Source organism: Poecile atricapillus, chromosome 13 (assembly GCF_030490865.1).
Source record: "Poecile atricapillus isolate bPoeAtr1 chromosome 13, bPoeAtr1.hap1, whole genome shotgun sequence".
NCBI classification, from domain to species: domain Eukaryota; kingdom Metazoa; phylum Chordata; class Aves; order Passeriformes; family Paridae; genus Poecile; species Poecile atricapillus.
In genome coordinates this window covers 11,045,044-11,331,201 of record NC_081261.1, presented here as the reverse complement: position 1 = coordinate 11,331,201, position 286,158 = coordinate 11,045,044, and the positions used below count along the sequence as shown (strand labels likewise).

Genomic DNA, 286,158 nt, shown 5'->3' with positions numbered 1-286,158 from the left:
GCAATTTGCATAATTATAAACTCCCCTTGAAACAGCAAACATAACTGAATTAAGTAATACAAAAAAAAAAAACAAAAAAAACCCATCATTCGTATGAATTGCTTATTTGACTTTTTAATTTTTCCAGGGTTTTTGAAAACACACAAGTTTTAAAACAGGCCAAATAGAGACTTTTACAGCAACAAGTAATCTACATAGGAAAGAATGGAGCATAAAACAGAAACTTTCTGTTTTAATGTAAAGTAGTGGTCTTGTTGACTTTTGAAGCTGTTTCTGGTAAAGTTTTATTTGCAATTTAGATAGATCCTTAAATTCCTCCAAAGAGTAATCCACAGATTGCCAGTACATCACAGAATTACAGAATGACTAGGTTGGAAGAGACCACCAAGATCATCAAGTCTATGCCCTAATAACACAACTAAACTATGGCACCGAGTGCCACATCCAGTCTTTTTTTAAACACATCCAGGGATGGTGACTCCACCCAGGCAGACCATTCCAGTACTTTGTCGCTCTTTCCGTGAAGAACTTTTTCCTAACCTCCAACCTAAATTTCCCTTGGTGCAGCCTGAGACTGTGTCCTCTCGTTCTTCAGTTGCTGTCTGGAGAAAGAGACCGACCCCCACCTGCCCACAGCCACCTTTCAGGAGGTTGTAGAGAGTGACAAGGTCACCTCTGAGTCTCCTTTTCTCCAGGCTAAACAACCCCAGCTCCCTCAGCCGTTCCTCACAGGGTTTGTGTTCCCAGCCCCTCACCAGCCTCGTTGCCTCCTCTGGACACTCTCAAGAGTCCCAAGGTCCTTCCTGAACTGAGGGGCCAGAACTGGACACAGCACTCGAGGTGTGGCATCACCAGTGCTGAGCACAGGGGCAGAATGACCTCCCTGCTCCTTCTGTGTCACCCTGAGAATCAAACCTTTTGATATTGTCTTCATAATTTCTAGCCACTTTCCCAGGAAAATAACTATAAGCATAGATGTTTATACATTCCATTAAAGAAATGCCTTTTGATGGACATCTTTCACAGCCAGTGTGGTTGGGAAGGTGGTGAGCTGAATATCCAATCCCTGGTCGCTGTTGAAAATCTATAAATATGAAAAAGACAGAATAAACTTTCTTCTTCCTTCATCACACTTCGAGCTGTGTCTGTGTGAATCATTGTGTATCCAACAGTGACACTGCTAGCCACAGAATGAGGGGGTTCAGAGAAGGTTATCTTTATTGCTGCAGATGGCAGACAATATGATTACGTTAGGGGACTCTACTGTGGCTGGAGAGCAGAGGAGCTTCATTAGAAGCAGAATACTAATATTGATAGTACTTCACAGGAGACTGCAGAGGAACTCTTCCAGGGAGATTCAGGGAAGAAATGTAGATATTTAAATACAAAAATGGAAGAACTCTCAAGGAGATGGGAATAAAAAAATATTATTTTTTTTTAACAAAAATAAGAGAATAATGCATTGGAAACTTTTGTGAGCTTTATGTCTGGTTCATATTTTAAAGGAAGCCTGGTTTGGGGAGCAGTTAGAGAGGGAAAATTCTGCCCTAGAGAAAATGGGATGTCCCCTTAGGGGACCTGTCCTGGGGTAATTTATGTCATAGCTTCAAGTAGATCTGTCATGTTTTGTGTAGAGTAAGTGACCCTGCTAATACAAAGGCTGCAGAGTAACTTCTGCCCCATTGTTGGCTGCTGAAAACTCTGGAGGCAGCCACAGGAAGCAGTGTTGGTGCTGCTCAGACCAGCATTTCTGAGGTTTCCTGTTGATTCTGGTTTGTGTACTTAAAGGTGTGTGAGGGGAAAAAATAATGCAAAGATGGAGTGCTCACAGAATCTAAAGAGTTCTAAAGGATGAGTGGTATGTTGGTAGTGCTGGTGCATCACTACCCTGGATGTTTCTGTCCTCAGCAATTTCTTTGCAGGACTGTTTGTGTGAAGTTTGAGACAAGAAGTGTTTGAATTTATCTCTGTGAGCATTCTGAGGCATCTTTCACTGTTCCCCATTTCAAAGCAATAGCATCTTTAATTTCAGGCTTTTAAAAAAGCTTTTAGAAATTAAATAATTAAAACAAGCATCAGGAAAACAAACAATTATCAAGCAAACAGAAAAAAATTACAAGCTTCTGTGCAAAAGAAATAATTACCCTGGCAGAGAAAACTACTTCTAATTTTTTCTAGTGAGAATAACATCATAATAAGTACTGTGTAATCTTTCTTTTTTTGTGTTCCTAGGAAAGAGAAAAGCTGCTAGCTCAGGCAGAGCAGGATCCAGCTAATTTTCTATACCCTCAGACCAATTAGTCATGTTGAGGAACCAATCTCATAGTCAGTCATACCTGACTATTGGCTGTATGGGAGGGGGATGGTTGTAATGGCTAGTAGTAATTTCTTTCCGAAAGATAAGAACATTATTGCTATATTTAGTCCATATATACAAAAATATTGTCATTAAGATAAGATTCCTAAAAGGTTTTCATTTTGAATACCCTTTTTACAAAACAGTTGGAGACTCCATTTTCTTTATTTTTATCTGTTTACAATCTTCCCATTACTGTGACCAGTAATGGGATTTACCTGCAAGTGATCACTAACTGACTAAATCCAGAGAGACACTTTATTTATATAGTAATTTCAGGAGGATTAATAAGGTGTGGACTAGGAACACATACCAGTATTTGAATTCTGTTGTATTTCTGAGGCTTAATTTGAACCACCAGCTCAGCTGCTTGTTCTGGCCACCTTTTGTGGATAAAGTACTCTGCAAATCTTGCACAGATTTAAGCTCTTGAGCTATTGAGCACAAGTTAATGCGGACTGTAAAGCCATAGGGCAGAGGCTACCAAACTTCCTGACCCTGAGGGCCATTTTCTAAATTATTTAATTGTTTGTTACAGCCATATCCTTTTGTAACTCTCTCTGTGTCCCCTGTATTTTACAGGCCAAGCCCTTACACCTCATTGTCCCTTTACCCATTGCTGTTCAGAAACAGAGCTAATTCTGGCAGATTGCTGTTATTACATTGTACAATAGAGACCTCCATGTTCTATTGAAGAGTAAATTTCTACCTGCTCATTAACAAGCATACATACTTAGAGTTTTGTGCTTTTTTTTAAACTCATCCCTGTTTCAGAAATGCACCTATGTTTAAATATCATTGTTCTGGGATTGCCTGCTCCCCCTCCTCAGCTTGTGCTGACCTCAAGTTCAGCAGCCAGCACTCACTCTTCTGCACCTCCACACCTCTGAATACAAACTTCATTTACTCTCCACTTGGGCAGATTTTTCTCCCATGTAGAAAAATGTATTGTAGGCAGAACCTTCCAAGCAAGTGGCCCAATTTGAGGTTATCCAATTCCACATGTTCTCAGTTACTCTGGAAACATGCTTTTAGTAGTTTCTCCATCAACTGTAAAACTGACAATAATCCAGCATTCTCAGTTGACAAAGGCTAGCAGAGGTAATGTGAGATTTTTCAGGTACTCTGTACAGGTAAATAAAGAGTACAACCTTTACATTTACACAATAACTCATGTGCTATGTTTGTTCTTTGGCTGTGACACTTTTATTCCTGCCTTGAGCTATGTGCAGCATCAGTCTGAATAAAGCAGTCAACACAATGTTTTCTCCCAGTTCTTGCTTTTAACGAGCTTTTATTTGAGTAGCTATCTTGACAGAGTGGGCCCAGTTTTTCAGAGGGGCAGACCTGGGGCTGCCTTCCTGTGTGCAGGCTGGGCTTGTGCCTGTGTGTTCCACGCTCAGAAAAATTCTTTGGAAGAGTGGAGAGTCTTTACTAGGCACCCAGGGTCTCATTTTAAAATAAATTTTATGTAATGAGCAAGCCCAATGAGGCTGTTTTCATTGTTTTACTAGATTTTATGTGCCTGGATCAAATTATATAAGTAAGAACCAATTAAAGAAATCTGGGTGTTTCCTTTAGCATTCTCCAGGGTGCTGTCAACAAACATATTTTGCTGCCTGCAGCCTGTCTGTTATCAGTTGTTACCTTTTACCACAGATATTCGTTCATTTCCCTGCCCATTGTTTTAGTTACTTCATTAATAAAGAGACTTTAATTTGACTCAATCTTAGAGCTACTTCATTTTTAAGTAATTGCAACTGATATGGGACTATCAAAGCTTAGCATATTATAATATGTATTAGCTGCTCCAGCTGGCTCTTGTAAACAACCTCTTTCAGTAATATTTCATTTCTATGCAGCTGAAGGTTTGCCTGAGCATGCAGCAGCATACATATATTAGCCTAGAATAGTTACAAGTACATTTGAAAAGCAGAAATTCAGGAACTTAGTACTTGCATATACTGGGCAGTGTTAATGTTCCTGTCACATTGGAAGAATTTTATAGACTCTTATTTAAAATTAATTTGTGGATTTGAGTCTTGCAGAGAATTTGTAAATAGCCTGTTGTGGATTGGAAAGCATACCATCAGGATTTACACAAGATGATTTTAGAGATCAGGGACGTTTCTCCCAAGATATCTCTCCCAAGATATCCCTCCCTATGCTTCATCTTTCTGCCTCTCCTCCTTCTTTTATGTGCAGTGAAGTTCTTCTTCATTAACATCCTCTGGAAGATAAGGCATTGAGATCACTAGAAGCGGCCTTTCCACACCAGGTGTGGGTGAGGGTTCTTCCTTTTTCTAACTCATTATCTTATTTTTACCAAAAGGCTTTTCAGGCAGGTCTGCTAGGAATTGCTTATATGCAACCAGCACAGCGAGCAGAGAACTAATTCTGTAATTTTCTACTTTGCCTGGAGTTTAATTAGCCAGAGAGAGGTTTGGGGAGCTCTGAGACTTTCTGAGCAGCATGGTCAATAGACTGTGAGCCTGTGCGTGTGTAGATGCTTTCAGGCCAAACCACCCTCTGACTTCAGTCTAGTCAGGTGTTCTTTTTCTGGTTATAAAAAAGAGAGTGCCAGGTTTAACAGATATTAAGGCCAAATATCCTGTTAGATACACACACCTCTCCCCTCTTAATTAGTCTATTGGCACACTCTGTAAGCTTCTATCAAAGCACCTGAGGACATGAATCACTGCTTTCAAACACCTTTGGGGAACAGCCATAATACTCACAGCTGGAAACTTGACCTTAAGTAGTTCTTAAAGTACATAAATCATAGAGATAGAAATGCTGTACATGTTACTGTAATTTTGCAGGATCACAGATTTTATTGTTTGACTTTGTATTAATCATTTGTTCTTTATGGTTGTATGGTGTTTGGTCATAAATTCTTTTTCATTTACAAACTTTAATGAAACTGTTCACCTGTTGCTACGTCAGTTCAGGTGCTGTATGTGCTTCAAAATTGCTCCTCTTTGGTGTCTTTTTGAGTGGTACCTTTTCTTTGTTTCTGTGTCAGACCTGTGAACTGGCAGGTGAAGATCTTCCCTGCAGTGATCCCTTCTTCATCCACCCTCTGTGCTGCATCTGCTGTGGCTGACTGGCAGCTGGTATGGTCACCATTTTCCCCAAACTTCATAAAAAGTGTAGGTGATGTGACAGTTCTGTTACTCCCACCAGTGGTATGATAGTGCCAGGAAATTAAATAAATTGATGTAGACATAAAACGTGAGAGTACAAGAAAAGTAGTGATACTGACTAAGTAGAAAGTGCTGTCAAAGTAAAACCACTTGAGAAAAGAAGCATGTTTTCTCATTCTTCTATCTTTGTTATGGTAATCTCAGGAGACACAGGATCTCTAAGAACCAATTGCATGTTGTGAGTATATGAGGAAAAGCAGTATTGTAGCAGTGGTCTAGTCCTGAGCTTTTGCCAGTGTTTATTGCCTGCATGTTGTTGAGAGTGATCAAAGCAATAGTAATGAAACTGATTCATATAATAAAGTATTAAAGATGTCTTTGATAGTGTAATCTGCCGCAGAGGTTTATTGCAGGGCTTGACTTTACTAGACCAGCCTTTACATCTTGAACTTTGTAGGCAATACTGTTTCAGGAGCTGATTAGTGGGTTTATGTACCTCCAAGACTAAAATACCAAATAACTAAAATTCTTGGACCGTGTGGTTTATTTTCTTTGCTGTTTTAGTTAGCAGCAGTTCTATTTTTTGACTCTGTCTTAAGGAATGTGAGTTTTGAAGTTGCTATGGTTTGTGCACAAGGGCAGGATCTGCCTTTGCTACCTGGGATGCTCTTTGAGGAGTGTGTGGGTTTGTGAAGGTCCAGTTTGGACTCTCAGTGCTTTCCACAGCAACCAGTTTGGACGTAATTCAAGCACAGCTTATTTATCCCTTTGCTGTACACAGTTTTGAAGTTCTTGCCAGGTGAGTGCAAGTGGGTCTTGCTGCAGGAGTTTTAGAAGTTGCCCAGCTCAGCCCTGGACTGCTGCCATGCAGAGCAGCCAGCATGAAGGTTCAGGTCAGTGCCCCAGAGCAGTGTCCTAGATCAGCTGAGTGTGAGCTGTGCCATCAGGAGCAGGAGATGTGTGTCCAGACACATGTGCTGTGACCAGGAATGGTGACCTCTGGCAGAGGACTTAGGCAGAGGACTCAGGGATGTGACCTTCCAAGCAGCCAGATTTGCCAGTGGTTTTAAATCAGTCCCGAACTGGGAATTGCAAGCAGAGTTGTCAGGAATACCTGCATGCTTTGTAAAGTGTGTAAACAACAGCACAGGCTCATAGGGGGATGCAGATAGACTTTTCCTTGCAGGCTTTGCTCCACCTACTCAACACAAGTGCTGTGTGAGGCAGAGGCAGAGGCAGTGATGCCAGGCCATTAAACACCACGTCTCCAAGGGACTCATTAGCTTGGGCTCAGTGCTTTTAAACACAGCTACACAGCTTTCTACTTTGGAGCAGAGTCACATCTTCCGAGCTCACCAGACAGGCTGAGAGAGCTCCCGTCTGCAGACAAAATAATAAGCAGAGCAGCCTGAGAGTCACGCTGGCATACGCAGTGATGCGGTTCTGCTGGAGCTCGAGCTAGCTGTGAGATACTCCAGCTTGCTCCGTGCCAGGACTGGGGAACAGCCTGGGGAGGGTTTGATTCCAGAGCTGAACCTTTTGAGCCACAAGCCCAACAAGGACAGGGTAATGACCGCAGTCAGGATCAGGTAAAGGAGGAGGCTCTCTGAGATTCCAGGAGCACGTTTACTGCCGAAGGGGAGCAGGGACAGAAGATCCCTGAGCACTGCTGTGCTCGGGACTTTATACAGCAGCAATTCAGTGGGAGGGTACAAACAAACAGCTAATGAGGAATGCAGGAGGGAGGAGAAAGGAGAGGGGATTACAGTGCAGGGATCAACAGGGATGAGGGGGAGGAGAGGACCGGTCACATAGGCCAATGGGGCCTCGAGGGTTAGGGGATTGACAGGAAAGGGTCCAGAACAAAGGGCAGGGTTTATAATGATGGACAAGGGGCAGGGTTGTGGTGACAGGCATGGAAGGTTCAGGAATAAATGGCTGGGTTTACAGTGATGGGCAGGTCAGGGGAGGATTCAGCTCTTAGGGGTAAACCAACTTGGGAGGGACAGGGTGAGGGGGTACAAGAATGAACCATATAACTGATAAATTTAAACATACAACTACGAATAAACTTAAACACTCACCACAACATCTCCCCCTTTTGTTTTTAAGAAGAAGTGTTAGGCAGACATTCAGGATTGGGGGATACATCAGAAACCCAAGAAGGGAGGAGTTGGGACTTGGGAGGATGTTCAGCCTTTTGGGGAGAACTGAGAACATTAACTATGGGGGAGGAGGATGTAAGACGGTCACGGTGGTCAAACAACAGTTTCAAAATTGAAAACATAATCAGAACAGTAACAACCATCTAAAGCATCCCCTTTGTAAGAGTTTTCCAACCTATTTTTATAGTTGTATTTTGATGTGACTTTTTTTTTCCACCTAGGTCATAATACATGCAAGACAAAAAAAAGGTGTAGGTACAATAATTGTCAACAGAGAATATTTGACAGGAAATTGTTACGTGCAGGTCGTGGGTTGAAGACAGAAACCACAACTTGAATCCTCTTGATCATCAGACAAAACAGCTCTGTTTTATTGTTCAGAACTTACTTATATAGTTGGTTTAAAACTCCCAGGCTTAGATAGCTCATTGGCTGGGATCTCTCTCTGCCCAGATCTCTGGCCAGTGGTGTGCTTGTAACTAAACTCAAATGGCTGAGGGTCCCCTGTAACTTATCTAGGGACTTGTTCTGACATGAACTAGGCTAGCCAAATTGGATTTGTGTTATGGCCAGATTTACCTTGTCCAGTCCAGACTAGCTGTCCTGTGACAATACTGTAACAGGAAATGACAAGTTCTTTCTATTAAAAAAAATACTTGAAGCTTTTCATACAGATTTATACTAATTACTTTAACAAATTGTTCTTATAGTAAATATTTTGCTGCTAATACATGTGTGGCATCAGGAAACAGACACTTTAAAAGATCCTCATCAAGTTATCATCTCTTTATGAAATACAGTAGAGTTGGTTTTTTTTCCCAAAGGTATTTCATTAAAATGTCCAACTTGATAATCTCATGTAGAGAAAATGTCTGTAGTCAAAATAATAGTGACCAGCTTCTGTGACAATCCCTCCAGATGACAGACAAAAAGTGAAGCATCAGTTGGCAGTGCCCTGGCTAACATTCCCCACAGCTATTATTCTGTCTTTTTCTGTCTGCTTAATCTATTCTTGTTTTCCTGCTTTGACTTACTGCCTTTAAGAAATATTGACTATATCTCTTGAGGTGTCCTTTTTTCCTCCAAATGGTAAAAATCCACACTTGTCCTTGGTTTTGTGCCATCCAAAAATAGTCCTTATAAGCTTTCTATGTTGCTATCTTTCAAGCCTCATCTAAAGAATTAATTCATGCTCCTAGATCTCATGGTGCCTTAATGTTTATTACTTCTTTTTATGGTAGAGGAAATGAAATGTCTTATCAACATCTAACTTTAAAAAAATCTTTTCTAATTACATCCATTCTTTTCATAACAGTCACCCTCAGGTTATAGAAGTGGTCTTCAAGTGTCCATCACTACCATAATGTGGTGCAATAGTGCAGGTCTCTTGGTTGGTTTTTCCCTTGCTGAGATATATGTGGTGTTATCTGGCCAGGGCAGGAACCTGGAAGTCTCTCTGTGCTTTTCCAGAATGCTGTACTTTTTACAGAAACTCATCTGCAGTACTTGAGAAGCATGCATGATTTGGCCTTCTTTCCATCCCTGCATTAGCTGAGAGACAAAAAAAATAAAAAAATAAAAAAAAAATTAAAAATAATTAAATCAGCCTTTTTTTTTTTTTTACATAAAGCTCCTGTCCTGCTCATGGATGGCTCAGCAGGGCTATTCACAGCAGCTGAGTGGTTAAACTCAGCCTACCCCAGCTGAGTCCTGCCTATTGCAACTCAGGTGTCTTGGGGTCCAGAAAAGCAAATATGTTTCCACTCTGGAACCAGACACCTTTTTCCCTCACACACTTCCTGGGTGTGGTGCCTTATACCCACTGACTGCAGTCCAGCATTTGTAGGTTCCTCTTCCTCAAAGTGTGGTTCAGATGGGGCTGTCTGCATCATTTCAATAGTTGTTTAAGCTCTGAATCCCAGCTCCCAGTGTGGGGGTGATTATCCCTTCCCCAGTGCAATAATGACAGTTTTCTGTGCTTTTGCTGAAGATTTACAGTAGTCTGTTTGCAGACATGAAGTTCAAAGAGCCCCTTCTACCACAGCTCTTCTTGCCTACCTGCCCTCCATGCACAGTAAATGTTTCCATCTGTCTTTGCTCTTTGACAAAACCCTCAGGTAAGTGAAATTCCAGGAGACAGAGTGCGCATGCTGAGGAAACACTGCCTGTCTAGTTTGCCAAATTAGTCTGTAATAATTACATTCTTAAACTGGTCCATTTTCATAGTTAATTTGGCTGGCAGAAAATGAAGAAGCTATTTTTGCAGCATATATGCACCATATGAATATAATCACTTGGAAGCACTGCAGACTCCAGGACTGAAAGCTTTTTAAAAACATTTTCTAATGAGCATGAGGCAGGCTCTGCTGTTTGCAGTTGCCTGGGTAACCGAGATGAGACCTTTACCTGGCTCTTTCTTTTACCAGTGGAAGAATATACACTAATTCTGATGTTTGGGCTTTACCCTATATTTTATGGAGATAGGAAAAGTCAAATAAACATCTTTAAGCCTGCCCTTCTTGCATGAATCTGAGACAACAATCAAGCATTTGATCCCTTTCATAGGAGAGCTGTGTGTGACTGGAATAGAAAGGAAGTTGGTTCCCTTCACTTCTGCATCTAATTGCAAATTCTGTCCTGTGATGACAGGCATAAGGAGGCATCGTGGGTGTCTACTCTGAGTCTGATTGGACTTTGAGAAGCAGCTCTGAAGCCCAAAGATGGGGATTGCAAAGTGTTTTCAGTCCACACAGTCAGGAGGTCTGCAGGACCCTGCTCCTCTGGGATGCTGGTCAGTGAGGCCCCAGCCTGCACTGCTGGGCTGGCTCTGCAGAGCGCTCAGAAATGTGTCAGTGCAGACAATGTCTATCTGCATTCACAGTGTTGCTTCCTGCAGGGAGCACATCTTCTTTGTGCAATTCAATAAGCCGCTTGAAATTTCTGAATTACTTGTGCCCCAGTAAGCTTGGAGACTACATTCCTCCTACTGCTACAACTAAGTTGTTAGAACTGAGGTTTAGTGGCTTTGAAACATTTTGCAAGGCTGTTTTATCCGGATGCTTGGAAAAGGGGCAGCTTTGAAGGTGAAAATGGCACAGTATTGGTACATCCTAGGTGTGGTAAATAGGAAAGGCAACCCAATCCTTAATGTTCAGATGTATTATACTGCGGATGGCTTGTACAAGTACGGAGAAGAGATGATGCAGAGGAGAGATTATCAAAAAATCCCACTTCTACCAGGAGGTGCAAAAGATGGATAAGCATTTTAAGAAATATTAATTTCAAATTTTACTTTAGCTTGTTCCCAACTTGGCATTCGTGACTGAAATAAAGGCTAGAGTATTATTAGCTGTAAACATGCTGCTTTTTTCCTGTGGAATAGTCAAAATCATTATGCAGTAATTTTTCCACAATAGGCTATACTGCTATAGCTTAATGGTAAATCTCCGTGTGTTGACAAGTTCACTGGCTGCCGAATAGATGCAGAGGTCTTGAAGTTATTGCTGCCTCTTTCTGCTGCAGAACGTCTCACAGGGGGTTTCATAGATGAGGGCTAAGAATATGAAGTGGATTTTTAAATCCTTTATTTTTTAAACTGTGGCAGAACTGAACAGGGAGCTGAGATTATTCTCCTAATTTAAGATTTCTATTTGCCACTTAAGAATAAAATCCCTATTTGTCTAAACAGGCCAAGAGAACTTCCACTCTGAAACATTCTTATCAGCTGGCTCTCCCAAGTGCTTGAACTGCGGGCTCGGCTGGGGGCAGGCCCGCGGCTGAGGCGGCTGTGCCCGGGAAGCACGGGCGGGAGCGTCTGGCTGCAGTGAAGTTCCAGAATTCCAGCTTCATTGGGGAGGCAATTGGTTGCAAGGATTGGTCTGGATCTCTCACAGTCTTCTCTCATCAGGTTGGGGTCCCAGAATCTCCCTAGAACTATTATCATCATACAGCAGAATTTGTACCCTTATGAGACCTCTGGTCTGCGTGTCTCTGAATTTCTTTAGGAAGTATCTGTGATGCCTCTGTCCTTGGAGATATGCAGAACTTGAGTAGACAAGGCTCAGAGCAACCTGATCTGCCTCTGGAGTTTGCCCTGCCCTTGTGTGGGACATTGGATCTTTAGGGGTCCTGGCTAGTGTAAACTAGTCTATGCAACTAAATTCAACAGCTCAGGGCATAACCTTGCAAGAGTTTCCTTTCAAACTCTCAATTTAGAACAGGTTCGTCCCCTGAAGCAGGAAATTAAGGAGAATACATAAATCTTATATGTTTTTAAATAATACTACTATAATTCTAATTTGGATAGCATGAAACATGCTTCCAGTGTATCATGTGTTTTTCCTTATGAATTTCTGGGGTTTGCTACTGTTCTAGCTCTAACCATTCCTTGAAAGACAAAGTGCTCATAAACCAGCAAAAATCATTTATGCTCTGTCTAGTAAGTCAGGAGGAAAAACAGGTCAGCATCTGGGGAGGGTTTTACTTGCTCTAAGTCTACTCTGTTGCTCTCTGAAATGGTGCTTGAATATGCTGGATGAAAAGAGTAGGTGAAGTGATCTGGATGGGCTCTGAGGGCTGCTTTCTAGCCCATGTGGCTAACATGCCTGTCTCTTCTGATTAATAGCACAGTGTGGAGAATCCAGTAGTTGCAGGAAAACAAACTGAGGGCATGCACCAAGAGGACTGTAAGATGGCCTGTTAAGTGCTGAGAACATAATTTAGAGAGTGTCTTGTCAAAAAGATCTCATTCAGTTGGCGCTTGTTTCCAGCTTCAGCAGCATGCCTGAAAACAGGAAGCTACTGCGAGTCAAAGCAGGGATTTAGGCAGATAGGAAGAGGGAGGAGAAGGTACCCATCTGCTGGAGCTGTCAGCAACGCGTGAGGTTCCCCAGGGGCTGTCCACATAAAGGAGCTCTCTGGGTGGGAGGCTTGAAGGAAAGCCAGATGGCTGCAGTTCCTTGCAAGAAGGTTGATATGCCAAATAACTTTTTACATCTCTAATGTGTGAAAAGGGATCAGGCCTTAACTTCAAAGTAACAGAGTGTTTGTCACGCTGCCTGATACTTTTCTGGATTTTTTTTCTGGCTTTTTCCTTCCCAGGCAGAGTTTACTATAGCCATCCTGGAAATAGGTACCTAGTGCTTTATCTGTGAGCTGCCTAGCTAGCAGTCCTGCCACTGCAAATGGTGGGGATGTGGTGCTGTTTAGATTGGCAGCAAAAGCAGAGTTCAGAGTTATGTGTATCTGGCTGAGTTCAAAATGGATAATTACATTCTGCCTACCTTAAATTCCCCCTTACAGCTTTTTGAAATCCATTGCTCAAAGTTGTTTTTATAATGTTGCTATCTGCTCTTAATTGGTAACTACCTTCCTCTCTACAGGCAGCTCCATTTCAGTGACAAGTGAGGAGACCTTGCATGCATTGTAGTGTCCTCATCATCAACTGCAAATCCATGTAAAAAAATATAACTTTTTCTTGCATGCTTCATCCCAGCTGCCATCTCTCCAATGATGTTTCTTATACTGTGCAAAGTCGTTGCTTCTAGTTCAACTAAAAATTAATTTTTCAAAGATCTTCTATTATACAGTAACTTTCTGCTGCTTTCGCGATGTCTTTTTTACCTTTTCTTGGTTTTCGTCATTTTTTCACCATGTGCAAAACATCACTGGCCTGTATCCCCTGTATTTAAAGGGACCTGAAATTCAGTGATGAGAAAGAGATTTTTCCAGATGTGAACACCCCCTGCAGAAGCTTCCACGCATCTAGCCATGAATCTGGCCATAATGTTGAGTCATAACATTTAATCAAATATAATGAAGTAGTACGAAAGTAGGTAGATCAGTATCAGCATCATCACTCTTGTAGGAGATATTATCATCCCAGCAGGTGGTCCATCCACATGGTTCATGAATTCCATTTTCCCATTTTGGGGCCATCTGAAAGCTGATCTTGATGTGCTTATCACACAAAGCTCTGAAGTGGGTAGTGCCAGGTGTGGGTATTGAAGGCTGAAATTATACAAGTTCTCCTATATTTAACTGTAATTAAGCAGATACTTGATATTCGTTCATCTGGTTTGTGCTTTTTTAGGCTTGCCACCATTCAGTAAACACATAATTTTATCTGTATTTCTCACATAAGGTATATGCTTGGAAGTGATTAAAAATGTTAAGCTGCGCAGGGTGGACTTCACATAGTTCTTATAGAAAATGTGTTTTGATGCCATTTCCATTCTATCTCCCACAGCCTCCTCTAAAAAGTTTTTTTTTAAAAAAATAAAATACTTGTTTTAGGAGAGTATGTTCTTCTCTGTGAAGGAGAAGAAAGCAGAACAAAACATGTGCAGCACATTGGAGGGTTGCAGACTTGTTCTCAGATTTTGCAAAAAGCGTCACAATGAACCTCCCACTTAGAGATCTGTAGTAAAAATGTGAATCTGTGATCTTGCTAATAACACCACGTTCCATGTTTCAGTAACCTGTTCATGCTCTGAGGCTTTGGAAAACCAACAAAACAAACAAATACTTGAGCAGTGCAAGTTCTAAAGTCTGGTTTAGAGCAAGAGTATCAGCCACTGCAGGATATCACAGCTGCACTTGCATTGTAGCCCTTCTTTGAGGGAAGACTGCTGCTGCTCAAACTCCCACATTGCTTATTTGTTCTCCAGGAGTGTATTTCTGCCACATGCAGTCCTGTGAACCAGATTACGTGATTTAATATTTTGCAGGAGTTGTAATAACGAGGCAAGCAGGACTGTCCAGCATGGAGCATTTTCCATTTCTTCCAGTAGGTGAAGCTGAGATTTATTGGAAAGAAATACTGCCTTCCTGCCATTAATAAAACTAAAGGGCTTGAGTAGTGCTGCACAGTTATTTCTCCTTGTGAATTATGAGGGCATTTGGGGAGAGTTGTTTTTCTTCACCAAGTTCCCTTTCCCTTGCAGTGAGTGATGGTTGTGCCATGCTGTCTGCAAGGCGAGCAGAGAGCAAACAGTTCGTAAATGTAACTACCTTCAGGAGAGCTCCTGGAGCACAGCAAAATGCTCTAATGGAGGAAGCAGGCAGGGTGGGCAGGCTGTAAAATAAATGCATTGCTTCTTAAAGAGTTGTCTTTGCTCTGTTTATACCTCACTTCCTGCCTGATACAGACTGAGTGGAAATATTTTCAGTAGAGGTATCTCTGAGTCTTAGGCAGTTCTGCTCATTTTCAGTGTTCCGTATCAGTCACCTTCTGCCTCTGTGCCTATCCTGGTAATCTCTGCTGTGTTGCACAGGGAAAAAGACCCTGAATCTGGGAACAATTCATAAAATCATAAAAGTCACATATTTAATTCTGTTTATACCTTGCACACTGTATAAAAGGAAAGGTTGTTACTATTTTTAGTTTGTTTCTTAACACCATATAGCTCAGAGAGGAAGTTTGTTTAGTTTCTATGGTTCAAGAAGGGCACCTTCTAGGTTCATCAAGAAAAAAAAAGGAAAGTTTTTAATAAATTTACGTTTAAAATCTAATCTAGTATAAAAGTGTATTTTTTCTATTAAAATCTGTAGATATCTGTAGATATTTTTCCTCTAAGTGCAACAAGATAAATATATTGTTTGATAAAACACTCATTTCTAATAAATGGCACTGACCTACTTTAGTGCTGTTACATGTGTAATTGGGGCAAAATAATGTGTTAATCTTTCTTTAAATATGGGAGTATCCTGCAAAGCTAAAGCATGTAAACATAGGAAAAAATTAAAGGAAATAGAGCCCTGAATCCGCATTGTCTGCCTGCTGTGTCCCTTTAAATACTGTTCTGTTAAAATTATAGCTGTGAATTTTCCAGGCTCAGAGACTTGTAAAATACTCAGCTGATGTGGGTTAACCCAACATATTCTTCACAGCTCTACATTTTTAAAGGCAATAGTTTTGTGTGAAATCTTGTTGGGATGAGTGGAAAACTGAGACAGTTGTTTCTGAGCTTTTGTCCTTGCCTGTGACACTAACAGTCATTTTTCTATTTGCAAAATGGGTGGTTCATTTACATCATCAACTCTTTACAATGACTAGTTGGTTAATGATTGCAAAACAGACAGAGCACTTCAGAAGAATTGAATTTTTTCTGAATTGAATTCAAAATAATTGAATTCTTTCTTATCTTGCTCTTATATCTGTTAGAGCCAGAATCATTTGATATGGCATCATTTAATATTTCAGCACTCTGCCCGTTTTCTCACTAGCTACCGGTTCACTTATGTCCTGGGTGATTAGCTGGGGTAGTGCAACCCCCCTGGCTTGCCCCTGCACTGAAAAAATCTTTAAAAGGCATTTCTTTTTGTAACCTTAGTGTCTGTGTTGCTATTCTTTGGGTAACCACCTATTTGCAGTATATTGTGTGACAGACCTCAAGGAGAGCTGCCTCATGTAGTACCACAAATCCCAAGAGCCATCATCACCTCTTGAATATGTCAGCAAAAAGTGGAACTTTCTACATAATAGTCTTGAAATTGGTTTTGTTCCTTTCAAATTTCTGTAGGAAATCACCTTGCTGTGTCTATAGAAACCTGTATTTTATGTGATAAAGTAAAATTTATTTTAGGAGAGTATTCTGCTTTATTTCTTAGTGTTGTCAAATCAAGAATTCCATCAAGCACATAGCTAATATAGGAAAAAAATTTATAAAAGTACTGGCAAGTTTGGCAATGGGAAAGTATTGATGAGTGTTAACAGGGAATCAGGCTATGCAATCTCATGCCTCAGACAGCTACAAAACTACAAACATTGACAGTCCATTTTTAAAAACAACTCACTTTTCTCTTACCAGTGGAAGCACAGCTCCTTGGTAAGGATGTCACAATTAGCCCTTGTGAAGAACAAGGTTCCTGAAGTGTATGTATTGCCTTTCGTGCCAGTATTCCATGAAAAAGTTGCTTAGATACTACAGATGTGCTAGACTGTCATGTAATGGCAAGGCTGACCAATGTGACCCGTGGGTTTTGTCCAAGGGGAACTTATTCTGAAAATAATTTCTTTTGTAGAATTCACATGGTACACTAACAAACCATATCTTGAGGCACTGCAGTACACCGATGAATGAAAAGACGGTGTACTGGATACAGAAGTAGATGATTTTGCCAAAAGACTTTGTCTTCTAATTGCTAAGAAAAGCAATAAAACCACTGTGAAGTAACTTTTGGTTTGGACTGGTGTTAACAGTAACTACAGATTGCTCTGGTTATCTTATAATCCATCAGTGACGGCAGTTAATGTTATTAGGAGGACCTTGCAAATGTCACGCCTCTTATTTCAGGCAATGTAATTCCCAGCACACTGTTGTATTTATAACTTTACTATATGCTCATGTAATGAGAAGGAACACAGAGCTCAACAGCCACAACAATCAAGTTAGAGAAAATAAAAAGGAATAGAAGAGAAGAAAGAGCACAATATAAGTTGTTGAATCTGTCTCTGAATTTAGAGGGGGAAAGTTCCACTGTTTACAATGGGTTAGCTGGGCTTATGTAAGATAATTAAAGAATGAGTAAAATTCCAGGAAGTTAGACTGACAGCTTTCCAGGCTCATAGCTTTCCCTGCTCAAAGCTAAGCTGTAAAAAAATGATGGTTTCCACCATCTACTTCAGGGTTATAGCTTCCTTAAGAGCTGGAGAAGATGACTGAGTCAAGTGCCACATGTAACAGCTGGCTGTAATCAACTTCAGTGTGAAGATATAAATTACAATCCAGTGCTTTTAAAAGCAAGAAAAGTCAGCTTGAAATCACTGTGCTAACACACAGGTAGATTGCTCTGACAAAAACAACCTTTGGCAGTGGTACAGAAGCTCTTTCACACACTCTGGGACCAGTTGTAACACTTCAGAATTTGTGAGGAAGACTTGGCTGCAAGTCTCTTATGTCAGCAGTATAAGCAAGGAAAGGATGATGAGAACTTTCTTCTTTTGACTCAAAAACAGGCTCATGACCTAATGTAACTTCAGTGGAAATTACTGTATGTAAAAGTCAGCCTGGAAGTGAAGTCATTTATACATCAGACTCAAAGAGCACTTATGTTACTAATGTTTTTTGTTGTGTTTGGCTTTGAATGTCATATGGTTACGATTATAATTGAATTAATTGAGTACTTTGAAAAAGCAGTCTTTTAGTTTGTAAAATAAATTAGCCACCCTCATACTTTAAAGGTAAGCAAAAAGAGTTTGTTATTTTTGTTCAAACAAACCTTGGTTACAAATCATCAGAGTGCCTGTATACTTCATGTTCTGCTCTTTAAATACATACTAAACCACAACCAATCAGGTGTGTAAGAGCGGGAATTTTGAACCCCCTATAAAAGGGGTGGGCCATGATAAATCTTTATTATCTGTCTCATGATCATCGGTGACTTGAGCTGTGAATCTGTCTCCAGCCTATGACCTAATATAATAAGGACATATTTCAGACTTGAGCAATCTTAGGCAAAATTAAAATTTCTTCATTTCCATTAGTTGAGTAGTAATTAACAACACATATTACAATAATATTGTCTCAGATGTTGCAACCAGATGTAAGTGAAGATCAGGTTTGGAATTAGATTTATTAAATTCATTTTGGGTTCAGCCTTAACAGTTGCTGTTCTGGTATCACTTGGATTCCATTCTCCCTCTCATTTCTGGGATCAATCAACTATTTGCTCATTGTCATGATTATTTTGCATTCAGAAAAATGACTGCACAAGTAATTTGTTGCAAAGCAACAAAAAAGTAATCCCAGGGATTTTTCTGAAGGACAGAGGCATGTATTTGCTTTTTACCTTAAGGTTTCATATGAGATTTTCAGAAATAAAACGCTGCCAATGTTTGCACTTCACTTCCTTATCAGAGATTTTGTGATAAACTTTACTCAAAACATAGAGCTTGAATATAAATTGCGAGAGGAAGTTTGAATTTGCCAGAGATTCTGACAAGGAAGTATCTGTACCCAGCCTGAGAAGATGCTCTGTTCAGATAACAGTCTGTTAGGCCTGAAATAGTTATGGCTTGGAGCATTTGCTTCCCATCAAACCATTTTTCTTGGCTTTGCCTAACTTTATAAAATAACTACACTGCTGGATAACAAAGAAGTGCTGCATCAGGTCTGACCTAGTTCTGCTTCCTATTTCTGGTATTTACATATCATCACTATGTTCTCTAAATGCAGCCTGAGCAAACAGACTAATTTTCTTTAAATTTTTCTAGATCTCAAATTTTTAATGTGCTTTTGGGTATCTGCTTATGCTGCCTCACTGCAGTGCATCTGATATTCTGTCATGTAGTTTCTGACATGACAGGGTTAATTTCTCTTGCTTGAGTTATGGATTTTTCTGTGGGGATAAAATGTGACGTTTTCCAAAATTACTTAATAATCCCTGTTTCCTTGAAAAAGGTCTGGCTTGAGTCACCTTGCAGTACAAACATAAGCTCTTTTTGTCTCCATGGAACATTGCCTGTAGGCCACTTCTTGCTGATTTCTTGCTTTAGAAAGAGCCAGAATAGTTGGACTAGTTTTAGGCAGCTGCAGTAATTTGCAGTGTGAGTGCATCAGTGTTTGCCTCCTACCCCTGTCCTCTCTCACTCCCCCTGTCACTGCTGCCTGAGCTGGCTGCCTGTCAAGTAACTCATTTTCTCTGGCATAAAGTGACATTTCCTAAGGTTAATGTTATAACTCTGTGACCTGACAGATGGAGGAGCAAAAAAGATCAGAGATATGGATAAGATAAGGGGGTTAGAAACCTTTCTAGGAAAACCAGCCTTGATTTGGCATACTGTAAATTTTGGCCTTTTAGATTTTATTAACAGGGGTTTGGGGAGAAACACCCTGCTAACAAGTGAATTTTTGTATTATACTCTTTTGTGGTCTTATAAAATACTTTCTGTCATATTATCCTATTTTATATATTTAGTTTATTTAAATGCAAAAATGCACATCCTAGTTGACCTAGACTGGGAGGGGACCGCAGTATAGAAGGAGAGATAGAATTGAAAGGAATTTTAGTAATGTTATTAAAAGGGAATTCATGCTTCCAAAGAGCATTTTACAAGTACATATTATTATGCATTCTATTCTCAGATTCTTATATAGAAATTTGTGGTAGTCTTCAAGGCCAAGGAAACGTGTTTAACAGGAGGGGGAGATCAGTTCTGTGTCCAGTTTAACCTGTGTCCATCCTCCAATAGCTGACATGGTCCTCCCAGGTCTCCAGGTGTTCTCCATGTGGTGCATGACTGCCAGGAGTGTGTTCCTGGAGTGAAGTGACTTTTGTGTCATTCTTTCCAAAATGCCTGAAGATAATTGCTTTGGAGAGAACCAGAACAAGTTTATGCTGAGTACACTTTGTTTACACCTGTGCCACCAGCCCAGGTGTCACTGGACATTCCTTCAACAATGCTGCGTTATTAGGTCCTGATTAAGCTTTCCCTTGATCTTTGATTGACATGCAGCTGTGCCCGAGTGAATTGGCAGTCTTTTCAGCCTCTGCTTTTTCTTTCTATTCCATATAAATAAGTAACTATTCTCTTTGAGGCACTTTAATATTCAGATTTGGAGAACTGAAATCAGAGTCAGCACATTCTGACAAAAACATAGATGCATAAAAGGTTTTTACATATAAAGGATCTTCTGGTCAGTTTCCAGTTTATTTTCATTTTTTGCTGCTTCCTTTTGGAATTTTTCAGCATTGCTGAGTTCCCACATGAACATCTGCAACATAATTTCAGACTAAGTGCTTTATAATCATACACACTGTAAATATTAGATTGTCTTTTAGAGGCCACTTCACTTTGATTTTGAATATTAAGTGGAACAAACAAAAAAAATTATTATTCAGACAATTGCTCTAATTTTGGTGTCCTCACTTCTGGGCTACAATGCAACTAAATTTTGCTGTTGCTGGACTTTGAAAAACATGGTCTTCTAATTAAGTAGTGTGCAGGATCACTCAGAGAGCTGGAGACAGAGGCATACACGGGATAACAGGTATTGGTTTCTTTTCTAATGACAAACTCAAAGGACTTCTAAATAGGCAGACGAAAGCACAAGGGAACATTTCCCCATCCTGCTGCAGAAAATGTTGCTCATGTGATTTATTTAGAAAAAACAAGAGACAGCTGTTCAAAAAACCCTCCCCACACATAGATATTGGGCAGGAAGCGTGTATTTACAGTTTACTAAGTAAACCTTTTCCGATTAAATGGGCTTCCAGTACAGTGGGTCTACAAGTAATCTCACTTTGCCCTACCATAATCTTGACTTGCATCCCTGATCTGTCTCTCTGTGCTCCCTTTCCCCAGGATGTGAGATGGCTTCTTGCAGTGTTACGCTGGTGGCCAGGATTGTGTCTACCCCAGAGGTTACTTTGCTCAAGCTGAGTTACCATACTCATGCTTAATTCATGTTTAGGAGGGCTTATTGCAGTCTGTTGCTCCCAGAATGTATTGGGCCCAAAATTCTTTGATACTTTTTAAATCCTTAAAGATGGAAGACTTTTCTCAGCTGTGGAGAGATGGTAAGAATTGTAGAATCCTCACGGTGCTGGTTGCTGCTGTTTTCTCTGATTGTTGGTGTCTTAAGTGCTTTTCATAGATAAAGCAGGTTCCCCAGATACAGAACGCTATCAAGATATTTTCACTTCTACATTACCTGTAAATCAAGAAGGTCTCAAATAATACAGGTCCCCTCTAAGGCTTAATTCCATTATTCCAAAATTTTTATTTGATTTCCTAATTGAAAGCAGCAGTTGTAGTTGTAGTGGAAACTGCTGATCTGATTTTACAGTAACTCCCTCACTGACATTTCAGAATACTGTAAGTTTGGAAGAACCATTTCAAAAATTTTTTTATACCTTTAAAAATGCCTTATTTATCTCACTTAAATCATCTCCATATCACTGAGGTTTTGTTTCATATTACAACAGTGTGTGCTGATATATACAGGTTTTCATTCCAAATTTTCAGAGCAGCTTGCCAACACACACAGCATCCTCTTCTGATAGCAGAAGGATCTGGAGGATAAATGGAACTTTCTCAAGTCTGGAACAGAAAACTGGGGCTGTACAGAAAATTGAAACAATGTCTTTCAGATGTATCACAGGAAAACCACTAATGCAGAAATTAATGATCAACTGCATTCAAGGTGAATGATAATCAGGAGATGAAAAAATGTTCTAGGACTTTCAGTAAGCAGAGAGATCAATACAACCCAGCCTGCCTTTGTAGCTGGTGCAACACCTGCAGGAAGCTGTTTCCTCAATACTGACTCAGAAGGAAGAAGTATTTTCACTGCAATTCTTATTGCAACATTTCGATTTCATCAGAGTTTCTTGTCCAAGTACTAACTTGGACAAGTTAATTAAGTTAGTTAAGTGCTTGTCACTACATCATGAAGCAAATACGAGTTTTCATTTAAAATAAGTTTAAATATTTGTGTGCTTTCCTTTTTTTCACCTGCCTTTAAGCCCAGACAACAGGGAAAAAAAATTGCTATGGTTTGCATATAAGTCATTGGCTCTTCTGGAAATGATCCCTTATCTGTGCTGACACACTTACGTGTCAGAGGAAGAAGGATCAAAGGGGAAGGGGTATCTGGGTGAGAGAGGAAGGTTTAGGGTCCATCGGGGAGAAGGATCAGGCTGAGAGGCAATCCAGGTACATTGCACTTCACTTGCTTATGTCTATGTATGATTCCTCTGACTACAAAATCATAGGTTTACTTAGCTTGGGGAATGGGGACTGGTTGTTTGTTTAATAATAATCCATGTTATGGTCATGAAAACAAACAGTAGATAGAGGAAATAAAAGAGCAATACTGTCTGTACTGAGGCTTGTAGCAATCTTTTGTTGACATCTGGGACGCAGAACTCTGCCCATTACCTTTGAGCTTCCTGGCAACTCCCCGGGTTATAAAGTGATTATTAAACTCCTGGAGTGACCTGTGAAAATCGTGTGTAGGTTCTCAGCTTTGCCACTGCTCTGTGTTAAAGCAGAGACACTTTATGAGAGCAGAGAGTTACTGCCAGGGAAATGGTCTAAACAGGGCCTCCAGGCATCTGCTGACAGGAAGAACAAAACATTCAGGATACTTTTGGCATACGTGAGGTGCAGCCGCCCCAGCAGGCTCTGAGACCTGGCGCAGCTGAGTCAGGATGATTCCTGTCCCTGGGTAGGCGCAGGTTGGAGTGGAAGAGACAGCCCTGGGCTTCGGACATCTTAACTCTTCTCTCCACCATTTGGGAGTTCACTTGGACTATTGAACTCTTCTAAATACATTGGTTTTCAACTTGAAGCTACTTTTTGAAAGAAAAACAAGATGTCAAGGAAAATTGTTTCAGGCAACTTCTCTACAATGATATGGAAAAAACATTTTTTCAAGGAAACCTGCTGCCAAGGTGGTGCTCCAGACATGGAAATCCAAAATGAGGAGCTGGAGAAGCGAGGAAAAGTAAGGAAAAGAAAGAAGAAAAATGAAAATAAACGTGTGATCGTCTCCAATTTGCCCTTTGGAAGCAAGTGGAAGGACAATCCGAACAGATACTATGACTCCAATGAAGTTAAGACCACAAAATATACCATCTTAACTTTCTTCCCGAAAAATATCTATGAGCAGTTTCACCGCTTTGCCAATATTTATTTTGTGTTCATTGCACTGTTGAATTTTGTGCCAGTGGTGAATGCTTTCCAACCAGAGGTGTCTGTGATCCCAATTTGTGTTATAATGGCCATTACAGCCATTAAAGATGCTTGGGAGGACTTCCGGCGGTATAAATTAGACAAAGAAGTCAATCATATGGGATGCTACATTTACAGCAGGTAAGTTTTATATAGCTTTTATTACTAAAAACATTGGCTCAAGATCTTTTATCAATGGTGAGGCTGTTTGAAAAAATTGATAAATAATTGCTGAAAAATCACAGTCATTAGGTAAAATAGGGAAAAGTCATGGCAACTATATATCACCTGGTATTTGTTCTCATACAGGGAAAGATATAGATAAATAGATATACAGATGTATAGATATATAGATTTATTTTTTTAAGCATTTTTGTACTGGGAAGTTAAGTTTGAGTTTCATTATATTGGTGCATCCATCAGCCTCTTAGACCTGCATTGCAGTGAAAATAGGTGTTTAAAGAGCTACAAGCAGCTGAATTTCTGAGACATTTTCAAAAGGGTTTAATTTTATTGATATAACTTAGCACAGAACAAGATTTGTCATGGGACTTGTTTGTATTCTCAGATGCCAAGAAATCACTTAAAAACCCACCCTTTGAACTACATTTTATTTTATACTCTACATTGTTGTCTAGCTTTCAATTATTTTTTCTTTCTTAGGCAGTATGTAAAATGAACCTGTAAAAACACAGTCTAGAAATGAAAGATAGTAATATATGCCTCGGCTTAGTCACCTCTAAATGAATTGACTACATGTGCTTGGGCTCACTTCTTCAAAGTGTTTCATGACTTTTTGATTTTAGGACATTCAGAAGATTGAAAATTATGTTTTATTGTATCAAAACTGTTCTCTCAGCAAAGCAACAAATGACTTCTCCCTGATAAAATATCACATCTGGGAGTCAGAAGTGCAAAAGTTTCCATCTCCCCGAATGTTCCTGTCATCCTTCAAATTAATCCACGGTGCTTTATATAATATGTGCTTTAATGAGCAAGATCTTGCAAAACTCCAGCTTTTATCACATAGGGCTTTCATTTCTGTTTGTTTCTCCTGCATGTGTTTTCAGATTCTTATTTTTATGTCCTGCTGGTTAAACAGGAAAGCAATAGGTTTGCTTGTTTAGGGGCTAAACCTAGGTCCACATATAGATAATGATTTTTTCTAAAAAAAATCTGCGCTCCTCTCCTTGCCAACTTTTTTTAAAGAGCTGGCATTTTACAAGTTTCTAAATATGGTGGATTTAAGATCTCTTCCGTGGTGAAGAATGTCAGTAATTGTAGCTCTTTGGGTTGGGTGGCAAACTGCTTCTTCTGCCGATCTTTGAAATTTCAGTCCAGTTGAATGTTCTAGTTTTTCCAGTGTTGCATTAGCCTATGAGGCAATGGATTATTTGTTAATTTTTGTTTATTTCTTAATATTTTTTAAAACCAGGACAGAATAAGAGGGGCAGTAGATGCTAATGAATAAATCTACATAGGGATCTTATTTATTTCCTCTTAACACACAGAAGCCATGTCAGTTTAGGTCTGAAAGCTTTTTACCATGGCAACATGAGAAGTAGGGAATACAGTAGAACTTGTTTTGTATACGGGAAAAATGTCCATCGTGGAATGATGACATATATTCAGATCCAGATTCAAGATTGTTATGCAAAAACATGAGACAAGCCTGCCTTTAAATTTGTTATTCCATCCCATAAAAAAGATTTCAATCTTGTCTAGGATCTTGTCTTTCACCAAAGTTTTATGGCCCAAAAAGGTGGTTTCAGGGAAAGGAAAATGAGAAGGGCTTCAGACTACAGCATTCATCCTATCTGGAAAAATTGTGGGTAATAACCATCAGATGTGGGTAATTGCCATCAGATCAGTCACTACAGCTTATTATATTATGAATAATTTTAATCAGTCTTCTCTGGTGCTTTGGGAAGCTGATATTTCTTGTTCTTCTTGCTAGCTGCAAAGTCATGAAAGGACATGATGTCTTCTAATTTTATTCCATAGGAATCATGAAAATAGGTAATTGTTTTACTAAAGGTGAAAGTCTTTTTGGGACACTGCAAATTTTGTTAATCCTGTGGCAGCAAAAAGTTATTTCTAATAGAACAACTGATTTCCATCCTGGATGAAATATTACTTAGATTTTAAAAGCTTATCTTGGAGTGTATGTTGTCTTTATTTCAGATTTTAATAGGGACTCTGGCACCTGTTTCAAAAGAAATATAAAGGCAAACCAAACATTTCCAGATGCTGAACGTTCTCCAAAACTTTCCTGAAGACCAGGGGAAATGCCTGGTAACTTTGCCTTCTTTCAGCACAGAGCAAGGGAAATTAAAATTAAATAGGCTCGCCTGTAAACATATTTATTCTAATTTTCTTTTCACAGAGATCAGCTGAAATGGGAATATAGTCTGCTGGTCAAATGAAAGAAAAGACACTTCCAGTAGCGTATTTAAAGAATATTTAATTGAAAAAAATGAGAGACAATTAAAAGGCATTAAAGTGTTTTGGGAAGATGCACTAACCTAGATGTTTTATTGAGGAGTTTATAGTTTTGGAAACAAAACTTTTGGAGTCATACTCTGTAGACAAACGTCTATTCTGTTGGAATGAATCACACAACACCCAAAGGAGAGAACAAAAATTGAATTGCAGATGGTACAGACCTATGTTTAAATGCCTGCTTTCTCATGGTGTTCTTTAAAATATATTTTGTCTACTTTAAAATTTTCCAAGCAAGGTGAACTTCCATTACCACAAAATGCCAAAGCATTTTCTATGATACTATACTTTATTATCCCCCTTCAATTGCATTTAAATTTCTCAAGTGACCTGATTTCATGGAACCCTAATTAGTTAGACTCCATCCATAACAGTTAATTATAACCTTCAAATGGGTGTGATTTTTATCATATTCATTTAGTTGTACCCAGATGTGGGTGAGGGTCCGTAGTGACACAGAGTCCCCAGGCAGGTGCAAAGGAGCACTTTTTTGGAAAAACCAGGCCTTTTTAGGAAGTTAGACCTTTATCAGGTACACAGTTTTAAATCATAAGAAACATAATTCAACCAACCACCATACACCACAATGTGAGTACGTGATGGCTATAGAACTTGTTTTTCTACCTCTAATTCAGATGAGTCATTTTTCCATAGTCATCTTCTACTTAGCCATAGTAGCAGGCCTGAGCCATGATTTTACACATGTAACAAGGCCCTTCTTTTATAAGGCTTTACCTATATGCAACACCCACTATTTAGTCAAGACTGGCACAGATGGTTCTTTTCATCTATCTTGTCAGTCATTCTCTGCAAACCTACCATGGTTATTTTTCTCTAAACTCTCTTCAGTTTGTCATTAACTTACTAACAGGGGCCAGCACTGAATGTGGTACACAAACCTGAAAGTGAATGTCAATGCAATAATTGCTAAAAGCTATTTTTCCTTGAAGTTCTATGAAATTTAAGGAACTAATTGATATGTAATTGTTATATAGCTTGGCTGTGATATTATCCCAAAGGTTATATCAAGTTCTGTAAATATTCCATAGCATCCAGACAGGTTTTTGCATCAATTTCACATTTTTAGAAGATTAAACCTACTTTTTCCTCAGTGTTTTAGTAGACACTAAGATACAAATGTAAGAGCTATGCACAGCTCAGTATGGCACAGCAGCAGCCAAAAAAACATTATTTAAGCTATTCTTATTTCTTAATTTTAAGAACCTAAATTCAGATATCTGAGACAGTGACTCAGAGAGACCTTCTTTTTATGCCTTGAATCATCTTGTGGGCCTTTTGGAGAAGTAGGTAAGCCAACAGGCATCCTAAATGAGGTAGCCTGATTACCTCATTACAGAAATGGTCATTTCTGTGGCCTCTGTAATGCTTTTAGGTTCAGTGGTTTTCAGGTAATTCCTACAAGCATCAATCTCCTCCTCCTCCTCCTCTCTAAGTCCATTGATGTCTGTGGTACAAAAAATTTAGGCTGGCCTTCTCTCTGACTCTGACTCTTTGTCTGCTTAGTGTAAGGTTTTAGAACATTTAAAGATTTTTGCATCAGCACTAACTGTGGGTTAGCCCTAGAGCAGAGGTATAGAAAGAAGAAAAAAGCAAACTGCTCATAACTGTGTTGCATGAAATCAGAACTGCCAGCAGCTAAAAAACTGAAAGTGGCTTAATCTAAACCCACTGTTTTGAAAAAGAATTAAAATTTTTCAGTCGATTGAAGTGTTGTAATTCTGTGCTGCAATTTTCTCTTTGACATCAATGGCGATTTGCTTTACTACAGGTGAGGGTACTTTATGTTTTCTATGGGAAGCTGGGCAGCAAAGGCAAAGGCTGCCCTTCTGTTTGAACCCCCTTCAAATGCTCTGTTCAGCTGGATTACTGAACAGAGAGACTGTACCTCCTGTGGATGCTCCCTCCATCCATCCTGTGGATGTCTGGGGTAGTGCCTGGGACTGGCCAGGGATGCAGTGACCAACAGAGGTATGGGGCATCTGGAGGAAAACAAAGAAAAGGGTAGGGGACATGCTTGAAAACAGGAATTGACTTACTATCAGATCTCAGAGTTTAAAGGAAAATAATTTTTCTCTGGATTTGGAAATATCATATGCAAGTCATTCAACACAAGGTGAACCTGAGAGTTTGTAAAGTAGAAAGCAGGATGACTTCCTGCTTCCTGGGCTGATGTGCTGACACAAAAAACCCCTCCCGCTGTGGGATGGGATCATGGCAGGAGCCAGTGACAAACCCACAAGCACACTATGGCACCTGCCCATGCTCAGGCAGTATCTGCAGCTCAAGAACATTATCAGCTAATTGTGCTGTACTCTGACCTATGAACAGTTTTCAGAATCAGTTCCTGTCTGATCTAGTGCCTTCCTTGAGTCCTAAATCTGCTCCTTTGTTGTCAGGTTTTTTTTGTTGTGTGGCAGTAGCTCCTAATGGTGAGGTGATGGACATGAAGTGATCTTTGAAGATATTTTGTGAGGGGTTTGCATATAAAAGCTGATATAATCTTTGATAGCATAAAACTCTGCAAGATTTTTATTTGCAAAAATAGGCTGTCAGGGGTAAGCAGCTGTGTGATTTAACCTGTTGCCCAGGTAGAACCAGACCCCAGAATACTGTTGTTTTGTGTAAAATAGGTGGTGCTTGAAGGAGGTACTTTCCAAATATAGCATTCTAGCAAATTTACATACAACAAAATATAAATATGTATGTTTCTCTATTGATGACACTGATAACTTTTTCTAGGAGCCATGACCTGGTGAAAATTTGGGGGGGGGGGGGGTATAGTGCAGAGCAAACAATATTTTGAACTGCAAAGAATCCTGAGATGGAGCTAGCAGTAATTCTACAAAATAAGATTCACTGGACTAATTGTATGATAAAATGTTTCTAGATGACAAAGATTTCTGAACATCTCTCTCTAAGAAAATCTAGGAGACACACATGCTGTGGAGTGCACATGATAAATTACTTTTATTTAATCTTTTCTGTATCGTAGAGCAATAATTTTTATTTCCCTCCATTCACCATGCATTTTGATCCAGTTTTTGCTTGAAATTTATCATTATTGAATCCAACAAAGTGAAATCAAATTGTTGACACAAAATCAATAATTTATTCAAGTTCCCCCATGATCTCCAACTGCAGCAGGACTCTTATGGTCCTTTTTTTTCCCCTAGAAATGACTTCATAAAATCTGTTTAGTTCAGGCCTTCTGTTCAGATTTGATGAGTTCAATAACAGTTCTGGCAGACATCGTTTTGATGAAAAGGCCTCTTTTCATTGGTAGTATCCTCTGATCGGCATCATCATTATATCTATTAGCAAGGGAACACTTTTTGAATGTGCTTTTGATGAATTGTCTGGCAAAAGAGAAAATGGACTGAGGAACTTTTATCTTACATCTTGTCTTCAATTTGCCACAGCCTTGATACCATATGCTATAAGAATCAAGTATCCAGATTCCTGCCAATTGAAAATCACCACATTGTCTATTTCTTCAAAAAAGAATATTTCAGCCCCATTCGATATCTCCTCATTCTCCCTCAATCCAAGGCTTGACTCTTTCTTTACTGACCTTGGTGTTTCCATGTTGTCTTTCTACGTGTCGTCACTCTGTCCTTTAGTCTCCCTGGAGAGAGGAACAAGGTCTGCAGGTCTCATCTGTGTGGTGAAAGGGTAAAATCTTGCCAGGCCTGCAGATGGTGGTGGGCAGTGGTTGCCACAGTCATGATGATGGATTTCAGGCCGTGCTGGGCTCCTCCATCCCCTGCCCAGGAGCCGCTGGGCTCTGGCCTGGCCTCCCCCAGGCCGCACAGGCCGCGGGGAGCGGTGCCAGCCCCACCGGAGCTCTGACACCTCCTGAGGCCAGAAGCAAAGAGGAGAGAGTTTCTGGCCTTGTGGTTTTTAAAATGTGGTACTCACAGAGCTGGATCTAATTTCTAAACGCTGCAAAATGTTGTCAGCTCTCAGAACTAGCCAGCTATTGGCCTGTGCTAGGCACAGAGGAAGCTCCCAATAGCTCCTCTTAGAGAAATCACTTCTGTGGGTGGTTTCTTACTTCTTTCCCTAAATGTCAATCAATGTGAAACCACCACAGTATGTTTCTCATTAGATCATCTTGGGTTTATTAAACTCCTCTGTTTATTTAGCAACTAGAGCTTGTGCTATTAACTTTAATAATTGAACAGAAAATGGGCAGTGTTCCCAGTTACAGGGATTGCTGAAAATAAAGTGTTTCATCTGAAAAATCTTGTTAGACAACTAGGAGAGTGCTGCCATGGGGTGCACCAGTTTCATCCTGAAGTACTTAAATTTCTTTCACTGGCAATTTCCTACAAAGTTACAGAAAAGCTTTGTACTATAGCAAATTTTTAATCTTACAGGTCCAAATGAAGAGTTTCCTTCAGGAGCAGAAAATGTGCATTCTTTGAAAACTCATTGGGATAGAGTGACGGTTCACCTGAATGCAGGTTTGGGATTCTAGCAATCCCTGAACTGTAGTCCCTGTGCTAAGTAAGGCTTTTCCTCTGATCTGAAAGAGGTCATTTGGCTTTTCTGACTCACTGTCTCCTCTGTAATTAGTGACTGGGTAGAGCCCTGAAGCTTTACGTGTGATGTAGGTTTCATAAGGAGTTACTGAAAAAAAATACAAATCCATTATTTCTGTGGATTATTTGAGCTAATCTGGTTTCTTTCAGCTGATGTTGAACAGAGCCAGCTGGACAAGGTCCTTCTATAGCATTTTATGAGTGGACAAAATCAGAATTATGCTCTGTAAACTTCTGAATTGTGCAAGAGTTGACGTACAGAGAGGTAGGATTGCCCTGCAGAAACCACAGCAAACATTAAATGCAAACTATAAATGGCATCCAAATGTCTATGATGGCATCTATTTCCTCTAAACTGATCTTGTACTCTTTCTTTCATGTTTTAAACAAACAAATTAAGAAGTCCTGTTCAGAGGGTGCTTGCCATGTAAAGGATTGGTAGTTACGTAATTCATTTGTTATATTAACTTAATATCTGCTTTGTAGAGGATTAAATACTCAGCATACACTTGCTAAAATACTTTTCAAATAGAAATTTAGCTAGATTTTTTTTTTTTTTAATGCATAGCAACATCTAATTAACTTACAGCAAACCTCTGTTCTTCAGTGTGGTCTTTAATGTCTTTTGTTGTGCAAAAGAAAAAGGACATGCAGGTAAGTAGTCAGACAAAATACAAAGAATGAAAAATTCAGGAAAGAAAAATTAATGTAAGATGAAAAGATATTGCTCCAACCCCATCATTTAGTAAGTGCTTCAAAAGCATCAGTAAAGGGATTCAGATAATTAGGCTTGGGGGTTCTTTTTTTTTGACTAAAAAGTGTGTACCACTGGGAAATGGGCAGAATTTAACTTCTTGCATAACCTGTACAGGTAACTGTTAGTAGATGTTTTGCAGATAAGGGCATAAGCCAAGTGTGATGGTTTGCCTGGCAGCACTGTGGGCTGGCTCTGCTTTGCAGAAAGTAGGTTATCAGGAAGCAGCCCTGCTGTGTTTTTAAAGACATTTGGCCTGGCTGTGAAGCAGTGCTCGGATGTGTGCTTTGAACTGTAGCAAAACACTTTATCTCTTCTATCACTGTTCCCCTTCTCATGATACAAACACTTCAATGAAAGATAGTATTCTCTGTGCAATAGATGAGGGTGATTAAAAACTTTACCAAAAATGAGACTCTGAGTCATTACAAAAGAACTTTTATTGTCTGTCTGGTAAAGTATCATAAGCATTTTCCCTTTCAAAGAGAAAGGCATAAGATGATTCAGTTATTCATACTGAAAAAATACTTTCCTCTCAAGGAGTTAGAGGAAACAAGCCATTGTTGCACTGCATTTTCCCCATTAACTAATTTTAAAGCTTATTGTGTAGTTTCTGGTCTGCTTATATGGTTAAGAGCAGTTGAAGTGTTAATTACTGAAAATGCAATGTCAAAAAAGTCTGCTATTTGCTGAACTTAGTTCGTTGATGGAATGGTGGTTTCTTTTCCTTGAACCCCATGGGCTGTTTTCCTTTTCCTTTTCCTTTTTTTTTTTTTTTTTTTTTAATTTTTTGTTAATTTAGAAGCTCTTTGTTTCTCACTTTGACTTTTCCATTAAACTTGGGCACTGCTTGTATTTTTTTTTCTGCTCAATACTAAGAGATCATTTGTTAGCTCTTCTACCTTTTGAAGTTGTTTCTTTTTACTAAACTCAAGATTTGTAACTACCCCTTGAGAGTTACAAACTGAAAAGACCTAAAGCAAGTGTGGCTGAGGTATCAATTTGCTTCTTTCAGGATCTATATGCTGATGTTGGAGAGTATCTAGGAAACAGTCAAAAACAATAATCTAAACTTCTCCAATAAGATACTCGAAAATACCTCTGTTAGTCTGAACTGCCTTCTATATTTTGCTGTGTAGATTATAGGACTAGTGCTAGAATAAAAGAGAACTGCTGTAAATTTTTTATTCCATGTAAAAAATTAGTTTTTAAGTGACATATGGTGAAAAGAGGTGTTATGGAAGTGTCTGAATCATTAATTTCCAGCTTCTGTGCTGTGTCCTTTAAAAAAAGTCAGTGTGCCCCTATCCCCTATTTTCTGTTTTTGAAGCCCCAGAACCCAGAAGTCCTGCCTTTGTAATGTCACTCATCACCCATTATACACTTTTAATGCAACAGGGAGGAACATGCTTACGTGGAGAAGTGCTGGAAAGATGTCAGAGTTGGGGACTTTGTGCAGCTGCAGTGTAACGAAATCATCCCAGCAGATATCCTGCTGCTCTACTCCTCTGATCAGAATGGGATCTGCCACCTGGAAACTGCTAACCTCGATGGGGAGACCAACCTCAAACAGCGTCAGGTTGTGAAGGGGCTCAGCAGCCAGGTGAGTCTGAAAAAGCAGCCCATGGGTACATTTGTCTTTAGCTATGGACATTGTGCCACAGCAAAGCCACTGTACCGAGGGATTTATTTCTGCATGGCAATTGGAAGAAAGCTCGTGGTCCCCTGCCAAAGCACCCGTGGGTTTCCTTATGGATTCTGTTTCTCTGTTGCAGCTGACACTCTGCACTCAGTTTGTAGGCAGGTGGAGGTGTGGTAGCTCAACGGGGAGCTGCTAAGGCACCCTGCTGTGGAGGCAGGTCAGCCTGCCAAAGCTTTCCCATGGAAAAGCGTGCCCTGAGGAAGCTGTGATAAAGCTTATCTCAACCCTTTCCTGGAGAAATACCCCTTAGATGGGACCATCCTCTCTTGTCATGGTGAGCTATCCCACCATGCTTTGGTGACTGTGCTGATCCTCTGTAACCCATTGATTCTCCCCCCTGGTACAACCCTGGCCTTCCCCCACAAAAACCCCAGCTTCTGCCCAGTTCAGCAGGGAGCTGCCATCCCTGGCACCCCTTCGCAGAGCTGCTGGACAATAAAGGTTATCTCTGTGGAATTGCCACACGACGCTCCTGTCTCTCTATCTCTGAGTCGGCTCGGGATAACCTCGCAAGCTGAGCTGAAAATTACTGGGTGGAAATGACTTGCAGCCACAGGCTGGCCCTTGCTGAGGTTCCCTGGTGGCCAGGGATTGCCAGAGACCCCCAAAGGCTGTCTTTTGTGGGACCACTCTCGCTGGGAAGGTCATGGCTCCCTGGACCAGATCAATGGACCCAGCCTGGCTACCACACCCTGGGTTGTAAAAATTTAAAGAATGGAATCCTGTGTAGGAGTACATTGAGCAGTTTAATAGGAACTCAAGGAAAATTAAAATTTAAAAAAAAAGAAGTTATTTGTTTGACATCAGTTTGTGATTTGGTTTGAATTCTTAAAATCACTGCTTCTTTTTCATAGACAGTATAGCTTCCTTTTCACACTTTAGTGCTATATTTGCATGGCTCATGTTGTATAAACCTGAAGTAAACTAGAAAATATGTCTTAAGGAGAGTTGTTACATTTTCAAGTATCTTTAAAAGCACAGCAGGGCAGTTTCTCAAATAACCCAGAACAAGTTTAAGGAATGGTAACTTGTGAGGAAGAAAACTTTGTTCCATTGGAATCACTCCAGCAGACAGGAAATAAAACTTCACAGATAATTCTAGGAATTACATTAATTTATTTAGCAGTCAGTACCAGTGCCACTAGGAAGATCTTTTGGGGTTATTAGTGTGTGGGACACAGCTGCCAGGGAGCAACCCAACATTAAATAAAAGCACACCATTTCCATGGCCAGTTGAGATCAGGTGCTGTACTCCAGCATTATTTGCTTCTTGTTCAAATGGAAATCACTTTGCAAAAACAATTAAGGACTTTCTCATATTGTGGATGTCATAAAACATTAGCACAGGCTTTCTCCAGTGTCCTCCAGTGACAATTAGGGAGAGGTTTTGTTCCTGAGAAACACTGGAAATTTTAATATGTAGAGATTTAGCAGAAAAACAGTAAACTGGCTACTTAGAATTTTTTTAAATGTTGCATTTTTGTCATGTAGTTCTAATTTACGTTGGATTTTCTATTTGTTTTTCCTTTCAGAGGAGAACAGGATGCACACAAAAAGCAAACTTTTGCCTCAATTGCTTGTAATGTGAGGAAGTCTTCTATTATATGAGAAAATACCAATGAAATGATGCCCCAGACTGCCTATTCATGGTGATTTTCTTCAGGCTTTGAGTTGTTATTAAGACACACTGTATGCCTAGGAATGTCTATACTTAAGAACTCCTGTCACAATAATAAAATGGAATGAAATTCTAGCCATGGTGACATCCAGTGCTCAGGAAGGTCAGAGCTGACAAAACTACCTGTATTGTGGTGTATTTACATAAACAGTGCATTGGATAAAAAACCCCAGTGTCGTATCACATGTGCAGATTTTAGTGTGCCAACTTCTTCCTTGTTCTTTGAGCTTTTCTTAGTGCTGTGATTTATGAACTGCATAAAACCCCCTCAGATGTAATTCTGTCTATAAAGTGACTCTTTAAACAGGGAGGAAATACATATGAGTTGGGGTTAGTTCTTCGGTTTAGGATGCAAGAAAGGTGGAGAGAGACTATTTACAAGAATATGGGGGGACAGGACAAGGTGGAATGCCTTCAAACTGACAGTGAGTAGGTTTAGATGGGATATTAGGAAAAAATTCTTCCCTTTGAGGGGGGTGAAGCTCTGGCATAGGTTGTCCAGAGCCCTGTGCCAGGGCTTCACCCCACTAAAAGGGAAGAATTTCTTCCTATACTTAATCTAAATCTACTATCTTTGTTATATTCACTTTAAATGAAAATAGATGTTTTCATTAATTGGCATCTGTGATATCTTGTCCAATACACAGCATTTTCTTCATTTAATTTAACCAGTTGTTATTCCAAGAGGAGGAAATACAAAGCTTTGCTTCAGAATGAATGAGCTAAAATGTCTTTGTCTCTCCTTCTAGGGCAAGTGCTCCAGCCCTGGTGGTCTAAATTAAGCTTTTCTAGTGTTTAGCATTTAAAATACTCATTGGATTTGACACTCATTCTTACTGTGTTTTCTCTTGTAGGATACTGTGTTTGAACCAGAATTTTTTCAAAACACCATCATCTGTGAAATGCCAAACAATGATCTCAATAAATTTAATGGTTATATGTAAGTACTTGTTATCCATAAATACATTTTGGGTCTGTACTTTGATATTACTCTTGGAGGAATTGGATGGAAGGAACATATTTTGAGGAAATTTATGGTTGTCACTATTAGCTATTCCCAGATTCAGAAGTCAATATAAAATGTAGACTTGGACTCTGTTTTGTGGCAAGGTAGAACCAAGACTTGGAATTGCATTTGCAGATGTTTCATACAAACTATTTTCAGAAAGCTTCAGCTCTCTTCAAAACTTAGACAAAAGCACATTTACATTCGATCTGATGATTAGACTAAGCTAGATCTTAGATAAATCCTTCCAATTGTTTAAAGGATTCCAGCTGCATGGCTCTGGTTACTTCACATTTACAGCCATGGGGAAAAGGTGTCCAAGATCTAATAAACAATACAGAGTTTCTTCTTATTAGAAAGGTAGGAAAATCAAACATGCATGCAAAATGCTATTGAACCAGTGCACTAGACTAGTATAAAAAAGTAAGGGTGGTTTCTTTTTTGTCTTCCTTCATTAAGTAATTCTGGAACAGGCATAATAGCAAATTCAGCAGATTTAACCCCATTTATGAATTATAAGGCAAATTTCTATCATGGCTCATGACTTAAAATTCTCTTACCCTCCAACACAGAGCAGCCTTTCCCAAGGCCCTCTTCAGAGTGGTCATCAGTCCATACTTATTCCCACACCACAACAGAGAACTGTCCAAAGTACCTACTGCCCCAGACCAAATGCATGGCCCATTATTATGCAAATAATTTAACTGCATGAATGTGCCAGCATCCATGCCCCAGCTTTGCTGAGTTTACCAGTAGCTAAACTAGCAGTGAATGGCTCTGCAAGAAGCAGCAGGAGTGTTGTACTGGAGGAGCTGCAGCTGGATGGCTCTCTGACAGGGTAAGCAAGATGGCTCTCTCCCATTAGCACTGACTGTGTCTAATCTGGTTTTGAGGTTGTGCCCTGTAAGAATGGTGCTTCTAATAGCAATACCATTTCTCCTCTGCTGCAGTATCTTACAAGGGAAAAAGAGGTCAAGATTGTATTGATTGCTGGCTGTGGATGTTGGCTTCAGGGACCACTGGACATAATCTTAATTGAAGCAATCTCTCCAATTAGCAAAGAGCACTGAGATTATAGAAACGTAGGAGATATGTCACAAGAAAACACACACAAATACACACCCTTAGGACCCAGGACTGGCATCGAAATATTCAATTCTCAACTGAAAGTCTGTAGCAGAAATCTCTTTTGTGAATGCCTATTTACTCACTTGATGGAACATGGAATTAGCTGCCTCTCTCTCCCTTCTTCAGGGACAGAAGAAAGAATTTGCTGGGGAAAATTACTTGCTAAGAGTTAGTGGAGTCTCTATCTTTGGTCTGCTGAAATTTAAGTTATTTTGTAAACACAAATTACTTGGAGCAGACTACCTTTTTCTCCAAGATCCCTTAATAAATTATTGAGGGTCTATTGCCTTGCTATAAAATAGCAGGAGTACTCTCTGTTAAAAATTATAAGAAGTAACTTAGTGAAATCCATCTGAAATGCCCAATCACAGAAAATTTTGTTCAAGGGGATGCAAGAAGACCTCTGTTAAATAAGTTCCCCAAGGCTGAATTTAGATTCCAAGAAAAATTTCTGGCCAGATTTCTAGCATTATGTTTTTACAATTCCACCAGCTTTAGGTTGCTGGCACTTACACCTTTTTCCTCGTCTAGTTTACATTATGTGATCAGGTGCAGCTGCACTTAGACACGGGACTGTACTTAGCTCTGATATAATAGCTAGCCTTGCCCTTCATTTGAGAGATGAGACTATTTACTGGTAAATGAAATGCAAAATACCAAATAGAAAGCAGAAAGGGATGATTATTCTAAGAAAAAAAAAGTCTTTTCCCACCCTGACTTTTACATAACAAAACAAGACAAAGTATCTGTAATAGAAGCTCTTTAGCAAAGGTCTCAGGAGGAACCTACCAGTGTGAAATAAAAGCTGTGGGTAGGGGTAGGTGTGGGCCATTAATTTTCAGAGGCAAGTAACAAATTGCTTGCCTGATGGAGCACCAGCCTTATGGTTTTCACCAGTTTGTTCTGCAAGCAGAAGGATTTGGTATGTGATGGGGCATCTTTAGCCAGGATGAAAATTCTTCTATCCAGGATGAGAATGAGGAAGAGCTCCTCAGCATGAGGACTGCTTGAGTGAATTGAGATTTCAGTTCAGATTTCATGTCTGACCGAGTGACAGAGGCTTTTGCAGGGTGTAGATATATTCATCTGAACCTCTGCTCATCTTTCTAAAATCAATTTGTCTGTAAGAAGTTGCAAAATGATTCTTGTTTCTTTCATAAGATATTGAATATGCCAAATAAGGTTCCAAGTGAAAGCCAAACTTGCTTTGTATTGGCATCATGACACACACTGTGCAAGCAGTCTTTAAAAGAAAGACTTGGACTTCTATTTAACTTTTTGCTGGAGTCTTCCTTGAAACTAAGGGAAATAAAAGCAAAATATGGCCTACAAAATTACTTGATTTCAACTTGAAGCAGACATGCACACAAAAATTTTCTTTAATGCTCCATTTAGAACAGAAAAATTAATTGCTCTATTTATTTATATTTCTTCTAGGGAGCAGCCAAACCATGAACAGGTAGGTTTCAACATTGAAAACCTCTTGCTTCGTGGATGTACAATCAGAAATACTGAGGCCACAGTAGGGATTGTTATATATGCAGGTAAGACGTACTTTTTATTTAGGTAAACTGAGATTTTCCCTGTAAATATCCTTAAAAAAATAAGTACAGTCTAATACTGCAACATAATTTGGCATTTTTGTTTTAAAAACTGGTAGTGCACAAAAAAAGTATATAACTTTTTCTTTTAAGGGAAGGTATTACTCATCTATCTCCAAAGCCAGCAAGTCTTGCACTGGGTCTTTGGCAAGTGACAGGATCCTTGTGCATGTCAAATATCTTGTAAAAATATCCAGACAAGTTAAAAATTGCTCAGGTGTATTTAACCCTCAGCTCTGGCTCTACTCCTAATTCCATCTGTCATAAAATCTACACAGCTGACCTAAGGGAGGTGTCATGGGCTCCTCAGTGTAGAAAATGGAGCAGCTGAAGATCTAATTCACCTGTGAATTTCATTCATGCATTCAGTCTGTGCCCGTGCTAGCATGCAGGAGGCAGTAAGGCAGCAGCAGGAGGTGACAGAAAAGGCAGCAGCAGCACAGGTTTGTGCTGACATAGACACAGTGTGTCTGTGCAACCATGAACTTCATGCAGGAGACACATGGACAAAGAAAGATGCTATTGGTGGCCAGATCAAATGCAGCAGTGGGCCAATTCATTTGTTTCTTGGCATCTTTCACCTTCGGAGTGTTACCACTGCTTTTACACAGTGAGCGTGATTTATCTTTGTCTTTGACAGCTGTGCTCTCTTCTGCATCAGACAGAGTGTATCAGCTACCCTCTCCTTTGTAGATTAAATAAAAGTCAATTCAAACACAACAATTAATCCCATTAGCTATTATTATCTTTCCAGTAGAGTTACATTAACTGTTTTATGTCTAATCAGCAGCAAAGGGTTCAGCCACCTAAGAGAAAAGAGAAGTCAAAGCTTTACAAGAGTTTTTTAGCTTAGATTAATCTCCACAGCCCAGAACAATTTACCTGACAACAGACAGTCTATTTCACTACTACACAACTGGATTCTAAATGTCTGTAGCTCCCATGTTTCCAAGGTAGCTTTGCCTTTGTAGATATTCCATCGTATGTCTGTGAACACCACATGCAAGGGTGGTGCCCACCAGGCAGAGGAGGAGAGCCAGAGCTGAGGGTTAAATACACCTGAGCAATTTTTTACTCAGCAACCATTTTTTTTTTTTCAGTAGCTACTGTATAAAAATCTCAGTAGGGATCATTCCTGATATAATTGGAATAATTTATCTTCCCTTCTCCTGTTGCAGTTCCTAATTTTCTTCTGTTTAGTTCAGATTTCCCTTGACCACCAGCACAGATCCTAATATGGATCTCCATTTATGTTGCTTAAGCTGGCAATAGCAAAGGCTGGAGTTCTAAAGTTATTCCCAAGACATGGTGGTTTTCATATGAGTAGGTCTTCAAATCAATTTTCAACTGAGCTCCTACTGTTACTGTCAGCATAAAAGTTTGGGGTTTTTTCCTAAAATTAGACTGGCTTCAGTCAGTATTAGCTTCATTTCTAGCATTCTTTGACATTGATTATACTCTGGCTTTTAATCATGGTCTGTGACCTTTTCTGAGCAATCAAGATCAGTCACATAATAAGATGGCACACTTTCCATTTTTATGACTCTATTACTCCTCAAACTTTCTAATGGAAGATTCTGTGAAGAGTACAGCCACCACTTAGTGTGATTGCTTGGTCTGTGAGTTCTCATCTGACCTGATGATAGTTATACTTTTCATGGCTACCCAAATTGTTCTACACAAAGCAATAGCACTAAAACACAAAAACCTCATTACAGAATGACAGCCAATGTTGTTTTCTCATTGTGATTGGGACAGGAGTAAGAATTACATGCTTTTCATATACCAAAGTACCAGAAAGAAGTTTTAGATGAGCCCATCAGCATCTAGAAACAGAGTGACAAGGTACCATTGGGGTGGTAGGTGAGGTGCTGTGTTTCACAGCATAGGAATGTGTAAGGATCAGAGAGAACAAGCAGTTTATTCCTCATATTTCTGGTTTTCTGTTCCTTACAAGGTGATAACTTGTTACAGAAGTGTCCTTTTCCTGATGATCACCTGAAGTGGAAAGGAATGGTAGAACTGATATTTGGAAAGAAGCTCATCACAATTTCATCCTGAAATAAATTCATCAACACTTTCTTGAGGATTTTCTAGGAGGAATTAGAGGGCTTTGGTTTGTTTTAGTTTCAATATAAAGCATTCCATTATGCCTGACATAAAAGAAGAGTGGGGAATAAGATTCACACAGCTGCTGGAGGAAAACAAATGCAAGCAGCAGTGCCCTCCCCTTCAGTGTAGCTTGGTGGTTAAGAGATTTTGTTCACCAAAGGGAAGGTTTGGGGTTTGTTCCCAGGTGTGCCTGTATGAGAGTGAGCACACATCTCCTGCTTCACAAGCTGAAAACTGAAAACCTGCCTAAGTGGGACGAGAGTTTGTACTTATGTGTTAGTTGGAAAGGCAGGAGCACTGGTAGTATAAACTGGTCCCACTGACACAGCTCCAGGTTTTCTAACTAGTTACATATTCATTGGAATAGTAAACCAGGAGCTCCAGCTCTTGAGTGAATGTCCTGAACATAAGGCTGAAGAGTGATTTTCTCTCTAGCTCTCTTCTTAATTAATAACTGCTGATGTAAACCTGGAATTAATACAGCAGATATGATTGCACTTCACCTAACTTCCAGTTTTTGGGTTAAATCACTTCCCTAGAGAAACCTAAAAGGCAGCTTGGAAAACAGTCCTTGTCACACACATCATGCACATTTCACAAATGAAAACTAAATACAAGTCTGCAGGGCCTGTATTTTCAGGGAAAAGGACTGCAGAAATAAACATAAAAGATACCATTCAATATAATAACAGATGGTGCCCAGATATCCCAGTTGTGGAGCCACAGTTTAGGCAACATTAATAGAATTGAAAAATTAATTTCTGTTTCTTGACTTCTTGCAGCACTCCTCTTTTTTCATTATTATTATACAGTATTAGTATAGCAGCTCAATTCTAACTCACTAAGTTTAAGGATTGTTGTTGTTTTTTTGTCATCCTACTGCTTTGTCAGCACTTTACAGCCAAATAGTGAAAAGCTAAATATTATTTTCACTGACTTGTTGAATTTTATTTAATATACAAAATGTATCTAGTGGCTTTTGAATTGCTACTGAAAAATATTCAAATGTAGGTTTCAGGAATCTGTATAGCACCTAAAAAATTTGTTCATAAAAAGCAAAAATATAATACAATTGTTCATTTTCTTCTCATGGATATTTGGCTCTTTATAATTTATTTAAACATTATGATCCTACTAAATCTGCTGTCCTTGGGACAGAAAAATGTATATGACAGCTGAAACCTGTGATATAATGGGGGATTTTGGTACACTCCAAGATTTAGACTATGATGTATTCAGTCAAATAGGAAGATGGACAAGAAAAGTTCTTAATGTCAGCATTAGTCATTGTGCCCTCATTTGGAGAGAGAATGCTTTCCAAAAAAAACCAACTAAAATATAAAATATTACATAAACATGATAATATTAATTTGTGTTTTGAAGGTCATGAAACAAAGGCCATGCTAAATAACAGCGGTCCTCGTTACAAGCGCAGCAGGATAGAGCAGCGGATGAATATGGATATTTTCTTATGTGTGGGACTCCTGTTTGTGATGTGCCTTGTTGGAGCTGTAGGTATGAAGCACTGAAAAAAATGTTTTTTTCTAAATGGTGAATAAAATTGATGTTACAGACATGAGTGAGATCTCATGAGCTGAATGCTGTTGGGGTCTTACGCTCCTTGGTGTTTCCAGTGGGTGAGTTAATGCCGCAGCGGCCGGGATGGCAGGAGTGCCGCGATGTTCCCAAAGAAGCGTCCTGAGAAGGACGGCTTCCAGAGGCACAGGCACGTCCCTCTCCTGGCCTGGCGAGCGGTATCCAGCTCAGCAGAAGCTTCTCCCAGGCAAAGCAGGGAAGGAAGGACTGGAACTCTGGCTGGAGCTCTTTCTCCACAGAGAAATCAGCCTTTATTAGAGCAGGGCACCCTGTGAAGGGAGCCAGCACAGAAGCTCTCTGAACTGGGGAAAAACCAGGATAGATACAGGAAGGTGAGGGGCGGGGAGAAACCAGTAACCAACGGGATGGAGGCACAGGGGTGGAGAGTAAAGGGAAGAACCAATGGTGAACCAGGATTAACATTGAGTTGCAAAGGTCTCTGGGGGAGAAATTTTGCTCTCCGTAACAACAGGGTCTGTGGATCATGGATGAGTTCTCCAAGGGAGAGCAGCAATCTCGTTGTTGGCCGGTTCTTTGGCCTCCACAAGTTAAAATGGCAAATCTGAACAATTCAGATGAAGAAAACATAGCTATAAATGTTTCAGATAAGATTCATCTCTACCATGGTATATGTAAAGTATATATAATACATGTAAAGCAAGAGACAATTTTGTGTCTCATTCCTACAGGGCATGGCATTTGGACAGGAAACTTTTGGGAGCATCCACCTTATGATGTTCCAGATAGGAATGGCAATTTTGTGTCTCCAGTTCTTGCTGGTTTCTACATGTTCCTGACAATGATAATCCTATTGCAGGTAAAAGACAAAAACCTCTCTGTTACCTCCAAGGAAGAACTACTCAAAATTGAGTATAATCACTAATGAATAATCATTGTCAACTAATAGCTGTGCAGTACCTTCTTAATCCTATTTAAAAATATTGCTAGGAGTGTTTCAAATTATCCAAGTGAAATAATGTTTCTTTTCTCTTTTTTTTTTTTTCTGTTTAACTGCAGATTTTCTTCTTGCTATTGAAATCCCACAAGGATATAGATAGGAAACATATGCATAATATTTTTAACTCAGAATAACTAGCAGATACAATAAAGAAGATATTTACATCCAAATGTCAACTTTTTTTTTTTTTCTGCCTATATCCAGAATTCCCAAATAAGAAGGCCACTTAATGTCTCAGAAAAACAGTGAAACAAAAATTTCCAATTTGCCAGTGGGGAATAATAACTAGGTATGGTTCATCTGGTCTAGGAAATAAGCTAAATTAGAAGTAGGATACTTGTATATCTGAGTATGATTTAGCCTAATTGGGAAAGAATATTTTATTGTGTGAGGAAAAAAATTGCATTTACTTTTCAAGATTTCTTGAGATAAGCACTGAGATTTAAGTGGACAGAATAATAAGAACAAAATCTGAATAAAACTTTCAGAACTGTTCAGAGATTTCTTGGGGAATTATTCATTACTGAAACAAAATATTTGTGCATCTTAAGAATTCAGTATTATTTCAGAGCAACAAAGCTTGTAGGTGGGAAATGTTGTGTGCAAAGTAATGGTTTGTGAAACTTTCCTGCACTAAGAGTTAGTCTGGGCTAGTCCATCCTTTCAGAGTTTCAGAAAGGTAAGAGCAAGCATGATCCTATGTCCAGAAAATGTGCTTTCTAAGGACATCCTCTGGAAGACCCACCTTTGAATTTAGTACTCTAGGAATTTAGTCTTAAGCTTGCCACTACTTATCCCGGTTTCTCCACTGCTGTTGTGCACAATATTTTTCCCTGAATTATTACTCATCAGTCCTATTATGACTCTTGGAAGAACTATTTCTTTGGAAATCATTAGTATACCTGTGCCAGGACATTGCTGGTAAAAGCAGTGAAATTTATCTCACCTCTCACTGAGAATTTAAATTTTCTTTCAGATTTTAATCCCCATATCTCTTTATGTGTCAATTGAGTTGGTCAAACTGGGCCAAGTGTTTTTAATTCACAATGACATTGACCTGTATGATGAAGAAGCAGATTTGCCCATCCAGTGCCGTACCCTCACTATTACTGAAGACCTCGGACAAATCCAGTATATCTTCTCAGACAAAACTGGGACACTAACAGAAAACAAAATGGTATTTCGACGCTGTACTGTTGATGGAATTGAGTTTTCCCATCAGGAAAATGGTGAGAGACACATTTTTATACTTGTTTTTTTTTGTCTGAGCAATTAAATGTTATTAATTTAAATATTAATACCTAAACAAAAGATACCTAAACATGAGCCCTCTGATTGAAAGTAGAGGTTTTTTTTGAATAGTCATTATTTTGTGAGGGACTGCTGTTACCAAGATTCACAAAAGTGAAGACGTTCTAAATTATTCAGAAGTCAGATGGGAAAGGTTTTCCAGATCCCTCTGCAGGCACCTCCAGGATTTGCCCTGCATTCAAAGAACACGCAAAGGCAACATTTTCTCTTTCATTTCTAAATGAACACCAGACAACATTTTATAAGTTCACAAACTGATATTAGTTAATATTTAAACTCAGTGTGTCCAAAAGCAATTATTTCTGTGAATATGTAAATGTACACTTCTGTGTGGTATGAAAAATACAGGCACTCTCTTCCTGGAGTGGATCCTGGCTGCAGTCTGGATCTGAAGGGTCTTGGCACTTGGTGCTCTGAATTCATGGTGTTGACTCAGGCCCCTTCATCATTATTTCCCTGCTCTGTGTAGAGGGAATGATCCTGTTAAGCTGGAAAGCAGCTGCCAAAAACATGTTTATGTTCTGTGACTGAAAACATTAGGAAATTTGTGAATTACCATATTTCACTCTCCTGTTCCAACTGCAAAATGCAGCTGAAGAGAAAAAACATTAAGAGAAGCCCATAAAAGTGACTGAACACTTTGAAAATACATTTTTATTTTCTTACAATAATAACAGTGGCAATTGCCAGAAACTGCTATGAACAGTGACATTTTTCTGGTGATGGCTTTTGAAATGTTTTGGCTTTGGTTTAGTTTGTTTTAGGTTTTTTAACTGATCAATGGATTTCTCCCAAACAATGAAAAACAAAAAAACAAAAAAAAACAAAAAACCAGAATGAGAGGTAAGATTTCATTTTTCTTTTAAAGACAGGCGACTGAAAATACAGAAAGAGTTGGATTTAGACAATGAGGATTTTGCAAAACTTCAGCGTTTCACTCTTCCCCCCATGAATCCTGAGAGACCAGCCACTTACAAGCACAATACCATGAGACCTTTGAGGAGGTGCCAGAGCGACCGGGCGCGTTTCAAAGGGCACACGAGGAACAGGTCAGCCGGTCGACGCGACAGCATCCAGTCTCAAGTGGCGTTCAGCAGCCCCATTGTGAGTTTCAGCAAACTGAGCTAACACCTTCTAAGTTATCCCTGCTAGTGCATGTTGTGATGGGAAGCCAGTAGGTAGAGAGGAGAAATCCAAGCCTTGTTGGAGCTAAGCGAGGGAAGGGGGAGACAAAGAATTGGAGTTCTTGATTGGAGCATGCAGGCTGCAGTCAGGGGGAGCAGATGCTGATGCAATTTAGGTCTGAAACTTCCCAAATTCACACACAGCCTAATTAAGTCAGACAGTTCTGCTCTTCTTGTAAGTTTGTTAACAGACACTTCAGACAAGTCCTTTGTGAATGATAAAAGAAGGTCATAAACTTTCAAAATCAGAAAAAAAAAAAAAGGCCAATAAATGCAGAATTCTCAGAACTTTGTTTGCTGCAGTTTTTATAAGATCCTACTCACCTGATTCAATTCTGCTGTCATGTAGTAAGTACCACTCAGAACTCCTACTGTTCTTGGAATATGGGAGTTCTGTAAGTTGTTATCCTAGCATTTTCCAGCCCAAACCTCATGAGTTGCTGAGAATGTCTCTGTGGATTCTTGAGAACCCATGAGTCATGACTTCTGAGAAGTAGAAGTGTTCCTTATGTGTTGTTATAAGTCATGACTATTGAAGGATGATAAAGAAATTTCTTGCCAGTATATTTTCCAATTACATTTTTTACTGCCAGGCCTTTTCTTTTTCATCTATAAATAAACATTTTTTTGTTCTGAGGAACAAATGAGCATCTGAGTATCAAATGCCTCTTTTGTAGAAGAATACTAAACTGCTGATATGGAAATAACCAGACTTAGCTGCTCATAGGTGGCACTCTATCTGGAGAAATTGCTTTAACGCCCTATGACAATTGAATTTTGCAAAAATAGAGACATTTAGATATTGCACAGAGCTTGCCCTGTGTGACCTTTAAATGACACATAGTAGTATCCTTCTTTGCCACCTGAGCCAATTCTCTATTAATAAAATGGGAATAGTTAATTTTTTGGTGTCTCTATGGTTCCTCCCCTTTGGAACTTACATCACCTCATCTGAGGCATTTTTACTCTACTACAAATCTGCAGTATCCTGAGTACTCCTGGCATACAGAGTGTGTTTGTAGACTTGTGTGTATGTCAGCAGACAGATGCTTGTAAGAAAAATCCATCTCTCAACAATAGAACAGATTAGAAAATTAGCATTTACTCTCTTTACCTTTAGGTGTTCTTATGAATTAAGAGAGTGACGTTACATTTCCTTCTAGATTTAATTGTTCCAATAAGTAGTGCCTTGCTATTAGAAACATTTAATGAAGATTTTCAATGTCCCATGGTCATCAGGTTTTCATGCCATCAAGTAGAAGAAATGATATGAAGTTAATGAGGAAACCTTAAAACTGAATGGCACTATCCATTTTACATTAGCATTTTCACTAAAAAAATTATTAACATTGGAGAGGTGGCAAATTTAAGTGATTATGATTAGTGCTGTTTTATTCAGTTTTCTTTTTTGCTTGGTTAGGGATTTTAATATATGTTCAGGCTGAGAATTCAGGTCAGTGCTGTTTTCACTTAATGCAAAAAAGAAAATTAGAAAAATTGTTCTGATAAGTATTGATTTTTTTCATTGTTTTGTTTTTAAAACCTGTCTCTGAGGCCACAATTACAATTTTCAATTTTTCCAGAGGAAACTTTTGAGTTCAGAAAGTTGCTGCTGAAGTGAAATGCCCAGTAGTGCATTGTCTAGAACTTGCAGCAGACATTGGGGATACAGATAAGAAAGAAATTGAGTGGGTGGGATGATGACAGATAGGAGAGGCTGAGATACATATGTAATAATTTGGTGTTTGTGGTTCATTCTAATTGCCAATGCATGAAGAAGTTGTATGACAAACTGTGCAAGCTGTTGGTGAGATTCTAATCTTTCACGTTTCAAATTTAATAGAATTTCCAATATAACTGTTTGACATAACTGTTTGGACAGTTGTATCTGCATATATGTGTTCTTCATTGGAATTGTCCTGTTAATCTATTTGGGATTGTTCTATGTACAAAGCATAATATTGGCATAGTCCCATTACCCACAGAACCACTGTAGTGTAATATTGTGAAATGCTTTCTTAAAATCAGCAGCTTTAACTTTTCAGCCTCTGATTATTTTTAGGAGACCTGAGAAGATAACTAAAAAAACCAGGTTTATCCTTAGCATGTTTTTGTTTGTTAGAGAAAGGACTGCATCAATACTGCAAACATGTATGTCCCTGTATGTGAAGTAAAAAAGCATTAAAATGAGCCAGAAGAATCCGAGCTTTCTGCAGCAGGGAAAGTGCAAAGCCTTGTTCCAGCTTTGTATTTCAGTTGAGCTGCAAAATGAGCAGTAGATTTATTTGCAATGATTAGGATTATTTAAGAACTGCTTGTCACTTTAGCAAGCAGGAGATGGAATGTAACATTCAGCTCAGCACAATAGAGCCAAAAAGGTGCTTGGGTGACTTCTGTCGCCTGTTTACAGAACTTGGGAAAACTGCCAAATTGAATGAGGTGAGGGTAATAGATGAGATGGACTAGAAAACAGATAAATTACTTTGGGAGTTTCTTAAGGAATGTTGGCTTATGGGAAGATGTCTTTTAAATCTGGAATTCTTTGTTAAATATGGCCCTGAATTTAATCCAAACCAGATTCTGCTAACATGGAATTTCTATTAGTTGTCCTATAGCTGTACATCAAATTAAATTGTAGGGAAGTGACATTAAATAGTTTGGCTTGCAAATTTAGGTTTTATTAGAAACAGAGTAGTAGTAAAATTACAGAAACATTTCAGGAACAAGTAAATATGTATTTATTTATTTAAAGCAAAAACTGAAGAAGAAAATTTTGAGAGCACTTCTCTCTCTGGGTGCAAAATGAAACTGCTGTGGAAACAAAAAGCGATACTGCTGTAACTAAACCATAAGCACAAAATGTTCTCTGTTGAAATAACTATCAACTTATACATGGAACTGGGAGATCCCAAGTATATATTCTTCTGGAGTGCTCTTTAATTCAGGAGTCAGCAGTTAAGGGATACAGTATAGAATTTTCTGATTTTTAGTAGATTTCAAAAGAAATAAAATTCTGAGATCATCTTCCTTTTGAAGATGCATTTCCTTCTAATTACATCATTATGCAGCTTTTTGAAAGATATCTTTTTTTCCATGGATGTTAAGTACAAAAGGCATTTTCTAGGTCTAAATTCAAGTTGTTCCTTGAGGACATGGGTAAGTGAAAATAATCCTCACTAAGTAATTTCTCTTCCAGGAAAAGGATGTGATTCCCGATAGCAGACTGCTGAGGCGAGTGCGAGAAGCTGCCCTTCAGACTGAAAGTTTTTCTCCTTTTATCCATATGAAGACTTCCACATCCTTTACTGACTTTTTTCTTGCTCTTGCCATTTGCAATACGGTTCTGGTCTCCACAGCTACTGAGCCAAGACAAAGGGTAATATAACTTTAAATACATGAGGAAAATGGATCATGCTTCCATTTAACAACCTAGAACAGTGTCCAGTGAAAACTGAAGTAGTGAAAAATAATTTGTTTCAGACTTGTCCTCTTATTCCTTTACATTTTCTGTGATATCTACAGCTTCCCTGCCTGTGTATCCCTTCCTAGGTTGTCTTCTTATGTTTGATGAATAGCTAAGGCTACCACAGGATCTGCACTTTTTCTTTTAGATTTTGTAATATATACGCTGTAAGAAGTTTGTTGAATGCACTGGGTTTTCTCTAATCTTCCAGGCAATTAACAGAGCTACAAGGGCTTCATTACATTTATACTTCAGCAAATCACCATCAAATTTGGCTGCCATCTCATATATGACTTCTCTACTGAATCCTTCCACCACAGTTAAATGGCAGGAGAGGGGAAAAGAGGAAGTTGCAGTTATTATTAATGTAATTTAGATGCAGAAAAGTAGAGAGAGGTTTTGAGAAGGCTCTTGATGTTCACATTTTTTTATTTTTAACCTTTGTTCTTTTCATATTTCTAGATCACAATCCCACCGCCAACAAAACCTTCAGGAATCAGCCTGGAGAAGATTCATCAGATATTTCAAAGGCTAAAATTAGCAAGCCTTAGTCAATCTTTTTCATCATCTCAGTCTAGTTCACACCTTGGTGCCAGTTTCAGTGCAAAGAACAGCGAGGAGCCTCTTGCTGTGCTGGAGAGTTGTGACAATGAAAATGACTGCTCTGACAGCAATAGAGGCCAGGAACTCCAGGACAAGGGCAGCACAGATATTGGTACTGCTTCCTTGGATGAAGTTTTTAAGTCTGCAACTAACAGTTCCCTGCCAACAGATTTCTGTTATGAGGCTGAGAGCCCAGATGAGGCAGCTCTTGTCTATGCTGCCCAGGCCTACAGCTTCATTCTTGTGTCCCGGACACCCAAACAGGTCACCGTGCAGCTGCCACAGGGCACACTCCTGACCTTTGATATCCTCTACACTTTGGGATTTGACTCGGTCAGGAAAAGGATGTCTGTAGTGGTGAGACACCCTCTAACCAAGGAGATTGTTGTCTACACAAAAGGTGCTGACTCTGTAATAATGGACCTACTGGACGACTCTGCCAAAGGTAATTAGCCAGGGAGCTATTTCTGTTGTTTCTCCTAACAAAGAAGTTTGCAGTACTCTTTTTTGCATGAAATATTATATCTAGGTATTAGAAGTATAAAAAAAGAATGAGCTTTGTCTAGTATTATCCTTGTAGATCAGAACTGAGGTATTTATTTAACCTCAGAAGTGCTTGGAATATGGAATGGGATAATTAAAATTCACTGCTAATACTAACCCATGTGGATTGTGTACTCTGCAATAATGTTGCCATAAAGGCCTGACCATTGTTTTTCAGGTTGTCAGCAAGAGTGCTATAATATTAACAAACAAAAACACAAGTAATGTTATCTTAAAGGAAACATAAATTTTTAGCAAGATTTCAGCTTCTGCACAGCCAACACTTCTGAGCTTTTAAAGAACTTGGTATTATAATGGAATCCACTTTTCTCTAGTGCCTGCTCTATTTTAATCTTAGGCCATTATATCAAAAATTATCTGAGCTGTGTTTCACAGGTGACATTAGCACAGAGAAGAGACTGAAAAGAATAAAAGAAAGAACACAGAAGCATCTGGACCACTATGCCCATGATGGACTGCGAACTCTGTGCATAGCTAAGAAGGTGGGACAGCACCAGGTTCTGTACACGTCAGTAGAGTTACTAGAAAAATAAAGTGGCTGTAATTCTGCTTCAGACAACCAGCCAGATATAGCCCATCCTTTTCTCCCTCTATTTGCCTAGTCCGGAGTATTTTTTTTCCTCTTTTTCCTCAATGTGACCAAATTATGGATTTTTAGTCAGTCTCAAAACATTTCTGTTTCTCATATAGTAACTATAGCTGACCTACCCTACAGTGCTTCCAAGCACTTTTGTCCAAGACGAAAAGTCTACAGAGCAGCCAACCTTCTTCTCTTCTGCTTGGCATTCAGCTTTCAAAAATCTTACTCTCAGCCTGAGTTAGTGTATCTTAGTGTCATAATTTAATACAGAAGTTGTCAATGTGTGACAAATAGATCATATTCAGACTGTGGAGAAATGTAGATCAGCCCTCAGAAACTGTGTGCTCTCATCTAAGCAAGAGCTGTGTGAGCAAGAGTTTCTCTGTGTCATACTTTTGAGACTCAGCTGTAGGTCATTTATACAAACTGCTTGTTCTTGCAGTTCTCTCTTGGAAAAGTCTGTGTTATTTTAAAGATGACACAGTACTTTACCAGTTTGGATAGGAGTTAAGTCTCTGTGATCCAGAATGTTGGCATTCCTCTCTTATTTAAATTTCAAATAAGTGCTGTTTAAATTTTGTTATGCAGGTCTTGAATGAAGATGACTTTCAAAAATGGGCCAATTTTCGTCAGGAGGCAGAAGCTGCGATTGACAACAGAGAGGAGCTCTTAATAGAGACAGCACAGCATCTGGAGACCAAACTCACCCTGCTGGGTAGCCAAAAATAAGAACTGTCATTGCGTGAAGTATCACTTGCTCTCCTGTGATAGTCTTGGCAATAAGACAGACAACAGCTTATACTAATTTATATCTAAAAGACTTCCTCTGTGGTTTGGAAATTTCCAGGCTAGGGAGATAAAATCCAATGGCAGTGTCTATACAAATTCTCATGCATTTTGGGCAGCAGTAACTTTGAAAACGTGTGCTGAAACCATTGTGTGCCCCGAGCAAAGAACATGCACATCAGCTGTTACTGTGACTCAGCTGACAAAGTAGATGATGAAGTTCCCACAATTCAGTTGTGCATCCATATCCTTATTTAAACCTATAAAATACTATAAATTAATTTTAGTTTTGATAATGAATTCTGAGGGAATTTTGGTAATTGGTTTTGGTAATCCAGTAACTTAAACATGTGGGCGTTTTGCTACAAAGTTCCTGCTGTTGTTGCATTGTTGTGCTTGCTTTGTGCACTTTGTAAAAAGATGTTTAGCATTAAAACTTATATTGATTGACATTTCTGCATCATTCATCACCATCATATCTAACAACAATGTTCTGTTAAATTATGGAGCACTTCAGTGCTTTCTGATCTATTTTGTTTCCTAACATTTGGTTCTTTGCGACTTTGATTTTTGGAGTTGTCTCAGTCTCATTTTTCTCTGACTACAATTTGTGCCATACTGAAGAATATTAAGAACTCATACTTCATTGAATTTCTGATATTGCAAGCAATAGCTTGCATTATGGCTTCTCATAATCTCCGCAGTGATTTAAAAAATTAGAGTAATAATGATAAATGCCATAAGCCGACCACATAAGAGTTAATGCAGATCTTGTCAGAATCTGTTACCTTTGTCAATTACTAAGGCTTCTCTATGTGCTTTCACACTTTAATTTGCAAAAAGTGTTCCCTTAGCCTATATCAATATCTGTCTTTAATGTACCACAGTTACAGCATCTTCAAACTGACCTCTAGTGGAAGGGATAGGGACTATTATTACATTCATATGGTGATTTCCCAACATCATCAGGTTGAGTGTTGGCATCAGTTTCTAAGTTCATGCATGTTCAAAAAGAAAATGCACTGTACTGTTTCTTCTGGCTTTGATGGCTGAAGCATCTGACTTGACAATAGGGACAGCATTCATTTAAACAGTCAAAGTTCATCTTTTCTGATTGCTTTGATGGGGCATAATGCAGTATTTTTAAAATGCATATGGCATGATTGCTCTGTCAGCACATTGTCATTTTGTATTATTAGGAAGAAATGAAATGCATTGTTCTTGCAGTGAACAAAATGAAGAGACAGAACTTGATTGTTGACACATTCAGACCTTAATCCAAATGCAGAGCACGTGCCTGCATGTTTATTTGTTGGACAAAACCTTGGTTCAATTCTTAATAAGCTCAGGAGCATGACTGGAAAGCAAAGAGCTTCCTTTAAACATGAAAATAGCAACTTGATTTCAAAGTAAAAGAAAATTATTTCTCTTCTTTTCCTGTTTTCCAGGAGCAACAGGAATTGAAGATCGCCTGCAAGATGGAGTACCTGACACTATAGTGTCTCTCCGAGAAGCTGGGATAAAAATTTGGGTGTTGACAGGAGACAAACAGGAGACAGCAGTTAACATTGCATACTCCTGTAAACTTCTGAACCAAAGGGACACTGTCTTCACCCTTAACACTGAAAATAAGGTGAGTAAAGAAGGACAAAATGCACAGAATTTTCTATCTTACCCATTCTTTGTGTCCTGCAGTTTGGCATTCCTTTGCTTATGACCTCACTCAACAAAGAACAGTCAAAAAATCCCAAATGGCATTAGGCCAGAAACTCCATAGACAGCATGTAACAGAATGAATTGAAATACAAGATACTAATGTAGAGTTTCATTCAATTAAAATACACTGATTTTTCCGAATGAAAATATTGTTTCTAAAAATTACCTGAATGGCTAGGTATTACCTGAATTAGTATCTTTAGGAAGAAATAAATGTGCAATTTAAGTGCCTAATTCATTCATAACATGGATATCTGGATTTCCACCTTACAATAGAAATTTCAGTTTAACCCTAAGTGGTATGTGTTAGAAGACATTTGGAAAGTGCTGTATGAGCCAGGCAAGAAAAAGTATGAAGGTGTAGACTTAAGTAAATTCAGAACTTTCTAATTGCTTCCTGATAGGATTAGCCTTAATCAGAAATTTATTAGCAAAAAAAATTGATCCAGTATATATTTGTTTAAGCAAGGGCCAGTTATAAACATATTCGCTTTCTTGAGATTCCATGGTGGCAAACAGTTGCTGATATGTTAAAAAATTCATTTCCATGGGCAGCAAGAAGGGCAGGCTGTAGGCAAAGGGATCATAGTCCAGATTAAAGATCACCACTTCAGGTGTGTCAGTTCCCATGAGTCACCAAAACACAGTGAGAAATCTGTGATGCAAACTATGGCTATTCCTGACAACATCTGAACAAATGAGAGAAAATAGTCCTAACTTCCAAAGAGGGTAAATGCCATTATGGATGGTGAAAGTAAAAGGCTTTAGGCAAGCCAACATGGCTTTTATGTGGAGCAATATAAGCAAGGTACTAGGAAAATTATGCCATAATGTCAGAAAGTGGATTGGCCATCACTACACACAGCATCACACCTTCAGGCACCCAGGTGGGACAGGGTGCCTAGTGGATGGATTATGGGGACACCAGGTCCAGGCATTATGGTTAAACCAGACCCATTCCCTAAGAAATGTCAGGCCTGACCATTTTTAAACACAAAAAGGTCCAAAATGCACTTTTTGCATTTTCTCGCTGGTGACCTCTTACTTCACATAGAGACCTGGAAGCCCCTGAGGTGCCTTCGGGACAGCTGCTGCCTTTTCCCTGCTCCTTTTTTGCACCATCACTCATGGCCCTCACTCAGCAGGAACAAGAGGCACAGTGAGTTCAGCTCTTCCAAGGGCTGGCACGAGGGCAGGCAGGGCTTCTTTGTGTGACCAGACAAGTCACCCATCTGGGTTGTCTCAGCTTTTTTCCCCCAGGGAACCAGGGTTACTAATACAAACTTGCTTTTCTCAATAAAGCTCTTGTGAGGATTAAATAAATATTGTTAAAATACCGTTTTCCTTATTGCAGGCAATTGCATGGAGCAGTGAGATGGCCTACTTTCTAACTGCTTTTGTCTGCAGCTTGTAGCTCCCCAAACAAGAAAAATATCCTGTGCAAATATCTGTCTCTTTTAATGTCATGAAAGTAGAGAAACACACAAAGATATGGAATCTGGCACGGAAAACATTCCAATGTGCAATTTCATTTGAAACACATATCTGCTTTAATGGGAAGCAGAATTAATACATTTAGGATGGAAATTAGAAGCTGGTTTCTGCCAGAGCAGAGATGCTACAGGTGGGACCACCCTGGCTGATGGAAATGCTGGCATGGGTGCTTACCCACGGCAGCCTCTGTGGCCCTGGATCCAGGGCTCAGGAGCAACCTGCATTGTCCCCACACATGGGGACTTGTGGGAATCCCCAAGGTTCAGGGGACACTGGAGTTTCTCCACAATAACATTTAGTTGCCCCACTTTCAAAATTAAATTAAAGACAGACTTCTGAAAGAGACTCCCAGTAGCAGCAGTGAGGAGCAAAAGTAATATATACAAAGCATTTAACCTGTTAATTTTGTCAAAGATAGGTCGTAAAGTGGCATCAGTGTGAAGGGCCTCCCCTTACCCCTGAACCCAGCAGATTATTCAAACACTGAGCATGAAATTTCTTCCAAGTAGATGCAATAAATTTAGGTAGCTTGGCGGATTTGTTTCAAAAGGCAAGTCAAGGCAAACCAGGAATTTCCATTTACTGTTTTTGGTTTGCTCACAGATGATGTTTCTTTAACATTTTTTAGGGGTTTTAAGTGTGCAGGCTAGATGCAAGTTTTTATTAGATGTCAGAGGTAGATTTGATTCCAGAACCTCCCACTTAAGTGTAATTTAAATCTTGCAAACATCCTACACATGTACCTTATGCTATATAAAATGAAAATAACATTATAGAACTGAATCATCCCTCAATAAAGCTGACAGAAAAGGCAGAAAAAGGAGTGATTAGCTCCTCAGATATTCAGGGCCATGTCACAGAAAGAGGACTTTGAGAACTAAGAAGGAGCAAAATAACTTAGATATAATTTTAGATTTTCTCTAATAGTGATGTGCAAATTTAGGAGATCTGGATGAGAGAGGTAAGAGTTTTCCCCTTAAATCTGTTTCTGTCTAGTACCAAGTTAATTCTGGTTGTTGGTATCCAAAAGGTGACTAGATCCAACATTAAGCAGATTTGCTAAGACAGAAGGACTTTGTGTTTGAGGCACGGTGCTGGAAAGCATGAAGTTTTATTTCTGTTCCTAATTGTGGCACACACCCGATATGTGACTTAGAAAAGGCCAGTAACTCTGAAAGTTACTGGATAATTTTTTAAATCTGGACCTCTTGTTTCTCTTACCACAGTTTATTTTTCGTAGAAGCTAATGGTGCAATATCTCATATTATTCATATCAGAACTAGATTTTTCAATCTCCTTAAAAGAAAATATTTTCTTTTTAATTTCTGAATTGTCAGAATAAATGATGTAGAAATTATTATATTTTATTATATTATTATATTTTCTTATAAAATAATTCCTTACCTCAGTTAACTGGCTGATAAAATGTGTAGTGTTTTCACTGAGGGATTGGATAGTGTCATATTGAAATAATTGAGATGAATCAGTGCATTTCTCACTGTATTTCCTCTAATGTTTATCTGATAGGCTTAAACCCATTGGCATGATTATACAAATGTACATTTGGCAAGGTGCTGTGCTGTAAAGAGAGAGGGAGATAACTATTTCTAGAAGCATATCTGTTTTCTCACAGGAAACTTGTGAATCTCTCTTGAATTTAACCCTGGAAGAGGTGAAGAAGAATTATGAGTATGACAAACCTCAAAGGAAATTGTTTGGCATCATCCCAACATCCTTCTCGGTCTCGGAGGCCCCCAGCCCTGAGTTTGGGCTGGTGATTGATGGACAGACACTGAGCATCATCTTGCAGGGAGGGCTGGAGCAGAAGTTCCTGGAGCTGACACAGCACTGCCGCTCCGTGCTCTGCTGCCGCTCCACTCCTCTGCAGAAGAGCATGGTGGTCAAGCTCATCCGGAGGCAGCTCAAAGTGATGACCCTGTCCATAGGTACCTCCACTCTGGATCTCACAGGAGACAGGGGAAGCAGGTTCTTTCTTTAAGAGAAATGTGTGGAATGTATTGTACAGGCAGATTTTTGTTCCTCAGATAGATGCAGTGAGGAAACAGCACTGATTAATCTTTCCTAATCAAAACCCATATAAAGTCCTTCTTCAGCTTTCACTGAGCAAATCTGTCCCCCTCTAAACAAGATGAAGGCATTCCAAATTCAGAATCTCCCAGCAGTCTCTTTCATGCACATCAGTACAAATGCACTTACGTGTTACCTCCAAAATGTCCTTGTTTTGGGCCTAGAATCCACTCAAGATTAGCCCCTATTTTATCTTTTCATAAAGACCTTTTTCTGTCAGATTTTCCCAGCTGATGAAAACAGAATTATCTCCAGACTGATATTAAGCACTGACTCATTTACCTTTTACATCCAAATAATGTGAAATGCTTTGAGTTTTCTTCCACACTTTTGGTAAGTGATGCCACTAAAATCCTTGAATAATTAATTTTGATTACTCCAAACTAAAAAAATACACCTCTGTGGACAAAACAGAAAGGGAAGAATCTATAGTATTTTTGAAATATTACTTTGCCTTACAGTTCAAACCATAAGCTCTCAGCCTTCTGCTTCATTTACTCTACCAGCTAACCTCATTTAAAATCTCCACATTGCAAGCAGTAAGCATGGCTGTTCTAACCCTAGAAATTTAGTTACAAATGAGAGTTGAAATGAGCAAAATAATTTTTGAAACTGGCTTGTTACATTGTCATCTGCAATCAAATTTGTCATAGATTCAGAGAATTTAGTGAAGTAGGGTGTTGCAAAACACGTTCCTGAGCATATGGATTTGTCCAAGCAGAAACACAAAATGATGCTTATGTCAATGGTGTTGGGGTTGCTGTGTCACCACCCAGTCAGTCACAAGGTTGGATTTTGCCCTGCTGGAGCCAGGTCTCCTGGGAAGGAGGGAGACCAAGACCAAGAGCAGAGCCTTGATGTTGTGCTTGATGCCATGCAGCTGTCCTGATGAGGATGAATGATAGTACAGAATATTTGAAATAAGCAGCATAACTTTCTTACACTGTTATTGTACTCCCACTCTAGGGGATGGTGCAAACGACGTAAGTATGATTCAAGCAGCTGATGTTGGAATTGGAATATCTGGCCAAGAAGGCATGCAGGTATTCTCTCAGTTTCTTTCCTCTTTTGTCAGGTAGTCCCTTGAGGCTTAATAAGTTTCATAGCAGACCTACACTCTCAAGAGTCATCTTAAAAATGAAAATTGGAATCATAAATTAATATGCAGTTTTTAATTATGGGTCAAGCCAAAAAAAAAAGAGTATTTTGAACCAAAAATTAGCATGTGAGGACAAACCTGTGTTTGTTCATGAGACTGGAAAATTCGAAGATTTCTGCCCACTGTTAGGTGAGCATCTGGTTTCTGAATCTTCTCAGCTGCTGCATTTTCAGGTTTCCAGGTTTTGTGGATTCTCTTCCACTGTCTTCTGCCCTGAATCCTTTCCCACACATCCCCCCTCCTTATTCTCCTTAAATGGAGAGTTCTGCAGAGATAGAAAGTTCCAGCTGTGTTCTTGAGGGTTAGTTTGTTGGTTTGTTTTTTCTACAATACTCAATAGTAGGAAATCATTTTAGTGATGCTAAAATTTTATTACATAGCGTGTGAAAAGGATGCATTGTAAATGACCTTCTATTCCTTTTCCCAAAGGCTGTGATGGCCAGTGATTTTGCAATATCCCGATTTAAGCATCTCAAAAAGCTCCTTCTTGTCCATGGACATTGGTGCTATGCTCGCCTGGCAAAGATGGTGATTTACTTTTTCTACAAAAATGTGGTAAGATAATTAATATTATGAAGTTTTCATCCTAGCAAAGGTTAATTCCAGGTCTGAGGGGTTGTTTGGTTTTGAGTTTTGGAGGTTATACTCTTATTTTTATGGAGCTACAGTTTGTGTTTCTTCACTTTGCAAGTTTATGGTATGCCCCTTCCTTCTTAGCAAGGTGCTGCATAGAGCATTGAGGAAAATACAGGCATGAAATATATTTTGAAACAGCATTATTCCAGAGGGAAAAATGACTCAAGGCTTAGTAACTTCTTATGGTAGTACAAGAAACTTTATTAATAATATCCATGAGCCTCAAAATAAAATTTGCATAAGGAAGATCAGATTTGTAGCACTCAAATGTAGATGAGTTTGCACTAAGAATTTCCTGCCTGTGAAACCTCAGAATTTTTGTAAGGAACCACTTACAAGTAATGATGCAGTCATATCTGTCATTTTTATTAAAAATTTAATGTATACACAAATGAGCTATGCATTAAAGTATGATATAAAGTGGAAAAAATGAAGTAATTCAGTTCTACAAAACTGGTCAAACAAGTCCATTTGACAGAAAATACACTCTCAGCATGAAAGGCTTTTTACTTAGAATCCAAGGTATCTGGTTTTTGTAGAGTTTTTAATAATTTTCAATAATGATTACTTCTTATCACTGTTAAAATTTGTAGTGGAAATGAACACTTTCCATTTTTGACGGGCTATTATTTTAGAACTCAAAGGCTATTTATTTGCAGTCTGAAATAGTTCATCAAACTAGGATGCTGCTGTTCTTTACTTTTCCACGTAGCTTTAGGGAGCAGCATGCCTTTGATTCCACATAGACAACTTGATTCTAAAAGGATTCTAAAATCTGGTGCACAGGCCTATGAACAGTTTACTTAATTATTCTCTGATATGTTCTTAAAGAACTGCAATGGCTTTCAAAATCCTGGATCAGAGTGGATCACTGTGAAACAGACCCTTAATTGCTTTATGGAATGAAGTGCAGTGCCTTTAACCAAAATCCTGTCCTCTTAGGAGACTGTTAATAACCAATGTCCTACATAAACGTCACAGGTGGAACTAAATGTTTGTATTTGCTTCTCCCCAGTGCTACGTCAACCTGCTCTTCTGGTACCAGTTCTTCTGTGGCTTCTCAGGTAGCACCATGGTAGATTACTGGCAGATGATTTTTTTCAACCTCTTCTTCACCTCAGTGCCCCCTCTTCTTTTTGGAGCCCTTGATAAAGATCTGTCTGCAGAAACACTCCTACGTCTGCCCAAGCTGTACAAGAATGGACAAAATTCAGAGGTATGTCATAATTGCTGAAATAACTGCTTCGTAATCCAAAAGAACACAGGTTTTTTTTGTTTAGGAATGAGGGAGGGAAGAGTTTAGACTTGGAATGTTTAAACAACAGGAGCCAAATCTTCTGTCTCTCCAGTAATTCATTCTGCCCCATGGGAGCTGTGACACCATAGGTCACCAGATAAGTTTAAATATGACAAATAGTCAAATTAAAATGGCACAAAATTAGTCTTTCACTAGAAGAAAGAATTTTTGAACAATTTCATAACTCTAGAAAGAGCTTGGATAAAGAATTTGAGGAATAAGATCCTTTGCAAAAGGATGCAACATTGGCAAAATTCAGATTTTAAGACTCTTGGTTCATTTGGTAATTTTCCTAAGGTCAATCTTTACTCAACATAGATGAAATGCCTGTTTAGGAATAAACCTTTGGTTTAATCAGCTGCTCAGGAGGCATTTGCTCATGGAAGGAGACCAGTTAGCAAAAATTAGTAGTCTGAATGGAAGAAAAAAAGACAGCAATTATATTTGCAGGACAGGCTAGAGACATATATCCCATCATAATGACTGTTATTTTTAAACTCCTGCAGATATACAACTTGTCAACTTTTATTCTTACAATGTTGGATGCCTTTTATCAAAGCCTCATTTGCTTCTTTGTCCCCTATTTGGTAAGTAACAGGCTTATTCATATTCTCACACTCCTGTCCTCCTTAGAAGTAGTAAATTCAGTTCTGAATAGTCAGGGTTCACCACAGTCTCTCTGCCTCTTTTGCAGACGTACAAAGATTCTGACATAGATGTGTTTTCCTTTGGAAACCCCATCAACACCATCTCCCTCCTGACCATTCTCTTGCACCAGGCTCTAGAAATGAAAACATGGGTATGTGTCTGACCTGTCCTGTTCACAGCACTGGTTTTTTTTTGTGAATGTTGCATCTTAGTAGGCATAGAATTCTCCTTCAGAGTAATTTACCTGAGTTCTGGGTCACAAGAAGTAAGTAACAGGTACACTAAGATTTCACAAAGCACCAGCATTTATTAGCCCCAGGTTAACTGCCTTCATGTACACAGTGACAGAATTTGTTTCTATCGTATCATATCATTTCTATCATCCTTTGGACAGAACAGTACAAAATATTTGCATACCTCAGTATATGAGGAAGTGTTACTTGGAGAACTGTATTCATTGCTGTTTTCTAAATTAATTTCTGGCTATTTCTCCTACTGCAAATTTCAGTAAAATGTACTGTTAGATGCATTCTTTCCAACCCTCTTTGTCTCCTCCTGTCTTACACCCAGTCAGGGTCTCACAGGCATCACTTGTTCTTGCAGACCATGCTCCAGCTGGTGACAATGATCTGCAGCGTGGCTTTATACTTCATCTTCTCAGTGATCTACAACGCTTCCTGCCTGCTCTGCAACCCTCCCACCAACCCTTACTGGATTATGGAAAGACAGCTGAAAGACCCCATCTTCTATTTACTGTGCCTTATTACCCCGGTCATCGCGCTCTTACCAAGGTTTGAATGTTTTCCTCTCAGTTTTCCTTTTGTGGGTTTGTAGACATGTGAGTTAAGAAACAATAATGATGTGTACAGATATGTGATGTGTCAGACACATGCTGCACAGGGATAATTGATCAGCATGGAAATCAAATGCCTGAGTTCAACCTTCCAGTTCATGAACCATTCATTTATTCAGTTATATAATCCTAGATCAGGAACTATATATCTTCTGCTTTTCCCATCAGGAAAATCTTTCTTCTTGAAAAGAAAAGTGCATCAAAGTTTACCAGTACAGATCTAATTGTTCACTGTCATAACCATAATGTTGTTGAGCAGATCAAGACTATAAGCAAATCTTTGAAATATTTCTATAGAAGTTTCTATTTCTAAGTTTGAGACTTACTAAATATATTCTTGGTTTTAAGTACATTATGGTGCATTACTAAGCTGCATTTAAAAGCATTTCTGTGTGGGAAAAATTCATTGCATCCAGAATTTTAGTTTCACCTTGTATTGCAAAAAATCAGATATGTTACAGATAATTTTAATTGAGACCGGGTAATATTTGGAGAGGGATAATTTTTGTGATGTGTTGCTGAAAAAAATGGTTTAAAAAATTATTCTGTTCCCATATACATATATGGGAACATTACTACTTTCGGTGTTCAATACATTGCTAATTCTTAAAGCAGTTATGTTTTGAGTTGAGTTTCAAATATTTATTTGTTATTTGCTTGGACATTTAAAGAAATGGGTTGGTTTTACTACTATGCTAGTTTCCTTCTAATTCCCTTCTTTCCTTTCTAATTCCCATGAAGTAATGCAGCACACTGGCATTACAAAATTCAAGACAATATTTTTAGTATCAGATTTTGTCAGTGCTTTAAGGCATTAGAATCTGAGCCTTATGTTTGACTGAAAAGAAACTTTTCAAAAATAGATGGTGTTTTTCTTCAAACTTACTATTTTCCCATTTGAGTTGAGATGCTCTTGTGATTTTATGTTATATTATGTAAGTTCAGATCAGAATAAACAACACAATTCAGTAAGGTCTCATGTCTTCTAGGCAGGGCATCCTTTTCCAGTCTGTTTTGCTCCTGCATGACTTTTGTTTTCCTATCAGCCCTCATTCACAGTGTCATTTTTGACCCTGAGCTTTTTACTGAGAGCTGCAGTCAAACATGTGGTTAGAGAACTCGTGTCTCCATCTTGGGAATTTAGCACAGTTAAAATCCTTGCTGCCTCAGCAGGTTACTGAGGTTAAGGGTTATATATTCATATCTTCAAATCTGGACAACTGCTGTTCCTTTGTATAGGTACCCTATTTTCTGCATAGTCCTTCATCTGCAGAATATTCAGGACCTATTTCTACTACAACTGAGCTGTGCCAGCAGATCACAGCAGTGGTGAAACCACCCTTTGCTAAAAAGCACTAAATTTTAAGTTCCATTCCATGGTCCATCGCACTGTGCTGCCAGCTCCCTATCTCCTCACTTGGTGTCTTGAAGTTCTGGTTTTCTTCTAACAGGTTTTTCAAAAATAATTGCTATCCTGGGTTCTTCCCCTTAGCACTGCCTTTTGTTTGAGCTGCAGCACTCAGGGGGAGGCTTGGCCTGTGCCCTGCCTGGTCCAGGCTTTCCCTGAAGCACCATCTGGCAGTGCTGCACATCCTGCATCTCAAAACTGCCTCTGCACTGTTTTGGGACACAAGCTGCACAGCACTAAGTACAAAAGCCCTCAAGTCTGAGAAGGAGAAAGGGGTCTGAATTTCATGTTTATTCGTTGGCAAGAGAAGGCACTGTGTTTCTTGGAGTTTTCCCACATATGAACTGATTATTTTCTCAGCTGTGGAAGGCAGATTTTTCTCTGCCAGGACACCTGCAGAGACCCAAGAGGTAACTGAGTCTTGCACCCTGCAGAGACCCAAGAGGTAATGGGGCCTCACACCCTGCAGGACTCTGGGAAGGGCAGGAGCAAGTGAGAGCAATTTACAGGATGGGAGAGGGTTTCCCATCCCTTTTCTGTTCACCTGTCTGGTTCACCTGGAACTTGCATAAAAGATAAAGAAAAGAAGCTAAGGGGAAAGACACAGGACATTGTGATCCACAGCATATTGACACAGAAAGTCTTGGGCTCTCCCATGCTCTTAACTTCCCGACCAGACCTGAGATTGTGTTGGGATTGACCAGCCTGAGCACAGGCACAGCAAATAAACTTTATCCACTTCTGCTTGTGCAAGCCCAAGAAATCCATTGCCTTAAAAGCCCTTTCTGTACTGAGTATCACTTGTTAGCATTTTTAATCTTGTAATTCTTGTTTATACATACATTAAACAGCAGGATGTGAGGATGGCACCTTTCTAAATGCAATTTCACAGAGTACCCATGTTTGTTTTAAAATAAATGTTGAAGCCACCTATGTAAAGGTCAAATCCTAATAAAAAGATGCTTTGAAAGAGACTTTGATTTTCACACAAAGCTGACATGACATGGAGAAAGGATGCACGCTGTCTCACAGCACACAGTATTTACATAAGTTCTCTATACTGCAAAGGGCAGGTAGGACACTTTAGTTGCTGCTTTCTGAAAAAAATCCAAAAGCTGAGATTTTAACTTCTGGTTTTCTCTTATCTAACAAATTAAGACCTCTTCTTTAGCCTGTTTTAGCAGTATAAATACAACTTCCATATTTTCAAATACTGCATCTCTTGAGATTTTTTCTATTTTCCTTTACTGTTCAGCAAATGATATTTAGTTATATATAACTATATAACTATGAACAGTATTTAGTTATAAATACTAAAAAATGATCATATATACATACAGTTGACTCTGTACAGGTCAAGCTAAATATATAGTAACATGCTATGTTAAGATCCAGGAGTCAACTTTCATCTGCCAGATATAAAGTGTCTACCAGATGTCTGTAGAGCAATGGAAAATTAGTATCTGTATTTGGGATATTTGATGTAGATTATGGAATGAGCTCACTAATAAAACATCCATTCCCTTCCTTCTTCATCAGGTTCTTTATATTTTCTCTACGAGGAACCCTCCAAGCATCTCTTATTCTGAAAGCACAGCAAGTAGATAAACTTCCTAAGGGGCAACAGGATCTTGAAATCCAGAAACTAAGATCAAGAAAAGAAGCTACTTCAGGTGCACCTGTGGCATCACCTGCATCTAATGATGACCTTGACCACAGCATCAGCCATTTATGTGTGTCACCATTTCTACATCCAGCAGCAGCCCTGTCTCATGGGGACACAGAAAATCAGGGAGTTTCTGCCTTTGATCCTCTCAGGAGAAGCACACATGAGGAAGGTTATTACTTCTATAATAGGTGGGCAGAGGAAGAATCTGCTGTTACTGATTCTTCAGCAGGGCCTTTCTCTGGCCATCATCCCCTTGTACCCAGCAGGGAAACAGCTCCTGGGCAGGATGGTGGCAAACTGACTAAAAATTATCCCAAGAACTTTAGTTACGGAAGCCACCGGCGGTCAGTGAGTTCAGTGACACTCTGAAGAAACATTGAGACATGGAACCCACAGCACATGTGCAGAAGGACTGAACAGAGAAAATTAAAATGTTTATGTTTAGCCATTACTCTCACTAGAAATGGAGAGAGAGGCGACTGGAGTAGTGCAATAGCAACTCCAACATACAACTTCAGCTGAATGCATCATTGTCTGGGTTTATCCTTACATGACTTTTTGATCTTCCTGGTTTGGTCACATTACAGGAACATTACATGAGTATCACACAGTTGCTGAGAATTGCACAATTACTTTCAACTAATATTTTTGTATCATATTAATAGGGAATACTTGTAAAGTTTCAATGTTGTTATTATTATGCTATTGAGTTAATAGAAAGAAAATCCATTCTGTATTAAACCAAATCTTAAAACAATGCATCTAGATTTTTACTATCAAAATCTTAAAAAGAGCCTAGTAACTCCCTTTATAATTATAAAAAATATAATTCTGCATGAAAAGTTATTACCTGCAGATACTAAAGGTACTTGCAGAACAACAGCAATGGAGATACATTAGACAATGTTCCAGGTTTTAATATATGTACTTTACACATGCAACAATCGGCTCTACAGCCTGTTTTCCCCGAAGAATAAGCTTAGGATTTTTATGCAGACAGTGGTTTGACCTGATATTGTTAAGAAAAGGAGCTTATAAAGATGAAGAATACAAATACTGAACTACATGAACTGCCAAGACAACTTAGTGATAAGTGGAGGCTACTTCTTCATACCTACAAAAGTAGACAGATTTAACAAGTCACATTCAAGGATTTATGTCCCACAATTCTGAAGTTGTCCCTGATTTTTCCTCTAGAAATTCAGTTTATTTCAATTCCCTATATTGTTATGTGGTGCTGCTGCATTCAATCAAGTGTGAATCATGCTCCTCTGCACAGTTGGTCACATTCATTAGCTGATGGATCTCAATAATGGAGATTTTGACAAGCCATATATGAAGGTCACTAATCACATTGTAGTAAGTACATGGTGTAAAATGACCAAAATATGCATAGTATGTTAACCCTTTTTGGTATCTCTAGGCAAAAGGATGAAGGAGAAAACTGTGAGATGTCACCATCATAACTATTTATTGCAATGCAATGAAAGGTGACTTTGGTATTTCTTATAGAAATATTGACTACTAAGAGCATTTCCCAAGTTTTTCTTCACAATGTGGGATGAAATCTTACCTAGTTTAAAATTCAAACTATCGGTACTTTTGTGAATCTCCCACTGGTTCCCACTGATTTAATAGGTTTTAAGCCTTTTTTATACATGCTGTGTTTAGCTTTACTACCTGTGACAACATGTGATCTTTCTAATAACCTATTTAGCAAATGCTAATTTAACTTCTGTATGTTATAATAATTACTGTAGCTAGAGTCTTCAAGTTCTTGCTTTAAAACAACTCAGGCAAAATTGAGTAGCAGATCTCCCACTAGGATTTCTGGTAGCCAGAGCAAGATCATATGTAAGAACTCCTTTTGTTAGAATATTAATTGTCAGCAGTTAAATAATTCAGTAAGATATTTTTTTGCTTGATGAACAAAAGGAAGGAAATTAGATATAGATGAGATTATTGTTAATGGAGGGTGAGATTGCTCAAATGTTTGCTCAGTAGCTGGAAATGGATATGGGGCCACAAGACTAAAGATCAATCCTTTACCATTCACAGCTTTTTTTACATTAAATGGTCCATTTCCTTTGAACTTACAGAAGATGTCAGTTCTTCACACATTGTACTACAAAATGTGAAGTGTTTTATAGAAATAAGTGTGATAAGATCATGCCTTGCTGTGTTGTTAAGAGGACAAAAACAGAGATTAAGGAGTGCTTTTCCTACTGTCACCCATGAGCAGCAAACTCATGTTTCCAGAGGCTGCTCCTCTGCATAGTAGGAATGCTTATCAGAACTGGATGACAAATGTATCTGAATGTGCAAGGGGCTAGACAGGTTATGTTTAACCAAATCTGGAAGACTTCCTGAACTGAATGCCAATTGTATCCCTCTCCTGAATTGAAAACCAAGAAATAATCTCATGTTTTCTCATCAGTCTCTGCAAAACGGTTCTACTGTGCATTTTGCCCTGGCTTAAGGTCAGAAATAGCATAGAGGGTAGGGTCCTTTTAATAAAGGGAGGGGGAACAGGATTGATTAAGAACTCCAACAAAATAACCCTTAAAAGCTACTTAGTGATAGGTTTCCTTCTATGTCTGAGAATAAAAGAAGTGTGAGAATCCTTTCCTAAGTAGTTTCTAGGCTGTAACCAAAAATAGGTACATTGGTTATAAGAAAGAAAGAAATCCAATTTTGTGTGGATGCCTTAAATAATTCTGGAGCTAAACATACAAACTGATAATTCTATTGTGTGCTAGTGTTCATCCATTGTATGGTCTAATGGATGAATATGCAACAAAGACTGGAGAGTTTGCAACATAGAGGAAAACCACCCCTTCGTTCTCCTTGATCCTTGAGGAGAGAGAAAGCTGAAATAAACAGAGATGAAAGGCAGCACCATGCAAGGTTTGACCTCTGCATTCCAGCTGGCTCCAGAGCTTTCTCTGTCTCCCCTTCTGAGTGACAGTGCTGCCAGCTGTCCTCTGAAGTAGATGCTGCCTCGGTTCTGGACATGTATTAACTGCTAAACTGTGATCTTCCTTCTGCTCCTGGCTATGCACTTACCATGAACTATCTCATGTTAAAAAAATGTCGAACAGGCACGTACTTCCCTTTGATCATGAGGTAAATTAGCTGAGATTGTTCATCCTTTGGGGATGTAAGATCAAGAGAAGCTTTTTTTTCCAGTGAAAACAAGCCTACAGCAAAAGAGACAGTCTCCTATGGATGCTGAAAGCAGGCAGGGAACAGAACCTGTGTGAAATTAAGTCACACAGGCTTCTCACTCTGGCCTGAGAAAGCATAAGAAAGAATCCAAACAGTCCTTGGTAAAGGACAACAATCTTTGCAGGTGTTGTTTAGGCAAGGGGTGGTGTTGCACTTAACCAGTGATGGTGATGTGTTGCTTTAATGACCAAGGAGAGTTTTACCTCTCAGACCTTCTCAAACCTGTCTATAAATGAAGATCAGGATAATAAACTTTGCACTCTTGGACAATGCAGCTAAGAGAGTCAGTGTCGTACTTCTCATCGTTCCTAATATAGTGAGACAGTCTCCTAAGGAATTTTTTGGAAGAAGGGAAGTGCATTTACTAAATGGGTTATTTAGACCTAACTGTATTTCCAAGGTAGCTTTATTTATTTATTTCAAGACATATTTAATAATACTGTCAAAGTCCATGTTCCGTTAATTCTAATGTGAATGCTTCATAATAGAACAGGTGTCTCATTTTTAATGTATCCTCTGGTGATATTCAGTATTTCATACACATTGACAATAAAACATTAAAATTAATGGAAATTACTGCATTCTTTTTATTCTTGTCTATGATGTTATTTTAATGATATGGCATATGGAGCAGTGCTTTGAGCTATGCAGAGCTTTACCTACATGAAGAAGAGAAGGTGGCATCTCACACAGAGGTAAGCAAGAACTGACCTACCAGGTCTATTGGCTAATAGATGCAGCCCCCTGCTGCTTGCAATGGTCAATGAAGAGCCATCCTTCATGTTCTCAAAACAGACAAATTCTGGGCTCTTTTAGCACAAGATGCAGGAAGTGTAAATGTGTAACTTTGTTGATGTCAATGTGGCCAGTTGGAGATGTCTCTGACAGCTATTGCTGATTATCTGCTGCAAGGCAGCAATAACTGTGCAGTGTAAAACCCAGAACTATTCACACGTGAGAGAAGGATTCCAGTTTGTTCTCTTTCCTTACGTATCTCACTTTTAATACTCTGTGGAGATGGGTTCTCTGCTGAAGCACAGTGAACTTCTGTTGAAGATGAACTGCATATACTTTCCCACTTTGTTGGCTGATGCTGCAGTTTAATTCATTTGTTTGGTTGTAGTTTGAGGTGGTGTACAAGTACAGAGCTATTAGCTTCAGGGGTAAGGTGACTGCAGGCAGGATGTGGCATGATTAGATACTTGTAATCAGCACTGATGAGTAAAAATATAAACGTGGAGACAAGAGGCTCTTGAAGATAATGATCACAGAGGGTGAGATTTAAAGAGATGACCAAATAATACTGAAGAGCTATAAAGTAATTTTGACATTGCCAGTGACTGCAGCTTGGTGCAATTATCAGTACATGAGACAACTGCAAATAGAACTTGCTGTCTGGCTCTTTAATAAAACACCAGCTTATGCTCATTTACATAAAGAAGACTGAGAGTGAGTAGAGCCTGAATCATTATTTTTCAAAAAAGTTCTGAGGATCTGTTGTCTGAAGGCACAGAAGGCAGCAGTTAGTGCAGCTACTGAAGTATGCTTCCATGTCCAGCCATACTTTCCATGTAAGTGCCCAGAGAACTGGTGTGCTTACCGTGCTCTTTAGCAGGAGAGCAGAGCTCTATAAATTATCAACATAAATTACAAAAGGGTCAAGTTTTGGCTCACAGAGACTAAATTTTGACCTTCACAGGAACCATGTCATGCTGCTGCTTTCTTGTACCCATTACTGTACAACACCACAAAGCTGAGACAAAAATTTAATGGAACTGGGAGGAGAAGCAGTAAAAATATTTGCAATAAGTAGACAATACAATGGAAGAAGATGGTTCCTGCCTTTTGTATGCTTGTAGTCCTCTCTTTTTTATTAACGTTTTTCTATTTAACCTCAAACAGATTACTTAGGGAACTTCCAGACATTTATTGGTTTTACTCAAAGAAGGACAAACAGAAATCAATAGACTGCAGGCAGGTCAGTTAAGCTCTTTTGAAATCAGCTGACTTCCACTGGAGTTTTATTAGTGCCTATCTTGTTTTGTTAATACTTTAATTCTAAGGACTTTTGCCAGGAAGGCCACATATCTGTGTAAGCTCAGTCTGAATGGATCCTCTTTCACAATGTTTAGGCAGCTTGTGGCCAGTAATTTCATGGTCTAAGCCAAGATCTGAAGAGCAGAGGAAAGTCTTCATTCTGTTCCCATGTATACGGGATGGAATGGGAGGTGGACTCTCAGTATCAAGACCAGGAGTGCACCGTAATGATAAAGGAAGAACATGAACACATCCAAGACCTTCTGGATCTTTCCAAACAAATTCTTGAACTCCTTTCCACCGTTGTTCAGATGTCATAAAGGGCATTAAGTGTCCATCTAACGTGCTCTATGAGTAGAACAAGTGCACATTCATGCATGTTCTTGGTTAAGTTCAGAGGATTGTGGAAAATGGCCACACTCTTGCAGTAGCTAAAATGAACATGGCTTTAACCATGTTTTGAGAGGAGGTAACGCTGTAAAGACTCAAATTGGATTTCTCAAAAATTTTAAATGTATAAATGCTGGGAATCTCTTCATAAGATCCTTTCCTCAGTTTCATAGTCTTCAATATCACAGTAGGGGGGGAATATAGTACACAGATATCAAAGAGCCAGAACTGTGCTTGCAGCTATTAGTTCTTAGATTAAAAAAGCTAAAATTTAGAGCCAACAGGAGTCTAACTCTCCAATACTCTTCAATAAGGCAGTCCAAGCACCACAACAAATAAACATCCGAAGTTCTAACACTGATTTTGAAGGCAGGTTATTTAAAAGGAATGTTCTGGCACCACATGTGCATTTGACTTGCGTTCTTTAAAATTTAAAATTATTTGCAGTTTCTTGAGATTACTTAAAATAATTCATTATTTGTGATATATTTTCACAGAATCAAACAACAGTCCAGGGTCTCAGGAGAGAAAGACAATCCATGTCACCTATTTGTCTGTGCAAGTCTTTATTAACCAAAAAAACCAAACTCAATCCCTGTGAGAAAGAGAAATCCAAGCTCCTACAGTGGAGCATGCTTGAGGAGAACATGATTACTGGAGTTTTGATGATTTATCCACTATCTGCCATCAAAATAAAGTTATTCTTTACTTCTAGTTTGTAGAAATATATCACAATAATGGTAGGAATCTAGAACAAGCTCATGTGCTGTGATAAATGACAAAGCTTCCCTGGTGTTCAAAGCATTATCAGAACCTATTTCATACCTCATCTCTTGTTGTAAGCAAAAAATGTGCAAATGTTCCTCACTGCTGTAAATGTCAGCATGCTGGGGGAAAATGCTTTGATTTCTATCAGAAAATAATGTTAAATTATATAGTGTTTAATCATGTTTGGTGAAAGTGATGAACTTTAAGGAAAGAGTTTCCTTCCAAGCATTCCATCTTCAGTTCTAGAAATCATTTACAAAATCCTGAAAATAACTTCCTCAGCCTGGAGGCTTTCTGATGTTTCAAGGCTGATGGTAGAGCACTGAAATGCAAACCATTTGGGCATAAACATTACTTTGATTGAGGAAATCAGGTATTTGAGCATATAATTTGCAAATAAACTTTGAAAATCAGACCTCTCTGGTTTTCTAGCACCTCCAGGCAGTGAAATTTTCTGCATTTATAGAAGAGTCTACATTATCTGGTAGGACACAGCCTAAAAACTGTTGATTTCTAAATAAAGCAGTTGTATTTACCAGGCCAAAATGTAAGTGTTGGAAGGTAGGAATGCTCCACTGGAGTAACTGAAGGTCTGGGGTTTATACATGTGGAGAATCTCACCTATACTCCCCACCTGCTCATTCCAAAAGGAAAGGTACAGGCAGAGGCATGGAAGAGACTTGTACAGGGGTTAAAAAATACAAAATTTTAAATACCAAAGACACAGTGGAAGATAATACTGGTAGTATCTTAGCAACCAGAGAAACTTCAGGAAAACCTGTGCAGGGAAATCAGCTTTAGCCCAATATAAGGCCTCTCTCTAGTTCACATTTGTTATGTGTTTCTGAAACTGGATTTTTAGTCACAGTATTTGAAAATATTTTTTATTGGAGGTCTTCATCACCTTCGGTTTCTGCTGGGGGAAGATGCAATTTTATATTTCAATCAGTAATTACTGATTTAATAGAGCAATTTCATCAGCATGTGTCTGCCTTGAGGCAGATTAGAAAAGACAAGGATAGGAGGGGTTGGTGCTGTGCTGGATAGAAAACCCCATTCCCTGTGGGGTCAGTGGCAAAGCCTCTGGTCTTTTTTGGCACAGAAAGGGCCTGCATGTCCTGAGAATCAGGAAAGTTTTTTATGTGATATCTTCACTTTTTTTTTTCTGATTACAGTGGTTTCATCACTGTAACTACAATCTAGATTTTAGGGATTTCTGTGTCACCCCAACATATAGAAAATGACAGGGTTTTTTAAAATCATCTGAAATAAAGATATTTGTTTCATAGCAGTCAAGGGGCTTATGGGAAAAGCTTTATCACAATGCAGAATTAATATGAAATCAGTCTCTTTTCAAAACAATAGCTTTCCATTCAGTGCTTTTGGTATAAAAACGCCAAAATCTTGAAGGAAAATGGAATTTGCAGATTTATTCAAATATTAGAATAATTGATGCACATAAATGCCAGTACATTAAAGCTTCATATTCACTTTGTTGCTCTTTGATTGTAGGAGTTTCAGTGCCTATTGTGTGCTATTATTTTTATCATCATTAACCTTCATGATAACGACCACAAACATCAACATTAGAAAACTATTTCACTGGAAGTATGTTCTTAAATATGTTCTCTTTGTTACATATAATAATGTTTTATTCTCATACTGGAAAGTTAAAATTACCTAAGGAAATGCATAAAATAGTTTTGTTTGATAAAAAGCAGATATCCAAAGTCATTTGGTGGGCAAACCTCTGTTTTGCCATTTATTCAGATCAGATTTGTTCAGTGATAAATGAAAATCTTTCTAAAGATTGACAAGAATATAGGAAATTATCCAGAATCCCCTAAATGCTCACCTTCAAGAAATATATTGTCTGCTTAGTAGTCTTTATCTTGCTCTAATCAATACTCCATCACAATCGAAAAGATTGTTTCAGCTCAGAAAAGGCAAACAGATTATTGAAAAAAAATGTTATTAGCTTGTGTATAGCTCTCTTTGTTAAGCCACTAATGGCTCAACTGTGCTAAATAATCAGACTTTTGGGAAGAGGAAAATAAATCATATTTCTGATAAAGAAACTGTACATAAGTGGCTTTAATCATGTTTCAGTAAGACTTAAACTCTATGTATTGAAACCCTCTGTCTGTCACCAACAGTAATGTCTTACAGGTCTTGCTGTTTACTGAAAATTCTTCCCTCTCCAGGGCTTTTTGTCTTGCTACCTGACTTGGAGCTGACTCAATGGCAATTTTTAATTAGTATTTTGAGGTTAAGATGTCACTTGCTTGTTCCCCAGGCTGTCCTTAGCCAGCCCCGTAAGGATGGTGTTCCCTCAGCACAGAGGTTCCAGGTCAGAAAGATGCATGTGCCAGCAGCAAAATGGGTAATTGTGCTACTAAAACAGAAACAAAATATGCCTTGGCAAATATCTTTTCCCAGAGCTATGTGTGCAACAAATGCTTTAATAATTTCTCCCTCTGCAACAGCACTCAAACAAAATCAAAATGCATAAATACCTTAAACCCACCAAGTAAGGCTGCCTTGCAGGCTCTCATCCCCTAGCAAGGTCTGTCCCTGGGGAGCTCTCCCATAAATAAATAAATGAGCTGCTTTGGGTTTCAGCAGTCATAGGTGCCACTCAGGGATACTGACAGAGGAAAATACCTGCCAGGAAATGGTAGCTGTCTCTCCATGATTGCCCTCCCAGTCTGTAAGAAATAATAATCCTTTCCTCTACATGGAACAAGTGATATGAGAATAAGCAGGCTTTAAGTTGTAGTGGCTGGAATGCTGGCAGAAGTGGGGGATGCTGAGCAGAAAATATTTGTGCCAAATGTGGAGAGAATACAGATCAGATTTATCAGGAGAAATCCCTAATAATGTCTTTAACCTTATGAGAACTAAATTTCAGAGGGAAATCTGAATAGATTCACAAAGTGGAAAATTTAAACAGTACTAATGTCAATAGTTAATACCTTGAACAATAAAATGGAATTAGTCTCTTGTGCAAGTACAAACATTCATCAGCACTGTTTCATGTCCTGCCACTCTAGCAGCTGACACCCATGACATTCAAATTCCTTTAAATTTTTCCAGACAATATTAGCAAGAACATAAATAATCAGATTGCACCTGTCCATAAGACTAGTCTGACTACTTTATTGCCTTCATAGCTTTTTGAAGAGCGATAAGCAACTGCTTTGTTTAACAGAGAAGATTTCTGGATTATAGCCTTTAAATGCATTCTGGGAGGTAGCTGATGGCTGTCCTCTCTGGTTTGGAAACAATCAAATTAGACTGACTGCTATCAGGTGATGCTACATGAGAAAGGTTATGTGATGAGATACCAGATGATGCCTCAATCTCTTTATTTGAACATTAAGACCAAGATTGGCTGGAGAAGCAAGTGGGAGAGACAAGCACTGTGTTAATACCCAGAGACCAATTAACAGCAGAACGTGAGCTCCTCAGTATTACTGAGATGGTGTTAATATAGAAGATTAAAGTTTTCATTTTAGGTAATTCTGAATTCCACTGAGGGCAACAGGCAAGTAAGCAAGGGGTGTCATTCAAAATAGCATACTGATCCAGCACACTCTCTTCCAGGGAGACTATGAAGTCTTGTTTTTCAGGTATTAAGTACTGAGCCCTCAAGATGAGAACCTCAGCCCTGTCAGGCAAGGTACCAAAGACCTTTTTCTTCTGAGAATGTCTGTGAAGAGCAATACCCAATAATTGAAAGTTTGAATTGTAAAATAACGAGAAATATTCCCCATTGGTTTTTATATTATACAGAGCATGTTTTATTTTACTTTTTTTTCAGTAGCAATGATTTTCTGCAGACACCTGCTGCACCTGCAAACACAAATTTTTACTTGCTTGCTTCTGCTGGGAATGGTTCCAAGATTCCCAGAAAGGCAATCCTTACCAGAAAATCAAATGGGCAACAGTGTTTCCTCTTGGCCAGAAGGTGAGTGCTTTTATTTATGTATGTATGTGTGTATATATATAATGTATACATATTAATATATGAAGAATGGATCTAGAGATAATGGCTGGACATGGCAGGTTGCTATCCCCAAATAAATACGAGATAAATCCTGCTGAGCCCACAGCAAGTTTTGTCTGGACTCACACTCAGCCACAACCCTCCCAGTGGATGATGAGAGTGCTTGTGGCTTCCCGAGCCTGACCTAGGACAGGAGAGGGAAGACGAGGTAGAGACTTCAGGGGTGAGCACACAGTGGCCATAAACAAGTAAAGAGGCCACCAGGTTTTGTACCTTGCTCCAGATATTGACAGGTTTCTCTTTCTAAGTCACTGTTCCTTACACAGATGCAGCCCAGATTTACATAAAGTTTTATGAAATTAATTTCCATTTGCAATCCCCATACACTTGTTTTCCTTTGCCTTCTTGCTTCTTCTTCTTGGATGTTTTCCTTCTGCTTCTTATTTCTCAAGGAGAAATATAGACATGAAAAGCAAGAACAAAACAGAGCTGAGCTGATAAACAGCTGCTTTAAGCTATTATTTCCCCTGCACAGGAACACATCTTAAATCAATGCCAGTTTGGATCAAAAAAATTATGCTGGAAGAGACAGAACAAAGCCTTGAAAGCCCATCGACACTTTCTTTTCAAACTCACCATTTTGCTTCAGAGGAGTCCACTAAGAGATATTTCCAGCTCCACAGGTCCCTACCTGGAGGAAAATTTTTAGAAACACGTTTCTCACCAATTCCAGGTAAGTGATATCATCTTGTGAACAGTCTGAGTCAGTGCAGCATAATTACTATTTCAAAACAGGGAATAAAGAAATCAGGAAATATTTGTTTTAAGGAAAAGGGAAAAAAAAAAGGAAAATAAAGAGAAAAATTAAAAGTACTTTTGCTCTTTTCCTCCTTTTCACTGTCATAAAGTTCTAGTATTACCTATTATGGTTCCAGCTACTAGGAAGAAGCCAGAAAAAACTATGCTTGTTCTGGTTAAGGATATATATTTTCAACATTGACTCATGCGTCCTGGGTGCACAAGCACATAATGCACATACATATGTTTGTGTTACACAGACTGGGTTTGTGTGGGTTTGCAAGTGCTCTGACTGAGTGTGGAGGAGGTTGCAAAGATGCACTTCAGCTCAGCTGTTCTGCATTTCAGTGCAGGCAGCAAAACAGGAATAAATGCAGTTCAGGTCTGAAGCTGTGAAATTTGTTGAATTTTCTGCATCACTTTATTTTGTTGCTCATGCAAATATATTAATTTGCTCTGATTTCTGTGAAAGCTACATGAAAGACTTGCACTGGCTTTATGAACTAAATCACAGCTGGCAAAAATATAATCTGAACTTGCTTGCAGTTCATAAAAAATATACTGTGATTTGCAGAAAGGAAAAAGCCTCTGTCAAAATGAAAGTAGGATGTTCAGTTGAATACACTGCATCAACACTACAAGCTCTCATTTGTTCAACAGACTGAGGTATGACTGTGTCAGCTAGCAACTTTTGAAGGGCATTCAGACTTGACCATGCTGAACTCCACAGAAAAACCGGTATACATTCATTTACAAATCAATATTTTTATAAATTTGTCAAAAGCATCACATTTGATATTAAAAAATTAACACTGTACAGGATGAAAGTATCAAAAAATAATTGTCATGCTGGCAGTAATGCAGTGGGAGGAGTTGAACTATTAATCATGAAATGCTGTAACCCTGGGAAGTAAAGGTGTGCATTTCCAGTCTCTTCTCTGAAAGGTGTGCATGCACACCCAGAAGATTTATAGACATGTATGTATGCATGTATCTATGCACCTTACTTTAAATAAGTTCCATGTTTTTCCAGGTACTTATATTAACAAAGAGGAAAGATTCAGTTTGTTTAGCTTTGTCCTAAGCATTTAATATTTCCTTGTATGTACAATTCCTTATTCTTCAGTAAGTCTATACTGAACCGTTCTCAGCTCACATGAAGGTCAAGACTTCTAAGACTGATATTTTCCATAAGAGAACATAAGCAATTTGTTTTCTCCCAAAGTCACTGAGCAGTGTAGATTGCCCTGTGAAGAACTGAGCAGACAAAAGCCCTGCTGCCTGAAAACTAAATGTGATAAAAAGTGAAGTGACACCTCTCAACAACAGCTGTTCCCACAGGATTCAGGGTGTGCTGTTATCTTTCTGTGCTCTTGGTGAGCATGAACAGCCTAGAACCAAGCAGAGGACACCACAGCAAAAGACTTTTTAACACACAGTAGCAGAGGGCTCCCCTTGGGATCAGCAAGAACATAACAGGATCCAGCAAAAAAAAGAGTAAAAACCATTTATTTGATGGATTTTTTCCTGACAAACTAATTAATCCCTGTGAGAATCTATGAGTTAGGCACATATGATGTGCCTTTCCAGAGTTTTTGGTTCTACCTTCCATCTGTAGTAAAAACTCTGCTTTTTTAAAGCTTCCCTTTTTACTTCACCACTACTTCACTAACAAATAAACCACATTTTTCTACTTCTTTCATAATTACTTTGCTCTACAGCTGCTGGAGAAAAGTGAAGCAAAGCTGTAACCCCAGAAGAAGTTTGGATGAAGTTCCCATTTAGGAGACAGATGGAAAAAAAATGAATTAATTGTACAAATACTTCACAACTCAGGGGCTGATGAGGTGATGAGCTTCAGTTTAATGCTTTCTCCAGTGGTTATGTTACAGCACCAGCCACTTGCATTTCTTCTCATTGATAGAAGAAAGGTGGTAAGAGTTCACAGAAAATTCAGCATTGATAAAAAGATTGCTGGTGGGCGGGATAGGAGGCAGAACACCCTGAAAAGTGCCTGTCTGACAGCACAGGGAGGTACCTGTGAGCTGATGCACACTAGCCATGGGGTGGGAGGGGAGATGACTGGAAAGCACAGGAAACCCAACACACCTTTCTCTCAAGGCATTGTGTGTGCAACCACAACAGAAAATCAGTTTCTTTTCTAAATGGTTAAAAAAACCTTTGTGTTTATCAAATAAATGCAAATCATGTAATTTAGATGACTGGCAGCAGTAATGGGCTGTAGAATGATACTCTGCCAGTTTAAGTGGGATTGGGAATGCAATCAGAACTCAGAGCTGAAGAAAGGGCTCACAACTGAGGTTAAAGGCACAGAGACAAAACAACCTCCCGTTGAGTATCCACAGACTAATAGTGGTGGGGGGTTAATGGTTCTTTCCAAAATAAACCTATTGATATGTCCCCAATTCTGCTCCTAAAAGCAGGGCTGAAATTGTAGGCATTTAATGACTTTGACCAATTCACAATTCCTAATAAATTTGTCTTCAGTGGTGGAAAAGGCTACTCCCTTCTACTCCACTAGCAGCCATGGTCTGAAAGGTCCTGTCTGGAAGCCGATTGAGAGGGTCTGCCAAGATGCTGACATTGCATTTCCATCCAGAGCTTTGATGCTAAGCTGGAGTTGCAGTCAGAGGCAGAGGACAGAGAGTCTCTGGTGAAATTCCCCAGAGAAAGAGTTTTTCCTCGCAGCTGTTCTTGCTCTTACGCACAATCCTCTTTGATCTATCTCTGGGCAAAGGCATACAAACTGGTTTCATCCGCCAGTGACAATCAAGGTCATTGTTTGACATTGATGTGCAATGGTGTTCCTGTTCTTAATCAGTCCCCTGAGCATGTGAATCACACTGTGGGTGGCTTGAGCTCCTACCAGACACCAAAGGATGACACTAGCTCCCATGTCTCTCCACTTTCCTGCCCATGTATGTTGAGGCCTGGGACTATTTGGGAACTTTGGGAAGCTCTGCACCTTCCAAGAGGTTGCAACCCCTACTGCAGTTTAACACAGAGTGATGGAAGTGAAGGGGAATGTTCAAGGCATTGGCTCAGGTGGGAAAATGTAGCAATGGGGAACAAATTGACATGGATCCCCTTATGCATCCAAAGGAGATCAGATTAGTGCAGAAATCACCCACCTTTTATACCCTTACTCTCCTCCTCACGTAACTGAAACCAAACTGAGGCCTGACAGGATTCAACAGAAACGAGCACCCATTGGCTGGCTCAGCCGCAGCGCTGCTGTCCATGCGCCCGATCACCCAATCAGCTTCCTGCTCACATACTGTCCGCGCGTTCCTCCAGCCAATCACAATCTCACCTCCAGCTGTCACTCAACCGACTCTCTCCTCACTCCTGACCGCCCCTCACCCCTCAGTGACCCCCAACTTGGAAATACATATCTTAAAAACCTTTATTTCATCTTTCCTCCTTAGTTTTTGTCCTTGGGGAAGAAGGAGGAATGGGAGGAAATTATGAACTAAAGGGCTTGTCTTGCTCTCAGGTTAAATAGTTTCAATTTGTTTCAATGAGGTGCCTGTGTAATCATGAGGGTTTTGGCACTGCTTAGGAGTATTGAGCATCCAGTCAGTGTGGCTGGAGCACACATGGACATCCCTCCTCCCCTGCTTCCCTATCTCCAAGCCACAGAGAGCTGCCAACCCAAGCAGCCCAGCCAGCCCCAGCACTGCTGCAAATTCCCATGTCTGGAGCCAATTCTCTGCCAGACAACACCAGCCTGGGGATCATGGGTCCCTGCCTTCAGCGCCATTCACCCATCGTCAGCTTCTGCTGAAGGTCAGACCTTCTGAATTCCCAGCTACTTGCAGACAAAATAATTAGCTCACAGGCTTTTTATTTGTCTTTTTAAGAAATCTTTTAGTGTTGCAGATAGCTTTACTTTTCTTATTTTATTAATTTTTCTCTAAATTAAATTTAATGAAAATATTAATTAAATGAAAGCTGATAAATTAGAGACTGCTAAGACAGTACAGAGACTGCTGTAAGACCCACAGAAAATTAGGTTATATAACATCTTTTTTATTTATTTAGCTTGATATCAAAGGTGTTTCTTATCATTCTTCAGGTACATTGTGCTCAGGAAAAAATTCAATTTTCTATTCAACAAGGAGGAGCTGATTTTTCTACTGCTGATTTTCTGTCTTTTTCTCAATTCTCACTCTATTATTGAGGGAAAAATAACAAGCTTAGCTGGAGCTGGAGGAAGCCTTCCAGCTTTGCGCATCACACCATGCCATTCCACACACGATCCAAGTGGTCCACCTATTGGGCTCTGCTCGACAGAGCAAGCACCAAAGTCAGAAATAAAATGATGTTTTTCTTTCCATCGTTACTTGCTGATGTTAACAAATGGAGTGACAGCTGTGCCCTTTTTAGGATGAGATTTGTGCAGAAAACAAAGTCAAATAAGTCATTTCCTTGGGTGTTTTTTCCCCCCTCTACTGCTCCTGCTCCTGCAGTCCTGGCTGTGGTGAGATCCCAGGAAGCAGCTGGGCTGGCTGGAGCTGCAGATGGGCCCCCACTTCCCAACTTCCAAATCTTGCTTCTGATGGTTTCTATCATGTCTTGAATTGCTTCCACTGATAAATGGGCTTATTTTACATAAATTGTGATGGGAAGAGTGAGTAGATACCTCTACACTCCCAAAACTGAGAGAAAGTAAGAAAGAAGGAGAAGCAGGAGGGTAGCTGGAGACAGAGGTACCTCTTGGGAAACCCAGCAGGGCTGTAGGGTTTGGTAGATTTGGGCCCCTTCCAGATTTACACCTGGCAGTGCCAGGCACAGGAGGATCAGGAGAATTCACCTACCTCTGGCTGACACTCACTGGAAAAGGTCAAGGCTCCTGCCATGCTGGGTTTCTTCTGGAAGAATCCAGCAAGGAAAAACAGGAACCATCAGGGAGCAGGGTTTGGGGTGCAAATGAAATGTCCTCTCTCTGCTCTTCCCTGTGGCCACAGGCTGAGCAATCTCAGCCTTTTGCCCTGCTTCCCCCAGTCAAGGTGGAGACAGTGTGATGGGTGCACAAGAACCCTGTCAGTACCCTGATTTACCTGCAAAGCACAGAAGTACCAAAAAACCTCAGGAAAATCCACCTCTGCCTCTTAGACTTCAGTCAGCAGAGTAGGTCTTCCAGAAGCCAGACTGTTTCTGGGGAAAGCAGAAGAGCAGGCAAAGGCGATTTGCTACTAGCCCAGCAGTTACTGGTGATTGCAACCACCGCAAGTTTCATGTGATAGCTGTCATTTTATGGCTCCATTTTACCCAGAGAGCAGTGTGGGCAGCAGCATGAGTTACATACAGAGGCACAAACAGAAGCTGGGGACACTCATGGGCAGCCTGGTGTTTGCTGCACACACAAGGATATGTGATGCTAGCTAAGACCAAGGCATATGGCAAAACCTGCAAATCATTGGAGGCAGGGCCAGCTTGATGAGAGAGACTAAAGGGTGTGAGCAGGTCTCTCCCATGGCAAAGCACTGCAAATGCATAACTGTTGAAATAACTAATCAAGACCTGACACAGCAAATAGATAAGCAATTGCTGGAAGTCCCCAAGGTTCAGCTCCTGAGCTAGTGCTCTATGTGTATTAATCTCAGTTAGGCAGAAAAGTCTATACTTACTGTAATTGCAATCTTGGTATTTGATATGTGTAACAGAAAGGGACAACTCAAGTAAATGTATGGGTGACACCACTGAGAGATAGAATGGAGTACACAGACACAGGAGTCCTTTTGTCCTTTTTGTTTCTTAATAAAAGAGAGTATGGCATCAAAGTTTCTGTATCTGTAAAGAATCCGACCTCAGTGGGTGCTGTGGTGCAGTTCCAGAAAGGGCCATGAAGGTCTTAGCAACTTGGAAACTTTGGAGCATCATTCCAGCATTAAGCTGGAGGAGATGTGGTGCCTAACTGCGAAACCAGGGGAATGACAATAAACTAAGGGCAGGACAGAGGGACTGGGGCACAAGGCAGGTGGCAAAACAAACCTGAATTGCTGAGGAAGGAAGGAAAAGTGGAAGGGGAGAAGCCAGTTTTTTCTCAGCCCAAGATGCAGGATACCAGGAAGTTTTTCCTAGAGCATAGAGTGAAATATTATAGTAGAGAAATACTTTCTGTATCTGTATTTACTTGTGATTTGGGTCATAAATGCAGCTAGAAATGGCACTAACATCACACTAATCAGTATTGATTTTCAGTATGACTTTGTTTTCCTGTTTCTTCTTCACACCTACTGGCCTAAAAATGGCAGTTCACCTGTTCAGATTTCATCATTAGCTTTGGAAGTTATCAGGTTTGTGCTTATATAAAGGTTATGAATAAATTCAGTTTTTCTGTTTTAACAAAAAGTAAAATAAATTGTTACATTTTTTCTTTTTTTTTTTTTTTTTTAATTACAACAAAACTGTGAACACAGGTGGGAAAATAATTGATGCATTCTAAGAAACTGTCAGGTGTGAAAAATACTGATGGCTCAACAACCGTATTAATGCTATGAAAAGTGTTAGACAGAAAATTTATGTAGCAGTACCTGCACAGTATAAGTTATATATGACAGAAATTAAGACAAGAAGATCCTGCACAAATACCCCAGATTTTTTTCTTCTAGAATTAGTGATGATACCCAGCAGCTGGCAGAGGGGATACAGGGCAGATCCAGGTCCAGACAGACAGAGAGACTCTCCAGCATTAGAACCCCCCAGGCAGTTCCACAGGGGCTCTGGGAACATAGCTGTCAGTGGCAAAAACAGGGAACAGCTGCCTCATCCCAAAGACAAAGGAGTTCCTAAAGCCATGCTCCTTCTGAATCTGAGTATGAACACCTCCAGAAAAAGACGGCTTTTACTTGTTATTTGTTATCAGATTCTACTTAGTATCTGCAACCAGGCTTAATGAGCTGGGGGTACTTTTCAAAGATGATGAGTCTGTGCTGACTGTGGTGCTCCCAGAGGAACTGGTCTCACTGAGGACCTCTCTCCCTCTCCGTACCCCTCAAGACTGCATCCTTTAACTTGAAGAAGTATTCTGCCCTAGTCAGGTTTAAGGAAAAGGCACTTTGTCCATCCAGCTGTTGATAAGCCCAGTGAAGAGTATCTGCCATGTCAGTCTATAGATAAAAGACTGTGACAGATAAACATACTTTTCTGTAATAGCCTAAGGTTTTGTTTAATCAAAAACAAAACAAAACCCCTGAAATGCATCAATTTCCCTTTAGAACTGGAAATGTACTGACATCCTACAATATTGCCTTTACATTTTAGTGTTCCACTGACATTTCAGGAGTTAAAAATGAAAAATTAGCTTTCAAAAAGCAGGATTTTCTTCATTAGAAAAACTTGTTGAAATTGTAATGGAAATATCAGAACAATTTCATTAGTCTTCATTAAAGAAAACTAATATTATTTCTACTCCCTCAACATACAATCCTGTATTACAATTATTAATATTGCAGATGTTTCTTTTGTCCCAGCATTTAATGTATAAAGCTGCAAACCTTATATGAAAAACAACTTATGATCACTAGAATGACATGCAGTTCATCTTTTTTAAGTTCATTAATTTTCTGTAAATAGAGTAGAGTCACTTTGCATTGTTTGCACTAATGGAGAGCTCAGAGCAGTTTACCCTCTTGCTACTTACCATTCATTTGGATGATAATTTTTAAAAGTTTTTAAATTAAAATAGTAGAGATAGTTAGCAGAAAGATACAGCCTTTCAGAATGTTTCAAGCATGATAAATTATCCCAGCAAAAAAAGATGTTTCTCATTTAAGAAATGTGCCAGAGCTGGATGCAGCTCCAAGAATTGCATTTCAATGTATTTTTCAATCCCCCACCTTGTTTTATACAGCTTGCCCATACCCATTTGGGAGCATAATTGAAGCAGCCTCTTCCCTGTGTCCCCCCCACCAGAGGCTCATCCAGCTTGTCCCAGGATACCTGACAGCACTGGGGTGGTGGCTTCACCCTGCTGTGATGAGTGACCCATCATGGCTTGGGGAGCCAGGCAAATGCCACCAGTACAGTGATGGTGACACCTCTGGGTGAACCCACTGAAATAACACCTCTGGCTCAGCTGATCACCCTTGGCCTCTCTCAGGGCAGGATTCAGGGCAGAAGGAGTTGGCACAAGGTACAAATTCCCACGCACTTGGTACCACATTTATAACCTCTTTTATACAGGCCCTTCTCATGAAAAATGCCTGTGTTTGTGATGAGAACATTGCAACCAAAGTATAGAGGGAAGAAGGCACCCCTGTTTCCTTGATTGGCACTCTTCTGCAGTGAGACACCTCCCAACCCTCTATTTAATAAGGGCACTCTTCACCACATGTCCCAATGCCCATAGGAGCTCCTCAATCCCACACAGTTCTGGTGGCAGAAGGGAGCTGGGATAGCAGCTGTGGGAATGTATCTCTGGGGAGCTGCTCCTCAGCTCAAGCCTTTTTTTAAATGTTTCTGGCAATAATCATTCATTGTGTTGCAATCCAGGTGCCCAACATATCAGTCAGGCACTTTTTGAAAATGAAACTTTGCTTAAAATAAAAGAAGATTAAATGAGTTTCCAGCATACATCCAGGCAGGTGAGCCTGTTCTGCCATGGCACAGCAAAGCCATGGATCCAATAGGCTGATCTGCATTAGAAATTCATTTTGTTTGTTTTTTGTTTGGTGCACGTTGATAGACCATATCAGCGTGAAATGTTAACCCTTCAATCAGAATCTCCTTCTATTCCTGCAAGAATTTTGGTTGCCTGCCAGAGGGATTTGGGATGGGTAGGAAAACTTAACCAGCTCTGGGGAATGATGTCCTCTCAAAAATCTGGTTAGAGGCTCTTAGTCAAGAAGGATGAGGAAAGGCAAAACCAGCTGAAAGCAGTTGCCCATAGTGGCAGCTCATCTGATGGCGGAGGGAGTGGAGCAGTGTGAGACTCACAGCTGGTCCCCTCCCTCCTGCCTGCTGCAGCTTTGTGCTCTGCTCTTTGCAGGTTAATTCTGGGACAGTAGCATATCAGGATGGCACATCAACACTCAACTGATCAGGAGGAAATCAAAGTTGATTAGAAGGATGGAGCACCTCTCCTGTGAGGAAAGGCTGGGAGAATTTGGATTTTTCAGCCTAGAAATGAGATGTCTTAGGGATGACCCAATTGTGTTTTACCTGAAAAGAAATAGAGAGGAACTATTTAAAAGAGCTAGGAGTGACAGGACAAGGGAGAATGGTTTCAAACCAACAGTAGGTTCACACTAAACATTAGGAAGAAGTTCTTTATTTTGAGGGTCATGAGGGCCTGGCACAGGTTGCCCAAAGCTGTGGCTACCCCATCCATGGAAGTGTTAAAGGCCAGGTTGGATGTGGCTATGAAAAGCCTGGTCTAGTGGAAAGTGTCCCTGCACATGGCAAAGATTATTCTTTCAGTTCCTTCCAACCAATCACCTTTCTGTGATTTTATGATTCTCTGAAGTAGGGCAGATGTTGCCAATGGCCTCATGGTCTTGAAACCCCAACCCATGTCTGTCCTACATCCTACTTACCACCCCCACAAGAAATATCTCTGATTTAAAGATGCTTTGAGCACAGGCAAGATTTTATCCCTCTGCCTGTGGCTCAGACCCTATGGCTGGCCAGATAAAGATAGAACTCACTCATGTGTTCTGACAGTATTTTTTTCTCTGAAGTATTTTTCATAATACCCTTAAATGGAAAATGGCCCGTGGTAATTGCAACATTTTCCTAGTCACCTCAAGAAAGGATGCTGGTATGATCCAGCACAGCTGCAAAACTGGATTCAGTCAAATAAAAACCAAATTTTTTCACAAGGTACTTATGCTTCCTGCTCCTTCTTCAAATACAAGTAAAATAAATACCTTATTGTCACCATTAAAATTCAGCACATATATTGTTTAAGCGATCTATTATGAACAAAGAGCTAGCATATTTTAAAATAATGACACGGGCACTGTATTTAACAGTGAGGCCATTGCACTGTTCTTGCTGACTGTAGTAGAAGAATAAAATTATATTTTTGTTGCTGACTGTAGTAGAAGAATAAAATTATATTTGTGATAAGGAACATCACACAGTTTGAATATCAGCTTTATTAAACAGGAAATAGTGGATATATCAGCTCTACACTGCTGGTGAGTAAGCTGGGGAAACTGTTTTGTAGGGTCAGTGGTAAAAAACAGAGTAGAAACTCATTGCTGCCTTCATGGAAAGAAGTAATATTCATTTACAAGGAAATTTAACTAAAATTATGGAAATTTATTCCATGAGAATTTTCCTTTCTTCCATGGTTGTTGCTTGGGTTTTCTTTTTTGGTTTCAGATAATGAAAATGATTATTCAGAAAGGAAGATAGGATTGTACTGATGCCACTGTGCAAACAGCAATTTTCAGAGAAGTAAAACATTATCAGCAGAGAACGTGGGAATTTGATTTACAGACATGGAAATGTGACAGCAAGAGAAGAGAGAAAAGCCCTGAGGGGGTGAACCCACCCGTGGCTCTGCAGTGATGATGGTGCAGAGCCTCCTGCTGTGTTGAGCAGCTCCTGCAGGCCCTGGCAGAGGACACCATGGTCTCTAGCAGGTGCACCATGGCAGGGTTGAAATTAACCCCAGTTTCCCCTTGGTCAAAGAAAGCTTCCTTGAGGCTACATAGCCTCTGCTAAAGAATAGTTCAAAGGGCTCTGTGTTACACCAATACTCCCTAAGTTCAGCTCAATCATCTTAAGAGACATTTAAGTCTCCTAGAACTGTCATCACCTCATGAGTTTCCATTTATAAGGAAGGCAGTTCTGCATCTGAATTCCTCATGCATTAGACAATTTAAGCAGTGATTCAATTCACTGCAATCTCTTCCTGAGTCATTACTGGAGCAACTCCTATACAAAGGTAAAGCATTTTAAAGAAATAACTCTACCTTGCCCGAGATGGGTTGCAAACCCTGGCTGGACAAAACTAGACATTCAGACAAAAGGGATTTCAATTCCAACAGGTGAGATCCATTTACATCCACTGATGCATTTTTATTTCAGCAATTCAGTGTTATTTTTCAGCCTCTTTGTGTAAGTATTCAGTGAGACTCTACTTATAATGTATTTCTAATATTTAGTCATTTACTCAGATAAAAAAGACCTTGATGATTCAGACAGCAGCCATAGCTTTCCAGATGAAAAAATAAATAGCTTTACCATTAAAATTATTAACTAATCTGAGCAGTTCTTCAGTAATGGCAGAACAGGAGACTCTCTCCCGTGTGTAAAGAAGCAGTTTTGGTGCTTCTGTGCATTGTGGAAAGGTAACTCTACCCACAGGAGGGCAGTGCTAGATCAACTGTTTCTATTTCTGTAATCTGCTCTCCCAGCTCAGCATCTGAAGAGCTGCCTCTTTCTCTTTTATACTGTCATTGTGCATGGAGAGTGGCAGACACAGTAGCAGCCCTCACAGCACTCCATGGTGACAGGGTCTTTCTCTCTGTGTCCAGCCTGAGCCAGATAAAAGCTTTCCTTAGCTGCAGTGCTGCCCCAAAGATCTGCACTTGTAGGAGTGCTCAGCACTGGGCCAGGGTTCAGCCCTGGAGACAATTGGCTCAGTATTAAGCCCAGCAGCCACCTAGACTTAATTCCAACACCATTATAGACTAATACCACCACTGCCTGTACAGCAGTAGCTGAGCCAAATCCAAACTTTGCATGTGTGTGAGTTGGACACTGCACAGACTCTACTTCTCTAATATTAATGTTTTTTGCCCTGTCGTTCGTACCATCAGCAGTATTGACAAAAAGCAAGTAATGCATTTTGATAAATCTGAAGAGTTGTGTTTGGCTTCCCAAGCAGCTCTGCAGGCAGCTTCACAAAAGGGACCAACACACTCCTGCAAACCAGGAGTCTTCAGGGAAGGGGGAAGGAGATGGAGAAAATGTTTCTCAGGTTCAGCTCAGCAATCTGTGCAAACAGACAATTCCTGATGCAAAGGCAACCACAGAGCTATTTTGACTAAATAAGCCTGGGATCACTGAATCTTTCTTCCTGACGAGTTCTAGAAAGAAATGGGAAAAATGCCCAGTTCCAGTTGGTGAAAGTAATGGTTCTGAGAACACTCCCCTTTTTTACTTTACCCCTTGTTCCATTACACCTGTGAATTCTTTGCTAAATTTAGTATTTTTAAAGTAAAATGAAAACATAGAATGGTTTGTGTTGGGATGGACCTTAAAGATCATTCAATTGTAACCCACTTCCATGAGCAAGGACATCTTCCACTAGACCAGGTTGCTCAAGGCCCCATCCAACCTGGCCTTGAACCCTTCCAGGATGGGGCACCCACAGCTTCTCTGGGCTACCTGTGCCAGGGCCTTACCACCCCCAGAGGGAGAAATCCTAACATCTAATTTAAACCTACTCTCTTTCAGATTAAAGCCATTCCCCTTTTTCTATCACTCTATGCCCAGAGTCCCTCTCCAACTCTCTTGAAGTCCTTTTAGGTACTGAAAGGTGATCTAAAGTCTCCCTGGAGTCTCTTCTTCAGCTTTCCCAACCTGTCTCCATGGCAGAGGTTTTCCAGCCTTGGAGCATCTTTGTGGCCTCCTCTGAACCCAGAAAGTCCATGTCCTTCTTATGATAGGGACCTCGGAGCTGGATACAATGTGCCATGTGGTGTGTCACAAAAGTGGAGCAAAGGGGCAGAATTCCCCCTCATCTTCTGGCCACTGTGCTTGTGATACAGCCCAGGACACAATCAACTTTCTGGTTTCTAAGTGATCATTGCTGGGTCATGTTAAGCTCGTCAAACTACACTCCCAGGTCTTTCATCTCAGTTCTCAATCCATCATTCACCCAGCCTGTGTTTATGCTTGGGATTGCTTTGACCTACATGCAGCACCTTCCACTTGGCTCTGTTGAAGTCCATGAGGTTCTCCTGGGCCCACCTCTCCAGCTTGTCCAGGTACCTCTGGACAGCATCCCTTCCCTCCAGTTTATGCACAGCTCCATACAGCCCAGAGACCTGCTGAGGGTGCCCTCAATCCCACTGTCCGTGTTCATAACAAAGTTGTTAAACAGCACCAATGTCGATAAAGGTTCCTGAGGATGCCACACCTCCTTCACAGTTTCTAGTGCAAGAATTACTGGCAAAGATTCCTTCTGTTTCCCACTCCCCAGAGAGCTCAGCAGGCCCTTTAGCAACCTGTCTCACTCGATGCCCACTCTCCCCCTGGCACCACTTTTCCTTCTGCTGAAGGGAGGGGGTTGATTCTTTATGAAACCGGGATCCCGGTCCCGGCAGCAGAGGGATCGCGGTCCCCGCCTGTGCTTTGCCGCGACGCTCCTGCCCTCTCCTGGCAAATGGAGCCTCGCACCGGCTCTGCTATTCCGGGAAAATCCACCAAAACCCCCGGCCAGGCTCTGTCTGCCCGCTCCCCCGCACACCGGGACACAAATTCATTTGCTATTTTAGTCCACAGTTTGGCACTGATCCTGCCATACTCACAGCGCATGGATGACAGCACAGTGAAGCCCTGTGTGTCTGCATGCTGCACATGGCACTTCCCAAAAAGAGGCGGAACAGCTTTAATCTCGAGACTGACCAAGTAGTTCTATGCATAAAACCAGTGGAAGAGAGGCAGATATGACTGGAGGTTGTCTCTGTACCTCCAGCCTCTTCATGCTTGGCTGGCTTATGAAGGACCTCTCTGCCACTGTGTGACCTCAACTCTCAGCATTCCTAAACTTTCACCTCCATGCCAAAAGAATGCAGGGCTGCCTCTGCCAAATATCCTTTGATGTGTGGTTGCACCATGACAAGGAAATTTTACAACATAAAGCTGCTCAAACTTAGATGCAGCCCTGAGCCCAAGCCCTGCATCTCCTTGATCCTCTTAATGCCTTTAATCACATTGCATGGGCTGGACTAGAGGATTCCTTAAGATCCCACACAGACTTATTTTCTTTGATCCTTCCAATTTCTTATTATATCAGAAACTTCCTGCTCCAGTACAGAATTCCAGCTCTTTTGGCAGCTTTTTCCAAGTTCCATTAGAGCTTCACAATCCTAAAGGAAGTGTAGCTGGTTTGGTACAGTCAATGGACTAAAAAGTTCCATGACATAATTTACTCTTCTTTGCAGTAGTGCAATTCCCCTTCTAGAGCCCTTTCTAAGAGGCAGATATTCTTTATCTGTGCCAGTACTGCCTCGTCTGATTACAGCACAGACAAGGCAGATGCATCCAACACTGGAAGTCCATTGAACCCAAAGGAGAGTGGATACAATGTCAGTCCTCCAAAACCCAGAATGGGACTGCAAGAGGGTGTTAAATATTTCACAACCTTTGCCTGTTTCTTCTGAGATGCATTGAGAGATATGTGATCAATTCAAGTTTTGTTTAAGATCAGAATAAACACAAAAATCCTCTTTGAATACCTTGAAAACACCTCCTCGTTATAACCTACTGTGAGTCAGTTCCAAAAGTAAATATTTCAGCACATGGGTCAAGAGTAATCAGACAAAAGGTGCCAATGGTCAGTTATACAAACCTGTGGCACCTGAGGAAAGTGTCTGCCCACATCTTAGATGTCTTCCACTGCAAATCAGTAGCTTCAAACATGTCCAGAAAAAAGGAAAAAACAGACAAAAAGCTCAAGAGTGATGGGGCAGTCAGTGACCTACAGAAGACAAAAATCCTGTCACTAGGAGCAAGCTTCCCTGCTGCAGAACTGGGAGCTACATAGCAAAAATCCCTTGCTGTTATGGCAGTATGTGGAGGCCCTTGAGCCTATTAGGGGAACTTCTGGGGGCATGCCCTGGAAGAATCTGCCACAGGCTTCTAGAAAGCCTGACTGCTTAGGATGAGACAAAAGGCTTCCCCATGGCGCTCTGCAACACCAGGTTAATCTACCTCAGTTTCTATAGGTCACTGTCCTTCGCCTTGCCCCTGTGTCCCCAGACCATTGCTCCTGACCCCATACTGAACCTCAGACACTTCAGGGAATCCTGGTCTTTTGTCACTGGATGCCTTTGGTGGGAGTTTGCAATAAAGCTGGCTGGAATACTGTAAAGGAGACCCTTCCCTTCCTTCTTCACTGACCTACACGTGTGTGCAATTGTGGATACAGCGACTGTCTGTGCCTACCAGAGCAGCTTCTTCAGGAGACTTAGGAGAGGTAGCAGCAACACTATCCATTTTCCACACTGCTACAGCAGTAATTACATAAATCCCTTTGATGCATTTGTGTCAAAACCATTGATCAAGAAACAATATTAATTAGACCTAATCCAGATTTCAGAGGCACCAGAAGGTATCAGCATGGCTTGAGGGGTTTAGGGCAGCAGACTGTATGTTTCAGCAAAGCTTCCTTAATTTTATCCTCTTGATTTTGAAGGTGTAAAGGCAGAGAGGAAAGGAAGATGGAAGAAAAAAAAAGTAAAATAACAGATTTTCAAATTTATCTTTTCCAAAGTGAGTTGTGTGGGAGGTTAAATACTACTGGTGCCATGCCTAGGCAAACTGAGTACCCTGTGAATGTTTGTGCCTTTGGGAAAGAACATTGAAATATCATGGAGGCACCAAAAAACCCAACTACAACACACATCTAATTGTTTATCTCGGAGCAGACAAACATCAGTAAATTAATGGACAAAGGGCTAAATGAACCCCCTGAGTTATTTACTGCAGAAAAGCGAGGTCTGAGATCCCTAACACTGCTCCCATCTTGTGACAGCACAGCTGGTTGCCCTCTCTCTCCAGTAAAAAAACAGGATCTGCAAGATAGAGTGGGAGAAAGGCACCGACAGGAGGGAGGGGCTGGCACTTGGAAAGTGCTCCAGGTCTTAGGCTCTGAAGAGTTAAAACAACCAGAGGAATCTTAAACAAAAACAAAACAAAACAAAACAGGAAGAAAGGGAAAAAAAAAAAAAGAATATAAAGGAAAGGAAAGCTAAGCAGCAGCCCTTACAACAAAAATACATTTCCAAAATTAATAAGATTTTGATAACCCTCCCTTTAAAAATTGAATATTTAAATTTTAAAATATACAAAGACTAAAATATTCATAAATATCCGATTAAGAAACTTCTGATGCTGTTTTAGATTTTCCATTGAAATACAGTGCATGGAGGTTGCCATAGCTACAAGCAAATTTTTAAATAACTGATTTTTATCAGAGCAGCTGCAGTATCCTACAGAAGTGAGGAAGCTGGAAAAAGTCTGACCTGGAAAAATTCAAGCTCCTAATCAAATGACTCTAAGATTTTCATAAATGCAGTTCAGAAACTTTTAATATGGGTTCTGGTTTTTAGAGAAAGTACTGCTCTTTGTTATTTGACAGCACCCCAGGAAATGCTGTCAGCAGTGCTGGAGATCTCAGTCAGGAACAGAGCTTTGTTTTCATGCTGGAAAACATAAAAATTTTCACTGCTAAGCCCCAGCCTGGGACAAGTCCCCAGGCACCAAGGGATGTGCCACAGCCTCAGCTTGCTCTGAAGGGCTTCATGAATGAACTGCTTGACTGGCAGCAGTGAGCCTAAAAATGCCCCAAAAGACACAAATTTCTGTACCCAGGAAAAGCTCTTCCTTACCTGAGTTTGTACAGGAAAATACAGAAAGAAGGAAATGTGACAAACAATTGAAGCTGTAAAACACTGGCAGGAGGCTTTTGAGGAGAGGCTGTGATTTAGATGGTTTTGCCTCCAATGGTGTTCAGCGCTTGCTGGGTATCAGGAGGCTTCCTCTTCTTCTGTAGGATCTCTCCCTGGCTTGAATAGAAAAAGCAATGTTCTGTCCAATAGTGTGAGCAGAAAATAGATATTTCTGCATTTTGGGCATGTGGGCACCTGTTCAGGGAGGCCTAATTTAAGGACAACACTGAGAGCCTCCTTTCAACTGACTATGGCAGAAGTCCTACAAAACTTCAAATAAAATCATTCTGTACCCTCAGGCAAGTATGGCCCTGTGTCCCAATCCATAAAACAAAAATAAATAAAGGATAAAATTTCTCAGAGGAATACCAAGAGATTTAATTCCACAAAAACAGTAATTGAATTGCTATCTACGGAAGCTGGAAATGCTTGGCTGGTTTTGGGTGTTTTTTCTAAACAACAAATTAATGATCATTATTAATAACACTATTATGAATCTGAAAGAACCATCTCAGGGATTACTGGTTTTATGCACATTGCTTCATTTACCTACAACTTGCTTCTAAGAGGTATCTCCATAGCACAGTGGAAGTTCTTCCTCGTGCTAGGGTGGCGATGTTTGAAGGCTTGTGTTGCTCTGCCATCACCTGCACAGCAGAGTTTACAGGCAGGCAACAGGTATTAATCCATATAGACAAATCTTCAGGACACGGTAATTTTATTTCAAATGTGATTTAAAATTCCCTTCACATCTTGAAATGAAACAGCTTCTTTTCACAATGACTGTCTGCTTGTTTGCTCAAAAATTCTTCTGGGGTAAATAAAAGACAAAGAAAAACAAAAGGGAATAAAGTCAGAAAAGAACTTTAAATAAAAGTTAGAAAAATGAAAGTTAAAAAAGCTGTCTTGGCAGATAATTCTAACAAATTACATTTTTTGACTAATTCCAAGTACTCAAGGAAGTGTTCAAGGTTAGGTTGGATGGGGCTTGGAGCATCACAGTCTTGTGTAAAGTGGCCCTACCCATGGCAGGTGGCTGGAAATGGATGATTTTTCAGTTTCCTTCCAAACCAAACCATTCTGTGATCCTATGATTCATAGGTACTGAGGCAGTTTAAGTACTATGTTTAGCACAGAATAATTTTTTTTTTAAAAAAAGGTGGAAAAGTTCTTCATTTTAGAAATTAGATACTTCATGGCAGGCAGAAACATCTCAGTCACTCAGGGAGATCCTGGCACAAGACTGTTCAGCTGGCTTTGCCCAACATCCCTCTCCATGTTGGCAGCAAGTGATCAGATAGGAAAAAAAGAATGACTACCAGAAAGACAACCTAGTAAATATCTTTCATAATGTAAATTATGAAAAATTCTCTTTGCCAGTGTGAAAATAGGCTAGCACAGCAGAGTGAGGAAGGGATGCCAATGAACAGAGGAATCTGTACTGGCATGCATGTATCCTGTCAAAGGGTCAGACCTTCATGTGTATCTTTAGGCATTAAGTTTCCTGATGTAGAGGGGTTTTTTCAAGGAAAGAAACAGAAGATAAAAAAAACACAACCTGCTGTATGGTTGGGCTGCCAGGGAAACAGATTGTGAGTCATTGCAAAGCGACCTTAGTCAGCATATTGTGACTCATAGATTTTCAGCTCTGCTGTTCCTTCCCCAGGACAGATGAGAGGCTTGTCGAAGCTGCAGAGGAACACTCATGCTCACAGTGAAGTGCTATTTCTCTCAACTGTGCAGACATCAGGATTACTGAATCCAACATAAACTCATCATTTTCCTGGAAGGAAAAAGAGATGCTAGCCAAAAAGATTAGCCACAGTCTGCAAGAGCTACCTTGTCCTGGAGTACCAAAGAGCAGGCAGTGCAGAGCCATCTCCAGAAGAGTGTGCAATGCACTGCCACTGTTTGGAGATGCCTGAAATGATCTCCTGAGAACACCTCCCTGCAGCCTGCACTGAGCCCCTCCTCAGCATTCACTAGGCAAGGCACACACAGGGTAAGGAAGAAACGCAGAGGAGAGGATAATGGGTGGGAGGCAGCAAAAGGGAGCAGTGGTCAATGTCACAAGGCACCATCTCCCCTGACCTGCACAGCAAAACACAACAGCATCTACAGACCAGGTACTGCTGCAGCTCCAAACAGAAACCAAACACTTTGGGAGCACATCACTAACCTCAGGAAAGGAAATCTATGTTTATATAAGTGGGCTGGTTGGCTGGTGCAAATGAATAAGCTTTATGGCCACAGACAAAGCAAATGAAGCAGTAAGTGCACAGCAGTGGTACAAAGCGGGCAGGGTACAGTGGATTATCTGTTGGCCAATTTAGTGTTCAGCCCAAGGGAGGTCCAGGTTTTCCATGGTCTAAAGGAGCCCACCACAGCTGTCCATAGGAGAACTGTGCCACTGACCAGTGTTTGGGTCATCCATCATCCAATCAACAATACCTCAGGGATTTATATGTAACCTTGATAACAATGAGAGGGAAGAATCAAGCCAATCAAACAGTGAGCAGCAACGCGGAGTGTATGAGTTCAGAAGAGATTCAATCACTACACAGCTACTTATCATGAGAGCCAGGCCTTTGCAATGACCCCTCTGTGCTGAAATTATTCACATCAGTTATGCTTCCTCTCCTGTTTGCTGCTATCACCATCCAGAAGAGGTGGCGAGTGATCAAGTGCTTCTTTGATCTCTGTGTATGTGAAGACAGAAATATCCAAGCTGAAGAACTAAGCCCCATGGGTCTGACAGCAGATTCAATTACAACCCATGGAATTCAGTTCTCAAAGCTGAGAATAAATTACATTCATTTTCAGGCTGTCCCAACACATGGCAGTATCTCATATTCCTGCTGGCTCTCTCCAGTGCCTGGCCTTCTTCCAGGGCTATAAAACAAGAGTGAAAACTTCACTGCAGCCAAATCAGCTGTACCCAGACTGTAGGTCAGAAGCAGAATAATGACTCCAGGACACATACTTTGAAAAATGAGCTTTTTTATATATTCCTTTGACACCAAAAGTGGCCACACACACAGGCACAATGTGCCCTAACATGTTGCAAAATTTCTAGTAACAGGAAAAAAAAAAAAAAAAGTACAGCCAAGGAATACAACAGTAAAATATTTTGCACTTTTCTGGAAGCCTTTGAGAATTTCAAAGAGGTGAGTTATAAATTTCCTTCTTTCTTTTCTTTGTTTTTTTTAAAACACAACAACACAGATACAGAGGTAAAATCTTCCAGAGTCACTCAGCAATCTTGTTAACAAAATAATTCCAACCATAATCTCAGAAGAAGGAAATCTGATACTGGTGCAGCCCTGCAGTGGCAAAAAGGCAAGTAGAAGCCTTCAGTATTACAGCTGCATGGTTGTGTACTGACACAAGTTTGTCAAATGGGACAGCCTCATCCCAGGGTGACAATCTCACCCAAAGGCAGACGTTCTGGACCACAGAAAAACACAGCTCAAACATACTGGAGGTCAAAGATGACATCTCCGACAAGGAAACACCTCATCACTTCTGACAAACCTAAGAGAAGTCACAAGTTTCATTAAACTACATACCCCAAACGGGAAATTTTGGAGGAAAATGGGTTGGATAAGATGTTGGATGACCTGTAAATTAGATGTTAGATGAATGTAGGACTAGATATATAAACAGTGTTGAGTAAGTTATGAAAAAAAAAATCAGATTTATTTAGAACATTTTAAAGATATCTCACTGGAATAAGAAGTATCTCAGAAAAAAATCTCTAGTTTCAATGAAAAGAACATTTGGTCTGAAATAAAATATTTGGATGTCAAGGGGATTTCAGATTAAATATTTTAGATTTAAAAATTAACTTTAAAAAAATTTACTTAATAGTTCAAACAGAATTATTTTGGTTTAGTGTTGATGTTATTAAGTAATAAGTAAGTATTTTTTTGGTGAACAACCCTTGCTAACACCCCACAGCACTTTTCTAGTACATCAGCCTCACATGCAGCCCCAGCAGTGTTGGCAGAAAAGGCAGCAGTGTGCCCATGTCTTTACAGCTCTAATTGTCTTCTCAGGCTGCTGAACCAGTCAACCAAACAACAGAAATTAAAAATACACTTCAACTGTTTCTCTTCCTGGGAGGAAAACCTCTCAACAAACATATTTGCTAAGTAACTACCACATGGTACCTACAGCCCAGGTCAGTCCTACGCATCTGTCACTTGACTCTGTGAGACAGGAAAGAAAAATCAAATTTAAAAAAGTAACAGCTTGCTAAGGCCCTCAAATAGGACAAAACTGCACCTGCAACTTTAAAATAAGGTACTGTAACAATAAATTCTGCTTGTCTGATATTTCTGATTTGTTACTGGAATAGTGTTTGCTAAGATCACTCCTGAGTTAATTAAGCAAGACCTTCACTAGCAGTGTGGCCCTTCTGTGGCAATCCTTCTTCCAATCCCAAGCAGGAAAAACAATCTAACAATCATCAGTAAAACATCATATCTTAAAGCAAAGAAAAGGTCAGGAAGAAGAAAGGGTGGAAGTGTCTGTCCCTTAGGACAGTCTCCCCATCCTAGGAAAAGTGCATGACATTTCTGTACAGGTGGAGCTGGCACTCCCTGGGCACCCCAGCTGGGGACAGACAGCTTTGGCACTCATCACTGCACAATCAGGCACATAATGACAGGGGAAAGCATGGAATGCCCCTCCATGAAACACAGTAAAAAAGCTGCAGTAGCTCTAACTATGTTGTTCTTTGACCCTTTATGAAGTTTATATGTGATATTCTCTATCCTTTTACTGTCCTTCTGGGAATAATTCCTTCCCTCTGGGAATGCATTTACTCAAGGATTGAATTCATGCATTTGCAAACAAGACAGCCCATAAACTTATATGGTTCTGCCTTTGCAAGAGCAGTGAGGAGGCGAGTCTTTTCAGTGGACCATAAATCTAGTTCTTGGAAAAACATTATTTTGTTCTATTCCAGCAAGGTCCCTTAGTACCTCATAGCTTGGAGAGCTTATTACACCAGAATTAACAATTCCTACGGGACAGATGCTTAATAGACAATCATGTTATAAAGTTTTACTGCTGCACCAAAAGACAAACCTTTATAGAGTGATTGAATAATATTAACTGCCTGAAGACTATTCTTCCATAAGTTTTCTTTTTAATTAAATATGTTTTAACAGGAAGAGAACATAAAGATAGTAAAGCCATCAAGTTACTACAATGTGTAAATTGTCTTAATTTCAGTTCAGTCAAAAATGCATTTTTCAGTAAGCAAAGTAATCAGAAAAATTAAAGACTGCCTGTCTCTAATCATGCTATTAAAGGGAGGGGAGTTGCCTTATTCTGCCAGCTCCAGTAACCCTTCCCTGCACCAACCCAAGAGGGAATTTGTTGGAAATTCCACCACAGAAGAGGTGAGAGAAACCCTCCATCCCTTTTTCCCATGCTTCAGAGCAAAATTTGGATGCTTAGATAAGCTAGAAGCACATACAAGAAATAAAAATAAACCATTTCAAAAAAGTATTCATGTGAAAGAAAAACAGGAATAGTCAAACTCCTCTGATGCAATGAAGCATTGTAGTTTCTAAATCAGTAGCATTTGATGAAAAAAAAATACATAAGTCAATTAACTCACATCCCCTCCCTGCTTAAAGAGTTGTTATTTAAGTGGGTTAAGATACAGACTTGAAAGAAAAAGATTAACACAGAAAAATCATAATTCAAGGAAAATAATAATGCACATAATGATACCACCACCTCTTACTTCTGAATTCCATTGGATTTGCAATAAAGTCACAACAGCATTAGAAGGACAAGAGAAAAAATTCCTGCATGCTGAAGAGAAGCAGTAGAAAATATGCAGATTCCCTGACACAATATTTAAAAGTAATTCTAAATTTCTCATCACTTTAGCATAGATATAACTCATAATTAATTCAAAGGCTTGATATTGATTATGTTGCATTTACAGAATGTAAATTCATCAAAGCTGACAGAAACATCCTGGTTCAAAACTGGAGGAACTGAGGAAGAAGTTGGCATTTTGATTTAATCTTTAATATGCAGATTACCTTTCACATATACTGGAGCTCAGGCAGAAGACAAATATTTCATAAATCAGCTTGCATGTTTTTGGCTCTTACTCAGAGTGAAATCCCCAAAAATTAATTTTATTTTATCTTTTTCCCACTCTTCAGATTTTTGTCTTCCATTTTCCTTTCTCCTCTTCAATCATCACGGGTTTGCATTCCTTGTTTTCTATTTTACATCACTCCACTTTGTTCTCTACAATGGAAAGGCAGACAGACTAACAGACAGCAGGGACAGAGACACTGCCAGCCCAAGGTAACCTCCTCGGACTCCTACACTCTGGAGGATCTGATTCTCTCTCAAACATTGTAATTTTATGAAGGGAAGGGAATCAAAACTCATTTGCATATGGGTTCATTCCATCTCTTCAGCTCACATGTTTATAGCTCTGGAAAGTCCCTTTCTGATTCCCTGGCTGATAAAGAGCCAGGAAGGTAACACAGGAGATGTGAAAATTGTTTTGCTGACCTTGCAAGTGGAGCTATGCCGAAGTGCTCCATTCACCTTGCTCAGAGGGCTCAGCTGGGAGATTTGGGTGCTGTTTATCCTTTAGATTTCAAGGCTCAGACCATGCATGCAGGGTTGAAGACTCAAGTCACAGAAACCCCCATTTTTCACGGGAGGAAGCTCTGGTCAGGCACATGATACTTCAGCTTCCTGTCTGTACACTACCCAGTCTCATCTGGGGAAATCCTGAAAACATTACCAGATGTCTGATAAGCTCTTTAGCTTTCAAGTACATAGTGATTCAGTTTTGGTCAAAACCTCATTTGAATACAGTTTTAAAGTCTAAATAAAAAGTGAGACCCTAAAGGAGAAGACATTAGACTTGCAGCTGAACATCTCTGGCATCCAAAACAATGTGGCTAATGTTTGATACTAGCATAAACAAATCTACTTCTCCATATCCGCACTAAGATGGTCAGAGTCTGTGTTCAGCTTATTAAAAAGGAGTGGAATTAGATGTCTAATTAACACATTTATCCACAAACCCAGCAGAAGCAGCAGCACAGATTGCTTATTCCATTCCATCGTTCACCATTGACATGAGGCAGATTGTATCTGAGAGAAGGGTTTCTTAAAACTCTGGTGTCCACTTCTCCCATGGGCTTTTCTGGGAAAGCTGGCAAGTGACCAGACTTGTTTTGTTCCATGCAGACTCCTATTTACCAGGCATGGGACAGATTTTTCCATACCCCACTCACAGACTCAGAACAGGCTGACACCATTTAATCCTGTGGATTTAGCCCTGGAAGAGTTAACCTCCACCACCTCCAACATTTTTCAGTTCAGGTGGGTACTTTGTGAGGATTCACCCACAGGAAATCACACTCTCTCCACTGGTTGTCTTCATCCCAGTCTTTTCTAGGATACATTGCAGGAGGTTCTCCTTCACACATAACTTTTGAATACAAAGAAATGCACTCCATCTATGAGTCTGGAAGCAACTAAGAACATTTTCCCATGTACTGCATGTCTGCAAGCAGAGAGAGCACACTCCCAGCACAAAAAAAACTGTATCAAACACTTTCCATGACAGCTCTGATGTTTTCTGCTGCACTCACCCCAAGGGCTACCACAAAAGTATGCACATGTATGTATCAGCTACCTTGGAGAAGAGGAAAATTTGAAATAACCACATTCCTCTGAGTAACCCTAAGGATTGTCCATTCTCAGGGCAGAAATATGTACCATCTTTTGTTTCATCCCAAGATCTGGTTTACAGATCTTCAACTAGGCTAAATACACAAGTTACAATTCACTAGAGCAGAGGTTTCAGACACAAAACCACTCATCATTTTGACACCTACATCAAAAAATATATAAATATATATTATATATAAATATGTATATTTTATATAAATATATAAAATATATATAAATATATATATAAAATATATATAACAACAAAGACAAATCGCAAAAGCATATGAAACTGAGATTTTGATTTTCACCAGCATGAGAGATCTGATGGGCTAAAAAATACCATTGTCTGAGCTCTCAGATGCTGCCCTGGGTCACGTTTGAGCACAGAGAAGCCAAGACTCTAGTAGGACTTATCAACAAGGATGCTTAAATGAGTTTGAATGAGTCATTGCACAGGAAGAGAGGAACAGTGAAATCTCAGGCTGAGATTCAGCTGTGTTTGCAGTGCTCACTTGTACAACTTTCAAAATGCCTCACTCTAGTCTCAGATTTAAAAACCTCTTTGTAGAAGATGCTGAACTAAATTAATATATTCCCTGCTGAGCAGTACATCCTTGCTGGTTCTTTAATTAAAGATAAATCAAGTTTCCTGTGTCCCAAAAGGTAGGTGTCATTGTCTGCATGTGTCACAGCTGGATAACCTCAAGCAGAAAGCAGCTGAACAGAATCCAACTCCCTTGGTGAGAGCAGCACTTTCCTCAGTCCTCAGCACATCTTCCAAGCAAAAGCAGGAAAGTGTGGAGTAAAACCAAAATATTTACAGAGGCCTTTAGAGAGCAAGGATGACAGGACAGGCAGTGAAGCAAATGCAGGGACCAAAGCAGGGGCAAGGAAAAGAAAGTTTGTACATAGTAGAATAGACTGGCAGTATATTGTGCACTGCTCCTGACAGCTGACATCAGTCAGGACATTTTTTATTATCTTAGCATCTGATCTGGAAAGTTTTGACTAACTGAAATCTTTTTTGACAAGAACTCTAGGTCTCAGCCTAACTGAGTGTCTGCAATCTCTTGAGGCAATGTTATGTTAAGCCAAGCAAGATAACACTACAGCCCTGAGTACAGCACTCTCAGAAACACATGAGTGGTGATACAGTGCATTTTAAGGGCACCAAATCACACCTCAGGTACAAGACCACCTGATAATTCCAGCTTCTCTGCTCTATTTACTGCTGTTCACTATATTCCTTAGCAATAGAAGAAGCTGACTTCCTTCTTTCAATGAGGGAGAAGGTCCTCCCAGAAGGGAGGTAGTTAAACTCCCAAGGTAGTTAAAATCTTTACAGAAGTATAAAACATGCAGGCATCAGAGAGAAATTATGTCCTCTATATAAAGTATCTTCGACAAAAATACAGCCCTCAGAAAGCAGAGTAGACATAGTCATTTCATGCATGATTTCATAAATCTTTCATCCCTGCTTAGAGTAGTTCTTTGTGACAGGCAGTGAGGTATGAGTTATGAATTCCAACAAGAGCTAGAGCTAAGTCCCACTGAAAACTACAGCAAAATCCACATTACTTTTGAAAAAACAGGAATTTTTTTCTTCAGTACTCTTAAAAGCAAACTGTCACTTGGTTTCCCATGGAAGGTTAGTTCTGTGGATCTTTTGCTGTGATTCAGAGCCTTATACACAAACATATATTATTCTTTACTTTTGTGTATCTAGTTGTCTGGTTTCCTTAAACTGAATTGACTTACAAATTTGATGAGCTCTCCCTCTCATTTCTGTCTCTTTGCTTTAATACCCAATACACTGAAGAGAGCTTGGGATAACAGAGAAACTGAGGAAATACTTTATAACATGCACCTTTCACAGAGCAATTTGCACATTTACAAAGGCTATGGTCATACCACAAGCCAGTGGGATTTGATTAGCCATTTCACCACCCACTGTGACAGGCATATAAATTAGGACACCGTGCTCCTACCTCTTATACAAGCATCAAAGAGCTGTCAGGCATGCTCTGGGTAGCAAAGAGGAGAGGGGATGGTGGAAACAGCTCTTCTGTGTACTCCTGATGACCTGTGCAGCCTTCAGAAGCCAAAGCTCTGCTCATGGACACAGCTCACAAAAGAGGGAGGAACATGCCAAGACAGGAGAGCTGCAGCACCCTTCATGACATGTTTGTCTAAACTGGGAAATGTTCCCAGTGGGAAATGCCTGAAGAGATTCATACAGAGGCATTAACCTTCCCCCTAGAGTCTGTTTATATACATGAGTGCATGTACACGCACATATTTCTTATCCTAAAAGAAGATTTTTACTCCACAGCTGCATAGAGGTCTGGGGTGTTGCCAGAAAAGTCCAAAGCTCCTGCAGTTTGCTCTGTGTCCCTCATGACAGCCAGATTGCTTGTCCCAGTGCCTTAAAACCCTGGCAGGGTTTTCTACTCAGGTTTGTCATTCTCTTATTTTCCTGTGACTGGGTTTAACATCTGTGAAAACAAGAGTCTGAGAGCCAGTGCAACAGAGTCAAACCCCACACAAACCACAGTGCACCCAGAGATTGGCTCCCACAACTGCATCCTGGCCCCCATCTCCTTTCAATGCTTCCTTCCTTGGGACAAGTCCTCGGTTTGCCTGCACCCTGCCCTTGAGACAAGCAGCGCTCCCTGAGATGAATGCAGCATTTCAACAGGTAAAAATATTCCACTGCTGCCTTCTCAGCCAGCTCAAGTGAAAAGAAAGTGATGCAAAGTAGCACCAGGCAGCACAGTACAATTTTTCTAACGAGCTTCATACATTTTCCAAAGAGAAGACAGTGAGTGCCTTGTGACTGGGAACTCTTAGAGTCACCAAGAGCAAGAAGTTCCATCCACAGCTGGAGTCTCATCACAGCTTTGTCCTAGAAGGTCTCAGGAATGTGCATTTCCCTTTAATCTCAGTCAGAGGAGTTGAAAGGTAAATGAGATGAGGAAAATAAAAGATGGTCAGATAACCTCCTCCTCAAAGCTCTGTTTTACTACCTACATCTTGGGCTCACTGAGAAAGGACAAATACAATAGTCTATAGGTTAAACTAGCCTTTATTGAAATACAGAGCTATATGAAATTCAACCTCTAAAGAAACTTCAGAACACACATTAAACATCATAATTTGGAGCTGGCATGTGAATGATTTCATCCAGGGTAGCAAGGAAGTCAGCAGTTGATTGTAGCAAGTCTGGAAGTTAGAAATAAATCAAATCAATTTCTCAAACTCAATGCACACTAACAGAAGCTAGCTCCCAGCAGCTCAGCATAACCCTCTTGAATAAGCAAGGGAAATATTGCTTCATTGTATAAGCCAATGCCACCTAACTGATCAGTTTGCAATGCATCACAAAAGATTGCTCAGTGTACTACTTTTCACTGGGTAGAGTTAATTTTCCTCACAGTTGCTGGTATGGGCTGTGTTTTGGATTTGTGCTGGAAGCAGTGTTGATAGTTCAGGGATGGTTTAGTTGTGTGAGCACTGCTCAGCAATAGAGTTCAAGGCCTTTTCTGCTCCTCACCCCATCAGCAAAGAGGAGGCTGGGAGTGCTCAAACATCTGGAAGGGAGCACAGCCAGAAGAGCTGATCCCAAGGGGCCCAGGGGATATCCCAGACCATATGGTGTCATGCTCAGCAGATAAAGCTGGGGAGAGAAGAAAGGAGGGACATTTGGAGTTGACACTTGTCTTCACAAGCCACCATTGCATGTGATGGAGCCCTGCTGTTGTGAGGATGCTGAAAACACCTACCTGCTGATGGGAACTAAATGAATTCCTTGTCTTACTTTTCTTAAATGCATTGCTTTTGCTTTAGTTATCAAAACTGCTTTCATCCTAAAGCATGAGTTTTTCATATTTTCTCTTCTGATTTCTTCCCCATCCCACAGCAGGGGAGCAAATAAGCATTTATGTGGTGCTTGGTTGCAGCAAGTCACAAGTCAGCAACACCACTCAGACAATTGCGCCTGAACTGGCAGTGTTGGCCAGGTACATTGAGCTTAACTGCACAGCAGAAGCTGTTTGATACTGGTGCACTGCTCTGGCAATTTAGACAGCAACAGCAATTCACTGCTGTAGCCAACTGGCTTTTTGCTCTAACCACTGATAAGCATTGTGTGTACTGAAAATCAAAGTTTCCACTTACTGGATTCCCATGAAATCTCTTCAATTTTCACAGGTGAAGGAACCATGTTCACGCATTTGTCATATGTCCTTTCAAATACCATGAGGGGAACACCACACAGGTTGATATTGCTTAGTTTGTGTTCTTCAGGAAGATCAAAACTCTCAAAGTCTGTTTAAGAAAGACTGTAAGTGTGCAGTAGCCTAGGAAGCTGCTGAAACTCTTCTAAATGAAAAGAGACTAAATGAAATGTTCTAAAACAACATAACAGTCTCCTCTTACAGGGTATTTATTTGCAGTTACACATTTTAGTTGTCCATGAAATCTCATACACCAATCCTAGACTGCCTAATAGAACTGCTGATAATGTAAAGCAGTTAGTAACTTCAGCAAGCAAAGCATATATGTTTCATCAACACCACCATCTTTGGCACAGTAGTTTTCACACACATCCACATGAAGAGGAAAGCTTTAAGGACACACTTTGAAGGACTGAGATAGAATATCTAAAATGAGCTGGCCTAAAAACAGCTTTAGAAGTTTCATCTTCAACTCTTATATCCTACAGCAGTAGGAATCTCTTCGGTTACAAATCATCTTGGCACATGCTCTTCTGTATTCCTTTGAATATTTGTCAACTGGTCACTATTTAATGAACTAAGAAGCTAATACATGGTTATTTGGAACTTGTTTCCTGTCACCACAACAAGAGACTCAGAAAAACACATCTGAGGCACAGCCATTACAATACCATATCATTCCTGTTTTAGTATTTCAGAAGCAGCAAGCACCCTTATGTTTCAAAAAAGACTCAGGAGAAATGTAATGCTGGCTTGTGTGCCACAGCAGCTTGGACAAATTCTTAGAACAATGCCACCACACATGAAAGCCTTATTGTTAATTTTAATAATTATATCAATAGTTCTTACCTTGAGGATCCAAAGGAAACATATTTTCTATTTCTGGCCAATCTTCTTCAGCCACTGTACGGCAGCTTTCTAATCCAGTCTTTTTGTTAGTCATAAAAAGAGGAAGTAACATTAATTGAGCTGCTGAAGAATATTTGTAGTAGCTTTCCTGTGCTGTTCAGGTCTACAGACAAGCATACCTGTCATACCCTTATAGTCAGGTCTAAATTCTAATGCCTTCAACACACAAATGAGATGAAGATGGGCAAGTGTTTCAGCTGAGTTTATGTAGTGCAGTACAATATGTGGTGGCAAGAGATGACTGCACTAGGACAGGTAACTCTCGCTAGATATGGATATGACATTAACTCAGACTATTTTCTCTAGAACCGGCTATATAGGTGCCCTGCTTTTAAGTAGGATAGAGTAATTTTTCTTCCTAGCAAGTCTTATGAACCCATGTTTTGGATACATAATGAAAACAGCATTGATACACACAGCTCTTTCAGCTATTGCCAAGCAGTATTTACACAGTCCAGTCCTTCTCAGCTTCTCACAACCCCACCAGCGAGGAGGCTGGGGGTGCACAGCCAGGACAGCTGATCCCAGCTGCCCAGAGGGACATATGTGACATCTCAGCACAGAAAATTAGTGGGAAAGCAGGGCTATCACTGCTCTGGGACTAGCAAGGCATTAGTCAACTGGTGGCAAGGAACTGGTTTTGTTTTTCTTTCTCATTCACCCTTCCACTTCTCTCCCCCATTCCACCAAGGAGGGAGTGAGGGAGCACCTGTGTGGGGCTTAATTATGTCACAGTTAAGCACAACAGCAGGTAAATGATGGATTTCCCCTCCTCCCCAGCATAAGTGTGTTGTACTTACTTTGTTCACAGTGCAAGGCTGATTTTTCTGTTTTATCCTATCCATCTTGCTCATGACTCGTTCAGTTTTATTTACATTTCCAAGAGCCTTTCTGACAGAATGAGATGTGACTGGAGAAGTACTGATAGCTTTTTTAGGAAGTGGAGTGTTAACTTGTGTTCTTTCAGCTAAGACTTTTGCTGGAATGAGGGAAGAAAAAAGGAAACATCAACCCTAAAGCTTGGATAATTGCACATACTGGAAAACTAGCTGTCATGGAAATAACCATCTATAACTCATAATCCACACTTACAACAAAAGCACAGGGTTATTTTCAATTTTATACTAACTGATGAGCTTGAAAGACTTGGTTGGGTAAGTGGATTTATGAATAGAAAACTATTACCATTAAAAGCAGTGAATAACAAAATGTGATTTATGCCCTTCACTTGATCCCTTACTGGCTCAGGGCAGCAAATACGCACAAGATCCTGAAGAGAGCTTCAGCTGACTCTTAGGAGCACCAAGTTCACCATTCTCCTGATCAACAAAGATCAGAGTTGCCATCTTCAGATTGATGAGACCACCTTGTAGAGTCCATAGAGGAAAAAGGGAGAACACTTTTTGTCATTTATCTCATCACAACACACTTTTTAAGCAAGCTCCATTAAAACATAGAGGTCTCTCAAAGGGAACAAACCCCTACTTCCCACCATTATACAGGAGCTCAGCTAAAGACCCTCAGGTTTGAGGGCACTATTAGTGCTCCTGCATTGTACTCAGCACTGCCATGACACAACAACAGCTCATTAAAGAGCTCTGCAGGAAAACTCAGAATCACAGCTAGGGAGGCTAGAAAAGTTCTCTAAATAATCGAGTCAGACTTAAACACTCCCATGCCAACCACACCCTAGCACTAAGTGCCACATTCAGTTTTTCCTTAAACACCTCCAGGAACAGTGACTCCACCACCTCCCTGGACAACCCGTTCTAATGTCTAACCACCCCTTCTGTCAGAAACTGTTCCTAATAGCCAATTTAAATCCCCACCCCAGCACAGCTTGATGCCATTTCTTTGTATCCTGATGCTTGTTGCCTGACAGAAAACACCGATCTATCACCTGGCTGCAACCTCCTTTCACTGGAGCGAGCGATCAGGCCTCTCCCAAACCTCCTCTTCTCCAGCAACCCCCAAACCCACCCAACCAGACCTGCGTTCCAAACCCCTTCCCAGCTTTACTGCCTTCCTCCAGCAGAAACTCCTTTTCTTTTATACAGCTTAAAGCACAAAGCAAGATTCGCAGACCCTACCCCGAACCCTCAGCTCACCTCAGAGATCAATAACCCAGGAAAGGCTGGAGCAGCCGAGCCCAAAGCACTGTAAAACACAGCAGAGCGCACCCAGAGCCAACGGCGCCACCTTTTAAACCGCCCCGGAGCCGCCCATAGGTTGCTTCGACTGACGCGCGGCAATCGATTGGCTGACGGCTCCCCTCGCGCGGCAGCCGATTGGCTGACAGCTCCGCTCGCGCGGCAGCCGATTGGCTGATAGCTCCCCCTTCGCGGCAGCCGATTGGCTGACCGCTCCGCTCGCGCGCCGCCGCACGCGGGCTCCGGGCCGGGCTGGGCACGGGGAGGCGGCTCCGCCCCGGGGAGGTGGCTCCGCCCCGGAAGTGAGCGTGGCCGCGGGGCATTGTGGGTCAGCGCTGCGGCCTCTCAGGTAAGCAGGGCTGGGGGAACGGGGAACGGGGCAGGATTCGGGACCGCGATCGGGATTCGGCATCCGAGACTCGGCACCCGAGAGGGCGGCTGCTTTAGGCTCTGGGTCATTGCTGGCGTCCCCCGGCCGGAGCTGCGCCCGGGCCTGGCGCCGCTTCCCCACGCTCGTAATCTCGTGTTTCTTCCGGGGTACGCGCAGACAGGTCTTAGTTTGACAATAAGGTAATTTTTGGTTTTTGGCAGTGGAGCTTATTTTTCAGGACAGAGGTATATTATATAATGCATGTATATATGTATAATTATGTATTATATATATATATATATATATAACGCATATGTCTTGGTTCTAGAAGACAGGTGTCTGCTAGGGAGAGCAGGAGCCTCCCTTGGGATGAAAGACCCCCTCCCTCCGAATTATTATAATTTTGAAATCAAGGGGCCTTTAGGCAGAGATCTGGAGATAGGAATAACAGTTCTTTACTAGTATAACCAGGCAAACAAACAACAATAACTCCAGCATTAACAACAAAACAGAGCCAGGAAGCCCGTGACAGCCTCTGGGTGAGATGGGAAGGGATGGAGGAGAGGCTCTGCCTCACAAACCCCTCGGGCAGTCAGTGCCGGTGCTCCTGCAGGGCTCTGAGGAACACTCAGCTGGAACAGCAGGGATGAGCTGAGATCCTGGGCTGGTGCCTGAGGTGGATCAGCAGGGATGAGCTGAGATCCTGGGCTGGTGCCTGAGGTGGATCAGCAGCTCTGTGGCGGTGCCTGGCACTGCCACACGTCCCGGCAGGACAGGGGGTGCGAGGCCCATCAGTGGAGAGGGGAGAAGGAGAAGAAGCAGCAGCTCCGTCTGGGTGATGGCGAAATTCCCTTCTCTCCACCGCTGCAGCTCCGTGACCCAGCAAACGAACGTCCTTCCCCGAAACCAAAACTGAAGAAAAGCCAGCCAAAAACTGTCCCCACCCTCTTTTTCTGCCCCCTTCCCCCCGCTGGGCCCGGCCACTCTTTGTCCTTTGTCGAGCAAGTACCAGTACCCTGAGTACCGGTAGTTAGGTTGTCCCAGCACATAATGGGTAAAAATTCCACGGGCAGGCCAGAACACAAAACAAAAAAAAAAAAAAGAAAGGACACCTAACCCTCAACAGCATAGTAGGGAGTTAGTTCATTTCCCCCAATGACATAAAATCACGTGGAAGAGCTGTGATGTCAGAGCATATTGATCTGTAAGGCATTTATTTTATCTTCCAGGTTTTTTTCTGCTAAGGAAAAACGCCCAAATGGCCTCAGGTGCGGTATCGAACGCTCCTCCTGCAGGAGGGGCAAATGATGTGAGCCTGGAGGAACCAAAGAAGATGACAAGGGAAGATTGGAGGAAAAAGAAAGAATTAGAAGAGCAGAGAAAACTAGGAAATGCACCTGCTGAAGTGGATGAGGAAGGAAAGTACGTGTTACTAAAGTTGTGGTTATTCTAAAGCTGTTGAAGAAAAATATCTTTTCCTGTTGTGGTTATAGAGCAATCGTGAGGGTAACACATGATTTTAGTGTGAGTTAGTGTAGAAGTAAATAGTTGAATTTTGTCTTTTAATATTCCAGTCATCAGATATTTTCTAAAAACGTGTTGGTTCAATGTTTATCTTCTGTCGGCTACTGACAGTTCTGCTAAAAAGTCCAATCCATGAAACTAGTAACATGTGGTATTTTAAAAGTGAGAAAAACATAATACAGGGGGTCTTTTACTGTGTACCTCATCTGTTGCCTCTTTCTCTTGCTTTTACTGGGCTTGTTGATTCTGAGAAATGTTGTTACTTTTTTTGTTCAGTAACTTTACAACAGAATAAGCCATTTGATTTGGAGTGAGGAGTTTAGGTGAACTAGGTGGCAACAAAAATCTCAAAGTCTGTGTTTATCAAACTGAGAATTTATTTTGCAGTGCATTGTACCAACCTCCTTATTTATTATCACTCCTAAAGCCATCACTTGAACTTTAATGTGAAGGTTGTTTGTTAGACTAAGTTGCTTTGGGTTTTCCCCCTGTGCCATGTATTCATCGCACAACATCTTTTACAGAGATATCAACCCTCATATTCCTCAGTACATCTCTTCAGTACCATGGTACATAGATCCTTCTAAAAGACCTACACTAAAGCATCAGAGACCTCAGCCAGAGAAACAGAAACAGTATAACTCCTCTGGAGACTGGTACAAACGAGGAGTTCAGGAGGTATGCAGAATGTTTTTCTCATGAAACAAGAATTTGGGTTGATTACCTGAGGATATTTCTGGTTATGTGGTTTTGAGGGGGGCAGGATTTTTTATTCAGTAGGCAAATCTCAGTGTCTGGAGACAGTCAAAACACGTGTTTGGCCTTTGGGAAGGGCACACATACTTGAGTGATGTTGAAAATATGAACTTGTTATTTGGAGCACTTCTGTGGATGTGCCAGAGTGTCCCCAAAATGCTGCCCATTGTGTTTCCTCTCAGCACGCTGTGGCCACAAGGTACCGCAAAGGAGCCTGTGAGAACTGCGGGGCACTGACACACAAAAAGAAAGACTGCATGGAGGTAAATTTCACTTTTGTCCATGTTTTAATGACTTTGAATGTCATGGGAATTTTAATCTTTGTGAAAAATAGCTGGCTATAGATGAAATACTGGGTTTGGAAAACCTATTTTGAAAAATGTTACAAGTGAGAAATGGCCTAGAAATTTCTAAAGGAATTATTATGTAGGAAAAGGGGGAAAGTGTTGCAATTCAGTGTGTCATCCATCAATTCTGTTTGTAATAAGATCTGACATAATAGGTGAAAATGTTATTTTCTTGTTAATTACATTAGCTCAAGTGCTGTTGTGTCTGTCTTTCTGCTTCGTCTCAGGTAGACGCTGCCCCCAGAAACTGTTTTAATTGCTTTCTTAATTGTAGAAAATATGAACAAGAATATAGGGAGTATGAAGTCAGTTGTACTACATAAAAAGTATTGTTTACTACTAAATGCAGAACTACTTGAATTTATTTACAATCCACAGGCTTACAGTGCTGAATTTAACTTGTTTTAGAGGAGCTCGATTGATAATATTTTTTAAGTGATATGCAAGTGAGCAATCTCATGGACTGATCTATCTTTTTTTTTTCCTTTCAGAGACCCAGGAAAGTTGGAGCAAAATACACAGGCATGAATATTGCCCCAGATGAACATGTGCAGCCTCAGCTGATGTTTGATTACGATGGGAAGCGAGACCGGTGGAATGGTTATAACCCAGAGGAGCACATGAAAATTGTTGAGGAATATTCCAAGGTTGATTTGGTATGTGGTGTTGTGATTTACTGGGGAGAGAGTTAGTGTTTGGTGTGGCTGGGCTGGGAGGAGGGTCACTTGTAATGTGCTCTGTTGATATTAGATCTGGTGCTAAAAAGAAATACTTAAACAAATGCATGTACTGCACAGGCCAAGCGTACACTGAAAGCCCAGAAGCTTCAGGAGGAGTTGGCATCAGGGAAGCTGGAGCAAGTGGTAAGTAAACTTATTTAATCTGTTTTTGCTTAGGCTGAATAAATATAAAACAGATTATTTCTGTTTTCTAACTGTTTTACTCTCTATACAGGGTCTGCTATTGGGTTTTATTACCTTCAGTAATTTAAAGGTTTTCCTAGAACCAGCATCTTATGTGTCTCACTCAAAAACTTGAAGCATCTTCTTTCAGATGAGAATTGCTTTGTGTTCCCCTTATGGGCAGAAATTCTGTGTGATTGTTATTGTTGCTGAAATTAATGACATGGTGTTTTAGGCCAGAGGAGCTTGTTTTCCATGTAGTAATTTTTTCATATACTGAAATGCTTTTCTCATATTTAAAGATTGGTACACAGTCTGACTAGTGAGGTGATGACTTGTGCATTGACTTAGTAATGTTTAAAATTAATTGGAAAAGGAAAGTTTTCTTAAGAAGAAGCAAATTGATTTAAGATAAAGCCAGTGTGCAGTGACTTACAAAAAGGGGAAAAAATAGAGACTGCTGCTGGTCAGAAGTAAGTTTTTTAAAGCCTCTTTGCAAAGGCTGTGCTGTCTCCTCATGGCTTGTCACTAGATGGCACAGCGAGCTTGATCTGCCATCCAGCCCAAACTACAGAGCTTTGACCCTCCCCAACAGAAGAGATTCATCCTCTTTTCATGCCTGTTTTATGAAGCAAACACCGTTGGCTTCTGTATACTTTCTGCTTATAAAATGGAACTGTAAGAAGAAAAGTGTGTTTGAAAGTAAAGAGCTGTCTCTGAGGCAGGGGACTTAGACTGGTTTGCATAGTCACTGCTGGCCAGTTGCTGGTCTGTGTTCCAGGGCTCACCGCTGTTCCCGTCTTTACTCCTGCAAGTATTTTTCTGTTAAAGACTAAACAGGTTGAAAAAATAAAATCTGGCTGTGTTTGTCAAACTTAAATTCTGCTTTCTGTTTCATGCTTAGTATTCCTGTAAATCCTGATGAAATTCTTGAATACATGTCTCCTTAATTATTTTTTAAGCTTTCAGAGTTGAAACTTGGTTATATTTACATGGTATTAAATATTGTAGTCTAAATCCTCAGTGTTCAAAGGCATAACAAGCTCTAAATAACAGCAACAGTTTTAGAATTTGCTGTTCTTGCAAACAATTGGAAATTTTGTTGGGCATACAGTGAAAAGTTCTCCAACATTGTCTGTCACAGAGACAGCTAAGAGCATTTCCCTGGAGTGTTGTGTAGCAGTATTTCTGCATTTGGGGCCACTGGTAAATTGTATTTTGTATCCAGCATGAAGCTCTGCTTTGATTGTCCTTTGTATCCCTGTCATCTTGCCTTTTTCCACTACCTTGTCTTCTCTGCTGATGTGCTCTTTGTTTGCTGCAGAACTCCCCAAGACACCCGTGGGGAGAAGAGGAGTCAAATTCACAGACAGTAAGATGATTATCCACTGCATCACACCATGGGCAAAGAAAGACAGTGTAGCAAGGGTAGCACAAAGATTTGAGTGTTGTGTCCATGCCTACCTCTTATTTTGGGCAGAGGTTGCTGGATTTCATAAGGAGACTTTTTGTTTTAATTCCTATGTGTTCTCAAACCTTAGAGATGTAAGCACATAGCGAGATTTTACTTGTGGTATATTTTGACCAAAATAACTGTTCTTAATATCATCATAGTTATGTTTTGATAACTATTTCCATAGAAGGAGGTGAAAATTCTTTAGCTGCTGAAATGTTGAATGTTAGATTAGCCTGAGAGCACACTTAAGCCCAGGTAAACTGTGCCACCTTGTAACTACAGGGATTGCAGAATTTTAAGGAAACTACTAAAATCAGATTCTTGTATATGTCTCCAGAGTGAGGGACCCTTTAGTTAGAAATTTTCAATTTTTCCTCAGGAAAGAGATCATAACAGTGAAGATGAAGATGAAGATAAATACGCAGATGACATTGATATGCCTGGGCAGAACTTCGACTCTAAAAGGCGGATCACAGTCCGAAATTTACGTATTCGGGAAGATATTGCTAAAGTGAGTAAAGAATTCTGTATAGATGTTCCTCTGTATTCTTGGGAGTTAATTTCAGTAAATTACATGTTCAGTTATCAGTGGTTTTGTTTATGGGTCATGGGGTTTGGAAGTTAAGGTCTATTCTCAGTTCTGTTCCGTGTTATGACTTCATCAAGGTCAACCTTTTGCATAGATAGAACTTTTTAAAACATCTAAACTGGACAATGCAGGAGCAACCTCTGTTCTTTTAAAATCGTAAATATTAAGTATCTTTTATGTTTCTTTTTTCCCTAGTACTTGAGGAATCTAGATCCAAACTCTGCTTACTATGATCCCAAAACAAGAGCAATGAGGGAGAACCCTTATGCCAACACAGGCAAAAATCCAGATGAGTAAGTTAAAATGAGGTCATGCTTGTATATTCAACAAAATTCTTAAAAATTATAATAATAGTTTTATTTTTTTTACCTGTATGTTCTTTAGCCAATGAATCTCTAGTCAGTTACATATATACATATAAGTAAACCTGAAAAAAACTGTTTTATTTAGGAACACATTTTGATTTAGTATATAAAAGTAGTATTTTTGTAATACTGACTGATCCTTAATCTTCAGGGATATGTGGACCACAGTTTAGTGTAATTATCTGTACAAGGGCTAGGACACTGCTGCATCTAGAGGTGATGCCTGTAAGCAGTAATAGTATTTATGTAAAGTATTTCAGTAACCATATCATAAGCTTTATCCCTTGTTTCTTGGTTCTGGAGATGGTGTTGTGTGTATGTGGTACATAAGAAAATACTTGAATTAGGAGTAAGATCTCCTCCTGTATTAATGGATTCTGCATAGAAAAGGTGTGAAAGTTTTGGCATTGTCTAGATAGTTTAATTAAAGCTGCCATAAGCTGGTTTTGGCTGCACAGTTAGCTATCTCCCTTAAACCCCAAGTCAGACACTTGACCTGTGTTGTCACAGAGCAGATAGGCTGTGAGTAAAACATGTATTCAGAGCACAGTAACGGGATTCACTTGCTGCCTAAAACAGAATGGCAGTACCTGAATGATAGCAAATAATGGTCTTTCCACCTCTCCTTGCCCCCAGTTAGGCTAATGCCAGTCAATTCTTTTTTTAGATAGAGATGCTTTTGCTTCTCTCTCAAGTCATAATTTGACCTTTGTTGAATCTAAGTTTCTGCCATAGCTTTGCAGACAGTAAATTTTTCAGAGTGGCTTTGGGAAGATGAAAGAGTAGGGAATTGGATTGCTAGCATTATTTGATCATCAGTGTGTGTTTGATGTACTGACTGTGCATCTCTTCAAGGGCTGTGCACAAGTGTCTCAGCTTTACCAAGAGCAGTGAAGCTGTCCCAAGCTTTCTTTAACTCTGCCAAATATGCTGTGCCTGGATTAAAGAGTCAGAAATCCAGAAGTGAGAATCACTGTGCTGGAATATCACAGACTGTTTATGCATATTTATTGTGTAACTAGGTCCAAGTTTAACTTTTAGTGCTTGGCATCTCAGACAGGACTTCAGGTCTGTGTCATGTGTCCCTGTGAACACAGACCTCATGATTTTTGAGTGCCTGCCTAATGCTTTCATGGCTTTACAAGGAGCACAGGTTTTTGTTTCGTTTATCAAGTTGAATGCACCTTCGTCTCCCTCTGTTCTTAACTCTTAGTGCACAAGAGAATTTTTACTTGCCTGTTGCACTTCTGTTTGTATTTAAGAGGAAATCACATTACAAATGCTGAGAATTGTGTTCTTTTCTGCAGAGTTGGTTATGCAGGTGACAACTTCGTTCGCTACACAGGCGATACCATTTCAATGGCACAGACACAGTGTAAGTGGGGTTTGGGTTTGGGGTTTTTTGAAGGAAATGGACTTAAAATGCTTAATGATGTTGTTTTCTTGCAAAATAATTAAATTTTTGTAGACTGAGGCCTTCTATCAAATTGCTTCAGAATTAAAAAAATGTAATTTGAATGTGTATGTCACTTTTAGAGTAAGTATTGAGTGGAACCTTTTGTGTACACAGTGTTTGCCTGGGAGGCTTATGACAAAGGCTCTGAAGTTCATCTTCAAGCAGACCCTACAAAATTAGAGCTCCTTTACAAATCTTTCAAAGTGAAAAAAGAAGATTTCAAGGCACAGCAGAAAGAAAGCATCCTAGAGAAGGTAATAGGCGTTTGGGTTTATTTAATAGGAATTCTGTTGAGTTTGAAGTGTGGGTCTTGGGGAACAAGTAAGATTACTAATTCTATGTGAGAGGGCATCAGCTGTCCTCAGCAGCTTAGACTTAAAATATTTTTATATTTATACACACTCATACAATCTCATGAATTGATGAATTTTATTATTTAGTATAGGGACCTTTGAAGGTCTGCTGGTATTTATGTTACTGGGAGCTCTTCCCTTAACTGTCAGAATTTCTCCACTGAAGAAATCTGAATTTCTTTCTGACTCAAATTTTGGGTACAGTCTTCTAGATAAATACTGATTTTATATTTTGCAACTTGTTTCTTGGACAAATGAAAATGAACTAAATAATCTATTTAGATTCTAGCTATGTCAAGTTTGGAGAGGGACAGGAAGTATTGCTCTGGTTATACCTGAGCTGTTTGTCTTGGTTTCTGAAGTTTTTCTGCTTTGAATGAGGAGTATCACTGTTCTCCAAACATAAAACAAAACAAAAACAAACAAAAAACCACAACAAAAAACGACACACACACACCAAAACCCCTGCAAAACTAAACACCAAAAGATACCACAGTGGCCATAAGAGCTAATGTATTTCTGTCTTAACTCTTCAGTAAAGATTAAACTGTCTCTGTCCAGTTTTGTGCCTTCTTAACAAGGTACCAAAGGTGCTGTTTTTGAAATGTTTGCATAACTATATAAAAGTTGGGCTTTTTTCCGAAGCTATTAAATGTCATTTCTATTTGCATTTTAGTATGGAGGACAAGAACATTTAGATGCCCCCCCAGCTGAGCTGCTGTTAGCTCAAACAGAAGATTATGTGGAGTATTCTAGGCATGGAACGGTCATCAAAGGACAGGAGAAAGCTATTGCTTGTTCTAAGTATGAAGAGGATGTGAAGATCAACAATCATACAGTAAGTCCTAGGTTGTGTTAAAATTTTCAAAAATTAAATGCCATCACATTGGAGGTATATTAGGATGCAGTACAATATAATTAATACAGCAAATACATTTCTCCTGTTTCATGTGACACTTTCCCTTTTCTGCTAAGGAGAAACTTCAGATAGTCACAGTTGTGATGTGAATTTGAAGAGGTGCCATGGCAATCTTAAACTAAAGGGGAAGTTATTCTGTTCGCCTTCCACTTGGAATATAAGTCTACCGTGTCCTGTTGTGGTTCTCTTTTTTGATAGTGTACCTGTAAGGCTCATGTAAAATAGCAAAAGAATTTCTCTTAGCTTCCTTTTGGACTGTTTGAATAATTTACTTACCAGTTTATCAGCTCAGGAGTAAATTTTAGCCTGCCTTTTACAGGAGTAACTGTGTGGTGTGTTCTCTTGCAGTGCATTTGGGGTTCATACTGGAAAGAAGGCAAGTGGGGTTACAAGTGCTGTCACTCCTTTGTCAAGTACTCCTACTGTACAGGAGAAGCTGGGAAAGAAATTGCTGTGAGTATTCTCTTATCTGTTCATGTGGAAAGAGCTAAAAAACATTCATATTCCTTAGTTAAGGTTTAAACAGGTTTGCTTTTTGGGAGAGGTCAACTGTTTAGCGATTTGTGGGATTTTTTTCTTTGTCCTTCCCATTGCAGATGTGGTCAGTAACAGGGTATCCTTGCTCTTGTCTGTTGTATAGAATACAGAGGCAAGTTTAATGGAAGAGCAGCCTGAGGAGGAAGAGCACATGACAAAACCCAAATCACTGATGGAGGTAGGATGTTTCCCTTTCTCAGAAAGACAGATACTTTTCAACATCTTAGCTACAAAATTCTGTAGAGTCATAATAAGTCTGGAAATTACTAGACTGCATTATTAGTACATTAATATCTCCATTGAAAATTAAGCTCTCAAATAGCATTAATAGAAGTTTGGATTTAGTGGTTTGGGCATTATTAATGTTGGCAAGTTGAATCTTATCAGTAACTTGTTTCCCACCTTACAGATCCACCAAGAAAAACTGAAAGAGAAGAAAAAGAAGAAGCACAAGAAGAGCTCAAATTCTGACAGTGAGGGTGAAGAGAAAAAGAAGCAAGAAAAACTAAAAAAGGTGCTCTATAATCTTCAGTGGCTTTGTGGAAAAAGGAACATGACATATTTTACAGCATCAGTTTTATGGAGCCTATAATGTAGTTCCTGGTGATACCATGGAGTAATTTGATGCTAATTTTGACCTAAATCAAATTTAAAATGCTATTAGATGTTCTAAAGTCCATTCCCTATTCCTCAGGCAAACCTTCAATAAATATTTAATGTAGAAAGAATTAATTTAGATGACTTAGAACATTTCATGTCTAAGCATGTATTACACTTTATGGTGGGTTTAGGCAAAACCAGCACACACCTGTAGGTCTATAAAAGACATTGCAGAACACAGTGATTTGTGTATTGAAGAGAGATGGAGAGATCAAAGGCAGTGTCAGATCTTAACTTAGCACTTTGTATCCCAGGCTTGGCCCAGCCTCACGACTGATGTAATAAATCCATGCCCCGAGCCATCCACTGCTGAGCAGTGATGTGTTCCTGTGGGCACAGCAGCCTGCCTTGGGTTACTCTGAGAGAAAACCTATTAAAACCATGTTTAATTAAAGCAGGGTACAAATGCAAACTTCTTTTCCAGTAGCAACAGTACTAGTTGGAGGAATGAGATAGCACAAACCATTTAAAAATTAAAACCTCAAACATAATAACAAAAAATAACAATTCATTTGTACTTGCTAGATCACAATTATATTTTATGTAAATCCTGTGAGTTTCTTACTTGGTTTTGACATTTGGAAAGAGATTATAGTGTCTTGTTTACTAAATAGCATTTTACCATCATTTTATGTTAAATACTAAAAAACTGAGCATTAAGTGAAATAGGCTGTGGGTGGGCTAGGCTGGTGTGCATTGGTTATCCCACCCTTGGCTTGCTCCTTGTCCATCGTACAGAAATCTAAGACAAACCTTCATTGTTGGGGGTTTTTTGTTTAACTTTCATTGTAGAATTTTTGTTTCCCTTTGCTCTCATTTCAGGCTCTAAATGCTGAAGAGGCTCGACTTCTCCACATCAAAGAAATCATGCAGTTAGATGAGAGGAAGAGACCATACAACAGCCAGTATGAAGCCAGGGAGCCAACAGAAGAGGAGATGGAGGCCTACAGAATGAAAAGACAGAGACCTGATGACCCCATGGCCTCTTTCCTTGGGCAGTAGTCACAGGGGGATACTCATGTATTATTCCAATGCATGAGGCTTTTCCCACAGTTGTTTACAACTCTCTAGACACTTGATTCCTTTGCACATGTCTAAAATGGCAGAAATGGTAGAAACCTTTCTGTGCTCTGAAGAAACTCGTGAAAGCTTCTTTGAGCAGACATGAGCAGTCTAGTACTTACTGGAGTTTTGTAAATGTGTGTGTGTGTATACAAATACAGGCACATATATGCACACACATATATATAACATACGTACAGATAAAATACGTACACCTACTCTGTAAATTCTTGAAGGAGAGAGAAGAGATCTGACTGAAATCCTAGGTTTATTTGGCCAGCTAATAAATATATATATTTGGCCAACTATGCATAAAGTTGTGATACAGTAAAACTGACTAGTCAGAAGAAATGGTCAGCAGGTGTCAATATAGAACAAAACTTATTGACAAACATTGACACAACTACTACTAGAGCTTCTTGTAAAGCCTGTCTCATGGCTTTTAAAGAATACATAGTTTCTTGATCACTTTGCTGTAAGTACTTTGGAAATGTAAAAATTTATTGTTTTGTTCTGATTAAATCAATATAAAGATCTTAAGTGCTGTCTAGCCTTTTAAATGAAATGGTCAGGAGAAGCTGACTGTAGAGTTTTTAAATTCCAATTGTTTCTTAAGATGTATTTCCACAGAATTTTCAACTGTAAAGATCTGAGTTCTTGGGTTTCCTTTTGATAACAGTATCCTGTTACAGGGTGTGATACCAAGTGTCACACTAATCCTGTGTGAGAACATGAAGTAGCATCTGCTTTGGTTTGGCAATATTAGTCCTTAAACTGGGAGTTTTCCCTTTCTGACTAATTAAAAGTTGAAGAGCTGGGTAATAAACTGTACAGCATGACTTTAGAGTTGGAAGGCTTGGACATTACTTCTGTTGAGGTTTAAACTATCTTTCCAAGGAAAAACTGCTCTTTTCCACAAATAATTACATACAGAAAACATACCTGTAAGTGCTCTGTGTGTGATTTCACAGGCACTTTGAGGACTGAATGCTCTGATTTGGCACTTGTAGCTAATGATGGCAATTCTGCACTGCTCTGCAATGTAGTTCTGTATTAATATGATATGTGATATTCTCATTGGTGATCAAAATCTTTAGTAAAAAAATTTGAGTCAAAATTTTACTGTGTGTCAGATCCTCTGCCAGACGGTAAAAGCAAACTTTCTGAATTAGCTGATTTGAACTATGAGGTGCTCTTCTCAGGGCTGTAGCACCTGAGGTTGTGCCAGCACGCCCTGCAACTGCTGTTGGCTTGGTCAGTGCCAAGCTCAGTTTGAGGGAAGAGAAGAAGGGTCCCTTGAGCTATTTGTAAACCTTCCTCAAAGCTGCAGTTTAGTCTAAAAAAATGTTAAGTCTGAAAAACTTAATTCTTTGTAAAGGAGGTAATTCAGAAATAATACAGGAAACACAAAAGAAATTTCAAGACTAATTTTGTAAGCTGAGGAGTGACTGCATGGAAACTTAAATACATCAAGTCTTTACTGAATTTATGTGAAGTGATTGTTCAGGGATTAAAATTCAGTCTTAAATTTAGAATACTTAGATTTCACCAATGAGTCAAATTCAAGCACTTGGGCAGTAGTTGGTCCTTGCCAGATCTTTAGTCTGAACTGTAAAGGAAGAGAGCTCCTTTAAGGGGTTGTCAGGTTATTTATTTTAACCTTGAGAGGACAGTGTTACACTGAGACTTGTTCTTAAATAGCTGCAACATTTATCTGATGATTTTTAAAAAAACCTCATTCATACATTTCCAGCTAGAATACTCCAGTCAGATGGATAAACATTTCTCAGAATAAATAGTAGGAAATGTGAAGCAATGCTGATACACTCAGAACCTTTCAGGAATAAACATACTTACCTGGTTTTCATGATGAATATGAAATGGCACTTCTCCTCTGGGAGTTCATTCTTGGTGCAGCATTTCATGCGTGTCTCATGGCCTGCTGGTGGTGTGGGAGCCATGACATTCCCAGAGAAGCATCCTTAGAAGGACACTGGGGCACACAGGCACTCCCTGCCCTGCTGAGAGTGATCTCAGCTCTGAGCCCTGGAAAGGGCTGCTCAGTGATTGCAGCTCTTCAGGGAACATCTGGGCAACATGGAAGGAGGGATGGAAGCCTGGTGTTCCACAAGGAACTTTTATTCTCAGTCCAGGGATGAGGAGAGCTCCAGCTGCCACAAAGGGGTCAGGGATGAAAGCCTGGATAGTCAGAGGGAAATGTGTTTATATAGGAGCATTGGGACTGGTCAGCTGAGGGTTCAGGGGCAGCACTGAGCAACTCCAGCACTGCTAGGAGGCCTCAGCAGGAGTTAACCACCTAAAAATAGTGTCCCACTTTCAGGAGTGTTTTGCAGCCCTTGCCAAGTTACTGGCTGTTGGTTACACTCCCTCTCATGTACAGTTTAGTCATTCTTAAATGGTTTTGGATACTTTGGGGGGGAGGTTTAATTTAGGGGGGAATTTGCACAAAAACAAAATCCTGTACTTTCAAGGTTTTTGTAGATAACCTGAAAAAGTGATTTCTGATATGATTTAGAGCAATTCTTGCTTGACTGATTCATTTGTCAAACTGAAGATGTGTGTGATGGGACAATGCCAAAAAGCAGTTCCAGGCAGATCTTGGCTTGCAAGGTTCACATCTCTCATGCTTCTACTGGTGCAAAATTTTAATTTTCCAGTTCCAATCTTATGAGAATTCCCTACGAACTCTTGACTGAAATAAGTTGGTTAACTGGAGATTCTTGTCTTGCTCTGTAAGCAGTGTCTGTTCCCTGGAAAGCTCAGTTAATACTTCTGCCATGTGGTGTTTCTCAGCAAGGGCTGAACAGCCCCACGGATCCAACGGATGCAGAACCAGAGCCAAGCTTAGAAGCACATGGATGTGAGCAGCTCTGGGATGTCTCAGTCCCTCCCTGCACTTCCTTTGGCACCAGCTGCTCTCTTTTCCCCCCCAGCAGATCCCAAACACCAGCACAGAGGAGACACCTCAATCCCATGGATGTCCATGGTAAGCAGCATGGTCTGTGGAATTTGATGGTATTTCAGAGGTATCTCAGGGCAGTTTTGGGAGGCTCAGTAGAACCTCTTCTAACACACTAATTGAATTTCAGTTTATTTGTGGTACACTCTGGTCTCTTGGGCTTGAGAATCTGTGACCATAACCTGAAGTGACCCTGCCAATGGCCACAGAGCTCGCCTGGGGCACAGTTATCTAACATTGGAAATCTGCTCCTGTCAATAGAGCAGGGAACTGGAAATAATCAACTTGCTCCCTTTTGCCCTTAACTTACTGCATGGAAGTGGGTACACAGCTATGAAGCCCCAAATACATCCATTGAGGAGCTTTCCTCAGCTCTGTGAGAAGTGTTGAGTTCAAAGCACCTTTATATATATAAATATATATATATATTGCAAGTAATTTTGCCTAAATGCTATAAATCAGAATGGTAAAACAAAAGGAAATTGCACATATTAAATAAAAAAAGAAATCTTTTCCAGGTTTGTAAGTCAATTGCCATCATTAGATGAGACTAATAGAATTTCACATGGTGTATCTAGGAAAATTGCTTCTTTTAATGTATATAAAATCAAATTTGAAAAGCAGAGATCAGGTGTAGCATCTTGTATATCCCCTCACAGGACCTTCAGAACTGACACCTTGTGTACTTCCTGTTTTCTGTTAATAACTTCTTGCAAATTTACTGCATGAAAAGCATCTTGAAATTTGGTCCTGAGTTTTTTTCTATAGTGAAAACTCTTGCAGAAGTTTGAAAAATCCCATTGTGCATGGCTTGCAGGATAAGGTTATTATTAGGAGGAATGTTTCATAGAAAAGAAAATATGTACTTCCTAAAATATTAAGTGTAAAATGGCTTTGATATCATTCTGTCATCCCAATGCCTTCTGAAGTTCAGGGAAATTCCAGAATTTAAATGATTAACTGGCATTTCCAGACTCCTGGCCAAACTAGCACCAGATCTGAATGTTCTGTTATTAATGAGACAGGTTTGCTTGGAGCCCTCTGAGACCCTTTTTAGTGTTTGATTACTAGAATAATATTGCTCTTCCTTGTGAAAATATGTGCTCAAGTTGCACTGGGAGACAGCCTGATTTTTTTTTTTCAAAAGCTACACTGATAGAATCACAGGATGGTTTGGGTTGGAAGGGACCTTAAAGATACCTAACTTCACCCAGCCTGCCCTGAGCAGGGACACCTTCCACTAGATCAGGTTGCTCCCAGCTTTGTCCAGCATTGGCCTTGAACACTTCTGTGAGGGAGGAGTCCATAACCAGAGTCCACATTGCAGAGAAATATATCAGATCCTGCTGGGTCTACACATTTAAAAGCTCCGCTGCAGAAAACAAAAGCACACAAGAAAGAAATACCTGTTGTCAGTCATAATTCTAAATTAGTCTGTCGTCAAAACCCAGACCTTCATGTTCTGTATCTCTGTTGTCCCCTGGTCATTTTTGCTTTAAGTCCTCCTCCACTGCTGGGACCATGGCAGAGCTGCCCTGCTCTGCATCTGGAATTTAATTGTGTAATGCTCCTTTTTCTTTGACATCTAAGGACCACATGATTCATTTAGCCTCCTGTAACAGAGCCCCCATTGTGCTGGAGTGTTGTGAGGGAAAGCAGAGTCAGCTGCTGGCTTGCTCTGTAGCTGGAGTGACAGCCTGCCAGGATCCCCCCTTGGAAATGATTTTTCTAAGTGCAGAGGAGAGCAGCATATACATAATGACAAAAGCAGACAGCAGCTGGCATTGCTGCACTTCAGCTGGACCCTTGCCTCAGGGGAACCGTGATTCCCTCTCTTCTTACTTCTCTGGCATTTTACAGTGTTTAAAGGAATGAACAAATCACCCTTCATATGGGAGCTGTTCATTTGCACTTTGTGCTGCTCTTTTAATACCTGTCTGCAAGTGTGGTTCTTGAACACATTTGTTAATGTAGTGACAAGCTGTGTTTAAATTCTGGTTTTATAAATATCTGGAAAAATGAGAGTGTCCAGCTTTGCATGAATAACACATTCCCTGAGCAAAATGCCCTGATTCTTTTTTGAAGGCTCTCTTTTAAAGAAAAGAGTTTTGCCATTAATTTGTGTGGAATCATTATCAGACTCAATGCAGATTTCTGGTAAATCATTGATGGTAGAGTGCTGGATACACATCTGTGTTCCAGGTAAATGCCTCTGCAATGAGCTCAGGGGATCCCAGGTTGGAGGGACAGGCCCTGATGCTTTTTATCTTTCATTCCCACGCTCCATCTCATATTGAAAGAAGCTCAGTAGCATTCTCCTCTCTCTTTTCTCTCCCTTCTCCTCACATTGACTCAAAATTCACCCAATTCCTCTGTTAGCTCAATTCCTCTTTCAGCTCAATAAGCCATCAGGAAACTAAATAAAACCCCAATCAGCTTCTGCCAGATCAGCAAACTGAACCAGCTCAGCAGAGTTCAAATACTGGGGCTGCAACAAGGCTGGTGTGGTGCACAGGGGAGACATGGGGTGAAGGCAATTTCTCCCCTTCCAGCAGCAACTCAGACTCATTTCCATTTAAATGGCTTGAGCAGATTCTGCTCTGAGGCCCAGGGATCACTGGTGATCTATAAGCCATATGAAATTAAGTTCAGCTGCTTTGAGAAAAAAATATTAAGCAGTGAAATTAATTAAAAACACTTATCCAGACTGGTACAACCCCTTGAATCAGAAAGTGAAAAGGTCCCAGTGCTGTGAAGTTCTCTGAAGATTTTCCTATGGGTTCAAAGATCCCAAATACTGCTAGTGTAGTACTTAAATGTGCTCACAACATGGTTTCAGATGGAAAAACAAAATTTAGTTGACTAAATATTTGTTTACTTTTTTAATGAGGTTTCCAGATATTAATTGATTGTTCCCACCTAAAGATCTACCCTTATATATTTTACCAGGGACAAATCATGTAACCTTACTCAGTCAAAACTCCTAGTGAAGATTTACATGACTAAAAGAAGCCATGTCAATTTAAGGTAGTTTTTTGCAAGTTTGCTTTCCCCAGCACATAGTTGCTTCCTTCTGCTCCATGCTGCAGCCAAAAATCCTGTTCCTTGCAACTGCTTATAGTGGTGAGAATTGGAAAACCAGCCCTGGAAGAAGCAAGAGGAGAGGAAACTCCCTTAAGTTGCTTTGGCTGCACAACATTTTGTATTAAACCAGGAACTGAAGGAACATGGGCACCTGTCTTTGATCCATGGAACATCAGCATGATTTAGTACAATAGTAGTGACTTTGTTAACCTTTGTTAACCTTTATTCTATAAACTATTTCAAACTAACTAGATAACAGCCAGTGTAAAAAAAAAAGTTGGCTATGTATTGTTATAAGGTCATGCAGAAGGATTAACTCCTGTAGGAATGATTGGATTCTAGTGAAAAAATAATAAATATGTGTCAGTAATGACACTGCCTTAGTCCTCAATGCTGTATCTGTGAAGAGTGGGGCTGATGAGATCTCTCAGGGATTTTATTTTGTCCATTAGGCTGCTGTTACTTGGATGGTTTTGATGGCTAAACCCCAGGATTTTTATTTTTTCCTGATACCAGTGCTGCCACTGACCTAGTTCTGCAGTGAGTAACTGCACAGCCATCTGTACCCCAGCTGATGCCCAGGAATGAAAATAACCCTGGAAGGTAACAGCCCTCTGGCTGAAGGGAGCGTTTATGGGCAGCATTTGAACCCCTTTGGACTGCACTTTCCAACACCTGGTAAAAAAGGATGGGAAGGCAGAAGTGCTGGGAACAGCCAGGGGTTTGGCCAGCCCTGCCCACAGCTCCTCACTGGAATTTACTTTATCCTGCCTGACGGGGTTCATCCAGTAATGGTTTGGTGTATTTGGGGTTCTTTGAGAGAAGAGTCAGTCACAGCCATGAGAAATTTTTTTAATGTTGAGTTTCTCTGCTGTCCCTGCTGCCTGTACAGGTTTCTGTGGTGTTGGCACTGCCCACTGGCAGTAGAGGGGCAGTGGCAGAATGTGGGGTGCCAGTGAACAGGAAGGCATCACCCCTGCTTGTGTTGATCATTGATGTCTGCAGGTTTTATCCAGAATTGTAAGTTCCTGCTTTTGGGAGCTGCACATGAGTGCAGGACTCATCCCAGCACAGTACAGATTAGGCAGCAAACCTGAAAAGTAGAATTAAGATGCTTTAAAGTAGCATTAAGATGCAAACTTTGCCCTATAATCCTAATTATTGCCTTTCTATTCTCAAGCAGTTTTGTGCAGTGACCGTGGCAGTGCTCAAAAATGAAAATCATGCCGATGGCAACCCTGACATGGTTACCAGGGGTGTAATGAGATTTTATGCATCTCTGAAAGCACCAGTTGTAAAAATTCAAGGCTTTCCTGAAAGTCTTAGCTTTCAGCTAAGAAATCCACCGTGTATATCAATATTTCTGGGTGTGAAAAAAAGTTTGAAAACATGTCAATGTACTCTAAAAGTTTAGGTACCAAAGGACAAGTAAAAAGAACATTAGTTCTGTTGCTTTTATAAAATCCCTTGTTTATTTCAACCCTTGGCAGAAATAATAAACCCTGTTTATTATTGTTACCATAAATTTGTCAGTTGCAAACCTAAGCAACTTTGTGATTTGTAAATATCCTGAGAACACTTTGGTTACTTCCTAGTGGTGATGAATGGATGGTGGAGCATTCATGGCTGGTACAGGGGTGAGGTTTTTGCCTTGGTTCTGTCATGTTCTCTGACACTAATGTGTTGTAATGTTTTTAATTACCAAGAGCAGCTGTAAATTCTCTCTTTGGGGGTGTCCCCATCACATCTCAATCACTCATTATTAGTCATTAAACATCTTATCCTGTGATTGAATCCCAGATAGAGCAAAGGGCAGTTATTCTTCCCAGATCTACAGTATTTCATGTGAAGGCAATGGGAAGGTTTAATTATGAATTCTTGTGACACAGGGATTTACTGTGACAGTTTGGGCCCTAAAGGAGCTCCCACCTGCTCTGTGTTAGCTCAGTGCTCCACATGTGAGTGTGACTGCAGAGCCCTCCTGGAATCCAGCCTTGGAACAATTTGCCACCGTGAGATACACACTAGAGCTTCAGACCATATGAAACATTTAATGAATTCTTTACAAGGCAACTCATAAGTGAGGAGGAGCATTTGGAACATGTGATTTTTAGTTGGGAATGTTTTATGATTGATGAATGCTATTATCATACTCACAGTGCTGTGCATTAGTGCAAGTTACTGGTGACACTGTGGTGACAGGGCTGTTTCCCTAAAGTTTTACCATTTTGTAGAGTTTCAGGTGATCTGCTGACACACTGCACCACGCAGAGGCTTTCAGCACCCTCAGGTTATGTGGGGATTGTGTTTGTTTTCAAGACTCCCACAGTTTTTAATGGGTTTATCCTGACAACAGTGTGCTAAGAAGAGTGTTGTTCATCCCCAACTAGCATATAAGAGACACTTGGTTTAAGGACCTCTGAACTTGGATGTCTGCATAGCTGTCTCACAGAGACAGAAGTCAGGCACTGTGCTGTGTCTGGAGAAGTCTGGACACTTTCAGTTCTGATGTGCTGGAATGTCTTTAAAAATCTCCTTATATATATAAGGGCCAAACCTTACAAAGATCTGTGACAAATCCCAGAGCCAAACCAAACTCTCCACAGTGAATAGCTCTGCTACAGGGTTCAGCTGTTCAAGTCCTGGAAGAAGCAGGAGCTGGTGAATTAACTCTCTGAGGTGCAGGGTGGGAATGATGGCTTTGACTTTCTCTATTTTCTCATGTGGTACACTGGAACCCTGATTATTCCTGTAGGACTGAGGCCAGGCTTGTCTGCAGTACTGTACTGCAGTTCAGTCATTCTCTGAAAGACCTGAATCAATGTTTCACTGGGAAAAGGAATGTACAAAAGTTTCTGTGCAGAGGAGGCACCACTGGAGTTGCCAGCTCTGCCCCCAAATTAGAGCTCTGCTCATCACTTGGCAGGAGAATTGCTCAGGTTTGCCTTTTTCCCTCCATGCAGAATTTTATTCCTTCCCATTTCTTGGACTGCTGGAAATGTCCCCTTACCTCCTATTGCAAAACACAATCAGATACCAAGTCACTGCTGTGAAAATAGGATTAAATGCAATGACTAAACACTGAGTTAGTTACTGAGTAACTTCTCAGGAGCCCTTCTTCATATTTGGGGAATTACTGAACACATGTGCTGGTAAAAAAAAATTGAGCTGTGGGATGGTCTACTTGTATACAGGACTTTGAAGAGGAGCCTGGGTGGTTGCTCACAGAAACAGAGTGGATTAAATGAATAATTAGTGAATAGTATTCCAGAAGCTCTTCATGCCTGGGAGAAGTGGATTGAGACTACCAAGGAAGTTATTCCTGTCCTCTCCAGCTGCTCTGCAGTAAACCCAGTTCCAAGCTCTCTCTGATGGCATTGGCACAGCCTTGCTGGAGAGCAGGGAGAGGCCAGGCACAACCCAAAGGCTCAGTCTGTGCCCCACTGGAGACCATTTCTGTCCCTCCAAACATGTAAAAACAACACAGCGACAGGTGAGCAGAGTGTTTTTGTAGGAAATGTGGGAAGAATGCCCAGTTTTCCCTTGAGAGACATTACATAACAAATCATAGAGCTGTGGCCTGCATGGCATTATCCACTTTAGTTTGAGGGAAAAAATAGTGGCACAAAATCAGCTTATTTTTTAAGCCCATCTGGAAGCTAGTGGGAATTCATCTCACTGAATAAGGCCATTATAAATTATATCAGGCTTCATCACATGTATTTGGAGGCAGAAATAACTTATTGCAGAGGTTTGAATTGATTCAGAGTCACACAATGTAGATGAAAGCCTCAATTTTTTGCGCCTTCTGTACATTTTTATGAACAAAGTATTTAGAAATAATTAAAAAGCCCCACAAAACAAAAACTGCAGCAAATAAAACACAGCTTCAGAGTTGCCTTGAGCTGCATTAACTTTTACTGTACAACCCTTTTTCTCTCCCCCTAAGAAAACATCTTTTAAGAAAATCAAATCTTACTCCTTTGTTGGATTAAATCTAACAATTTTCAGTTGGATTTAATTATTTTTTGTCTAGCAGTGGCTCTCATCTGCCCCAGAGCAAGGGCTCTTGGCCTGTGCACAGTGACCCCAGGCTGGGGACAGCACAGGATGCTCCTGGAGACGGGACATCCTGGTGGGATGCACAGGAGTGCTCTGGCTCCCAGGGCAGAGAGGCCTCACCTGGTCTCTCCTCTGTGGCCTTGACAACAAATTCATGGAATTTTTCAGTCTTGCCCACGTGGGAGTCGTGGCCACCAGCCAAGAGCTCAGGCAGAAACAGCCCTGTTGTTAATGATTGACTGGTGAGATAATGAAATAGCCCAGCCCACTGTTTGCTTGCTTTCCTTCTCGACTGCCACTGTACCTCTGCTGTGCACCAGAGTGCCACAAACCCAGGGCAGTGTCCAGCCTGTGACAGCCACCCTGCTGCTGTGATGCCTGTGGAGCTGCCCACTGGCCCTGGGACATCCTGGTCACCAGGTGAGAGATGGGAATTGCCTCTGATACTTGGGAGAGCACTGAGAACTCTTTAGGCTGTGATCTGCAGAAATTCTGCTTCACTAACTATGGGATCTTTTTGGGGGGCACAGCTGGAATGTGGAAGCAGAGGATTGGCTTCCATTTTATAAAGAGAATATTGGAGGTAGAAAATTTTCACTGTCTGTATTCATTGTGAACATGCCTTCAGATTGCTCAAGCTAACAGGTAACCTGGTGTATGCAAGGTGTCCTTGCCCATGGTACGGAGGGTGGAACTGGATGAGCTTTAAGGTATCTTCTAACCCAAATAGTTTTGTAGTTCTGATTCTAACAAAACCAAACAACATCTCAGAGTGTGTATGTTTATTTTAGATGCCTGTACCTGGTACATATTGTCTTCAGCAGGTGCTGTGCTGTCTATTTATATATTTGCTTTATGCAAGAAAAGAATGAAAATAACATTCTGGTTACTTTGTTGTTTATATTGTGTTTGCTGTAAGTCTGGAGAACATGATTCTGCTGATCCATGGTCTAAGTAACTGCTCCTTAGGCTGTGGATAAGTGCAAATGTTTGGGGAGGGATTCAGAGAGATCCCAGGTGCAGACCTTTGAGGACCACAGTGTGTGCTGGATGAGCTCACTCATCTCTTCTGATAAAAAGATTTTCCTTTATCTCAGCAGTGTCCCTTGAGCAGCTGGGGGTCACCACACATGTCCTTGGCCCTCACAGGGTTTGATGCAGAGTTTGTGTGATACATGGGTTTGTATGGCAGGTGCCTGTAGCACTGTGGCACATGTGTGGGTGCTTCTGGAACCATCCATTTACAGGTTTGGGAGGTGCACAGTGTGTCATCCCAACTCAGCAGAGACAATGGTCCACTGGGCAGGGATGATTTAAACATCTTGCAAGAGTCCATCCAGGGCCAGGCATGAGCTGATGGATGGTGGTGAAAGAAGAAAACATAATGTTGGACAAGCAGGTGTCCAGGTGTTGTGTTTTCTATCCTGTCTCTCCACCAAGGGCTGACTCAGCTCTCAGGTGTCTTGCACAGCATCTGCTGCTGAAGTCCATGTGCTGCCATCTGAGGCACCCTTCTGTAACAGCCAGGAAACAGCCTGGAAATAGAGGAAGGGGTAGGCTGGAAAATATTAAAACCACATTTTGAAATGTTTAACTTGGGGCTGGAAGCTGTCTTAGGCACACAGACAAGACAGTCTGACATACCATCTTCATGAGAGCAGCAGGCCACCTGAACTTCAGGGCTTATCCTTGGGATCTCTGACTTATTAGTACATTTAGGGACCAGAGAATGAATTTTTTGATCCACATGAAGACATAATTTAAATTATATAAACATACATTTAAATACATAAAAAATATATATAAAATCCCACTTCATTAAGGTGAACTGGACACTGCTCCTTCCCCAGTCAGTGCCTCTGGATCCATCCTTGCCTGAAATTGGAACAAGCAGGAATGTCTGTCCTCATTGCAGGTTTGTCTGTGGAAACCATAACTACAGCATGGAGAAATTGGAATCTGCAGTGTTGTTCTGGCAAGGACTCTTGGACTGCAATTACAGAGCCATCCATAAGGCTTTGGAGAATAGTTTTATATTAGAATAAAGCATATGTAAGTGCCAGACAACTACAATTCTTCAAAGATAAGATGACTTCGTGACATTTCCCAGCCAGCCAACCCTCAGTAGTAACTTTGAGTGAGCGTCAGCTCTCCAAGAGCTCTGATAAAGCTGAAACAGGAAAATTCTGATCCAGGCAGTGCTGGGAATACATTAGGTTTGGGATGTGTGGCATCTGGTGACGCTGTCTCTTATAAGCACTTGGGTTTTTCCAATTACAGACAATTAATAATGAACACATTTTTAAAACTGTGCTTGCACAGATTGTTAACCAGCTACCAGCTCATAGGATTCTGGATAAAACCATGTCAGCAGAAGGAAATGTTGAACTGGATTATCACTGTATAAAGGCCAGTTTCTTCTCTTGGGAGCTTGACTTTCTGCCTAAGCTGTGGGAAGCTCAGTGCAGCCAGGAGTAGGTCAGGGAGACTCTGAGAATTTTATTTTTCCCTGATGTTTCTTGGACAGCCTTGCTGGGAAGCAGTCAACATGGTAGAAATGAGAAAATATCTTTATTTTATATATTAATTAAATTATATTCTAGTATTTAGTTAATTAATAATATATATATTAATTCTAAAGACATGCTAAAAATCAACAGTGTAATTAGATATTTTTTCTTTTTGATTTTTAGTAGTCTAGAGTCTGTAAATTTTTCATGCTCTTGTGGTGTTTTTGTAGGCTGTAAAAGCAGTATGGGTCTAAGTTTACAACATCAAATGAACTTGATTATATTTAAAAAAGAAATAAGGAAAATATGATGACATTAAAAGGAATGAAATAGAAATGATTGGGAAGGAATGCATACATTTGGGATGAAACTGTGATTTCTGGCCAAGTCATTTTCTGAGAAGCACTTACAGAGGTAGAAGAAAAAATAAATGTTTGGTGTTTAATAGAATAGAGACTAATGCTGATGGAAAACAAGAGAAATTTCTGAGGGTAAATAAGGAAAATCAGGGAATTCAAGGACAATGGAGAGGTACACAGTGTGTGACTGCTCTAATAAAAAGGTCAGACCCTGTTGGGTGCTCAGAAAGGGTCTCTCTTGGGGCTGTGAAGAATTACCAAACCTGATCTTCCTCATTAAATCCTTGGCCAGAGATTGGGCCATAGCTCTCACCTCCAAAAGCAGTTTATTTGGGCCATAGCTTTTCATCACCCAGCAGGCATGTTAGGAAAATGCCAGATGTTTCTGTCCATCAGTGAGATGTCATCCCCACGGGAAGTGATGCCAGGAAGGTGTAGGATGGACCCATTCTGGTACTGTGGCTCCAGAAAAGCTCCTGTGCTGGTCTCTTCCTTCTCTAGAGCCTGGCATAGCAGGGTGAGGAATTTTAGGAAGCTTTGTCTATGCCCCTACACAAAGAAAGGGGATACTGAGATGCATTTTATAAGTATTACGTTCATCCTTCTCTAAGTTTCTTACAACACTTTGATAGTTCCAGAAAGCCTCAAGTGTGTGTCCATGGGTTTTACTGGAAATGTTTGCATTCCTCAAACTATGGTGAAATTTATTTCTGTGCACACAAGGCATAAACCTCCTCTAAATCCCCCTTAGGCTCTGTTTTGGGACTGTGTGACACTTTGGCTTCCCTGGCTCCTAGACTCAGGGTGAGTGTTCCACTGGGCCTGGAAGCCAAATGTGGGATTTTTTCCTTGGGTGTTGATGTACAATATCCTTGGTGACTTGCACAATAGTTCCAGAAATTGAACTAAATGAGAAAAATGGGGGTTAGAGTCTTCAGAAACCTTAGCAAAAAACATACAGATTAGCAGAAAGTGTGTTTTTATCAGTCAACCAAAGGCAATATAATCTGCTATGTTTGCCTTCCTGTTTGAAACCTAAAGTTGAAAGTCCAAGGGGATAAAATTGTTGATTATAGGCTAGAAACAAATAATAACAAAGGGAAAGTGTCTATTTAAAAGAAGAGGCAGAGAATGAGAGAAATAGTGACTTTCAGAGATGCTGGGCACAAAGGCAATACCAGCCACACTTTCCTGAATCCTTCCATTTCTCTCACCCTTTCAACAGTCATGCCTAAGTGATGGATGGAATTCGAGGACTTTGGACATTTGTCTGGATATTTCAGAGTCAGGTCAGATGAGCAGCTCTTATTTCCAGACATATCTCAGAGGTAGAGTCCCTGAGAACGCATCCATGTTGTGCAGGGACATGGGTTTCCATCCAGGAAAACCTGGATGCAGAACAGGGCACCTGTGCTAGATCACCAGCCAAGGACCTGCTGAAGGTTTCTGGGGTGCCAGAGATTGCACCTGACTTCCCCAGGATCCTGGCCTCTCTAGGCTGCCCTGGAAAAACCAGGAGGATCACCGGCTAAAGCAAGAGTCTCTCAGGTGATCTTTGGGTAGCAATGAGATCTCACAGCCTGGGAAACAGATGGGTCAGGTGCTGCAGACTGTGCAACAGATTGGAATCTGAAGAATTTCAGCTAATATTTACATCCAGTTTGATAAGGAACAGGTCAACCACAAATGTGGGCATGACATAATATTTAGGTTGGTCAAAGTGTTTGCTTTGTGTTTTGCACACTTGTTCTCTTCTGGAGAACACTTGTGTACTGTAGTTTGATCCAGATTAATAGCTGTGGGTTTCCCCTTTATTTTCATGGAGCCATTTGTATAAAAAGGGCAATTACACAAAAAGAGAGGTTTGAACTCTGCTTGTGTTTAATAAAGAAAATCCTCATTCTTGTTTCTGTGATGGAAAGATTGTGTTGGTCACTTCAAGGTAACTCCACAGGAACATAAATTATTGCAGACTCTTATGTGCCAGCGGCTGTTTTTCCTGGGTTGCTGAGGGTAAATCAGAGACTTGATAGAGAGAATACCTGTGTTTCTGATGGGTGATGATTTGTTTGGGCAAGCATTGTATATAAGTGCAGGTGATTTACAGATCAATTATGGCACTTAGCAAACTCTAAATGAGGTCAAACAAGACCAAGCTGCAATTCTAAGAAATCTTGCCTTTATAAGACAGGCGAGTTGTTCACTGACTGTGGTCTGGAGTCCCTAGGTTTTCTCTGCACAGAGTTATCTTGCCAGACATGAGGCTTTAACATACTGAGTTGTTGGCAAAGAATTCAAGGCTGTGCAATGCAAATCACCTTTCCCTAGAACAGAACAGGTTGATGTGGATAGAAGTTACCCTCTGTTTTTAACAGTGAAAAACAACAACCAAACAACTTTGGAATTTTGTAGGTTGATAGTGGCTTTATTTCTTCCTTGGGCATGGAATGAATATAATTCCCTGTATTCCTACACTTTTAATACAATTCCCTTCATTTATCAGTGGTTTTAGTTCTGATACACTTTAATTTAACATTTTTCTTCTTGCTTTCAGTGGTTTACAATGAAAGTATTGCAAGCCAGTCTGGAATGGCAGAATTGGCTGGAATTGTATTCCAGCCTTGCCAGAATGCATCTGAGACCCAGAGACAGCACAGTCCATGAGGGAGCTCTACCTCCTTCCCACTGAGAACAATAATGTCATTGTTCATGTCACTTGAGTTTTAAGGACATTAATGATTTTTGCTTACATAGGAAAGAAAGGGCGGTTTCCACATAGTTCTTTGAACACTTAAACAATTCTTCTGTCTGGGTTTAGGAAATATCCTCTTCAAAAGAAATAAGACAAGTTTTCCCTAAGGTGTGTTTCATTATCAGTCAGAAGTTCTTACCTCAGTCTTCTCAGATACTGAAATTGTATTTCCTGTTACTTCTAGTATCATCATAAATACCTGAATCAAAATATTTTCTCTGTATTGCCAACTTCATTGTAAATCCCAATGAGGAGCTTGAAACAATGGGGGAAAGAGATCTTGGGAATGACTGGTACAGGAAACCAGGAGAGTACTTCCATTGATAGACATGAACTAAATCACAACAGTTATTTGGATTCTACACGTTACTGTGAAAAGTTAGTGCCAAATTCTCATTATAAATCAGGGTAGCTCCATTAACTTCCATGGAAATGTGAGAGCATATCCCAGACGAAGCCTTGGCTCAGTCTTTTTACAGCACCATCAGTAAGAGCTGCTTGGAGAGGTTCCACTGGGAGAAAAATTTAATTAAAACAAGGGAGATAAGGATGACAGAGCAATCTGTCTTCTGGATCTCTTGTGGAATGTGGCTCCTGTGGGGTTGGATCCTGTGCACCCACAGCACCTCCAGTACTCCCAGTACTCCAGTACTCCAGTACAGTACTCCCAGCTCAGTGAGACCCAGAGGTCCCCACTGCCATGGACCAGACTTGCAGGGCACTGTTTGCCTGGGAAATGTAACTGCAGTGTAATACACAAATACACAGAGATATCCTCCCAGTCTGCAGTTAGTGTCATTGCAACCATTTAACTGCTTTTTTCCCTCAGTGGTTTCAGAAAATCCAAGGTTTTCCTTTCACCAAGTATCTGAGGTTTTTATTTCTTTAAATACTTCAAGGCCATGATGAAAAGGATGGGAAATGGCATCACCAGCCACTGATTCCTATTTCCTTTGTGATCCTGTTATTCACAGATAGACAATTAAATTTCTCAGCTGTGTTTTAAATCATCTGTAAAGAGGGAGAGAACTCCAGAAATCCTTGAGTTTGTTCCTTACTGAAATGTTAAAAAAACAAACACAGAAAAAAAAACCTAAAAAAACATCAGGCAAATTACCACTTTGTGGTGTTAGGCTGTTTTAATTTCCCAGAAAGTAGTTAAATTATTTTGTGTGCCTCACCAGTCCAAGTTTCATTTATAGATTAATTTGTGTATTTTGGTTCCTATCCATTTCTTCCTTTGGCTCAAAATGAATGATACCAGGATTGTCTTTGAAACAAGGCAATTGTTATATATTAAAGAGAAACATCACCCTGAAACCTCTCTTTCTGACAGTTTTTTGAGGTCCCACCACAGAAATATGATATTGGGAATGGCAGGTTAGCGTCTGGTGAGTTCAACCTGTTTGAATAAATCAGACATGTAATTGTGGAGGGATCTGGACACAGTTTGTCTGCTCAGAAAGCCTTTTACTGGAGCAGCTTGTTGATGAAGCTTTTCAAGATTGCTTCTTTGCTTTCTTTTAATAACTTATCAGTTTCTAGAGCTGGTTTAAATGAGAATTACTAAACAGGGTTTCTGGTTAGCACCACTCTGTTTTCAGGTTCAGCCTTTTATCTGAGGCTATTATGCCTAGGAGCACATCAGGGGGTTTGAAGCTGGCAGAGGTGGCTGAGAGGGTGATGCTGTTGCTGTGAGAATCTCCTGCTTGTCTTTTCTTGGCCCATTGGGTTGTTGCTTGTGGAGATACATTTATTAAACTAAAACTATGGGCATCATGCACAGCAATCAGAGAGGAACTGTCAAGTGCTGCTGATAAACACAATCTGTTTTCCAGACTCTGCAAAAACTGTATATTTGTTGTACGTGAACTCTGTGCTGGTGCTTTTTCCTAGTCAATTTGAGGGTTTGCAGGAGAGTTTTGACCTGCAGCCATAAATATTTGGCCGTCTTTTAAAATCTGTGACTTGGGACTGACAGCAGAATGTCTCACCAAGATGCTTTGTCAGTCTCAAGCCACTTTTTATAGTACTCTGGGAAAGGTTTTCCAAGATGTGGCATGAGAATCCTCCTACTGAGTCCTTTTCACACATTTCTTTTTCTTTTTAGGATCCTCTAGTTATTATTGGAATGTAACTGTAGAGAAAAATGTTCATTTCTAGCAACTCGGTTCTGGACTTTTAATCAAACTTGGATTTCTGGAAATACTACATGACTTCAGCTGGGAATGAGATAGAAAGACGGACTCACAGGCAAGGTGGCAGAACTGGGAAGCTGGTAGAGCCTGTGACCTCTTCTGAAAATGATCCTCTTTTGTCCGGCAAGTCAATCAGCAGCATGGACCATCTCTTGCACCTCCCTGGAAGAGCAGACTCTGCTTACAGCTCTTTCTCAGGAGGATCAAATGTTCCAGAGTGCCCCACACCATCGTGCTATGGTGAATACTTGTGTGTGCCTCCAGAGCAGGTCCCATACATGGACACAGAATACATAACAGGAATTTATAATGTCAGAGCTGCACACTCTGACCTCAGATCCACCCAGCCATACGAGGCACCAGACCTGAGTACCCACAACAGCTCCCATAGCACCGGTCTCACAGATCACTGTGGAATTACTCTTACCCAAAGGACTTCAAATCAGGAACCTCCATCCCTGGCAGCACCTCCACTGTCCCCTCCCAGGCAGCTGGACAGCTATAACATCACTGACAGACACTTGGAAAAGTCAAGAGAGAGAAGAGGCTCTGAAGGGCACGCTGAGTGTAGTGTGCAGCCAGCTCCTGGTGTGCAGGACAGCCAGCCAGCAGAGAGGGATGTGCCATGGAGCCAACACTGCAATGCAGTTACAGAGCAAGATGTAGAGCTGGATAGGGAAAAGACTCTGGAAAACAAGGACCTTCCTTCTGATTTTACAAATGAGGTATCAAAAGTTCAGGCACTAAAGATAGAGGAAAATGGAGAGTGGAGCCCATCACAGCAACCTACAAAGAGAAACAATCCACACATTTTCAGCAGGCCTTCTTCATTCATTTTTCAAGAATATTTAAAGACAGACTCTGTGGTGAATGTCTCCAAAATACTTTCTGCTTATAATTCAGGTCATGCTAATAAGATTCTCAAAGAGTTGAACTCCAAATCCTATCAGCAAACACATTCCAACCCCAATGCTGTTAATGATACACAGGAAGTCAAACAGTGTCCCAGGGCTGTGCGTAAGCCAAGTGCCAGAGAAGCAGCACTGCCAAGCACTGTGCCAGGGCCCAGCCAGAGGAAAAAGTCTTTGCCCTGTGCTCAGGGCCCACTCCATGCTGAGTGGCATTCAGACATGGATCAGGATGTGTTTGAGGACAGTTCAGAATTAAAATATATGGAGAATGCTCTTCTAAATAAAAATGCTCCTAGGAAGCTGAACAGTTATGCAGACAAAAATTGGTGCTATGATTCTGAAGGAAAAATTATGAGCAATATTATCCCAAACCAGCAAAACAAAGTGCAGAGATCACCACTGTCATGCAGCTGCAATGTTATGGAAGTGGAGCAGCCTCAGTGTGAGGAGTTGGATCAGGGAAGGAAGCAGTGTTGTGATGGCACAAGACAAATGGCTTTTTGCAGACCAAAGGAAAATTCCTCATCTCAGTCATTACGTGAAGTCCAGAAAGAAAACCAGGGTAACAACAGCAGTCCTGACCTCAGCACATGTCTGGGACAAGAGGAACCTCCTGTTCAGAAACACCAGCCTGTGTTTCAAACACAGCTCTCAAGACAGCTTCAGGAGGACCACGCTCATGAACAAATAACCAGGCAGGCAACTCCCATGCTTTACTATCTTTCTGCAGGAAAAAGCACCCATGTCCTGCACTCCAACAAGGGCTCAAGGAGCTCACCAAAGGAAATTCTATCAAGCAGCTGTGCTGCCTCAACACAGTGTCTAGAGATACAAGGTGAAGGCCATCAGCTTCAGAGGAGCAGCCACCACCATCAGTGCAGTGCTTATGATCTCCTGCTCCAGGACAAAGATCTCATTTTTAGGAGTCCTGCCTCATTCACAGAAGAGAATTTCCAGAATGACTATATAGAGAGACTTAAAGTGGCTCAGAAAAAGGTTCTCAAAGAAACCTCCTTTAAAAGAAAAGACTTACAGATGAGTTTGCCTGTCAGACTGAGACAGAAATCCTCTAAAAGGCCATCAGTTGAACACCTTCGGTCTTTCTCATTATCTAGTGCAAGTGAGGATGCCAAACCTGTTCCTTGCTCCCCTTCTCATCTAGAATCCTTGGAAAGTTTCAACAGAAACAAAGAAATAAGGAGGCCACAAAAAGGTCAAGAAGGGGGAAGGAAAAGGGTAACCCAAGAGCAAAAGAAACTGTGCTACTCTGAGCCTGAGAAGCTCAATCACCTAATGGATAAGGAAGTATCATGGAGTCGAGTTAGGGATGAAATCACTGCACAAGATGCAGTGGCATCCAGGAGAAGGGATCTGGAGAACAGAGGAAGGGCATTTTCCAGTTCAAGTGTCTCCAGGACAGAGCTGAAACAAATACAGAACAGTGCACTAATCAAATACATGGAACAAAAGCTCAGTCAAAGATCAGGTGGTTCACAGCACCTCCCACTGCATCAGCCACCCCTTCAGAAGAGGCTGTCAAATCCTAAAGGGCCTCCTGGCCAGATTTCCAACCTAAATGGAAGCACGAAAATGCAAAATTATGAGGTTTTCTGCCAACTTGTCTCTGATCAAAAATCACCAGATGTTTTTCCTCCTTTTCCTTTTGCTCCCCCACCCAACATGACCAGCAGGTGCAATCCCAACAAAGGGGATGGGAGCTGCACCAGCAAGTGTCCATCAGCTGAAAGTCTCCAACAGGCAGGTGGTTCTACACCTGGGAGAGCTCCTGAGAGACCAAAATGCACTCCTCCTTCCACACAGGTAAGAAACCAGCACCTAAAGGGGGCATAAACAAAGTCAAGAGGGACTCTGACACTGGGAAGATGCATTTGCAGAGACAACATGCTGTATGCAGGATGAGGCTGTTTGTGTTCCACCAGTCATTATTGTTAATGACAGCACCTTCATTAGAGCCCTATGCCAAAAAAGGTCATTATAGGTCATTATAAATGACTAATGTTTTTTGGCTTCTGAATTTGAAAGACAGTAGCTGTCAATATTGTTGAGGAGAATAAAGAAGATGAAGGGCCAAAAAATAAGTAATTTAACATACCACCTACTGAAGAGACTGACAAACTTCCACCAATGCTGAATTTCTGAATTGTTATGGGAGTAGAGGTATCTTCTGTTGACAGGTGTTCTTTTGGTTTTCTAGGGTTAAAAAAAAAAAAAATGGATGCTACCTAGGAAGAGTGTAATAGCAATTTAATTAATAAAAAAGAGGTAGAAAAACACACCCCCAAAGATTAAAAAAAAACAAAAACAACAAACAAAACCAAAACCTTTCCACCTAGAAAAAAAAAACAACAAAACAAAAAAACACCCGACAAAACAAACCACAAACAAAAAAGCACAAGTGTCGGTGAACCTACTTGGAGATCTACCATAAGCTTCCCTTGCTGGGGATAACAAAAATGGGAGTAAAATTAAGCAGCTGCTTTGCCTGAAATGCTGTTTTCCAGTGTGCTGCTTTCCCTTCCAGGACACGAGCAGATGCTCCAGAGGTGCAGCAGCCCCGTTCCAGCGCTGTGGGAGCTGCCCCGGCACCTCCAGGTGAGGCTGGGGAAGCTGTGCCCGGGTATGGATGGAATCCTCCGCTGTCCGTACGGGAATATTCACCCGCTTCTGGCTGGCTCAGTCTTTAAACTCGTTTGCAGCTCCTGGAGTGCCAGGTGCCCCTGAGCGGCTGTGCCTGCCCTGCCGAGCTCTGTCAGATCTCTGGAGCACAGCTCCCTCATCCGAGCTTTGGAGAAAACAGCATCTCCAGCAGCTCGGATATGCCCAGTCCTGGAGAATATGTGTGATCAGGACCAGGGCAATAGGGGATCTTGATGTGTTTTTTTTTAAAGGAAAAAAACCCCAATGCTATTTACACATCACTAGGAAGTTTGTGTTTTAGCTCTCCACATTTGCTTTGCTAGTTTGAGTAGCATCAAGGGAGATAAACATCTGAACTCTGTCTCAGCAAGACAGTGATGCTGACTCTTCGGTAGTAAAAGAATTTCCACTCATTCAAAAATATCCCAGTGGTTTCTGGAGACTTCAGTGGCTTATAGGAAAAAAATATTTGTTTTTTTTTTTAATTTCCTAGTTTTGAAGGTTAGCATAAAAGTAACTGAAAATTCCAGACAGAACCAGAACATCAGAAACTTTCCATCATAGCTCTTAAACAGTCTGCAAAAATATCTGTTATACAGAGACTGTCTCAAATAAAAGAACTGTCTTCTTCCTTACAGTTTTTGTGATCCTGAGAAGGATGGACCCAAGAATCATGAACACAGTGACATAACTATGCGTGAGTATGGTCAGGATAAAAAGGAGCAGACTCCTGAAACCTCTGTTCCTGACCCAAGAAGTGGAAGCAAGGAGAGCACTGGAGAGGAGGAGGAATGCAGAACTCAGTCTCTGAATGCTGCACTCGAGCTCCCAGAGCAGCAGCAGCCTGCATCTTCTCCAGAACAGGGAATAATGCATCTCCACACAGCATCAGCTCAGCCTCACCAAGGAGACAAAAATCCAGGTTTCCTTGCCCAGGAAACAACCATGCACAGCAACCACGATGATGTTCCCGTGGAGAGAGAGACACACCTGCCCAAAAGGAGGCTGCAGTCTTCCCAGGACCAGCGATACCAAGAGCTTGCTTTGGAGATCATTGCCAAAGACAGTTCTCTGGTGAATGTTCTCATACCTCATCCTCTTAGAAAAACTGGTTTGGACCTGATGGAGGGTTTATTTCCTGTTAACATTTCCATGCTGGATAAATCACATAGGAAAAAGGGAAAAGTACAGCATATGCAGAAAAATGAGTAAGTAGACAAAACCAATTATCTAGCACTTTGGTCTATTTTAATGTAAAGATACTATATATACTAGTAGTAAGATGAACTTGAGCACATTGTTTTGGTTTTATTTTGTTAGAAAAACATATAGCTTTCTGATTTACATATCAAAAAATGTCTGAGGCTAAGGGTATATTATGGAAGAAAAGTGGTTGAGTGGTTCTTTATTAAAGGGAATGTGACAGACCTAGGCTGTAAATCTTTTGCTATAGAGCTATAGATCTCCTGTGGTGAGAAGAGAGGAGAGTGATCCTGAAGTCAAAATAAATAAAACCATGAATTCAGTGTTTGTGAAGAAAACTGTGTATTTATTTTCTGTTCCAATAGCAGGAAAAGTCATGGAGATGGACCAGAAGAATGTCCAAAATCTGAACATGAAACCAAGAAAAGGAACAAAGATCCTGCCTCTATGGGAAACCAAGTCCTGAAGAGCAATAGAGACAGCACAAACGAGCTAGATGACATCACATCTAAGAAAGTATGTAGATGACCATCTCAGGAACCACTGTTTCTCCATTGTGACAAAGAAATTCTTATTAATGTCATTATTACTATGGATATTTTTATCCCAATAACATTTCACAGGTAACTTTGAATCAATTTTTGCCAGTAGGTGAAGTCCTGGCAAATTGGCATATTGATCATAAATGGTAGTATTTAAATCCAACCTGATTTGACTTAGATCTCTCATCTATCATCATTAAAGGTTTCCTTGCACAGCCAGCTCCTGTGCAGCAGCAGCAAACTCCCAATTTAACACTCAAATATAATCTCAAAATCTGTAAAATAAATTAGAACTGGCAGCCTAAATAAGAAATATTCTTTACTCTGAGAACTACCAGCAGATTCTGCACATTCCAGTGTCCAATTAATCCCATACATGCAGAGAATGGGGGATATAGCTGGACAGTGATAGAAATATGGAGCTTGGAAAGGTGATTGGTGATTATGTAACTTTGTAGAGTTAGGTGGGTTTTTTCCCCTGGCCATGCTCCATCTCAGGTAATGATAATCTGCCTTCCTGAAGCTCCTCCTGCTGTGCACATTATCTGCTGTCTCACTGCTGCTCCTGATTATGGTGGCATTGTCCAGCTTCCAAAGAAGCTGACAGTGTGCTCCCACTCAAGTCTTGAGGCCTTTTTCCATATAATTTCCCTATGAAACAGCCTCCTCTGATTACTCCTCTACCCAGAAACCATGGCCTGCTTGATTTGCCCATGGAATTGACTTTTTCTGTGCATATGATAAATGAAATTCCAACCAGTTCTTCCAAAGCTTGGTACAGAGCTGGGACTTCATGCTCATGTCTTAGAACAACAACTGTGTAATCATGTTGTAATCTTTATTGCAGTTCCCTTCTGACGGATTGAAAGGTTTCTGAGACAGAGAATATATCACCAGCTAAAGTGAATACCAGAAATTTGCTTTTCAGAGTTAGAGAATTAAGTACAGCTTAGAAAATATTGCTGCTTTTTCCCCCCTTTTTTCTTTACTGTAGCTTAAAATTATTTTAGAAGTCAAAAATTTGGCAAGACAATGTGAAGAAAATCCATTCTCTAGAACTGATATGGATTCTCTTTGGCAATAATAGTATCTCTGATTTTTTTTAATTTATTTTTGCAGCTGGAACTCATGGCCACTCTCCAATCCAGGCTGCAGGCACTGTGGGAGGAACAGGAGCTGGTTCTCTTGGAAGTCAGGGAATGTGCCAAGTGGGGTGAGAAGCTGGAGGTCATGGTACAGGACCTCTGCAAGCCAAATGAATTTGGCCGCTACATGATGCTCATTGGGGACCTGGAGAAGGTGGTGAGCCTCCTGCTGTGCTTGTCCAGCCGCCTCACCCGAGTCCAGGATGCCATGAGCAGGATGGATGGCAACACAGAGGCTGAGGAGAAGGTGAGTGACAGCAAAGGTGTTGAATTTGTTTGGTTCACTTCTTTCCAGGGGCTCATTTGTCTGTCAGCTTGTTTAGCTTGTTAGATGTAAAATATCCCAAGCAGCCATTGCTCAGGCAGTGTTTATGTCCCAGGATGAGCTGTGTCCCCATGGCTGAAGGGGAGCAGAGAGAAGGGCTGAAGCAGAGCAGGTTTCTGCTGGGAATCAGGGTACAGTGCTGGAGCACAGGAGTCAGAGAGAGCCTGCAGCTGGGTGCTGGGGGGCAACAGCAAAACCTTGAGAGGCTCCAAGCCAGAGAGCCTTTGGGCTGCTCCCTGGGGAGTAGCTCCAAAGCTGTGCTTCACAGGACTTTTTGTGGGTTTATTTCTCCACTGGTAATTTCATTGCATTAATTACTGCCTTTGAAATCATATTTCACTAAATGGGTTTGTCCTAGCAAGAAGGAAGGCATGGTCATAACTTGAGATAAAACTCACTGTGGTTTAACTCAACTAGCCAGCTTTGATGGAAAATGAGGAATTGTCTCATGTCACCAGGAAACCATTTCAACTCTTGGAAAGTCTTCTTTTTGCTGAAGAAGAAAAGCCAAATTTATCCCAGGAATTATGCTTCCCTGGTGTTCTTATTGTTCTTAGACATGTTTTTAGCAACACAATACCTGGTGCTATCTCTCTTTTGAAAACAGGAAAATCATAGATTTAGAATGACTGGGATTTTCTGGAGCTGTGTTGCTGCTGACCTGTATCTCTGGAGGTTCATCATAGCTCACACCCAGAATAGCACTAAAAATATCCTTCCCTGCAGTGTGATTACCAGTAATTTGCTGCTGGTTTGCAAATGGAGAGCCAGGATTCACCTCTTCCAAAATGTCAGTTGTGTTAACCTGAATAATTTTAAACAGTATTTCATGCTTACTTTCACTTCATGGTAGGCAGGGAGTGTGTTGTTTCTCTAGTATTATGTTTATACTCTTCATAAGAAACACATGTAAATAATTTATTCAAATATTTGAATAAAATGCCTAATAGAGGCTTGGTTAAGTGCCAACATTTTTAACAACCATCTCCCACTAACTGCATTTGTCCTCATGTCAGCAAAACCAGCAGTCTCAATCTTTGACTCCATTTTTAGGGTGTCAGCAGTGACCATTGCTCTGTGCTGTATTTATGGACACTGTTCTGAAACAGAACATTTTCCAGCAGTGTTATCCCTATGAAAAGTATTACAGCTGAATGAGAATAAGCTAAAGGTGAAAGATATAAAAATCCTGTAGAACAAGCAAGTCCCAGCTCTTTAAAAGAAGCCTTTGATGAACAGTTACTGTCTACATCACAGTTATTTTATCACACTGATGCCTTTTTGTGGTCTTAAAAAATTGAGAGCCAGACACAGTTAAGGGATGAAGGGTTTTTACCTTGGTGTTTAATAAGGCTCTTTATGGTGCACCGCTTCACTAAGGTGGAATGTGCCAAAATGCACACACGATAGATCGTGTATACAATTTATAGACCTTACAAATTAGCCTATCTAGCAAAGATGCCCCAATGAGAGGCTTGGATAAATAGTGTGATGTCCCCCCATCCTGAAGGAATTTCCCCCTGGATGGGCTAAATCTTAGTTTACAGGATATGTTCTTGGTTTCTTAAGAAAGGACAGGGTTTTCCAGCCTCCAAGTGTGAGGTCTCTAGGATGTCTGGTCTCTTGGCTTAGCAGAATACTAGGACTATGCTAAGTTATCAGACTTAAGGAATTACAAGTAAGCATGCTGAAAGTACTGAGGATATATAAAAGGTATATAAAAGAAAAGGGAAAAAAAACATCTTGGCATCAACACAGACCTTTTAATAGAAGCCATTCTATCTTTTTAATATGTTAGTGGCACTCTGGCCACATGCAACGCACAAAATAGAAAGATACATGCCCTAAAGAGATTCTAGTTGAATGAAGATTGTTACAGCGTATTTTAAAATAACCAGAATGTTAAGTATATTGATTCTCTTCGTGAGGGCAGCACAGGAGAAGTGAGCCTTCATGGCATTTACTGTGTCTTTACCTTTCAAGCCACAAGAATGAATTATTCAATTGAAAAAAGCCTCAGGTGGAACACAAAGCCCACAAGAGGAAATAATTAAATTAAATCAACCATGGCTTCCAAATGAAGAAATAGAGTCTGCCAGGAATGAAGTGTTCTCATGGTGTGCTGCTTTGTTTTTTATTCCATTAGCAATCGCTGATTGAACGGCACAAGCTCTTGTCTCAACAGTGGGAAGATGCAAAGGACCTGAAGGAGAATCTGGATCGGAGAGAACGTGTGGTCTCTGGAATCCTTGCCAAGTACCTAACAGAGCAGCAGCTCCAGGACTATCAACACTTTGTTCAAGTCAAGACCTCCTTGCTGATTGAACAGAAGGACCTCGAAGAGCAGATTAAATTTTTCCAAGAACAATTAGAAAATCTGGAGCAAAGCATCCCCATCTAACACCCACCACCAGGCCAGACATTTTTATATGTTATATGTGATGTTTCCCTGGAAATCCACAGGCCCTCTCATCACAGGGCTCAGTTTGGTGAATTCTTCTAATCCTTTTTGTGCCACAGCAGTGGCAAGTGTTTAGATGCTCTGGGATGCTCCATGCACACTCTGGACACGGCCTCCACTTGGACAGGCCATATGACAGCATCTCACAGTGTGCAGCAAACTGCCTCATGGACATGACTGATAGGATTCATTGCTCCTATTAACTGAATGTGCACTTCCCCTTCTTGTCTGTCCATCTGTTTCCAGATTGACATCATCTCAATAAAAGAACCACACAAATATTTACCTCTTGTGGGTGGGTTGAGTGTTTGAAATGAAAAATTTTGTGGGTGTTCAGATGTGAACTGGTGATTGCACAAAGCCATAGGAAATGTTATGAACCATTTCAGTGAAACTCTTGCATGTGTTTCTTTCTGTTTATATGTGTGACACAGTAAAAATACACTGTAATGAAAGAAAATAATTACTTCCTTTCTTTTCTTCTTTTCTTACCCTTTCATGGTCACCACTCATGAGTCTTTCCTGGCTCTGTGTAATCCTGGTAAGCTGTTCAGAGGTGGTGAGAATAAGGGTGGCCTTCATTGACATCAAAGAGGTAATCAGTGATGTAGCCAGTTTAAATGAAGAGTTTTGGGAGCTTATTCCTGAGCTTACTCCTGCACAGTCATTTGCAAAGTCCTTGCTGTGTTTTGAAGAATTTATTTTTCATGCAGCACCTTCAGGGGTTTGTTTTTAGGTAGTTTTCAATTGTCAGCATGCACAAAACGCCTGAACATGGTGAGAAAAGCTCTGCTGCAGACTGGGCCAGGAGGAACCACTAGAAGAGATTATTCCATTTCAATGAGACTTTATATAAATCCCTTGGCAAAAATCTTTTGAGCCAGTGTTTGCATTGAGTCAAACCAGTGATGTTGCTGTATTTAAAATCAGTGTGTTTTGTTTGCAAGAATTCAGTGAGAACAATATGCAGCCTAAACTACACACCTAGACCATGAATAAGGCAGCCACTAATTAAACTCAGGTTTCTTCCACAACCAAAATAGATGTTCATTGTGCCATGATGCTGGGCTTTACTAAGAAAGGTTTCACTAGTGGTGTGTGTTCGGAGAGAAGCTGTCCTGTTCCTGAGGAATCCTCTTTGGAATTGCAGGTCACTGGACACAAGAACTCTGGGAGCACAGTGACTGAGCTGCCGAGTGTACTGTGGTTGTCTTAACACCTGAAAGAAAAGGGCCAGACACTGTAGATCCTGCGAGTAATCTGCACAGGGGTTCTCAGAAGGCCATAAATACAGGCTTTTAATACATAAATCTGAAAGCTCTCTTTTGAAAATTGTCTTTAAAATAACAGAAGCAATGTTGATGGAGTCAGTGGAGAATTTATAAAATACAAGCAATATTAAATGAGCTGTTTAAATGACTTGAGAAGCCTGCCTTGAAGCTGCACTTTATTCTTATTATTCCTGGTTGAGGGAAAAAACACCTGATTGGAAATAGGTGTTTTATAATTGAAGCTAATTCTTGCTTTTAAGGGGAAAAATGGTCTGCCCTGCTTAGCTTATCTTTTTTCGAGCGTTATGCCATGGGGAGGGCAATTGCTACCTCTTCCACAACCGGCACTCACACATACGCTTCAAAGAGCAATACTTACAAATAACTTTTACTCTATTAAAAAAAAAAAAAAAAAAATAGGCTCCTTGGTACAGTGTTAGACTGTAAATTCCAGGCCAAGTGAAAAATGGACACAGTGATGGCATCAGAACGTTTCTGCAGGCAAGCAGAGACCCCCTTTCAAAGCACCAGCAGATCTGGATTGTCAGGTGGGTCTTGGTTTTGATACTGATCATTTGTTAAAAATTTATTAGAAGGGTAATGGTGAAAGTTCATGCTGGACCAAAGCCATGTGCAGCATTCCAGGCACACCAACATAGTGTGGCATGCTGTGTCCCTTTGTGCTCCAGTCAGCTGTGGCCTCTGAAAGTACAGACTGAAGCCAAGAAGTAGTTTAAGCACATGCTTTTGAATCCTATTGCCTTTTGCTGAAAGTTTGGTATTTAGAGCACTACTTACATCCCCATACCAACACATAGCAGCTTTTTCCCCAACTTCAGCTCATGCAGCGTAGAAGGCAAGATGGCCAGAAATGCAGAGCATCTTCATTTTACAGCACTGTGATCCCACACTGCTCCACACAATTTTTTTTGACCCTTTACCATCAGAAGACAAATTTAAGATTTGAACTCTCAGTAGCAGTAACTGGTGGTCTTCTTGGGGGAGCAGATCCACGGGGATTATGGAAACAAAATCCTGTGTAGTGCTTGTATATAATTACTGCTCATAATATAACTCACCAGCCTTCCATTTGTGACTTTGGCAGCAGTGGCACTGAGCTACCTCTGACCAGAGCCCTGGGAAAGTATCAGCTTCCAGAGACTTCTGCACCGTGGCAACGCCCCCATGCTGAACACTTCTTGTGTAAACGGAGTCAGGTTCTGTGAGATGGAAAAATGCAAGGAATGAAGAAAGTGCCTGGTACCTGACCCTCTGGGAGAGCAGGCAGGAAATCCCCCCTACCACCCAGCCTTGGGAGTCTCCTATTGCTGCCTTGCCAGTCTGATTCTTTCACAGGTAAAAACATAATGTGAGCCCAGCTCCATGGAGAATTGTAATCGGAGCCTTGTGGGGAGCTGTCTCTATGAATTAATGACAGCTGCATCCAGGACAGTGCAGAACAGCAGTGCTGAGAAGGAAGAGGTGAAAGAAGCAAAATGCAAGCGCCCAGATCTCCCTGCGGGTGCCGGAGGGGGGAAGCTGGTGGGATTCCAGGAACGATCTCTGCATCTCGCTTGGCCACCCACACACCAGTGGCGTGGGGAGAGACTCTGCAATAGCTTCTGTTGTGTTAGGCAGAAGCAGGGGCGCCTGATTTTTGGATAAAAAGATGGCTTGTATTGCCGGAGGCAGAGCATGAGCCTGTGGTGCAGGTGCAGGAGCAGTCAGCAGCGCATCCTGCCCGTCTGACAGCGGTGTCCTGGCAGCAACTGAGAGATTTTTGACACAGTAGCTCCTTTAGAACTTCATTTAACATCCACTGAAACGTGTGGGAGTCACTGCTGGACCAGGAGCTGCTGTTTCAGCCTTTTAGGGACTAAATTGAAGGATTTAAGTTATTTTGTTTTAAACACCAGCCTCATTTTCTTCACTGGGGTGTTACGCCATGTGGAACTAATTAAGGAACGGAGCCGCAGTTAATGCAAATGTACTCTGAAAAAAGATATTATTTGGTGCTTGTGAGAACTGCATTTAATATATAGGATTTTCTCTCTGCTTTGAGAATTCATGGCAACTATCTGAATTTTTTTTTTTTTAAATAAACTCAGAGCAGCATTGCAAAACTAATCTTCTGTGCCTGGAGGGAGCCCCCATAGACATTAAAGAATAATCAGCCTGTAGGAATCATGCAACCTCTGGGGTTCACAAAAGACTCTCAAGAAGCAGCATTTGAATTTCACTGCTAAATGAAGGGAGGCATTAAAGGTTATCAGAAACTCTAAAATACCACATAAGCCTTGAAGCTGAGTCATCTCATAGATAAATCCACAGAGAGAGAATATGGGCAGCACTGATAGTCTTGATTTAGAGAATAAGAGACATTTCTAAAAATATGAATAAAGACACAGAAGTCTTTCTAATGGGCTCAGCCCATGGTGGAAAAGCAAGAACATCCCAAACTACCTCAAAAGGGAACCACTTGTGAAACAATGTCTCCAGAGAGCCCTGCTCTGTGCCAGCTCCTGATAGAATGGCTGGTGCCTCCAAGACCCCTTTCTGGGTTTCAGCTGTTCTCTGCTCAGCGTAGGGTCAATGTCACCTGATGTCACAGTGGCTGCTTGGAGAGGTCTGGTCCAGAGCTGATCCCAGCCTAGAGCGAAGCTGTAGTTCCTGGTTGCAAAGGGGAAAACTACTAAGGGAGAGTGGTGGAAGAAAATACAGCACAAAAGTCATGGTAAGAAAGTCTGTCTGTACCACTGCAGTTTGTTATTGTGACCATACTGGTGAATCTTATCGGTATGACCATCTGCCTCATGCAGGAGCCTGTGGGTGAGGACACCAGAGAAGACCTGACCCCTCAATACCATGACCTCACATCAAGGGCTTATGCATTTGGGTTATCGGGTTCTATTCAGTGGAAATGAACATTATTTGGTTTGTGTCAGGTGTGACTGGTGCTTGCTGTGCTTCTCAGCTGGTGTCTCTAAGCTTGTCTGGAGGGTCTCAAGGTGATGGGGATGATTTTCCTCTTGGGAAATGGTTTGGGTTTGGCTAAGAACTCATGCTTTCAGGTGAAGGAAAGGAGTAATGCTCTACCTGGGACAAACACAGAGCAGAAGTTCTACTGAAAAAAGGAAAGCTGAACACTGCCAGCATAATTTTTATTGTGCACATCTCTTTTTTCTTCACAGAAAGGGAAGATGTACTAAAGCTGTGCTAATATTAACAGTATAGATCTATTTTGCTTGCTTCTGGGTTACACAGTATAATGGCTCAATGTGCTTAATGACTTATAAATTACTGAAATAAACCTTGAAACTGGAATAGAAATATTCTTCATTAGGATGCAGAGATCTGTGTTGTCCTGCTCTGACCCTGCTCTTCCCCTGCAGCAAACAAACACCACGCTGTGTGCCCATGCTACGTCCTGGCCAAGTCCCTGTTAACAGCCTCTTAATTTGGGGAGTCCCACAACAGTACAAACAAGTAGAAAAGGCAAAAACTGCCATGTTGCCATTTCATTCAGATTAATATGCAAATCAGGAGGCAAATACATCCAAGGAATGTAGGTCATGGTGGAAACATGAAGAGAGGGAGCAATGGGGAATTAGAGGACTGTCTAGAAACGCTTCCTCTACCTCCAGCTGGTGGCTGCAGCTCCCACTGGTCTTTTGGAGTTACTTTGACTCTTCCAGTGGACTGTGGGTTTGTGATGAAGCTGAAATCTCATTAAGACTCTTCTGCAGTGCAGGAACGGCATTTCCTGGGTTTTCATAGTGCATGTTCCTGTGCAGCACTCACAAAGGAATGGACAGCCAAATATCTCTGTGAGCCTGACCACAACCATGCTGCCTCACACTGCTCAAACAGCCACATCCGGGAGGACAAAGTCTATCCCTCTGTGCAGAATCGCAGTTTAGAGTTTGTTTGCAGAGCTCTTCAAAGCAGATTTTATAGCTGATACTCCTCAGAACAAAATGTGCCAAGGAACAGACAAACTAAGTTATCCTTAGCAGGCAGACTTAGCCAGGGTCAGGCAAACAGTAGCTTTCCTGATCCCGAGTGCTGCTGAACTAAAATCTGAGCTAGTTTTATTTATGTAGGTGCTCCACTGAATGCACATTCACAGAGAGGGGGAATGACACTGCTCATGCTGCCTACGGGCCTGAAAACATTATCTTGATTTCAATTTGCATATCAGTACTGACTGTGTGCTTTAAAGAAGTGACCAAGGTGATTATCTACATTTTATAGCAGGAAAACTGAGACATGCTGAGAGGGCAGGCTAGTAACCAAGGCAAAATACCACCAAGCTGCTGAGTCCTGCTCCTGTGCCTGATCTGTGCCTTCCATCTCCTTCCCCACCACCAAGCCCTCTCCAGGGGACAGGAGCAGAGCCGGGGAGGGGGGGGGCGGGGAGGGGTTTTGTTTGTTTGTTTGTTGGGAATTTTTGTTTGTTTGTTTTTTACCTTTCCTGCTATTATCTTTGATGGTGCCTTGGGCAACTCCCAGCTCTGGGCTGGGCCAAGGATTCAAATGTTGCATGGCCAGCCCATGGCACAGCCCCTGCTCCAGACCAGTGTGCTGAGGTAACCCAGTCCTCCTCTCAGCTGTTCCTGTGAAAACATCCTGGCTAAACTTCACATTTGTCATTTGTTCAGGTAAAAATCCTACTGCATTCAGCCAGATTTGGACTTGAAAATGAGAATTAGGGAGAACCAGTCAAGCCAAGGGGCTCATAAAACAGTCCTGCTTCAGCCTTTTGCAGGAAAACACTCTCATGATCACCCCACAATGTCACTTCTTACAGTTTAAAGGGTTACACTGGAATCCAAAACCCAGCCAGGCTGATGGACTGGTTTTACTTCAAACTAAAGGCACTACATATACCTGTATGATTAGAGCAGTGCGTTCTCAGTACCTCTCACTATTGGTCTGCACCTGAAGTTGTACCACACTCCGTGTACTCATTCCAGCCTGCCAAAATACTATCTTTTCCTTCGGTGGCTCAGCAAGGAGGAATGAGCTGAGTCACTGCACAAACTCGTTGGCAGAGCCTGGCCCGGCCTACCCCACCCACACCCAGCTTTGCGAGCTCCCCACCTTTGTGACACCACCCTCCTGCCCAGCCTCCAGCACTCCCTGAGGAATGCTAGAAGAGGGCTCTTGCTGCTGGGCATTTTTCTATCACACCAGCTAATCACTTCAATGCCTTTGAGGAAGGAGTAGTGCACAATTTTCTTGATGATACATGTTGCAATCAAGTCTTATCTCAGCTGTGACTTCTTTGACAGAATAATAGAGAGGCAATGAAACCTTCTCCCTACTTTCTGAGGGGTGAAATCACAACCATGCTCTCCAGATTAGTCAGGTGGGGTTTTTAAACACAAAACACTCCATCCTTGAACCCTGCCTCTGGCTCATGTAGGCTTGACTCTGAATGAGCACTTAAGTTCAGCAATGTTGTTTGAACAAATATCAAGCCTATACCCATAATCATTGAACAAACTTCTCAATAAGGCCAAGCAGTTTGCGGGAGTGTTTGCAATGCCCACAGAAAGAGAACACTTTCACCAGGCAGTGTTAGTGCCTCAGAGGTAACATGAATGCACACACATACTTCTGTTGTTTCAGTGAAAAAAAAAAAATTAAAAATAAATAATTTTAAAAAATTCTATGTCTGCACACTTGGAAAGACACTTTAATACAGAGCTCTGTTTTTCCCAGAACTCTGCAAGCTGACAGAGTGCAGCACAAATCAAGGTTTCAAAGGACCACGCTGGTCAATGGTCACACCAACAGCTAGAGAGCAAATTGGATTTTATTTTTTTTTAAACACTACTCCAGATATAGAAGTCATGAGATGCTTGATCATTAACCTGTGCTTAACAACTTAATTAGTTCAATTCAGAAGTAGACCGGTGCAGAATAATCCAGTCTCTACTTAGAACAGGTGCATCAGACCTAGCTTCAACCTCTAATCACATTCCCAACAAATGTCACCAACGCCAGGAACTTCAGGGAATGTGTTTTGTAGTAAAGAGGGCAGTGCGTCCATCTTCAGCCCTACAGCATTCCTTGTGAGTGTTTGGGACAAGCCAATTAGAACCAATTACAAGTCCTAGGTTTAATGCAAGGCAGAAAAAACCAAAACATTCCTGAAGTCACTGACTTGGAAGGAAAGGCAAAGCATGCAAACTAGTGTTTCAGTGCAGAAACCCAAACAGAGCCAGTGCAGCATTGTGCTCACCTTCAGCACCTCTCAATGACACAGGTTTCTAGTCACAGTTTTAAAGAAAACGTGCTGGTTTAGCAGACTTGCCCCCAAAGTTGGACAGTTTCTGTTCATAGCTCTGCTTCTTTGCATTAACTTTTAACCATGAAGTAATTAAAAAAATAATAATCTTACTGCAAACCTAACACACAGTTAGCATGCTTTCTGAGCTATGTGTACTATATATAAAACAATTTTGTTTATCATATAAAAGAAGAAGAGTTCATTTTAGGTCAATGATTCATGCTGCTGAGATAAACACTGCTTTAACAGGTCATGCAGAGGTTCTATCATGAAGCACCTAGCATTACATAGAGCCCAATGTTTATAAATATTTATTGTAAATAGGTCAAAATGGGCCAAGTTTTAAACAAAAAGAATCAGACATACAAGCCTAACTTTGTTTCTAGGTGGCTACTCAGAAACTCTGACAGATCCAATTCCCAGTTTTGCAGTTCAGTTTTTCACTATCAACAAGGTTTTTTGTTCAGATTAAGCTGATTGAACTACAGTCAAGTTTAAATGTTCACAGTATCATCAAGACATGTGGTAAGTACCACCTGGTTAAAAAGTCTTCCAGCAAGAGAGAAAAACACTAGCCAAGCTTTCAAACTGAGGTAGACAAGTCATAGTGACTTGAGTGCTGAAGGTCAGGGTCTGTCTTTTTAAGTAATTCATCTAATAAAATGCATCAGGCAACAATTGACATTGTTAAGTTAGTATTTCTGATGTGAAATACTGAGTGAAAAACTGTCTAAATGAGAAACTTTGTTTTGAAAAAGTATACTATTTTTATAAATAAAAATATCCTTCTTCTGCTACCAAAATAATCAGAAACATCATAGAAAATTATGTATCTTTCCTCTGACAATTTAATCCTGTTAGATAACAAGCCTTGTTAAAGTAGCCAGCTACCACCTTGCTGTTCACAGTGTAAAATATGCAATCCTTCACCTTGCTTCTGCTCTCCAGCTGAAGGACACAGATCAAGAAGACTGTACCTCAGGCATTTTGACCTGTCCACACACACATAAACTGTTTCAGTTTTTCACCCATTAAGTATAAAGTTTGTGATCTTCAACAATCATCAGCACAATGGTACATACAGCATGGATAGCATTCCCTGGCAGCTCCCTTTCCATAGGCACCTGGGGCTGGGTTTCATGCTGTGGACTTTGGATGTAGACCCTATCACTGATTCAGTTAAACATCCAAAAAGACAGACACAGAGCGAAAAAATCCAAATTGCTTCTGCAAGAGAAAGCTGAGACACCAGCCATGCTATTAAACCACTTTGATCACAGTAAGGCAGAGGCTAGTGGCCAAAGAACAGCTCAGAAACAGGTCTGCGTTTCACGATAACCTCTTCCTCCTCCTCCACTGCTTCAGTGAGTGAGGAATATGAAGGGAAGCCACCTCTGGTCTTTGGCTTCCTCCTCGGGCCCGTAGTGGCAGTCAGAAGCTTGTTTAAGGTTGAGGGCTTCCTTAAACCTTTAGTGAGATCGTAGAAAGCCATGTCATCGGATATGACTCCCAGGAAAGTGCTAGTGGAGCTCAAGATTGAAGCCGCAAGCTTTGTGGACTTCTTGATGGGCATGGAGTGCTCTGTGTTTTGGGAAAGGCTGGGGTCCCCCAGCAAGCGCCTGATTGTAAGGGACGTCCCTTCCTTCAAGTACTGGTGCGGCTTCTTCCCACTGTAGTCCCTCAGGTCAATCTTGGCATGGTAGCTATAGACGAGCATAGTGATTATCTTCTCCTGGCCGTGTATAGCAGCCAGGTGCAGCGCCGTGTAGCCTCCATGCGACCTGGCATCCACATCGACACGGGACCCGCCCTTCTCGGCCGCTCGGATGATGTTGGTCACCATGTCGCAGTTGCCGCTCTTGGCGGCCCAGTGCAGGGCGGTGAAGCCGGAGATGAAGTCCCTGCGAGCCGCCAGGCTGGAGTCGCCCAGGAGGAGCCCGTGGAGCTGCTGTGTCCACTGCCCGTCGGCCGCCAGCATCAGCCACTGGTGCTCCGCCTGCTCCAGGGGCACCACCGTCTCCTCGCTGGCCCGGTGGTTCTTGGCCCCCCTCCGCACGCCAGGCGAATGGGACCCGGCCTCTTCGTCCAGCGGCGGTGGGGACAGCGGGCTGGGCGCCTCCTCGGGCGGTCCCGGGGCGGCGCGGGGCAGCACGTAGCGCAAGGGCAGCATGCAGGGCTTGGACGGCGGCTCCCGCCGGGCCCCCCCCGCGCCGCCGGGCAGGGGCACCCCCCCGCAGCCGCCCTGGAACAGGCCCCGCAGCTCGGCCACCGCCCGCGGCCCCGGCAGCTCCTCGGGGGGCGTCCCGGCGGGGTCCCGGCCGGGGACGGGAACCGGGTCGGGGACGGGAACCGGGTCGGGGACGGGAACCGGGACAGGGGCGCCGGCATCGCCTCCCGCCGACGGGGCAGCGCGCCGCTGATGCTTCAGCACCACGAACTTGACGCCGTCGATCTCCTTCACCGTGGCCACGGCGTTCACCGCCGCCTTGAACCGCTCTCGCCGCGCCGCCCGCCCCTCCGCCTCCCCGGCACCGGCATCGGCACCGGCCCCGCCGGCCTCCAGCAGCGGCCTGAAGGCGCTCACCAGCTCGGTGTTGCGCACCCGCCCGCCGCGCTCCCTCAGGAAGCCCATCACTGCCTCCGCGCTGATGTCGAGCTCCGCCATCCCGCCGCCACAGGTGGTGGTGGTGGAGCAGCCGCCGCAGCCGCCGCTTCCGCGCGGCGTAGGCTGTCGGGAGCCCGCGGGGGTGGCGAGGGCTCGGGGGCGGGAGCACCTGCTGCGGTCAGCCCGGCCCCCGCGGCCGCTCCCACGGAGGTGCTCGAGCCGCCCCGCCCCGCCCAGGGGAGCGCAGCGGCCCCGCCGCCCGTCCCGCCCCGCCCGCGGGGCGGCGCTGCCGGGAGCGCCCGGCACGGGCGGCGGGAGCGGGGGGCGGCGGATCACACCGAGCCGGCCCCGACACAAGAGTCCGTGAGAGCACGACGGTATCGGACACTCCTCGGGCACGACCGAACGCTTCATCCATCTATTTACTCGTCTTCCAGCTTCCTAAAACGATTTATTTATTTGTTTGTTTGTTTTGGGGGGAGCGGGTGAGGTTTGGTTGGTTGGTTTGGTTTTTGTTTTATTTGGTTAGCAAATAAGTGGAACAGCACTGGGTAGAAATCACTCTGCAGAGTTTGGTCTCCATTCCTGGAAAAGCCTCAGGTGTTCTGTGGGACCTGTGATCCTGCTGATGCCTCAAAATTAGTCAGAAGATTGGTGGATTGGTCAGTCTTTTGAAATATACTCACCTCTGTGTGATACTATATATTATCATATGTATAATCATATAGTATTATCTGTGTCTTCTACCTATATTGCATCTACAATGTGGATGTATGGGTCTATTTAAACAATTAAATATTTGCAGTATGGCTGCATCTGTTCTTGTCCACCAGGAGAAGAGAGAGCTTCTCTTTTTATACAGAAGCTCTCTCTGCTGTCTTATCAATTGCTTGTGCTTAAGCATTTAACATTTCTGTTCTCTGCTCTACAGGAGAAAATAAATCCCAGAAAAATGCTTTTCCCTAGGCAAAGTATGAGGACTGAGGACCTCTCGGAGGGATGTTCAGCCTGCGAACTTGTTTTCTCCTCCTCTGAATGTTGCAGTTAAGATCACTAAATTGATACCTGAACAATTTGTCTAGGAGAAGAGCAAGAGAACAGAATGAACAGTCAGTGTGGTATGAAGCCAGATAAAAGTAACTGTATGAGGATGAAAAAAGCAAATAGATTTGGTGTTGTTTTCAATCTGAGAACTTAATAAAATGGAATATCCTTTTATGACCAAGTGACCTGTCAAGTAGGGAAGTCTGTGGATGTAGTCTACCTAGACTTCAGCAAAGCCTTCAATACTATCTCCCACAGCATTCTCCTGGAGAGGCTGGCAGCCCATGGCTTGGAGCTCACTCTTCTCTAAAGGGTCAAAAACTGCCTGGATGGCTGAGCCTGGAGAGTGGTGGTGAATGATGCCACATTCAGTTGGTGACTGGTCACTAGTGGGGTTCCCCAGGGCTCAGTATTGAGCCCAGTCCTGTTTAATCCCTTTATTAATCATCTGGATGAGGGGCTGGAGAGCACCCTTAGTAAGTCCGCAGATGACACAAGTTGGGTGGGAGTGTTGATCTGCTAGAGAGTAAGAAGGCTCTGCAGAGGGATCTGGACAGGCTAGATCAATGGGTTGAGGCAAACAGTGTGAGGATCAACAAAGTGAAATTATAGATCCTATACTTCAGACACAGCAACCCTCTGTAGAGCTACAGGCTAGGGGAAGAAAAGTATCCCAGTGGAAAGGAACCTGGAGGTTAACAGTGGCTGAGCATGAGCCCAGGTGGGTGAGAAGGCCAATGGTAGCCTGGTCTGTATCAGCAATACTGTGGCCAGCAGGACCAGGGCAGGTTTGGTACTTGGCACTAGTGAGGCCACACCTCGAGTGCTGTGTCCAGTTCAGGGGCCCTCAGTTCAGGAAGGACATTGAGGTGCTGGAGGTTTTCAGTCTGGGGAGACCTCATCACTCTACAAGTACCTGAAAGGAGGCTGTACAAAGGTGGGGTTTGGCCTTTTCTCCCAGGCAACCAGTGACAGGACAAGTGCAACTGAAGCTACACCAGGGGAGGTTCTGGTTGGGCATCAGAAGGAATTTCTTTAAAGATTTCAAACTCTGGAATGGTCTTCCCGGGGAGGTGATGGAGTCTCCATCCCCAAAGTGTTCAAGGAATGACTGGACATAGCACTTAGTGCTATGCTTTAGTAGACAAGGTGGTGTTTAGTCAAAGGCTGGACTTGATGATCTTGGAGGTCTTTTCCAACTTTAATGATTCTATGATCAGTCTGTGTCAAAGTCTCAATTTTTAAGGCAATGTGAGATGTGTCCTTGCTGATGCTAACTTTCCTTCTGCCTCTTACTTACCTTTACTGAGGGTAGAAGAGCCTTTTCATACAAATTGCGTTTGGCATTTTTTCCCTTCTCTCTCCATCTTTATGCAAATGTCTGTAAAACTATTTCATCTTTTGCTAATGAGCTGGCATTGAACCAGTTCCTCAAAATAATTTTGCTGCTCTAATGCTCTTTCACATAATAATAGTGTGTAATCTTGTATTAGTTCTGTGTTTCCATGTGAATAGCACACCTCCTATTACTGCCTTTTCACATGGCCTGAACAGCAATTTTGCCCTTGCTGAAGCAGCCACTTCAGCAGTGTTCTGCAATGCTCTATAGCTCATGGCATTGCCTGCCCTATGTAGAGAGCTAAAAATGACCCTGCATCCAAATACTAATTGCTGTGCCTTGCTTTCACTGTTCAGATCCTTACTAGAATCCCTTGCAGGTGTAAGAAAATCTCAGCAGTCTGTGATTTTTGCATTGCAAACTTTCAGCTATACCCTAGGATTATAGTTGATATCTGCAGATGAGAGCGAGGAGGAGGGAAATGATTCAGAAGAACAAGCTCTTATAAAAAGCATTTTCTTATGTTACAAATGCTAAGGGAGATGTTGCTCCAGTTGCTTGAATTGGTTCAAGCATGGGGCAGGGAGCAGGGGGCATCTCAAGATCATTGCACTCTGTCCCTGTCTCCACAGCATCACACTCCTGCAGCCCTGTATCCTTGGAGACCCACAAGGGTGCTGTCACATCCCACCTGTCTTATCCCCAGCTCAGCACCATTCCTGCAGAGGGATCTCCCTGCACCAGGCTCCCAGGACACCTCACTGCTCTGCATTCATACAGCCAAGCCTCTCTGAGCACTTGTATTGGGTCAAGGTCCAAAAAGAGGGGAGTTACTGAGACTGCTCCCCTCTGCAGATCCTGGCATTCCCCACTGCAGCAGAGCAGAAGGACACACTGACAGGAGGTCACAGAAGAGGAGACAGGATGTTTACATATGCATCTCATGCCATGCAAAGTCTGAACTTGTTGCTGTGGTTTAACTGCCGTGACACAATGACTTCTTTGCCCAGGTAATGCCTTCAGCCACCTGTCCCACACAGTCTCTTCATGGACAACCCATGCCATGTGGCTCATTTTCACAATCTTTCAGTGAGTGTCAATGATCTAACGCATTAACCTCCTATGCTAGGTATAATAAAGAAGAAAACAACACTTCTGGCTAATCTTCCATACCAGTTCCAGACCACACACACCCTGTTTGCCAACCTTTCCCTTTAGCTGTTGATGCCTTTTGGTTACCCACCATTTAGGATTAGTACCAAGTATCAGGGGACCAGCTCTCAATGAGCTCCTCTTAGTCTGCTGAGTGCTGGTCACACTGATCAGATTATGGAGCAGAAATTAAATGCTTTGAATGAATTTTATTAATATAAATAATAAAACCCTGGAACATTATGGGTGTTATATTCATCAGTAATCCAAAATTTCCAGCCTTAAAAAAGCATGAGAAGCGTCACCAAAAACCTACAAAGCAAGTATTTCTTGTTGGGCTATTTACAGAATACTGTGGGCTGCTTCGTAGGAGATCTTAAGATAACTGTCTTGATATTTTTCATTTACTGGCTGCAACAAAAACAACATACAGAAGCCCATGATTAGATTAATTTACTACTACTTTTTTAAACACAGATATTGCAGTTTGTTATTTCTGCATCATAGGCTGTAGAAAGCTGGCCTCTATTTATAACCATGTGACTGATGAGTGTTAGTTACCTTTCCTATGAAGAAGTTTCCTAAACTCAAATTATCATTATTACAGTGAAGTGAACTGCATAGTGAACCCATTTTCCCACCCCCTCAGAGGAGGGAGGTGAAGGTTATATGACTGTAATTATCCACAAAACCACATAAAACCAGGAAATAAAGTGGGAGATCAAGCACAATATCTAGTCAAAGCAAAGAAGTTTCTACCGCCCAAAAGTGAAGGAAATGCTACCCTAGGTCTTGCTCTTTCCTGCATGATATTCTCAGAGCCACAGGGAAAATGAGATTCCAGGCTGGAAGCAAAAGAGGGAGAAAAGGGAATGGTGAAGGATAGTCCCAGTCAGACAGGATGCTGCTGCTTTGCAGAAAGGCAAAGCTTAGCTGCTACTGACTACAGCTGGGACTTTTATCTCAAGGAAAACTTGTTTTCCTCCAAAATTAAATCAGGGTTCCCAGAATAAATAGGATGACAAAGCCCATGATTTCCCACTTTTCTTGTTGATATTTTCATGTTAAACAAAGACCACACATAGTGAGGGAAAATAGCTCTTTGTTCCATGGAGAAATGCAGTAAACTTCCATAGATAAACAATTGAGCAAAAGTCTGTGAAGGGGAGGCAAGGGGAAGGGGGAGGATGGGAAGGGGAGATTATTTTCAGATAAAGACATTTTCTCATAAATGAGAAGGATTCAGCTCTAACTCAAGGACCTCAGTAACCAGTTCAAAAGATGAAGTTTCTTAACAGCAGCCATTCAAACACAGTTTTCTGTGTATCTCAGAGTCTGTATTTATTAAATACTGCTTGCTCACACGGATGAAGCAAGGATTCATCCCAAGCATCCTCTGTTTTTCAGATGGTGCCTGTGAACTTGATGGGATTTTAGTAAGGTAATGCAAACCTGGTGTGAGGTTCAGTGTGGTAATAGAATCATCAACTCATAGAATGATTTGGGTTGGAAGTGACCTTAAAGCTCACAGCCTCCCTGCATAGGTAGGGACACCTTCCACTAGACCAGGTTGTTCCAAGCCCCATCCAGCCTGGCCCTGAGCACTTCCAGGGATGGGTCTTCTCTGGACAGCCTCTGCCAGGGCCTCATCACCCTCACAGGAAGGAGTTCTCTTCTAACAGCTTATCTAAATCTATCCTCTACTGCACTGTAGCATTAGGCAGCAGGGAAATTTGGGGTCTGTTTCTGTATGGAAATGGACCTGCAGCTCCTATTGACTTCCAGCTTAGAAAGACAACACTTCTGTAAAAATGCCTTATGACCTCCATATATTGTCAGTATAACCAATGAAAGTTTAGTAAAGTGCTTGGTGGTGTTGATGCTAAAAGAGTAGCTATAAACCATTTGATTTCTAGTAATCCCCAGGACACACAGTGAGAAATGTATAGTTATCCAAAAACTGCTTTCTCTGGCCTGTGTTGCAAACCCTGAAGGAGATCTGTTTATCTGCACCACCTGGATTTAAAAATCAAGGATTTTATTCAGCCCTGAAAGTAGGAGCCCTTCTCAAAAGGCCTTGGTCTTGCTTCTGTACTCATGTGGCAGGTGGAATGATCTCTTGCTTTCTGTGTCTGCCTACAAAGTAAAAGGGGCTGTGTGATAGCATTTCTTTCTCTCCACTTTAATTGCCTATACCTGTGCTCACAATAAGAAGAAGTAAAGCACCTCCTTCTGATCTCCCCAACCATCAGAACTGTGCTGCTGCAACTCCACCATTCATGCAGAAAGGGGCATTTCCTCTGCTCTCCCCAGGAAAAAGAAATTCCAGGGACGCATTTGTGCCTCTCCAGTCCTTTGTGCTCTCTGGCTGAGGTCTTCACCGTGAAAAACCCACAGCTCATCTTAAATTTACTGTGGTTTTTGCAGGTTCAAAAATTCCATTAAATTTAAAATCCTTGCAGGAGCATCCAGCACTATAATATAAATTTAATTACGGAGCTATTAGGAATAATTTGCATAACAATTAACAGTTAAGTCACCAAGTCACTTCTCTTGAAGCAGCTTTTCTTCAGTAGGGTTTCTCTTGATTTGGCATTAGAAATAGTGTGCTTTTTGAAATAACAAGGTAATTAAAAGTAAATGGGAGATTTTCTACAGTGCTCTGCTGCTACAGAGATCTGCCCCACACTGGTGGAAGCGCTGCTGGACAAAGGACTCCAGCTCCAGGAGGTCTGAGCAGCACAGCTCAGAGCCAGGAGGCAGCAGTGTTGGCTCTTGATATGTTGCAGTGTCTCATAATGTCTCTTCCTTTGTGCTGTGAATCTTTGCATCTGACCGGCAGCTCACAGAAAACAGCAACTGTTTGGGAATGAAATGAAGGAGAAGGAGGTGTCTTTACAAACAAATGGTGGGCCTGATGATAGATAAGGCCAGATACAGAGAGGTGAAAGAAGCAATGGGGGGAATCATAAGTTCCATAGGAATTACACTAACTGACAGACTGTTACTCAAAACTGTGCTACATCTCTGGATATAAAGAAAAAGAACAGAGACACAAGGAAAAATAAAAAACAGGGGGGTATACATTAGAAGGGGGTATTAGGTATTTCAGGAACTCTGTACCTCTCAAGTACCTCAGCCAATGGGAAAGAGAGAGGGGAATGTGGCTGGGAAATTCGGATAAAAAGGAGGTTGCATCCTCTAAAAATGTTGAGAGACCCTAGCGGAAATGCCCCATTGCCTCTCCCTTTGTTGGAATAGAGTTACAGGGCTCCTCTGTCTCCTTTTTGGACATAAACTTCTGGTATTTGTAGATTAGTTTTCGTGACAACCCTCCACTTTTGTGAGCCTTGTCTTGTTACATTGTGCACTTTATTGTAACAGAACAGGGCTCCTAATGAAACAAAGTCAATTTCTTCTCCAAAAGTACCTGTCAGTAAGGCATTTAGGCATGTGTTAAGAGTTTCATACTGTCTTAAAGAAGGACTCACAAAGCTGATAGAAAAGTAAAAAAAAAGAGGGAGAACCTTCAGGTCCTTTTATCTGTTCATTTTTGCTTCTTTGTGATATACGAAAGCAGCCTGGAAAGTTAACTATGCTTGTGTATTAACTGTTTGACTTGCATCTGTACACCAGAAACACCAGATTTGAGCTTCCACATTTTTGCTGAGGGAGCCAGAGAGAACTGGAGAACCTTTGGGAATCAGCCAAAGAAACAAGGTGATAAAATGAATGTCTGGTCTGCAGGAACACTTCACTAGCTGGGGGTAAATGAATAAAACGTTCAGCAAGTTTATAATATTGCTCAGGCTTGGGTCCAGGTGCCAGGGACCAGCAGGACAGCTTTGATGTCCCTGGCAGCATTAAGAGCTGTGGCTGTGACAGCAAAAAGCTTGGGGGTGGTTTTGGTAATTTTTGGTGAAAATAAATTAACAGATGGTGTTCAGCAATGACCTTTTTAGAGAAGTACATTTTCAAAAACCTGTCTTTATCCACAACTAATACATGGATTATCAGAATTAATTCGGTTGTAGGCAGTTTGCTTAGGAAAAACAGATAGATCTGCACTAGATCTATCATATTTCAAAAAGCAAATAATTTGGATTACACCATCTCAGAAAATGTCTTGAAATTGCTTAAAGGGAGAACACAACCTTCCTCCTAATCTCTGATCCTTCTAACCTTTGCCCTCCCCCTTCAGTTACCTACATCTAAATTTATATCCTTCTTTATATCCTGTATGACTTCTCTTGTGCATAAGCACAGTGCCCTTCCAGCATGAACAGTGTTTCCCAGAGCTCCTGCAGCACTGTGCAGGTGGAACACAAGGAGGCTTGGGAAGAATCAAAGATGTGGAGATGTAAAATACGGACACCTGCTGTAACCCAACGATTCAGTGACTGCCCTATGGCTGGTGTGTGCACTGAGAGAGAAGCAGGTGTAAGGATGGGCTTTGAGCAGCTCAGCTGAGCAGATGCTGCCTGAGAGAAAAGGAGAGAGGGCTCTGTGAGTGCCCAAAGCTGCTGGGGGATTTCTACTGGGCCCTCAAAACTTGCATGGTAACTGCCCCATTTTTGTGCACACAATGCTTTTCCTTGACTCCTGTATGTAATAGTGAGAGGGACCAAGATGATTTTTATTTGTGCCTCAATATGTTACATTTTATAGGGGCCGTACCTATGCTGGCAGCCGTGGCCCAGGTGAGATATCTAGCAGCCAGTCAGGCCAGCAGAAAGCCTCCAGGACTGGACTGTGAGTGATCCCCCTCACTTGCCGGTGGGGAAAATAAAATGCCTGGATGCCCCTGAAGAATGCACGAGAAATTAAGCTGTTGGAGGAACCTTAGCACATAAAAGCAGCTCACTGTGACACATCAGGAGCCATTTTTGCTTTGGGTTCCTTGGAGGGATCATGGGCCCACTTGGAGGGTCCTGGCCCTGCTCTCTCCCTCCTCCTGCCCTCCTCCACTCCCCCGCCTTTTCTTCCCTGTGCTCCTGCTTTCCCTGCCCGGACCTGCTTCGCCCTGCTTCACCGTCTCCACGAACCATCTCACCACCGGGATGACCTCGTGCTCCGCCGCCTGCCCAATGAAGCTGGAATTCTGGAACTTCACTGCAGCCAGACGCTCCCGCCCGTGCTTCCCGGGCACAGCCGCCTCAGCCGCGGGCCTGCCCCCAGCCGAGCCCGCAGGCCGCAGCGTGAGGCCGCTCCAGCTGCCCCCGACCGCCGCCACCGCTGCTTCCTGCGCTGCCCGCCCCAGCCTGCCGGACACACGGGCTTGTAGCGACCAGCCTGCCGCCGCTGCCTGCGCTCAGCCGCGGTGCCCCGGCCCCGGGAGCCTGCAGCCGCCCCAGGACAGCCGACGGAAGGAACACGCAGCCTGCTCCTGTTTGAAAATCGCGCACAGGCCATCACGGCAGCTGCGGACACAGATCCCGGCTTGCGAGCACGCACGTTCCACCTGCTGAGTTGATGCTGACAGTCGACCGAGGATCTTGTGGTCACGCTGTCCGTGTCTTCTGTTTCCTTCTTCTTTTTCCCTCTCTACTCCTTTTCCTATCCCCCTTTAGTAAAAACACTTGCTCTTGTTTATCAATAAACGGTTCTCAGATAAAATACTGCTGCGTTCACGCTTTATTTTCGTCCGAGAAAGCTATCAAAAGAATCCTCCCCGAGTCCCCCTTTTATAGTGGAACGGGACAAGTGGTAGGAGGAATTATTTTCTTGGGGCGGGGTTCAAAATTATTCTCATGATTCCTTTCGTAGCAAAGAGCATCCTAGACAGAAGTATTTGGTCTCTTTGACCGAGCTCAGCTCTCCAATTGTGGAGTGGATTACTCCAAGAGAGAGGGTGAAGAGGAAAGTTAAGGACATAGTAGGGACAGAGGGGAAAGCCTGAGACAAAACCAGGGCAATGGAGAGATTAGCGGTGTAGGTCTGTTCTAGTGATGCAGCGGCACGATGGAGAGCACACATGGCTCTGGTGCGCTGCTCCCGGGGAGCTGCACTGCAGCAGAGGGCACCAGAAAGCAACAGAAGCCGCTCTATGCTAACAGCTCGTGAAATACCAATGTCTGCGTTACAGAGACACGCTGGCCTTGGGTCTGTGCCTTAGGTGGGAAGGAACGATGAAGAAAGACCTCACAGCACTTCTGTTGCATACCTGAAATTAGCATAAACACGGGCAGCGTTAATGGCCGTGAGCTCTCGTGTCCCGGCTCAAACCCACGCTGTGGCTGCCACTTTGGTGTGGATCCCGCGTGTTATAGAGGCACCTCGGTGCAGAGGCACCGCTGCCCTGTGATGTCCTTGCCAGCACGCTGAACCATGGAGACCTTGCCGAGATGCCGAGATAGGTCTGTGTCACCCCCTGCAGAGGCTCCCGGCGCTCCCGCAGCCACACTGTCCCGTTCTGAGGGTGCTCACAGCCCCCTTCTCCCGCCAGGGCCACCCGTGCCATGTGCTCGCCCGCAGACGGGCGCCTGACCGCCGGCAGGGTTCGTGAGGGCCCGCCAGGGCAGTCCGACAGCTGTCCCCTGCTCCCACTCCCCTCCACGGCCGGGACTCCCACCCCGAGGGCGGAGAGACCTCCCCGCCGGCCGAGGGAAGCTTGACCCCGGGCCTGCCCCTCCCCGGCGGTGCCCGTCCCCTCGGCTCGGCGGGTCCGGCGGCGGGCGGCGCCTGCGGCGGGCGGAGGGAGTTTCCAGGAAGTGGCCATATTGGATCCATTCAGCCGCAGCCACTCGCGGTGGGCAGCGACAGCAGCGCTCCTGCTGCCGGAGCCGCCTCAGCCCCGGCCATGGCCGCCACCGATCTGGAGCGCTTCTCGGTGAGCACCGCCCCGCTCTCGTACGCGCCTCTCCTCGACCGCACAACTCGGGTTCTCTTTGTCGCTCGGATGCGGGGGACTAACCCGGCGGGCGGTGGGTCCGGGACAGCGCGGGGGATGCAGCCGCGGCGGCACGGCGGGGGCAGCTGGGGAGGGAGCGGGGCGATGCCGGTGCCCGCGGCGGCTCCGGGAAAGTCCTTGCGGGAAGGTCCTTCGTCCGCGCCGTGGGCGGAGAGAACCGCGTCTGAAGGGTTCAGAGGCCTCGCAGCCTCCTCTGCTGCTGGAACCGGCACCGCCACGTTCGGGGACTCCTGCCGGGGTGTCCAGGATGCTTATAAAGGGTATCCGGGATCCGTGAGTCTTCAGGCATACATCACCCCGCAAAGACGGGCGGCAAGAAACGGGGTCAGAGCTTCCTAAACCCCGATTGTGTACATACCACCGGTATCCAAACACTCCTCAGTAGTAACTTAGAGGTGTGTATATAATACAGCGAGAGACACGCTGATTCAAACACGGCTAAAGCAAACCCTTGAGGCTGGCTGCTGTCTGAGCCCATGTATGAGGAATGCTGTACAGCAAATATGGAGCGTGACCTGTGCACTGCTGCCTCTCTGCAGTTCACATGTTGTATAACTGCTATCGGAAGTCAATCTGCCTAAAATCTGTCGGCCCAAAACTACTCTTTGTCTACAGCTTGAATTTTTTGTTGTTGTTGGAAGGCTGTTCTCGGTAAATAGCTTAGTGTTGTGTCTTGTACGCTCTCAGAGCTAAAAACATTTTTACCGCATTAAATAGCATAGCTCTACAAAGTCAAAATAGTCTGGTGTGATATTACTAAATAAATGAGAGCAGCAGTGGTGGCTGTCTGAATTATAGGCATGTGGTTTGAGCATAAACAAGTCCCTGCTACTGTTTTCTCTGTAAGCTACTTTTTGCCAAGGATCTCAAGCCCTGCTTCATTTCTTTGAATCCTGGCCCAAAACTTTCCAGCTCAGGAATGACTTTTCAAGACTAACTTAAAACTTGCATAAAGGAAAATTGAATTGTGGCTCTTATTTAAGAAAGCTAATGTTTCTAGGCTCTGGGAGTAGTAGATTAAGGTAAAGACAGTGGCAGAGAATGAAAACACCAAGACTCTCTTGCAGCAATTCTTTCTGCATTTGAATCATATAAAAATACTTCTGATGTTACTTTGGTGTGCCTGCTGTTGCCTGTGCAGGTTTTCATAGGTGTTACAGGAACCTAAAATAATGCCTAGTTCTGGAGAAAATTTAATTAATTAGCTTTTTTTGGTGCGGGTACTTGAATGCTTGGCATACTTACATCAATACTCTGTCACTTTGATTTTAAAAAAAGAAAGGGGGGGGGGGGGGGGGGGGGGAACCTCCTGAAGGTGTTTGGCTCTCATTTGGGCACCAAAGGGAAATGGCTGGGCTCCAGCATGGCTTGAGTGCCCAACTCCATTAGGAAGAAATCTGCTTGCTCTGTGTAGGGAGCAGGGATGGGTTTATAGGGATCTGCAGGCACAGTAGGTCTAGTGATCTAATGATCTCAGTTTACCTTTTGCCTGGAACCATGGATCAGGCAGAGGTGGGTGGGAGAGCAACGTCTTGTTTCCATTTGATGTGGGGCGGATGTCTGTTCCAGCTGCTGTTTCCTTTACCCCAGCTTGCATCTCAGCTGTTGTTCCTCCAGCAGTATCATGGAAACCTCATGATTCAGGTGTTCTGAGTTGTTCTTTCTGCAAGGCTTACAGGTTTCTTGTTGCCATTTTATATCACCATACCTCAGCTTCCAGAGCATGAAGTCCGCATGGGAGTAGCTTGTCACTGCCAAGCTACCAGCTGTTTCTATTTGCAGTAGGAAGTAATGCTGTAAAGGCCTCTGAAGTAGGGTTTTGATACACAATAGGTCATGATTGGTGAAGCTATTTATGTGTCCAGCTGACACTGATATCCTGGAATGTAATGACCCTTAGGTTTGGATAATGTGTTTTGAAAAGTCCCCAGATGCACGCTTCCCCTGTGCAGTCCTCCAGAGTGCCTCTGTCTCTAGCACAATAAAGTTCTCTTCAAGTGCTGCTGTTAGAAATGATCAGCAAAAACAAATGAAAGGAAGCTTGCCCATGGAAAGCTGTCTCTGAGGCAGCAGGATCACACCAGTGGTGCTCAACACCACCTTTGTTTTTGTGGCTGTAGTGTTGTGAGAGGGATTTGCTTTAACCCCTAGAGACTGAAGTTTTCTGCTCATCTGCTCTGGTAACCACAGCTATGTTCAGGGCTTGGGCTGCAGGCGTCACTTCTGGAGATCCAGAGCTGCTCACCACCAGGGTGGAAGGAAAGCTGATAAAGTTTGGTTCATTTATGAAATACTTTTATTTTTAAATTTTAATTAATTTAACTTTTAATAATTAATTTGAATTTAATGTAAATTGTAATTAATTTTATTTTAAAATTGTAATTACAATTTAAAATTGTAATAAAATATCATTGAAGCTCGGAGCTTCTCCATTGCCTGGGCCGGCCAGTGCTGAGTTAGCACATGTGGTGACTGAGCTGGAGCAGACACTAGCAATATTAGTAAGGATGTTGGGATGTTGAGTGGGAAATCACCACGTGCAAGTGAAAGCCAGAAGGTGCTAGAAATGCAACAGGGAAATGCAGAAACTCTGAAGGAGCTTGGAAAAGCTGGAAGGAGAAAAAGTGATAGAAAAGCAACTGGAGATACATAGGAAAATAAATGGGATGAGAAGTGAGACTGAGATTGTAAGACTTCTGCTTTCCCAAATATGCTGCTTTCTTCTCTCTTTTTAAAAACCTATTGGCATCACAAATTGCTGTTGCTTAACTATCTGCACTAACCCCCAGCCTGACATGGAGGTGCAAAGGCAGTGGGCTCCAAACTGAGCAGTTCTGTGAGATGCAGCAAGTGCTCTCAGTCTCAAGGTTGGGCTCAGATAAGAGTTTAACATGAAAAGCTAACTTTTGGCTGATTGCTCTGTGTGGACACCATGACTGTCTGCACAGACAGGGATGTGTGAACATTGATGCCCAGGGCAGAGAACACTGGATGCACGTACATGGCAGCATGTGAGCTGTGGTTGGGGATGGCTGGCTGTATGCAGTCCTGAGATTTCCCTTCATGTAAGTGATTGACAGCTAGACTGGCAGCTTTACAATAAATTAATGTCCCTTAGAAGATCTTGCGGAAAAAACACCACTTTATACAGAGGAAAGTTGAAGAGTAACTTCTTTGCTGGAAGTAGATGATGGGATTTGCTTTGTCTCAGCAAGTTGCTTGACTTGGGGAGGATATGGCAAGTTTGTCAGCTGTGTGTGTGAGCACTACCTGTTTACATATCACTGCCTTCCTATCACCTGCTCCCAGCTCTGTGGGAGGAAAGGAACCTTTTGGATGGTGCCTGTTCCTCCCACAACTGCCTACATTGTGATAAACTTCATGTGTTGCTGCTGCTTTCTTTAAGCTCAGGGTTCAGTTAATAGCTGCACAAACCTAAACCCACTCTTCCCTGTAAGGGGCCAGTGTGATACTTTAGTCTGTGAAAGATGGGATTGAAGAGTGAGCTGAGAACAGCTCTGTTTCATGACCAGAAGTCTTATCACTGCAGGTCCTAAGCACAGGCTTACATCTTCTTCTAAATGAACTCTCAAGGAAAACCTTTCCATGGCTGAATTCCATTGGAAAATGGGGTTGATTTGAATTCAGACATTCCCTCTGCTCTCTTTTTCACCCAAGCAGTTGGCACCATTTGGAAGTTTCAGGATTGAATCTCCTTGTCTGTTTCTGCTATTCAGTTATTTTACCTTTTGCCTGGAAAAATTCAAGTGGTCCCCCATGCAGTGTGGAGCACTAGTGACAGATTTTTCTCCAAGCTGGTAGCAGGCACCAGAAAGCCAATCCAGGAGGAGCAGCCCTTTCCCTCCCTGCACTGGCCAGCTCTTCTGCCTGTAGCATATGCTTTTTTAGGGAAGGAATGATGCAGAACATAGCCTTCCACTGGAGGGGACAAATTGGTGGTTGCTTCTCTGAGCCCTGCATTCCTTCCCCTGGAATTTCTCCTGTCCTCACACAGGAAACCAGCTCTGACTGTCTCAACCACAGAATCAATTAACTCAACCACAACCCATGGCAGTTAAACACTTATTTTCAGTGTATGCACAAATGTTGCCCAGAATAAGATTTCTTTTGTTTTTTTGTTTCTTTCGTTGGTTTTTTCTCTTCACCCCGCTGTGGTGCTGTCACTACTGGTGAATCCGGAGTGTCTCTTCCTCCTGCAGCAGAGATGCAACATGTTGTTCTGCGTGGGAGCTCCAGAGCTGCTCTGAACCACTCATAACTGCAGTGAGCATTAATGCAGTGGGTGGAAGGACGTGAGCTGGTGGAGGCTGAGGCTGTGTGTGCCCTCAGCATTGGCAAAACAAATGAGAGCATGAAGAATAACTCCCTTTCAGGAGGCCAGCGCGGTGTCAGGGCTTGTTGTCTGTGCTGTGGTGGCAGCTGTCAGCCAGTCCCCAGCGTTGCTGGAAGGCCAGAAGCTCCCTAAATATTATCTGCTGTGGCAGAATACCAGTGCTGTCTCCAGCTGCGGGAGAGGCACAGCCCTGTCTCTGAGTGTCCCCACTGTCCCCAGTTCTGTTGTCTCAAGGCACCACTGTGCAAGCCAAGGGCCCCATCACTGAGCTGTTTTTCTGTCTGCAGGAGCAACAGTCACATCTCCTTTCCTTCCCATGCTCCTTTGACTTGGAGCTTGGGAGGGGGAGAAACTGGCAGGATGCTGAATTGGCACTGCGATTGTGCAATTAAGATAAGGAATTTGAGAGGCAGTAGGATTGAGGGGACGTGCAGGGCATAGGCCCACTGCACACTTCATCCCACCTGTGTAGGGTAAGGGCATGTTTATGAGATTAGTTTTGATTATTCAGAATATTTTGAACACGCTTCAGGCTGTGGATGGGAGAAGCTGCTCCTGTCTGTTTCAGACACTCTGTTTGTGTGGCCTTTGGAAATAACATTATAGTGTCCTGTACTTGTTTTGTTGAGGTGGGCCTTGTGTTTATGCAGAATCTGCTTGTTTCTCCTCTTCCCCACATCTTCTTAGCTGCAGTGAGCTCTGGGTTTATATCTGAAGCTTTGCATTTGTATTCATGTATCATAAAAGTGTCAGACAGCTAAGAGAGCCCACCTCTTCTCCTAGAGCAGCCTAAGTGAGAAAAAATTTCCTGAAAGTGCTGTTTTCCTCAGCCCCAGCCATATGCCTTCCTTCCAGAGCCTCTTGTCTGGCATAAGCAGCCATGCTCACCTCCAGCTTGTGATGCTGGGATGCAGAACATAAACCCAGACAGGTAATCAGCATCCTCCAAATGGGATGATGGGAGGCTTTCAGAGAAGAGTGGTGTCAGTGAGAACCACAGGATTCTTGGATACAGCCCCAGTTGCTGCTCTCGGCTTGTGGCTGACCAGGTCAAGGCTGTGAAGGCACCACTTTTAGATGTTCAGATTCCTTTGTGAAACCAAAAAGTGTCCGTCTCCCACACACATGAAATTCCAGAGATGTCAGACAGCTCAAGCACGGTTCCCATGGAGTGCCCTGTCTCAGGGCTCTTGCCCTCTCTGGCTGCATGGCCTCAAAACCAGACTGTCACAGGGAGCTGTGGAGCCAGAGAGCCTGAGCTGGGTTTCCATTGAAGGGTTGGGGTTCTCCCATCCTCACCTCACCATTGCATCAGATGCTGTGATGAGTCTGCATTTTGTGTGCAGGGAAACATGTGGGAGTGCATCAAGTCCTCCACAGGCAACCAGCGCTTCAGCTGGCTCTGACTGTAACAGAAGCAGGACCCAGCCCTCAGCTTCTACTCATGTCTGCCTGCAAAGGACTGTACAGGCATGTCTGCAGCTGTGGCTGTTGTGGAGCATGTTCCCAGAACTTGTGGTGATGCTGGAAAATGGAACCTTCCCGTGTCTGCCAGGATCTCCCAGGCAATCCTCATGTCTGTTGCTGAGGGAGGAGACCATCCCCGCTGTGTTGTGCAGTCTATGCATTCCTGGGGCGCCCAGAGTGTGGGGGCAGCTGGGGCCAGAAGGGCATTGCCAGGTCTCTGGTCCAGATTCTGCTTACAGCAGCCTTCCATCCTGAGCCACACTGATCCTGGCTTTCAGCTCTGCCACAGGAAAATGCTGCTTATGCTGCCTAAGGAAGGCTGGCAGCTGGCCTCCCAGCAACATTCCCCTTCCCTTTCTCTGCAACAAAGGTGCTTCCAGCTCATATTCCTAAATATAGATCTATTCTGTATTTTCATACAGAACAAATAGTCCTTTCGGCTAATCTTTTTGCTACGTGTGTATTTCAAATAGAGGTCTTCTTTTCCTTTTTTCCATTGCCTTGATTCTTCAGATTAAAGGTATTCTATGCTAATACACTTGGAGGCTTTCTGGAGGCATGTGTTAATAGAATATATAGCAGTCAGCTTATTAGTATGATGACTCTGGTTTAGCCCTCAGAGGATCTGAGTTACTGTGGTATATTTAGGGATATTCTCTGTCTTGTATCTTCCAGGCATTATTCCAAGAAGATGTGCAGTAGCTGGAAGATCTGTTTGTGGAGGTGCTGTGGGGTGGTTGCATAAAATGGGAAAAAGCATACAGTGGTGACCAAAAGCTCTCGGGTTCCCATTATATCTCTGTTCCCTTCTCTAAAAACATACTGGATAATAGCATTTATTGTAATTGGGCAATAAATTCTGGAAAGGTATGTGGGAATTAGCCCTGTATATTTTAAGTGGTAACTAAAATAAATAATCTTGGTGACTGCTGTCCAGCATGGCTTGTTTGGTGTGATGGGGATCCAGATCTTTTTTCCCCTCTTCAACAATTCTTTTAAACTGCTCCAAACCTTTTTCATTCCAGTCCTTAAGGGTAGGCACTCAGTTTATCTCCTGGCTTTGTCCCACAGCCACTTGTGTTTGCCAAGTGTCTCCTCTTCCTCATGGAATGATGCTGGGAAACCAAAGAGATTCCTCAGCTCAGAGCCAGCTGAGTGTAAACTGGGAATGCATCACTGCCTTGGGTGAACTTGGGGAAAGTCTGCACTAGATAAGGTGCTAAGATTAGGCCCTTGACAGGGTTAATTGGGAAGTCCATTAAATGAAAAGCCTCAGCAGCTTCTGAATAAATTATTTTAAAAAGAAACTGACTAGGGCAGTGTTGGGTGGCATTGTTTGTCTGTATTTCAGGATATTTTTTTTCCAGTCTGTTTAATAGGTTTTATTTGTGTTTTGGACTTTGCTTGGTTTTGAATAGCTTGTGGGGGATGGAATTCTCAGGCTGCTGAGAAGCTGAACTTTCTCATCCTTTAAGGTCATTTTGGAGGAAATGTCTTTCATTTTTGGTTCCACAGCTTTCTCTCTTTTAACCAACTTTCCTTATCCTCAAAGGCAGCTTTCATGTTTGCAAAACACTGTATACATAATGCCTGGTAAATCCTGCTTTGCTCCATTGTAAACTCTCATCCAGGACTTGTGATAGAGAAAAAATGCCCATTTAATCCTCTCTTGACTAAGAAAGACCTCACAATTAATTAATTAGCCTTTATAATTGTTGTGGGGAAATCACTAAATAACAGTTTAAGAAAAATAAGCATGTGGAAATTTTGCTTGTGGTGTAAAAAAGATAGGAATTTAAACCATAAACAGTCTGTTTGTTTGCAGAAAATTAAAACTGATGTTGCATTCACAGGTTGTGAATGCATCATCTTGGATGTGTGTGGTATAAGAAGATGAGGAGCTTTACTCTCCCTTGAGACTTGGCTTTGAGCGTCAGGAAAAACTGATGTTTTAAACCTGTGTCATTTGATTCTGTAGATGTGTGTAGGATTTTTACTTTGTGTTCAGTGGTTTGTTGTGGTTTTTTGAAGGAAGAAAGGCTGCTGGGCTGAAGTGAAGCTGAAGGCAATGACCTCAGTTCAGCTGTGTGCTCACAAGTGTTGCAGGGAGCAGGCTGGTGCAGAAGGGGAACACGTGGAGTGTGCAGGTCCCTGCTCCTGGCTGGCTGCTGGGAGTGCCTGGCATCCGGCTGGTTGCTGGGATACAGCACAAGGTGTGTCGCAGGAATCCTGATGCGTTTTGGCACCAGTACCTTGGATACAGGAAAGCAATTAAGGAGTTTGCCTAAGGAGTTCCTCCCTTCAAAGGAGCTTGGCTTTCTCACTTAAATCCCTGCCCACTTTCTTAGCAGAGGAGGCTGCAGTGTGTGTTCAGCAGTGGGTTTCACTGGTGTGCAGCAGAGCCTTTGCTTCCCCAAGACTGCCCTGGAGCATATGGGACATCGTGAAACATTGGCGCTGGACCAGCAATTTATTGAAATACTTGTTTTCTGTAGGTGCTGAGCATTGCACTTCACAATGCACCCACTGGTCACTTGCTGGTCTTAAAGTTCATGAATAGCTCTTACAAATGTGTCCAAAAGTTAAAGGCAAGAACCACAGCTCTTGAGCCTTCTTGCTTCTGTAATATAAAGTGGCTCTGATTTTTACTTCACATGTCTTGGTGGTGACTCCATATGTGGTTTCTTCAGTGACGTTTTTTGCCTGCCTGGAATGCAACTGGGAGCCAGGAGGGATATGAATAAAGGTTTTGAGCGTCTGGGAAAAATTCTTGGCATTCTTAGAAGAGTGGCTGAACAAGGGGGGTGTGGGGGGGTGGGTGGGGAATCAGTGGGATTCCCCCATCACTGGGAATTGTGTTGGTTTAGTGTGAGGTTTTTGGGGAGACTCCATTGTGTTATTGTTGACTTTTACAGCACTGTAGGGTTGCTGCAACAGGGAAAAACAACAGTTGTCCTCCCTGCACGGGCATAGAAGGCTCACTGGCTCAGGTGCATCCTGGTTGACTGATCATGTACTATCACCAGAGAGTGGGCAGGAGGAAGAGGCAACAGAGAAGATGAAGCTTTTCATCTTCTATTGTTGGTATGGTAAGACAAGTGGTAAATCAGCAGAAACCTCACATCTGTGAGCTTGTTTTTTCTTCCTTTCTTCTTTTCCCAGCCTGTTATTCAGTGCTTCATGATGGGGATCTGATATTATAAGCCCATGCTTAAGATTAACTGAAAACATTCAGAACTTTGTGTGTGCTTGCACTTTGCAAATCTCCTTGAGATTAGGTGCCATTTAGATGTGACAATTTTAGCCTAAGAGGTGCTGAGAGCCCCACTGGCCAACCCCAACTGAGTGTACTTCATTTTGTCTCCAGTGCCAAAGGCACCCACAAGGTCATGCCTACTCCACCTCTGTTGAGCCCTCTGTTAAGACTTAATATGCTTAGAATTCTCTCACTCTCAAATCTGGTCTCATTACCACTCTTGAACAATCTCCTTCTGCTTAATAGGCTGCAAAGTGCAATCTCATTCACTGATGCTGTTATACATATAATAGTCATTAGGGTGTGAGTACAAGGCAGGTAATATTTTCATGTGTGTTTTGAATGACTCTTTTGAATGTTGCTCACACCACAGAGGTGTTTTTTCTACATGAGGTGTGGTGTTGCTGTTAACTGCCCCTCAGCTTTGAGCTAGGCAAAAGAGATTATTTTCTTCAAGGAAACACGAGTCTGTACTCACTGTTGTTGCTTTGCAAATGTCAAGTGGCATTTTTTGAGCCAGCATTCAGAGATGGAGAGATTCTCCTGAGAGAGGTAATTTGTCAAATTTTTCTGCATTGATCCAGAAGCTGGGCCAAGCCCCAAGGAGTGCCTAATGAACAAAGAAGCTGAATTTGGCTTCTGACACTGTTTGCCCAAAGGTCTCTAGGCAAGTACTCAACTGCTCCATGACTCAGTGTACTTGTGAAATTATGTTAAGTGCCTTTGTAAGGAATCTTGCAGCGGTGGGCATTTAGGGGAAGTTGGGCTAGGGACCTACATGTGCTGGGCCCTGAAGCAGCCCCTCTCTGTTCCATGATTTGTGGAATTGCTGCCCGAAGTGTCCGGCCTGGGAGGGGCTGGGCAGTGCCTGTGGCTGGCACTGCAGGTGCTGCGGTACCAGCGCACAAGCTCGTACCTGGGATCAGCTTGCTCTGCTTGGATTGGATAAGCTGCCAAATACCACTCAGTCCTTTCTCTGCTCAGTTGCAAAATGAGACTCCTTGCATCAGAATGGAATGATTTCCTGAGTTCATGTCTTTCCATGCAGGATACAAGGGAATAGCATCCTACAAACTCCACTTGTGTGTATTAATCTCTGTGTTGCACACACTGTTGTGGATTGTGGATGGAGCATCAGGAGGGTGAAGTCATTGTTTTGTGCCCAGCAGCAGTCCCCAGCTGTGCCAGGTGCCGGGCCAGCCCCTTGGAGCAGCATCCATCCTGCCACAAAAGCTCTGCAGCAGCATCGTGGCCATGTGGGGCAGGATTTGGACAGCCTTCCCTGCTCTTCCTCCTGCTGCTCTCTGAGTCACTCTGGTCAGGAATCTGCAATCTGCTAGCACTTCTTTTTGTTTTGATTTGACTGTAAATCAGAGGGGAGAGGATGTGTGTGTGCTCTGCACTTTGCTGTGTGCCTGGCGCTCCATGTCCATGTGTTCCCTGCAGGGCAAAGCAATGCTCCCTCCCCTGGGAATAGCCAGTGCCACAGATCTGCTGCAAGGCATCAGTGTGACAGATTATGCCTGAACCCAGGCTGCAAAGCACTGGAGGATTTGTCATGGTGTAAGGTCAAGGTGACATCCAGGATTGAGGAATTTAGAAACGAAAGTGTGCCTCAGTAGTGGGAATTGAAGTGCTGTGAAAAAGTGCCATGCAGATGTGTTGTGTTGTTGCCTCTTTGTGTTTTCTAAGCGTGTGTGTGTGCAAAATGTAAATGGGAAAACTCTGGAAAGAGAAGGACCTGAAATACAGCTGCCTAGTGAGCTCTTGGAAGACACAAGCTTCTCCCTGTGTGGGGCTGGCATGTGGAGAGCTGCAGCCTGGCCACCCATCTCAGGCTGGTGGTGCACAGGTACTGGAGGGAGCATTTGGGAACAGCAGACCTTTGGGTTGAAGGCCACTGCTCAAGTGTAAGCCCTATTCATGTAGCACAAAGGAGAGAAAATTTAATTTCCTCCCTTCTTTCCCTGTAGGACTTGGCTTGGAAAAATGTCAGCTGTTCATCTTTCTCATGTATGTTTTGTTGGGCTGTAGAAATGGGAAAGGGCAGCTCAGATACAGAAAAGTTCTGTGCTGTCCCTCAGGGTATACGTCCAGGAGTCATTGCTGTTTATCAGCTAAAACGTGATATTTTATTTTCCCTCTTGTTTTTATTCACCAGTTGCTTGTATGCTGATGAAGCAGGGCCCAGGGTTTACATTACAAGTCTCATCATGCAAGGTTCTTAAAAATAAGTATCGCCATTTATGATTGTGGCATTCAATTACACTTTTGTTTACCCATATGCTTTCACCTGCATCATTCAGGAAAAAAAGCCTGAGGGTTGGAAACACGAGCATATGTCACTAAGGAGAATTTTGTGGTGGGATTAATTGAAATAGGATGCTTCTAGAGATTTTTTTTTTTTTTTCTAACCAACTGATATCGGAACTATCTTCTCTATACAAGGTCCAGTCTATTTATAGTGCTCCTGGTGAAAGCAAAGGAATCAGGGGCAGCACATCTAAAAGGAGTAAGCTGCTCCACTCTGAACCAGGAGCCACAGCTAGGAATACTGTGTAGCTGAGGGGCAGCTAGCTGAACATGGAACTGGTCCCACTGCTGACATTCCCCTGCATTGTGCAGGCAGTGGTAAAACCACTTTTCCTGGAGCAAGCTGCTGAGAAATGTAATGACACAGAGTGAAACTGATGCTGATTTGGAGGTAAGGCTTGAAGAGAAACTGATCAGGTTTTTATTTTTTGAAGAATCATAGGCACACCATTTGAAGCTGTAGCTGATGCACTTCTCACAGGTTTTTTAAACACTGTCTACGCAGAAGAGCCTAATTAGTGTGTGATGCTGTGTGGACCCTCTTATGGGGATCTGGATTTGGTCTCTCTGTGTTTCTCTGCTGCTTTTCCTTGTTTGACTTGCAGTAAAGGGCCAAATAACATATCATCTGCAGGGGTGTAGTCTGTGGCCAGCTGCCCCCAGCAGTACTGCTCCATCTTTCTGCCACAGGGCACAGCCTTGGCGACCCTGCTGGGGATGAGCTTAGAATCCAATGTGGGTTTGAAGCCTAGTTCTTGGTTCCCTGTGCAGCTCTGTGCTGATGTGGCCACAAGAATGGGCTGGTGTGCCATTGTGCACCCCAAACGCATCCTCAGCTGCCAGCAGGGTGTGTCCAGGAGCTGAGGTGCTTGGTGCATTGCTGCAAATTTGAAGCACCGTGGTTGGAGGTTTTGTTTCAGTTCTTGTCGTGCTCAGCTAAATGTGTCCATCTGTGCTACCAAGGACATGTCTGTCTTTCTGCTACATGTGAAAAAAAAGGTTCTGTCATGTTGCTGTCAAATTAGAGCTAAAGATTGATGTCCCTCTGGGATGGCTGTTGTTCCCGGGGCCATGCTCCCAGATGCCATTTCTGTGTCTGTTGCCTGGACAGAACATTTGTGAAAATATTTAAAGGACTTTGGATTTGAAAATACATAAATTCTGCTCTGACCTTATGATGAATCTTTCATTTCCCACAAAATTTCAGATTCAAAATATGATTTATCCCCTTGGCTCTCTGCTTCAAGCCTGAAAATCAACTGAAAGCATAGAAATCTTTGATGAGCTTCAAAGACTGCAAGTAAAACCCTGGTAACTGCCCCATCATAGGATGTTATTAATGACCCAAGAAGAGATGTTCAGGGCTGCAGTGGCTATTTGAGGTGAGAGTTCCTACCTGGAGCTATTGCAGACTCTTAATTATCATGTTGTGTAATGATGAAATGGGCTTCCAAGAAAGGCTGGCTGCCTTGTGGTTATTTGCAGCCCCAGGACGGGGTCCTGCCTGGTAAGAAGCAGTGGAATTGTCTCTACAGGCTGTGAGATGGAAGTGACCTGGTTGACACTGAGTGCTGTGAAGGGTAGGAGTGTTGCAGGGACCAGTGCAACTGGAAAGGGCAGGGCTGTGCTCCTGCTTGGCTCTTGCAGCGACTGCTCCCATCTGGCTCTGCGATATGACCTGCCCAGTTCCTATCCTGCAAGGCAGTCTCAATGCTGGCACAAAGTATGGGGAAAGTTCTACTGAAATCCTTAGGTTTTGTTTAAAACAAACAAAAACACGGATACCCCACCCCCCCACCTTGCTGCATTACTGCTGCCCTTATTTATTGCAGCATTCGTGTTCTGGATTGATTATTCATGCTGAGTTTGGCAGGCTGGCTGCTTCTGCTGGAAGGGGTTCTATTTGGAGTATGACCTTGTGTTCACTAGCAGGTGAACTGTTTCAAGCTGTCCTTGAGCTACCCTGGCACGTGGGAGCTGGCCGAAAGGGCTGGTCATTTGGTGTTGCTCATCAGCATGTGGGCAAGTTCCTCTCCAGCACAGGTCCACACACCAGGCTCCACAAGTGAGCAGTACTGGCTGTATTCACAAGACTGTCAGGTTTCCAAGCACAATGGATTGGAGGGAAAGAATAAAACACTGAAAACTTCTTCCCCTCTTTCTTCATTCTCCTAGTCTTATTACTTCCCAGGAACTGTTGCCATTGTTTATCCTAACACAGCAAAATCCTTTTGGAGCTGAATTATAGCTGAACACACTGCAAGCACAGCAAATGATTTTCTGTTTCAGTCTCAGCAGTGCCTTGAACTTGAACCAGGTTATTTCTGCTGCTTACAGAAACTGCATTTCAAGGTCACTGGCAAAAATTATTCCGCTGAAGTTTGGCTGGTTGGTTTAGCTGCTTTGAGAGACAGCGAGCAGCTCTGAGTAGGTGTATTCCTGTCCTGTAGTGAACAGTGACTGAGTGCCAAAAAAAACAAGAGAAAAAGCCCTGTGTGGATGCATTTGTGTTTCCTGCAGCCAAGATATGACTGAGTTCTCAATACAGCCTTGCCTGGCTGGAGCCCATTTAAATGCAGCTTTGCTGAACTGGAGCCTATTTTAAAATCTCCAGCAGTGGTGCTGCCTGTTGCCTGGAAACCTCCTCCCAGCCTCAGGCACTTTCAGCCTAATCATAGCCATCGGCAGCCTTTATTTATTTCCCATCCAAAATGTCATTCCAGGCTTCTGGTTTGTGGTTTTGTTTGCTTGTTTTTGTTTATTATTTAAAATGAAAAGACATAAAGTGTAAAAGTCAAACTCGGTGATTTTCTGTGGGAACAGCTTGCTCGGCTGTCACCGCATTGCAGTGGTGGGAACTGGCATTTTAAGCTCTGTAAAGTGGTGGCTCAGAGGGATACGGGGAAGATGAGAAGTGGGGGCTGAGAGATTGGGCTGAGAGCCTGAGGATGCCCCCTGAGCTCAACTGGTGCCTGCGATGGCTTCCTGCACCTTGTGACTGTCGCTAAAGGACACAAAATGATTCACACTACTACCTTCAGTGTTAGAACAAAAACCCGTGACTTTATTTCTTGATTCCAGTATTTATAGATTCTTGACAATGACCAGGAACCAGGGATTGGATAATTAAGTTACCACTTTCCCAAGCACACTGGTCATGCGAAACGTCCATCAAAAGACGTTTCTTAGAAGGAATGCATAAACATCTATGTTTATAGTTACTTTCCTGAGAAAGTGGCTACAACTATGAAAACAAGATCAGAAGGCTTCATTTTCAGGATGACAGTGACAGCCTCTTCCTCAAAGGGAAAACCAGACCTAATCAACTGAGTCTTTTCCCAGCACACACATCCCATGTTCCCCTTACCAGTGTGGTTGTACCACCCCATGTGAGATCCACAGCTCAGCATCTGCCTGACTGGAGCAGCACAAATTCACTTTTAAAACACCCTGTATCCTGAGGTCTGAGTTGTAGCATCTCCCTGTGCTGACAGATGAATGGAAGAAAATTAAACCTGGAGATCTCCCTGTCTTGGGGGCTGTTTTTATTTTTAATTCATCTAAACTCTGGCCATCTAAAAACAATAATTGCTGACATCAGTTACACATGGAAACTTTAAATGATTGCTCTTTCTATTCAGTTAGTGAGTGTGATTGATCCTGATTGGACAGAATAGGATGGATCACAGGAGCCCAGCTATGATTCAGTTGTGGCTTTGTCCAGGGAGTCCCTTGTCAGAGCATTGGGCTAAAATCATCTGAAAGTGGGCAAAAAATGCTAAGCAGAACAGCCAGAAGGTTTTTGTGTCATTGTTTGTGGAAGTTATTTCAGCTGTTCACAAGTTGTTCTTGTGATTTAAATGGTTTATTTTACAAGGCTGAGAATATTTGTTCTACCAAAGGCAGAGCTAAAGGAGACTTTGACTCAAGATGCAGTTGAACAAAGGTTTGTGTTTTGTTTAGCAATTTTATTGCAGACGCAGAGCAATACGCAATTGCACAGGGCAATTATTGCATCATTTATTTTCCTCTTGACTTCATTTAAGCTTGACAGGCACCTCAGGCTCTTCTCAGGGATGCTCTTGTCTCTCAGTCTTAATGCTGGGACATTAAGTTCCAATTGTCAGGAGCAGACAGAAGAACCAAAACCAAACCAAAGGCAGACGTTTTTTTCCATTCCCATCTTCTATGTGTGCTGGTGATTAGGAAAAGCAATCAATTACCAAATTGTGATGGTGAATGAATCATGATTTATTCTCTGAAGTTTTATCTCCTTGCTTTTCCATGGGTGGGGAATAGTGCCTGAGGGGCACTAGGGATGGTGGTCTGGTCCCTGGGTTCAGACATCATTGCTTAGTGGTGCAGAAAGGTGTGCATCTGTTGAAATTCCAAACTTTCCTGGTTTTAGCCACAAGAAAGAGAAATTATCCTTCTGTCAGCTCCTGTTTGCTGGACTTCATAGCTGCTCTGCCTTTCTGTACAGCACAGGTCACAGAGCTGCTGTCTCCTTGGATTTTGTTGTCTTAGTTCCTAAGCAAAGCCTCTACAGGTGATCAGCTTTTCTGGGGGAGGGAGGAAACAGAAGGGAGAGCAAAGTGCACACGGGGGAGGCAGGAACAGGAACAGCAGAGGAATGGTGGAAAACTGTGCAGTCACAGATGGCAAAGCAAGAGGGTTCCTTGCCCTGCCTGTGCCACCGGCACCCCTAGAGCCTGAGTGAACAAACCTCTCTGCTTGTTGCAATAGCAAAGAAGGAAAGACAAGTACTCAGGGAAAAAAATGCAGAGTCTGTCAAGCTGAATTCACTGCTGGAGGGTTTAAGGAAATAAAATACAAAAAAAGTCTAAGAGAAATGAGTGCTAAAACACCGTAATGGGTTTTCCCTTGCTAATCTCTCCCAGCTGGATATAGTTGAAGCTCACAGTAGTGTTTTCTTTATTTTGGAGTCTGGTAGCTTAGTTCTCCCAATTCCCCATGAAGATAAATATTTCACACCCTCTTTCCTGTTGTTGGTGGCTGTTGGGGGGTTTGTGCTTTGGTGTGCTAAAATGCAATCTTGTGAGGGCACTGTCGGGCTTTGCAGTGCCCAGGAGGGTGAGTGATTTTGGTCTCATCAGTCTGATTTGCCATCTCAGTGCAGTTTACTAATCTGGCTTCTTCTCCCTGCCAGAATGAAGAGAAGAGGAACCTTTCCCTGGGGGGCCATGTGGGCTTCGACAGCCTCCCTGATCAGCTGGTCAGCAAGTCTGTCACACAAGGCTTCAGCTTCAACATCCTCTGTGTGGGTGAGCACATCCTCTGCAAACAGGCATGGGGGGAGGTTGGGACCAGGATTTCTTGAATGTCCTGCTATGCCACAAGCCTTGGCAGTGACTTAAACAAGTCAGAAATGCCAAATTCTTAAAAAACACATTGAGTGAAACCAGGAGAATTTCTGTAATCAGTGGGGTATTGCTCATCATCTCTGCTCCAATAGTTTTACAATAGTAGTGGGTCTAATGCTGGCCAAATGCCCATGCACCCACTAGAATTATTTACTCATTTTCTGTTGCAAGGTAGGATTAGGAAGAGAGTAAAGCAGGCTCAAACTTTAACGGGTATAAAGAAAACTTGATTAACAGAATTTAAAAAAAAAAAAAAAAGAAATCAGAATAAACCTTCAGAACACTTCTCGTCCCCCCACACCCTCTTTTCTTTCCCACTGACAATGTAAAGAGACAAAACCTGGGACTTTCAGTCAGTTCACCACCTCTAAAATAAGTCTTTCTTCAGTTCTCTTAAAGAGAGGAGTCTCTCTTGCCATGCCATGGAGACTTCTTCACAAGAAACAGTTCTCTAGTGGCTTCAATGTCACAGTGACTCAGCTACCCAGGAAAGGAAAACCCGTTCGCAATGTGAAAGTTCCTCCCATGAGTTACAGCTTCCCCACTGCTGTTTTCTGGGGCCATGTCAACTTTATGGGGTACTGTTTTAAGGATGAGCTGTTCTAGCATGAAAGCAAAAGTTCTCTCCATCCATCTCTGGAAAACAGAGGTTTTCTTTTTCTTTCTTCTTCTGTTCCTGGGCAAGGTTTCTCATCTCTCTCTCATTTCTCTCTGTTCAAAGTTCTCACTGGATCACAGACACTTCAATGTCTTCTCGCTTCAGCATTGGTGCCTCCGTTCATGCCTGTGGTTCGAACGCTACATAGCCCCAATGCATTCTATGAGTTACAGGGAAAAGAGTCTTATGTATCAATTATATCTTCACCATAGCCTCACAAGAAAATTTCAGACCAAGACTAAGGCATCTCCTCATTCTCCTCCCATCTGGGATTTGACACCTTCTTCACTGACCTTCATGTCCCATGTTGTACTCTCTATGTGTCTTCACTCTTCCTTTTTCTCTCACTCGAGAGAGTATTGATGTTTTCAAGTTTCATCTGTGCCGTGAAAGAATTAATATCTCCCCCAGGCACGCTGATGTCCAAGTGATCTCTGCCGGATGGTGGCTGGAGCTGTTTACGGTGACCACGCTGTTGGGAGGCAGCTGGGATCTCAGCAGCCAGGCTGGGACTCAGCAGCAGCACACCACAAGCTGATGGCTTCCCTTCCCTTCCCTTCCCCTGCCCGGTGGTTCCTGGTGAAACTCAGCAGTGGCAGAATTTCAGCCGAGCTGCAGCCGGCCTGGCTGTGCTGGGGGAGTGGGGGAACCCGGCCTGGCCGGGGCTGCAGCAGAGGCCGGGCCCGGCCCCGCCAGGCCCACGGGTCACGCTGTGGAGCGGGGCCGGCCCGGCCAGCGCCGTTACCTGTTCAAAAGCCAGAAACAAGAGCCATTCCCGGGGTTGGTTTGGGTTTAAATGTGTTTCCCACAGGGGTGCATTCAGTTCTTCTAAGTGGTTTAACAGGTTGTCAATATTCAAACCAGCCGACTGATTTGTTCTGTCAGGTCCAAAGGAAGCTGCCAAGGTCATTACAGGGAACCACTTCCGTAACCGATGGATTTTCTCTTTTAGTAAAAACCAAGCTATGTTAAACCACAACAGAAGGATCAATGGAAGTCTGTATATAGTAAGATAAGTATTTCCATGTGCAAACTGGGGTGGCTGTCATAAGCAGCTTTTGCTGGATATGATGTCTAGGTAGATACAGTCAGATACACCATGGGCTGGTTTTGCACTAATTAACATTTGGTGAGGAGGGAAGAAGCCATCCACAGAAATTATTTTTCTGAGAGAAGCTTCCTCTGTGCCTAGCAAAAACCAATAGCTGACTAGCTCTGAGAACTGACAACGTATTAAACCATTAAAAATCTAGATCTGCCTCGGTGACATTCACATTTTAAAGACAGGCAAGCCCGGGAAGGCTCTCTCTTGCTTCCAGCCTTGAGGAGGTCACCAGCTGCTGGTTGAGCTGGCCCTGCTCCACCACGGCCCACGCGGCCTGGCAGGGCCGGGCTGGACCCCCAGCAATGGCTGGGCAGGGGACAGGAGGCCGCGGGGTCCTGGCCAAGGCTGGGCCAGGCTGTGGCTGCTGACATCTTGCTGACACTGAGCCTTGTCCTGCTGTTGGCCCGTGCTGGGGTCCACCGGGCCCTGGGAGCGGCTCCAGACCCCCTCTGCCACAGCCCACACAGCCCCAGCGGCTGCCAGGCAGAGAGAGGGGAAACCATCGGCCCACAGCTGAAATTGAAGGAAGCAGGGGCCAGAGACCAGCCAGAGTGGCTGCCACTGTTCTGGCCAGGGCCCCTGAGATCTTGGCACAGCCCCCAGTGCAGCCTGAAATCCATCACCGTGACTGCTTCAGCCACTGCCTGGTAGAAACCATCATGACCATCCACAGGCCTGGGCAAGATATTAACTCTCACTGCACAGATGAAACTTCCAAAACATTGATCCTTCTCAAGTGAGAGAAAAGGACAGAGTGAAGACACATAGAAAACAACATGAAGACACCAAGGTCAGTAAAGAAGGAATCAAGTCCCAGATGGAAGGAGAATGAGGAGATGCCTTAGCATTGGGCTGAATGTTCTTTTGGTAAGGCCATGGAGATGAACTATGATACACTAGAATATCCCTGTTAATTCATGAAAAAGTGTGGGGGGATGGAGTGTTCAAACTGTAGACATGAGCAGAGGCATCCATAATAAAGCAAAGATGAGAAGCTTGAACAAAGAGAGAGGTATGAGAGTGATGAAGACCCTCTGCCCCTGGGGAGAGAAGAAGACCTGCGTTCCCAGAGATGATCTTAGAGGTAGATGAAGAGAACCTTTCCTTTGGCCAATGGACTGAGCGCCTTCTAGGCCAATCTGGAAAATACCAATCTTGTTTCCTTACCAGGAACAGCAGTTCAAAGCCTTTTGGCTCACAAACACCTTGTCAGCCAAATATTCTGGGATAGAGGTTTTTGTGATGCATCCCAGGTATCCTTCAATAGCTACTAAAATTGTCCACTCCACAGCTTCTCTAGTGCAAAATCCTAAGCAAGGTCGGGGTCATAGAAAGCAAAATAGTGTGGTTTGCTGTGCTGATGTGTTTTGTGTGATACTGGGAGACAAGACCCAAGTGCTCTATGTTGTTTGCATTAAGCATGGGAGGCCTTCAAGAAGGTAGACACCTGTCTGTCCACAACCAATTTGTGGTGTCCTTCCACAGAGTAATTTGGTTCTCTAATGTGCTTTGAAGTACCTGTGGCAAGTTCATGCTGCAGTGAGCTGATGGTTTGTCCTCCCTAGGTGAGACGGGCATTGGGAAATCTACGCTGATGAACACCCTCTTCAACACCACATTTGAGACAGAGGAAGCCAGTCACTATGAGAGCGTGGTTCGCTTGCAACCGCGCACCTATGACCTGCAGGAGAGCAATGTCCATCTGAAGCTGACCATTGTGGATGCGGTTGGATTTGGGGATCAGATAAATAAAGACGAAAGGCAGGTCTTGTGCCATCTGCTCGGCATTTCTGGGCTTGCCTCATGCTTAGACATCAACTGCCTGCTGTTCCTTTTGCAGTGCTGCAGAAGTGTCTGTGTCTCTGTTAAAGGAGTCACTGCCTGTAGTGGCGCTGGGTCTGGGGACAAAGGGTAGAGGGAAATGGGTGAACAGCCAAAAAGAGAGGTCACAGGAGGTCTTTCCAGAAGAGATTGCTATCTTACAGGAGCATGAGCTGTTAACCAGCTCTCCTCAGAGCAGGGTCAGGAATTATCTGTTTTGAACTTGTCTCATTTAACTATACAGACATCTTGTTCAAGCCTCAGGTAAAGGCTTTCTGGGATTTCAAGGTGTCTCCTTGGTCATGTTGCATTGCTACACTAAGATGCCTGAGCCCTGAAATCTGGGAAAAGTTTGATATGGCGAAGTAGTCATCTTTCTGTGCTCCACTGTCCTTAGACTTTGCAGTGCAGCCTCAAGAATCTCCACAGCCTTTGGTTTATAAGGTCTGTGTGTAAAAGCTAAATTGTAAAGCTAAATTGTTTGAGTCTTAGAACTTGTTTATAAGTGATACCATGGAATCATGTCTAGGAGAATTCCTTCAGCCTTTAGACGGTTAAGATTTGTGCTCCAGTAGCTGGTTTGCTAATGGGATGGTTTTAGTTACAGGCCAATCGTAGAGTACATTGATACGCAGTTTGAAAACTATCTGCAAGAGGAGCTGAAAATCCGCCGGTCTCTCTTCAACTACCATGACACAAGGATTCACGTCTGCCTCTACTTCATCACCCCCACCGGGCACTCGCTCAAGTCCTTGGACCTGGTGACAATGAAGAAGCTGGATAGCAAGGTAGGGGATTGGAGACTATGGCCCCTCTTTCTGGAATGCTTCTGTAGGTACTGATTGTCATGTGGAAGGTTTTGTTCCTTCTATGCAAGTGCTGGACTCCTTCTTGCATAGCAGCTGAGTAGTTCTTAGGACGCTGGTGAAACTGTCTGGTCTGGTGGTTGCTGAGGTCCTGTGCTTGTTTTCTCACTTACTTTCCTGAAGAATGTCAGGAAAAGCCCATTTTCCAGTTTGTTGTGTAAATCCCAGAGTGTCCCTCTACTGTAAGAATCTCACCCAGATTAGCTGATATTTATCAATGCCATCAGCTGCAGCTATGTTGGGTTTTCAGGTGAGGATGCTTTACAGCTTTAGCAGTTAAATTGTGGAGTCCCCTTTTCTGTTGTGACCTGTCATCAGGGACAGAGGGTTTGAGAGCCACCAAAACTGTAGTCCTAAGGTGGTAGTCAGTGCTGAGGAGAAGCGTTGGCTGTGTGTGCTGGTGCACAGGGAGTGTGTGAGCTGTCACTGCTGGCAGTGCCAAGTGATTTGGATAGAAGATCACAGTAACTTCTTAAAGTATAGATATGATGAGGAATTTTGAAGGTCATAGGAATCCTAAAAGTGGGTCAAGAGAGGGTCTACAGGGGTGGTTTCTTTGTGCATTTTCTTTGTGTTTCTACAGGGGGTTAATTAGAGAACCCCCCTTAGGGGGCAGGGTGTTACCTAACCAATTACTTGCTTATATTCCTGCAGCTGGGAGCAAGTTTCTGACATAGTTTTGGGTGTTCCAGCTGGTTTCCAAGGAGCTGCAGGAGGCTTCAAAGGTCTCTTCTCTGGCCATTGTTCACGTGCAGCTCTGTTGGATTTTTCCTGGTGGGTTGAGTTCCCCTTGTGCAGTCCCTACTGCTTGCCCTTACCACATAGGGCTCATGGCCTGCTTTTCCTTGGCCCCAGTCCAGAGCAAGCACTGGCTTCTCATTGGAGTAGGCTGTTTGTAGCTTTAGTGGCTGTTACACTGACTTCATCAGGAATCCAAAAACTTTCCCTCAATAAACTTTTGTCTCTTGGTACTGTGCCAGCATTACATATTCCCAGAAATATTTTTGGAGGAAAGCTTTTGCACTATTCCCCTTGGTGCTGGTGGTCCCACAAAGCATTTCTCTCCTTTTCTTCTCATTCCCTACTTTTCACATCTCCCTGTGGTTGCCTTTAATGTGGTCCTTTGGTGGTACCAAAATAAATTCTGTGCACAGATGAAAACTTTGTGCGCAGGCTAACTTTTTATATTTCCAAACTTCCACTTTAATAGCCCTCTCTGGAGTGATTTTATGCCTTGTTCGCATTCCCCTTCTTGCCACAGCATGAGAACATTCTGGGTTTCATGCTGTGGTGGCCTCACACAAGTGGGCACATGGAAATGAATAAGCAACTGGAGGCCATTGGTATTTTCTGGGCATCAGGGATTTATGTTGTATTTCTGCACCAGTATAATCCCAGCACCCATCAGAGTGCTTTCCAGGCACTCCCTGAAGGTTTGTGCATGGCAGTGCTGTGCCCCTTTCCCCCTACAAATGAGCCATTTGTGCTGGGGATTGGTGTGTGGGCAGCGTGAGGCAGGGTGTCAGCAAAGCCCAGGCAGTTCTGCTCTCTCCAGATGGGAGCAGAGGTGACATGCACTGGCTGATGTCTGCTGCTGTGTGCTGAACCTGCTGCTCTTCTTGGAGAGCTGTGTGTGGCCTTTGTTTTACAGTTCTCCAGTAGAAGAACGGAGCCTGTGGAGATGGAAGGTACCAGACCAGAGGCAATGCTCTGCTCTGTGCTGGCTCAGCCTCTGGGACTGGTTTAACAGGGAGTTTGTAGGACTGTGGCTCAGTTATACCTTTGCTTTAGCCCACAAGTGGCATGATGTGTGATCCTAGGCAGGCTTTTGATTGTCTGTGACAATTTCAATAACCAGTCTTGCTTTTAGTGTAAAATTTGTGAAATCCCCTCTGGGTAAAGCTTTTGTAAACAAAATCTTCCATTGTACTGTAAGACAATATCTGTTTGGCTGAGCTCATGGCCAGCTGTTATCTGGGGTTTTTAGTTACAGCCAGAGAGCAGAAGAGTCTTCAGAAGTGGTTGTAGGTAGAATTTGGCTGGCTGGCTGCTAGTGGGAAGCACATAGGGCCTGACAGCTGTAGACTTTCCACTGGGTTTAACCTGGGAAAAGAATTAGATAAATAATAGTGCATTTGTATCAGATGAGAAGATGATTTATTGAATTAAAACCAAGCCCTGTCATGGGAAATTGTGGCGCAGTGTGTGCATCCATAAGGGTCCAGAGGCTCGCTGCTTGTCCCTGGATGGTTTTCAGTCAGCATGTGCTGTTTGAGCTGTGGCTAACTGCCTGGCCTCTGAGAGATGATACATCCTAGGCAGGTGGGGATGCTTCAGGCAGCCTGTGCCTCAGCTCTTTGGCTTCCAAAGTAGGATTTGCCTGTTGGCTTCATTGCAACTTGCATTCAGGAACAGTTTGGAGATGGGGAAAAATTCAGCTTTCACAGCTTTTGTGTGTGAGGCCACCACAGCATGAAAGCTTTCATTTTTTGAAAAATTCAGTGTTTCACAGGACAGAGGTTTGCAGTCTTATTGCATCAACAGAATTATTTTCTACCAAATGACAAGTCCTTGTAAGTTTTATTTTTGGAGATGAGAGGGAACACTGGTCAGAAAGACTTGGAAGGAGGTGCATTTTTGTCTGTGTGCGTGGGAGTTCCCTGTCCTGTCTGAAGCACAGACTTCTGGTCATAATTCCAGCTCCAGCAAAGCCCTCCAGCACATGGACTGACAGGCAAGGGGACACTGCACCCTGTCACATTCAGTAGGGTGACATGCCAGTAGTCAACTGCATGATTTTATTACTAGATCTTTAAATAAAGACATCTATTTTGTTCTTCCACCATTAGATACAAGAATGTTGCTCTAGGATTTTGCCTTCAACCCAAGATTATTTGTGTAAAAAGAGTGGACAGAGAACTCTCATGTAGTTCTGGCATTCCTTCCTTTTATTGGGGTTTTAAAACCTGTTCAGGAGGTTACTTTTCTTCTCTAGCTAGATATATATCAGTTTGTCACTAATCTCAGTGCCACAGACTTGGCCTTTGCATGGAGGTGGGTGTGTGGAAGGTGCTTTGGGGAGGTAGAATTATACATGCAGTCCAGTAGCATCTCATGTCTCATTGGTTTATTGTTTCCAAACAGTTCTATCCTTTCTCTGTATTGTGAAGGAACTAAACCCATTCTAGACTTAGGCCTACACTCAAATGCCATATCCATGCCTCCCCAGTATTGATGTGGCTATTGATTATTGGAAACACAACTTCTAAAACCCCTTTGTGTTGTGAACTGTGTGTCAGCAGGTGTTCACTGAGTTGCTTTTCAAAATACAGGAAATCTGGTTGAGGGCACTCAAACCAGCCTTGGTTTGTGCTTTCTGTGAGTAGTGCTGAGACCGTGGTGGTGACCACAGAGCCTGTCTCCTCTGCTGCTAGAGAGCCACACCAGGCTCCAGGCTCTGCACCTCCTGCATTGCTGTAAGCATGGCTGAACTGGTGCCCCTTGGAAAAAGAAGGGGAAATTGCTTGGGCTGACTGAAAAGGGTTGTGAGCCCCTGAGCTGACCCTTTTTCGGTGGGAGATGGTGAATCCAAGCCTCCTCAGCTCGTAGCAGGTCAGGGAGACACTCGGCTGTGGTCATGGCTCTTTTGCCTTTGAGCAGTTGACCTGCTGAGCAGTGGAATGAGCAGCAGGCCTTTTTCTGCAGGAGGCTGTGGTCCTTGGTAAAAGAGTCTTGGTCAGTTGCTGAGCAAAAGAGGAATTTATTCTCTCAGATACATTTGCAATGAGCAAATTTAGGCTATTTTCATTTGGAGTAAGTAAATGCTCTTATGTGTAGTGAGTGCTAAACCACTAAACAGAGATAGGGGAAGGGGGAGTGGTGGTGTGAGAGGAACCCAAGAAGTGTGGGAAAAACCCTGAGCTACAAAGGACTTGTGCTGGGAAAGCAAAGCCATTTATTTTAATGGGCACCCACTGGAGATAAACTGGTTGCTATGAATTTCAACTCTGTAGGACAAAAAGCATTGGCTGTTGGGAAATGTTAGATGGCAAATCAGACTTTCCCCTTATTTGTCTAAATTCTTGTGTTTCACTGCGATGAATTTGGCTGCTTTTCAGACAGATGAGTTCTGCTGTTTGTTTAAGCAGTGATTTGCACTATCACACTTGGCTTTTCTGGGCACGGCAGCATTATCTAGCACAGGTTCCTGTGATAGATCAAGCCCCACTGTAGCTCTCTTAAGCATGAGGCCATAATGAACCCCATCATTCCTGATGGATGTGGGATGTGGCCCTTGTTTACTTTTGATCTTGGTGGGTACTGGACAGGGAGACCTCCCCACTGTGCAGCTTGTGGGTGGCTTTGAAGCCCAGGTGGATGAAGTTGTATGGGGTATAGTGACTGCTGGCTGATGTGAAACCAAAGTTGAGCAAGAACAGCATGAAAATAAATCTGTCTGCTGTATGGCACCATGCACCTTTCTCCATATAATCCATATGGCACACCCAAGTTGTGATCCTCACCAAGAAGCTCATGGGGTCCTTGGAGAGGATCATCAGCTGCTGTGAGAGCATCTGAGGAATCTTTGCTCTTTGAGCATGGGAAGGCTTCACATCAGCTCAATGCATGTTTCATCCTTATGCTTGTCTTGTAAAACATCCTATTAGCACAGCCAGAGTGGATGTGTGACAGCTCAGATGTGACAGCTACACTGTGCCTGCCTCCCTCACGTGTGTAAGAAAACACACAGGCGAGAGCAGGGGCTTCACTTTGCTCCCTGTGTACTTAATGCAGGGTATGTGGTTTATCTGAAGTCTTGCCAAGTCTAGTCAAGTGAGTCCTGGAAAACTCTTCCCTCTAGTGTTCAGCTGAGCTGGGCTGCAGCTCCTGTGTAAACAGAGCTCCAAGGTGATTTTAGGAGATGTAAAACAGCCAGTGGGGCAGGATCTGGGTCACCCCCAGGCTCGATACAGCTGCTCACCCAGCTGCTGCTCACCTGGGTGTTTGTCCTTCCTTCCTCCCTTCTGCTCTAGGTGAACATCATCCCAATTATTGCCAAAGCAGACACCATCTCCAAGAGCGAGCTGCACAAGTTCAAGATCAAGATCATGAGCGAGCTGGTCAGCAATGGAGTGCAGATCTATCAATTCCCCACGGATGACGAGGCAGTGGCTGAGATCAACTCTGTGATGAATGTGGGTAATGCTGCCAGTTGCATCGCTGCTGAAAGTTGTGACAAATTAAATTGCTGCACAAAAACTCTTTTGAAGGGCAAGTTTCATTGGAAATGTCCAGACACTGAATCTGTTGAAAAGTCAAGCTGTGGGTCTCACAGATACCAAAGGCTGTTGCATACAGAATTAATTAAAATGTGGCTCATGTTTAATCTGGAGGCTCTCTGAAAAAACTTAGCTCTAGAATTTGTTTTATGAATTTTTGAAAAATACTTTCCTCAGAATTAATTCTGTCTTCTGTTCTTAGGCTACTTTGCAATTGAGGAAGAAGAAACTTTGAATAAAATGTGACAGTTAAGATTTACATTAGTCTTGTGACTTAAGGAGGCTGACCATAGAAAACTCAGTTTAAAGTAAAGAAGAAAAATTTTTAATCTCTATTTTGTCTTTTTTGAAATTCAGAGATTTAATTCAGACCTGACTGAAGCACATGCAAAAACACTTTCAAGCTTCCTGTCTCCCAAATTAGAGTGCAGCTATGGCAGTAGAAACAACTGAAATGTTTCCATGTTAATTTTATAAATCAAAAGTAGCTTTTTAATCAAAATTAATGTTTTCCTGCATAACTGTTTACGATTAAGTGCTTTGTCCTTTTTTTTGCGCTTCTCCCACCTTTTTTTTTTTTTAAAATTCAGTCACCAGTTGGTTTCTGGGTGAACTAGATACATGTTTTCACTGTAATAGTTTTTTTTTGCTGAAATAATGAAAAATTTGGAGGATTTGCTCTTACTTAAATAATTGTTAGCTGTGTGTATTGGGGAGAAAAACGGGAGTCTTGCTTGCTTGGCTTTTTTATTTTTCCCTTCCTTCCTCCAATGAAAACATATTTGGCCACTTCTCTACGAGTTCCACACTTCTGGATCCATTTCTTTTTAAAAATGAAGGAATTTGTCAGCCTCACTCTACTGAAGCACCCACTCCATGGCTCCTTCCTTGCAATCCCAAGGAGCGTGTCCTGTTTCCTCCCTATGCCTGATGCTTTGCAGACTTGGAGAGCAGCAAGTACACATTGTATCCTGCACATGTCCCTTGCAGTGCTTACACACTCACTGCTGTGTCAGGGCCTTTTTGTGGATGTCCCTGCCTGTGCTTTTGGCAAGGCAGGGAGTGCCCTGCTCCTGGTGTGTGCAGCCTGACAGAGGGATAGAGCACAGCAGTAATGACCATGGTGTTCCTACAATGTTCTCCAGCTGGTGCAGCTCAGACAGCATTGCTGGTAAGCTGTGATGTGGCCTGACACCACTCTCTGTAGTAATATCCCAGTTCGTAGTAGAGATTGCTCCAGGTATCAGAAATTGGTAGGTTCAAAGAAAACTCATGGAAGCAGCTCCTGTGCCTGGGTGAGGAGGAGCTAAGGGTCAGGCTGATCTCTGAGGGGTTACCCCATGCACTGAGTCCCTGCCCTTGGCTCTGTTTCAGGCTCATCTGCCCTTCGCTGTGGTTGGCAGCACAGAGGAGGTGAAAGTTGGGAACAAGCTGGTGCGAGCTCGGCAGTACCCGTGGGGAGTGGTGCAAGGTGAGGGGCTGCAAGCCCACCCCAAATATCCCTGTGTGTGCTCAGGCAAACCTTGACACCTCCCCAGCTCTGCCCTCCACCAGCACCTCTGCATGAAGGTTCCCTGTGATAAGCAGTGCAGGCATGTCCCTTGCAGCCTTTTGTGGATTGGCTAGTCTTTCCTTTGAATTTCCATTCCTACCAACAGGTAGGAATGTCAACAGGAAACCCTACATCCACATCCAGGGGTTGTGTTGTGCCCTGAGAAGAGCAACAGGCTCCTCAGGATGCAAGGATCTGGAGTCAATCATATGTGCCCTTGTGTTCCCCCACCACACTGTAGTTTGCTGACTTGTCCCTTCACTTCTGTCAGTGGAGAATGAAAGTCACTGTGACTTTGTGAAGCTGCGGGAAATGCTGATTCGGGTCAACATGGAGGATCTGCGGGAGCAGACCCACACCCGCCACTACGAGCTCTACCGGAGGTGCAAACTGGAGGAGATGGGTTTCAAGGACACAGATCCAGACAACCAGCCCTTCAGGTGAGTGGCCTTCACATCTAGCATCAATTTAGAGTGAGAGTTTGGTACTGACTGCCTCAAAAAATGGGAGGTTTGTAGATGAAATCCACAGTGCCAGGCTGGAAAGTACCAGCACTGGGTTTAAACTTTGCAGCTGATTTGGATGTTCCTTTCCTGCCTGTTTTTCTAAACAACACAGACAGGCATGCATTTCCCCATCCCTAAGTCATCAGTGTTCAGAGTCTGGATTTCATTTGCTTTCTTTCCCAGCCTCCAAGAAACATACGAGACCAAAAGGAAAGAGTTCTTGGGTGAGCTCCAGAGGAAAGAGGAAGAAATGAGACAAATGTTTGTTAACAAAGTCAAGGAGACAGAGGCAGAGCTGAAGGAGAAGGAGAGAGAGGTGAGTGTGCCAAAAAGAACCCAAACTACAGCCAGCAGGGAATCTGTGTCTGAGCAATGCATGAATCCTGGAAAGCACATTCCAGCAAACCTCACCAGCCAAAGCACAAACACATCACTGGTTTAGGTGCCTCAGAAATTACTCTTCCTTGTCCTGTGTTTAGAGGTTTGGATTTGCTAATTTTTTTGTTTCCTGGCCAGTGCACCAAATAATGTGGATTTCAGCGCTGGCCAAAATCACTGGTGCACTTACTCATTTCTTGCTGTGAGATATGGATTAGGAGAAGCTCAAAACTTAAAAGGTATAAAGAAACTTTATTAATAGAACTAAAAGAATAAGGAGAATCAGAATAAAACCTTCAGAACACTTTTCTTCCCCCTGCCTAACTTCTTTACCAACTGACAACATAGAGATAAAACTTGGGATGTTAAATCAGCTACCAACTGTGCAATAGTCTTTCATCAGTTCTTGTAGGGAGAGGATTTTTCTCTTGCCATGCTATGGAGACTTCTCCACAGGAAACAGTTCTGTCTTGGCTTTTCATTTCCACGAATAGCAGCTGCCCGGGAAAAGATCTGCAATCATGAAATTCCTCCCCATTTTCACAGCCCTCCTAGAGGTGTATCCATGGGCTATTATTTTAAGGATGAGTCGGGTATTATTTTAAAGATGAGTTGTTCACAGGCAAAGGTTTTCTTCATGTGTCCCTGTGATCATCTTCATCTCTGGGAATAGAGGTTTTCTTATCTCCTGGGGCAAAGGGTCTTCATCACTGTCATCTCTCTCTCTTTGTTCAAACTTCTCATGGGATCACAGCTACTCCAACATCTGCTTGGCTTCATCAAATGGATGCCTCTGCTCACATCTAGTTTGAACACTTCATCCCCCAATACTCCCTCATGAATTAAAGGAGATATTTCAGTATATCATTGTCCATCTCCATGGCCCTACCAAAAGAACTTTCAGCCCCATTAGAGCATCTCCTCATTCTCCTTCCATCCAAGGCTTGACTCCTTCTTTACTGACCTTGGTGTCTTCATGTTGTCTTTCTACGTGTTGTCACTCTTTTTCTCTCCCTGGAGAGAGGATTAAGGTCTTCAGGTCTCATCTGTGTAGTGAAAGGTTTAATATCTCACCGAGGCCTGGAGATGGTCGTGGGCAGTGGCCAAACAGTCCTGGTGTTGGATTTCAGGCCATGCTGGGCCCCTGCCTTGGCCCAGCAGCCACTGAGAGGGAGGTGGGGGGCTTGGCCAGGGCCCAGCAGACCCTGGCTCGGCACAGGCCAAGGGCAAGGGAGGTTTAGTGTGGGCAAGATGCCAGCAGCTGGGGCTGGGACCAGCCTGGGGCTGGAGCCCCCATCCTCCTGTCCCCAGCACTGGGGTCTGACATAGCCCCTCCCCAGGCCACACAGGCCACGGGGGAACCGTGCCAGCCCCACCAGAGCTCTGCTACCTTTCGAGGCCAGAAGAAAAGAGAGATTTCCTGGGCTTGCTGTTTTTAAAATGTGGATCTCACAGAGGCAGACCTTACTTCTGAATGGCTCAACAAGTTGTCAGCTCTCAGAACTAGCCAGCTATTGGATTTTTCTAGGCACAGAGGAAGCTCCCAGCAGATTCTCTCAGAGAAATCACTTCCATGGGTGGTTTTTACTTCTTCCCCAAATGTCAATCCATGCAAAACCAGCACACTGTGCCACATGGAAATATGGCTGCTGTCTGGGGTGTGAAAGCAAGTGGCAGGAAGTTTAGGTGAGCACCCTTGTCATAGAGACTTCCCACTTGTGGTTCACTGGACAGCAGAGTAAAGGGGGCAGCTGGGCTAGGATCCCCAGTCAAAGTGAGTCTGGCAGAGTCCCCAGTGTAAGGCCTCAGGAAGTAGCTGTGACTGGGGAGGAATTAAATGGACCATCCTCAGAACTAGCGAGGAACAAAAGTTCCTAATAGTTCCTACTAGTCCAAAAATTCCTGCAGTGTCCCCAGCCCCTGTGCAGGGATGCAGGCTGAGCCAAAATCCCCTGTGCTCATCTCCATGGCTCATTCTGCCTCTGGTTTGCTGTGTAGTGTCAGGCAGAGCTAAATTTATTGTGTCTTCCCTGCTTTTGGTGGGCACTGGCTGTACTCTACCATCAGATTGGCCCCTGTGGTGGGGATTTGTGTGGGAGGTGTGAGAGGGCTCCTGGGGCAGGGTTAGAACAGCCAGAATGAGCTGAATGCAATGCTGAGTCTGTCTCCTACCAGCTGCATGAGAAGTTTGAGCACTTAAAAAGGATACACCAGGAAGAGAAAAGGAAGGTGGAGGAGAAAAGGAGGGAGCTGGAGGAAGAGATGAATGCCTTCAACAGGCGGAAAGTCGCAGTGGAAACCTTGCAGTCCCAATCCTTGCAGGCTACATCACAGCAGCCGCTGAAGAAGGACAAAGACAAGAAAAAGTAAGTGTCTGAACTGAAGTCTTCCTCCTCTGCCACTGGAAAGCTGGGAGTCTGCTCAGATGCTTTAATATTTGGTCAGTTGTTTAATCATCATACAGAAAAGGGGATTTTGGCATCCTAATTCCCATCCTTCTGGTTCTTTGCTTAAAGCAGAAGAGAGGTGGAGCCCCTTCTGTGCCCAAGCACTGCCCAGAGAAGCCTGGGTAGCTGCAGGGGGGAGGGATTTGCAATTTGGGGCCATTCTCTAAAGGCTGATGGTCCCATGGGGTTCACTCTTGCCTCTGTGACAGCCAATGCAGGTTGTGAAATGGGGCTCCAAGGCACAGTTCTGATTACAAGAAAATTCTTTTCCCCTAAAGGCAGAGTTCTTACCTTAGCTTGCTGCACATTAATTGACATTGCTGAAGCTAGCAGGAGCAAGGGTATGTAAATATTGCTGATCCAGCCACCTGATTGTGTAATGATAGACCAGGAATGGGACAAACACGTTTAAAAAGAAAAGATGTTGCGGGGGTTATCCTGCTTCCAATCAAGCCAGTCTCTAAGGAACACTGTCTGGGGAGCAAAAAAAGGAACACTGTCATGGAAACTGGTAATTCTGCTATTGCAGCATATTTTATTACTTCCCCTGGCATGAAGGAGCTCAAGAGTCAGAACTGCATTCTGTCAAACCCAGAGCAGGCTGGTGGTAAGGCTTTCTGAGCCTCTTAATGATGGCAAGAAAAAAAGACCATGAAGAATAGCAACACCCAATTTTGTGCTTGACAGCACAGCATTCAGCTTCTCACTGCTGATGAGAACTTGAGGTCTGTTGTTTCCCTGCTGTGAACTGCAGCACCAGAGGAGCTCATTCTGTGTACTGAGATCCTAGCAATTTGTTTCTTCCTGTGGAAGATAACAGGGTAGATTATTTGAGTATTTCATTGGAATGTAAATGTCTTGGTGCTCTCTTCTGCAGATTGGTCGACATGCTCTGGGCATGGCCCACCTCACACATAGTGTCTAAATGGTTTGTAAAATACTTTGTTGAAAATAGGGTTTAATCTGAATTAGGAGCTGAATCCTAGGGCTTTTTTGGACCCAGGACTGCTTTGGGGAAGGTGTGCACAATGGTAACTTGTGCAAGTGATGGCAGCAGCAGGGATGGACCGTGAACATGATCCAAGAAATGCTGCAGCTTCCCCTCTGCTCCTTCTGGGAGGTTTTCCTGTACTTTGCTGGGTTTAGCCCACCTGCAGATGTGTCTGGACTGTTCCTCTTCTGGGTAGCAATAGAAACAAGTCATGATCAGGAGCAGGACTGGGAGGCAGCTTGGTGGTGTGCAAAGGTCTGAGGGGCACCCACATCCTGTGCTCTGCACACTGGGGGACCCCACGTGGTGCTGGGGCAGGGGGGCTCTAGCTCTGGAGCACAGCTAGAGAGGGTGCACCATCACCAGAACAGTTTTGGATTGGAGTTTTTTTGTTGCTTTTTCTTTTCTTTCTTTACAAACCTATGAACTAGCTCAAAATAGGGGGTTTGGGATTTCTGCTCAAGTAAAATTTTTAGGAGAGCTAGTGGAACGCTTTATCATCTCCTGGTTCAAAGCAGTGTACTTAGTAGCTGTAATAAGTAAAAAACTGTGATGGAAGAATTGCAGAAGTTGGGGGAAAGAGAAGTGTTTGTGGTGCTGAGCAGGTTGTCCCAGGCTGCTCTCACCTGAAGCCTTCAGCTGCCCTAGCAATGTTTTTCCTCCTCCTCCTTTTTTTGTTTTAACATACTTCGCTACACTTCACTTTTGTTTGATTTTCATAACTTTAATTCATGCTTTTTTATGTTTTGTTTCTTTCAGTTAATCACACAGAGACTTTCAGGCCAGGAGTGGACTTGGTGCTTTCATGTGTTAAGTTGCTTGAGTTTCCCACCCTGAGTGACCCTTCTCATAACATTGTGTGTGAGTGGACCAAAGTGAAAGAGAAAATGAGCATCTTCGGTGGTTGCAGTGTTCCGACCTGGTGTTTTCTTTTCAGAATTATCAGGAGGTTTGCAGGAAGTAACCTTACATGTACATTTTGTTAAACAAAGCCAACTAATCCCTCAAGTAAGATGTTTTGTTCTAAACCCAGTGATTAAGCAACCATGTATGAAGTGACCAAAACTGAAGTCATCTTACTCACCAGCTAAATAATTGTTTTCTATTTTTTTTTTTTTTTTAATTGGTCAAGGTGACTGCTGGAGGCTCATTGACCTACCCTGTACATGCACAGTGAGAGGAGTGGTCTGAAGAATGCTGAAATGTTTGTTTTTCTAACAAAATTCTCAAGTTTTTAGAATGGGTAGAAAAACACAACATTTAGGCTTTCTGTAGGAATCTTAGTCAGTGTAACCCTCATTCCAGTAATTCTGTATTAATTCCTGAATTACTCTAAACACTATCTACATCATTTATAATATATATATATAAGGAGAGAGAGAGTGGTTAATAAAGTTAATGGGACAATGTTTTGAATTTTCTTTACTGCTAAAGTAGAACATTTATAGAGAGGTTTTTCATAAGTTTGTTGTATAAAGTAGAACTACAGGATTTGTGTAACATTTCAGTTGTCACTTACCAAGGTATTTACTGTTGTGAACTATTTAAGCCAACATCTTTACTTTAATGTGTGCCTAATATGTGCCTAATAAGGAGAATTCCCCTGCTCTTGAGCTGTGCACTTATTTATGCTGACAGGCTCTTTTCCTCTTAGAAGGTGCTTCTTTTGACAACTCCTCATGCCTAGAAATAACAGCCTTGTTTTCCTGGGCAACTGAGCTTAGAGGAATAATTAAGATCACTGCTAATTTTTTCCACTCAAACCATTTCGTGAATTGGCAGGGCAATAACTGATCAGAGAGTTACTAGCTATGTTGTCATGGAAAAATGGTTGGACCCAATTCCATCCATCCATCAGATCCTAGGCTAAATGAAAAGAAATATTTTATATTAACCCTCACATAGTGTCTTTATAGTTTATAAAAACACTGGCTGGCTAAGTGTTAGTTGTGAGTGTGTACGTTTTTGTTTAGTTAATAATGTTACAGGATTTTTTCCGATATGTTTTTGTTAAAGATTTGTCTTTAAGCTGTCAGCAAATTCCTGATGTGCCGTGCAGAAGGAGATGCAGGGCCTGGGTCTGAGCTGTCACAGGGCTATTGCAGGGCAGCATTTTGCTGAGGATTCTGAGGTTCTTTAACTCTCATATTCCATTAAAGCAGCTTTTTTTTTTCTCATTTCTAAATACGTGCTCAGGTGTTAAACTGTTTTCCAATGGACATTGGCCTTTTATGTGGATATACTGACAGTGTAGCTTGATTGCTTGTACAAAAGAACCTTGCAAAGATCTCACTGGTACCTTTTAGAACAGACATTTGTTGAAAGAATAAAATTTCTGCACTTGTTGGGAGTCTGCTGAAAGCTGGACATATAATTTTTAAGGCTGTGCCTCCAGGTTAGATGTATTTTAAAGAGTAACTATCAAATGTTAGGGGGGTTATTGTGGTTTTCTTAAACATGTTCAAGGAACCCAACCTTCTGTTATATGCAAGAATACAATTCCACCTCACCTCTGACTACAGACCAATCATTTAGCAAATTATTTTTTATTAATCTTTTGCTAATGAGAGAAACTGTGGTGTACTAATTGCCTGAGCAAGCAATGCTCTTTGGTTCATTGTTTTGCTTCCCAAGGCAAATGCTGGGATAAAACAGTAACTGGTGGTACTGGTGTGCACCCAGCTGCCTCACCAGTGTGTTCTCAATCAATAGTTCTCTCCTGATCTCATGCTGCAGCCAGCAAGATCTATGCAAATGATTTCTCTCTGCCCTGGCTCATCAGAGATCAATTATTTTTTTCCTAGAATAACAGGTAGTTAAGAAATATTTTTATAACGAAGAGTAAAAATCTTCAAATCCATGGGCATTGTGGAGAAATTTACAGCATTTTCTGAAGAAGACATTCAGAATGTATGTAACAATATTTTCACGATTATGATGATTATTATATTACTTTGACTTTATGTTGTGAGGGACATCCCTTGTCCTTGTAGTTGCTTGTTCAACATCACAATCTTCCCAAGGGGACCCAGTCATATTTTTTTCCTGACTACTCATTTTTTTCTTTTGGCTGAGACAAGATTTAAGTATTGTGGTAGGGTAGTTCTGTATGTTATTTTTATTTAACAAATTACAAATACGTTGTGATGCTAATCTCACCCAGTCCGAAGACTTAAAGTCTTGTAGGGTAGAAAAAGTGAAAGAAATACCCTTCAGAAGTGATTAAAACCATCCAGTTACACATCTTTCAGCTGTTTAATACATTTATCTATAAAAGATTGGTATTAATGGGAAAAACTATCCATTTTTTTTTTATCATTTAAACATTTACCGTCCTGTATGTTGTCTGCTTTCTAAATTAAATTGTGTTTTGTGGGTCTCTGGTGGGGGGTCTGGCTGAGGTGGCTGCCCCAGGGGTGTAGATGGGGGTGGTTTGGAGCTGTGGAGGCACCTTGGGTTCCAGCCCTCTGGGGAGCACATCCCTTTGCTTTGTCAATCCCAGTGTGTTGGGGTTTGTGGTTTGTTTTGGTTTGGTTTTTTTTTTACTTTCTTTCCACTCACTTTGTACTTTTTTTCTTTTATTAAATCTCACATGTATTTTGAATTTTTGTGGTGTCATTTATTTAGTGATGCATTTTCTGTGCAATCTTATTTTCTGTATTATCTGTCACAAAAATAGTGTGTTATGATTGCCAGCTTACCAGTCACAGGCTATCTTATGACTATTGGGAACATTCACGAATATAATTAGCTAATTAATTAACAACTAGCTAATCAAAGAGTATGCTGAAATGTACTTCCTATGTAATCTGGGGAGAAATTCTTAGATATTAATCCAAAAGCCATCTGTGTTTGGGCAGAAGGAGCTTTGAAGCTCGTTGGTACATCCCCTTTGTGAGATCTGGTGACTGAGCAGGGGGGATGTACCTGCAGGTTTGCTGATTTTATGGTGCCCAAAGAGGTGATTTAAGGGTAGGGTGAAAAGGGAGAAGAGGTGGAGAGGGTTCCTGATGCTGCATCCATTGTCTGGAAAAGGACATTATACACTTAGGTCAAGGCCAGCAAAAGAGCACAGCTTTGGTTTGGTGCTCTGCTTTCAGAGAGCTGCTGAAGCTTTAGAGAAGCAGCTCAGCAGTGAGGTAGGTGCTGCCCATGCTTTGCAGTTCCAGAGCTGAAGCCTGGTGGCTGAGGCTGTGGGACATGGTGGTACTTTCCTTCAGGAGACAGCTTGATGAACCCAACCTTGTCCTTGGCTGTTCCATTGGGAGAACTGTGCAGCTGTGAGGGATGGAATGAGGCGAGGACTGTGCAAAGCCACTGCTCCATCCGTGTGTGCTGGTTGGCGGCTGCTTTTGCAGGTGTCCATCACCTGGGATTTCTCATGTTCCATCAGCAGTCTTTTCCCATTAAAATTTTAAGTCAATCCTCTGATTACCAGTTCCAAACAAGATGTTGGCAGCTGTGAGAGCTTCTCCAAGTTGCAATGGGTTAAACTCAAATGTTTGTACAATAGATTGGTGCTTTGACCTTTCATGCTCTCTTAACTTAATGTAAATAACTGAAACTTAAACATTGATTCTCTTTTGTTCTTTCTATAGCTTTTTTAGTCTTCCCAGTGCATACTCCATAACAACAGGAAGATATGTTAATTAGAAGATTTATTAAGGCCAAAACATCTCATGCAGAAGAAATTAATCGGTGCTTACACCTTTAAGCTTGCAATATATCGCACAGAAGAGAAAATGTAGCAAGGACTAAAATTCACCGTGTCTTTTGATGGGGAAAAGTTTGCTTAATCAGGTTTCTTGGTAAAGTTGAAATCCAAGATACTTGCCAAAAGGTAAACTACTGATTCAGGCTGCTGCATGGCTGGCACTAAATCCAGAATGCTTATTTTGGGGCTCTTACCCCAAGGGAGTTAACACTGACTGACTGCAGAGACATGAGGGACAAAGCTGGGGTAATGTGAGGAGCTTTCAGCTTTGCTGCTCGAGCTGCTGTGGTAACAGAGTCCTGCAGGTCCTCTCCTCAGTCTGGTTTTGGAGTGTAGCTGAGGAACCTGATGTCCCTAACCTAGCATCCCTAGTTTGATATCCCTAATCTTTCAGCTAGATTCTCACCTTTCATAACAATAAGTCTTGTGTGCAGCTTGCTTTTGTATACTTACAAATTTTATAACCAAAATGCCCTAACCTTCATCTCTTTAGTTTTCTGAGGGCTGCCCATGATGTCTCACCCCAGAGCTCCCTGCCCACCTCCCACCTCCTGCTTCAGGGCCAGGTCCAGCCTGGCCAGTCCAGGCTCTGCTTGTCCTGCTGGGATGTGATGGGTGAGAAGGGAACCATTTTAAAGCACAACTAAGTGTTACTTATTAATGGAGGGGAAATGGTTTAAAGCTGGAGACTCAGTGTTCCTGGTGTTTGTAACAGACTGATTTCCTCTTACACAAATACCTTTTTTAAAAAAAGGGAAGGGGGAAAACAAAGTGTGATGTCTGTGCCCCAGTAACTTCACACAGGAACAGGGAGAGGCCTCTGCTTATCTTTGTTTTAAAAGTTTATCTTTGTTTTAAACAACCTTGTAAATGAATCTCAGGAATTACCTGTACCAAAGCTGGGTTTAATAAAAACAAAACTGACTTGTTTAACAAACATTTGTTAAAACCATGGTTTGTATACCAGGTATAATCAGAAACGATGTCCTCTATCCAAAGTCACAACCTTCTGTGATCCCTCAGTTTCTCCTTATTAATCCCGTTGCCCTGTGGTTAAAATGTGATGTCCCCTGCGCATCCCTGTGCCTTGGCAGCTGCTGTCCCCAGTCTCCCTCCCTTCTCCCCCACTGCCCTGAGGCTGGGAGGGTAAAAGTGGCCAAAAGCCAGTTTTTGGCAGGAGGTTTGAAGGAAGTCTCACCCTGTGCAGCTACCCTGCACTGGGTGGTGTGACCACAGTGGGACAAAGGCTGAGAATAGGGAGAGTGGGTGTATGTGACAGGAGCCCTCTGAGCCTCCCACAGAAGACATTGTGTCCCTGTAACCCCCCAAGAGATAGAGAGGCTGGTGTAGAGGTACTGACTGCCCCAGGCACTGAGTGCCTGTCCCTAGGGTGTCTGATAAGTGACAGTCTCTAAGCCCTCTGGATGCCCTTAGCCTAAATGAGAACTGAGAAATAGATTGCAGCTGCATCAGGTATGTGGCCTGAAAAGGACTAAACTGGACACATGGAGAAGCTGTGGAGACTCCTGCCACTTGCAGGCATTAGGGATGAAACCCCAGGACAAACATGTTCACCCCATGTTCTTCATCCCTGCCTGTCCCTGCTGCCAGAGTGGGCAGGGATGAGGCACCACTTGTGTCAGGGGAAGTGGGACCAAGTGGGAAGCACCAGGGTCTGGCACAGCTGTGTCTTGGGGGCCATGAATTCAGAGCTGGAAGTCTGCTTAGGAGAGTTCTGTCTGTCTTGATGTCTGTGGTGCTCTGCACAGAATGCAGGAGAGCTGAAACTGTGTGTGACCATCAGGCTGAGCTATGATACAGCCTTCGCTGCTGCTTTGATGACTGTTTTAAACTTGTTTGTGTTCTCTTTCGAGGCCAGCCACTCTTAATTCCTTTAGCAAAGCTTTTATCCAGCTTGGAGTTTTTGTCAAGTTAGATTCCCAGCAGGACAGGTGAATTGGGAATAGAAGCTTTTTTTTTCATCTTCCAAATTGCTCTGAAGATTTGATTAAGTTCTGTTTGTCATGACCATAGTTAGGTCACCAGGGGAGTCCCAGTTGCACATCTTGCTGAGGAGGAATGGGTGGGGGCTCTGAGACCTGGCAGAAGTTCATGCATCTCTCCATCTCACTGTACTTTTCTGCCTTCCTAAAGAATTGAACTGTAAGTACTGCTCAAATTTAATTTAACACACTAAAGTCAATTAGCAGGAGAAAAAAATCCAACAACTGTATAGATGCAACCCCACAAATGAGGTATAACTATTGCATTACTCTTCCCTTTGCAGGTTTCTTGTCTCTCAGTCATTTCTTTAACCACAGGAGTTTGTTTATTTGTGCAACTGTGTAAATGAATTCTTCTCCTAGGTCATCACATAACCTCCACAACTGGTGACACTGAGTCAGGTTTATTATCAGAAACACCCCAGTGAGTGCTGGCTTGAAATGGAGCAGCTTCCTCCTCATCTGTAATGGTTCCTGGGCAACTGCATGAGCTGACATGGTTCCTTTAGCTGGGGATTATGAATGGGGGACATTGTGGTGAATGGGAGGATATTAAATGCTTTGCTGTTTCTACAGGGGGTTTAAACCAGCCACAGAAAACAGTTCTGTGGATGTTTACCATAAGGGATTTCAGGTGTAATTGCAGCTTTGTTTACAAGGTAGTGGTAGCTTCAGGCATCTGTAAATCTGGCCTGAATTGAGGCAACAACAAGAGGAGTCTGGTTTTGAGAGGTATGCCTCACCTGGGCTGAGATCCCCCAAGGGAAGGGACCTGAACAGGTCAGAGCTCTTTTAAAATACTCTGTAAGCATTATCTGTAGTTTTCCTGGGAGTGAATATTCCCCAAAACAATCCTCACAGAGCTAGCCATAACCACGTAAAACCTGTGCCAGCACTCACTGAATCTGGCCCATTTTCACCAGTAACTGGTGTGTAGTGAGTGGGATCTGAAGTGGTGAGTTGAGCTGTGCTATTTTTAAAATCCTCCTGCCCCCCTGAGACTTCAGTCCACCAGCCATGGTCCAGAGAAGGGAGGAGTTTCTATATAGCAAGGACTGGGGATAAAACGAGGCTCTTTTCTGGTGGGACAGAGTCCCAGTTTTAATCAGAAGATGTCCAGGGCAGGAAAAGAGCAAGAATCATGTCCTGTGTTGGCTTTTGAACCGAGGGAGAAGGGGGTAGTGAGAGCAGGTTACAAGCAATAGGAAAAAACTACAAGGGAGGAATCAGGGAGGTGGAGGGGAAGGAACTAAGATGCTATAGATCAGGGGGAGAGCCCCAGAAATATACCATGTATCTTAACACAATGCAACAGTGCTGCAGTTGGAATAAACTCGTGTTGCATACACAGTCCAAACAGGCAGGCACACAGGTGAGATGTCATCCCCTCTGAAACTCACTGGGAAAAATAATTGTTCCTGTCACTGCTGTGTGTGGGGAGTGTTCATCTCGTCACTCATTACTTGTCCAGGCAGGGAGGGGAAAGGTATTAAAGCTTCCAGCCCTGTTCTGTGAGGAAAAAAAAGAGTATTTCTGTTATTCTCGCTATCCAAAAAGCTTCTTCTGTAACAAGAATGGTCCTGTGCAAACACAGCTCCTTCCTGTACCTGGCAGCTCATTCTTTGGGGTAGGAAGCTCCATTCTGGGTCACAGCAGGAATGCTAAAGGTAAGTGACATTTTTAGCCTGTTGAAGCCAAGACAGAAATATTTGTTCCTTCATGGTAACTACAGTGCTGGAAGAGATGTGTGGGAAGGAGCTGTGCTGCCAGAGAGAAGCAGCTGTGTGTCCTGGGAGCGCAGGCAGGCTCCAGGTGAACTGTTCCCATCCCAGTGTGGCATCTTGCACCCTGACCGGGAACATGGAGCCCTGAAGGGCCTTCCAGCACTGCCTTTGTCTTTTAGAATTAACCCCTGTTAATGCATACTTTTGAATGTTGATTATAGTGATATGCAGAGATTTTGAAAAGCAAGTTTTGTTCATGGGTTTCAACATGCCATCCAGCTATAGGCAATAACTACATACATAGGCTCAAAGCTGTGGGGGGAAAAATGAGGTTACAATTGTTGTGGTGTAAAGTTACAGCATGTTAATTACTGTATGTGAACTCTGCTGCTGGCATTTCCACAGGTAAATGCAGCTGGTGACAATGCTTGAGATAGGGCAGAGGGATGGGAGAGAAGCAGAGTCCATCACACAGCCCAGTTTTCTGCAGGGATCCGTGTGGGCATCACCTTTCAGCTGGGCGATTCCAGGGCCACAGAGAACAGGCAGACCAAGCTTATACTTTATTTAGTGGGAAACTTGCTTCCATTCAAAAGCCAGGCAGTCAACTCACAGCCTGTGAGAAAAAAGGAAGGTACTGCTCAGAAGGAAGGAAGAGTCCTACCATTAAATAAAAACCTTCCCTGTGGTAGAATAAATAAATACCATGTCCCAAGCACACCTGACCCCTGAGTATGTGGGGGCCTCACAAACCTCATGTGGTCTAAACCAGCCCCCTGAGTCCTGCTCCTGCAGCATTCCAAGCAGAGCCCTCCCTCAGCACAACATCCACAGCTTCAGGTAGCTTTGACCTGGCTCATGGGAATTCTGTGGCTTTCATTGCTGGTTCAAGTCATGTCTGTTCACACAGGTTATTTGTACTAAGTCTCCATTACTGGATGTTACTGGAACACTTGGGCACTTCCTTTGTGGTTTAAAGAGCAACTTGACTTTCTCCCAGCACACACAGAACTCACTGTGTTCTCAGAGCTCACTCTGGCAAATGTAACACTTGAAAAAGTGTGAACAGCTGCTCAGCACATCAGTCCTGCATGGTTCACATTCAGGAATTCCTCTCCTACAAGATAAGACAATGAGGAAGGGGAGAAGGCCAGAAATTTTCTTCTTGCACTGATGAGCTCTGCTGTTCCACAGCATGAGGGTCTCCTTCCTCCTGTCCCAACTCTGTCTCCAAGTTTTTTATCCCATGTCATTACATGAGACACCTGCTCAGTATTTAGCCTGTGCCAGTCCATGTGAAACCCGCTCCTGTTCTGTGACAGGATGGCAGGTATGGTGCTGTTACCCATCCCATACTGGCTGGATAATGCCCTCAAGCTATGGTAACAATCACCTAAAAATGCCTTTTTGTTTAAAACAAAACCTGCACTAATTTTAAAGTATGTGTAAAGCTGTTTTTTAAAAGTGCAAGAGTGGTTTAATCTGACCTTTGTGAAACCACTTTGCTGTGAAGATTAAGCAATTTTTAAGAAATGTGGTTATAGTGGTGGAGGGGAATTATTAAAGGCATTTTATATTGTCTAGTCTAGTAAGACAGAATAAATTTTAAAAATCCTGAGCAGCACTGGTTGGTGAGAGTCCAAGACAATGGTGATTGTAGACAAGAAGTGATTTCCCACATTTCATAGGAGCTGTGATTGAGTCTGTAATGGTTTAACCAGGACAAAGCACAGATCCCAGACCCCTGGATTACAAGGTAAGGCCTTAAGGAAAACTGGAGGTTTGATTCAGGCTTCTCACTGCTAAATCAAAACCTTGGTTCCTTCTGAGATCTCCTGCAGAGGCAGCAGTGGGGGCTGTTCATTCCTCAACAGCAGCTCCTGTTCAGGCTCCCATGGGCCGAGCCAGATTAGCTCTAATGAGAGAACAATGCTATGAGCTGGATGAACGGCTCAATCTGTCAAACTTCATCATGGCTATTTTAAAAATAAACTCTGAGGCATTTGGTTCTCCATGAAGTTTGTGGCTACTTGCCAACTGGATCCCTGGGTTGAAGGACTGTGACTGAGTCCCTCCTCTCCCCAGCTTTCTGTCTTTACATAATCTTAAAACTGAGGGGTAGCACATACTGCTTAGCAAGGACATAAAAAATAGACTGATAATAACAGCTGTCTTTATTCTCTGAGAAGCACAGTGACACTTTTGCCCTGTTGTTTTTGCTGTTGTGTTTGCTGGGACCTGCTGGTTCTGCAGGTGCTGCTTCCAAGGCAATAATTCTCCACCAGTCCTTTTTGGTTGGCTGTAAGGGAGGACAGGCAGCTCTGCTGTGGGCATGAGCCTCCTGTGTTCATCCTCCCAGCACTCACTTCCCCATCCTCACTGTGCAGGTGTCTGAATCACAGCACTCTTGAGTCTCAATGGTTTGATCAGGAATTTGGGCTTTATTTGGTGTGAAAGGTGCTGAAACAGGCTGATTTACAGCAACCCTCTACCTCCCCTGATGGGAACTCTTCCTTTCAGAAGGGTGATGGCAGGGTAGCCTTGTCTTGGGATGGCCCTGCACAGCTTGGCTATGGGATAGAGAATATAAACAGTATTGGGTGGCTGCAAGCACATTAACTCTTGATCCACAAGCTCTTTGCAGTGGATGAATTCGGTGCTGTTCACCTGTAAAGAAAGATGCAGTTTTAAGTTCTTCTTTTGCAAATAAAAATTACTCCCTTGTCTGGCCACTGCTCCTGTCAGTTTGGAATTGGGGGTTGGGGTGCAGGGACAGGCTGCATGCCTCAGTAGATAGATAGTAGATAGATAGCAGCAATATGCTGTTGATCCTGATGGAAAACAGCTCCTGATTACTCCTGTAACTACTACTACTCCTCCTACTACACAAAACATGGGCAAGTGCTTCCTCTTGGCAGGGAACAACAGACAGCAGGAGGCCAGGTTATTCAGACAAATTCAAGACCTTAAAATGGGTGGATGGCAAGCTAACAGCCTGGGTCTTTAGCCTTCTAAGTGTGCTCTTTTAAAAGGCATATGTTTTATGAAACTGGGAAAAAGCTTAAAAAAAAAAAAAAGAAAGAAAAAATAGAGCTTGCCTGGAATCATTAGAAGTCAAACTGTTTATATTCTTAGAGCAATGTGACTGTACTTTAAAGTTTTGTCAGTGTTCAGTGTGAGGCTGAGGAAACTGGGCAGATTTCTAGGTGCTCTCAGACTCTCCCATCATGAGAGAATGTCTCCTGGCTCAGGATGCAGGGTGCTGTCTTTGGCCAAGAATTTAGAACCCTCCCTTCCCTGCCACAGGAATGTCCCTCTCCCCAGTCCCACCCCAGAACTGCACTTTTGTTCCCTTTTGTTAGCACCAGCAAGGTCGGCAGCAAAAGCAGGACAAAGACACAGGTCTCAGGAGCTGCTGAAGTGCAATACTGGCTGTAAATACACATGGCTTTATTCATTTATCATGTCCTGCCTTCAGGATTTGTGACCAAAGGCCATTTTGCTTCCTACCTGTGCTTTTTTTAGCAGATCAGTAATAACAGGAAACCAACCAGGAGTCTGCCTCTCCAGTTCCAAAGTGATGATCACCAAAACCAGCGTGGAGCCCTTAAACTGCACGAGTTGGTGGCAGGCCATACAGTGCTGCAGCTGCTTGGTCAAGAGTGCAACGTGGAGGGAAGGATTCCTCTAAGGCAGTCTGGGTGGGAGATGGGGCCAGCTGGACATCACCATGGCATGGAACTGCAGAGAAGATAAAGTGTACATATATATATACACACACATATATATATGAAAAGAAAAGCAGAGGTCAGTGAAGTTTATATGTATGTTTTCATGTCATCACCCAGAGGTACAGATGAATTTCATCTCATATCAGGAAACTTCAAGGCTTCCCCCACCTTTTTATTTTTTTTGTGTTTGTACTTGCCAATCATTGAACTGGTTTTTTGAGCTGATAATGAATGTATGAGGTCTGTGTTTCCTAACAATTTCTGAGGTTTCTACATTATCCAGATTGCTGTCCAGGAAATTCAATTCAGAGCAGCTCCAAATCCAGTAAAACCAGTAATACTGCACTCGGAATTCACCAAGGAAACAAGTACCTACGAAAGGCAGTTTTCACAATCAGCAGCCTAAAATGGCTTAATATTTGCACATAACCTTAAAATAGGGATCCAGGATGTGTTTGTATCACATGAATTTTGCCTTACTAGCACATGATCGTTTCTTGAAGACAAAGTTTAATTGTTTCTATTCAATGTTTAGTAACTGCAATGTGAACTAAGTGCCATATCAGGGTAGTCTCATTGCATAAATGAATAATTAGTGGGATGAAAAGGAAAAGGGTTTAAGGAAAAATCTGTGTGTGAAATGTAGCAAAACTCTGACAGCTTTCTATGTACAGTATTAATAGAAGGGAAATAGTTAGAAATATTTTTGCAGCTTGTATTTAAAAAAAAATAAAGAAGGCATATAGTTGTGCATTATGAGAATCTTTTTATGTCCATTCAGTTGTCCTTTAAAGATGAGAGTAAATTTTTTGAGCAAAATAGAAGGTTTTAAATAGTAGAAAATTTTTTTAAAAAATTAAAAATATAATTACTGTATTATTCTTTAAAAGGCTTGAATAGACGTAGGAATAGGTAGTTTGCCAAGCATCATGGAAAGGATGTGTGGGTGTGGGTGTGTGTGTGCATCGGTGTTTTTTTAGTCTTATTTGATAAAGAGTTGTTTCTTTAATGAAAAAAACATTTCAAAACATAGTGCTTACAATGTTTAAGAAATCCATTGGTGTTGCTGTGTAAAGATCCCACTGAAGCTTATCCAGTGTAACTCTTTCCATTCTTAACATGTCAGCTGGAGAGTGTTTACATCTGCTCTGCATCTCTAGCATCTGCACTGATGGTATTACCTGTAAAAAAATTTTTAAAAATTAAAAAAAAAATAAAGAAGCCAACATCCTATACTGTGCTGTGTGCGCTTCTCTCTATTGTGAAGGGATCTGACAAGTTTAAACAAGTTTACATTAAGCAGAATGTTCATCCAGGTACCTCCCATCCTAAATGAAGAGTAGTCCCTGCTCACCCCAGGGCAGCTGCTGCAAAGCCAGCCCACAGCAAGAATGATGCTGTGAGACTCCCCAGTGTGGCATCAGTGATGCACCTTGCTTGCTACCACTAGTTTTGCTCAAAGGAGTCTTCCTGTCAGCCTGCTTTACAAGGCCTGCTGTGGTTGTCTTGTGTCCTGTGGTCATTGACACAGCTTCTCCTTGGTAGCTGCGAGGCAAAGAACAATAACCTGAGTATAACACCACCTAAGAAAGGCTGTGAAGAACATTTCACTACCGCAGTGGCTGTTTGAAGAGATGTGTATGTCTGACTCCAGCTCCCGGCTTTCTTCTTTTGCAAAGCAGAGGGAAGAAAAGAGGAGGAATGCAATATGAAATGCTTTTAGCTAATGCTTGCAAATGCCTGCAGATGTCTGTCACTGCATTTTTGCCGTGAGAGATACCCTGTGTAATTTCTCACTGGCTGCTGATTTTACTTTCTCATTTTGAGGTGCAAACCTGAGTCAGTTTCTCACTAGGTACAAAAACCAGTTTTTGCTCCAAGCAAACTTACCTATTTAAAGGTTCCTCTGAAGAATCTCTGCTCTGTCACAGCTGCTGTGTCCTCCAGGAGCTATAGCATGGGAATTGCAGCCCTCCAATGTGCATCTTGACTGTCTCCTCAGACTCAGCTCTACTGTGAGCCATGCATTCTGAAAAGAGGAGGGAGGGCAGGACAGAAACACATCCATGACATAAACAAAAACAAGTCCTTCATGCCTAAAGGTCACAATTCTTCAGAGCAACATGAAACAGGACTGAAAATGCTACTCTCACCTCTTTAGGTCTACTTAGGGTAAATAAATTAACACTTTTTCATTATATCCAAGTTGTTGAAAGACCTGGAAACATGAACAACTTTTTTAGTGTATTTAAAATGAAACATGCAGACCTCATCTTCATTTTTTTTTGCTGCAACGACAAGGCAGGAAATGGCAATGCACTGCAGATATTTTAATTGGGCCTGAAGGGAGAAGAAGAAAACACTGAGTAAAGAAGAGTCTTGGGGGAAATAATTGTCAATCTATGATACATACACAAGTTTCAAACCTTCATTTAAGTTACAGTTGCTTCTGAATTAATTTAGCTACCTGTCCTGGTTTAGGGCAAATTTGGGAGAGAACCTCCAAATGGGGTCACCCCAAAAAGCAAATCCAAGCGACTCCTCCCCGCAACTGTTTCGGGAAAAGAGATTTCCTTGGAGAGAAGTGGAAAAAACTGTTTATTTAACAGAAACTGAATAACATTAAACAATAAAACCTCTCTCTGTTTGATGAAATGGCAAATCCAGGAAGAAAAGTCTTTTTCATGTGATGTAGCTCGGCCTGCTCAGGTTCTTTTCAGTCCCTGTGGTGCTGGAAAGTGCCGAGGCCCAGGCCCCAGTGGGCCACAGGCGTGAGCTCCAGGGGTTTGGCTGGGTGTTTTTCAGTCCAGAGCAGGTTAGAACAGATCCAAGGAAAAAAGAAAAAAAAGGTCCAGGGAACTCCTCTGCCTCAGCTAGCTAAAACTAACTAAAACCAAAGAGAAGCTCTGTCCAGCTGTCTGTCCGTGCTGCAGACACCGCAGTCCAGGAGCAGGATGCGGGGGAGTGATGTTTTCTTTCAACACAAACTGCGGCTTCTTCTTCTCCCCCTTTGCTCTCAGAGCCAGTCCTAAAGGTGCAGAACTTAATATATAACATAAACCAGGTGACTGGGGATACAAACATCATAAAGTCACCCCCAGAACACTACCGAAGCTGGAAATAAAACAAGGAAATTCAAAGTGAAGCAGAATAAATCCTCATATAGATGACATTTTTATTCATGTCTCTTACAATTTTTAGACTATGCAATGCCACATTACATACATTGCAATGTTGCTCCTCACTTTCAGATATTGGTTCAGGTTGGCCTTCAGGAAGAATTTCTTCACAGAAGGGGTTATTAAACATTGGAACAGGCTGCTCTGGGAGGTGGGTGAGTCACCATCCCTGGGGGTGTTCAAGAAACAACGAGATGTGGCACTTAGTACTGTGGTTTAGTTGTATGGGTGGTGATCAGTCAAATGTTGGACTTGATGATCTGAGAGGCCTTTTCCAACCTTAATGATTCTGTGATTCTATATGCCATTATCAACCAAAATAGAATTGGGAGCTGCAAGGCTCAGCTCAACTCCCACCTTTGCTGTAGCTTCAGTGGCAGAAAAGGTCAGCCCCATAATTTAATTAAAAATAGTAGTTTAAAAACCAGAATATTAAAAGTGATAATGTGAATAATTTGTTTAGCAGAGAAAACCAGATGAGTTCTTTGTACTTACCACAGCAGCTGGACTAAGTTTACACAAACAATTCTAATGAGGTCAGTGGAACCTCATCAAACACTCAAGTTCATATATATATATATATATATATATATATATATATATATTTGCTTAATGGCCTCCCCCAGCAATGACCCTGACTGCTCCCTAAATCTGCTGCCAAACATCATCCCTGCTTTGTGTATAAATTGATTACATGTTCCTTACATTTACATTCCCAGTCAGTAATCTAGCCAGGGAAAAGCTGACAGATCTTTACTGATACCAACAGCCTGTTGAAGATGCTGGTGGCTAAAGCAAATGTTTTCAGGTAAAACTGGAACTGGGAGATGGTTTCTGCAATCCAGACAACTGCTTTTTTGTAACCTGACAGAGAGAGATTTCTGTGCCTTGAGGGGAAGGAAAAATTAAAAGATAAGTACAGTTAGTGCTTTGATGATTTTGTCAACATATTTCCAAAGGAAGACTCAAATCTTTTTATGTGCTCTAATTAGCATTTAAGGTGGCTGGAGGCTTGAAATTAAGGAAGTTGTCGGCTGTGTCCACAGAGGGAGGGCAAGGGCACGTTTTGGAGCAGTTTAAAGCACTCACCTGTGTTGTCCCACCCATCTTGCTCTGGCTATGCTAACACAGGCCTGGTACTCGGTTGTACTGGAGAACTAAGTGTGGAAGCAGCCAGGCCCTCCAAACTGATCTCTTACAAACAAGGTCCTGAGTGTGCTCGTTATTCCCACCCTGGGAAAGCTGAAGCCTCGATGTAGCATGTGTTCCACTCAGCCAGCCTCAACAGAGAAACTAGGCAGGAATAGGTTTTGATTTACTCTGCAAGAGTTTTAATAGCCCTTGGATTTGCTGCGTGTTGGGACCAGAGCCAGGTTTGTGACTCCTCAAAGGTACATGGCAAAATGTACTGAGTTTTTTCTTTCTTATATCTTATTTGAAGCTGCATTCAGATGAAAGGGAGAACCGTGGCTGCCATGAGATTAGCACCCAGGAGCCATGGAACTCACCTGAACATTAGGAGTAGAGGAAGTAAAAAGGCCAAGCAGCTATGCAGAACAGACAAGGCTAAACACCAACTTATTTACTCATCACATTATCTGTTTCACTATTTTGCTTAATTTGGTAGTAAAAATACTTGGAAAAAACTAGCATTTCTAGACTATTGCAAGAAAGAGACAAGGCTGATAAGGCACTTGTGCATTCTTCCATGGTTCTGATGCACTTACAGAACCAGCCAAGCAAAACTGTTTGTATTGTACACAGAGGCCATGAAGTCTTGTAGCTTCCTAAGGTAGTTTGGAATGGGGCTGGGTTTCTGTTAGACCTCACTGAATTCTCTCTTCTCTCACCTTAACAGATGGAATTCACAGATCGTGCTGAACACAATTAATATGCCAAATTTATGGCTTTACCATTGATTGGCTGATCTTATCTGCTCTACCACATTATCCCAAACTATTTCACATTTCCCAAAACTACTTTATTTTTCTGACTGAGCCACAAGAAATTGCAAACCCCCTGTTTTATACAAGGTCTTAACAAAATGTAAAACAAATACAACAAATACATACCCTCCTCCCCCTCCATTCCTTAGGCCTAGTCCATGAGGGATGACTTTTGCATTCAGGTGAATCAGATGGCATGGCCAGCACTGCATCTTTGCAGGGTCCTTTAGGGAATTCCAAAGAGGGGAGGATACCTTCATGGTGAGATTTTGGAATACTGGCACTTTTCAAATCCTGGCCTCTCTGGCTAAGGCATTTTCCAGAACAAAAAAAAAAAAAAAAAAAGGCAAGTTGTGAGTTCTCTATATGTCCAGGACAGTTCATGGCAGCTGTTTGAGCCAGTTTCCTGATGGGAGCCATTGACAAAAACAAACAAACAAAATTATAAAACAACATTCCAGCTCCTTCGTACTAAGTACAATTTCCTCTTTTAGTGCCTTTCCAGCACTGAGAACAGAGAAACAGCCACAGGACTTGTTTCTTTGCAGATGGAGCAATCCTGATATACATTTTCCCTGGAAGTTCCTGATGAAAAAACATGTCAGACAGCTGAACAACACAGTCCAGCTTCTTCCCTCCTGGGCTGCGCAATAGCTTGAGAAACCTTGGGTCGAGCAGTCCAGATTATTCCATTTACCCTGTTTCACACATTTGGCTCTCCATTTGTAGAGATATTACACTGCAAGCTGTTATCACCTGATTTCAAGTTTCTGGCAAATGTAGGCTTATGGTTTCCATACAAAGGCTCAGAGATGACTGTTCCTAGGAAGTTTATGAATTCCCAATTAAAAGTTTTCCTCAGAGCAGTTTAATCTTTGGCAATACCACTTTGGAAATCCCACTCTCCAAACTAAGGGGAGTATTTACAGGAAATAAACATTGCTGAATATCAGTACCAAGTGAATGAGAACATCCAGCCTGAAACTATTTCAAGGCTTACGTGTTGGAGTCTCTTAACAACAGAAAACTGCTGTTACTAGATATAAAATTCCTACTTTCCTTTCCAAAGAGTGGTGAATGTGGGCTTCCTCACCATTTTTTTCTGGAAGTTCACACCATTATCTCTAAAGTTCCATTAAAAAACCCAAAGTGATGTGAATCCTCTGGAACCTGTTCTACATTTCAAAAGCTGGAGCTCTGTGAGGTTTCCCTGAAAGCAGGAACCATGTGTAATTTTAAATTCAGCTGCCACTGGAGGTCAGAGCATCCAAAGCCAGACCATTTCAGCAGAGGGAAAGCTGGCAATGATTTATCTGACCGGTTTGATGCACTGAGAAGCTTACTCTTGTGTAGCTGAGGGGGCGGGGGGGGCAGGGGGGAATAGTAATTAAAATCTCACCCTCTGGCTAGTTTTGACTGTCCTTGATGTGATACATAGCATGAATAAATTCATGCTAAAGTTATAATCTTGTCTGACAAGAATCCTGGCATATTTCCAGTAAATTTCCCTGACGAGATTATAGTGATATGCAGCAAGACCAACATGAATATTCGTTTGCAAGGGGCACATATTTCCAAGAAACCTCCATTCAATAACATTATAACGATATGCACTCATAAATATTCATCTGCAAGAAGTGTATTTTCAAGAAACCCCACAAAATTACAACATATACGTCCAAAACAGCATGAATATTTGTCTGCAAGAAGTGTATTCCAAAGGACCCCCAAAAAGCCTGAAAACATACAAACAGCACCTTGGGACAGTGGCAGTTTGTGAAGCTTTGTGGAGAAGTGCTGTAGAAAGCCTCCTCCCTGTCTCACCCAGTGCTGTTCACCCGGCAAAGCGCCCAACTGATTTTTGCTTATGGTTTCTTTTTACGATTGTATTTTGATTATAGAATAAATTTCTTCTTTTTATTAATCAAATTGGCTACTCATTTATAACACTTGAGAATGACACCAAGCATCTCCCACACCGACAGCACTCAGACAGTCCCCGTAGCGCTGCAGAGCTCCTGGGGGTGGATGGCTCTGGTCCTGACCCCTCTGGCTGGAGGAATTTCTGTGCCCAATCTCTGGGACACGGCTCGGCTGGAACACCCATCTCGTCTCTCAGATGCTGCGTGGGACCTGCCAGGTGAGCGCTGTCTCAGCCCGTGTGGGTCTGTCGTACCTATAAAGATCACTGTGCCAGGCAAAGCGCTCCCGGGATCAGGATGAAATTCTGCCATGGTGATAAATACTGGAACCTTCAGCACAGCCCCCAGTCCGCTTGCCTTGACAGATGCGCTGTCCCTTCTCTTCGACTTGGCCCTGTCCAAAACATACATTTGCTGGATCCACACAATCCTAGCATGTGAAAGGACCTATTTTCCTTCCAATCACGGGAAGTATCTTTTTTCTATGTGTTTCATGGAGCATATGCACTCTTGTCCCCTCCCAGGGCTGGACCTCTCTGCCATTTGTGTTCTCACCCCACTTTTTCTTCCACCCAGGATCTCTCCATGTCTCAAAGGCGCTCTCAGCTTTCCCCTCAGACCATGGACCCCTTTGTTTTCCTCCTGTGGCATTTTCTCTAGGAAGGTGGTTCCAATATTTTATGTTGAACCTTTTCTCGTTCCTCAGCTTTTCCTGCCTACACATGACTCTCTGTTATCTCACCAGCCCCTTGTGTTATACATTTTCTGGTACTAAATTATTAGTCCGTGAACCTGTTGTGAAAAATGAGGTTTACATATTTTTTGTATAAAATTGAAAAGGTTTAATAGAAAGACAATTAGGAGATAGAAATAAATAAAATGTACAAAATACGGCCGGGTGCCTCAGCATTCAGCCGAGGGCACACCTTACTAACAGAGGATTGTCCCTTAAAAACAGAACGCTATTACATAAATTCTCATACATAATTCAAACATTTTTCTTAAGTTTTAGATGTTTCTGTGTTTAGTCCCAACTTGCCCCCTCCCCAACAGATCAATCTTCGCGCTGCTGAGTTTCACGCTCCCTGATAACAGAGGTGCAGTGAATTCCTCCTATGGAGTTCCGGTCACTGCTGTCTTCATCTGGATAAGATAATCTAAGAATGCAGGGAGGTTTCTGACTATCTTTTTTAGTCTCTGGGTTATATAAACAAAAGTAGTTTTTACTTTAATACCATTCCATAGCTTAACATATATATGTATTATACCACTATTTCTAAGTTTCATCAATAACAGAAATAGAAGGAACTATATTAATACAACAAAGTTTCTTACCTTATACATATAACATTCATTTCAATATTTGCAAAAAGCCAATAATATAATATGTATCTATAACACTGTGCATGCAGCACAGCTCTGAGTTAACACTGTGGCAGTGTGCAAAGAGACTTTGCTGAATAGCTGTTCTTCAAGCTTCCTGACTCACCTGATGATGCACACCTGGGGCTGAGGGAATGGCCCTGTCCTGTCATTACTGTGCTCCCGGCCCTGTGATACACCGGTCAGTTTGGTAGGGATGGTCTGCAAGGTGCAGATCAGCTCTGTCCACATTCCTGCTCCTGCTTACATCCCTCTGGCAAAAATACAACACAACTGGGCTGCAGCCCTTTGTTTTTGTCTGTGCTTGGTGCTGGGGATTCCTGGCCTTGCCTGGAGATCCCAGACCAAAGTGATCCACAGCAATGAGGGGAAAAGTGGGACTGGGACAATGCCTTGTGAGCTGCCAACAAGATTTGGGTGTGCAGAAATACCTGGGGGGAAGTGAGACAAGTGTGATTCAGGACATCAGGTACTATTCATGGACCTCTCCTGTTGAGTAAAACTGTAAAATTATTTTGTAAATTTCTATTTCTCTTAAGGACATAGATTTTGAAAGAACAGAGTCAGATTGTTGGAATAATTTAATCTAATTTCTGTAAATAAGTGACATGTGGACAGTGTGATGTTGAAATGCTGCGAGTAGGAGAGGAGCAGATGAGGCTGTGGAGGATCCCAGCAGTATGCCATGAAACTTTACAATAAATGACAAATCACTTTGAAATGTGCCTCATTAGTGTGGGACTAACTGACTTATGTGCCCCCTCGACTGTATTGCTTGTTTAAGTTACTTTGCAGTCCCTCTATTTTATCAGCAATTCAAAACGTTACAGCCAGGAAAAGAAGGGGATGGATTTTCTTCCTTGTGTGGAGAACAGGTTGGGGCTTGCAGCCCTCTCAGAGACCCAGAGCCGCCTCAGACCTCCTGGAGCCCTTCCAGAGCAGTGGAGTCTTGTCAGAGTCTCTGGAGCCCTGTCAAACCCTCTGGAGATCCCTCAGAGCACTGTCAAACCCACTGGAGATCCCTCAGAGCCCTGTCAAACCCACTGCAGATCCCTCAGAGCCCTGTCAAACCCACTGGAGATCCCTCAGAGCCCTGTCAAACCCACTGCAGATCCCTCAGAGCCCTGTCAAACCCACTGGAGATCCCCCAGAGCCCTGTCAAACCCACTGCAGATCCCTCAGAGCCCTGTCAAACCCACTGGAGATCCCTCAGAGCCCTGTCAAACCCACTGCAGATCCCCCAGAGCCCTGTCAAACCCAGTGGAGATCCCTCAGAGCCCTGTCAAACCCACTGCAGATCCCCCAGAGCCCTGTCAAACCCACTGCAGATCCCTCAGAGCCCTGTCAAACGCACTGGAGATCCCTCAGCGCTCTGTCGCCCCGCCAGGAGCCCTGTGAACCCCTCAGAGCCCCTGAGGGCTGTGTCCGGGACGCCCCGCCCGCCCCTCCGTTCCCGTGGTGACGGGGCGCCCCGCCCGCCCCGCCTCCCCGCCGGCGCCATTGGCTGGGCTCCTTTCGGCCCCGCCTTCCCCCGCCCGCCATTGGCTGCGCGGCGGCCGCAGTGCGCGGGGGTTGGCCGTGGGGTGGGGCGGGCGCAGGCGCAGAGCTGTTATTGTTCCTCGGTGCCGCCGCCTGGCCCGGGCTGCTGTCGCCGCCATCGCTAGCGCCATGCCGGTGAGACCCGGGGGGGACGCGGGGTGGGGCCGCCGGGGCCATCCGGTCACTGCACACCTCTGCCCGCCGCGCCCGAGGTTCGCAAATCCTGTCGCTTCCGTCCCCATGTGCGCGCAGGAGCTGCAGGGCGAGCGGTGCCTGTCAGGCCGAACGGGGCGGGGGTGAGGAGGGGCTGCGGCCCGAGGCCCCGGAGAAGCGGGGGATGGAGGTCCGGCCGCCCCGGAGGGTCTCGTCCCATATCTCGAGTGGTTCGTGGAGACACCCGAATCCTGCTCCCGATTTTGGCTGGCGCCTTGTGTGCCGTCCCTCCCCCACCAGGTGGGGTTGAGCCGCTATTTGCGTTCAGCAGGATGGCAAAAGCCAATGCTGAGGCCTGAGAGGAATCGGGGTAGGTGGCAGCTGGAGCGAGAAGCGCTTGGAAACGGGGTTTGTTTCGGAATGACATCCAATATAGCTGCTCTAGGAGTAGTTAAACGCTTAGCTGCAGCACCTCTAGCCCAGGGGAGTGTCTCAGGCTTAACTATATTCATTAGCCGTGCTTCAAGATTTGTTTTGGTAACTACATGAAAGAGAATGAATGTGAAGTTTTATAATACAACATTCAGGTTTTCTAAAGAATTAAACTTAAGCATGTATACTGAGGGGTGTAATTAAAATGAATTCCCTTCAGCCAGCACTCCCTGGTATCTGGTTGTGTGTTCTGTGAGTTTTGAGAGTGTCTAGTCAGTGTTACTGTAAAAAGAATGTCATAACTGCACCGAATTCCAGCAAACTTGCTGCAGACTGCAAGGTGAAATTGTTTCTTGAAAAAATTCTTAGATGATGTTGAATGTGAAATGCTCAAGGTTTACTCATTCAGTTTCTGTGTTGGCAAACAGAAACAGATCCCATTGCCTAAATGAGTGTGTTATTCTCAGCTTTAGTTATAAGCCAGTCCTGGTTTTAAGTCCCCAAGTTTAGTCCTGTGGAGATGTAGCTGCCCAAGCTGATTCAACAGTGTTTGTGCTTAAACACACAGTAGTTGTATAGTGGGAGACAGCAGGGCTAGATTGGATATTAGGAAGAATTTCTTCCCTGTGAGGGTGGTGAGACCGTGGCATAGGTTGGCCAGAGCAGCTGTAGTTGTCTGGTCCCTGGTGTTTAAGGCCAGGCTGTAGTAACCTGGTCTAGTGGAAGGTGTTTCTGCCTATGGCAGGGGGTGGAATTTGGTTTTTTGCACTCCAAAACTTTCTGTGCTTGTATGTTACAGCCTGTGTATTTTTTTTTTAAATAATTATAGATTAACAAGCCTGAGAAGCTGGACAAGCCGGAAAGCTGCGACAATGTCAAGGTGGTTGTTCGCTGCCGGCCTCTCAATGACCGTGAGAAAGCTACGGGCTACAAAATGTCAGTGAATGTGGATGAGATGAGGGGAACTATAACTGTTCATAAAACAGACTCATCCAATGAGCCTCCTAAGACGTTCACATTTGACACAGTGTTCGGACCGGAGAGTAAACAGCTGGATGTCTATAATTTAACAGCAAGACCTATTATAGATTCTGTCTTAGAGGGATACAATGGTAAGTCCCTTGTAAGGGAAGGATCCCATCCTGTCTCCTATTCTTTGCTTTGTTATAGTTCCTGCTGATCTTGTTTTAGCGAGTTTCACCTTCTGAGGCCTGTATCCCCAGATAATTTCTGTTGTAGCCTCTAACTGAAAATAGCCTGAAGGTACTTGCTGTTCTGAGTGCTGTGATTGTACTCACTACTGTCATTAACAGTGGGAGATGAAGAAGACTCCACTGAGGTCAGTTAGCTGCATGTTTTTATCCTTTATCTTCATTTTGCAAGAGATATGCACTTATGTTGTTATGAGAATTCTCAGCGGCTCCTCACTGTACGGTTTCAGTACCCAGGAGCTGCCACACCAGGCTGTCACTAGGTATGCATACCAGACTTCTGCACAGAGCTGCTGCATTTTTTCCTCTGAACTTGACTATTTTCAACTGAGATGACTACTTAAACACATCTGCCCTTCCCCACAGATAGTCTGTTGCTTCTTGTAGCTGGGAAGAGCATGGCCATGATTTGTGTGTGTTATGCATGGAAATGTAATATATAGAGAAAAGCTGATTACTGCTTTCCATAACAATATGCCACAAACAACAACAGTTTACAAAGTTTTCCAAGGTTTGTAAAATGCCTGATAATTTCTTGTGCTAACAGACACTGGTTTCAGCTGATTAAAATTAATGGTTTGAAAATGAATGATTTAAGGCTGTGCCTGGGGAGATTTAGGCTGGACACTAGGAAGCATTTCTTTACTGAGACACTGGAACAGGCTTTCTAGAGAGGTGATTGATGCCCCAAATTGGAATTTTAAGAGGCATTTGGACAATGCTCTTAACAACATTCGTTAATTTTCAGTCACCACTGAATTGCTTGGGCAGTTGGATTAGATGATCTTTGTAGGTCCCTTCCAGCTGAAATATTCTGTTCAGTTTTTCCAATCTGTAATGTCAGTGGCTTGATAACAAAAACTTGAGTTTTCAGCAATGCTAGGCTAAATATAAGAACTGGGGTATTTTTGGAGTTCCAGAGTCTGGAATTTAAGTAATGTTCCTGGATGCCTTCCTGTACAGGCTGATTCTTTAGTCCAAATTGTAGGTGTATCTGCAGGTTTAGAGCTGGGGTTTTGCTGTGGATCTGTTGTTGAAGCCTCACACCATTTCTGCTGTGGTCTAATAATTAGGAGTAGTTGGGTTTGCTGTTGGTGTATACTCATGTGTTCCTAATTGGCCATGTTATTAACTGGGCTTGCCTGCACTGCTTGTAAGTGGAACTGAAGTGTACTAGCAGTCCATGCTTTAGTTACTCTGCACTTTTAAAACCAGCTGACTTTTTATTAGACATTTTGCAGGCTGGATTAAGCAGCAGATATGTCCTGTTTGCTGTGTTTGCCCAGCATTTCTGTTGCTCCAGCCTTATACTTCAGTAGCTACTGGAGTGGGTGGAAAATTTTAACTCCATAAAAATAGAGGTGTTTGGTGCTATCAGGCTAAGAAGGGATGAAGTAAAACTGCAGTTAGAGTTTAGAGAAGACTCACCTTCTTAGAGTTTGTTCTTTTATCTTATTCTTCAGGTACTATTTTTGCATATGGGCAGACTGGAACAGGCAAAACCTTCACCATGGAAGGGGTCCGAGCAGTTCCTGAGCTCAGAGGCATCATTCCAAATTCCTTTGCCCATATATTTGGTCACATTGCCAAAGCAGAGGGGGATACAAGGTAAATGCCTTCCCTTGACAGCTTTTTTGGTTTGGTTTTTTTTGGTGGTTTTTTTTTTTTTTTTTTTTATGTAAGTCCATGTATAGCAGGAGCCTGACCTTGACAGTGACAGCAGAAATGGTATTTCTCCCAAGATGAAAGGCTTCCACTTAGGCAGTTCTTGAGGGACAGCAGGACTGTGTTGGTATTTCACTGTTTTCCTTGCAATCTGTGACTGTGTTTGTGGGACTTCAGCAAATGTTTTGCTAAGTGAACTACCCAGCTGTTCATCTGCAGGTTTTTAGTTCGTGTCTCTTATCTGGAAATTTACAATGAGGAAGTGCGGGACCTACTGGGAAAGGACCAAACACAGAGATTAGAGGTGAGCCTCCTCTTCTGAATGTGGTGTTTGGTTTGAATCAGAGCAATATTCTGTTTTAAAGATCAGAGAAGCACTTGAGGGGAAGTGGGAAGTTTGGCTCCTCAGCAGTCCTCTTTCCTTTGCAATGCAATAGCTGGATGTCACTGCTGGCTTCTTTGAATCTCTTCCACTTGGTCAGTTGCACAAACTGGCTGTTCCACCTGAAGCAGTTTTGTACCTGCAGTTCTACCCCAAAGGCCCCTCAGCAGTCCTGGGAATTGGAGACTGGGATTTACAATCATGTATTTTCCTGAAAGGAAAACAGTAGCATATTGTCATTCATGAGTCTTTATTCCTTATCTGCTCAGATTCCAAGTGGAATGTTTTATGTGCAAGCCAGAAAATGGATGAGCAAACCACTATACTGTTAGAGTATCACTAGAATTGCTGCTGGGGATCTCCTAGGGATGCTCAGTTTGAACTATTTCTCTCTTAGGTGAAAGAGAGACCTGATGTGGGAGTTTATATCAAAGACCTTTCAGCTTATGTTGTAAACAATGCAGATGATATGGACAGAATCATGACCCTGGGCCACAAGAACCGTACGTAGCCTTGCTGTGGGCAGGATTATAGCTCAGAGTTGAGGTCTGGTTGCCAGACCACAGTAGGAGATCCTAGTCCTGTTGCTGGGAACAGTGTTTGGCTGAACAGAACAAAAAGGATATCTCCTCCCAAGCCCCTTTTGTGCAGGGGCAGGTAAAGAAGTCTGTGTTCCCACGTCAGCCAGTGCCAGTGGGGATCAGCAAAGGGAGGATGCAGTGCTGTCAGAACTGCTTGTGTGTCTCTTGGTCTTTTTTCCGCTTCAGTTCTGATCAGGATGAACATCAGCCCTGTGCTGCAAGTGGGAGGTAGTTTGTGTTCTGGAGGACTTCTTCGTTAAGCTCAGATTATTTAATGACTTAAAGTTCTGACTCCTGCTGCCCTTGGCATGGATTGCTGTGTTCTTATTTCCCAAAATGCAACTGTTTTCAGGGGTCTGCTGTGAACACCTTAAGCTACTGATCCTTAAACAGACCAGGACAGTTGCTGGCCTTGGGAATTTGTGGTTGGCTTAGAGCTATAGCAGGCTGCAGGACCTTCTACTAGTCCAGGCTGAAAGTGTACTGCAACTTCAGTGCCCAAGAATAGACTTTGCTGCTGAGTCTGAGCATCTTCTGCCATCTTCTGCAATATAGGGTTGGGTAAAGAGGTGGGGATGAGTCTCCTCTGAGAGGAAGAGTTAGAGGAAGATGTGTTTATTTCTGAGGACATCACTGCTTTTTTCTCTACTTAAAGGTTCTGTTGGTGCCACAAACATGAACGAGCACAGCTCTCGCTCTCACGCCATCTTCACTATCACCATTGAGTGCAGTGAGAAGGGGGTTGATGGGAACATGCATGTGCGCATGGGCAAGCTGCACCTCGTTGACCTTGCTGTAAGTAGTACCAGCCAGGTCTTGGGCAAGACACATGGTTTGGGTTGTTGAGGTTTTTCCAGAGGGTTGTGACCATGTTGTTCATCACTTGCAGGTTCCTTCCCTGAGTGTCACATTTTGAACCAATGTAGTTGTGCTGGTAAAACATGGCTTTAGCTCAAGATTTACACTGAGGTACCTTTCTTGGAGAAAATGCAGAAAAAGTGATACTGAAGATATTCAACTTATTTAAAATGCATTTTAACTTATTTACATGATGTGTGTATAGGATGCTCTATGAAACTCTTTAAAATAATTGCAGTGTTGCTGTTTGCTCTTGTTCTGCTGATAACAAGGGCTGTAGCTTGGTAGTTGGCAGCTCCAGCTGGGGTGCCTTTTAACTGCTGACTTGACTTCCCATAATGTTTTTGTTCATGGGGATGAAAATCTGCATTTTCCCAGCTGCATTGCTTTAAGCAATCCAGAAGTTGCTGGCACCAAAAGCTTCTGTTTAAGCCCTGTTTGGTTTGTCTCTTTAACAATGTCTGAGATACTCAGCCAGGTTCTCTAATAATGGATGAAGTGGTTAGTGACATGGCTGCTAGCAAGAATTCACATGTAGCTGATTCTGTCTGGAGGGAGATGTGTTAGAGGATCTGTTTTAACTCCTGCTTCATGTTCTCTTTGCAGGGTTCTGAAAGACAGACAAAAACTGGAGCCACAGGGCAGAGACTGAAGGAAGCCACTAAGATCAACCTCTCTCTCTCCACACTGGGCAATGTTATCTCTGCACTGGTGGATGGCAAGAGCACCCACGTACCCTACCGTAACTCCAAACTCACACGGCTGCTTCAGGACTCCCTGGGGGGCAACTCCAAAACCATGATGGTAAGCTAAGGGATTCCCTTTCCAGTGCCAGCTATTGGGCTGCATTTTTGCAGGAGTAGCAGAGTGACTTGAACAGCCTGGCATTTACCTCACTAATCCTAAGCTGTTTGCAGCTTCTGTGTGTGTCTCTTTCTATCTCTTTGCCTCTGTATAAATGAGGTTCTAAACACAGCACACATATGTACTGCGTATGTACACATGCACATAAGTTTGTGAGATCAAACAGAACCTGTGCTTGGGTAGTTAAAAGTGGTTTCAGTGTACAAGCAGCAGGAAAGCTTGAGAAAGAGTAGCAGTATGAGACTGTCAGAGCTGGGGTTGGGTTCCTGTAGTGCTTTGTGATTAGCTCTGACGTTGTCCTCCAATGTGTCACAGTGTGCAAACATCGGACCAGCAGACTACAACTATGATGAGACCATCAGCACTCTCAGGTATGCAAACAGAGCCAAGAACATAAAGAACAAGGCCAGGATTAATGAGGATCCCAAGGATGCTATGCTCCGCCAGTTCCAGAAAGAAATTGAAGAGCTTAAGAGAAAACTGGAAGAAGGTGAGACTCTCCTTCCCCATTCTGTTCCTATCTGCACAATGCTTGTTCTGTTTGAATGGGAACATTCTTTTCTACTTGAATATGTATCACATAAGGTTGGCCGCTGGTGCAGGTCAGTGTTCCGGTTTTGTTTGCCCTGCTGGATGGCAGAAGAGGTGTCTAAGGCTGCTCATGGGGGCCCGGCTTTCCCACTAGGTGGCACTTGACACTAGGGTGAATGGTGCCCTCTGGGCTGAGATCAGTGTGCCCAGGTTTCCCTAGCAAGCACGGAGGCTCTGGACTCAACTGACATGGTATAAGGAATTAAACTGAACTGTAACAACAGGTCACTTCTCTGACTGGGGAGGAGGAATGTGTTTATCAGGAGGAAAATCAAACCAAATTTGTGGAACTGGAACTGTAAAGCAACAAGAAGCTTTAAGCCATGTAGCATTCTAGTCTTGTGTCTCTTATTAGTCTATCAACATGGAGTGACCCTGCTAGAGGGATGCTTGCTTAACAGTGACCAGATGTCACAACATATCTCTCCAGAGATACAGCACAAAAGAGCTGTAGCGGTAACTCCAGCATGACTTGCTGTTTGTTGTCTGCCCCATTCAGGAGAAGCAGGAAATGGTCAGTAATACTTCTTTTTTTTAATTGCATCTGAGATAGAAGTGTGAGATGAAAGAGAAGGTGTGGTAGAATCCTGCTAAGAAAACTTCGTAGCTTCAGCTGTGCAAATATACTCTATTTTGCATAAAAAGCAGCCTTAATGCATATACACTGACATCACAGCATTCAGTTGCTTATCTTGATTGTCCTTAAGTTTCCTGAGCCATGGCAGGCTGTCTGCTCGTTCAACAGTTAAGGACTTCTGCAAGTACTCATAAGCTGATGTCACGCACTTCTGTTTGGACAAATGCTGCAGTCAGAGTAACAAGCTTATATGAGGTGAAGGAACGCTTTTGATAAAAGCACACCCTTCTCTTCTAGGGGAAGAGATCTCTGGTTCTGAAACCAGCGATTCTGAAGAGGAGGATGAAGATGGGGAGATTGGAGAAGAGAAGCGGAAGAAACGGCGGGGTAAGGCAGTAGAGATTCCTGTCAGTGCCAGCAGTCTCCTCTTACCCACAAGCTGGTCTAGGGAGTATAGTCAGAGCCAGGCAGGGACAAGAGGAGTTGTAGAACTGCCCTATGCCGCTGCAATTATCATGCCTCTTCTAGAAACAAAGCCCTTTGGTGCTGTCTCTGTAGATGGACAGCTCCAAACCTATGTAGTACCTGCTTCCACTTGGGTAGCTGTGCTTGTCATGACATCATCCTTTGTGATGGCTCCCTGGGTGCCGCAAGGTGGCTGCGTATGGCTTGTGACTGGTGGTGTGGAACTTCCCCTGCTCACAGAGGTGGGAGGAAGAAAACACCAAAGATCATTTGTAGGCAAGTGTGGTTTTTATAGCCATGGGTATGATTGGAGGGGAATTTTGGCTGTGGTTTAGGCAAAGGATTCATCTGTCTTATGGATCTTCATGACTTTTCTGGTGTCCTATTTTATATTGATAAATGGAAAACTTGACTTTTGGGTGTCTTTGTGCTAGCTGAAAAGCTTACTGGGAGCTGCACATACTTTTTTTGGGAGCAGTCTGAAAATACCATGGTGAAGTTTCCTTTGTCCCACATCAGTGTTAAACTGCTGTGTATCATCTAAACTTCAGGGAACGTTGCTGAACCTGGAACTGCAGGTCAGTGTGTACTATGGGATGCTGTGGCTTCTTGGGAGCTTGCTGTTCTCCTAGAGCCCTGCTGGTAATTCCTCGTGGATAGCAGAGAAATCAAGCCCTACATCCCAACTTCCAGCTTCTCTAGTAAACTTATTTTGACATTCAAACTGCCTTCCTGTCCTGAAGCACCCACATCCGTTGAAAAAAATTCCTGTTAAAGCATTCCTGTTTTTAGGTGTACTCTCTTCATTTTGGTGTCTGTCCAAGTAGTCATAAATTATTTTTGCTGTGCCTTTGGTGATAGTTGTAACAAGTTCATTTTTCACCTTTTGGTTATTTCTAGAAGTGGAAAGTTTGACCACTGTCTCCAAATGTCCTGCCCAAATCTCCTCCCAAGGGGAAACCACCCTCAAAGTGCTGCTTGGAAGGAATAGAGGGTGAATAACTGACTAATTCAACTCCCAAACAAGCTACTCTAGTTAAGTTCCCTAAGGGAGCTGCTTCACAGGAGTACACACTGACTGTTGTTGCGTAAGCTGTTCCTGCCTTCCAGACTGAGAAGCGCACATTGCCATGTGCGTAAGACTGAAAAGGATTCGTGGTCACTCCTCTGCTATGGCAGAGATCCACAGCCTTCTCCACTATGATCTGGTGTTTTCTGCTGTTGTCGCTTGAAATGGAAGCTGCCTTGGCATATGGTTTTAAGCTGTAGTCTGGTTAAGATGGGTTTTAACTGAAATGTCTTTCTGAGCATGCAGTTTGTGCTGGGAAATGGTGGCTTTGCATGCTGAAACTGGGAGGGATCCTAGCAAGTGCTTCCTAATGGGAACTTGTGCTTTTTTGAACTAGGGTTGCAGGCTCTTCTGGGTTTCTTTCATTTAGAACTAACTTCCCATCTGCATGTTTCTTCCTCTCTGGGTTTTTCTGTGGGACGCATTCCTGTTTTCCAGGCAGTAGCAGCAGCAGTAGTTCAGACTCCACATGCTCTGTCATAGAGAAACCTCTGGATAAGTCCTTCACTAGTGAGTGGGAGCTCTTAAGTCCTTTAAGCTTTGGCCTTTCCATAATCTGCACACTCCATTTTGCAATGTTGCACTCTTCCCTGCTTTGTCTGTTGGAAAGATAAACCTCAAGCTGTAACTCTGCTAAAGCATGCCTTTCCTTTGCTGCTTCCATGTTTGAAACAGTTATTCAGTATTCACATTGTTAGCCAGATACGTGAGAGAATAGGAAACAATGCAGTAGGCTGCTTGAGCAAGATTTAAAAGTAATTGAGAAGTAATAGGTTAAAAAAATCGAGTTTACAGCTTGTGTTAAATGCACCTTTTAAGATACAGGGTCAAAAACTGAGCTAACTTTTTAATGGGAGTTGCTGCAATATGAGTTCATAAAATGACAGCTAGATATGTATTCTATATTATAGAATATATCTATATTCTGCCTTCTCAAAATTAGTTTTGGAGAACAGTCAAACAGCACGAGGCTTATACTAGCAAAGAAAATGTGGCAATGCTTTGTTGATTTGCTTTATTTTTGCAGATACTTTAAAAAATGTCCTTGGTGGTTGTGGTTTAAGTGCCCCATGATACTAAATTCTTGATCTATGTGGGACTTAGTTCAGAGGAACAAGAGTTCCAGATTTTGATATAGTATGAGGAAAGTCTGGGCAGTTTCTGGTCAGAGAGGTCACTGTGCCTGTAAAAATCCTGCAATCAGTGAGGACTGAGGAAACAAATCGCATCTTGGGACTCAGTTTGTGAGGACTTCACGTGGTGGTGTTTTATCCTGTACAGAAGCACTACACTATTCTCCCTGTGTGGAGAGACCCTGGAAAGTTGCTGTATAGTTTACTCACTTTTACACTAGTGATGTTAGTGGAAAGCCTCAGCTCAGAGAAGGGTGGTAGCAGGGTTAGAAGGAGCACAGCCCAGGGGAGACCTTTGGTGGGTCATATGACTGTAGCCTGGGAATTTGATTGCTCCAATCCTGCTTCTTTAAAGCATGCTTGGAACCTGAGTGTTTTATTTGGATGAGGACAGTTAATAGCAAACTGCTGGTGTGTCAGCAGGTGGATGAGTCCATCTCCTGCAGGTTTGGAGACCGTTCTGTTCAAGAAGTTGTGCTGGGCTTTTGGCAGTTGGGATAAGTGTAGTTTTTTGTGGTTTGGGATATTAACTGTCCTCTAGTGTGACCCTTCTGCATGTGGTGTCTTTCATTATCCCTTTCCTGTCCTGCCTTTTTTGTTGCACTTGCTTGAATAACCAAAAGTGGCTCTATACCTCTATGGAAGCACCAGTTACTGCAAATTAACCTACTAATCCCCTGTGTAATTAAATGGAGAAATCTTGTGTTGAGACTCCCTGTGTGCAACCATCTTGTATCTTGCAAAGAATTAGTTTGGAAATCTTGGTTAAAACTTAGAAAATGTGTTCTGGATGCTAATATTTTATAGGTAATATAACAGAATTGGCTCTGTTGAGTGTGGGGGACATTAAGTTTGTTAATTGAAGGAGAAATCCACCCTCCTTTATTACATCATGATCCTTGCAGCTGGCTCCTAATGTTGTGGTTAGATCCAGCATTGCATTGAATGGGCAGAAGAATGCAAAAGTGAACTGAAGATTATCCTGGATTTGCAAAGCACTCTGAAGTACAGGCACATTCTCTGCTTTAGCATAACATGATGCATTAGTGTTTGCTCTAATAGAGGGGTTTTTAGTTATGATTATCTCATGTTCTTCTACCCTAGAAACATGAATATAAAAAATTGATGTTTGTTTTGGTGCTGATGATCTTTGTCCAAAATTATCAAAGCAATAACATTTTCTCTCCTCTTTTTATGTGTTTGCTGCCTCTCTGCGATTTGCTTTCTACTTCCTCTTAATGCAAGATCAAGCAGGTTGGTGTAATTGATTTTCACCTCCTTACAATTGCAAAGCTTGTGAAAGGATCTTACAACTTGCTTTACTTTACCTTTTTCTCCTAAACTAAAGAATACTCCTAAAGAATATATAGGGCTGTGTTCTAATATCTGGCTTATCTCATACAATGAGCTCTGTATAGCACTTCCAGAAAGCTTCTTACTCAGAGACTAATTAGTGAGAGATTTTTGCACCACAAGGCCAAAAAGAAATGCTTCTTATCTGATTCTGAAGTTTAGCAGATGGCAATGAAGATGTTGCTTGCTGTAGTGGTGAAGTCCTTGCCTTGCAACAAAATTAATTAAAGCTCTTGTGCACGTGAAAAAATACATATGCAGATGTAAAAATATGTGCATGTGTGTTTACATATGCAGTAACATATGTTACACATATTGTTACACAATACACTTTGCTGAAGTGTATATGTGTATAACACATATCTGATTATAAATAAAATACATGTATATGTATATAAATGAAGCTGAGTGTCTTGAAGGCTGGAGGAGGAGAAGCCCTTTACTGAACTGCTTCCTTGAGCATGTTCTGACCATGGGCATTATTTCACTATGGAAAACAGTCAGGTGGCAGTCAGTGGCTCCTGTTAGTTTCAAGTATAGCTGGATTCTACAAGGTCGTGTTTTTTATGTCTGGAAAAGCAAAATAAGAAAATGATGGATTCACTTGTGAATAAATAGATATTTAGGACTTGTGGATTTGAGGAAATGCATTCCCATTCCACATAACCCTCCAGGATCTCTATGTTTGCCTGCCTTGGGCACTCCTGGGGTTGCAATGAAAGTTGGCTCAAGACTTGCAGAGTGGCTTTCAAGAGCAGCAGCCTCACACTTTGTTTCAAATTTGGAGTGTTTGGGATCAAATCTTGATGTCAGTAGGTTCACAGTGAGTTGCTCTGGCCACTCCCTTTGTAGCCCTCCAAGACATGGACCTGGTGTGTTGCTGTGGTAGTTCTGTTGTCAAGACACAGCTGATTAAGTCAGAGCTAACCATGGTACTTTTGAATCTGTGGGCAGTCCCTGTTACATAGACCAAATATCATCAAGAAGTTTCTTTAGTTGCCTGGTTTTCATAGGGCTGTTCTGAATTTCTCTATTTTCTTAGTAGTGTGTTCCTAAAAATATCTACATGCTTACTTTGGAACAGGTAAGCCTGTAAGGAGGGCAGTGAATGAGGGGAACGGTAGAGATGCTAGTTTGAAATTTGAGTATGTAACTCTCAGTGACGGAGCTCTTGTAGCTGTAGGTCAAGACAGTCTTGTGTTTTCCTTCCTCTGGCCTGATCTGCATTGTTAGAACATCAGAGTTTCCAGGTTCGGCTTCTCTTCAAGCAGTGTTCCTTCTTCAGGTGTTCTTTGTATGTTTTATATTCTATATTAGATTCCAGTGATAGTTACACAGCTCTGTAGGAGCTGCTGACAACTGGCCAATGTTAAAATGGGATTTGAAGGACTGAATTTCGCCCATTTTGAAGCTGATACCTAATACAATTTTTGTTAAATGCAAGTATTGGATCTGAATTTGGAAAAAATGTTGTGATACAGAAGTTGTTTTACTTTTCAGTGAACTAATTTGTTTTCCCCCTGTCTTTCAAAGGCAAAAAGAAAGTTTCCCCTGATAAGATGGTAGAGATGCAAGCAAAGATTGAAGAGGAGAGAAAAGCTCTTGAAACTAAGCTTGATATGGAAGAAGAAGAAAGAAATAAAGCCAGAGCTGAACTGGAGAAGAGAGAAAAAGACTTGCTCAAAGCTCAGTGAGTACAATGCTTTGAGCAGTTTGTGTGGTCGTGTGGGTTGTTCCTTGCTTAATCATACAAATATCTGGAGATTCATGGTAAGATGCCTGTCAGACTTTTTACAAAGTGGACATCATCCCTTGCTATTGTCAAAGTAAAAGAGGAGCTTATTCTGCTTTGAGAGCTTAAAGTATATGGGAAAGACTAATCTTTATCCTTTTGCCACTTCTTTTCTTAACTTTACTTAGTTGTGCAACATAGCCTAGAAACATAAATTAATTTCCCAAGACCTGTGAGAAGCAGCAGCACTGTTCTGTAACAGGCCAGGTTTCCTGAAGCACAGTCACAAGCATGTCACTTTGTGTGTAGAGGTGCTCTATTCTGAAGCCAAAAAGCTGGCAAGATTGCATTACCCTGTGCAAATAGACTGCTCCAGAAGCAGCCAGCATTCCTGGTTTGCACTTCAGCTGCTCTGCCTTGATCTCTGTTCACTCCCCTCTATTTCACCAGTTGCCTCTGGGCATTGCTGTGCTGGCAGGGCCCTTTTGGGCAAAGGGTGCCTTGAGTAGCCTGGTGATGTCACTGGGTGCTTGCAGCCCCTCACAGAGGTGACTTTCAGTGGGAGGCACTTCTCTGCTGACCTGGTTTTACTTGAGAGAAAGTGGTGGGAGCTGGAGCTTGGGGAACTCTCTACTTTCACTTGCACTGCCTCACTCCCACTTAAACCCTCAGCAGCAAGACAAGTTTTTCCAGCTCTGTGAGTGCTGTCTGGGCTAAACCAAGCTGGACCTGATGCCTGCTGAGCACAGTAGGATAGGAAGTCTCACACGTACCTGTCTGTCTAGGCAAGAGCACCAGTCTCTGTTGGAGAAACTGTCTGCATTGGAGAAAAAGGTGATTGTGGGAGGAGTGGACTTGCTGGCAAAAGCAGAAGAGCAAGAGAAGCTTCTAGAAGAATCAAACATGGAATTGGAAGAACGAAGGAAGAGAGCGGAGCAGCTTCGCAAGGAGCTCGAGGAGAAGGAGGTGGGGTTATCTGCTGTGGCAGTCTGCAAACAGCAGTGGCAGGATGTACCAGGTTATGTTACCCAGGTGTGGCTCTGCTCTGGAAGCACTGCAGAAGCCACCCCTCCACAGATCACTCATTGGCTGTGCAACCCCTGCAGGTCTGAGCCAGCCTGGCTCAGCCAGGGCTCTGTGCTCTTGGCAAATGCTTTCTTTGTTCAAGTAGTTTTTCCTCTTGTGCAGAGTTTCTTGTTAATGTGTGCGTGTCTGTTCTAAATGTCCACAGCAAGAACGCTTGGACATTGAGGAGAAGTACACCAACCTCCAGGAGGAAGCACAGGGAAAAACCAAAAAACTGAAGAAAGTTTGGACCATGCTTATGGCTGCAAAGTCAGAGGTTAGTATCTAAAATCCTCAGCCAGTGATCTTGGGAGGCACTAGAGCTGGGAAGGGTAAGCCATCAGCTTTTCAATGCTGGAAAATATGCCATATGCTTAGAAAGGTCTTTCTGTGCTGCCCATTTGGCTCACATAATTCAAAAATACTAAGTCTGGAGTTTAGAACAGTATGTTTTGTAGAGTTTTTCTCCAGGCCAGGCTGAGAAGGGGGGTTATGTGTGAGACCGAGATATTGAAAGCTTCAAGGAAAACCACTGGTTATTTCTGAAATAAAATGCAAGTTGCTCGCTGGCAGCCCTATGTCCTGCTTTGCTGCAGCCCAAAGGCATCTCTACTCTGAACTGCCTGTCCTTTATGACTGGTGCCCTTATTACCTCATCCTCAGTCACTGGATCAATGTGTCCTTTGGCTGATAGCTGGAGTTCCTGTTTCATAAAAAATGCATTTGGTCTTTGGGATCAGAGATTTTCCTTGCCAGAGATACAACTTACCTCATGATCTTCATCTAGTCTTAGGTGAAGCAACTTGGATTGGCAGAAGGCCAGTTTTGGGATTATGAAACTGAAAACTTAATGCTGTTTTCAGCCATCTCTGAGCTTAAATGTTTCAGAGGGCTTATTGTTCAGAGATATTCTGGTACTAATAACTAGAGTTTGCTTTTGTTTTCCAAAAACTCATACAGACAAAAGACTGTTCCCTTCAGGCTGCTACCATATCTTAAGATAAGACTGATGCCTCTCAAATGTCTGGTGTGTTTTTAGATGGCAGATCTACAACAAGAGCATCAGAGAGAGATTGAAGGGTTGCTGGAGAACATTCGGCAGCTGAGCAGGGAGCTTCGCCTTCAGATTCTCATCATAGACAACTTCATTCCTCAGGACTACCAGGTGAAGGCAAAGCACCTGAGCCTGGGGCAGGGGTTGTGCTGTGCTAGTCTCAGTTCTCTTGCAGCATATTTTCCTAAAAGCTTATAAAAATAAGAAAACTACATTCACCACATAGTTAACTGGTATATTCACTGTGTGCCCATGCAGTGGGTCTGTTCAGAATCATCTTTTTTTCCACTACCTTGAAGTTGTCCTTGCTAATGTCTGATACTAACAAAAAGACTGGATTTTTAAATCTTTGACAGTTTTTGTAACTTTAGTATACAGAAACTTCACGATGAGCTTAAATATAATGCACACTATTTAATGGGAAAAGTAAGGGAAATTATTTTCATAGTTTTCATTTTTTCCATATTACTGTTTGCTTACTGCTGTCCTGATGGTGTTGGCATAATGGAGCCCCATGCTTTAGAGGGCTCTCCAGTACATACAATTTGGGACTGATATTTTTCTCTTCTGTAGTCTTCAGAGTATAAATGGGTTTTCTTTTACACAGGGTATGGCTGTCCTGATAGGAACAACTTGGAAGGGATCAAGCAGCTTGTCCAGACCTTAGGATATATGTTTTGGAAAGTGCACCTGGAGGTTAGAGCATGCAAGTCTAACACTCACTGTCCTGACTCCTTTGTAGGAAATGATTGAGAACTACGTTCACTGGAATGAAGACATAGGAGAGTGGCAGCTGGTAAGAATGGCTGCCTGGCTTGTGTATAAGCTCATGTTAGTATGAGTTTCTGAGGGGTTATAATGAGCCCAGAAAGAAACTGGTGAAGCTGTAGTCAGTTTTACTGTGCACAGTAGACTTTACTAACAAACCTTTTTTTCTGCTTACAGAAATGTGTTGCATATACAGGAAACAATATGAGGAAACAAACGCCTGTCCTGGATAAAAAAGAGAAAGATGTGAGTGACTATTGAATTAATGTATTGAACTGTACAGGCCCCTGATACTGCCACTCTATTTAGAGCCAAACTGTCCAATTTTCTTTTCTTTTGAAGAAATGAGTCTTTGTAGTGTGTCATGAAAGCACTATTGATCAGTGTATAGAATTATTCTGATTATTTTGTCTTACGGGTTTTCTGGTGTTTTTCTAGCCCTTTGAAGTGGACCTTTCCCATGTTTACTTAGCTTACACTGAAGAAAGCTTGAGGCAATCTCTGATGAAGCTGGAGAGGCCGAGGACTTCAAAAGGAAGATCCAGGCCCAAGACTGGTAGAAGGTGAAGAACTCTGGGCTATTTATATGCAATGAGGGATTTACCCAAGGGAAGGCTTAACTTTGTGTATGTAAACTTACTACAAGTCTTCAAACACTTGCTTAATGTGAAGGCAAAGGACAGAATTTTTGCATGGTGTAGTTCAGTGTTGCCAGGTATGACAGAACTAAGTTTAGATCTCTTTACTACCCTAAATCTTGTCCAGAAAGACTTGTCTGGGGATTTTCTGATGTTCTTTTGCTGCACTGTCCTCTTCCAGCTCCTTGCTTTATTTTGCTGGATTCAGTGGTCTAGTTTAAGAGTCTGGCACGTTGCCAGTGCAAACACTGGTACTGATAGAGAGAGCTGTTGGGGGAGATTTCAGCATATGCTTTCTTGTGCTTTTTGTTTGGTTGGTTTTGCATATGGAGAAGTCATGTCATGTAGTTTTGTTGTGAAATGTGGCTGGTCCCTGTCTTTCCTAGACAGCATAATGATGTGTGTGTGGTGTTGTTTTTCCTTTTTCTTTCTGCTCTCCAAACAGAAAACGTTCAGCCAAGCCAGGAGCTGTTATTGATTCCCTGCTGCAGTAGTGTGACCTGGTCAGAATTCCTGTAAAAATCAGTGAGTGTATAAGGTTTGGCCAGAATATGGAATTCAAGAGATGGCACACTTGGACATGGCTATAATTTTTTATTTAAAAATGTATTTTTCTTAGTTGCCTGTATATTGTATGTTATATTAACATAATATTAAACTGGTATATATGATTGATGGATGTGAAATTTTGTGTATTAAATGTGTTATGAAGGGAAACTTGTTGGTAATCCTTGTTGAAATGTATAGAAAATAGGGTTCTAGATGTGTGTTTAAGTGCTTATGTGTTAGTTCAAAGTTAATGAAATCCTGAAATTAGGGCTGGTAAATCTGACTTATGCCCTGCTTTGCACATAACTGGCAGCTTTCACTGTTGTTCTCTGTTGCACTGATCTGTGTTTGAATGTAGTTGCTGCAAACCTTTAAGAGCATCAAATCTTTTTATTTAATATTCCTCACTGTGGCTGTTAACCCAGTCGTGTTGTGTGTTGAATACACAGTCCTTTACCCCTTTTGCTGTCTTGCTGTACAGAGAAAATAGAAAAAAGGTAGGAGAAACATGAACCACAAAAGTCTTGAGATTTCTGAAAAGGGACCATGCTCTTTTTAAGTGCAGCAGAAATCAAGGGTATCTAATGGTTCTTTTATCTTTATCAGTTTGTTTGTGATCTGGTGGCACTGTGGAGAATGAGACCTTGGATATTAAGGCAAAAGAGCTTTTTTCCTTCTTTTAAGGCTATGTTACTTTGGAGGTTTTTTATGTTTCAGGGCTGGAATTTTTACGTGGGTAGTTTTGTAATCTGAGCAGCTGAGATGATTTAACGAGCATTGCTCTAACACCAGGACTTGGTGTTAGCCATGGGGCTGTGAGCACTATGATTCTATTTCCTCATCCCCAGCTACAAGGCACTGGGCCACTGCCCTACACTGAGGATGAATTTGACTCTCCTGTAGTAAAACAAAATGAATTGCCCAATTTTCCCAGAACACTATCCCCTGACATGGCTGTGCTGTCTGTGTTCCTGTATGTACTGTGTGCATCTCTGGCTCTGCTCTGGTGAGAGGAAACATTTTTGGTCTCTGATAATTAATAACCATTTATTTGGCTGCTCTTTTTATTTAATATTTATGCTGCTAATAGACACATATCACTTTAATATGTTCCCTTTGTGTCACAGAGAAAATCTCCTTCAGACTGCATGTCTTTCATAACTCTTGACATCAGCTGTGGGTATCTCAGCAGCAGCTGTGCCAGGGTGAAGAGATGAGCTGTGATCTCATCTTAGTGTTACCTGGAGAATTAAAAGCTGTGATTACTGACAGAAATGGAGTCCTTCAGTGTGACAGAAAACAAGACAGCTCTTCAGGTGTCCTGAGTACTTGCTAGTAGACACATCTGCTTTTACCAGAATGTGCCTGTGAAGTACTTAAAGAAATTAAATGACCTTTCTTCCTGTTACAGTGGTTAATCTGGAGGTACCTTGGGGTCTATAACAGGTCTGTGACAGGATCTGTAATAGCTAAAACTGGTCTTTAAAGACATATTTTGCTCTGAAGGATATGTTCAGTGCTATTCTAAACAAGTTGTAAGCTTTTTCCTGGTGTTTTTAATAGGTTGTTTTTTTCAGGATTGTGACCTGGAAGAACCTGCTGCCCTCTCTACTGGGGGGGAGTGTCACCTAAATTCAAACAATATACAAATACAAACACTGGCATTTGTTTTTTCTAGCCTAGCATTTACAGGTAAATTTTCAGGTACTTTTTTGATTGAAGCAGTAGTTGGTTTTGCCTGTGAAGAGCTGGCCTTATTTTAAATATGTTTGAATGGAGTTGGATTATCTCTTATTACATACTTCTTATCAAAAATTCCATACTGAAGATGGCTTAAATGCTGCTTAAAGTTTTCATTTCTCAGTCCAAGCAGATAGATGCATAGCTGTGGCCTGTACGAGTTCTCAAAACCAGGAATGACTTCTGCTTCCTTTTTGTGTTACATCTTGTGCTAACATTTATTGAATGATCCGGTTTAATGGGATTTAAACCAAAACCGTGCTTTCAAAAAGACCATTGAAAATCCTTTTACCTGACAGGTATCAGTCACTTCAAGATACTGCTGAGAGCTATGGCAGTCTGTTTAAAATACTTCAGTATTTAAAATACTTAATGTCTAAAGGCATATGATTTACAATTAACATAACAGTCCTGCTGCTGAAAACCTTAGTACTCTGCATGTTTAGTGAGCCTTGAAGCAGGGGAAAACAGTAAGTAATTGCACACCTTTAACTGGCAGATTGGAGAAACCAGTTATCTCCTGTGCAAAGGCTTGGAGGACAAATTATTTGCTCTATAAGAGGACTTTAAATAACTTGGAGCACTGTCATGGCCATGTGCCCTATCAATTTGGCTCACCTGTTAAGTGGTGTGTTTTGTTGAAGTTCTGGGAAGTTTTTTGTAAAGCCAGGGAGTTTGGCTTGTAGATTTACCACATGGGCCCTCTCTACAGCCCTGCCCATCTGTGAATGTCTAATGGACCCATAATGTGTTTTAATAGGGAAAGGATGTGATTTATGTGGACTTTTAAGAGCTTAATACAGCCTTTCTTGTTGCAGGTCAGTATGTGCTCTCTAGTATTTATCAAAACTCATATTACATAACATACTCTGTGTGCGCTCATCTTTGCATCTTGCTAACAGAAGATTCTCCTTATTCCAGATCACTGACCTTAACAATGAGATTTTTGCTTAATGTTGTTTAAATGAATTATTTCATATTTAACTTGTTCCTTTAAGAGGAGGGGAAATGGTCCTTAGTGCCTTTCACTGATTACACTGTCTGCACATGTCCAGCTTTTACCTTTCTCTACAGTTCTGCTTAGCCAGGCTTGTATAGAAGGAAAAACTGCTAGTTTTTTTATAGTTTTTTCATAATTTGTCTTTGTGTTTATTGTTTTTTCACTCTGTTTATTTCTGACTATTTCTTCTTTTATTAATGTTAATTCATTATATGATGTATTGATATGTATATATCAATATTGTGTCCCTGGAGCATACCATGAAATAAAATTCTTGATTCTTAATTCCACCCTGCGTGCATGTTTTCCAAATAACATATACATTATACATAGCATATATATTTTTAACTCGGTTATGTCAGGAGCTGGTTGAGGAAGGATGGGTGAGATGCCTCTTTAGCTCTGAGCAGCACAGCATTCTGGAGGAGTTTGTGCAGGGAGTTTGGGGTATGTTGGGGTACTGCTGCCAAGCCCCAGGGCAGTGGGCAGCAAGACCTTGCAGAAGAGGTGGACAGGGCAGAAGAGGATTCTTTGCAAGACTACAGCGAAAACCAGTGGGCTGAGGCTGCAGCTCTAGAGATGTGCCTGAGGAGCTGCTTGAGCCCCTGTTTAAACCCATCCTTTTAAACCCACCCCCTGTTTAAACCTGGGGTGGTCCTGGGCTGAGCCTGGGCACTGCAAGAGCAGCTTCTGGGCTCCTGCGTGGTCAGTGTTGCCCATGCTCTGCCTCTTCTGATGTGTGCATTGCAGAGGGGGGCAGCAGATGGGGAGAAGGCTTTGCACACTGTCCTGGCTTTGTATCCTGTATTACTCAAGCCAGCCACACCTTGTACTAGTGCAGATGGTGTGAATTTACCTGCAGTAGTTGGAAATGTTCAGCTCTGTTTCCTTTGCTGCTTGAGCTGTGTTGGTTGGCAGTGCCTGTGGTCCCTTAGCCTGTAGGTACCAGTTTTTCTGTGAGCTGCAGCTCACCAGAGTCCTGTGACTCAGCTGATGCATGAACCAAACCCTGCACAGTCCTGGCCTCTTCACTCCTGGGTCACAAAGGGCTGTGCCACAAATATAGATATGTTATAATACAGGCTGTAAATAATGAGAAAGCTTGCTTAGCTCCAGACCTGGCTTCTCCCTTTGCAGCTCGAGCATGCACTTTGGAGTTCCCAGTTTTCAGCAGCATGCCTGATTTGTGGCCTGGCTTCTCCCCTGTGCCTTCTCTTGGGCTTTTCCTTCTGCTTAGAAATGTTTTCCTCATGTTAGCATGAGCTGAATTCCATAGCAGGACACGTTGTTTGGCAATTCCTAGCCACACCACCCTTGTTCCCATAAACTTGGAGCTCCCTTAACTATTGCCTCATGTAACATCCTATGCAGTACCAGCGCATTTAGTCAAAAAATACATTTATTTAAAGAATTATTATAAATAATATTTGAAAAATAGAGTCATAGCTTAAGAACAAAAGAGGTGTCCTTTGACTTCTGACTCTTGTACTCTTCTTGGAGGACTTGGTGTAATTCCTTGAGGAAATTCTTCAGTGAGGTGGTGCTGTTTGCTGCTGCAGGACATGGCTTCTGGAACGGGAAAAAGGGGCTATTAAAAAGCTTGCTGGGGCAGGGTTGGGTTCTGCAGCTTGGGTTGGGCTGCTAACACTGGTGGGAGAGTAAAACACAAGTGGTGACCAAGAGCGAAGCTTGAGGGCTGTGGGCAGTGCAGGGAGAGCTGTGCCTCACCTTGTGCCCTGCTCTGCTCCCCCAGACTAGGCTGAGCAAGTTGTGGTAAATGCCCTCGAGGTACCTGTGGCAGCTCTGGCCCTCCTGAGCAATTGTGGCAGCTTTGCATAAGATCTCCATATTGTTATCTCTCTGGGAAAAGACACATGGCTTTTTAAAAAACTCTTTTGTATAGTCATGGGTTATTAGCAGCAGATTAAAACACTACAAATAATATATTTCTATTCTAAAGGATAGGTGAAAATTGTGATTTGAGGTGCCAAAGCCTTCCTGAAACTTCCCAGCTCCATCTGTGCACACCTGGCTCTGCTCCCATCCCTTTCCTGGTGAGGAATCAACCCCTGGAAGAGGCTGTGGCAGTGTGGCACAACAGCAAGCACCTCTGTGCTGGAGCATCATGCTCCTGCTGCAGATGTGCATGTGGGACCCTCTGAAGCTGCTCCCTGTGGCTTCCCTGGGAGTGATGCTGGGTGGAGCAGGCAGAGGTGCTACAGGAATAACAAAAGCACCTGGGAAGAGTTTGCTTTCATTGGAAGCTTTGAGAAGTCCTGTAGCAGAGACACATGGAAGATGAGGAGTTAATAAGTGCTGGTAGCAATTAAAAAACTATTTGACTCTTTTCCCTGGAGGATGTTCCCAGTGCTGCCTGCTCTGTCTCAGCTTTCACCTGAGCAGTATCTTCAAACAAGTGACTGGTCCATTCCTGTGAGCATGGGCAGCTGTGGGTGTGGGGCTGTGCAGCATCTCAGGCATCTCTTCTCACTAGCAGGCTGCTCCCTGTGGCAGAAGGGGTGTGAGGATCCCCTCAGTGAGGGCCACTCTACCCCCCAGATGCCGCCGGGTGTGGCACAAAGCGAGGGCATGGGCTTTCTGTGAAAACAGGAACTCAGGGGCTGGGGAGCTTGGCTTAGGCAGCAGTTTTCAGAGCAGAAAGAGGCCTTATCTGCTATTAAATCTTATGCTAGCTGCAGAGCCTTCCCCCAGATAAGGGGCTAAAGAGGGATACTGTGTCTACCCAGCGCTCAAGATGCTGTGCAATAGGTGTGTGTGGGTGTCTGAGCTGGTGACAGCATGCCAAGGCAAAGGGAGATGTTCCTCTCTGAAATGCTAAAACCTGTTTGCTGCCCAAGCACAGGTGCCCATCCCTGCCCATCCTCTGGCCTCTCGCTGTCTCCAGGGTGGCCAGAAGCCACCAATGGTGCCTTGGCTGGAGGTGAAGATGTGTGTGGGAAGGTGAGGGCAACCTGTGCAGGGCACCAGAAGTGGTGAAAACCAGCTGGGCAGCCCAATGCTTGTGCTGGGAGCTCACAGTGGGTTCCTGCTCCTCCACACCACACCAGGACAGGCAGGATCCCTGGGCTTCCTACCTGCCTCCCACTGGCCTGTGCTCTCCTCTGACCCCAGCATCCTCCCAGTACCCATCAGGTCTATATGGTTGGGTTCTTACCTTATAGTCTGCAAAAATATTTCTCACATTCATCTTGTTACAGGAAACCTTTACAAAGATACAAAGGAGAGGACCAATCAGGCTCCAGACAACATGGATCCATCCTGATGTGCCCACACAGACACACATCTGTCCCCCTGCCAGGCCCCAGGAGCAGTGTGAGCCCTGTGCTCATCACCTTCCTCTGGCTCAGCATCAGTCCCTCCAAGCCTGGTGAAACAGTCTGTCCTTCCCATCAGTGTGTAAAGCTCCAACCACCCCTACCTCCATCTGCTGGAGCTGGTCCAGCAGCTTGATGCTTTCCTTCAGCATGTTGTTCCGTAGAGTGTGTGTCCATGGAGCGACCACATCACCCAGGCAGGCTGACAGCGCCAGGAAAGGGAGCAGGACCTGGACCAGAATACTCATGGCCTGCTTTGGCTGGATCCCTTCAACTCAGTCTCTGGATTGTTCGGTGATCTGTAACTGTGTGCACGTTTCTGGAGGAAGCACCTCAATTTATTACTGTAAAATTGCTGAAGCAGAAGGAAAAACTTATTTTTCCTTTATAGGCACTTTCCAAAGTTACTCCCGATTAGGAGAGCAACAGCTCTTTTTTGTGCAAGTCAAAATTTTCTTCTGATCTTGCATTATGAAATTTCCACTGTAAGATGACAATGGCAGGAGTCATGTCACATACAGTATATAAACTGCCTGGTTTGAGGATTCTCAGTTTCTCCATATCTCGAGGCTTTCTCTACACTGTGAATTGCAAGTAGTTAAACTGGGTAGCACACTGCTCTGGCACACTCCAATAGAAACACTTTAAATTTTCCTTTGAGTATCCTGCAAGTTCCTCTATCGTGTTTCATTTTAACATCTCCAGATCATGTAAAGCATCCTTCATCTGCACACTGATTTCCATCCCTGAGTTCCTTAACCTGGGGAGGAACAGAAAGTATGGCAGAGCCATGTGGGAACAAACCTGGGCAGAAACAGGGCACCAGCCTGGGGGGTTCGTGGAGAGCTGAGGACCCTCCTGACCAAACAGGATCCCCAGACCTGTGTGGAGTCCTGCAGGGTTTGTGCAGGGAGATGGTGGAAAACTGGGGGGATGTGGCCCTATTCCAGCACTTCTGGGAGTTGGAGACTGCCATGTCCATCCTGCTGTGCTTGGGGAACAACAGCCTGAGCTTTCAGACAAGGGGTTCTGCCAGCCCCACCAACCAGTACTGCCACAGGAAACAGCGCTTAGAAATGCTGAGCTGGGAAACTTTGGAGTTTTGTAATAACTAATAGGGATTTTTCAAACTCAAACAGCAACTTGCCACCAGATAACAACTTGTGAGCACTCAATGAAATTGGGAGTAGCCAGACTGATAGTGATTTTGTTTGTCTGGTTCCGAGATGCCCTGGATGAAGTTATGTGAAGTCATTGACACAGAAAGACCTTTGTGAGGGATTTGCCAGTGGAGAGCTGTGCTGTTTCCTGCCTCCCTCTTATGGATAGCACATAAGGGAGCATGCTCAGGCTGTGTGACTACATCCATGGCCCCCAGGGATGGTGGGTCCTCACTGGCGTGCCCAGAGCTGTCCCACTGCTCTGGGGTGAGTGGTGCTGGTAGTAGGATCCCTGCCTAAAAGTGATTCTGGAGAAGGGGATAGAGGAAGTAGCCCCATCCTGCAGACACAGGGATTCCCCAGTGATCATGGTGGGAAGCTCTAGAACTGGAATCAGTGAAGAGAACATGCTCAAATCACAGACAAAGTTAACCTTTGCTCCACTCAGGCTGAATCGTGGTAGAAAACTGCATCACTGTGTGATGAGGAAGTTTCCAGTTGTGTTAGGTTTGCATGGCAAAGTTTTAATAGTGGGGAGCTGTTACAAGACTGGGTTCTATGAGAAGCTGCTGGAGGATTTCTCAATGCCTGATGGAACCAACTCCAGCTGCTCCAAGAGGAAATTCTGCTGGTCAAGGCCCGGCCCATTTGCAACAATGGGGAAAAACCTTGCACAACTGCAGCTGGAAGAGAAAGGAGAGAAAATCAGGAGTGAAGTTAAGCTTGGGAGGAGGGGATGGGTGAGGTTAAGGTGTTGTAAAATTTAGTTTTTATTTCTCATTATCCTACTCTGATTTGATTAACAATAATTTGAATTATTAAATAATTAAACAAATTTCCCCCCAAGCTGAATCTGTTTTGCCTATGACAGTAATTGCTGATTGTTTTTTCCTTGTCCTTACTCTGACACACAAGCCTTTTGTTACATTTTCTCCCCACTGCCCAGCTGAGGGTGACAGGGGTGCTGTGGTGGGACCCTGACATCCAGCCAGGGTCAATAATCCAACACAACAGCAAATGAAAAGATTCCCATGTCCTTTTCCAAGGGTGGGATGGAGTTGATGGCAGTGATCACTTGCTGATGGGACAGCTACAGCCTCAGTGGGGTCCCTACTGTCTCTGGAGCCCTGGCTGTGCCTTCATCCCAGCCACCATCCAGGGATGAACCTGCCCTGTTTCCCTACCAAAGAAAGGCACTTGATTCAGAAATGTGTCCTCAGTTTTTCTCTTCTTGGAGCTCCTTGGACTCTGATTTGGAGCATCTCCCACCCCACAAGAATCCTGGTCAGGCTCTCAAGCACCAATATCCCTATGGCCACTGAGGCTGGGCTCTGCCAAAAGTCACAGCCACTGGCTCAGCTCTCCCCTCTTTGTCCTGAACCAGAAAGATTCCAGGACAGCCACTGAGACAGGGCCTTGAGGATTTGCCCAGCTGTCACACCGTGCCTGTGGTGACTGGCAGCTGATGGCAGCAGGGATCATGGAATCACAGAATCACAGAACCACAAAACAGGTTAGAAGGGACCCACAAGGGTCATCAAGTCCAGCTCTTGGACCTGTACAGCACCATCCCAAGGGGTCACACCCTGTGTCTGAGGGTATTGCCTATGTTCTGTTTTCATGCATTTCTGCTGCTGCCATGCCTGCTGCTAATAGTGCTGGGGTTTATCCTGGGCAAATCCCAAGGCTGCAGCTGAGCCCCTATTGCATGCATTTAGAGCATTTATAACAATTTCCAGCAGTTATTTTGTGGATTTGTTCCCTACATGTGTGCTGCTGGCACTAAGCAGCTTCTGATCCATAAGCCAGCCCCATCCCTTCCCTCTCACATCAGACAAGCCTTCCCCTGCCTACAGCTCCACTTTGGCTCCCCCTCCAGCCCTCACTGCCCCCAGAGCACAGCCTGCACCCTAAAACCCCCCTGCACCATGGCTCCATGCACAAGGCCCTCTTCCCAAGCAAAGGCTCTCATCCTTCCTCCTCCAGCCTGTACTTTCACCAATTCCCAAAGCCACAGCCAGGTGGGTTCTTTGGTGTCTTTTCCTTTCTTGAGGCCTTGCTCTCAGTATCAGGGTGGATACATTTACTGCACATTGCCCCAAAAATGCCAGCATTCCTGACCAAGGAGGCAGCTCCCCTGATGCTCCTCATTAACTGCTGAAGGTAAAAGGGAATTGACAGCATAAACTGTGGACACCAAGAGCTCTTAACTCAGTTGTTTATTGCTTAAGCCCAGGGACACTTCAATAAAATCAGTGCATCGTTGATATGAACAAAATAACAAAATGAAGACATTCAAATACATGGTAATTTGCATATATTAACTCTCATAATACAAATATTTTAAATAGAGAGAACAATAAATTACGTATCAGCACATGTTCATTCGTTGCTGTGCAAAGGCAATCAGACAGTAAGAGTTCCTTAAAATGAGGTAGCAGTATTTTAAACATGATTGTATTCCACAGAACTACCATGTAATTTCAAAATAAACCTTGAATACTGGCTTTTCCTTTGTATTTTGGGTCTCAAGCAAAGAAAAGCTTTCAACAGCCAGGACTTTTTGGTCTTGAATCTTTAGATTACACACTATAAAAATAAGTTATTTAAATAACATATAATAATAAATAAACTTTAGAAGTATGATGCCAGTGAGCACCCATTAGATTCAAAGTTACCCTACAGACTTTCCTGGCCTCAATTCGAATAACTTAAAAGCCACCTACAATAGAAGAAACACATTGAAGTTGCAGTAACAGTTCCAGCCCCTCTGACCCATTTTCCCTTCTAGCTTTTGCTCTCAAATTCTGCACTTCCCCAGCTCTGCTCCCAGAAATCAGCCTCCCCATCAGCTGCTGTAGTAACCCATCAGTGAACAATTCATCATTTCAGCCTAGATTTTGATCTCTTTAGGAAGAGAAGATGATTGTGAAGAAACCTCTGGTCGCTAAGGGAAACAGGAAGCAGATAATCTGGTTTTGGTTTTGGTAGGTGCTGCAGGAGCAGATGAATGAGTTAAGAGCTGAGGCTCCTCGGCAGCTGTCCAGGATGCTCTGCTCCTCCTGGCTCAGCAAACCCTCCCTCATCCCTCCTGCTGGGGAGGGGGGGCTCTCACATCCCAGCTGGATGAGCCGCAGGGACGAGCTAAGGGCAGCCTTAAACAAATGAGACCTCTCCTGCTGAGGCTGAGTAAACATCTAATGAACAGCTCCTGGACAGAAGATCTGGGAGATATCCAGTGCCTGCTGAGCAGTGGACATTCCCAATTGGAGCCAAGGACCCCGGTGTGCTCTCTGGGACGTGTCCTCTGGCTGTGAGAATTGGTTGGGTTTAGGAAGGCTTGAGCAGGGCTAAGGAAGTGCACGAAACAAGGAGCAAAAAGAGAAAAACAGAACAAAACAAAACCACTTTGCAAAACCTGTTTTAGAGCTACCAGCAGTGAGATCCTGGGGCTCCAGGCTGGCAGAGGTGCCCATCTCACTGTGTAGCCAATGAGCCCCTGTGCCTGTACATCCCCTGGGTGAAGTTCCCCAGCGCTGGCAAAAAGTGGCGCAGGTAGATCTCATTTTCATCTCTCAGGAAGCATTTCTGGGGAAGGAAGAGTAAATACATTAGAACACATGGCAGCATGATTTAGCAGCTGGGATGGTGGGTAGCTGGGCTCCCAGTTCAGATAGATTCTTTGTTTGTCTCTGTTGCCTCATAAATAGTTCAGCAAATAACTCAGAGTGGTGAGGATGCTGGCCCAGGAGCTCAGGAATTGTCCTTTGCTCAGAACCAAACCTCTGGCCCTTGTGCCCAGTGGTGTTGACTCCCATGACCACTGTTCTGGGCTGGCTGGGGCTGGTGGGAGCTGCCATCCTCTTCCCCTAGAGGCAGATTAACCTGAAGCTCCGGCAAGTTTGCAATGCCCAGGCTCTGGCCCCACTCAAGAGAACCAATTCTGATCAGCTGTGGGGTACCCTCAATGTGGGGGCACAAGCACTGTTGGGCCAGAGCTGTGGAGCACAGCACAAGCAAGGAGGTGAATCTCTTTACCTTCTTGCCATGCAGGCGCTTCAGGTTGGTGATGAGTGGCTCGTAGGTTTCCTTGCACCTGGTGACTCTAGTGAGTGCCATGTCTGCCTGGCACAGCAGCTCCTGGTCCAGCAGCTGCGGAACACGGAGCACAGTCATTAGAACCATGTAGCCAAATTAACTTGAAGCTGATTATTCAGGACTGGCAGGAGGTTCCACAGCGTCTTCCTGACCTGCTTTCACCTTACAGCAGTGACCCCATGGCTGGGGCTGGGGAGAGCTGGGTTGGAGGTGTGGGCTGGAGGCAGGTGCCAGCCAGTATCGAGCCACACCAAGCTGGCTCACCCCAGCGACTGGCACTGAGCAGCCCCTCAGTGATTAACAAAGCTACCTCAGCTACAGGTGCTGTGCCCCTTGGGATGGGGGGCCCTGGCTATGTCTGGACTTCTGATAAATGCATTTTCTGCCTACCTCTGCATAGGTGTTTACCTTTCGATCCGTGAAGGCGACCTGCACCACTCGGGTGTCATTGCAGGGGACCTGGAGAGGCAACACAAGGGAGAGTCAGGGTTATGAGACTGTCATTGTAAGGCCATCGTTATGAGACCATCCCCAAGGAGTCATCTGCTGTGCCCCCTTCATCATGTCTGCATCCCTCTCCAGCAGGCCATGGTGTGGATGCACCCTTGGTGCTGCCAGCACTGGAATCCATCTTTCAGCAAATTGTTTCCAAACAGGCTCCTGGACACAGGACCTGGCCTTGCACAGCACTTCTTTGGGAAGGCACAGGAGAATCCCTGTGTGCTCAGTGGGACTAAAGCAGGGACCCCCTGGCAGCTCACACTGCCCAGACCACAATGTCCATGTCCCCGAGCTGCCTCTGTCACCCTGACACAGAAGGTTTTCTTGTTCTCGGCACTTTTTTCTGCAAAGTACCTAATGTCAGGTGGAAAATTTCATCTGACCAGATCCCAGGGGCTGCTTGTACCACCAAGTCAAGGGCTAGACACAAAATCTAGGCTGAAACAGGCCAAGGTGCCCCAGGCAGTAGGTGAGGTGAAGTGGATGGATCCAGCTGTAAGGGCTCTTGCCACCGAGGCGGGCACCAGTCCCTGTGGTGGAAGTGCTGGTACCTGGCCTTGGACACTGTAGAACATCATCATCATCATCATCATCAAGGAGGTCAGAAAGCAAAGCAAAGCCAAGAGGTGTAGCAGCATTTACCTGCGCTCCTGAATTGAGCTGTTGGATAAGGAGGATGACCTCCTTCAGTGTTTGCTGGGCAGATGGAGTCACAGCTCTGGAAGAGATGAGCTGGATCAAGGAGAGTAGAGTGAAAGCTGTCTTCAGTGAGGGAAGCATTCTGCCACCGCTGTCTGAGCACGTCCTGTGCTGTCTGGGCTGGATGGTCAGGGTCTCTCTGCCTCTCTGCTTGAGATGGCACCATTTTTATAGTGTGAAGAAGGACCTGTGTCTCCATTGCAACTGCCAAATATAGGTGTCTTCCTGTGCAGCACAGAGGATGCAGTGGGAAGTGAGACACCCAAAGAAGGGCATTACGTAACGGTGGCAAAGAATTCTCTATACGTTGAATAATGTTATCTATTATTCTATATATACATGCAGATTTTAATCACCTAACTGATAGATGAGGAGATACTGGGATGAGATGAGAATATTTTTCAATGTTCAAGGGTCTATTTACTATTGAGCATGTTTGTAATGTGCTGCGTGTGGAAAACCATGGACGTGTGCAGGACGGAATCAAGCGTCTTGCAAGGCTTGAGTAAAGTCAAGGCATGATTTTATGTGCAGGGAAATATCCATTGGTGCTTTCCTGGTCTCCACAATGGGAAAGACAAACAGTTATGCAGAAGGATCATCTCTAGAATGTGCATGGCTGGATGCCTGCCAGGCTCCTGCCTTGGGTGTGGGTGTCTCCTGGGGGATGCCATGGCACCAGCAGGTACCTGGACCTCTCCTCCTGCAAGGCTCCTTTTCCCAGTGGTTTTTGGGCCATTCTGGAGCCACAGTGCCCTGTGCTGCAGCTCAGCCATCACTAGCAGAGGGGGGGATCATGGGCATCAGCAGCACTTCAGGGAAGGGCCTGTCACAGGGATGCTGTTGGAGAGGAAGAGCTGAAGTGTGTGCCAGAAAAAATTCATGGCCTTTGGCCATAATAGCAGTAGTCCCATCAAGCTCAAGCTGCTGAAGATTTGAGGAAAAAGAAAATCTCAAAACTTTTATCAAGATGTTAAACATATGCAAAACCAAAAAAATGCTCTTGTTTGTAAAGGAAGAGGTAGCTGAGGGTGTTTTCTGGCATGTAGGTATTTGGTTTCAACCAGGACTTACTCAGCTCTGTAGTACAAATTCCATTGTGGGAGGATGGCTCCTGTAGTGCCCAGCTTGGCATCCCACACCATCTCATTGTGTTCCACACTGTTCCATGCCATCCCGTGCCATGCCACATTGTCCCTCTCATGGCATCCAAGGGGACATCAGAAAACCAACAGCAGTTCAGGGATTCAAACCACCATATTCTTGTGCAGGAAAATAGACAAGAACCCATAGTTGCTTCCCACTATGGCTGGTCTTGTCAGCAGAAGTTTTGTGGGGAAAAAAGTTGAGTTGACAAAATGGTTCATTTCTTCTCCAAATTCTTAAATTTCTTTTGCTGCTTCCTGCTGCATGCACAGGTGAAGCAGCACCTTGTGGCTCTGCTGTCACTAGCTCCCCATGGCCCTGCAATGCTGCTGCCCCAGCTGGGGCAAACCCTGTCCAGGGAAGCCCAACTTCAGCTGGTACCTGCTTAGAGGCTTATAAATAGTGCAACTTGTTAAATGAATTTAGAAAATACAGAAACATTTAAGCTTAAATGGTTTGGGGTTTGGTTTTTTTTCAAATTTTCAGTGAAGTTGATGTGTCACAGAGCCTGAGGGAGCTTGAGGAAGCCTGAACTTAATATTTCAAACAAGTCCCTTCCCACTTCACTGCGCTCCTTCTCAATGGGATGACCATTGACTTAAGGTTGCAGTGGCAAGACTGGACTGCAGGACTCTCCATTTGTTCCTGTATTAGCCTGAAAAAAAGATGGAGACAGTTCCAAGTCATTGAATTCCCTGTGAATTTGAGAGGCTGGGTCAGAACCAGGTGGGAGCCAAGAGCACTCCCATCACTGTAGGTGGAGGGGCTGGTGTACAGCCAGGGCTACACAGTGCAGAGTGTGTTATGTCCCCCTGTCAGAGTGTGTTATGTCCCCTGTCAGAGTGTGTTATGTCCCTGTCATGGGGTGTCCCTGTCACAAAGCCGGCTCCCTCGAGCCAGCTGCTGGACCAGGACGCACCACGACGCCAGGAAAGATTCTGTGGTGCAGCCACTGTGCCCTGGTGCAGTGTCCCAGTGGAATCACAAGGTGATGGGGGGCTGTGGTGAATATTCCTATGGCTTTTGATTACTGCACTCTGCAAACCATGCATGGGAGAGTGCATGCCACCTCCCCCAAAAGGCAGATAAAATCATTCCCCAAACTATCGATATCATGATATAAACCTGCTGATGGGAAAAGCTGACGTACCAGTTTGCGTTGTGGGGGCAGAAAATGATACCTAGAAAGTGGAGCCCAGTTCTGAGAAACAGCATTGAGGGGGGCCTCTGTGAGAGGGGATTAGAGCTACTGGGAGCATGGGACCTACAGGGAATCAAAACTGCTCCTTCCAAGAGTCTTGGTCAGTCAAGCTCTCTTTCCCAAAGTGAATGGGGTACTGGGACACCACAACCATGAGCCCAGTGCTGCTGATCAGAGTGGACACAGAACCCCAGATATGTGAGCATAGCCTGAATTGTTTCTCTTCATCATAGAAGAGCTGGTTTTGCTTTTTCTGTTTTTTGCCATGCACGTCCAGCTGTGGCCAGAGGCAGAATACAGGTGTCCCAGAGATCTGTGTCCACCCTGCCTTGCCACCCCATGCTCTTCATGTTTGATTTAAGCCACCAAAGTCGGTCCCAGCCAATTCAGAGAAATGATCCAAGTGGTAATTTTATGTACATCATGCTCCTCTCACCCCCATATGGAGGAGAGTCCAGGGGGTGATGGTGCACATAGGGCTAGTGTTGGTTGGGCCTTTCCACAGCTACATCTCTGATGATGACACCAGAAAACAGAGAAGTCATCTGAAGAGACCCTCAGTACAACCAAACCCAGAATTTTTGCTTTATTCTGTACCCAAAGCCATAGCTTTTTTATTTGTTTCTTATATTTTTTTTCCAGCAGCAAAGCCAAGGTTGGATACCACAATCACAATACACAAAGGAAGCACAGAGGGCTTGGCTGAAGTCATGGCCATGACTGGCATGGGATGGAAATCAGTGGAAAGAAATGGGTATGAACAATGGCTCTCAGATTTACAGGGGCTACAGCTCCCTGTCACAGTGTCCCCTTCTCTACCCTGGCTCTGTAGGAAATGGGGGAATGCCAGCCCATAATTTTAGCTGGGCTGGATTTGTGCCTACCCCAGTTAGACAGGCAGTACTTCACCTTGGTACTGAGCCATCCCAGAGGCAGCTGGCCAGCAGGAGGAGTGGAAATGTTCCCACCCAGCTGCTTTGGCCATCCCTGGCTCAGGTGGCTGGCATGGAGGGCACCCACTTCTCCCAGGTGCCTTTCCCCACAAGTCTCCTCATAATCAGCTCCTGCTCCCTGGAAATTTGAGCAAAGGGAGGCAAATGAGTCACCTTCCCACCTTTTCTTTAGCAGCCAAATTCATCCCTGAGGCAGGTAGAGGATTTATGGAGGGACAGGATGGGATCATGGCATTAAGAAACAATGTCAGAACTCAGGAGGTCCAGCAGATGCTTTAATTGAGGTGATATAAATAACTTCAGTTTGTCGTTGATGGCCTGGTTTTGGATGGCCCTACTAACCATTTTCTCACTTAGAACACTATTCCAGCATTGCCTTCTATGAAATCCTCATGGAGAAGCCATCACACATTTTCCAGGCCATTCTCTTATGTGTGCTGTTCCATACTTAGCAGAGCAATTAAACAAAACATTTTATAAGCTGAAGAAGCCCAAATGTGGGTCACAGCATAATGTATAGCATCACCACATGTAGTATCTCTTGAATCAGTGGTTGAGTTTATTGGCTTTACACTGAGTTCTCCCTTCTGCAGGGCTGGCTGTGCTGGAACCTTCTTGCTTCCTTCAGCCGCTGCAGCTGGAGGGAAGGGTGCACTACAGGACCAGCAATTTACCTTACCTGTGTAGATCAAATTACACAGATAGGATGGAGCCAAATGAAGGAGAGTTTGCAAATTGCATGGCATTCCCCAAAGGTGTAACCTTGCAGTAGGCAGAGTAAACGCTGGCTCCTGGTAGATTGCCCAGGGGAGCAGCAAACCCCGTCATACTGAAATAGATGAGATGATACCTGGTGTGACATTTAAATGCAAAGTTGCAGGGAGACAGCATGATTAAGCTTTTGAAAGTATCATCTGTATTTATTGCTTTGGTTTGTGGTGTTTATTTGTAGATAATCTCATCTGCTTTTTAAAAAAAATCTCATCTGTGTTTTTTAATGTAATTTCTAGGGCACGTAAAAGCTCTTTGCCTAAAATGTGGCACGTAGGAGGAAGCTGCATGAAGAGGTTGCACCTAGGAGTAATGAGTTAAATAAATCAGTTTTTACTTAAAAAAAAAATTTAAAAATTCATCTCCTCTGAAGTTTGCAAACCCGAAGTACTTCAGGGCAGGTGTTATGTGTGTAAACAGGCAGCAGAGTTGTACAGCAGAGGTAATACTGAAGGAAGCATCAGAAAATCAAAGTATTGGTTTTCCATTGCTAATGTAAATTCCACTTAGTCAGCAAGGCACCAACTACTTTTACTAGGAAGAAAACCTAGAGGTCTCCAAGATGCTCCTGTCTAAACATTTTGTTTCTAAGTGCAGATAAAGCAAAAATAATCATGAAGAAAAGGATGCTGTGGCACAGAGGTGGAAGGAAAATCTGTCACCTGAGTGGCACATGCCAAAGCCCTCCATCTCCTGCAGATGCCTGGCTTCAAAAGCATTTGCCAGGGCTGAGGCTGCAGCCAGACTAAATGACTTGGGAGGGATTTGCACCCAACAAACCCTTCCAGGCCAACAGGCACAGTCAGTGTTTGGTGCTCTCAGACGAGTGGCTTTGTAATTACCATACCAGGCTGCTGCCTGAATCTCAGCTCAATTCCCTATGGCAATTCCACTGACATGATATTTTTGTTGTTTTGCAGCTGTTATTTTTGGCTCTTAACGGTGAATCTGAGTGTGTGCATGTTCCTCTGAGGTGTGTGCATGGATTGCTGTCTGGAGGTTGGGTGCTGTGGTCTCCCTGCTGGATATCCACCCCCACTCCCACCAAAATGGGAAGTGGACAGAAACTTTCTTCACTACTTTGCCACCTGCCCAGTGACTTACAGCAATAAATCTGTGTCTTGTTTGCCATAAAACATCTCTGCTTGATTCTGCACTTTGTGTATTATCACGTAGGGGCAAGAATTCCCCCTCCTGGGATGTTCTGCTTCTGTGCCACCTTCCCTTCCAGCCCTCCCACAATGGGTGGTGGCATCCCCGTGTGCCAGGGCAGAAAGCCATGGCAGAGCAGGGATCCCCTTGACGTGGTCCTGTCTGCTGCTGCTTCCTGTGGGCACAGGAGAGGCACCAGAACTGCCACGACCAGAGCAGCCAGGGCATTTCTGCCCTCACTCTCCCAAGGTGCCCATCAACAGCAGACTATCATGAAAGTATTTGAAGTTTCTCTTACACTGAATTCACATAAAAATGTTTTTTTTTATTTTCTAGTCCATATGAAAACTATGGGTCTGGCAGAGTCTCTTTTCCATGCTGTTGGCTGTCAAGGAGCCTATGGATTATTCAAATCATTCAGTGAATTTTTTTACATCATTTTAACTGAGAGAAGTTGGTTTCCCACTACATTTCCCATGCTTTCCCTAACTTCTGGAAAAATGTTTAATGCCAAAGTACATGTGAGGATAAACTTAGAAAAGGCAGATTAGGCAAAAATGCACCTGAAGTACTTCATATAGGAACTGTGAGCCATGGCCTTAACTTGGGAAAAATAGACAGAATTTACAAAGGCTGGGGAGTTGCTCCTGGTGACAGTGCTGAGCTGTGGCATACATGTCATGCTAAAATAAACAGGTTGTACAGACAAATTTTAAAAGACAAAGCACTTTTTTTTCTGTTGATTGTATCTTTCAGAAAATTTCCCTTCAGGAAGTAGTACTAGAGTCAGTGAAGCCTCTTATTTAAAACTGCAAACATAATGCAGGTTAGTAGCATTTTCCTATTCCTACTCTCCCCCCATCCCTCCCCAGTTGTGTTAATTGCTTCTTTGGGCACTTGGTGAAAACGTAATTGCTAGGAAGTCCCATTCATTTTCTTATCTTTGAGTGGTTTCCCCGATGACTGGGGTCACCCTGACACTGGTGGCTTGGTTTCAGGAAATTTAGGTGGAAATAATCCTTAGCTGAAGATGTTGGTTTCTGCCATTATGCTTTAAGGCACCTGCTGCCATTCACCCTGGCCAAGGCTGAAGCCTAAGAGCCTTTGCCACTGAGAAGAACCAGAGCTGGGCTATGCTGGGCTCTGTCCTTTTCTGTGCAGATATCCAGACTCCTCAGCAGGCAGTGTTAGAGGTGTGTGATGTAATGTGAGGGGCTCAGCTGCACCATCTTCAGGGGCAAAGGCCCTGGTCCATCAGCCAGCCCCGCTTACACCCCTCCCTTATCAACTTTTCCTTACCCCTACAAAATAAAGGGAGTCCTGTACCCTGGAAGACAAGGAAGACAGCATGCAATGTTCTTAGGCTCATTTAAGCATTTGTCAATGAGAAATGTCCTGATGTTACAGAAATTAACTTTCTTTCATGGTGGATTAAAGAATCTTCCTCTGAAGTTGTGATTTGGTCATGTTTGCTGAGAAGGGCAGCCCATCACTGCTGATTGCAATGATTTAAATAATTGCAAGTCCAACTTCTGCTTGGTAGACTCCTACCAAGAATTCAAGGTACCCCCTGACTTGCTTACAAAGAAACAGGGCCCTAGAAATGCCTTCCCTCAGTGCTTGTATAGCTACAGAAGCAGCAAGGCATGGTTTGTGCAACCTCAGGACTCTTGATGATCAGACCACCCTTCTGGCTTTCCATTGTCACTCCCACTGAGAAGCAGGTTCCCTGGGGCTGCCAAGCTGCAGGGCTGTTGTCACACCAAAGAACAGAGCTTCAGGAAGAACTTGGAGAAGGGCAGGCAAAGCTCAGCATCCACACTAAATCTCTGTGACACTTAGGTTCCATTTTCCCATTTACAGACACTGCCATGAAGAATCAGAACATGACATAACACACTGAGCAGAGAACTCATTCATCTGGTAAGAGATGGGCCTTTGCTTTATTATGAAGTAAAACTGACTTGGGGAAGATTCTGTCTTTGAACAGCCAGTTCAGTTACCTGGTAGAGAAAGTTGTAAAAGTTCTCTTTGAAGCTTGTCAGTTTTGGGTAGATTAGGTGGGTAGCAAGGGGTATCTTCAATCAAAGTAACTCCCATCAGTGCTGACCTTGCCAGAGGTGGAGAGCAAGCCATATTCCCCAGGCAGAGCTGCAGCTATTCCAGAGAATCTGCAACTTTTCCCACAGGCCATGCACAAAGAATATCACAACTTTATTTTCACTTCTCAAGCATAAAATACATCAAAATTTAACTGTGTGGTATTCATTTAAATTATTTCAAATTATGGTAATTCCTAAGCTCAGGTACAGAAATATATAGAAAAGTAAGAAGTTTAAAAGTCTCACAGTTTTAGACAGGCTAAAATTTTTATAAATCTTCAAGAGAATATGATATGAAGGAACTACATTTTCAGACACCTACCCTGAGCTCCATCAAGTCAGGCAGTGTATAATGTATCAAGCTAGGTTATCTATAGTATGTAATTACTTGGCATTCTAATGAACATAGGAGCCTAGAGAGCTGACACTGCATTTCATGATCTCAGAGCACTGGTCAATGTTCTTCTTTATCCTGTAGAATGTTTCCACATACTCAGAACGGCCCAGAAGTTCAACAAAATCTTCATCGTGAGTTATCACCAGAAGCTGAAAGTTGCGTTGGTGTAAGCGGCTCTTTATTATCCTACAATTTTACAGATAATTTAACAGATATTAGTGACTGTGCATTTACTTAAATCCCATGCTAGCATCAGAGAATTTGCAAATAAATAGCACAAAGATATTTCATTATTGATAATGAATGACATGAACCATTGAGTAATCTGATTACTGACTCTTTTTACCCACATTAAAAAAACCCTCAAATTATGTAAGAAATTTTTTTTTTTCCAAGATAGAGAGGGAATCTAAAATGTGCCAGCTTAAAGTATAATTCACTACTGCCAAATGGGTATTGAAAAATACCCATTGTTAAGCACCACAAGGAGAGCTCACTTACTCTACGAGGGCATGTGCCAGGGACTCGATGTTTTCTCGGTCAAGGTTGGTTGTAGGCTCATCCAGGGCCAGAATGCCACAGTTGAGACAGAATGTTTCTGCTAGAGCAAGACGAATGATTAGAGAAGCAAGCACCTGAGGGAAAGGAAAAAACACAAAAAAATATCAAGCTTCAAACTGTTTAAAGAGGATCTGCACATAACAACCTGTTTTTAATGCCATTACAAACTGTGATGGAAGTTTGCAGAACAATGTGCTGACAGTTCACAAAATGACAGCAACTAATTACGGAAAAACTACATTGAAACTTCTACTTTGAATTCAAAGATTGACTCTACAAAGAAGCACTCAAAATTCAGGAGACAGTGGAAGGATTCTAATCTGAGGTAAAGATGCTATGACACTGCCATTCGCATTACTGCTACACTCTGCTTGAGCCCACCCCACTGCAGCAGGTGGAAATTTGTCTGCATATCACTACATGTTTGAGGTACTGAACTCCTGACTTCTTACTCAAATGGAAGGCAGTAGGATTTACCACCTTCTATGTTAGTTTTTCATCAACATGCATAATCATATTTACAAGATCCTCTGAACTACTAAAAATTATAGAACACACAATGGAAACTGTGCTGTCAAAAATATTTTCCAATTATCATGACTGCTGGCATCACATTTCGTGATTAAAGAAGAATTCTCAGAATTTCAGCTAAGGAACTTGTTCAAGTTTCACTCTCATTTACATAGGACTCTAACGCAACATCCTTAACTACTCTAGGAGAGAACACATTTAATAGAACAGACAGGTGGAAACAACCCTCAACATGTGTGAGTGTGAGTAAAGGTGATGAACCTCTGCCCACAGGTATTGTCACAGCTGGTGTGTCATCAGGCCTCCTGGCCAGCGTGTGTTACTGAAGCTGAATGGGCAGAACACATTACTGCAAGCTGACAGCACAGGAGGAAATGCGAAGTACAGCTAGGTGTGATATTGGTGACATGAACTGAAAGGTTATAGTCAGCAGCAGGTGAAAGCAGCATAACTTGGAGGAAGAGAGAGAGGTCCTATCAACTTAGAAGTAGATGCAGTGTCAAAAAGACCAAGGGCTCAGAAAGAAAAAAAAAAGGAAGCAAATCAATAGACCTGCAGTTGAGGTAATCTCAGTGATAACTAGGAAGAGACAAAATGGGAGGGAGGACCTGAACTTGAGGATAGAGGGAAGTCAAACCCTTGACTCCTGCAAGGCATAAGCCTAGTGCCCAAAGCAGGGTTCAGATGTTGAGTCCTAAATCGTGTAACATGCAGACAGAGCGAAGAGAAGTTGTACACAATAATAAATTAGAGTTGGAGCTGCCTGTTCTTTGGTCACTTGAGTCCTCTGCATTTGAGTCAGTTTTCAGAATCCCTGTTATTGTCTACTGAAGATAAAGAACCATTACCTTTTGCCCAGCACTACATCTTCCTCGCATATCCAGTGCTGTATCTCCCTTCACCATTACTACCCTGTAATTGTAATTTCTTCTTTTGTCAGTGGCTGAGACATTTTCATCTGCATCAGAGCGAATTTCTATATATTCAATATCTGAAAATGGGAAGGAGATAGTTCAAACATTATCAAAATTCTTGAAAAATATCATAGGATTAGTGGGAGATGAGACGTATAATATGTAGTAACAATAAAAATTCCATTCAGAACTCCTGCTGATAGATCCATCTTGGAAATTGACTTTTCCAAACTGGAAGGAATGAACTCATGCACAGTCCTGTGTCAAAGAAACCTAACCTTTGGAAAACACAGAAAAGTGAAAATTAACTCTACTTATCCTGCAAGTTACTATATAATGTGCAATAAAAAGATTATAGTGCTGAAGAACAGATTGAGCCTTTAGAATGGAACAAGGTATTTCCCATCTTTCAAACAAACACTCTTCCATATGCAGTGCCCAATATCAAATGGATATATATGGGTAAAATTGAAAAAAAATTACATACCTTGTCCTCTGTAAATGCTTCGCCACAGGTCCCGAATTATTTTATTAATTTCTTCCATTTTCATGCTATGAAATGTCATTATTGCTCTAAAAAACAGCAAAAAATGTAAACTGATAGAGATGCAACCATGGACTGTTATGGACTACTAGGGACTTTAAGGCAGGTGGCAGCTCCCTTTCCATTCCCTTAATACTTTCACTAAAAATACAGAAAATACTAGTTTATTTTGGACAGAGAAGTACCTAGAGAGTAACAACACGCCACTACATAAATAATTCTATGCTCACAAACAGCTCAGTTTTAAGAAATAGGAAAGTAATGACAACAACTTTATTTGCAGTCACTCAATGGAGAATGACCTTACCTGAGTTTTTAAAAGATTTATGATTTATGTGTGAGGTTTATTTTCAGCCTGACACCAAGAAGATAAATCTGATGTTAAGCTTTCCAGAACAAGAGTGTTACTTTTCGGCACAGTCTGCCAACAGGGCAAACAACAGCAGGAAAGGAGAACCTGAAGTCTCCTCAGAGCACAGAATTCTTACTGAGAATATAATTTGTAGTTACCCAAACAGGCATTATCACAAGATCTATTTTGCTGTTCAGCAGCAAGAGTAACACAGGATATCACTAATAATTTTTAATTCCATTTCTCTGGTTAACGTAGTAGCATGACTTTAGTTCATTAAAAGATGGAATCTTACAAAACATTCAGAGAAGGACATTCGTAACTTGGCTTTTTACAGAAAAGCTACTCTACAATGAAAAAATGCTCACTTTATGGCAATGTCTTCTTTCAAAAAATGTGGTGGAAATAAAATATCCTTCTGAATGGACTTTTACATATGCTTTTTCTACCTTTGCTCTTCCACCTGTTCTGGGGAACACTGAGGTATCAACCCTAATAGGTTTTGTTAAGCAAAAATGAAGCATTTTCAACTATTTACTTAACACCAAGAATGCATTCCTCATCACTATTTATCATAAATCTCTCAATAGAGTCAATAAAGATCATCTGATAGCATGGAACACCCAAAATGTTAGTTTTCCCAGCTGCAGATACAGCTTTGGCCATTAGAGTTAACATTTTGTCTCGCTGATTTTTCAGACGATTACCACTAAGTGACGCTTATCTATTTTTCTTGAAATTACAAGACTGTTTTCCTGTTTAGCCTTAAATAGAAACAATAGATGATTTGATACCATACAAAAAAATTCTAAAAAGGAAGTTCTTGGAGTGCATTTCCATTACAACTGAAAGGGAAGACTTATCACACTCTGAACAACTTAGACCTTCACACAATAAATTTTGGATTAGCTTACATTCTAGTATTATGTTTATTTAATGTTATTATCAAAACACCTTAGAACACGGCTCCTCTAAAATGTCCTTTCAACTTGGAAAGTTCTCATTTATTTTGTTTCTCTTCTTGACCATTATGCTGAATCCTCAACCACATAATTACTCTTCTGTGCTCCTTTTTCTAGCACTAGGAAACTCTTCTAAATAGAAGCCCAAAATTCCATACTTTATTCAAGACATGGGTGTATTGAGAATTGGCCAAAATGTTTCTTCCTCTTTATTCTTAATATTTATCTTTCTGCCACTGAGCACCAGTTTTCTATTTCCTGAAATGTATCCACTGATTCCAAAACCCTCTCCCACTGTCCATCCAGTTGTTCACTGCTATTCCATCATTACAACCAAACAAACAGGGTTTTTAGGGAACCACATGTTTTATTTTGTATATGGTTATCAATTTGGGATGCAATTTTTGCCCAGTCAGTGCAAGACTAGCAAACAAGCTTCCAGAGGAAAAAGAAACAAGAACAAACTTGCAACACTTTCCATCAAATGCCAGACCCGCTTCTTAAGATCTTACTTTCTTTAATAAAAGCACAAAACCACCCACACTAGAAAAGGGAAAAAAAAACCCATTTACATTGTAATATTGTTTAAAAGACAATTATTTACCTCAGAAAATGCCATGGCAAACCTGGCATATCTTAATAATGTTCAGATATTACCAGAAGATAGTAAAAATATATTGCTATATGAATGGAAGTAGAAGGGCTCAGGTTAAAAATAAAGGATTTAAACATCAATTACACCTGTCCTTATCTCTCTCCTATTGCTACACTGCAAATTTAAGTCCTAACATGTACAACCAAAACTCCAAGTAAGTCTTTCAGAGAATTGGGAATACAAATATCAGATTTATCTATGACTGTATTAAATTCCAATTATTACCATCAATGCATTTAATATATGCACATTATAGACATTAACTTACAAATTTCCTACATCACACCAATCAATCCTTTGCAATTTCCAGTACAGATTCATTAATTTACTTAGGAAGTTAGACCTTGTTATGCTTTCTTAATATTTAAATGCCAGAATTTATAAAGAGAAATTATATATCTCAAGGAATCATATCAGTTTACTCTAAGTTAACCTGGAAGCCTGAAACTGAAAGCTGCTTTTAAATCAAGGTTATCAATACTAATAAAGATGAAAATATTTAAGAATCACCCTCATTTGACAATACTTACTTATCAAGAGCCTTGTAATAAAGGTCCAGATCTTTGTTCACCAGCTCTGTTGTTCTCATGACAATCATCATGTCCCTGTATTTTTCTTCTGCATCTTTGAATTGTGGCTCTCTGAGCTCCTTTCTAAAGCGAACAATCTCCTCTTCAAACCCACGCTGGCGGCCAAGTGCAACGTGATGGTTCCTTTTCAAAGATTCTATTTTCTCTTCCAAATGTTTTTGGTCACTGTGAAACCATAATTGATACACAAGTATTTTGCATTTATTTGTACTAGTGTTTCAGTTTTTTAATCAGAATTCTAATTTTGAGTTTATATTAGACATAAACAGCTCATTGTATCATATCTATAAAGTCCGCCACAGTTAAAATTATAGTACTAATGCCACTGTAATGACAACATTATTGAAATAAAAATAGTTTTAAGTTTGTTAAGAACATATTCTAATCATTATTCTGAGCGGGAGAAGAAAGTTGTCAAGTTCAAATGATAAAGTGCTATATATAGAAACAAAAAAAATTAATTTTATAGATGGATACTAAGCAAAATAAGATTTATTATTGCACAGGCTCTAGCATACTAAATAAATATCACACATTCAAGAACCAGCAAGGGGGTAATTACTTTTCAAAAGTGTTTATTATCTAAGCAATTATTACTAAACTACTGAAGTAAACACAAAATTTGCTGCTGGGAACTAAGTGAGCAGACAAAATAAAAACTAAATACTCTCATTCAGAAGCATGAATGAATTAAATGTGGATTTCTCAGTAAACATCATGAAGAGGACTGGACTGGAACAGGTATGAGCAGATAGCTCTATTTCTAGCCAGAAGCACTGTATAATTTCACTGAGTCATTTTCACTGCTGTCATAGGGATATGAAACAAACACAGGTGTGCAGGAGGAAGTGGTCTGCATGAATGGGGGGAAAAGAGGACCAGGACACACTAAAACACAGTGACTACAACATTCAGATGTTTAATGAATTCTTGTGCAAAGCACACCATTCTGTTTGGAAGGTGCTTACTTTTTCATCTGGGGAACTTTCATTTCTCCCATCTGCTTCATAAGTTGTTTTATATTGTCTTCAACTTCTTTTAGCTCCTCATTCCGCTTCCTCAAAGTGAGATTATCCTCCAACCACCTTTCCTGTATCTAGATCCAAAGTAAGAAATTGTATAATGTTTCAGGATGTTGGTTATCAATTACAATGTATCAGTTCTGCTCAACTCTGAAACACACTGCAAGTATAAAATAATTGACAACAACAAAAATTATCACAGTGAGAATTTACCTTGTCCTAGAAATAGAATAAAATGGAAATCAGCAGTATTATTTCATCCTTCAATCTGCAATAACACTTAGCAGTGTTTACTGTCACAAGTGAACACTAGAGTGATTATTTTTGAGAATATTAATCCATGTTTCAACCAGGACAATTAGTTTTAACTAAGGATGAGATTAAACCAAGCCCTCTAATTGCAGTTCTACAAGAGTAGACAGTAACTGAAGGGGTAGAATGGGGAAAAACGTATTTCCTATAAGGAATATAAACAATATTTGAAACATATACGCAGGAATTTAAACTACATGATAAATCTGAAGTAGCAAGCAACTTCTGGTACCTGCAGTTTGTACTTCAGTTATAAAGGCAGGTATCCTCCACATAAAGATACTCCTGAAAATGCTGACTACTATCCCACCAGACTTAACTCTTATAAATGCCTTAAGATCACAGTTAGAGATAAATGGGTTTTAAATTTGCACATACAAATCTCAGGATTATTTTCAGAATAAAGCATGTATAGCAGCTATCCTGAATAACAACTGATCAAATAGATCAAGAGGAAGCTAATTTAACACCATTACAGACATAGGCAGACAAACCAAAACCAGGACTTATTTCAATTACATCAAGTATACTTTAAACAATATATCCACCTTTTGAGTGTCAATATCTTGTCGGGTCATTTCCATCTCTTTACTTATTTTTTCCTTCTGTTTCTCACAGGCAGCCAAACGAGAATTTACTTCATCAAGTTCAGACTCCTTTTGCTAAAGAAATATGAAGAAAATGGTATATGATTTAAAACCAAAAGTACTTCTGATGCTAACTTTTTATTGACTGGTTTTTATATTACCTTTTTATATTCTTCTTTTCCTTGTTGAATATAGTTTTCAATTTCTTTCATGTACTTGTTTATATCTTTAATTTTCTCATTTATGCCATTCATCTGCAGAGAAAAGATTTCAAATGAAATATGGTCTTATGTCCAAGAACAGATACGGTCTGTGTCAAAGATACTGGATAACACTACTGCCAAAGTACAAGTCCTAATTGTAACTCCCTTTAGCTTCCTAATAAAGTCTTCAGCTTCTAAAACCCCAGTACTTCTTATACGCATGAAAATGTTTCCCAAAATGAACGAGGGCCACTTAACCTGGGAAGAACCAGTGTGTCTCTTGGCAAGGACGGGTGATGGTCATCCTTGCAGCTCCTCTTGGGTCTATTAGGAAGGGCTTTTAAATGCCATCAACCACCAAATATCAAATGTCCCAAAAGTCTCTTTTTAAGACTGCCAAAAGTTAATTACAACTGAGTTTATGTCCTGACTGACATGTTCCTTTTCTTCCCTAAACACTCTATCAATCTAAAGCACCTCCTAGAGTCATTGATGTTTCCTAAAAGCAAACTCAGTACCACAGCTTCCATCCATGCCTGAAAAACAGTATCTAATCCTATTTCACAGCTATGCCAAGAGGAAACAAACCTTCTCTTGTGTTTCTTTATTACTTGCAGTCCTTTTATTCACTAGTTCCTCCTTCTCCTGCTGCAATTTCTCTAACGTTGAATGCAAAGGAAGTACCTGCTCTTTTGCTTCCTGAAAAGCAGTTGGAAAAAGCAGCTTTTATTTTTTCATTCTGGTAAAGATCAATAATTTTTCAAGCAGTAAAAAAGTAATGTGGTTACTCATTTCTCTATTGTGTGTATTAAAAAAAGGAAATGTGAAAATACGTATTTAAAAAGTTCTGGAAATTCCCAAAGATACACAACAGCAGCACAGGACAAACATTTAAAAGTCCATCCCATTATCTAGTACTAGAGACAATATTAAGTATGAAAATATTATTTTTTATTTCAAGGCCAGCAAAGCTAAGCATTAGACAATTAAAGAGAAATTCTCACCTTGATCTCTCTGCATAAGGACTGAACCTCAGTGGTTAACTCCACAGTCTGCTCCTCCAGCTGCCGGCGCCGCTGCATGCGGCTGACAATCTGCAGCTTCTCTGCTTTGAGCTCATTAACTGCACTCTTCAACTGCTGAATCTGGCTCTGCTGGTCCTGCTTGAGTTTTTGATTTAACTCAATTTTACCAGTAACTGCAGGTGAAAACAGAGTCAATCTGTTATTAAAACCACTATTGTAATCCTTAGAGATGAAAATTCATCTCTAAATTAAACTGGTATGACTCCAAAAACCAGCAACAATGAACTAGGAGAATACAGTTATTTGAGAACATAAAATAAGTAAACTAAAATTTTAATGGCAAGAATTTTGGAACATTACTTTTAGTATAAAAATGAAATAACAGGTTTGTAGGACCTACCTGTATCCCACAAGTGTTTCTTCTCTTGTTTTTCTTGGCTTACTTGTAGCACAGTTCTACTTAAATCGACATCTGGCAGCTTAGCCTCCTGCTGAGCAATTTTTCGTTCAACATCCCTAATATCAGTCTGAAAGTATGAGGAAAAGTACCATTACTACTGTATTAGTGATTAAAAATGTATTTTTTCACCTTTGTCACATAAGAACAAGATCAGGGCTTGAGGAACAAGAGTTTCAAATTTACCTTCTCTTGTAGAGCAATGTCACATCATTAGCAGTAGGGTTATGTCAGCTGCTAGGAACTGGAATTCCTAATTGTGGGTGCAATCAGTCAATAAGGATGCACAGGCCTTTAACATTCCCAGCCCACTTCAGGACAGTTCCATGTGCAATCTGTCCCTGCAACACTGGAATTGTTGGAGCCTCAGGAGATGCTGACATCTCCACCTTGTGAAATGCTCAGTCCTTTGCCTGGCCCCAGGTTCCCTAATTACTCCTCTGAAGGTTCTCAGTCAAGCGAAGACATTACGTTGGTAATAAAGGCACGAAGACTGCTCAAAACAGTCTCCTACGCAGGATTCCTCTTTACCATATATTCAGATGGCACAGAACCAGGAAACACATGTGAGATACTGGGAATACGATGACCTATCATTACTATGAGGAACAAAACCACTTTGGTGTACCTGTGGTTGTGCTCAGTTCTAGATTACACCTTTTTCCAGTTCATATAGCGCAGAATTGAATCAGAACTCAAGGGACTCTGTGGTCCTCAAAAAAAACCCAACTTTTGTAAATTGAAGTTTTATTAGTACAAGATCACCTATGTTATACTGTCTTTGGAAGTATTTTAAAATAAGGACCTCAAAGTTTTGTCATATTACTGAGTAACCACAGATTTAAATGCAAGTGAACATCATTCTATATATTAAAAAAAGTTACCAAAGCATACCTGATACCTTTCCATCAGACTTATATCCTGTAAACATGCTTTGGCACCTTCTTCCTCAGACAAAGCTGTCTGGAGGAGTGATTCCTGTTCTTCTATCTCACCCTTCAGGCCTGTTAAATCTCTGTTTGCATTCTGGATCTTGCTCCTCAGGTCTGGAATTTCCTTATCTTGGAGTTCAATTACAGTTTGCCTTAAATAAAAGATAAATGCCTAAAATTTCCTTGGTCAGAAACAGCAGCATAAATTGAAGACATTCAAGATCACAAAATCTGTGGTATGATTTACTAGGGGAAGACTAAATTTAGTTAAAATAGTATCACCTTAACCTTGCTCACACTTAAATAAGCTTATGTTACAGATCCAGCTAAGAGAATATATCCCTCATTTTAGGTGAGATTACACAAACAAGCAAACAAAATCTCTTTTGGTTTTTAACTTCATTACAGGAAGTTAAGGAGAAGGTATAAAGCATTAAACAAGAGCGCCCTCTTGTGAAGGAAAGCTCTACGCTCATATTCTCAAACTCAAAATATTTATCCCAACAATGACATTTTGAAATTAATTAACCAGCCCTAGAATGAAGCTTCCTTGATGTCTGCATGGTTTTTCATAATCAAACCCCACATATTTGAAAGAAAACAGCCTGTAACCATATGGTTTCCTAAGTACTTTACCGCAGTGGTTTAAGACTCATCATTTCATCACGTTTTTTCTCTTTTCTCTTAAGCTCAGACTCTGTTGACTTCAGTTTGTCTGGGGCAAGGCGCAGTTTAGACTGCAGATCACTAATGACGTCTTGCAGTTCAGCTTCTGTCTGAAAAGCTCTTTGGCAAACTGGACAACAAGACTGGTTCTCCTCTGTCAGTTGTGTAATGAACTGTGAATAAATTGCAGTGGCTCCAGCAAGCACAGCTGGGTGAAAAACAAACAGAAGACTTATGTTGAATAAACAGTGCATAATCAGCTAAATTACTATTTCAGGGAAAAAAGTAAAGCTATGCATGACTTTACCTCGCTGTTTGGAATTTTTTTCAATTTCGTCTTGAAGTTTGTTCAGGTCAGTGTCAAAATCTTGACTTCCACAAACATCAAAAAGTTTTGCTTCATGAAAGGACAACTGGGCTTCTTTTTTTTTTAGCTCATTACTGGCATAAGTTTTATCATATTCTACTGATGCCAGTCGCTTGCTGAAATATTAATGCAGAAAAATTTTTATTACCCAAACACAAAGATTTAGACTGTTTAAGCAAAACCAAAAACCATGGAAAGGTAATCTGGAATTGGAATTACATTGGAACTATTCACCTGTTCTTCTTTACTGATTCTCAGGAAATCTAGAGCATGAACTTTTTATTCATCCAAGTACAGCGTAAGTGTTTAATTTTAAATCCCTTTTGTTTTCTAGATGATTACTGATGAGAAACTTCCTACTCTAACTAATTGTTTTACATAATCAAATGAAACCAAGAACAGGTAATCACACATGAATTTGGGATATAGTCACTAACCACTCTTGACTTGTAAGAAAATCAGAAGACCAGCAATTTCCAGCCCCAGGCACATCCATTCAGCTAGAATTAGTACTAACGATTAAGGATGTTCCAGATCACTATTTTGCTACCTGCTTTTAGTGCTGCCTTTGACACACTACAAATATTGTGATTTTATTAACTAGCACAAACTGTATTAACTCAGTATCACAGGAACTCTGCAGGATGTTTTCTCTGATTTTGCAGATACCTAAATAAACACTAATGAATTAAAGTAATAAGTATTTTGAATATATTAAACTCTCCAACATTTAAATTTGTAATTACATAAAAACTTGTGGAGAAATAATTGTTTAAATTAATACCTACTTCAGATTAGCAAGAGCATCCCTTGTCTGATTAATCTTTTTATTTTTGCCATGAAGCCAGTCCTCAAGTTGTTTTTTATTGGGAAAGTATCCCAGCAATGATGTTAGTTCATCCGAATGTCTTGACTTCACTTTTCTAATCTGATCTTCTTTCTCTGCCTGGGGAAATAAAGCATTTCAAATGAAATTTTCCTATCTCCAGGTTTATAACCATCAATGCATTTATTAAGCTAATAGCTTCTATGAAGTCAGACAGAAGCTCTACATCTGATTGTTGATAAACACCTGAAAAGTACACAAATATTGGAGGAACTCTGTAAGTTTCATGTCCCTCTCTTATGAGATATTGATAAAAACATTACTTTGTCTTTCCTCAGCATCTCCATCTGGGTAATTGTTGTGGTGTGTAGATTCAACTGCTCCATCTCTTGATCCAGCTTCCTAAGAGCTTTGTCCAGGTTTATTTTCTCACTTCGCAGAGTCTGTACTTCCTGTTCCAGTGTTTCTACATTGCTGCTCCTCTCAGCCTTCTCCAGCTCATATTCCTATACAAAAAATAAAAGCCCAGAAGACACCAATAATTACAAAAATCAATAAAGTTCTAGCTAAAGGAAACAGATGAAACCTCTTCAGCTGCCTGGCAGCAGCATCAGTTGCTGTTACAGGAATAACACAAGATTTGTAAATAATACAAGATTTGTAAATAATACAAGATTTGTAAATAATACATTCAAAAGGACAAAGGCTGTGACATTGGGGTGGGGCAAGGAAAGCCCCAAGAAGATACTGGATGCAGTCCTGGAATACAGTACTGCCCCATAATGGTCATGCTTTTAGCAGAAGCTCACTCATACTTAGTTTGATTTTCTGTATTTTAGTATCTACTGTACATTAAATTTTGGAATTACCCTAGTGAGGAGTCTATAAAAAACACTGTCAAGCAGAATTCATGGACTGCTAACAAACAAAGTATTTGGCTCCAAAGGCATAAGCAGCTGTTCAGCTGGAACATAAAACACTTATAACTTTACTTCATCAGATCAAACACTTATAATCAACTAGTCCAGGCAAGTTATCTCCAATAATGTAGGTAGCATGGAACTTTCAATTCAAAGTTTCTTTCCCAATAATTTGAGAGTAACAAATCTCCTAATTGCCAGCTGTGCTATTACCCTGTTTACAACTCACCTAGCAGAAGCAGCACATTCTATGTGTGGACTGTACAAAGACAAGGTAGTGAACAGACCCTGCCCTAAAGGGATGCACTGTCTGAACAGACACAACATACAGGGTATCAAAAGGGCAGAAACACATCTGAAAGAGTAAACATCAAGGGGGTGGGGTGGTTTATGGGTTTTGGTATATTTTTGTAATGATAAAGTCACAAGTTTTTATTTCAAGCTTCTACATTTTTTTCAATTACACACAAACTTACCATCTTGCCAATCTCCTCATCCAACTCACTAATCCTGTCTGAAAACCCCTCCAACTGCTGCAATTCACATTTTACATTCTTCAGCTCTGCTTGTTTCTTATTCTGAATGTCTGATTTCAGGTCAATGGTTCTTTCTAATCCAGTTTTCTTGTCTCTTATTTCATCTACCTGTTTTTGCTTCATTGCTTCTTTCTGTGCAAATTCTCTCTGAAAGAAGATCAACAATAATATAGTCATTATTTTTTCACAGGAAAATATTTTAAAATACTTTTTCACACTAGTGTGCCAATATTCACCACAGTAAAACACTGAAATACTGAGAAAGCTACAACTTATCCAAAATTATCTGCTGAAATGTTTTTAATACGAAAATGCAAATGCATTATACCAGTAACATTTTGTGACTGCAACTCCATTTTGAACACGACTTCAACAAAAAGTTGTTTATTTTTAAACCAGTCCCCCACAGTAATTCTTCCTCAGGTTTCTGAGCTTATCAGTGATCCACCTGCATGAGGACTGCTAGAAGAATCTGACAAACTGCCTGTCCAATAGCCTTGATGACCACTCCTAATTCCAATACTCATTTCCATGGAAAGATGCAGATGACACATAAGCAAGAATTCTAGAAAAAAATCAGCTTCAGTTACCCCCCACCAACATTTTCTCCCAGCACCATAAAGACCTGTATGGACCAATAAAACACTAATGGCCCATAGAACTTACTCTACTTATCAGCAAAATTCTTACCATCATACGATTTGCAGCTTCTGTATCTCTCTCCTGTCTGTCCTTCACCAACCCACGAAATCTGGCAATGTTCCTTTCAGTGAAAGGTGCTCGCTCAAACCCCTCCAATTCCAGCTGTGCTGCCAGAGACTGAATTAAGGAATCCCTCATCACAATGTGCTCTTGGTGACGATCTGCCTGCAGTTGAAGACGACCTCCACAAAAAGAAAAAGTGACATAAATGTTCAAAAACTGAGGCAGAAGACATGCTTAGGATTCAAAACTAGTTGAAAGCCTTTGAAATCTTTAAGCATTTTTCAACAACACAAAAAGCTATGGAATAAAAACAAGCTGTAGGTAGAGATTGCTATTTCAGGTAACTAAATTTTTATTAATTAAATAAATCAGTAATTCAAAAGCAAGCCCCTAAAACCACTAAAAATATTATTCTGATAAAAAAAAACAAAGCCTGAACATATTTTATATCAACATATATTCTGTAACTCAACTACTATAGCTTTGCTGAAATTCCCATAATCCATCAAGGACTCTGTATCCAAAAAGGAAACACCAATACTTGCAAGACTCTCACACCCCACTGTGCAGCTGAACCTAAACTAATACACATTTTAGGAATTTTGTCCAATTCAGATCACTTCAATTATCAGTAGGTCCATTTCAGATCTTGATAACATTAGAAAACATACAAGACTATAAATGAAGTCTAAAATACCTTGTTCAACAAGCAGCTCTGATTTCTCACTGTTAAATCTCTGGCACTCTTTAGTGGCTCTATCTAAATCACGCTTAGAGTCCAACAACCTCTTCTCCTTCTCCTTCACTATTCTCTGGTGGTTCTGGTGTCTATCCCTTAGTTGCTCATCTGTTCCTTGAAAAACCTGTGCACCACATACAAATTTGTAAGTCAATTACAGATGTTTTAAAAATGTATCGTTTTAACCACAACAGAATTAAAGGAATTAAGACCCCACATGCAGAATTTCTATAAGACACACAGGGGGAAAATCTGCAGCAAACAAAACTGGAAAACTGTTTTTTCTTAGATTGATAAAATAAAATAATCAAAGTTTTTTGTCATAAAGGCAACCTTTTCCATCTTCTGTAGCAAATCTTGATTATCTTTTTCCATCTGCCGCTTCCTGCTCTCAAGGGCCTTCACATCATTGTCCAACCTCATTACTTTTGTGAGATTCTGTTCAACTACTACCAGAGAGCTCTGCAAAAGCATGTGATAAGTAAAACATCTCATCAGTTCATGAACCCCATAATCAATTATTTTAAGTAAAAACCTCCAGTTTCACTAAATATGTTTTTAAAATAGGGAACATTAAGTTCTAGTTAATACTTAAAATGCATTAACTAATGCTTAAAATGCTTTTAGATGTTTAAAAATGGTTTTAAATAGCTCAGAATGGTTTTAGGTATCAGCTAAATTTGAGAGAGATATTAAATTGACAAAAACCCAAACTAAATGAATTCTGTTCTTAACCCCTCAATGACTGTTTACAGATTAGAGCAGCATCTGCCAGGTGAGTTGAGGTATGCTTCACTCTGCTGCAGGGCAAATGATTAGATACAAAAGTGCAAGATTTTAACCAAGAAATTCATCCAAATTTCACTTCTTTTACTGTTTTGCATTAAAATATTAACATAATCCTCATGGAAATTACCTTTAGAGGCTCAAGCTGATTCTCAATTGATATTACATTCTCCTTAGAAGCAGCCAGTTGAGCCTCTCTGTTGTTGAGATGATCCTGGATTTCCTGTGCTTTCTCTTTGTTCTGTTTGAGATATTTCAGTTCTGTCTGACACTCTTTTACTTTCAAGCTTTGTTTCAGGCGTACCTGACGCAGAGCTTCGAGTGCTTTGATATACCTTCAACAAAAGCAAAACTTCAGCTGCTTTGGCAATACAGCAATACTGATGTATGAAACATTGTCTTAGACATTTTTATTAACATTTCTGTTACGAGAATACGTTTTTTACTTAGCTTTTATTTAATTACAATAAAGGGAAAAACCTTGTTGCTGAAAAGATCTCATCAAATTTTTGCTTCAGGGCCTTCCCTTCACTTAATGGCCAGTTGGATTCTTCTTGGTGACAGAAAATGACATTGTTAAGCACAGACTTGGAAACACCAAGGGCACTGATCATCTCCCGATCTATTTCAGCACATTTGGAACTCAGACTGACTTTCTCACCATGCCTATGAAGATAAAGAAAATCCCCAAAGTTACTGGCAAGTTCTTCAAAAAGTGAATTGCATTTTTCAAAGTATAACCTCATTTTAACATATCCATTCCGAAATTTAACAATTAACAATTTTTAAGTACAAAAATACCATTCTTAACAAAGGCATTTAACACTGTCAATTTCTGAAGTCAGGCTGTTTCACATATTAGAATCTGAGGAACCACCAGAGGGGGTGGGAGAGCTCGAGTTAAAGGAATATACTTCAGCAGTGGAGACGGGAGTTAACACCCGTCTAAAAACACCCGTCTAAAAACACCCGGGCCAAAACCTATCTGAAACTGAAAATGGTACTAAAGGAAGTAAAGCTTACACACTCCACACAATGATACTTTCAAACTGTATCCTAAAATCACGGAATCATGGAATGATTTAGGTTGAAAATGCTCATCTCATTCCCTCTGCCATGAGCAAGGATGCTACTCACAGAACCAGGTTGCTCCAAGCACCACCCACCCTGGATGGAAGCCTCGAACACTTCAGAAATGGGGCAGCCACAGCTTCTCTGGGCAAACTGTGCCAGTGCCTCACCACCCTTATTACTATTAAATTAAAATTTTCAAATATATGCAAGTTAACAGATATATGTATTTCTTAACACCATGGCTATCAGATGTGGGATTTTTCAATAATGGAACAGATAAAGTAATGCAACTACATACCTTTATAATCTAAAAGCACTAGTAGCTAGGAATACATTATGTAATTTTCTCTTATCTGATGCATACAAATATACCAAATTAAAACCTATCTTTGTGCCAAAGTAAGAAGAAACACTTGACAACTTACTTTGTTCTAGTTATGACAGATTCCAGTGTTTTAAATTCTGGAGCCTTGCCTTTCTGGGTACAGACCATGGAGCGCTGGACAGCTACAAGCTCCCCATTGACATCTCGAAACTGTAACCTTATCTGAGCTCTAACATCAGTTTCATTTGCAACCTTTGGTAGAAGAAAAAAAAAAAACACAATGAGGGAAATTCTTCTCAAGGTCCAATGGAATATGTGCCTCTCCAGCTGTGGGATATGTTCTAATCATCCCCCAGCTCTCTGCTTTTCCTCATTTCAGCTAAAGGCTGTCTACAACTTGAGTATCCCTGTTTTATTCACAGCCTGAGTGCAGTGGAGTATTTTATCTAGAAGTAAACACACATCTAGTCACTATACCTTACCTTTGGATCATGAACAAATGTTTTTCCTTTGGTGCCTGGAGGAAAATCACCAGTGGATATGTACTTAAGACATTCAATGATAGTCTAAGAAAACAGAAGTATATAAAGACAAATTTAGAGTAACCAAGATGGACTACAGGCAAATCAACAGTAACAGCCCAAACATTTACAAATGAGTAACATATGTAAAGAGAGAGAAATAACATTTTAATTTTTGAGTACCATGAAAACACAGTACTTTACAAAAACAGTTTTAATCAGGATCTGGATCAATTTTCTATGAAAAAATACCAACCAGTGCTCTGCAAATTCCAGGCATGAAAGCAGATTTCTAATAACACTAAACAACACAATATTTCTAGCAAACAGCATGATTTTTCCAATATTAATACCTTTCTGTAGAAATTATTATTCACATGTTCTTCCAGGCCTTCCAGACCTCTTTACAGCTCAAATCCAAAGTGAGCCTTACCGTTTTTCCTGCACCATTTGGTCCCACCAAAATAGTTAATGGATTAAAGAAAGTGATAATTTGTTTGTCTTTATCTTCTACCCCAAAACTCCTCACTCCGAGGATACTCATTTTTTCAATTCTTGACATTTTTGCTGAATAACTTCTGTTCCAAAGTCAGAGGTGTAAACACAGTAAATCCTGTAAAACAGAGCTTTGTGAAAAATACAGTAGGCAGAAATCACAGTAGATTACTGAAAGCTGACTAAACACTTATACAAGCACAACGTATGATGAATATATTTACAAAAACAGCTTAGGTTCTTGTTACTGCTCAAGGTACAAAACATATGAAGGCAAAACCTTGTTTCAAACTGAGAAATGAAGCAACTCCAAGCTAGGTGCAATAGTATGCATCATGAAATCAAACACAATGGCCCCAAATAACCCTTTATTCCACTTCACAAACACTATGCACGTGCCTTCAGAATGCCCCAAACACAAGAGAAGCCCGAGTATTTTTTCCCTTTGTTAACCCACTGTTGTATGGCAACACCCGACACCGTGCAAGCTTTGCCAGCGCCCGTTTCTCACAGGTTCCTCCAGCACCACCTTGTCCTAACCCCTGGTGTGAAGGAGACTCGAGCCTTCCCACGCCAGGAGGCAGACACAGACCACTGTGCTGTGCATGGCTGGGAGCTGGCCCGGGCACTGAAGGGGTCTGGGGGAGGCAACTCCGACCCCAAGGCCCATCACCGACCCACTAAAAACACTCCCGTGGTGTGTGTGTGTGGTTGCGTACTCCGGGGGTGTTCCACGGGGCCCATGGCTCGGGCTCGGCCCTCCCACGGCTCCTGCGGGGGTGCCCGGCGGGGCTCGACCCGGGAAAGGGCATTTCCGACCGGGGAAGAGGTGCCAGCGGTGCTTTCCCGCCCGAAGCTCCGCAGGGCGCCGGGGGCGGGCGTTTTCTGAGGAGATGCCCTGGGGCGGCCCCTCCCGTACCCGCCGCTCGAGAGTACCCGAGCTGAGCCCACCGCGGCACCATGCCCCCGGCCCGGCACCCCCTTATCCCTCATGCCTACGGTCACCTCCACCCGCCGCCGCTGCCAGACCGCCGCTGCCAGCCCGCCGCTGCCGACCCGTGCCCCGGCAGCCCCCGCGACCGCTCCGCCCCGCCAGCCCCCGCTCCGCCCCGGTCATGGCAGGATCGCTCCGCCCCGACAGCTCCCGCTCCGCCCCGACAGCTCCTGCTCCGCCCCGACAGCTCCCGCTCCGCCCCAACAGCTCCCGCCCCGCCCCGACAGCTCCCGCTCCGCCTCGCCACCTCCCGCTCCGCCCCGCCAGCCCCCGCTCCGCCCCGGTCATGGCAGGACCGCTCCGCCCCGACAGCTCCCGCCCCGCCCCGACAGCTCCCGCCCCGTCCCGACAGCTCCCGCTCCGCCCCAGCCATGGCGGGCCCGCTCCGCCCCGGCAGGCCCCGCTCCGCCCCGCTCCGCCCCGGCCATGGCGGCTTCGCCCGCCCGGGCCGCCTCCGGTCGGGGGCAGGCGAGGGTGCTTTTGAGGCGCCTGTAGCGCGTGCGGTGTCGTCTGAGGGCTCAGAAAAGAGCGACGGAGTTTTGAGGCGGTGCTGTGTTTTAAACCCAGCTGAAAATCACAAAATCACAGAACCTGCTGAGCTGGAAGGGCCCCACAAGGGTCATCGAGTCCAGCTCCTGGCCCTGTGCACACTATTCCTGAGTCACACCATCTGCCCGAGAGCCTCGTCCGAACGCCTCTTCAGCACTGTCAGTGCTGTGACCACTTCCCTGGGGAGCCAGTTCAGTGCCCAAACACCCTCTCTCTGGGTGAAGAGCCTTTTCCTGATACCCAACCTAAACCTCTCCTGACAGAACTGCAGGCCATTCCCTCAAGTCCCATCACTGGTCACCTCAGAGAAAAGATTGGTATCTGCCGCTGTACCTGCTGCAAGATCTCCCCTCAGTCTCATCTAGGCTGAACAGACCAAGTACCCTCAGCTGCTCCTCATACGGCTGCTTTTCCAGACCCTTCCCCATCCCCATTGTCCTCCCTTGGGCACTCTCTAGTAGCTTTAATGTCTGTCTTATACTGTGATGAGGTGCCACACAGCCACTGGCTGCCCCCCTCCAACTGCGGTGGAATGGGGAAACGAATCAACTCTAAAACTTACAGGTTGAGGTAATAGCAATTTAATAATAGAAAACATAGTAAAATACAATAATAATAATGGTAAGTAATAATTATGAAAATAAATAGGAAAAAAACCCAAATAACTGATGCCAATAAAATTACTCACTGCCTGCTGACCAATGTCAGACCCTTTCTAGGTAACTCTCCCAGTTTATCTACTGGGCATAATGTTCCATGGTGTGGAATATCCCTTTGGGCATTTTGGGTCACCTGTTCTGATTGTGGTCCTTCACTGTTTCTTTTCTCCTAACTGGCAGACCACAAGACACTAAAAAGAAATCCTTGACTTAGGATACAACAACTTAGAAAAAAATAAAACAGCTGTATACTATCAGCGTTATTCTCATTCTGAATCCAAAACACAACATTGTACCAAATAGTGAGAAGAAATTAACTCCACCTCAGTTGAAACCAAGACAGGCAGTTTTAGGGACTGGAGGAAAGTTCCAGATGATCAGTGGTAGGAAAGGGGATCACTCCCTTTGGCTGGTTAAGTTCATTTCTCTCTAGGGCCAACAGAGCTCCTTGCCCCCTTATACCAGTCTTCTACAACTTCCTCCTCTTTGCTCCCTATCCCCTATTCATTATCCAGTTAGAAGAAAGTCCAAGCCAGAGGACTGTCCCTTCCTCCTGCTTCTCTGGAGCTTTGTTATCCTACACCTGAGGACCAAGAGTCCCTCCAGAACTAAACCCAAGGTCAGGCTGCACGTGCCACGCACACCCTTACCTTGACCCATCAGCCCCTGGACAGCTGGGAGCCATCTCAGGTTCACTGTATGAGTCAACAGCATTGGGAATCTAATTTATCTGCACTTTCAGCCAACTCCAAAATTGATTAATAACTTGCCAGCATATTTTAGTGCTTACTGTATTTTCTCCACAAGGGGAACAACACAAGTAGTTCTTGTGTCAGATCAAGTTCATGGTTAGGTAACAGAGACAAACTTTGGAAAACAGCCCTTTGTGCTCAATCTCTTAATCTGAATTAAAATGGGTAATAGAGATGATAGGTGAAGTCTGGACCTTATAAGAAGCTGGTAGACAGCAGGTGGTTTTGTGGCCAACAATTCAGGCTTTCACTACACTTGTACTCTGGTCGTAATCCTGCATTTTATGAGTGCAAAACAGATTCACAAAACATAAGCTAGGCCACTTCAGATTTTGAGACAAGAAGAAATTAGTGTCCATATTGGCTGAACAGCCTGTAAAAATATTGCAAAAATTCACACCCATCTTTGAGAAGCCAGTACAACTCCTCTGGAGGGGAGACACCAGTTTATACTCTATTTGTGTGTCACCTCGTGGCCTGAAGCTGCCTCGGTATGACTCAGTTGTTCAGCAGCACAATGCTTGCTCTATGGCAACACTTTTTTTTGATTGCTTTTAGATGATCTGTAGCCAGTCTCACCTCTGGAATATTCTGCAAAAGTTGATGATTAGGAGACAGTTTTTGGCACTATTTCTGGTACAGTTTTCTGCTTCACACACACTATTTTCCCACCAATATTAAATCTATTCTCTAAATAGTGTGTGTGTTTATGCTGTTGTGGGATGGTTTAGTGGGAATTATTTCTTCACGTGTGATTGTTCTCCTTTGACCAGCACACTTAAAAGCTTCTCAAGAGTCTGTAAGTCTATGAATATGAGTGTGAACATGAAAAGCTGAGGAGCAGAAGGGGCAACCTCTTTCCTGCAACATTTATTATCATGTCATCCCTTCTAGAAATATGTCAATCTGTTTGGAACTTAGGTAGAAGAACAAAAGCAGCAACACACTTTTATCTTTCCAGTCTAAACTACTATAAGAGCACTCAAATGCTGATTTCTGTGGAGGAATGGAAGTATATCTTATACTATCTATATTATTTCTACATGCTCTTCTAAGACCCTGGCATTTTCATCTGGGGACCTCTTGTGTTTCTTTGACTGTGGCATGACAACAGAATGTTTCATAAGTTTAATGTTAAAAGCTTTATGAGGAGCTTTTTCAGTTAGGATCAAAAGATCCTTTCAAGAAGGCTTTTTAAACTTATAGTTATGCTTTTCTTGCAGAATTTTAGGGCAATAATTTAAAAACAGTGTTTGAAAACTTAGTTAAGCAGTATTTTGAACATAACTTAAACAGATCTATTCATTAAATTATGTATTGAGAAACTGATCATTCAATGTGCACAAGGTCTTTCTGGGTCTCTCAAGCTCTCACGTAGCTATGGAAAACCAGATGACTCTTTTCACATCGTTGAATGATTTGTCCAATTTTTCTGGAAAATTGTAACCTTTTAATGAGTGAGTGTTACCCTCTCATAAGCCCTTGCCAGTCATCTGAAAGTAGGTTTCAGTCATTTTTAAGCACTTTGGTTTTTTCAGTAGATAGAGTTTTTCCACTTACCTTAAGGGACAAGGTTTCCACCTGATGCCAGGACAGCTAATTCCGGTCATTAGCACCTGCCATGCTTTCACTGCTGGGCTGTCAGTGCAATCCATGCCTTTTCCATCTCTGTGTTCTATGCTGAATTTCCCCAAACAACGAGGGTGAGGGAAGAAGGACAAAGAATACAAACTGGTTAAGTAGCATTAGGGTCTGTGTATGTTTAAGAAGTTACTGGTATTTTTCACTCAGCCTCAAACTGCAGTTCATCTTAGAAGATCCCACTGAACAAAGGACGGCATATTACTGAGTGGGATGTAAAAACTACATAGCTTTTCTGATCTCCATCTCTCTGATTATGTGATGCAAAAGAAAGAATAGAACCACATAAAGATCTGTGTTACAGAAGGAATGCTCCTATTTCCTGTGATGAGTTTTTGATATCATGTAAGAAAATGACATCTCTTATCCACAAAGGTATTTTCCCCTTACTTGATGTCAGAAGGAAGGAAACCCCCAACCAGTCCCCTGCGAGGCATCCCACAGTGCCTATGATAACGCACACTATGGTCTTGTGCCTTTTCCTATATGAGAAAACTTTCCCTTTCATCTAATATTCAAGGTATATATAGGCAGAGTATGGTGTATAAATCAAACACAGCTTCCCTTGAACCCAAAATGTCGTTGCTCTATATCTTTTTGGTGAGTTGCTGCTTACCTGGCTCAATGGGAGGTGCTGTAGAAGAATTTCAAGAAAACCTCAAGGCTCTAGTGGCTCTAGCAAACAAAGAGGTGGGTCATTATCACTTTTTCTTAATTTCCTACAGTTCTTTTGATGGAAATAGAAAATGAAGTCTTGGTTAGTTTCAGCTCTACTTTGTATGTCCTGTGTTTTGTTTGTTAAAGTTGAGATGCTCGAGGCACTGCATGTCAAGCTTTCCTCAGAAGCTGGTGCTGTAATTGTTTCCCCAAAGGAAGTTCAGAAATAGAAAACCTGATGAAAATGATATGTAGTTCAAGATGTTTAACAATGTGGCAGTCACTTAGAGAAGAAATAACTTCTAACAGTATATTCTTGTTAAAATTTTTAGATCTTTCTTCCAGTACCCAAGGGGAAATTTCAGGTAAGACTTTAAAACTTCTTTATTTTGCTGTTGTTGATTATTTGAAAAATGATGATGCTTTGTAGCAGATCTTGAGGGAAAGAGAGTTAGGCTACAAAAAAGACCAATTCCCACTAAAAGGGAATATATATGCTCTTTTTTTCATGAGCGGTTCTGTAAAATTCAATGAAGCTGTGGAAATAAATAACCAATTCTGTGACCACGGTCTCTGAGGCTTGGTTGTACTCCTGCTGAAGGCAATCTCAGGAGCTCTTGCAGAGAGATTACTTCTGAGGCTGTTCTCAGCATTACTGCCTGATGTGCAGAGCCTGAACATCACCTGCTGTCATTTAGAACCAAAGGTGGGTGAATAGGGTTAGTACTTGAAGCACTAAAATGTTCTTACCTCTTGGCAAACAAACAAGTTGAGTGTTATAGAGCACCATAAAGTTTGTGTCTGAAGGAAGAAATTTGTTGGCACAAGAAGTTATTGCCCACAGCCCTGTTGATCAGTGGTTTCAGTTTGTGGTCTGCAGATTTCTCAAGTTCTGTGAACTGAAAAAAGGTTCATGAAAAATAATTGCAAACAGCTAACCTGTTGTTTTAGAGGAAAAAATGTTTAGAGCTCGCAGCTTTAAAGATGGCTAAGATATAGATAGAGGGGTAAAGTGCTTCTGTCCTGTGTGGACAGATTTTTTATCAAATCCCAGAAAACATAGGAAAGTACCTCTTTCTGTATTTATACAGAATTTCTGATTCTGCTATGCATGCAAATAGTTATTGAATTCACTGAAAGATAAAAGTTAACTCATTTGGCAGAATATGATTTTGCTGTTATTTGATTTTTTTTTAGTGCAGTCATGTTCCCTGTCAACTTGAACGAACCATAGAAGGACTGAAAGTTTCCTTTAAGAATAATTCAGCAGGAACCCATATTTCTCTGATGGAGAAAAACATGGATCACATTACATCAACTTTAAAGAAAACACATACAGTAAGTTTCTCATGAATTATTTATAGTCATAGAATCATGGAATGGTTTGGGTTGGAAGAAGCTTTAAAGCACATCTAGTTCCAACTTCCCTGGCTGGATTAGGGACACCCAAGGTAAAAATACAAAATTATGTGAATGTACCACTCACTTGTTTTCAAACCATGAGATTAATCATCTCAGCATCCTGGCCCACTAAAGTCAACAGCAAAGTTTTGATGCCATCTCTGCACACCCTTAGTTCCACAGTGTTGAACATTACGACTGGTGCTCAGCAGTGGTTTTACAGGAACTACCTGAATTCATAGAGTCTGGATGGAAGTTAGAGTTTCCTAAAAGATGCATCACCTGTAGACAAATCCCGGGACTTGTCATTAGCCAGGACACTAGTCAGAAAAGGCCGTAAGCCACATCTCAGTAAGCAAAGTCAGCCAGGAAGAAGTATTCCCAATACTCAAATGTCTTTTCCCTGTTCATTCATGCAGATCTGTCTTTCCTTCTGATTAAACATCCTCTTGAACAACCACCAACACTCTCTCAGCAATATGCTCTCCTTATTTCCTCCATTATTTTGATTATTTACTTTTGCTAATTTTTGCTATTATCATTATTGTAGCAACCAGAGAACACCATATCCTGTCTGATAAGATACCTGCCTCGACAGAGAGCTCTGAACCACTTCACAAGATACTTCCAGAACATGCATGAAAACTGCTGGGAGCCCTGATGACAGGTGGTGGCACCCCAAATACTTGGAGACAACTCTTACCCAACACTAGAGCTGATTCTGATGGAAGACAGAGCACCACAAAGAGACACCACAAAGAGTTAACATGAATGTTTAATATATGAATTATTAACCTATTTATTTAATTTATAGAGAGCTTTTATATTTTTACCCTAATGTTCAATGTAACCATGAATAAAATATCTTAAAATATTACATCTATAACAACAACAACAACAACAACAACAATAATAATAATAATAATAATAATAATAATAATAATAATAATAATAATAATAATAATATATTGTGGAGGTTGTGCACTGTAATAACTAGAGTATGACTCAAGGCTATATGAGTGAAATAAAAAAATACACAGATTAAGAGTCAGATCCATTGGTGTGCTCTTCTGCAGGTACTTACAAAATTGTCAAATATTTACCATCTGAAGGCAGGAATAAAAAGCAAGAAGGCTGTCTTTTAAATATATGCATAATTAAGTTTGAGAACAATGTGTTTCCCTGTAATTCTACAACATAATTGCAGTGCGGTATACATGCATGATACATGTTCTTTATTTAATTAATATATTTAGTGTGTGAGTAGATCCTATTTTTTTTTAATATTACTCCAAATTTATTTTCAACTGTGGTATCTTCAAATTTTGTAGTAGAGTCAGGAATTAGTGTTGTTGGCTCAGTGACAAGCCAAAACAAAACCCTGAGCAAGTCTCTGGGTTATTGCCATAGAAATATTGTGATAATTATCAAACAGATACAGTGCTGGTAGCAAAGTTTGTCTAATTTAGACTGGATTGGTTTGTTTGGTTTTTCTTCTCAAGACTACCTAGAGCTGTATTTTTTATGAAGTGAAGAATGTAATTATAAGTCACTTTTCCTAAATAAAAATACAACATTTTTCTAGAACCTGAAGTGTCAGAGGAAAACAACACTTTTGCTAGTGTATGGAAGCATTCCCTGAATTCCAAATGAAATGCAGTGGATTCACTTAGCTGACTTTTGGGGCATGAAACAGTTTGAACACCTACCCATCTAGACATTGTGCAACATTTAAATGAAAAATACTTGGCATAGATGTATTTTTGTGAAGTTGTAGCCTATCTCTACTGAAATAAACAATAGGACTAAGTAATCGAGCATAGTTATGTCCAAGGAACCACCCAGTTTGTTATGATTGTAGCAGATAGACAAGATTTTACACAAAATGAAAGGATGAACATCGAAGAGACTCCCATCTTGGTGACTGAGAAAAGCTAGGATGAATACAGACATTGGTATTAGCAGTGTAACAGTGGCTAATTCAGTCAGTGTTGAAACTCATATTTCTCCAGAGCAAATAAAGAGAGCAGTAAAGAGGAAACCTGGAGAACGCTGTCCCACACGACCATGCCTACACCATTAGTCACTGCTGGAGATTTATGAAGAGCAGACAAGAGCAAAATGATGAACTTTGAATGAGCAAACATGAGAAGGCACCTCTCTAAACAAGGCCCTTCTGACACAGCTCCCAAGGAATCAAAAATGCATCCAGAGAAACACAGGAAGCTGGGAAACCTGTGTCACACAGAGGACATAATTCAAGTACTTCAAAATCAGCTCTTACAAGTAACTGTAAATGATGTACAGCTGCTAAAATTGAGGCAAGGCTGGGAAACATCAATTTTTCCTACTGTTTTATGTTTTCCAGCTTTCTGCATAAAACTGAAAAGTAGAAGCATTTTACCACAAAGTTTGCAAAAGCTCTATAATCTTAATCAAAACAAACCCCTTTCAGCCAGCCATTGCTGAGTGATTGTAATATTAACACAGGTCATGCTAAGGATTCATCTTTCCTTCCAAAACATGCTAAAATCTGCTAAAAATGTGAGTTATAAAGTGCTGTACCTGCCTTGGGAACAATACTGCTCACCCACACCAAGCTAAACCTCACAAGACAAGCACAGAGAAGTACTACTAAGTGCTTAAATGATCAGACTGTAGTTTAATTAATGAATTAAGCAGAAGACATCTCTGATTACAATTATGCAACTTTGCATAAGCTCAGCTCATACTTTAAGTGTATTCTTTCACTGTTCCCTCTTATTACCTTGCAGTGGGTCCATCCACACAGCAAAATCTCCTTTCTTTCCATTTTGTTCTTCTGGAAGTGTTTACCTCCTGCATTAGCACGGGTTAACAGAGTTTGAAGCACATGTAATTCTTGTTTCATACTCGGTGCTCTTCAGGAATAGCAGTGCCAGGATTATAAAATCATTTAGAATCCTTGGGAGCACTCCAAAGTAGCCTGAGTGGCAGAAATGGATTTTTAGCGTGCTGCCAACATGGTGTATTATCCATTTCCCATGCTGTTAACCTACTGAAAAGTCATTTCAAAGGAGAAAAGAAAGGTGGTCTTTCAAACCAGAGTCATCTAGGCACATGAAAAAGGTTTTTAGGAGCCCTGGCAGGGAAAGGCTGCACACACAAGAGCAGAGAAAGTTGCAAGATTGGCTATACAAACTTTAAAATTCACATGCAGTATACACAATGCTGTTTACCCTGTGAGTGAAGAGGAAAAGCCTTTTAAGACCTTCATTTTCAGGATGTATAAGCAAAAAACCCACCCAAACTAGGCAGTCTGCTCTTGGGAAGATCTCATTGAGTGCAGAGGGCACCTGGCACAGAGGCATGATCCTGCTGCAGGGTGTGATGCTGGGGGAACTGAAACCCAGTGCATCGCTGTCACCATAAAAATCAGAAAACAAAGAAACAAAACATATAAGGAAAATATGCAGAGTGGTTTAGGCTGAAAAAATCATAATTACAGGTTTCTGAACTACTACAAGTTTCATTTTCTGGTGAGGGAAGCCAAAGGATTTTAGAAAACAGAAGAG

The 286,158-nt window shown here is 42.2% G+C and overlaps 9 protein-coding genes across 16 annotated transcripts; 5 read left to right on the top strand and 4 right to left on the bottom strand.

Annotated features, from left to right (window-relative positions):
• Positions 1 to 23,080: 23,080 nt before the first annotated feature.
• On the top strand, positions 23,081 to 64,776 carry ATP10B (ATPase phospholipid transporting 10B (putative)). Its single transcript, XM_058849141.1, has 21 exons — positions 23,081 to 23,487; positions 32,566 to 32,770; positions 35,402 to 35,487; positions 38,119 to 38,225; positions 41,778 to 41,909; positions 42,680 to 42,807; positions 43,925 to 44,177; positions 45,128 to 45,363; positions 48,640 to 48,819; positions 49,369 to 49,954; positions 50,449 to 50,555; positions 51,242 to 51,368; positions 52,888 to 53,072; positions 56,283 to 56,595; positions 57,704 to 57,780; positions 58,326 to 58,451; positions 59,548 to 59,748; positions 60,336 to 60,416; positions 60,524 to 60,628; positions 61,081 to 61,268; positions 64,278 to 64,776. The coding sequence occupies exons 1-21, from the start codon at positions 23,081 to 23,083 to the stop codon at positions 64,774 to 64,776; spliced, it is 4,329 nt and encodes a 1,442-aa protein (XP_058705124.1).
• Positions 64,777 to 103,101: 38,325 nt separating this feature from the next.
• PTTG1 (PTTG1 regulator of sister chromatid separation, securin) lies at positions 103,102 to 107,503 on the bottom strand. Of its 2 annotated transcripts, none has more exons than XM_058848763.1 (6): positions 107,285 to 107,491; positions 106,441 to 106,542; positions 105,977 to 106,155; positions 105,117 to 105,195; positions 104,209 to 104,358; positions 103,102 to 103,254 (listed from the first exon to the last, which is right to left on the bottom strand). In XM_058848763.1, the coding sequence occupies exons 2-6, from the start codon at positions 106,520 to 106,522 to the stop codon at positions 103,175 to 103,177; spliced, it is 570 nt and encodes a 189-aa protein (XP_058704746.1). In that variant the 5' UTR covers positions 106,523 to 106,542; positions 107,285 to 107,491; the 3' UTR covers positions 103,102 to 103,174. The 2 variants fall into 2 exon arrangements, with proteins under 2 accessions (XP_058704746.1, XP_058704745.1); XM_058848762.1 differs by lacking the exon at positions 103,102 to 103,254 and adding an exon at positions 103,263 to 103,708 and having other exon boundaries at positions 107,285 to 107,503.
• Positions 107,504 to 107,651: 148 nt separating this feature from the next.
• Positions 107,652 to 119,559, top strand: SLU7 (SLU7 homolog, splicing factor). 2 transcript variants are annotated; one of them, XM_058848797.1, is made up of 16 exons: positions 107,652 to 107,675; positions 108,926 to 109,118; positions 109,745 to 109,898; positions 110,159 to 110,239; positions 110,815 to 110,979; positions 111,121 to 111,186; positions 112,550 to 112,597; positions 113,061 to 113,192; positions 113,466 to 113,563; positions 114,943 to 115,010; positions 115,206 to 115,345; positions 116,121 to 116,282; positions 116,712 to 116,816; positions 117,004 to 117,078; positions 117,310 to 117,414; positions 118,383 to 119,559. In XM_058848797.1, the coding sequence occupies exons 2-16, from the start codon at positions 108,955 to 108,957 to the stop codon at positions 118,560 to 118,562; spliced, it is 1,743 nt and encodes a 580-aa protein (XP_058704780.1). In that variant the 5' UTR covers positions 107,652 to 107,675; positions 108,926 to 108,954; the 3' UTR covers positions 118,563 to 119,559. The 2 variants fall into 2 exon arrangements, with proteins under 2 accessions (XP_058704780.1, XP_058704781.1); XM_058848798.1 differs by lacking the exon at positions 112,550 to 112,597 and having other exon boundaries at positions 107,653 to 107,675.
• Positions 119,560 to 129,032: 9,473 nt separating this feature from the next.
• On the top strand, positions 129,033 to 146,327 carry SHROOM1 (shroom family member 1). 2 transcript variants are annotated; one of them, XM_058848950.1, is made up of 7 exons: positions 129,033 to 129,168; positions 136,480 to 139,299; positions 140,021 to 140,091; positions 140,775 to 141,344; positions 141,705 to 141,855; positions 143,001 to 143,273; positions 145,537 to 146,327. In XM_058848950.1, exons 2-7 carry the CDS (start codon positions 136,582 to 136,584, stop codon positions 145,750 to 145,752), a joined length of 3,999 nt encoding a protein of 1,332 aa, XP_058704933.1. In that variant the 5' UTR covers positions 129,033 to 129,168; positions 136,480 to 136,581; the 3' UTR covers positions 145,753 to 146,327. The 2 variants fall into 2 exon arrangements, with proteins under 2 accessions (XP_058704933.1, XP_058704932.1); XM_058848949.1 differs by having other exon boundaries at positions 145,498 to 146,325.
• A 1,464-nt stretch (positions 146,328 to 147,791) lies between these two features.
• Positions 147,792 to 156,400, bottom strand: SOWAHA (sosondowah ankyrin repeat domain family member A). Its single transcript, XM_058849140.1, has one exon. It carries the CDS (start codon positions 156,398 to 156,400, stop codon positions 154,673 to 154,675), a length of 1,728 nt encoding a protein of 575 aa, XP_058705123.1. The 3' UTR covers positions 147,792 to 154,672.
• Positions 156,401 to 166,151: 9,751 nt separating this feature from the next.
• On the top strand, positions 166,152 to 202,406 carry SEPTIN8 (septin 8). Its single transcript, XM_058848776.1, has 10 exons — positions 166,152 to 166,350; positions 182,992 to 183,106; positions 186,534 to 186,729; positions 187,391 to 187,577; positions 192,689 to 192,850; positions 194,309 to 194,405; positions 194,758 to 194,926; positions 195,176 to 195,308; positions 197,546 to 197,736; positions 199,568 to 202,406. The coding sequence occupies exons 1-10, from the start codon at positions 166,321 to 166,323 to the stop codon at positions 199,569 to 199,571; spliced, it is 1,284 nt and encodes a 427-aa protein (XP_058704759.1). The 5' UTR covers positions 166,152 to 166,320; the 3' UTR covers positions 199,572 to 202,406.
• Positions 202,407 to 207,793: 5,387 nt separating this feature from the next.
• On the bottom strand, positions 207,794 to 219,641 carry CCNI2 (cyclin I family member 2). The gene is given in 6 exon segments (XM_058849139.1): positions 207,794 to 209,916; positions 210,760 to 210,990; positions 212,021 to 212,161; positions 213,249 to 213,318; positions 214,909 to 215,046; positions 219,517 to 219,641. Coding segments are annotated over 6 exon segments (897 nt in total). The 3' UTR covers positions 207,794 to 209,724.
• A 1,366-nt stretch (positions 219,642 to 221,007) lies between these two features.
• Positions 221,008 to 241,119, top strand: KIF3A (kinesin family member 3A). Of its 4 annotated transcripts, XM_058848558.1 has the most exons (19): positions 221,008 to 221,084; positions 222,364 to 222,646; positions 224,209 to 224,353; positions 224,630 to 224,714; positions 225,190 to 225,295; positions 226,029 to 226,168; positions 226,838 to 227,035; positions 227,411 to 227,585; positions 228,561 to 228,650; positions 230,236 to 230,307; positions 232,176 to 232,184; positions 233,817 to 233,973; positions 234,801 to 234,981; positions 235,247 to 235,357; positions 236,120 to 236,245; positions 236,877 to 236,930; positions 237,080 to 237,148; positions 237,341 to 237,465; positions 237,986 to 241,119. In XM_058848558.1, exons 1-19 carry the CDS (start codon positions 221,079 to 221,081, stop codon positions 238,032 to 238,034), a joined length of 2,181 nt encoding a protein of 726 aa, XP_058704541.1. In that variant the 5' UTR covers positions 221,008 to 221,078; the 3' UTR covers positions 238,035 to 241,119. The 4 variants fall into 4 exon arrangements, with proteins under 4 accessions (XP_058704541.1, XP_058704537.1, XP_058704539.1 ...); XM_058848554.1 differs by lacking the exons at positions 230,236 to 230,307; positions 232,176 to 232,184; XM_058848555.1 differs by lacking the exons at positions 221,008 to 221,084; positions 230,236 to 230,307; positions 232,176 to 232,184 and adding an exon at positions 221,354 to 221,472.
• A 16,652-nt stretch (positions 241,120 to 257,771) lies between these two features.
• Positions 257,772 to 280,559, bottom strand: RAD50 (RAD50 double strand break repair protein). 2 transcript variants are annotated; one of them, XM_058848880.1, is made up of 26 exons: positions 280,466 to 280,559; positions 275,890 to 276,069; positions 275,418 to 275,501; positions 275,036 to 275,187; positions 274,017 to 274,202; positions 273,667 to 273,871; positions 273,084 to 273,212; positions 272,709 to 272,874; positions 271,997 to 272,190; positions 271,247 to 271,453; positions 270,174 to 270,356; positions 269,813 to 269,970; positions 268,965 to 269,140; positions 268,628 to 268,865; positions 267,954 to 268,143; positions 267,003 to 267,129; positions 266,582 to 266,775; positions 266,166 to 266,276; positions 265,536 to 265,628; positions 265,336 to 265,449; positions 264,422 to 264,549; positions 263,394 to 263,618; positions 260,838 to 260,923; positions 260,285 to 260,427; positions 258,846 to 258,979; positions 257,772 to 258,530 (listed from the first exon to the last, which is right to left on the bottom strand). In XM_058848880.1, exons 2-26 carry the CDS (start codon positions 276,016 to 276,018, stop codon positions 258,344 to 258,346), a joined length of 3,939 nt encoding a protein of 1,312 aa, XP_058704863.1. In that variant the 5' UTR covers positions 276,019 to 276,069; positions 280,466 to 280,559; the 3' UTR covers positions 257,772 to 258,343. The 2 variants fall into 2 exon arrangements, with proteins under 2 accessions (XP_058704863.1, XP_058704864.1); XM_058848881.1 differs by lacking the exon at positions 280,466 to 280,559 and adding an exon at positions 276,957 to 277,040.
• Between the last annotated feature and the right edge of the window lie 5,599 nt (positions 280,560 to 286,158).

Bases quoted from the DNA above. Each gene is read 5' to 3' on its own strand.
- ATP10B (XM_058849141.1), top strand. From the start codon at position 23,081: ATGGAAATCCAAAATGAGGAGCTGGAGAAGCGAGGAAAAGTAAGGAAA. The intron at 35,488-38,118 runs GTAAGTACTTGT...TATTTCTTCTAG, and splicing joins AATAAATTTAATGGTTATAT to GGAGCAGCCAAACCATGAAC. The intron at 59,749-60,335 runs GTATGTCATAAT...AAACTCCTGCAG, and splicing joins AGAATGGACAAAATTCAGAG to ATATACAACTTGTCAACTTT.
- PTTG1 (XM_058848762.1), bottom strand. From the start codon at position 106,522: ATGGCAACTCTGATCTTTGTTGATCAGGAGAATGGTGAACTTGGTGCT. The intron at 105,196-105,976 runs GTAAGTACAACA...ACTAACAAAAAG, and splicing joins AGCCTTGCACTGTGAACAAA to ACTGGATTAGAAAGCTGCCG. The intron at 103,709-104,208 runs GTAAGTGGAAAC...TTCTCTCCCCAG, and splicing joins AGAGATTTCATGGGAATCCA to CTTTATCTGCTGAGCATGAC.
- SLU7 (XM_058848797.1), top strand. From the start codon at position 108,955: ATGGCCTCAGGTGCGGTATCGAACGCTCCTCCTGCAGGAGGGGCAAAT. The intron at 113,564-114,942 runs GTAAGTTAAAAT...TCTTTTCTGCAG, and splicing joins ACAGGCAAAAATCCAGATGA to AGTTGGTTATGCAGGTGACA. The intron at 116,283-116,711 runs GTAAGTCCTAGG...GTTCTCTTGCAG, and splicing joins TGAAGATCAACAATCATACA to TGCATTTGGGGTTCATACTG.
- SHROOM1 (XM_058848949.1), top strand. From the start codon at position 136,582: ATGACTTCAGCTGGGAATGAGATAGAAAGACGGACTCACAGGCAAGGT. The intron at 141,345-141,704 runs GTAAGTAGACAA...CTGTTCCAATAG, and splicing joins CAGCATATGCAGAAAAATGA to CAGGAAAAGTCATGGAGATG. The intron at 143,274-145,497 runs GTGAGTGACAGC...TTATTCCATTAG, and splicing joins ACACAGAGGCTGAGGAGAAG to CAATCGCTGATTGAACGGCA.
- SOWAHA (XM_058849140.1), bottom strand. From the start codon at position 156,400: ATGAAGCGTTCGGTCGTGCCCGAGGAGTGTCCGATACCGTCGTGCTCT.
- SEPTIN8 (XM_058848776.1), top strand. From the start codon at position 166,321: ATGGCCGCCACCGATCTGGAGCGCTTCTCG. The intron at 166,351-182,991 runs GTGAGCACCGCC...TCTCCCTGCCAG, and splicing joins CCGATCTGGAGCGCTTCTCG to AATGAAGAGAAGAGGAACCT. The intron at 192,851-194,308 runs GTGGGTAATGCT...GCTCTGTTTCAG, and splicing joins AGATCAACTCTGTGATGAAT to GCTCATCTGCCCTTCGCTGT.
- KIF3A (XM_058848558.1), top strand. The intron at 222,647-224,208 runs GTAAGTCCCTTG...CTTATTCTTCAG, and splicing joins TGTCTTAGAGGGATACAATG to GTACTATTTTTGCATATGGG. The intron at 224,715-225,189 runs GTGAGCCTCCTC...TTTCTCTCTTAG, and splicing joins ACCAAACACAGAGATTAGAG to GTGAAAGAGAGACCTGATGT.
- RAD50 (XM_058848880.1), bottom strand. From the start codon at position 276,018: ATGTCAAGAATTGAAAAAATGAGTATCCTCGGAGTGAGGAGTTTTGGG. The intron at 275,188-275,417 runs GTAAGGTATAGT...CTTCTACCAAAG, and splicing joins CATTTGTTCATGATCCAAAG to GTTGCAAATGAAACTGATGT. The intron at 264,550-265,335 runs GTGGATATATTG...CTTTGGATCTAG, and splicing joins AAGATATTGACACTCAAAAG to ATACAGGAAAGGTGGTTGGA.